General features: G+C 44.2%; 3 protein-coding genes across 3 annotated transcripts in view; 2 read left to right on the top strand and 1 right to left on the bottom strand.

The window, feature by feature from the left end:
- LOC120847391 overlaps positions 1 to 1,331 on the top strand; it is a gene marked incomplete at its 3' end in the record, with an annotated part of 9,327 nt that extends 7,996 nt beyond the window's left edge. The window contains exons 4-5 of the mRNA XM_042293576.1: positions 596 to 658; positions 1,243 to 1,331. Of these exons, the coding sequence (XP_042149510.1) occupies positions 596 to 658; positions 1,243 to 1,331 (152 nt within the window). The remainder of the gene's footprint in view (positions 1 to 595; positions 659 to 1,242) is intronic.
- A 58,085-nt stretch (positions 1,332 to 59,416) lies between these two features.
- Positions 59,417 to 184,451, top strand: LOC115324431. Its single transcript, XM_040218950.1, has 12 exons — positions 59,417 to 59,471; positions 114,188 to 114,221; positions 115,258 to 115,282; positions 116,308 to 116,469; positions 118,756 to 118,827; positions 133,636 to 133,781; positions 133,859 to 133,911; positions 148,331 to 148,439; positions 154,782 to 154,931; positions 162,626 to 162,761; positions 179,511 to 179,639; positions 184,419 to 184,451. The coding sequence occupies exons 1-12, from the start codon at positions 59,417 to 59,419 to the stop codon at positions 184,449 to 184,451; spliced, it is 1,104 nt and encodes a 367-aa protein (XP_040074884.1).
- Positions 184,452 to 211,000: 26,549 nt separating this feature from the next.
- Positions 211,001 to 252,504, bottom strand: LOC115324421 (venom metalloproteinase antarease-like TtrivMP_A). Its single transcript, XM_029985023.2, has 13 exons — positions 252,436 to 252,504; positions 250,323 to 250,495; positions 232,167 to 232,259; positions 228,806 to 228,932; positions 226,204 to 226,331; positions 224,497 to 224,565; positions 224,265 to 224,413; positions 222,942 to 222,991; positions 221,568 to 221,679; positions 221,171 to 221,335; positions 218,130 to 218,271; positions 213,157 to 213,261; positions 211,001 to 211,242 (listed from the first exon to the last, which is right to left on the bottom strand). Exons 1-13 carry the CDS (start codon positions 252,494 to 252,496, stop codon positions 211,186 to 211,188), a joined length of 1,431 nt encoding a protein of 476 aa, XP_029840883.2. The 5' UTR covers positions 252,497 to 252,504; the 3' UTR covers positions 211,001 to 211,185.
- Positions 252,505 to 288,358: the final 35,854 nt, after the last annotated feature.

Raw genomic sequence — 288,358 nt, 5'->3', positions numbered from 1 at the left:
TCAGTGGTGATGCTGTTATGCCGTGTTAACTTTTTGCTCGGCATTTTCTGGCCAGCCATGGGCCAGCCCCGCGGAATCCAAAATGCCGCATGCCTCGCCGGCGCTACCGGCGCCGCATCCTCGGGCAGCCTAGGAACGTTGGAAGGCCTGTCCCCGTGAAGTAACCTATCAAGCGCTCGCGTTTGCGCATAATTTTTTTTTTTAACCACAATTTTTTTGCGATGTTGTTTTTTAGAGTTGATTTATTTATTGCCTTCTATGGCAATGGCGCTTCGTTATATTGAAATAGCAGCAAAATAGACTTCGTTATATAGGGACTAAAAATACATGGGGTCTATGGGCAAGAAATTGTGAAAAATAAAATACTTCGTTAAATCGAGGATTTCGTTACATTGAAGTTCGTTATATCGAGGTTCGACTGTACCCCCAAATTTGAGCAAAAAAAATTAACTTCGAAAACAGTAAACAAGATAGCGTTTTCGGTTTTTATTTTTTTTCGAATTCGGCATACATTTATCGGTTTTTATTTCGAAATCCAATATTTGGTTTTTATCAGTTAATATACACCAGAAAATTTATCTTTTTTCTTTTTCAGTGAAATGTATTCTATTACACCTGTTCTTTTATAAGCACTCAGCGATGGATACAGTTGTAGACAGTAAGTTCCTTGAAAGTTTGAAAATCCAAAAAATAGGTAATTATGTCAGGAATATAACAAGATAGATTAAAAAAGAGTATACCATTTGTGAAAGTAACATGTATAGAAGGCAGTTTTAAACCCTGACAGAGTTTGAAACTGCCTCTATGCATTGGGAAGTTCTGAAACATTTTTGATAAGAAACTATCCAAATCACTTCTTAAAATCCCAGTGAACTCGGCACACGAGAACCGGTACCGAAGGAAAACAGAAATTTAACTCGGAAGGCGAGCCCAAGTACTGCACCTTAATGTCTGTGTTTACAGTTAGATCCTCCCCTGACTAAACGAAGGTGGGCCCCAATAATGAGCAACCAGCCCCATAAAACATTTGCAATGAGTTAACAACCCCCACCCCCTGCACGCACACATCCACACACAAAAAAATAGCTGCACAATTAGGTCTAAAATACTGACCCCTACCTAAACCTATAAAGTTTATCGACTGCTTCCAAGTTAGACACGTCTGTCCTGTGTGGTTCCAAGGAGTGGTCACAACCCAGCTTTGTTTTATGCTATTAATTAATTCATTTGCTGATGTTTCAGCACCTGTTCCTCAACCGAGGCAACATTGTCAACCTCGACAAGCTGGCTACCGACCAGTACAACGTGTGCCGTGTCAGCGGCATCCAGCGCCTTGCATTTGCGCTCTGCAAGGCACTCGCAAAACTTTATGGTAATTCTATCCTTGGTGGGTGGTGTGCCCCATTCTGACGTTTCAAAGTCCACAGGTGGAGCCTGTGGCCAGTGGGCAGGTGTACGTCTCCAATTTGCCGGACCCTAGCGCTAGCTAAGTTACCGCCGAATTCACAAACCTCATTCCAATTGAGGCGCCCCTCCACTTCCTCAAAGAAGGTGCGAGGGCCGGTGCTGGCCAGTCGCGACGACGGATAGCCGGCCTAGGCTGTTTAGCCGTCCTCGTGATTGGCCAGTGCCGTCCCTTGTGCCTTCCTTGAAGAAGTGGGGGGGGGGGGGGGGGGGATTGCCTCCATTGGAATAAAGGTTTGTGAATTTGGCAGTTAGTGTCCCTTTTCCCCTATGTGCAATCCCAGCCAATATGAGCTAGAGTGAAGAGCTTTCCTACAAGAACCTTTCTGATGCATTAATTCAGTTTGTTTATTTCTAAAGAGCATCTCAGTGCCTGCATTTTGATGTGTCATAATGCTCTACTGTAAAATCTCAAAAGGTAGCCCACTCCTATTTTTGGCTTGATTTGCTTTATTTTTTTAAACTCTGAAAGATAGCCCACTTCTAGTAATAGTAGTGTTGGGATCAGTGATGGCCTTGGCACAAATGCAGCTAGTGAGCTGTGGCGGGATACAAGTGAATGTTGCTGACTGGGAAGTACATACCTCAGGATTTTGTGGTATATGCCAAATGGCTTTAGAAATAAAGGGATCTGCAGAGATGCTTGAAACATCATCACTTTTCTCATGGTAAGGAACGAATTCAGGGCCATAGAAGGGCTGCAACAAATTGTGTAGTTGGGCTAGTTGGTTGGTCATTTTGAAATGGTATCTATCTGCTTCTTTTTATGTTTACTTACTGTACCATGCAGAAGAAAAATTTTCAGTTGTGAGTGCTGTGTCTGTGTTCTCTTCGTTTTTTTTTTCTTTTGTGCTGTTTTAATACCATTTTAACTATAGGGGGCAGGGATGGCGCCAGGATCTTCAGAACGGGGGGGGGGGGGGGGGGGGGGGGGGCAGTGGGGAGGCCAACCAAATTGGGGGGGGGGGGTTGCTCTGAGGTGCTGTCGCCCACGGGCTTATCGAAGATAGCTTATAGCTTATGCAGTGTGCTCATTGAAAAGGGAAATGAGGAGACACGAGAAGGAAGGGGCGGGGGGGGGGGGGGGGTTATTACAGCATTGACCTCTGCCCCCTGTGCTCATGACTCACAACCAGGTTTTGCTTCTTTTTCTTAGACAGTCCGGAATTCCTCATGACCTCGACTTTAACTAAGCTCCCCTTCGTTCACGTCTCCGGTCTCCGCTGAAGATAAGCGCCACACAGCGGAATGCGGAGAGAAAAGCCAGCAGGCGTCACAAAGGGGAGCTGCTTTTTCTAAGGCGCTAGATAGCTTACTCGCCCACGGTACGACTTGCAGTAGCTCGAAGTTAATAGAAAAAAAATAATAATAATAATAAAAGGTATGAACGGCTCTAATGTCTGGACACTCGTTCCACTGGGTTTTCAAGCCGACGTCATAGGCCATTATTTGTTTACAAAGCGGCTTCATCTTGAGGTGGCAGAAGAAATTTTAGGGGAGGCGCCCGCCACTTCTCGCCTTCCCTTGGCGATGTCCCTGATAGGGAAGCTTGCACACCATTGGTTGGGTAGCTTGCGAACCATGTCGCTGAGTGTCATTGTTGATGTGCACTTTTTCCCATAAGAAGAAACAAAGTCAATCAAAGCATCAAGCGAAAAGTTCAGTGCCTAATTATGAATGCTACAAACAGAATATTTGGAAGCCTTTTTCAGCTTAGGCCATTCTAGATGGTTCAGTTTTATTTTCTTAAAAATTGCTTTGAGAAGCTCTTTACAGACTGGTGCAGATTACATACCCGGGGTTCCCAAACTGGGTTCCATAGGCTGATCTTTTGGATTCCGCAAGCACCCAAATATATATTTCATTTTTTTTTATGGGAAAGTGAGGAACTGTATATTTGTACTCAAATGCTATGTATACCATGAAATACCGAGCATCTGCCGATTCCACATTAAGCGCCCACCCCTGAATGTTGTAACATCTAAAAAAATATGGACAGTGGAAATATAGATAACATTGATAGCATATCAAGTGCCCATCTCCCACTTTTTTGCGATGATCTCCGGATTTGTAGAGGGTGCCTGAGCGTTACTTTACGACATATTTTAGGGTTGTACAAATATTCTAAAATTCAGAATATTGAAGCGAATGACGCCATATTCTACTCGCACTTTGAATTGGTGAGGAGTATTCGGCAACTTCAAATATTTTCAAAGTATTTCTTCACTGCTATACACTGCCGCAACGCACCGGTGTATAGCGGTGAAGCGTGATGCATGCGTGGCGGAGCAAAGCACTGAAACTTTTGTGAGCACGATGGTGCAAAGCGGTAAAGCATGACGTGCCTGGTGCAGCATGAATGCTGCAGTATCAAGGAGTGTGGAAGGGGCGCAAGGGAAAGGTGGGTTCCATAGCACCTTTTGAAGGTTGCTAGGATTCCTTGTCACCAGAAGATTCGAGAACACTTGTTTGTAAAGGTTGAGTCAAGGTGTCGGATAATGCATTATCCGGCAATACAATTGGGGCCTCCATGTAACAGGCCAGCATTTCACCATGTTGCTCTTGTCGCCCAGGGGCAGGGCCAGATTACCCATATTTAACTGCTCAAATGAATAGGGCCCTCTGTGAGGGTATCCCCCCTGACAGGGGGCGTGTTCCAAACCTTACTTGACTGGATCCCAGCTACTCCTGCGGGTCATATCACGTGACATTTCAAGCTGAGCAACGCCAGACGCAAAAAGGTTTTCGAACACCAAGGTATGAAACTGTTACTCTAGAGTGAGATTGGGTAAATTTCGGAACACGGCCAGGTTGATCACAACCGCTGGCCATTGCTGAATCAATGGCAGCTGGCGTTGGCACGAGAGCACTCGACACAGAACACGCACAGTGGTCTGTGTTAACCGTTGCGTACAGCGTACATAATTTTTTTTTCTGCGTCTACCCTTCGCCGGAATATTCTGCAGGCTTGATTTGAAACAGTGATACGGTATTCATGCCCATACGACTCCAAGACTCGTGGTGGTCAGCCCGAGCGGATGCTATGAAGCTCTGTTCGCTCAAGAAATTAGGGTTGCCTTGAGGGTCTGAAGGTTAGGAAGAACTAGCAGAGACATGGGTTATGGTTGAAGACTGTGGGTATGACTGCAACAGTCGTAGCTTAATTCAGGGATAGAGTGTTGCAATGCTTCAATGCCATCAGAACGCTACATAATCAGACGCTCACATTGAATGAAGCTGTAAACCTGACGAAATCATTGAGTGATTATGTATCCGGTCTAAGGAAAAGATTCAGTGAAATGAAACAGGCAGCGAAGGAAACATTGGGAACTACGTACAAAGCAACAATCATAAGAAAGCAAACCGATCGGCACAAATGGCAACCTTCACCCTCAAGATGTCTCACTGAACTTGCACTGTGATACCAATATTGGCATGATTGACAACCTTCCGCATTCACTTAAAATTCGTTTCACTGCTTACAGCAAAGTCTGCCTACAGTTTACTTTTTATTGCCGACTGCGGCACACTTTCGTTGAAACAGTGGTGATTCCAGGCAATGGATAAATCTGGTCTGTCGGACGATTTCCCCGATGAACTAGAACAGTTCCTTTTATTTTCCGAAAAGGAAGGCTTCTGTAAGAAACATTCCAAAACTGTAGTCTCAGAAAAGCTTCAAGGCTCATTTCTAGGTGTTCATGTACCGATTCTAGATTTTTATTTTTTTATGTTTACAAACTGCAGGGGTGAACAATCTCTCTGTAGGCCCAGATTGACATAACACAGACTTCGATCAATGATGGCCAATGACCGCCTCAGTGAATTGTCCTTGCGGAGTGTGCACATGGATAGTTTCCGTTGGGTCGAAGTCCAAAAGTTTATAATCACGATTTGAACAAAAGATTTGGAAGATCCCGTGAAAGGTAGACATGATAGCAGCTTCCTTGTAAATTGTAAATGATGCTGAAGACAACGGTTGTGCAAATATTCATAACTTTTAAATATTGAAGCGAATAATGCCGTAATCGATTCATACTTTGAATCGAATAGGACTATTCGGTAATTTTGAATATTTTCGAAGTCTGAAAATAGGTCTGCAAAATATTGAGCCTCCCCCCCCCCCCCCACCTCCCGCAAAAATTAAGATGCTTTGCCATAGTGCTGTCGTGTAAAGTGTGAAGCTTCATGCAAGCATGTCGGGTGAAGCGGTGGAGTTTTGTGCGAGCGCGTAGTGCAAAGCAAAGAAGCTTGGCATCCCCGACCGAGCTCGAGGGCTACACCGTGGAGGCATACTTGGTTGATATGATAATCTTATGTTATATTGTCTAAAGGAAACTGGCTTTGTAGTATCACAGAAGCCGCCGTCCTGCCATTTTACAAAGTATCTCCTCATGATCTTTTAGCTTGTTCTCAACTGGTGTCTGCTGCTTGTGCAAGCTGATGAAGCATTTGGAGAAGATAACTATTTCGGTAGTTGGGACGATGACATGGCAAGCCCAGTTGAAAATGTAACGAGATACATTATTCCCTTGAATGTTGTGAGACCAGGAATATATTTTCACGTGTATTTCGATGCTGAAATTCAAGTACTAACCCACAATCTGGTGTCCTGTATATTGTTACAAAGGGAATGGAAGACCTACATATCATAGGTAAACTGGGCTTGTGTTGCTGTACCGGTTCCTTGACCACCGCTATGGTTCTCTCTAAGAGTAGCCTGAGGCAGTTGTGTTCAGTCCCCAGAATATCAAGTAGAGTCACTGCCTGCACTTTGATGGTCTCACACAGGTCATTCATGAGCGTGCATTGTTCTTACCATGTGAGACAACGCCATCAATTTTCTGGCAATGAAATGAACTCGCTAGCATTCCTCTTGCCATTGCAGATTTTTCAAGTGTAACTAGCCCCCCATAATGAGCTGAAGTAGGGTGGTAGATTGGGATAGTTGGTAAGAGCGAAACTAATCATGGTGGAAAACAACCTCTCTTACAAAACAAAGTGAAAAAAAAAAATCTTTATTCATAAATTGGAGTTTAGCACTGCTTCATTGTAAGGCTTTATCCCTCTGATTGCCAGCTGCCTGGTTGGCATGGGTGTTTGTGTTAATGTAATAAGACTAAAATGCTTCCTTTTCATAAAATAAACTACACTTGAAGGTCATCCATTGTTTTGTTGTGTTAGTGCCTTTACTTCATCCTTGTGTCTGAGGCTGCTTTCCAGTATTTTTATTTTATAATAATCATTTTTAACTGACTCTGTGTGCCTTCGTGGCCACAGACAAGCCACCCCCACAACCAATACCTTAACAGTGCATATGTACTGTATTGTCGGAAGGGGAATTTGGACAGGACATTTTCACCTGTGCCAATGCCAGCGAGCACCTTTCCCTGCAATACAGCGGTGTCTTTCGGTGAAGCAAACCTACGCTGATCTGCGAGAGTATAAGAGTGTGCTTCATTGCGAAGTCATTAAGCTCTCAATTTAACTTAAAGAAAAAATGGGAATATATATACTCAATTGATCAAGCTATCTACGTTGCGAAAATAATTTTAAATATGCTAAACGCAATTTTGTTTCGAAACCGGGGAACCAGAGCACGGTAACGAGAGTATGTTTACAAACATTCCGGCGCCATGTTGTAATGGTTCTCCGTCGATTTTTTCCTTGCGTTCTAAGTTTTGATGACGCCTTTCCCCGCTGTTATCTTCGTCGTCGCACCTACAGCCCTCAGAGATGGGTAAGTAGATCCGTGTACCGCGAATGCAGTGAGCATGTAACATCTACATGTGTGTAGGCGTTGTAAAATAACATCTACACCGTGGTATGGAACTACAGTCTCAAGAAGCCGAATGGTTGGGCATTCCGCGCGTACAGGCCTCGGAGCTCGAGATAGCATCTGCGTCGTGTGCAAGGAACATGGTTATTCGAAACGTTAAATTAAAACTGAAGATAGTGAAGATCTCTTACCTCAATTCGGCTACGTGAAAGTGCTTCGCTTATCACGTTACGATATTGAGCTACTATCCGGTCGTAGCTACCAAGTGCGGGAGGTGCGCCGAGATTTTCTAACCGAGTTGGGCGCCTATTAGGACGCAGACGAGTGGGATATGATCACTGTTCTTTTTCAGTTACTTAGGTATGACGGGTGACAGGCGTTTAAGCGTTCCGACACGTTAATACCGGTGCTCAGGTTCCCGGTACCTACCGTGTTTTCAACCTGATTGACGCGCGAGACGTAGCAATACTTTTAACGCTGTGTCTAAAGCTACGTGTCGGACGTACCCGGAACGAGGAGTCTAAAGGTACTATCGGGGAAAAATGAAACGCGAACAGAGGAGTGCGTGGCTCGCGGTACAGGCTGCGCCGCCTTGAATTGAGCCTAGGAGCGAGGGTGCGTGGCCTACCTCGACGTGTTCACGCCTCTCCCTCTGCGCTCCCCAAGCTTCAGCAGTGCGCCTCTTCGTGCGCTGAAAGCTATCACCACTATCTTTGCTGGCTCAGCGCGTGCGGTGCAAAGAAGCTCGCCGCACTCACCGAGCAGACAAAGATAGCGGTGACAGCTTCCAGCGCACCGAGAGGCGCACTGCCGAAGCTGGGGGAACGCCTGTCGAGGGGCGTGGACACATCTAAGTAGGCCACGCACCCTCTCCCCTAGGTTCACTGCAGGCGGCGCAGCCTGTACCGCGAGCCACGCACTCCTCTGTTCGCATTTCATTTTTCCCCGATAGTACATTGGACGTATCCGGAACAAGGACTCTAAAAGTATGTCGGGCGTATCCGGAACAAGGAGCCTAAAGGTGCATCGGACGTATCCGGACCCTGGAGCCTTAAGGCCCGTTCACAGTCTTGCAACCGAGTACGACTGAGAGAGACGAGATTTCTTAAAATTTTTTAGGACGAGAGAACACACTGGCGCGCTGGCGCCATCTATGCGGTGTCCCTGGAACTGCATTTCACAATAGCGAACGTTTTCCGGGATTTCCGAGGTAAAATGTGTGTAATACCTAAGAGAAAGGCTTGTTTATAGCGTTGACAAAAGTTTTTCCAGCCAAGAAAGAAAGGATAATGTGCGAGCGAAATAGAAAATATGCCGGACCGCCAAGCTTACACTGTTACCCAATAGATGGCGCCAGTTTGGTTTCTCGTCGTAAGAGGTTTCAAGGAACTTGGTTCTAAGAGGTCGCAAGAGTGTGAACGGGCCTTTAAGATACATGACGGACATGCGCGGAACCGGGAGATGCGTCGGACGTAGACGCGGTATGGAAAGGTCATATCACAGCGGGTCATAGCATGCCTCACCGAGACCCCACTGTCAATTTTCATTCCAGCTTTATTTCTCATTGCTACCGTAATTAGATCATTCTATGCACTCCTTTCATTTCACACCCGCGATGTTCAACGAGGGGGGGTGCTTACTTTCGTGAAATGCTCCGAAATTACAACATTTGTGCAAGAAATATCAATTTATTATAGGAAATTCATAAGGAAAAAGTCACACAACAAATAAAAATAACCCTGACGAGAATTAACCTGCTCGCCGTCAATTCTCACCGCGCACCACAGTCAACCAATAGCTCTCAGTACGACTCGACGAGTCCTCGGTGGCTCCGTCCAGTTAGCTGCAAACAAACTCACGAATTTTCTTCTCAATTTCCAAATGTCGACTTTTGCATTATTGCGCCGTCCCGAACACTTTTTACGGATCGCGACGCCCTTGAATACCTACACCTGCTGTCTTTTCCACCGTATCACACGGTATCGCAGATGCTCTGCAGTGCCGTGGTTACCGTTGTCTTTCGCATACCTGATCACCGTCTGCTCTAACTTCACTGTGTACAAAGTCCTCTTCGCACTCATGGTGGACAGCAAAGTTATGAACGCCTGAACATATGGGCTAAACCACGTAAACAAAAACGAGGTGCGCTTGCAAGTCAGACGACGGAGTCGAACGAACGGCGACGAAACAAAAACGGAGCACACAACGCCTTACCTGTGCCTATATTCTAAAGCGCCTGCGCGGTAGCGCAAGTGCCGTTGTGTGCCGCCATCTACCAACTGATGACGAAACCGAGTGCTGGAAACCAGAAGGTGGTGTGCTGCCGGCACGTAAAGGTGGGCACAAAACTAAAAGCGTGGATAAGACGAGCAAAGAAAAGGGGAAAGGAAACAAGTGACGTTTCAGACGCTCAGCCTTGATGGAGAGCAGACATCGCATGTCTCTGATCTTTAATTTCTTGTACAGAATTGGGACGCTTACAATATGCCCGACGTATCTTTAGACTCGAACTTGCGGATACGTCTGACGTACCTTTAGACACAGCATACTTTTAATCAATTTGCAAGGCGATCAGGAAGCTTCAGTGCGACAGCCCCACGTTGATGACACCTCAGCGTGCTGCAAGTTGGTGAAAACGACAGTTTTTTTGTTTTTTTTTTCGTTTGAAAGGCCTCCAGCGTCTGCGGGGTAACTGTCACAACATGTCGTCTGGGTTCAAACAAACCGTTGCTATAGACTAATGCATGCAGACTCCACATGAGGCTAAACTTTTGCTTACAAGTAAGTCAATAATTTTTTGTAAGCAATCTAGCTTCTTGATATCTAATTATGAAGATGTTCTTCTTGTCTCTGTGTCGTATTGCAACGAGGAAAGCCATTTCTGAAGTATTACACTCCGCTTTGATTTGGTACCAGACGACACGATAGATTTGCTGGCCTACCTCTGTTGCAGCGGGCATCTTCATTGAATTGCTTCTGTAAACCAGTGACAAAAACAAGTGCATCATCATGACCGTAAAAGCTTCAGCGATGTGCATTTCTTTTTTTTTAATTCATTGTGAATATAGCTTTGTTCGGAGGGGCGAAAATGCCGTAAAATCAACCCATCTCATGCAAATCAGTTACGACTACGACCCGAGGTGCATTACCGGCGTAGTGCAGGCCAGCAATCTTACACCTTCGGGGGAAGTCGTTTATTATTATTATTATTATTGAGACTTGTACTAAATTAAAAAAGCTAGTCCAAACAGGAGAACACATGAAGAGCACAATGAAAAAAAAAAAAAAATCATTAAAGGGATACTTCAACGAAATTTGAAATATTCCCGTCGTGTTCAAAAATAGGTTGAATATGATCCACAATATCCGTAAATGACAATCGTACGTTTGTATTTTGAGCCTGGTGGCTGTATTTTTCGTTATAAACGGCCCACTCTGGCAAGCGCTCGGAGAAGGCCCAGCGGAGACCACGTGACATCCAACGCAATCGTGACGTAGGTCGTCTCAAGGCGAGCAAAGCTACGGCGAGGCTGACGTCGAGAGGATGGCCTAGTCGTTCCAGCCACCGAAGCGGCTGCTTTTGTACAAATTTCGAGTGACGGGTTAATCTTCTATAATCTTGTAGGGGGACAATAGCGACTTGTGTGACACACAAAAGGCATTCTCGGGAGGAGGGGAGTTCCTCCTGCCCCTCTTCTCTCGTCGTGGCCGGAGACGAGACAACCTCCGTCACCAGCTGCCAAGGTTGCTAGACGGGCATTAAAAGCGAGGCGTTAGCGACATCCACCAGGTGCTCTTTGCTAATCGTTTAATTCGTTTTAAAATTCCTTTTCGTGACTTTTTTAACAAGATATTGGTATGTTCGATTTGATGGTGCTTTTTTGAACACATATAGACCAAAAAATGAGCGCCGAAATTTCGTTGTAGTATCCCTTTAAAGGTAGATATATAAGCATAACCAAAATAACTGGATAGCGCATGGACACAGGCATACATCTCAACGCCGTTTTACCTTAATATTGTTAAGGCCCGTTCACACTCTTGCAACTTCTTAAAACTGGGTTTCTTGAATCCTCTTACAAGAGGACACGCTGGCGCCATCTATTGGGTAGCAGTGTAAACTTGGCGGTCCGGCATATTTTCTATTTGTCGCGCACTATCCTTTCTTTCTTGGCTTGAAAAACTTTTGTCTACGTTATAAACGAGCCTTTCTTATAGGCATTACGCACATTTGACCTCGGAAATACCGCAAAACCTTCGCTCTTGTTAAATGCAGTTCCAAAGTCGCCGCATAGATGGCGCCAGCGTGTTCTCTCGTCCAAAGAAATTTTAAGAGGTTTTAACAAGTCTCGTCTTTCTTAGTTGTACTCGGTTGCAAGAGTGAACAGGCCTTAAGCTCCGTTCACAGTCTTGCAACCGAGGAAGACCGAGAGACCAGGCCGGTTTTTAAGCCTCTTGTGATCTCTTAGGACCGGATGCGTTGCAGCGGAGCTGGTCCCAAGAGATCGCAAGAGGCTTAAAAACCGGTCTGGTCTCTCTCAGTCGCAAGAGTGTAAACGGGCCTTTAAGACTACTGAAAGTTTGATCTGGATTTTACTCTCACTACTACTTGCATGCAACTACTTTATCAATATTATAGTAATAAGATATAAATATACCGCCATATTTTCAAACAATATGACCGAACAGAATATGGGTTTTACATGCTCTTGGTTGGTTTGGCCCTTTTTTTACATCGAGGCAACTGTCCACCAGTGCTACATGTACTCACCTTATGGTTTTTTTCCAGTTCTCTCGCGCTTTGGGGTATTGCGGGAATCTGAAGAAACTGCAAGAACCTTTCTTCATGGGATGGTTACAACCAGCTATGAAGCACTTTCACATAACGCGAGTCCGCAAAAAAAAAAAAAATTGGGATCTCAACCGGTTGCCTGAAGTGCTTTTCTCACAAGTGCAATGCAATCTTTTAGCAGACGACCATCTCGATCGACGACCGGACTTTCAATAAACCATATTTTGCATCGCACCCCACTATGAATTCTTATAAGTGTCTGAAAGTCATTATATTTCAAACAAATACAATATCAGAATATAGTCTTTATTCACACGATTCAAACAATGGCGCCAGCTTGTGGCAGACGGCATACTTCTTGTATTCGTAGTCTGCTGCAGGCATCTTTAGGACCGGAAGTTGCAGTTGTAATTATTCCAGAAACAAGCGATTATTTCCCAAACTGTGACCATCACCGGCACAACTTTCATCAGTCTTCTGGCCCCCCCTTGCCATGCCTCTATGAACATAGCTCAAGACAAAGCATAGGTGTTTTTTGTGGGACCCCATTACACACCTGACATATCTTTTGCCGCACAAGCGAAATGTCCCACACTTAAATGTCAACAGTAACATTGGTTCACCAAAATATAGACAGAATATAAATATTGCGTGTTCGTCTCCTGGAGTTGTCCCTAGAAGTCCTCTGCGCCACACACTGACGACTAATGCATCCATGTCCCAGTGACTTAGCAGGCTTGCCTCTATTGCATAGCTAGTTCGGCAGATGAACCTGTCATGAATGTTGATCATTATGGCATAACCTTCCAATAAACTTCTTGCCCCACCAGCCTTACACTGTTCACTCGCCATGGAGATCTCCGAAATGAGGCACTAGTTCCATGCCACTAAATTGCACAGCCTCGTGGTGAGCAAATCACCCCGTAGCCTTGCTGACATCTCCAAGGCCACCGGTCTCGAGGTCCAGGTACCTGCACATAATCAATAATTGCTGTAGCAAAAGGTCACAGAATCCACCAGCGGATGCTACATTTTCTTGCAATGGTCAGTGAACTGAATTACACAGGACCTTGACCTTCCTATTCCAATGGCTCCAGCTCTATTCAATCATATATACTTCACTGGGTCCAGTACAAATAGCTTCATTGTTTAACACAAGATCAAGGTAAGGTTTGTTGCAAGGGCAGCCAAATGAAAACCTAATAAAAATGTTTCTCTCGATTTCGACTCCAAAAACATTTTGTCCAGATGAGCAATCTTCATCACTTGTTACCTGCTGCTCACCTGTCATACTTTGGCATTTTCAACAGATTGAAGGTGCTTCCCTCCTTGAGGGTTAGTATTAACCTAGGATGAGTGTTCAGGGAAAAAAAGGCTCAGGTGGCAGGCACCAAAACGGCAACACCCCTGGGTGGCTTAAAAGGTTATTTCAAAACAATGTACTATAGGTAAAGTTCTAGGTTTTTGGTATGACGGCAAACACTGAAAAGTAACCCTTAAAAAGTGTTTCTCAAAAATCTGTGGAAAAAAGCAAATAAGAAATTCAAGTTTTTTTTTAACAAGAAAAACACCAGTTTTACAACAAACAACCTGTTTTGACATCTTCATTTCGTGTTCTCTTGAACACAGACTACACTGATCTGTTTGCAAGGCTGCTTCCTCCTTTGAAAAGTGTTTCTACCCGTGCCATTTAGCACTCCATGGGTCTTATAGATATGCTGTCGCTCCTATGACACAAGCCCTGAGAAACCCTGCATGCATTCCGGTCAACAGCAAAAATAGACAACGAATAACATCAAATTTGCAAGAAATAATAAACAGCAAACCCCCCCCCCCCCCCCCCCTCTTTTTCGGATTTAAAGGACATGGAACTTGGCTTTGAAGAACATCACTTTAAAAGTTGCAGTTACCCAATAAAAAAAAGTAAGTGTTACAGTTACAAAGTACCGTTAATAAAGAGTAACGCGTTACAGTTCAAAGCTATTGGAAAAAGTAACAACTGACCGGTAATGCATTACTAGTAATCACACTCCATTTCACATTAAGATGGACCGCAGCTGATGCTAGAAGCCATCACGCCCGGCCAGAGTGTCACGTGATATTGCGCATTGCTGCGCCAAGCCGGAAGGTCGCCCAACACACTCTTAGCACAGAATTAGTTGTGCTGGCTCGTAGCATCTGCTGCAATCCACCTTAAAAGGCCCCTGAAAAGAAAAAAAAAAAGTTAGTTTTGAACAGTCTGGTTGGGACACGCGTGTCAAAAGATTAGTTTATGCAAAAAAAATTCGTTTAGACCAATAATGACGGCACAAGACACCATTTAGTCGGCAGTTACCTCCTTTCCACTTGTTTTCTCTTGGCATTTTGGGCACATGGAGTAGAAATGGACCGGCTTTGCCTTCACGACCGAGATGGTTATTCCGGAATGACCCGTGACTTCATGGGCTTTGCACAAAAAATTTCAGATAAACTCCCGCCGTCAATATTGCTCTAGAAAAAAAAATTTTTTTTTTTCGCATAAGATTTGATTGTTGCCTTGCGTGTCCCAACCAGACTGTTTAAAAAAAACTTTTCTTTTCAGGGACCCTTTAAAGGGACACTGACAGGGTATTTATGCTCGCCGGGGTTTTTAGTTTTATGTGACATATGAGAGCCGAACTACCTAGACCAAAATTTGCAGCTCGAAATTCGGTTTCTTTCCGCCCGAAAACTGCCGATCGAGTCGCGCTCACTCTCTTTTCCAAGGCAGTTTTCTAAGGTTTAGACACGACCACCAAATTTAATCAAAGTCGTGGGTCATTGAAGGCACACAGTGAATCCTAAAAGTAGAAAAAAAATGAAACATTTTTTGTGGCTTAGCTGCAAATATGTCAATTGAACAAAAAAAAAAAAAAGGTTGCACAGACAATTGGAAGCATTCTGTGCGTTCACTGCATAATTCTCAACATGGCGTTGTTTCACGTTTCGTGGGACTCGCGGACGACGGGCGTGGAACCTCTACTTCAGAACTGTCGTACACGGTGTCGGTGAATTCTGTCTTCTCTGTAGAAAAATATTACTTAAATAGTATTCAGACGCCTGGCAAAAAATTAAAAAAAAATTTGTGAGGGGGGGGGGGGGCAGTGTCCTTTTAAGGTAAACTTGAGTATGGCTACTGCCCATGACTAAGTAAGACAGTTAAAACAAATTCTGTAAAAAAATTTCGGAGCAGCTCAAGAGGAGAACATGTACAATTGGAAGCAGCTTAGGAGCAGAAAAGTCCACATTAAAGTAAAACATGTATCGCAGCAAAAACTTATATCAAAAAAAGAAAAGTTCTGGAGGTATTTTGGTGCAGTTTCGGGCTGTTTTGGACAATTTAAGGGTGATTTTGGGATAAGATTGACCGAAGGATGGCTGGTCAACATTTTCAAGTCAATTGATATTTTTATATGTCATTGCTTAATGTCCGGTGTAAATAAACATGTTTATTTTTCATCAGAAAAAGAATCTGGGCGCACAAGAAATCTTAGATCACATAAAGGTAGACGGTCGCATTCACGCACACTATTGGAGCAGGCATCTTTGAAATTAAATAACAAACAATAACACCAGGAGAAGACTAATACTTTTTAGAATCAGAAACAAAGAAAATTATTTAGACATGGTGGGTGTAACCATTACAAATTATTTTGTTAAAGGGACACTCAAGTAGATTCTGATACCGTCTATTGTCGTAACTCAATCTATAAGCTCTAAGCATCCTAAAAAAAACCAAAATTAAATTCAAGGCTGGCCGATTTCCCTATTGAAAGTCCAATCAAAGATTGTGCCACGCCCCTCTTTCGGTGCCATGGCGCAGAACACCAGGGGGTGCCACCATGCGCGCCTTCGAAAAGTCAGTCCGCCGGGATACCGTCGCTCGTGATTTACTGTCATGTGCCTTCCCCTGCTGCCTTCCTGTCTGGTGGCACCCTCTAGTTTACTGCACCACAATGCAGAAAGAGAGGCGCGGAAAAATCTTTGATTGTACTTTTACTAGGGAAATCGGCTGCTCTTGAATATGGCTTCAGGTTTTTTTAGGATGCTTAGAGCCTATATATTGAGTTACAACAATAGACACGGCTGCTATGGTAACTGCAGTGTATTTTACGGAATACATGTTTTAAAGCTCAGCGTCTAAATGGAGTTCCACAGCACTCTATGGAGCACACAGTTCGTAGACGAAAATCTAGATGGCACTTCGAATTTGGTTTTCACACTAAAACCTAGAAGGTGAGCAGCGAGTTGCGAGCCTGTGACACGAAGACATCAATACTGTGAACGCTGCTCTTCTGGAGCTTGATGGTCACCGTGCACGGCTCACTTTTTAGAGCACTAATGGCCAGGCAAAGCGCAAACACAATATCTTCATCACCCTCCAAAATATGTTGCCACAAACAGTGACGTGGTTGGTGTCTAAAACGCGCTCACACACCACAAAGCTTCGGAAGTTGGGGTTTCTGCAACTTTTAAATTCTACCACGCATCAATATCTCCGTCACCTGTTATATGATCCTGCCCTAACTGCTTTGCATTTTTACACAAATGAGTCATTTTTAGCGCAGTGACAAGCGTGAACAAGCAGGTGCATGTGAAATCCTGGAGGATCTATCTTCGTCTCTTCTGCCATCTTGGAAGTACCGCCTTGCCACGTATGGGGCGTTGGAGTTGCAAATACGGGATAATAAGCAATGACAGAAAAATATCAATTGAATTGAAAATGTCGACCAGCCACCCCTTGATCGATCTTATTTAAAATCACCCTTAATGTTTTTGGCACAATTCAGCAACAGCCAATATGTTTTAGTTTTGTAGAAATCTTCATCACATAAATTACAAATTGGCAGAGTGTATACACCGACGTGCAGCGTGCTTTGTTTATCAACACAACGGGAAACTCGCGCATGCGCAGAAGGTATGTGGACAGAAGCGGCCGAGCTCTGTGCTTTTGCCATTGCAGTATGTGGTCTACATTTGTTGGTGAGGCTGCATAAGGTGCCTGAACTTCATTTGTTCTTGCATTTTCTGGCAACGAACCTCGTATGTGATGCTAGACTATTTGGGCTAGCTACCGGACTTTGAATGGCAGTGGTACAGACAAACTGCATTGATGGCATTGCACAGACAAACTGCATTGATAGCGTTGCCTTTGACAATTCTAATGGGCACTTTGACAAAAAGTTGGTGTGCCACTAAAGTCAATGGCTTATGTCGTCATTTATGTGGCGCCTTCAACAAGCTAGTACACAGCTGGCATGATTCAGTCATACAAGTCTCTTGATCGGTAAAAATACAGCACGAGTATAAATGCTCATAACCCTTTGAAAGAACCGCATAAATTGCTATCTTGACCTATCGTGCTACGATTTACTACAGAAGTGATCTAGATGGTGCAGTAATTATATAAAAGTTTGAGCCCCCCACACCTAAGGAAACAACACTTTTTATGGGTGATTGCCCACTCCTTTTGGCGCAATATCATCAAACAACCTTTTGGGCCACCGTGGCATTTATTGCGACTGAAAAAATGAGGGAATGGGAAGGAAGTAAACTTGGCTTATGTATTATCTGTCTCCCTTTGCCAAGATAGACAGTGGCCTAAAATGTAATTTGGTTTTCACACGTAAACTACAGAAAAAAGTTTTTTGTTTCTTTTATTTTTTACTAAAGTGAGCTCTGTTCAATAATATAGCTAGAAATGGCCAGTTTTATTGAAAAAAAAAAAGGTTTATGTGCAGGCAAGCTGACGGTTGACACAGTGGTCAAAAAAGACTGGACTGTGGTCAAAAAAGGGGGAAAAAATTAGAAGCGATAGAAAAAAAGGGACAGACAATGTCACAATTATATTCCACCTGTGTGCTAAATTACATTGGTCCGAGCTGTGCACATTATTAGTTTGTACAAATATCACCAATGACGAGTCACATTCGTCCACCCTCATGCTGTGCTGCTCTCTGCGTCAAAGACAAGTTACGTTCAAAAATTGCTTTCGGTTTCTATTTTCAACCTAAAAAGGTGCCAGAAAAAAAAAAAGCGTTTTGCACTTTTGCAATGTGTTTAGCCTGACAGCAGTTGTTGGCCTGGCAACATGAATTTAAAAATGGCGACACGCATGAGGAATGCTAATGGCGGTGATGGTCCCCAGGAAAAGAGCTGTTCCTAGCAGCAGTTCGGACGGCAGCGATGCTGAAGATCCCAAATTTGTCTTCAGAGTGAGTCTCACATTGCCTGTGAAGACAAGACGGACTCAGACGACGACGAGAGTGACCATGAGAACGTGCTTGTGAAGACTTGAGATAAAGTAGGTCGACTCCTTTCACAAGAGGTAGAAAAAGTTTGCGGGGAAACGCATAGGAATACTGCCACTGAATGTCAATATGGTAGTGTTTATAATATTCCTTTGGCACCTGGGTTTTCATACATAGTTTAAACTGGATGTTATGTTAATGAGCAAATCATGGAGCACAAAAGGTGTGTCCTCCTGCAATCCCCAAATTCAGAAACTGTAGTACAGTTACAAGTTTGCAACAGTTGTCATCCGAATTGGATGGCCACCACGGTGATAAGCAGAGCGAGATCAGTTCAAACGCGTGGTAAAAGAAACTCTTAGTATTGGTTCTGCTGGTAATTGTGTAAGTGTCTCGTCGATGGTGATTCACAAGCAAGCACAAACTTTTTGACCAATGCAATTTTTTTTTTGTCAGTTGCTTGACCTTGGCACGTATGGAAGCGTCGAGTGCATTTCTTTTGTTTGCTCTTGCTGACAGTCTGGGTGTGTGACTTGGTGTGAGGGTTCTTGGCGTTGACTGTGGTGTACCGTTATAAAAGGGTGTGGTTTTAGAATAAACCTTCAGCTGTGTTCGAGACGGTGTGTGTGTGTCATCCTTTTTTTCGTGTCCTTTTTCCTTCTGGTGTTTCAGTTTTTCGTCTGCAATTCACCAGCTTGCTTGTACTTTTACTCTCCTCTGAGTTATCACTTTTTAAAATGCTGGCAATTGAATCTCACCTAGCCCGTTACAAACTATCCCGTGCACACAGGGATGACTTACATGATCATGCTTCCTGTAGCAGATCCTCATGCTTGTGGTCGCCAGTGGTCACTCCCTCTTGGCTCACAAAACAATGAAACAGTGATTATAGGCACTTATTAGCAAGAAAACTATTATATCCTAAAGCATATAAGTCACATACTAAAGTAATTTGGTATGTCGCGGGAACTGCAACTTTCACATTCCCGTGCAGCAGTATGCAAAATAAAAAATAAGCATGTAACAGGCAACTTGAGGTATTGTGGTTACACATTAACTTAGAGGTAACCTGTCTGCATATATTTGAAATTAAATTGGCAAGCTCTGGCCATTAAAACACTTTTCCAATTAAGACCAGCTGATAACATAAGCCACCTGTTGGAGAATGGCGAGCTCGAGCACCTCTTGACACTCTCCAAAGCGGAAAAAGCTGCACATTCTCGTGCAGTAATACTATCTAAAAAAAAGTGCCGGTTTCAGCGAGGGGCATGCTTATAAACGAGCATTTCGAGGCACTATGGTTGCCCGTTAATTTAGAGCAGGGTGTAAGATAGACAGGTGGGGAAACGGCCCATAGAAGGCATAGAAGCCTACCGCAGCGCCGTGACCGGATTGTGTACTCGTCTGCTTGAGGGTACCCCCGATTTGCGACAGATGGCGCTGCGGCGAGAGGGAAAAAATTGGAATCGGATTTGCATGGAACTTTTTTGGAGAGCGCAAAATAAACCGAGAGCACGACAGTCCTCCATTAAATATCCACGAGAAATCATCTCCGTCAGTTTAGACGGTCGCCACCGGTCGCCCACCCGAAGTGAGAGTTCGCGGTGCTCCACATAGATGGCGCCACAGAAAAAAAGAAAACCGTGGGGGACACAATCGGGTCGCTCATTTGGCTCTCGTTTCCCCACCTGTCTATCTTACACCCTGATTTAGAGACAACCGTTCCGGATCAACTTAAATAAAATTGCCAATCCCTGGTTGTTAAAAAAGCGTTACGATTAAGGTCAGCATATAATGCCTTGCCTAACGTAACCTGTTGGAGGATGATAAGAGATGCCCCTCTTGCCTTTAGCTCGAGCATCTCGTGACATTCTCCAAAGTGGAAAGAAATCCAAGCTGTCCAACACGCCATTCCTTTTTGCAAGAAGAATACTGCCCCTTTTTTGTAGTCCGATTGTCACGACTACTGATTTGCAAAGTAGTCATGCTCCTTGAGGGCCAGCACAGACATGCTCGGAACATCCACATGGAGCTGAGCGGATGCTGCTCCTTCTGTAGGAACTCACCTGGCTACGAGGCCCTACATGATGTGCTGCTGCTCCAAGCTGGTGGGAGGTTTGCCATGCATGGGGCCAGAACCAGGGCGTTTTTTGGGGGGGAAAGTACCGTAGTTGTTTTTCCACCTTTTTGTTGTGAGGGATTACCCTAGGTTTTGGAGAAGTCTCATCTGGAACAGAGTCAAGTACTTCTTGGGCCTTGGTACGGTATTTCAACACCGGGGAGCTTGAAGAGCTTGTCAATTTCTTCCTGGAGAGGGACTTGTTCAGTCCACTTATTGTTGAACATATGTTGTCCTCTGAATTTGGTTGAGTCTTCTCCATCCCTACCTCAATACCCTGCCGAATGTCATCCAAGAGGGACTGTGGCTCATCACCTAACGTAAAGCCTGTTGCTTCACGTGTTGTTGATGGCATTTCTACACCTGGCTCAGTGTCGGCCTCCTCCACGGTCGTCACATGGATCCCCAGGTAAGCTACTGCGTGAATATGCTTGCACATTGATGATAAAATCAGGCTGTCATTGCAAGTGCACTTGTAACTGTCGATAAAGATGTCACAGTCCCTGCAACGAAGCACGCAACTCTGGCGGGGGTCGCCCTTCTCAACATGGTAGCTTCTCTCTGTCTGGGACTGAGACTTTACAAGCCAGCCATTGCCATTTTGCAGCTGTTCTACATCTGATGCTGGAATTTTCATCCCCTCCTGGTGCCTCCGAAAAAGGGCTGCATCATGCCGATGAGTTTTTCCTTTTACGAGCGACTTGGGACGCTCGTAGAGCCGGTCAAGCCTCTGGTTGTGAGTTCCAAGCATTAGCGTGACTTCAGGTCCTTGTACATTGCCTCCAAGTGGTTGGTAGTATTAAAAGGAATGCCCTTTCTGAAGCAGTGCGCCCACTGTTAGGCTCTGCCACCATGGTAGTGCCCAAAGTACTGAAGAAACTCCTGTACTTGTTGAATTAGTTTTGGATCAGCCTCTTCACTTAGTTTCTGACACGGGAAGCCTGTTGGAGGTCGTTGGAATTGACCCTCATCTTTACAATTTGTCAGCGCCCACAACTCGTCGCGAAGACGGTCACGGGTTTGCTTATATCTTGGGCTGACTGCAACTTTAGAGCCCAGTTGTGGCTTACATGCCACGAGCAGAGCATCCAATATTGGGCACAGCCCATCACTTCCTCCCATGCATTACCTTTATGGCCTTAAGGAGTGTTTCATAGCCTTGGTGTCTAGTTACTTTGAGATCAAATATGTGCATGGCATGCCTGACTGATCTTCTGTAGCTGTCATGAGTCTTCAGTTGCAGATTGTGGCCATTTATATTATGAGTGTAGTTAATGCACAGAAACTTGGGGCCAAGCTTTGTGAGGCATTCTTTCTGAGGGACAGTCATCAGGGCAAGCTCAAAGCTCTCTTTTTGTTTTCCTTCCTCCATGTCAGTACAGGACTGGGGAATCCGACTTTGTCCAGTGCCGTAGCTCTTTCGTCAGAATTTCATGCTCGACGGAGATGTTGCCAATGTCTTTCATTGAGAGCAAATGTAGCCTGCCCATCTCACTGCCAGCAGAAGAATGTGCGTCTACCAGATCTTTATGGGCAGGGATGCCTTGCTTTAGTTTATCAGCTAAAGCCTCCTTCTCAGTCGTAAAGAGGCGCTGGTGCTTCAGTTCCTTCGGGTGGCCGTAGTGTTCTGCCTGGTACTCTACTGTCACCTTGCCATCTTTCTCTGTAGCTTGAATTGTGGCTAAGCATTGCACATTAGTCTTACAAGTGCCCTGGGTTCTCAGTTGTCATTTACCTCTTGCTCTGAAATGATCCAGAGCGGTGGCAGTAGTAATACCTTTTCAGGACACCCTCATCTCGTCCCTTGGGTCCGTCGTGGAGAATGAAGCGAACATGCTCTCTGCCATCCTTAGCCTCCCTCCAGTCACTGAATTCTGGCAGGCAGAGAAGAAAGAAAGCTTAAAATAAAATGGCCTGAATTAAGAGTGGTATGTCAGTCACATCATATACCCCCTGCTTTAAAACATCTTCATGTTTGTTTCACTAAATGTACATCCCAATCAGACTTTTAGCTGTAGCATGCAGTCCATGGTTTTTTTGTGCTCCCAATGCCCACATAGTAGGTGCACTCCTAAACACTACGGTCTGCAAGAACAGGTTCACTGCACCCCACATGTGTAGTGTTTGCAAGTGCACCTGCTATGTGAATAATGGGAGGACAAAAAAAAAAAAAACGCAAATCAAAATATGTTTTGCATATTCACAAGTTCAATGCAAGTGCGCACTACAATGGAGAGGGAGCACAAGTTTCTTTGGCTCCATGTCGACCGCGCATCTTTCACAGAACATTTTAAATCTACGGTTAACCAAACACTAAGAATTTGATTCGCGAATCGATTTATCCAAGAGCTTACTATTTTATTTGTATTCCGATATTAAAGTATTCATACACCCCTAGAAAAGAGTCAAGTCTCATTATAGTGGCAGTCACAAGAGCAGCTAAAAAACCCCAGTGTGTTGGTAGCATGTAAACTGTAGACGTGAGATATATGCTTACCATAAAATTCTGAGAGATGCCCCAGCCTCGAAAGGTAAGCCACCCCAGTTTTTGGCTTCATTTGCTTTTTTTTCTTTTAGTTAGCTATTGGGGATATAATGTGTCTAGTTATTGTGTCGAGTTAGCTATGGCAAGATATAATGAACCATTGCCGACTGGCAAGTAGAGCCATTATTGCTTCACACTGCAAGTGAGCCCACTCCTTAATTTGAGCCATTTTTTTATTGATTTTAGGTGGGCTATCTCTCGGGATATTAGGGTAACACTATGACCCCTCTGCTTCACTCCCCAGGTAGCCATACTCCCATCATACATACCTGTGGCAACGGCCAAAGCCGCTACAATCAGGTGTGCTAGGTTTGTGCTTAAGCTTATGTGCTTAAGGTTATGTGCTTAAGCTTACACTGAGCAGCCGAGCAGATAGAGCTCCGCGGCTCGTGCGCATGAACTCGTGCCTTGTGCCCGTGGCTAGAACGTACCCGGCTCTGAGCCGATCGCCATATTAAATGTCTTCTTCTACCTTGCTATCATGTCACCTTTCCTGGCGCAACTTGCAACATGGTGTCAGAAGTGGGATGCGGAAGTCGTTGAGAGCGGAGATGCTCAAGAGCCACGTATAGAATGTGAAGGCAATCTTCATTCACAAACGAGAAGTGGCCGATGCGTCAAGGCTCCCCTAAGACTTTGACTCTTCTGTATGGGGGAGATGTTGGCTACACTGAGCAGCCGAGCAGATAGAGCTCCGCGGCTCGTGCGCATGAACTCGTGCCTTGCGCCCGTGGCTAGAAAGTACCTGGCTCTGAGCCGATCGCCATATTAAACCTCTTGTTCTACCTTGCTATCGTGTCACCGTTCCCTGGTGCAACTTGCAACACGACTTGAAACACTATCCACAAGCTTTAGCGTCAATGCATGAGAACAAGTGTTGGCTCGAGGAATAAAAATTGACATTCTATTTTATCTTAAAAAGGGCTCGGACATTCATTCAACTCTTTCTCGACCTAACGTAACGAGGAAGTATGTTACCGCACAAACAATTTAGTGCTAAATGAATTGCATGTGGTAAAATACTCCTTCAGGACGTTATAAGGTATATACACTGGAAGTATGGCTATTCCCATGCACAGGTGTGCTTTAGGAGGCGATCCTGTTGATGTCCTGATGTGAAAGTCATGCTTGTAAAGTAACATGGCTTAAATAAAGCTGAAGTGGTTCCTAAAAATATAGTTGGAGGTCAATTCTTGCCTGGTTTTACCCCATGAATCCAAATATGACAATTATTTGGTGCAAAATTGTTGGCAAACGCAAGATATCCATGTTTCACATTCATTGTTGGCAAACGCAAGATATCCATGTTTCACATTCACCGTTTCTGACGTCAAATATGGGTTTTCGGCTACACAGCGCATGCCACTCCATAAAGGGTCCCTTTCATTTCATTGAAACTCGCTTCATAAAATTATGTTTCGTGGACAACTTTTCATGAACACACGTTTCGTCAACACAATCGTTTCATTGATGCTTGTTATGCGAATTGCACGCTGTAGGGACATTTCGTCTTGCGTGTATCACTGGGGTATGCATTAACCCACCCACCCGCCTGCCTGCCTGCCTGCCTGCGTTCAGGCCGCTTCGCAGCGGCTCATTACAAAAATGTTAACCCACCTTACCGACACTGCATGAGACTGTCGCAGTGACAGTCTCATGCAGCTTATTACAGAAAAAAAGGTAATCTGAGCTGTCGATGAAACGTCACGCAATGAACTGATTGCCACTTCTCCAGGAGTACTCCGAGTTGCATAGCTAGCTTTGATCAGTGCAGTTGGTGCGCAAGCTTTTTGAGGACCGTGCACCCGCAGAACAAAAGAGCTCTGTATACGACGTCACAAACTACCACTTTGAAAGCACTTTTCAGAGGGGAACGAAAGAATAAACTCCTACCGCACAGCAAGTTTTAAAGGGATACTTCAACGAAATTCGAAATATTCTTGTCGTGTTCAAAAATAGGTTGAATATGATCCACAATATCCGTAAATGACAATCGCACGTTTGTATTTTGATCCTGGTGGCTGTATTTTTCGCTATAAACAGCCCGCTCTGGCAAGCGCTCGGAGAAGGCCCAGCTTAGAGCACGTGACATCCAACGAAATCGTGACGTAGGTCATCTCAAGACGAGCAAAGCTACGGCGAGGCTGACGTCGAGAGGATGGCCTAGTCGTTCCAGCCACCGAAGCGGCTGCTTTTGTACGAATTTTGAGTGACGGGTTAATCTTCTATAATCTTCTAGGGGGACAATAGCGACTTCTGCGACACACAAAAGGGATTGTCGGGAAAAGGGGAGTTCCTCCTTTCCCCCTTCTCTCGTCGTGGCCGCGGAGACGAGACAACCTCCGTCACTATAGTCAGTTACAGGTTAAGAAGGTAGCGGCAAATGCCCCTCAAAGGGAATCAGATATCCCTCCGCCACCTTTGCATCCAATAGCGTCCCACCGTTTCCGTGACGTCGCGGACAATGCGCGACGAGGGTCTTGCCTTTCTTTACTATATTTGCTGTATCTTTCGACTTTGACTTAGCATTGTGGAAGGCACGAGAGGGAGATTAGAGTTCTCCCCCACCGACGGAAACAAATACGACTTTCGGGGATTAGCTTCCCCCCCCGATGGATACAAAGGCTGCTTTCAGGGGCTCGGTTCCCTCTCGGATGAATACAAAGGTCGCTTTCTTAAAAAGTGGGATCGGAGACAAGTGGGAATCCATTGAAGCGGAACAAGGAGTGTTTCCAGTGAACTCTTCTTTCGACTGCGGAGAGATTTGAAACGGGCGCATCACACTTGTGGGAGGAGCTTCTCCTACCTTCTTGACTTGTAACCGACTATAGCTGTCAAGGTTCCTAGACGAGCATTACAAACGAGGCGTTAGCGACATCCACCAGGTGCTTTTTGCTAATCGTATAGTTTGTTTTAAAATTCCTTTTCGAGACTTTTTTAACAAGATATTGGTATGTTCCATGTGATACTGCTCTTTTGAACACATATAGACCAAAGAAATGAGCGCCGAAATTTCGTTGTAGTATCCCTTTAAGCATCTCGAAAACAATTTGCACGAAAGACGAGAGAGGGACAGGACAAGCGGCGCTATCGAAAAGAATGTGTTACTCTGAGATTCAAAGAAAGGCAGTGTTGCATTTTGATGCTCTAGAAAGATGAACAACCCTTTAGAAAAGAAAAGGAAAGAAAAAAAAATTAACAAACCGACTTTCTTCTCGTACTTCTCTTAGCACGAATTAAACAGTCAGTCGATACTAGATGGTAACGCTTGTTGCCATTTCTGTTCTTATCCTCTTCTTTTGCAATGTTTTCGAGATGACCAAACTGGCCCAACAATACACTTTTAATTAATTTCCGATACGACAACATATGCTGGGATTTCATGTGGCAGCTCGTGCTATTAGAGGACGAGTGTATTTTATCCCTCTGTGCAATCGCAATAGTCACCATTGGTGCGGATGCAAATTTGTGGTAATGCATTGTCGTCTCTTTTCAGATTTTTTAGTCTTTAAACGAAAGCTTGAATTATATCTTTTCTGCTCTAGGCCCACACCGTATTTTGTAACAGTGGTAGGCACTGTTATTGATTTTTCTTCTGTACAAAAGGTAGAAAACTAAGCGAGCGCACTTACCTTTCAACAAATTGAACTTTAACTTGTCACGCCTCGCGACGATCCCGTGTTTCGCTTCAAAGTGGAGTTGGACCAGTGAGTTGGACACAGATCGCATGCAAGGCGGCAGCGGACAGTGTGATCCAGCTCGTGTCAGCGTCCACGTGAACCTCCTTTAGGTGCCTCTTTAAGTTGTAGATTTTCTTGAAGCACATGTCACAAATCATGCACTTGTACTTATCTGGGTCGGCGTTATGCCGCTAGCAGCGAATGACATTTTAGCGAACGGCGACATTTGAGCGAATGGTCGTTTTAGCGAATAACGGGGGCGCGCGTTAACCCATCCGCCGTAATCCGCCGCGCTGCGCTTTACGCCGCTTCGCGGCGACAGTCTGCGGCAACTCATTACAAAAATATGAACTCACTTGGCCCACCCGAAAACGCCGCTTCGCGGCGTCCGACTATTCGCTAAAGTGTCGTTCGATGAAACGTGGGCGTTCGCTAAAACGTCATTCGATCAAGTGAGTGCCTCCCCAGCGAGCCAGTGTGCGAGTCATACGTGACGCTATCATCATCATCACCACTACGCGAACGGATTCCCTACGAGCGGTTTTCCCTACGCTGGCGTTGTCCCCAGATCTAGGCACGGGCAGATCTCTGGATAGGCCAACGAGGTAGAGGGGCTTAGAGCGATAAACCGGGGTTCCGGTCTGCACTCGAAAGTGACCCCCATAAGGAGGCTGCCATTGTACGCAAATTTGACCACACGTCACATGACCAAACCAAATACGTGACGTCACAGGAAAGATGGCAGCGCCCATGCCGCGGCTTGCCCCAGCTGGGCCGGAGCTTGTCGGATGCTTTGTTGGTTGTCGTTCGTCTCGGCGAGTTGATTTCAGACGCGGAAGCCGTCATATGAGGCCGGTCGAAAGCGAGTTCAGAGTTCAGCGTGGTGTTTGACGTAGGTATAACGTGAAAATACGGAGAAACGGTGTGCATTTCGCTGGTGACCGACCGGGATATTGTCACGGAAGAGACAATCTGACCTACGTTGCTCGGACCTCGGATTGATTCGGATACCGCTAGGATAAAATTTAAGGCGACGTTTCTGTGCTCTCGTTGACCATCGGAATCTTCGAGGTTTGCAGTGAAGCGTGTGCAATATATTTAGATACACAGTTTAGCGACGGAAATTGCCTGAGTCGTGCTTGGTGGTGTGCAATCGCGGTGCAGCTTCGATCAAATGACCGAGGGCTTACTTCGGTTGTGCGGCGCACCGGAAGACTGCCTTGAAGCTGGTAGTTCCCGTGCCGTGCTGAATGATGCTGTGCTGTTTACAAATTGTTCTGGCGTAGAAGGGCACTTTCACGGAGCACAGGTGTGCGGCGCACCGAAGAGCTGCCTTCAAGCTGGCAGTTCCTGTGCCATGCTTTAGGTGATGCTGTGCTGCTTCCGAAATTGTTCCGGCGTAGACGTGCACTTTCACGGAGCACAGGTGTTGCAGTTGGTATTGATCCCGCTGGTCTGTCGCACGTTTCGTCAACACAAACGTTTCATCCACACTCGTTACGCGAATTGCAAGCTGTCCGGACATTTCACCGAGCGTGTTACGTACCCAGCTCACGCCGCTTTGTGGCAACAGTCTGCAGTGGCTCATTACCAGAAAAGTGGTCCCACATCCATTTCAGTTCAGTTCGTCCACGGCAGTCGCCAAACCCCGAAGGAGAGGATTTATTCGGACAGAATGCCACTAAAGCAATGCAGCTTCTTCAGTGGTCAGGATAGATTCTCTTCTGCTAGTTTTGCTATACTGTCACGGATCCTTGTTCCAGTCCTATCTTCTATCAATATTCACTATTCTGGCACACTGCAGATCATGCTCAGCTGTAATCGTATGTTCAGGTGGAGGTACTGGGCACTTTACCCGTAGCCCTTCACTCTGTGTGAACCCGGCGGCTCTTCAGCCGAGTTACCCGATAATGGGACACGGCTGGCGGACTATTCTGTGTCTTATACCCCTGTCGAGCCGTAGGCAAAGTCCTGACCCGAGCCTGGCAGAACAACCGCAAGACGACCGAGTACCACAAGGAGTAACCTCGGAAATACACCACGAAGCACCTGAAATCCGAGCCAGTTGCTGCTACCAGGAAAAACCACCAGAATTCGGTCTCCTGTCAGAAAATCCGAAGCTGACTAAGCCAACAATGACAAACCTGTAGCAGCAAACCGTGTCCCCTCCCACCATTGTTTGCATGCCCGTCGCAAATCACACTCCGACGCTTTTTCACGCAAGCTGTATGAAGACGTCAAGGACTGGATTGAACAATATGACAGTGTCACCCGCCACATTGGGTGGACAGACAACCAGCTCCTGCAGAACCTATACTTCTCGTGGAAGCAACTGCCGGCGCTGGTCTGAGAACCATGGATCCTCCTTAACGTCATGGGAAGTTAGCAAGATCAAGCTGAAGCGCGCATCCGTCAGCCAACATCAACGAAAGAGAGCCGCATTCTTGATTCTGTCCAGGACACTGCCCCAATGAGAGCGCCACCGCACTCGTGGAGGATGTTTTGCACTTGATCGAGCGCCCACGCCCACGCCGACCCTGATGCTACAGAAGACAAGAACCTAAGAATCCCATGCGCCTCACGTGAGGGACAACACCTTCGGCAGCCTTGTCCGCAACCCCCCAACAACAGTCGAAGTGTTTATATCACTGAGGCTTCCAACATGGAATGTGCACTGCATGCCCGAGCCTGCCACTATGAACAACTTCCCGGCGTCTCGACACTCGAGTTGTCCAGCTACTACTTCGACACCAGCCTCCCAGGCATCCACGACATCACCCACGACGTTGTCTGGGAGGAGATCAGGAAGCTACTTCCTGCCATCAGTTGCCCGGCTTTTATTTTGATTGCCGGGATTGTTTCGGAACAAGTTTGACAGGTATTTCAACCCAGACTTCTGCGAGCGAAGCGGCATCTGACAAACCAAGGGCAACTTACGCCACAATGGCACGACGACCGCACCGGCTGCCCCTTAGTATTCAATGCCAATTCAATGAGACACTCTATTGCTGAAGCATTCCCGACATTGTGTGTAGGACTGTGCTCAACAAAGTACACCGAGGAAAACGTAGGTGATGCGAATGTGCAACCGAAAACCACTTTGCTACCACTGCATGACGCCTACCATGTCTACCAAAGCAGCCCGTACCAATGAATTGGTCGGCAAGGGTTCGTGCCAAACGACCCTCGATTCCGTCTCGAGGAGCGACCACGGGAGATTAAGGATTACATTCGGCGACCTTTGTCCCTGATGCCGAAGGTGCTGAATCGAAGATTCTGAATCCCTGATTACCCCAAAGCTCCTCATGTCCATCACCTCAACAAGAGGTAAGCACGACAAAGCAGGTGAGCGGCGATGCAGTGACAGTGGATTTGGTGTCGGTTGTCGTCCAAGGACAATACCTAAAAATTTGCTGACACCAATTTTCTGTGTCCACTCCACGAAGCACACAATTTCCAACTTTGAGGGAGAATGCCCCTGAGTGACTTGAAGGAATAGAATGGTTGGTTGCTCTCAAAAGTGAACTGCAAGCATCACCAGACTTGGATAGCAAACAAAAATTGTTGCCAGCTTTCAAGTCAACGGTACAGCAAAAGGCACAGCCACGTAAGCAATACATGCCCGAACTTGCTACATTGATGCCGAAAACTACCAGGAAAATTTTCGGATTAGAAGCCAGCCCTGCAGCTTCAGTGCACATGACGTATGATTACAAGACAGCATCAGTCGGTCAAAGTTGCCACTCGACCAAATTGAACACCGACGTGCCAGGAGCGTCATCCGACAACAAGGTCCACAGGTACTACGACTGAACGCCTGACACGAGACTGTCGCAGAAAGAACTCGTTATGGAACCATTTACTAAGAATCAATAATTTTGTAATCAAGTGGAAATAAACATATTTGATACACTAACCAGATAAACATATTTCCGCTTGCCTTCATGCCTTGAGAGTCTACACACCGAGAATTGTGTCCATTGCACGCTCTGGACCTTACGAGGACACTCGCTTCTCTGACCCTTCAATATTAATTAAGGGGTCATGCCAGACTGGCAGACTTCTTGCAAGGGGCTGCACTCAATCAACCTTTCCTGAACATGTGGTGCATCCGAAAACCAACTCCAGTGATGTGAAAATGTTATTCATTAATTTATTCCTTCCAGGGGCCTTCGTAGGCATTGCAGAGAGGATACTTAAAACTACACACATGATAATAGCATTAAAGCACACTGCTGTAACTTGTTAATTGGAAAAACAAACACACCTCTGAGCATATAGTTTAATAGTATGTGTTGATGCATTGTTATATAGCATGACACTTCCTATATGTATGACACAATAGACCCTTTGCAGAACCTTATCAAGCAACACAACCGTCACCATTTTTTTCGGCGCAAAGCACACGAATGGGCCCCAGTTCACGTCGAACGCCAATGCAGCATTCGAGTCCAATAGGTGCTGAGCCGAATTCACAGGGATGGCGGACATAACATTCTTGTCGAACAAATACCCAAAGTATGAAAGCCTGGGGTAATTACAGTAGTAGCTACTGTAATTTGTTTCGTCAGAATTTGGCAGACGGCAAAGGCTACGGTCTCGGTGAGTCAATACACACATTGGAGAGAGGCACATGACAGAATATCACCAGAGTGCTCGTCTGCACAGATTTGTCACACACCTTTGCTCCGTCTCTCTGATTGGCTCGAGGGGGCTGTGGCGGTTGGCCTTTTCCAAGTTACGGTGATGCGAAGTATAGACAGCCCACACTTTTAAAAAGAGTCTATTGAAGAGACCGAAAGGAATGGTAGTCAACATTTTTCAACAAGACTGCTCTCCAGGCAAGGGATGAACACAAATATGAATCATCTTATCCAGGTAATTAGAACAATTAAATAATTGACCGACTAATACAATGCACTCTTGATGGAAGAGAGTATAGCTGCAATAAATCCTACAAAACAGAAAAAATGCGCAGTTAATCTATGCATGCACCAAAACAGTTGTTCTTATAGCAAGTCGAATAGCTTTGAAGCAGGTGCCTGCAACGATTTGTTCTTCCCCATACTCAATAAAACGCCAACCTCGTTGCTGAAAATAAGGGTGCACTTCGCACTCACACACACACAAAAAGAAAAAAAGGAAGAAAAGCGATCGAATGTAGAATCGTGGATTAGCACAAAAGGTTAAAATCACAGGAGCTTCCTCGCTAAAAGTTGCTATGGTTGTTCGGTGACGGAGGGCTGAAACAACTTCCCTTAGGCCCTAACGCAACGTATACATTTCGCGTAGATTCCCAGATATTTCAACGTTCAAACAAAGCTAAGAGAATGCGAAAATTTCATGTTAAAAGCACTCAAAGTTCTATCGATCCTCGGACACATCCCGGAATCCAAGCACCGGTACGGCGATGCAGAGCTGATGCTGTCTCACAGGCGTTAATATCCAGATGATCCAGAGCGATCTTGCGCAAAAACGGTATAAAGTCTAATTCCTTCATATTTTCACATTATACCTGCGTCAGCAAGCACGAAGAAGCCCGAAGTCGTCGGAAAGCAGCTGCACATCACGGCTACCGCGCACCGAACAAACTCGCATCCGCCAGCTCTGGGCGCTGCCATCTTACCTGTGACGTCACGGCTCTTGGGAGGTCACGTGACGAGTGGTCACATTTGCGTAAAATATGGCGGCAACCGGGGGGGTGCCACTTCCGAACTTCCGGTTTATCACTCTAAGCCCCTCTACCTCGTTGGGATAGGCGCTCGCGGCAAAACGTGCGAAAGAGAGGCCGTTGCTTCGATGACGTTGTAATCGTATCTTCAACACGTTTGAAATAAAACGATCAGCAAACTCCATTATAAAACTCATAAAAGACACAGCAATAATAAATTATTTCGCATGTCAATTTCGCGACAATTTTATGAATAAGTCCTGAACATGTTGCAAAATATTAAATACGAAACTAAGCCTGCAATGATGAAAAGCAAATTCAGCAGACATGCATCCTTCTAGAAAGGGAGCAAAGGTCATCCGGGCGGCGGTAGCGTAGTGTGTTGACGCTCTCGTTTTCTGAGCTCGTGGTCGTTGGTTTGAATCGCGGTAAGCGCTATTTGCTTTCTTACACTGTTTTTTAATTTTAAATGTTTTTTCTCAGCTTTTCGTATTTGTTCTTATTATTTTTAATATTTTTTCTCAGCTTTTTGTATTTTGTTTTGTTTTATTTCGTATTATTTTGTATTATTTTTTTCTCACCTCTTTGTATTAGTTTTTATTTTAAATATTTTTTCTCATCTTTTTATATTACTTTTTATTATCTTAAATATTGTTCTCTCAACATTTTAAATTTGTTTTTATTATTTAAAAATTTTTCTCACCTTTGTGTATTAGTTTTTTATATTTTATATATTTTCTATGTGTATGCTGCCGTCGGCAACGTTCTTCGGGGTAACAATCACGCAGAAGGTGAAAATAAAAAGTGCGAGCCCACATTTGAATTGATGCAATTCAGAAACCCTGTCCCTCTTGTTTTGCCGGGATGATTCGCTCCCTCCGTGCTAATAGGTGGGTCAGTGTATTAGGCAAACATCGCAAGTCCTTTCAACGAAGAAATACAATTAATAATAATGGGTACATTTAGAGAAAAATGGGAAAATGTAAGTGATAAAACTGCCACAGTGATGAGGCCAAAGTTTGTCATGAAAGCGGTCCATATTCACCCACTATTGAAACAAAAATACCGCCATTTTAAGGCAGTAATTTAGTTGAGCTCATAGCTCATAAGCACGTCTCTTAATTTTCTGACATCCGGAAAGTAGTATTTAATTTTGTTCTCGTAGATCAGCGCTATTCTTCGCGTGCCGCCAGGTCTTACTTATACAGGTTGCGCTCCGCAGTTTTACTTATTGTTAGGCCTAAACACTTTTTATTCCTGAGATTCAAGTACAGCGCGGATAATCAAACTAGCTTTCAGAAATGCTATCGTTCGGCATTGTGACATTTATTTTTCGTAGTGTCAAGGGGTCACATTCACAAACCCAGCAGTGTGTACATCCAGAACGCATTGGGTTTCTCGCTTTTTTGAGTAAATCAAAAAGTTTTTATATTCGCGTTTCTTTGGTACGGTATGTCGTATAACATAAGCTTACTTTTCTGGTTCCTGGAAAGTAATGTTTATTATTGTTTTTGTAGCTCAAAGCGCGTGCTCAATAATGCCACATCTTTTTTCTTTTTTCATTCGAGGCTCCGCTATACCGTTTTTATTTTTTTATCAGAGCCAAAGTACATCTAATTAAACTAACTTCCTGAAAAAAGTGTCGTTCGGCGTTGTAAAATTTCATTTTCGTGGCATAGGGGGTCAGATTCTCAAATCCTGGACTGCAAAGTTTCCTCACGGCATTGTTGTTGTTTTTTTTTTTTTTTTTTTCGCGTTTTCGCGATAAAGCACGTCAGCCTTGCCATGGTGGGATCAAATACGCCAGCGTCGGCAGTCATTTACGAAGGATTGATCAACGCAAACATTTCCACTCGCTACATATGAATCGCCGCAGTTCGTCGGAATCTCAATGACGTGACTGCATAGTCAAAAAGGCAAAAAAAAAATAGAACGATGCCGGTCAGTAAACGGACGTTCCCGGGGCTCGCCAGCCTGCAAACAGCAAAGCGCCAATGCCGGCCAGTCACTGAACTTCCATGTAAATACTTCCCATCAAAGACAGGAAAATACCGATGCCGGCCAGTTACTGAACTTCCATGTAAATACTGGCCATCAAAGACAGTAAAATACCGGTGCCGGCCAGTTACTGAATTTCCGTCAATACCGGCCATCAAAGACAGCATAATACCGATGCCGGCCAGTTACTGGAACCTCCAAGGAAAGACTAGCCAGCAAAGACAGCAAAAACCCGATGCCGGCCAGTCACTGTAACTTCTACAGTTGGACTGGCCAATGAGCAAGACGAAACCCCGACGCCGGCCGGGGCCGGTGGCTCCCCGGTGCCCATGGCCAGCCGCTGCATCCTGTTACCATGGGCGGGCCGGCGTAGTCCCGATACCGGCCGACGCGGTGTGCTACCTGCATCTACATGTTGACTGGCACCATATAGTGCCATATACAGGAGTATCAGGCATCCTATACTGTTATATATGGCAGCCACTGGCACCATATATGACTTTATCTGGCAATATATGTCGTCATATATGGTGTCACCTTACCATATCTGCCCTGATTTCAGCCCTTGTATGGCAATATATGACCGTATATGTCTACTTATATGCCCATATACGGCCCTATATCAAATATATCTGGGTCATATATGACATTTCTGTAAGGGGAGTCACACTCCGTGGCAGCACGAGCCTGGCGATGGTGGACTTGAAATAGTAGAATGACTCCCGCAGTGAAGTTCGATACATATCCGAATGCGTGTGCGCCAGTGATATTGCACGGCTCAAGGGTAACTTATCAGCCCACGTGAGGGTGACCCGCTGCTCTGTTAATCTAAAACCCAGGAAGGAGGCCAGACATTGCTCGCTGTGCCGACCCAGAGTTCGTACACGTGCGACTCGTCTCGACCGCGCTTTTTTTCGGAGAGCTCGCACCTGTGACACCAATATCAGGTCGCAGTCTACGAGGTCTCTGTTTGGATGATGATAGGCGAAACTTGAGGACTGCAATTCATGCGTCGTTGCGGAGGGTCGGCAGAAAGGACCTTCACAACAGGGATGCCACCGTATCGTTTTTTTTCAAACGTAACAGACGATAAGACATGTGTTCCAGGATGCTTCAGGTGGTCCACTATTTTTGAAAATTCCAAATGAACTGCACGCACGATCTTCCACCAGGTAACAAACAACGAAAGTACAGTGCTAATCACACTTGTCTATAACGCGCGAGCGTGCGGCTTTCTCCGGGGAGCGCTAGACTGGTGGCATTCGCGGAAACTAAGCTAGTCACGTGGCTGAACATGGAACGGCCCGCCCGAAGGGTGTTCTGCCCACTCTATCAGCTGGCGGCGAACGCGGAAGGCTGCTCACACGCTATTTACAAACATCATTGCTCTAACAATAAACAAACTAAAGCATGAAGGCGTGTCAACGATGTCGTCATCAAAAAACAAAAATATATCATAAAGCCAAGGAACATTTTATCGCTTATCAAGCTGATAGTGTGGGCAGGACACACCTCGAGCGGGCCGTTCCATGTTGCGCCACGTGACTAGCCTAGTTTCCGCGAATGGCACCAGTCTAGCGCCCCCCGGAGAGAGCCGCACGCTCGCGCGTTATATACAAGTGTGATTAGCACTGTACATATTGTCCTTTCATACAGCAGCATGGTAAGGTTTTCAGTTCAAGGCCACACCTACAGATAAAGAATACCAGTTCATTCCACCGCGACGTCATGTGATCAATGTTGACAGGTGCGTGCTCGTGGGACAGGGGCGTGGTGACGTTTGGTTGGGATTTAGGATGACATAGAATTCATTTAGAGGTCGAAGTGATGATGCCAGGGAAGGGACCGGGGTCAATCCTTGATGCAACGTTTTTTTGAGCCCATTGAAATCTCCTCGTGTCCGGAACTCCTACCTTCAAGGCAAAGTGCCAAGCCTACGGGAAAGTAATTTGGGGGTCAAACACTTCCACTTTAAACTTCATGATTCATCTCAGTTGGCGTCTCAAACAAATTTAAAATGTAGTGCAGTATCAGTATTTCTGTATTTGTATTTCTGCCCTCCCTAAAATGTATTTTTTCTGTATTTCCAAAGACATTTTGCCTTTATTTAAAATGTATTCATAATACGTGTCGCGATACATTTTTACAGATACATTTTAGTATCATTATTTTATGTACTATTTTAATGTATCCCTGTATTTGTATTTCCAAATACAGGGATAAATTATTTATTATTACTTCCCAACCTTGTTCGTACTGCATATGAATCGTTTGCTACATTTGTTATATTGTTCATTTCACCGCCAACTGTATGGGCGCAGGGCCTCGTTGGTACTTAAGGCCGAGAGCTTGTCAAGCAGTCTATCGCGGCTTATATTTATGGCTCCATCATTACCTGCAACGGGAAATAAAAATGAAGCTGATTATTATTATTATTATTAACTCTTTTTTTCTCCTGTTTTCTTCAAATAATTTATATTGATTAGTACCGCTGAAGGGGACATTTACAGTGGACTTCAAGTGTCTTAAGGTTTCTTTTTTTTTCTTTCTGACCGATTATGTTACCAATTCTACCTAAAATGGTTCAGTCACACAAGCCCGTGTCGGCTTTGACGAACCTGACAGCTTCAGGAGTATAGTCTTCGAAAATAGGTGTATTATTATTATTATTATTATTATTATTATTATTATTATTACTCAGTACGACTCGGTTCTCACTGAAATCACTGAGGAAAAAAAAGTAACCAAGGACCTTGGGGCGGAAGTCCAGTCACTCCAAAACACACTAAAGGAGCAGGCAAATACTATTCACCTGCTTCAAGCAGAACTGAATGACGCCGAGCAACAACATCGCCTACCTAACATGGAAATTCAGGGCATGCCGTCCACGCCAAAAGAAAACCTGAACATGGTTCTCTGTGACTTAGCCTCTAACATCGGCCTGTCACAGCTTACGCCATCGGATGTTCTGTCCGGCCACCGTCTACCTCCAAAGAAGGCAGACAAACCAAACACTGCTCCATTGATACTGGTCAGGTTTGCGTCCGTTGCCCTCAAGGAGCAATGGATGAGATGCCGTGGACGACTAAGAGAGCTCAGCAACGTTGGTAGTCAGCCCAAGCTATTCTTTAATGACAATCTCACTCGTTCCAACCGTGAGCTTTTCTGGATGGCGAGGAACAAGGGAAAAGAAAGTCATTACAAGTATATCTGGGTAAAACATGCAAACATCTAGGCAAGAAAGAGTGAAGGCTCGCCTCTCCTACGGATCAACTCCGTAGGAGATATTGCAAAAATCGTTTAAGCTATGAGAGCCACCTTTTCCCAATGTAATAATTTTTCGTCTTTTCAAACCTTGCTAGATAAACCAAAAGGTGCGACTTTTACATGTTTGCATGTTAATATCCCGAGCCTTCGAAAATATCCGGATCATTTTCTTATAATGGTACAAAATATTATGTTTCATGTCGATGCATTTATACTTACGGAAATTAATGTCTCGGACTCTATGCTTTATCAATTCACTCTCAAAGACTACAACAACTTTTGTTTCACGCGTTCAAACCGTAGTGGCGGAGGCATAGCGGTTTTCGTACATCAAATGTGGCAAGTTTCTCCCCTCAATCTAGATTTTTATCACGTCGAAAATGTATCTATCAAACTTGACAACTCCACCTTCTCACTTGCTCTGTTATGTTTCTACAGGCCTCCTTCAGAAAATGTTCGAATGTTTTTGAATGAGCTGCAGGCAACTCTCTCCACATTATCTTCTATACAGCAACTTTGTTTGGTGGGCGACTTTAATATAGACACAATGAACGCAGCCAATTCCATCGTATGCGACTACCTTAACATTTTGTCGAACCTTGGCTTAGAATGCGTTGTTGATGCTCCAACCCGAGAAGAAATTTTAGGGACAAAGTTAGTCACTTCCTGCATTGACCATATTTTAATACGAGCACCAGGTGTCTTTGTGGAATCTGCTGTAATTCAGGAAAAATGAGCAGATCACTACTTCGTGGGGTGTCAACTAACACACACAGTGGCGTCAAACTATAAATGCGAAAGTTCAAGACAAGTCCAGATTATTGACAATGTTGTTTTCGACATGCCAGTTGCCTCTCATGACTGGCAGGCCTTTTTAGGTACAGTTAATAACGCTGACTTATACTCAAGTTTTGTTCAAGTTTTTCGTTCGCTTACTGCCGCTGCCAGTAGAACTGTTACTTTGAAAAAGCGGCGACCTCATCATCAATGGCTAGACAGTAATATACTTAAGATTATTAAAGAGAAAGAGGTCCTCTGGAGTCGGTGTCGCCGATCTCCAAACAACAAAGATTTACAAAATGAATTCAAGCAGTTAAGAAATAAAGTAAACGCTGTGATTCGTTCTGCAAAGAGACAGTTTTTTAAATCACAATTCGAAAAATTCAGATTTACTTCAGCCAAAACATGGTGACTGATTAATCAATTCCGAGGAACTGGTTCTGGAAATTCTATTGACCAAACGCTCGAACGAAATTTCGGGTCAGTTACTTCAGTATTAGCAGACCACTTTAACGACTTCTTTGCTAAATACTCTGGCGTGCAAAGAACGCCTGCTGTGAACTCATGCACACTAAAGAATGAATTTTTAGCATCAGCTTTCCTTCCTTGCTTGGACGAGAAGGATCTGTATTCCCTTTTATTTAGTTTCAAAGCCAGCAAATCTCCCGTTATTGATGGTATTCGAGCGAATGATCTTCAGAGAAATTTTACATATATTAAGAACGTTCTGCTCACTATGCTGAACGGCTTCATTACGTCTGGCAGCATACCTGATGAGCTCAAGGCTGCTATTGTGCGGCCACTTTTCAAAGGAGGAGAACGATCCAATGTTGCAAATTATCGCCCCATCTTGATTCTACCTATCTTAGGACAAATTCTAGAGAAACACCTATTTCTGACGATGAACAGTTTTTTAGATAAGAACGAAATATTTTCATCTACTCAGGACGGTTTCATTACTGGAGAAGGCACGCAACCGGCCCTTGGTGATTTTTCTGATTACATATATTCAACATTCGAAAGTAATATGTTTGCATGTGCTCTTTTTCTTGATGTGTCCAAGGCTTTCGATACTGTCAGCCATCAGTTGCTCCTCGCAAAATTATATCGCCTTGGTTTTCGTGGCCCGTTTTATTCTTTACTGGAAAACTTTCTATCTAAAAGGTCGCAGTTTGTCCTAATTGGAAACTTTAAGAGTTATCCGCTTTCATTACTGGCGGGACTGCCTCAGGGTTCTGTTCTTTCTCCTCTACTTTTCAATATTTTTGTGAACGACATGGCCCAGGTTATCAACGGGTGTAAAATTTACCAATATGCCGATGACACTCTCCTTGTGTCACGTCATATTAATTTTTGTGACTCACTCCGCACACTCGAAATAAACGCCTCTCATATAATGGATTGGTTCGGCGATAATCTCCTAGACATAAACCGCTCTAAAACAAAGCTGGTGTGTTTTCACAACCCTCCTAAAAGACGCCAGGCTCAAGTGAAGTTTTTGCTTCGCACTTCCAGTTGTGCTCAATGCAATTGTGTTTCAATCCAGTCTGTCGATCACGTAAAATACTTGGGTGTGCATTTCGATTTTGATATGTCTTGGAACACACATATGTCATATATTTGTAGCAAATTACGGATTGTGTCTTGTATGCTTTATAATACTAAATTCTTTATGCCAGTCGGTATCAGAATAATAATCGTCCAGGCTCTTGCTTACAGTACCCTCCGATAAGGTGTTTCGGTGTTTGGCAAGCGTTCGGGTCGTTGGCAGTCCAAAGTTAATTCTTTATTGAAAGGAATCCTGACAAGCGTTGCATACAATTCGAATTTTCCAGCAACAGTGATATTTTTCGAAGTCTTCAGTTGCCTAATTTGCGTTCTCTTTTTATACAAACGGTACCGCTCCGTAGCTTTTGGAAAAATGAGTTTAAAACACCATTTCAGTCTCCCCGAATACTTCGTCGCGTTCCTCGTTTTGTAGTGCCAGTTTGTTCGACCGGGTACGGTAAATGCAATCGGGATTACTACGTTCCGTGTTTGTTCAACGCCCTCCCTGACACTTTCATTGACATTACATCACTGAAACAACTGAAGAAAGAACTCACGTGCACCAACTTTGATTTCATCTAGCATCTCTTTGCTGTGTCTGCAAGCTTCGAGCTTGAACTGTAATTAGCTAAGTGAATTTTAACTTAGTTTCGCCTTTTGTTTATTTTCTTTTTCCCCTTTTACTTCGTTTTCGCTTAAGACTTCTCGTGTTTTTTTTTCTAAGTGCTTTTTTCTTCTTCTTTCGTGCTTTCTTTTTTTTCTTCTTTTTTCGTGCTTTCTTTTTTTTCTTTTAACGCTTTTCGCTTTTCTTTCTTTTTCTTGGTGCTTTTTTTTCTTCTTCATGCTTTTTTTTGCGTTTTATAGTTCGACTTTTAGTCTTACATTGTGGAATCATGATAATCGTCTTTTGAATTTTTTATGGGCGTCATCATACAAGCCCTCTGCAGGCTTTGATATGCCCGTATCTAGAACATGAATTCCAATATGTGTGAAATAAATATATTATATTATTATATTATATTATATTATTGTTATTATTAATACTAACTTTACCACTGCTTCAATGTTATTTTTTTTGAAAACGAGTGTGTGTGTGTGTGTGTGTGTGTGTGTGTGTGTGTGTGTGTGTTTTATGTTCTGATGCACTCTTCACAATGTTGAAATTAATTGATTTATAACTTTAACACTGGTGGTTTAGCCACACAAGCCAATTCTGGCTTCGGCAGACCCGAATTATACTTCGCCGCATCCGAAAATAAACCATTAACCCATTATTATTATTATTATTATTATTATTATTATGATTATTATTATTATTATTAAAATAATAATAATAATGGGCATATAGACCATCAGCCTATATGCCCGTATAATGCGTAAGTATATATATGTATTTAAGTGTATATTTACGTGTAGGTCTAGGCATGCACGTCTATATACGTTGCAGTGCACTCGATGTTGTATATATGCCCAAGTACTCATTTATTTGTATCTGAAACCCGTGAAACAACTTGAAATTTTCCATATATGCCCAATTACTCATTTATTTGTGTGTGAAACCCGTGAAACAACTTTAAATTGTGTATAATTGTCTTGTATTCGCGCCTGTAAACAATCAGTCTCATCACCACGGGGTCCAGTCGCACAAGCCGACCCTGGCTTCGACTGACCCGCCTCGTACGTGCTAAAGAAAGAACAAGCCGAATAAAATTATTATTATTATTATTATTATTATTAATATTATTATTATTATTATTATATTTTAACAGACAACTTAGCATACTGGGTCTGGGCCCATCAGCCCATGCAGGCTTTGTCCAGTCCCGGTAACTGAACTTCTTTAACCTTCTCCCCATCGCCAATAAAATTATTATTATTATTATTATTATTATTCTCTCAAGGCCAACGTCGCTCAAGGCCAAAGTCGACAGCCTCCTTTCTTTACCAGCCAAAATAGACCAGCTCTTGACATTAAAACCTGTAGTCGAGAACCTAAAATTTGCACTAACAGAGATTCAAAAGTCGGTTGACTTCCTGTCGGAGAGCTGTGACTCTCTGCTCTTGACAGCCACCGCTAACGCATCATCAGTGACAGAAGTCCGGAACGAGACCACATCACTGAGAGAGATAGTTACGGAGCAGTCCAAGACCATTGAACACCTCCAGGACGAGTTAAATGACAGTGATCAGTATAGCCGACATTCAAATCTCGAAATACATGGGCTGCCTTGTTCCTCAAATGAGAACTTGATCACCGTCGTCAATGAGCTGGCCAGTAAGCTCGGCCTAGCTGACTTCCAACGAAGTGACATAGTGACCATGCACCGCCTACCGTCTCGACGTGACATCCCTCCACCTATACTGGTCAGATTCTCTACGGCAGCGCTTAGAGATCAGTGGCTTTCCACAAGAAAAAAGCTGCGGCCTCTTTCAGAAAACGGGTCTTTACCCAAACTCTTCTTCAACGAAAACCTCACCCGCAGGAACAAGGAGCTCTTTTGGAAGTTACGTGAGAAAGTAAGAGACATGCATTTTAAATTCACATGGGTGAAGAATGGTAAACTGTTTGCAAAGAAAACAGAATCCTCTCCTGCAGTACGCATCCATCGGTTCGCTGACCTGGAGAAGATTGTTTAGCTCTTCTCTTGCCAAACCGACAGATAACAAGGTATCGAATGACAACATCGAATTGTGGAGGTACAGTTTTCTAACTGCTCAGACTTTTTATCTCTTCAACGTTTCTTTGACACAGTCAGTGATAGCACTTTTGGTTTGTTACATGTTAACATCAGGAGTATTCGAAAATATTGGGATGAGTTTACACTAACTGTCAAAAATGCAACGTCACAATTTGATGTTTTTGTCCTTACAGAAATTAATGTTAAAGACGTTTCCTCTAATGAATTCCAAATACCAGGGTATAATGCACACTTTTTCACGCGTTCGGTTGGCCGAGGCGGAGGAATTGCTATCTTTGTGAGAGATTCGTGGGGTACTGAAAAGCTTGATGTCGATTTCATTAACTGTGAGACACTCTTTATAAGGATATGGAATTCTAAATGGTCTTTACTTTTGCTAGCCTTCTACAGACCTCCTTCGGCTCATCCTTTGAAGTTTTCGGAAGAGCTCAGGAATAAGCTTCAAACTTTTCAATCCATGAATGACATCTGTTTGGTAGGCGACTTCAACATCGACACGCTTAAGCCAGTCAAGTCTCTCGTGTGTGACTATCTGAATTTATTGGCATACTTCGGTCTGGATTGTTTGATTCTTGGCCCCACACGAGAAGAACATTTAGGTGATCATATTGTCAAATCATGCCTAGACAATATCAATGTACGCGCTCAGAACATAGCAACAAAATCGGTCATAATAGAGCAGAAGCTTGCTGATCATTACTATGTGGCTTGCCAACTTGTATCACAGCTCACTCTTAGGCCGCCGACGGCTGTAACACAAAATATAGAAATAATTGATCGCGCACGATTTGATAAGTTGGTACAAAAATACGATTGGAATAATCTATTGCACATTCAAGACTTCAACGACGTCTACACTAGGTTTAGTGAGCAGTTCCGCCTTTTTAGGTGGCAAGCTAGAAAAGTTATTACTGTGAGGCGGCGTCGAAACGACCATGATTGGTTAACGGGTGATATTCTGTCAACTATAAAATTGAAAGATGCTCTTTGGGCTCGTTGTCACCGGTCTCCAAAAAATGCCCAGTTGAAGGAAGAATTCCGCATTATGCAAAACCGCGTAAACGCGCTTATTCGTTCAGCGAAAAGATATATACTTCCGTAAAGCGTTTCTTCAAGCCCGATCAAATATTTCACAGACATGGTGTTTGGTAAACCAGTTGCGAGGCAAAGGTGTGAAGAGGTCGATTGACGACACACTTGAAACAGTTTTTAGCCACGATACTAAGAAATTGGTAGAAGATTTTAATAAATTCTTTGCTACGTTCTCTGGAGTAGCCCGTGACACTTCTCTATTTGCAACATGTGTTTCAGATTCAAACTCCGCCTCGGCTTTCCTTCCCCAAATGACCGAGCCTGACCTTCGATCCCAGCTTTTCAGCTTCAAGGCAAACAAGGCGCCTGGTGTAGACCGCATCAGTGCGGAGGATCTAAAGCGGAATTATGATTCCATAAAACATGTGGTCCTCTATATGCTAACTGGTTTTATTTCTTCCGGATCAATCCCCGACACTTTGAAGAGCGCACTAGTGAAGCCTCTATTTAAAGGAGGAGAACGCAACAAACTTGACAACTATCGCCCAATTTCAATTTGACCTTGCATAATACAAATATTGGAAAAACATATTCTCGAAACTATGACGGCATTCCTTGATAGGTTTGACAATATTTCGCCTAGACAATATGGCTTCGTTAGTGGGCGTGGCACTCAACCGCTGTTAGAGAACTTCACAGATGAATTGCATCTCGCTTTCGAGAAGAATCAAGTCGCCTGCGCGCTCTTTATTGATGTTTTTAAGGCATTTGATACTGTAAGTCATAGCATTCTGCTGAAAAAAATATCCAACCTTGGATTCCGTGGTCCTTTCTTTTTTTTACTACAACATTTTTTAACTGGTTGGACACAAGTAGTTTCTATAGCCAATAACCAAAGCTCCAAAATTTACTTAAAGGCCGGGGTTCCCGATCGGATCTGTTTTATCGCCTCTCCTTTTCAACATCTTTGTTAATGACATGTCCAGAGCAATCTCCGGTTGTAGCCTTTTCCAATACGCGGATGACACGGTTTTGCTCTCGGTCCACCTTAATCCGGCTACTGCAATCACTTCGCAGCAAAACGACACTTGCCGTTTACACGACTGGTTTGAAGCAAATTGTCTAACGATAAATGTATCAAAAACCAAGCTTGCCTGTTTTCATAATCCCCTTAAAATTCTAACGTCCAACCATCCGCTTTTCATGCACACGTCTGGGTGTATTTCTTGCAACTGCAGTCCTGTAACTTACGTTGATAGGGTTAAATATCTTGGGATAGAATTTGATAGTGATTTGTCATGGAACAGTCATCTATCACAGCTTTGCAGAAGACTGCGGAGTGTGTCCTGTTTGCTGTACAACACACGATCCTTAATACCTAGTTCGACAAAAAAAAAACAATAGCTCAAGCATTAGTATACGGAATTTTGCGGTATGGTATAACAATTTTTGGACATAGCTCTGAAGTCTGGTACAAAAAATTGGATACAATTTTAAGAGGCATTTTTAAAAGCATTGTCTATGGACCAGCGTTGCAAACCGAAGAGGAAAAACTCGCCAACTTAGGTTTGCCCTTCTTCAGGGCTTTTTTGGTTCAGACTGTAGTCCTCAAGTACTTTTGGAACGATATATATAAGATACCCCATGTGGCTACTAGATCACTTAGACACACAGAACGATTTAAGGTACCTTTTGTCACAACAAAATATGGGAAGAAGGTTCGGGCCTTCTATGTACCAGCGATTTTCAACAGCCTACCAGACGACGTTTATGATGGGGACTCCCTGAAGAAACTAAAACGAGCACTCCAAGATCTCAGCAAAACATCATGAATTTGTGTGTCTGTGTGTGTGCGTGACCCTTTGTGTGTTTTGCGTGAACGCTAACAAGCGTGATCTTTTTTTCTCTTTTTTCTTTCTTTAATTATCATCGTCAGTACCATAGCGTGGTAGCAGTGCTTGAGTCGGGAACTACAAATCAGAGGGACATTTTGTACTCATGAAGTGAAGGGTGCTGTCCCACAAGTCATTCAACTGGCTTTGACAGACCCGTATTTCTACCAAGTATGATACATGCAAAAAATAAAATAAACATTATTATTATTATTATTATTATGGCCCCATCATTGACGTTGTTGATGACGCAGTGCCATTCAAACTGAGGGTCCTACATGTGTTCTGCGACCTGATGCCGACGGTAGAATTCGTCCCTCATCACGCGCAAAGCTCTCGCGGTGCATTTAGCTTCACCGGTGAGCCTGGAACTGTTCGTCTCAGTTTTTATTCTTTACGTCGGTTTCGCTTAGCTCTTTCTCGTGCCTCTTTGTCGTCGTTGTCCTAACACCATGGCCGATGCCTCAATTTGTGGAGCTTGCTCCAGCCCTGTGCCAAACGACGGCATATGCATGAAATGCGCTGATTGTTCTCGGCAATATCATCTAGGAAGGAAGAGTTCAGGGATAGCTGATGGTACATTTAAGGGTATGTGCGCCGCGATACTTGAGAAATGGCGATGCCTTGCGTGCCGTGAAGGAGCCGGGAAACATAATTTTAATATCAGACTCACAATCGTCTCTAGCCGAGCCCTCCGCGTTCTTGGCACAGCTATCAGAGGTGCCCCGCAGGGGGCACCTGTGAAAACAGGTGTTTTGAGAGTGGCGTCTCCACGTACCCCGAGCCCCGCAGGGGGCGCCTGCACCTTTGGTGCTAGGTGCTTGGTGAGTAGCGTCACCACGGACCCCAGCCACGTGGGCCACCATACCCGCACGCAGGGGGCACCTGCCTTGGTAGGTGCTTGGTGAGTGGCGCCACCGCGAACCCCGAGCTATGTGGGTTTTCCCACCCACGCCTGGCTGTGCGTGGCTTAACCCGTGTCCGGGGAAAAGGGGACCCTGGTGGTTGAGCTGAGCCCGGGGTATGTTTGGACCCTTCGGGGCCCCCCGGGTGAGGCAATACACCGCTTCGACCTCTGCTTCTCGTAGACGGGTGTCCTGGCTTGGCCCGACCAGGATGATTCAGTCAGTCGCCTCTTCTACCCTCTTCTTCCTTCTTTCACTTTTCCTCCCACCTCTTTCTCTTTTCTTCTACATTCTCTTCCTTCCTTTTTCACCTTCTTAGGCGGCAAGGGCCAACCTTGAGTGGAAACAGGTCCTTTCCCTGCAACCACACTAGGGTATAGTGCCCGGGCAGCACTGGTAGTGTAATTGTGTCAGCCAAGCCTTTCTTGCTATGGCACATTACCTACCCCCTTGTTGGGCTCCGTGGTGGGCGGTGCACCCGGGCACTGAATGTTCCTCCCCATGTCATGGGTTCTCGTGCAAAAACCTTCCTCGATCGGCCCCCGAAAAGGGGCCGCACCGAAGTTCCAACCACAGTCAACACACCATCTACTCCTGCTAAGTTCCCAAAGTTCTTGGTTCTGCACTCTGAAACTGAAAAACCACTATCAAAGTTTTCTCCCTTCCTTGTAGCCAAGATACTTGAATCTACTGTCGGAAAGAAATTCAAGGCCAAGAAATTGCCCTCTGGCGACCTGCTTGTTGAAATCGAATCAAGCCAGCAGAGTGCTGCCCTTGTTGCTTTAAGTTCCATATCTGACCAGAAAATCACAGTTACACCTCACCGCACCCTAAACACCATCCAGGGGGTCATTTCTGAGGATGACCTCCTTGACTCCTCAGACAGTGAAATAGTTGAGGGACTTTCCGACCAAGGCGTTGTAGCGGCAAGGCGTATCTCCTTGCGCCGCGACGGCCAAGAACGGAAAACAAGGCACATAGTTCTTACCTTTGAATCCACTTCATTGCCAGAGGCTGTGAAGGCTGGGTACCTTCACTGTAGAGTCCGGCCCTACGTGCCAAATCCTCGCAGGTGTTTTAACTGCCAGAGATTTGGTCATGGATCCCAGAACTGCCGAGGCAAAGCCACTTGTGCGAAGTGCGGTCAGGCTAACCATCAAGCAGATACATGCTCTAACGACGCCAACTGTGTCAATTGCAACAATCCCCATCCTGCGTATTCCCGCTCTTGTAAAACTTGGAAAGATGAAAAAGCCATTCTTACCTTGAAAGTAAAGGAAAACCTCTCGTATCCAGAGGCACGCCGTCGCTTTGCGTTTTTGCAAAAAGGCGGCTTCGCGGAGGTGGTGCAGCGGGGGCCTGCACCACTGAAAGTTGCAGTGGCAACCCAGACGTCTTTTCCAGACAATGGGAAGCCACTGCAGTCCCCCACGCCCAAGCTGAAGATTCAGCTCCCTGGGCATGCATTTTCAGCAGGTCGGTCTCCCGACCATTCCAGCAAGAGTGCTAACTGCCCTGCACCTTCAGGGCAGCAGCCTCTCCGTTCTGGCAGAGAGTGTGCACAAGCTACCTCCCCTTCTCAGGATGGGCCGGCAGCTGCAGCTGTCGTGCCCGTCCGCACTCCGCGGTCCCCTTCCAGGGAAGGAAGTCGACGCTCTCGTCCGCACTCGTCGGAGAGAGCATCCTCTTCCAAGGAGCGGCATGTCTCTTCTGTCGCTCCTACATCGAAAAAGGGACAGGAACGGGTGGAGTCGGGCAGTGCACTGCCCGACACACCTGCTGCCTCTTCTGCTGGATCAGGTCGTGGCCGAGGCCTGCAGCCCCGCGCTCCGAGCCAACCCAAAGCTTTACCCAAAGCCCCGTCCCAAGAGGCGGAGGCAATGGATGACAGCAGTGAGGTGTCTGCGCCAGCGTCTGATCAAGACGACATGGACTGGCAGACAGCTAAATCTAAGCATAAGAGCAAAAAACCAGTAACCCCTCCAAAGTGACGTAGGACATTCTTTTTTGCCCTGCGCGGCTAAGTCAAGGTTTTACTTTTACTTGTCCTTTACTACTTTTACTTATTTACTAATCTTTTAACTGTGTTTTAGAATAATGTCTAAATTTACTTTTATGCAGTGGAACTGCCGCGGTCTTTTACGAAATATTGATGATGTCAATTTTTTCATGGACGAATTGCGTCCTATAGCTCTCTCCTTACAAGAGACACATCTTAATGATCATCATAATTCAGTGTTACGTCGCCATCAGCTTTTTAGAAAAGATCGCCCTTCATCAAATGCATCAGGTGGAGTAGCTGTGGCTGTTCAAAGTGGAGTCGCATGCTCGCAGGTTCCTCTTTGCACACCTCTTGAGGCAGTGGCTGTGCGCCTTCTTTTGGATCGCCTCATCACTGTTGTATCTATTTATATTCCACCAAACATTCCACTGCATCTTCATGATCTCCAAAGACTTGTTGCACAGCTTCCTCACCCTTTTTTACTTTTAGGAGATTTTAATGCTCACCACCCCTTATGGGGTAGCGCCCGCCAAGACTCACGTGGTGGAGTCCTTGAGCGGTTTTTATTAACATCTGGGCTGTGCCTCATGAATAAGAGAAAACCAACCTTTTTCAGTGCAGCTCACAATTCATTTACATCTATCGATCTTTCCATCTCATCCCCTTCAGTGTTTTCTTCATTTACATGGAAAGTCTTGGATACTCCTTTTGGAAGTGACCACTTTCCAATCATTCTGGAGAGTCTTGTTTCAGTTCCAAGCCTTATGAAACGTACCCCTCGTTGGAAGCTTGACAAGGCAGACTGGAGTCTATTCAACCTAAATGCAGAGCTTAAGCCTTCCATGTTCTTGTCCTTAACACACGATGAAGCCACCACATACATTACACAACAGATCACTAATGCCGCCTTTCGCTCCATCCCTCAAACCTCCTCTAGCATCCCCAAAAAGTGTAAACCATGGTGGAATGATGATTGTTCCAATACTAAGAAAAAACAGGACAAGGCATGGGGTATATTTCGCAGATATCCAACATTCATGAATTTGATAGAGTTTCAGCGAAATAGGGCCCAAGCTCGTTGGACCAGGAAACAGGCCAAGAGGAAGTCCTGGAGAGACTATCTGTGCTCTATAAGCTGTTATGTCCCAGCAAAGGAAGTGTGGGACCGACTGCACAAGGTTGAAGGCAAATACCGATGCTTTACAGTACCTCTTTTTCCCTCTGTAAGCTCTTTACATGACCAGGCAAATGTGTTGGGTGCTCATTTTGCAGCCGTTTCAAACTCATCTCATTATTCTCCAGCGTTTCTGAAGTTTAAAACAGATGCAGAAAAAACGAAAGTCAGCTTGGCAGGAGGAGCCTCTGCACCGTATAATCAGCCGTTTACAATGGTTGAGCTTCAAATGGCTCTCAAAATCCGGAAGCATTCATCCCCCGGTCCTGATCGAATACATTATGAGATGATCCGCCATTTATCGGAGGAGTCACTCTCAGCCCTCCTGACATATTTCAATGAACTATGGAACAATGCACACTTCCCCGCCGATTGGAAGCAGGCAGAAGTAATTCCGTTACTAAAGCCTGGAAAAGATCCTTCACTTCCTACAAGTTACAGACCGATTGCACTGACTAGTTGCTTGGGTAAAACGTTTGAAAGGATGATTAATAAGCGTCTTGTTTATTTCCTGGAGCAACACAATATTTTGAATGTAAATCAATGTGGGTGTCGATCAGGACGTTCCACCATAGACCATTTAGTCCGGCTGGAGACTGTTGTACGAGAGGCGTTTGTGAATAGGCAGCATTGCGTATCTGTCTTTTTTGATTTGGAAAAGGCTTACGATACCACTTGGAGGCATGGCATCCTACGTGACTTGTTCATGTATGGAGTACGCGGCAGATTACTTCATTGTATAAAAAACTATCTTAGTGGACGTTTCTTCCGTGTACGGTTAGGCACGACAGTATCCAACAGCTTTCTCCAGGAGAATGGTGTTCCTCAGGGTGGAGTACTGAGTGTCACCCTCTTCGCCATAAAAATTAACTCTCTTTGTCGTGTCATACCTTCCTCAGTATCATATTCATTATACGTAGATGACATTCAAATTTCTGTAGCATCATGTAATATGTCTAGTTGTGAAAGGCAGCTACAGCTAGCCATAAATAAAATGACTAAATGGGCTAACGAGAATGGTTTTAAGTTTTCTCCAGAAAAAACTATTTGTGTTCCATTTTCTTTACGGCGGGGTCTCTGGTTAGAGCCCTCTCTCATGTTAAATGGAAATACCATCGAAGTTAGAACTGAGCATAAGTTTCTGGGATTGATATTTGACAGTAAGCTTAGTTTTGTCTCCCATCTCAAAAGGCTAAAGCAGAAATGTATGCAGACATTGAACATTCTTAAAGTCCTCTCACACAAGTCTTGGGGTTCTGATAGGAGGTGTCTACTTCGTTTGTACTTCTCTCTTGTACGATCGCGCCTTGATTATGGGTCTGTTGTGTTCGCGTCTGCTCGGCCGTCTGCCTTAAAAATGCTTGACCCTGTGCATCACCTTGGGTTGCGCCTTGCGACGGGTGCTTTCAGAACATCTCCTATTTTAAGCTTGTATGCTGACTCCAATGAAATGTCATTGGAAAAAAGGCGGCAGTATCTAAGTTTGGTTTATGCCTACAAGGTGTTATCAGAACCCAGCCATCCAGCCCACAATAGTATTCGAGAGTCTAAGTTTTATCGTACTTTCGAGCATAAACCAACTGTTATTCGACCCTTGAGCCTTCGTTTTGAGAGTCTCCGTATCTCCCTTAACCTGCCACGTGAGGGTGTCCATTTCCTAGAATGTGCATATCATACTGCCCCATGGGATATGAAACAAATAGCTTGCAATTGGTATTTTACAAAATTTAATAAACATAATGTTTCTCCACTCATTCTACAACAGGAATTCTTAGCTCTGCAAGAAAAATACAGACATTACCGCCAGTTTTATACTGACGGTGCCAAGTCCTTAATGTATGTCGGCTCAGCTGTTTATTCAAATTCGTTTACCCATGTTACTCGACTTCACAATGTCGCCAGCATTTTTACTGCCGAACTATATGGTGTTCTGGCAGCACTTGACTATATAATCAGGAACAAAGTGATGAAAGCCATTATATTTGTAGACTCTCAAAGTGTTCTTACTGCAGTATGTTCTATCACACCAACTACGAATAAGTTGACTCAACTTCTACGGGCCAGAGCTCAACAGGGACTTGCTGGTGGGAAGGACATTGAGTTTTGCTGGATCCCGAGCCATGTGGGCATCGCAGGCAACGAGGCTGCAGATAGACTAGCTGCTTCTTCACAGAACCTTTTACCATCGAATGTCTGCATACCTTACCAAGACCTTAAAGCGTCCGTAAAATTTTCACTCTCGCAACTTTGGCAATCTGAATGGAAGTTAGCCGATAACAATAAGCTTCATGTCATCAAGCCAGAACTTGGTGCATGGGAAACCTCGTATAATAAAAATCGTTTCCACGAAGTCCTCCTGTGCCGGCTGAGAATCGGCCATTCATTCCTAACCCATCAATACCTGCTTATAGGTGAGGAACCGCCGATATGCGAGCACTGTGGGGAAGCTTTATCTGTTCTGCATGTTCTCTTTCTTTGCCGTGGCCTTTTACAACAATACAAGATCTATTTCTCCGAGTTTTTCAGGTACAACATCCCATTTCACCCTGTCTTATTTCTAGGGGAGCAGCCTCTCATATCACTTGAACGTCTTTTAGCTTTCCTCAAAACTACAGGTATCTTACATAAATTATAGGCAAATTCTAGTCTAGTGAATGTACTTTTACCAGTGTTTTTCAGCTTACCTAGTTTGGCGCAGTATGGCCATCGGAGCTCTTGCGCCATAAAACCCGTAAACAACAACAACAACAAGCTATCAGAGGTGAATGAGAAACTCGACCGTCTTCTTTCCTGGAAGGACACCGTCGACAATCTCCATCACCTGCACCCCAAGATTGACTCTTTGTTGTCCATGAAGCTCAGGGTGGACATGATGCGCGTCACCATGACCGACATGCAAGAGTCTCTGACTTTTGTTTTGTCGCAATATGATTCCCTTATAAACTCGGTGGAAACGCAAGAAAAACAGGTCAAGGAGCTCCAAGTAGAAACGAATGCCTTGCGGACATTGGTAACTGACCAAGCGCTTGAGATTCAGCAACTAAGAGACGCCCAAAATTACGCTGATCAATCCATTCTTCTGGCGAACCTAGAATTTCACGGCATTCCATTTTCTGCCCGCGAGAATCTCGAAGGGATCACCACCGACTTGGCAGGGCAATTGAACATCGAGGGTTTTCAGCCTACTCATGTCGAAGATGCACACCGCCTACCTGCAAGGCGTGATTCCATTTCTCCCATACTGGTTCGCTTTTCGTCCCTTCATCTGAAAGAACGTTGGATGATGTTTCGCTCCCGCTTGAGTTCTTTACCTCGTGAAGATTCTCAGCCCAGGATTTACTTCAACGACAACCTCACGCACACCAACACATGACTCTTTTGGCAGGCAAGAACAAGAGGAAAAGAAAAAGGGTACAAATTTGTATGTGTTCGCCATGGTCAGATTTTTGCAAAGCAAACCGGAAATTCACCTGTGCTCCGCATCACCAACGCGGCTGCTTTGGAGCACATTGTGTAGACTTCGATGCTCACCACTTCTCGATTTAAAGATCTTAAGACTTACTCGCAAAGCTTTCAATTAGCACCAGGAACTTCATTTACCTTACTTCATGTTAACGTAAGAAGCCTTCATAAACACTGGGACGATTTTAGATTAGTCGCAAACTCTGTGCTCCCGATAGCAGATGCATTTGTTCTAACCGAAATTAATATTCGCAGCCAAGATATACAGATTTTCTCATTACTCGGTTTTAGTAGCTGCTTCCACACCCCCGACAACAAGCGCGGTGGCGGAATTGCAGTCTTCCTCAAAAACTCCTTGTTATTTTCTGAAATAACTGTTTCGTTCCTTACTTCTGAATCAGTCGCACTGCACATCTTCACCTCCATGTACGCCCGCTACTTACTAGCTTTCTATAGACCTTCCTCCGAAAGTGTTGCCAATTTTCTCACAGAGTTACGTAATTGTTTACAGTCTTTGCCGGTAAATACGACCCTTTGCTTGACAGGAGATATTAACATTGATCTCATGAAACCCTCGAAGTCACTCGTCTGCGAATACCTTACCTTATTATCGGACTACGGAATCGAGCCCACCATTCTCAACCAAACCAGAGAGGAATTTCTTAGCGGCAAACTTGTTAGCTCGTCCATCGACCACATCAACTTAAGAGCGCCAACCTCGACAACACAATCGGCAATTTTAACTGAAAAGCTATCGGACCACTATTTTGTGGCGTGCCATTTAGCATTTCCTGGCAAGGCTCCTATTAATTCGAGAACTGACATACGTCGAGTTGAAATAATTGACCTCAATATTTTCGACGGCTTAATATCTAATTACGACTGGGGTGCTTTTCAAGCCTTTGTTAGCCCAGCTGAAATCTATAACTCGTTTGTTGATATCTTTACTCGGTTTTCGGACACCTCGAAAAACGTTATCTACTTAAAAAAGAGAAAAACAAATCTACGATGTATGAATAATGATATCTTATCTGCTATCAAACTTAAATAGATTGCTTAGAGACGTTGCCGTCGCTCTCTGCAGAACCGAAGCCTACAAGCTGAATTTAGGTCCATCCGTAACAGAGTCAATGCACTTATCCGTTCCGCTAAACGAACTTATTTTCAAAAACAATTTTCAGACCATCGAAAGAACTCAGCTAAAACTTGGTCACTGCTTAATGAATTGCGAGGTATCTCACGGCATGTGCACGACAGTCTTTTGGGTGATGCTTTTGGACCTGACTCACTTGTGACTGCCAATATCTTTATTAATTTCTTCGCAACTTTTTCAGGGAACGTCGGACAGAACAGTAGTTTTTCTTCTCTTCCTTACTCCAATTCTGCCTCTGCTTTTCTTCCTCAGATGACTGGAAGCGATTTAGAATCTATAATACTAAGCCTCAAACCTAATAAGTCTCCGGGAATCGATGGAATACGACTAAGTGACATACGAAGAAATTTATGTTATATTCAAAGCACACTTCTCCTTCTATTTAATACAATTCTTGAATCTGGTATCATACCTAATGAGTTAAAAATCGCCGTCGTCAAACCCCTGTTCAAGGGAGGGCACAGAAATAGGGTCGAGAACTATCGTCCGATATCTATTTTGCATGCCTTGGCCAGATACTAGAGAAATTTATATATAATGCAACGTCTTCATTCCTTGAAAAACACGAGCTTATGTCTCCAAATCAATATGGTTTTATTGCTGGCCGAGGCACGCAACCACTTCTAGAATCACTATCTGACGAGCTAAATTTCAGCTTCGAACACAACTTGTTTACCTGTGCCTGCTTTATAGACGTTTCTAAGGCTTTTGATACAGTTAAACATCTAATTTTACAGCACAAGCTTTCAGCTTTGGGTTTTCGGAGCCCTTTCTTATCACTGCTAAAAGATTTCTTACATGAACGTTCACAACTGGTGGCTGTAAATGGTATATATAGTAGCAACCTCTCATTAAAAGCCGGCGTTCCACAAGGCTCCATACTTTCGCCGCTCTTATTCAACATCTATGTTAATGATATGGCTAGCGCAGTTACCAACTGTATAATATACCAATACGCTGATGATACGCTTGTATTGACTCATCATCTTTCATACCCAAAAGCAATGGGGATGCTTCAACAATCTTGTAATGAGCTCATGGGTTGGTTTAATCAAAATCTGATTGCTATAAATGTATCTAAAACAAAGCTCGTATGCCTCCACAGTCCTTTGAAAGTTGTTTCGCTAAATATTCCACTTTTTTTACACAAATCTAATTGTTTCCCGTGCACTGTGATAAAGTTCCATATTCTGACACAGTGAAATATCTTGGCACTTTCTTTGACTCTGATCTATCATGGAATTCGCATCTTACTAAAATCTGGGCTAAACTTAGGAGTGTCTCCTGTTTGCTCTATAGCATCAAAACATTCATGCCCTTCGGTTTGCGCAAGCGCATAGCTTATTCATTAGCCTACACACATTTCCGCTATGGCATAACTGTATTTGGCCAATGCTCGAGACTATGGCACAAAAAAGTGAACGGTATTTTAAGAGAAATTTTGAGAAATGTGTTCTATGGCGTGAGTGTTTCCAATTTATATTTATTTCAAACTTTATCGATGCCGAATTTTCGATCTTTGTTCCTAGAGACGGTAGTACTCAATTACAACTGGGAGGACGACTTTAAATCTCCTCACCCTGCCACGCGGCAATTGCGGAAAGTTCCACTCTACGACGTTCCAACATGTTATACACGGTATGGGAAAAACATGCGTTCATTTTATGTCCCTCATATTTTCAGCGAGGTACCACCAAGTCTCTCGAACTTTACTTAAAAAAAAAACTTAAAAAAGAACTACGCAATATATTTATGAACGAAAAAACAAAGTGATAATTTTTTTGTAAATCTTTTATTGTTTCGCGCAGAAACTATCTTGTCTATCAATTATTGTTCTCATTTATTTGTATGTGAGTGGCACACTCTAACGTCTTGCTATATGAGTAGCTACTTTAGCTTCTCTGCAATACACGTTCGTGTTCATTTTCTAATACTCTATTAATCTGCTTGACATGAACTTGATCCTTTGAAATTTGACTTTTGATGAAGTGTGACTCTGAAGTGATGCTTTCTTATTGCCTTGTGTTTTCGTCTTTTTTTCTATTACTTTCTGAAACTCTCCTGTGAATCACGATAACCTTTAGGTTCAGTCCCACAAGCCCTTGTTGGCTTAGACGAACCTGTCTTCTGCTGTTTTGAACTAACACAGCGTAAATAAATTTAAATATTACTATTACTATTACTATTTGTAATGATGTTTCACATTTGCAATAAAATATTATTATTATTATTATTATTAATATTTTGTTATTATTTTCACTATTATTATTATCAGCATCTCTGGTGCCTACGTTACAATAAATATATATACCAAACAGAAAATGCCAATGGCCGAGCTCACCCGAAATCACCTTACAATCTGGACAATGACCAATGGAGCGGCACACTTTTAATCTGGGGTGCTTTCTAAAAAATCTGAGTCGGATAGAGGAAATGGAACCCTGTTTTTCAGCCCACTTAAATCCATCGCAGATATCTGAAACTACGCGCAAATATCACGCTAGTGGCGATGGTAGAATGTAAATGTTTGAAGGCATCACATTTTATGATCACAAGCTAGGATATAAAAGAAAAATCTTTTCTATGAGCCAACGTACACCTAGGCCCATTATTACAAAACCAAGAATGAACACTGAGAACTCCTCTGGCATTTATTTCAGTTAACAAAATTCTAATTTGGTACATCTCGACTCATATATTGACAGATGTAATTTTAAAGTTCCAAGAAGTGTCCTCTGCGAGGAGCTCGTTTTTCACATATTTAATAAAAGAAAGTGCTGGATCTATCGTACAGGTTGTTGGTTCCGTAGTATAAGTTTTCAAGAAGCAGCGTGCGCCGGAAATGTGCCTTAAATCTCTAGAGAACAGTCGAGTAATCAAATTTGAGTAACGGTTGGTATCATTTAGTGTTAGGCAAGCGAAAAAAGTGTCTTCTATTCTTACCTCCTTGGACCATAACTAAATGAGTTGGGAAAGAGCAATCTGGCCTGCGAAGTGTTTTCAAAAAGGTACATAAAAAAACTCAAACAAACAGTCAAGAAAAAATATTTAAAATAACAGTTCGAACCATCCGAAAAATATATCGTGTTTTCCAAGGATCACCTTTACTACTTTAATAGACTTTATTCAGCGTAATTATTTAATTCTTAGAGAAATGTAGAAAGGGATGTACGCCTGTAACTTTTGTTAATCTAAAAGCAGGAAACCGCAGCCTGGGCAAAAGTCTTGTGCATTCTTAAGCTGAGTCCTCCACGTGTAACTTGTGTTTATACCTGGAAAATGTTTATTGGAAAAGTGGATTCCGTGTTTCCTCTAATACCGAACGTAAAATGTTTCTGGTATATTGACGCCTTTGTAAATCCAGTTCCAATTTTACGATTTTTTTTACAGCTCCCTGCATAAATGCATCACGTGTCAAGTCCCATGACATGAAACAATAAACATTTCATGGGAGCCAAAATATTGCAACAAGCAAGGTATATTCATTGCTATGTAGACTCCCAGAGAAAGGTTGTAGTATGCGAAGATAAGAAGGGGTACAACGCAGTGGTTAAAGTTAAGCAATTTAGAGACGTGAGGTGTCCAAACAGCCATAGCCATATCCGCCTAATCCAAAATGGTTAAACCGCTTTTTCCTTTAATTTACATCATACTTCCAGCGATCTAAACTGAGCATTCTAAATATCTGAAAAGTGCAGAATATACAAAGTGCAACGGGAAGCTTTTTTTTTGTTTTTGTTAAAATAGTGTTCGGTACATCAAACAAACAGAAATCTACGAATTGCCGGGTCGGCGAAATGGCAACACCTGGCGCTGCAGTGACGCACACAAAACGCTAGCGATATTTCCTAAGGGTATGCTCGGAAAAGCTTTTATTGATTTGATTTTGCGATGTTTCGTTTTTTGCCAACTTGCGTCACGGACACAAGGCATCGCCAATCTCCAACGGCAGCTTTTTGCCCTGGCTTCCTCTGTTTCGTACAATTAAAGAGGAAAATAAAAGCCTTGGTGAAAACCTTGGTAAAGAGAGTCAACGTGCCAGATTTGTAAGCCTGGATCGCTCGACTTTATGGGAGTCACGTGGCCTAGTTTATGAATAGACGCAGATGATAACGTGGGCGGGGGGGGGGGGGGGGCGGGGGAGGGTGCGAGATTTAAGTAACCGCGTCCGGAATGAATTTTTTAGTGAGTTATTAGCTGTTACTATTGATCATAGATAGCAACTGAGCCGTGGATTTTTTTCGTGAGTAAATCCCAGTTCGCGATTCGGGAGTATATGACGGCGATTTGGAGTCTGGAGCAGGTTTTCGGCTGGTGCGTTCACCTTCCTGACCATCCTGGTCAGATATCGAAAGCGGACCCGCAGTGGCAACAAATGGCATCGCAGGAGAGGGTATGTCATCTAAGATGCCCGATCCTAACGGTTCGTCTTCACGCAGAAAAGATTGAAAGTGTCGCTGACTCCCAACGTGTGGCTACCAATGTTTCCGTAGACTATCAAGCCGGGGGGCATATACTGCGTAAAACAGCCGTCTGAAATATCCACTCCCCCTGCTGTGACGCCGCGAATATCACAGCCCGTTACAACGTGGCACTTATTTAAATCATCGTAGGAAAAACGGAGAATCACATTTTAGGAAGCAATATACACAGTAGTCTGAAAAGCCTTTCAGTCACCATTTCTAATGTAATAGGGAGAAAGCTAGTAACCTTTAGCGCATTAAATAACTTTAGTATATTGTTTAGTTTACCAACTGTCCATTCAAAATTCGCTTTCCTGAGTGTGGGTGTGCTCTGCATCGTTCGCTGGACATACTGCGTCGATTACATTGATAGGTTAACCGCATCGACTAGATGTGTAGATGCTGCCTGAATAGAGAGTGTACCGCGCTTGCTAACCTTTGTCGTTTCGTCTTACACTTTCGAACTAAAACTTGCTTTTAACAGGTGTCGGAAGGAAAAAAAATACTTCATAAAGGATGGAAAAACAAAACAGGAACAATACAACGAGAAATAAGAGCCAATTAGGGAGGGCTTAACGGATCAAAAAGATTTACTCTTCTCGGGGAATAGATTGCTATTGCTAGCGGTGGAGTTCTCCAGCGGAAGTGTAAAAATCACATTTGGAGACAGTCGTGTATACATACGTTTTACTCCACTGCTGTATGTTAGGTTTCATGTAAAAAAAATGCTGCGTGCCAAGAGCTTTCATATTATGCTTTTCTTTACTGATGGAATTTTAGGTAAGTTAATTTTTTGGGTATATACTCTATATATATATATGAAGGCGTTTTCATTCTAATTCAGGCAGAGTTCTGGGGACGGCATTTTACTTTGTTGGAAGAAAACTATATTGTGTAAACGTCCTCTAAGCGCAAAAGAGCGGAAACGGCAACCTTGAAGGATAATGTTTTCTTTTAGGCCACTGCAAAATGACTCTGCACTAGGAATACTGCACTGTTCTTCAGCGACTCTTTTACAATTTATTTATTACTCTTGATCAATGGCCAAAAATATTATATGTTGTAATGTATATTTTGTTTATTTAATTCATTCTCCATTGATAATTCTTGAAAGTTTGGCAAAGTTTCACAGCGACCTATTCAAGATATTTCATTAACATTGATATCATCAAAACGATAAAACATAGCATTTTATATTGAAAGCAAACCCAATATTATTCATACAAAATAGAAACCGTTAAATACATTTTAATAAGTGAATGTCTAAAAAGCCTCGTGTTCAAAATCAATGTTCTCAAAAAATTCATTTTTTATTTAATATTAGCAAGGTATAATAACATTAAATATATAAGTTAACATATACATCTAGTACTTTGTTTAAACGACCGGAGGTAAGGCTTGAATCTGGTGAAATGTGCTTTGTAAAACTGAAATCGCTGTGGCTCACTATAATAACATTTATTACGCATGAGGCACAATTGGAATAACCTTAAGTATACGTGCTAAGTTAACTATTAATGTTGGGTAATTAAGCAATTTCATGCCAAATGTTTGGCGATAATAACGCTCATGGGAGGACGCTTTCGCAATTCAAAACTGACAAGATTCAAGCTTTAATTCCAGCTATAGAGACTATTACCACGTTAATTTTTACATGTTCTATATAGCACATTCATAACTTGCTACTAATGAAACATGTAGCGAAAGGAAAAATTGTCGTTCTGAATTCTTAAGCCTTCAAAATTCTCAGTCATCATAAATATCCTCATGCAATAAACGTTTGTTTGGAGTATCTTTAAGTGACAGATTATTTCAAGACGATTGTCAAAGTGGGCGGGTTTGCCTTTAAATTCTTTGGTGTTACAGAGGATAGCGGTTTGTATTTGACTGACTCTGATACCTTTAGGCTAAATAACGTACATTGACTTGTGGAAATGGAGCATGGTGGTTAAGTTACGGTGCTTCCTAGCTCCTGAATCCTTCAGAATTTAACATGTTGATACTACGTTGGAACCAAACTCATCTAAAAAATAAAGTTACAAAGATGTGAAGCAACCCTGAACTTAGCTTTAAATGAGTTAGTTAAAATGAATCTAACTACTTCGCGGTGCATGTGTTATCGACTTTGGCATATCTTTTATAGCAAGCGATTACCAAGGACGCTCATAAATGTTTTGTTAAGAATTATAATATTTTTACTCGCGTGCGTAGCTGCACTTATTGAGCCCCGTGTTTTATGGAATGAGGCCTACTTATCTAATTGTCATAAAGACTACCATAAGTAAGTTTTACGTGTTCATGTCGCTTGGACTGTTTCCCTCTCATTGGAACCTTGTTTTCATGCAGGGCATTACAGTCTTGTTCTAATTAGAAAGTTCCTATCTGAGGAGTAGGTCAACACTGCGTATACTCAAGAGGCATTCGGATCTTGATATCACAATGCGATCCAGTAGAAGCACGGCTTGAACACGAATTCTGCGTCAGCATTTGGAGAAAACGGGTCCTCAATCAGTGATTTGGGGAACGATCTGTGCGCAACCGCTAATTAGATGCCATCCAGAATTATGCGCTGTCGCGATAAAATGCATAGAGATAACATTAAAAATACATTATGTATGCATATATTTGCATCGGAAGAATGATATAAAGATATAGCTGTATTTGCAATCATGCATATAAAACTAATTTCCAGGTCCATTACTGGTTTAAATTTGCTACCAGTGGCCATCAGTACAATGAAATTTCCCTTAAAATGTTCCCTTCTAAACAAAATTTGAAGCTGGCACTTTGGTTCGTTTGAAATCATTGCAGTGTGCTGATAAGGGAAGGCTCTGTTATTGCTGAGAAAAAAGTTTGTCGGCAATGTTTTATATCTCGCCACATATATCACTCATTTTTAATTCTAAGGAAACAAAACATATTCTTCCGTACTTCAGGGGTCGACTATCCTTGTAGGTTACAAAAATTAACAAACCGATAAGAAAACAGCGGTTAATTTAATCGTAGCTTCGCGAGAGAATAGCTAAATGAGTCAACCAAAATAACCTCGAAGTCATTTTGGAGGGCGAAAAACTGATCCACTGCTAAACAGGATTTTCTCTCAGAAAGAGGAACTATAGTATTATGCACCCCAGCTGTAAAACAAAGTGTTTATAAGCTCGTTCACGAGCAACTTGCTTCCCTTTCTAGAACAAAAAACGCCTAATGTAAATTTTTTGTTAAATTTATTGCCGGATATGTTGATTCTTGATGTCATTACTAACACTTGTATTTTGGTTAGAAAATGGATGTCGCGATATAGAGTAAATGCATACATCTAGAGCTGTATTTGCTCCGCTTTTTGTCACGAATGACGAAGAGATGAACAAGGAACGAACGAGGAAACCGAAACGTTTAATAGGGCGAACTTGTGTCTAAGAGAAAAAGGAAACAAAAGATAACAACAGGGCGCCGCAGAAGTCGAAGTCGGCGTAACAACATTATCGAACGCTGCGGCGAGACTCACCCCGGCTTGCCACGTGGTGCCCCTTTTGTACACGCGTGGGCTTGTGGAACATTTGGCGTAGAAGGTACGGTGCGTAAAACATTCTAACCTCGAATCAGCAAGACGGTTCTCGACTTTAACAGAACATCAAATTACAGGCAAGCGCGATAACCATTAGGCCACGGGCGCTCTGCTTACTTGGTCAGCTTCGCGCCCGGCATTATTCCCCCTTTAAAAAAACATATCGTCCTGATGCAGCACAAAACGGAATCACAAATTCACAACAAAAGGACAGCAGAATCGCGAGATACAGTTCAAAGTTCATCCGTCGACGACAGTGCAACGTTCTATCGTTCATAATACGGCTTCAGCCGGACGGCGTGCGCCACCTCGGGTCGCGGCTGACGCCTTTTTGGTGGTCGAGTCTCGTCAAGAAGAACTTCGTAGTTCATATCTCCAAGACGCCAGATGATCTTGCAAGGCCCAAAGTAGCGCTTCAGCAGCTTTCTGCTGAGACCGCGGGGACGAATCGGAGTCCACACCTACACTCTGTCTCCGGGTTGGAAGCGGATGGCGCAGCGACAAAGGTTGTACCGGCGAGCGTCGACACGCTGTTGATCGTAGATTCGAAGGCGGGCTAGTTGATGATACCTCGTATGATGATACCTCCTGCCAGGTCTTGTATTCTACGTCGACGTACAGTGCTCCCCAAATTTAACGCCGCCACTCAAACGCCCAACTTTCGCGGACCCGCGCTATCCTAGCGGCTGCCGTTTCAACTAGGCGGTCACGTGAAGGCGATTCCCAAACTCCTGACCGGGGGAAGGGGAGGTAGTTGAGCCGCCGCTAAGGACGCCTGACTCTGCGAATCATAAGCTCATATCGTCAAATCGCTTTTTTTTTGCGTATAGCTTGCACCTTTAAGATTCATAACAAAGAAATTTTGATAATGCATCAAAGAGGAGAAAGCTTGAAGGCGCTGCTACAATGCAGACAAAGCGCAAAACACACACACACACACACACATACAAAAAGCGATTTAGACGAAATGAGTCTGTGATTCGCAGACTCAGGGCCCTTAGTGGCTGTCCTGCTACCACTCCTTCCCCGGTCCGGAGATTGGGAATGGCCTTCGTGTGACCGACTAGTTGAAACGGCCCCGCCAGGATAGCGCCGCTCCGCGAGAGTCGGGCGTTCGAGTGGCGGCGTTAATTTTGGGGCGCACTGTACATGGAGCTCATGTCGGCGATCGTTTTGTTCAGCAGCTCCGTTAGCACGTTGGTCTGCGGATGGTACGCAGTGGTCCGACGATGCCTGGTGTGGCTGAGCCGACGGATCTCTTGCGTGAGCTGGGCCAAGGACGATGACCCTCGGACGGTTATTAAGACTTCGGGGGCACCGTGTCGTAGGAGAATCGATTCGACGAAAAACTTGCCGGCTTCCACCTCTGTTCCCGATTCGTCTTCGCGTACCGGGTGAGGTAATCTGTGGCAACGATCATCCAGCGCTTCCCCAACGTTGACGGCGGAAACGGCCCAAGCAAATCCATTCCAATTTGTGGGAATGGCGTAGTTGGGGCCGATACCGGTTGCAGAAATCCCTGAAGTGTCGTAGGATGCTGCTTGCGTCGTTGGCACTCGTGACATGACCATGTGTACGAATAAACAGCCTTCGGAAGATTTGGCGAGTAGTACTTGTCACGAATCCGGGCAAGGGTCTTGCTGTAGCCGAGATGTCCAGCGTTGGGTCGTCGTGGCACGCTTGAAAATTTCTTCTCAGATGTTGGTAGGGACAACCAGTAGCAAGGGCGTTTTGCTGCTTCTCTAATTGTTTCTGAAGAGCACGCCTCACCGCAGGACAAAGCTAGATAGGTCCTAAAAAAAGACCAGTGGGACTGAGCCTCCTCAACCTTCGAGGTGGTCGATCACGGAGCGAATTTTCGTGTCGTCGCGTTGGAGTGCCCTCATGTCGGTGGCGGTAACTACGCCCAGAAAACGGGCGTCATCATCGTCGTCGGCGCCGGCAAAGGGAGCTTTGACTGGAGCCCTAGACAAACAGTCAGCGTCATTATCCTTGCGGCCGGACTTTTGCAAAATGTTTTCGTCCAAATCTTGCAGTTAAATACTCATGCGGGCGAGGCGTTCGGATGGATTCTTGAGGTTTGCGAGCCAGCAGAGGGCGTGGTGGTCTGTGACTACGCGGAACGGGATCCCGTACAAGTACGGATGAAACTTGGTTATCCCCCAAACGACAGCAAGACATTCCTTGTCGGTCGCTGAATAATTTTGTTCTGCCTTAGACAGCGCCCGGCTTGCGTATGCTATTACTCTCTCTGCCCCTTCTTTTCGCCTTACGAGTACCTTACCGACACCGATACTGCTGGCGTCCGTGTGGATTTCTATCCCCGCCGACAGATCAAAATGATAAAAAATATGGGCGACTTGAACCTTGGCTTGAGTTCGTCAAAGGCGTGTTCTTGCTCCTCTCTCGACTGGAACTGCAAGTCGTCCTTTGTCAGATTCGTCAGCGGTGCTGAATTCTGTGCAAAGTCACGAACGAAACGTCTGTAGTAGGCGCACTGCCGAGGGAATCTTCGGATGGCCCTCTTGTCTGGTGGCTTCGGGAATCCGGCGACAGCGGACGTCTCTGCAGGATCAGGGCTTACACCCTGAGCCCTCACGACGTGGCACAAGAATTTAAGCTGACCCTGGGCGAACCGACACTTGGAAGGCTTGAGTGTCAACCCAGTAGCCTTGAAAGCCCGTAGCTCGGCGAGCAATCGTCTTAGTTGCTTGTCGAAGTTGCTTGAGAACACCACAACGTCGTCGAAGTAGACGAGACAGCTCTGCCATTTCAAGCCGGAAAGGAGGGTGTTCATAACGAGCTGGAAGTTTGGCGGCGCTGTGCACAGCCCGAACGGCATTACCTTTACTTCGTAGAGTCCGCCCGGGGTGACGAGGGCCGTCTTTCCGCGATCTCGTTCGTCGACCTCATTGTGCCAGTACCCGCTCTTCAAGTCCATCGACAAAAAGTATCGGACGTGGCGCAGCCGGTCCAAGGTGTCGCCGACGCGGGGCAGCGGATAGACGTCCTTTTTGTTATTGCACTGAGCCGGCGATCGTCTACGCTACACCTCAGTGCTCCGTCTTTCTTCTTCACCAGGACTACTGGGGAAGCCCACGGACTGTTGAGGGCTGGACGATGTCGTTTTGAAGCATTTCCTGAACTTGCTTCTGGATGGCTTCCCTTTCTTTCATGGAGACTCGGTAGGGTGGCCGATTCACAGCAAGTGCGTCGTCATCAGTGACTATTCGATGTTTTGCAACCGTCGTCTGACGCAGCTTTGATCACGTGGCGAAGCATTCATTGAACTCGTTGAGGAGGTCAGTCAGCTCTCGTCGGTGGTGAAGGGGGAGAGTTAAGTCGATGTCAAGCTCTGAGGATTACGCTTCCTCGGGTTGCGATGAAGGGGAGGCTTTAGAGATTCTGGTGATCGCGGCTGTGTCCTGGAGTACCTCGATCTGTCTTACGGTGGTACCTTTTGTAAGGTGATGAACCTCTTGTCGGAAGTTCGTTCCAAGAACAGCGGTGCGTCCATCGTACAGCTTCGTTACGCCCTTGGCGACATTGATCCCTCTGCCTAGCAGCAGTTGAAAAATTATCTTCCAGGAGGGCGTCTCCGCAGATCGCTGTTTCGGTTCCGACGGGCTGCAGCACGCTCGAGCGCTGTGGCAAGTTCAAGTGCTTGGACAGCACAGTCATTGTGGCTGAGGCGGCCGACGTTGTTTCCTGATCCCCGGACGTCATAACATGTTTCCGCAGAGTCAGCTTGTTGGCTTCCAGATCGATGATGGCGCCGTATTCGCAAAAGTCCATTCCGAGTATAACGTCTCTCGCACACCCTCGTGGAATGACGAGCACGTCTAACCGTGAATATCGACGCGACCAGTGTATCTTCCGACTGGCGTCATAAGATGTTCTCGGGCGGTCCGTATCTGTGGGTTATTTTGCGGCGTCGTCACTTTCCGAAGGCATTGGGAGAGCCTCTAACTCAAGACGGAGCAGTCTGCTCCGGTGTCCACCAGAGCCGACGTGTCGTGGCCGTTGGTAACGACGTTTAGGTTATTCTTTACCGTTACAGAAACGTTGTTTCGGTCTCCAGTGGCGTTCGAGTGAAGGCCCTCTGACGTTCGTGGAAGGTCTTGCCGTAAGGTCGTCTTCGGCAACTCCATCTCCTGTGGCTGCCGCGCCTAGTTTCCACGGCGATAGGCGAGGGCGACCGGCTTTGACGTCAGGGTCGGTGCATCGACGCAGCTGTGTGTCGTGCTGATGGCGAACGGCATGGTCGGGAGGAAGCGGGCGCTGGAGGCGGTGCACGTTGCAGATATTCTTCAATATCTCGTGGTCGTTCTCCGGTCCTTGGGCGTGGGGCGTGCGGTGTGAACCCGTGAAGCCCGGCTTGCCGGTAGGGGCATCGCCGGGATATATGGTCAGCTTCCCCGCATTGGTAACACAGCGGGCGTCGGTGTGCCTGGCTCTACGACACAAGAGCGCCGGCGGGAGAGCGTCGACGGGAGAGCGCACGACGGAAGGGCGCCGCTACACCAGAGCGCGTGCCATTAAAGCACGCGTCACGAGGGCTCATGTGCGCGCCTTGGGAATGATCGATGTTTTAGTCTTCAAACAGTTGTTTTCTTCTTATTGAACGCTTTACGTCATGTTATTTGTTGACTACGCAGACCTGTGCGAAGTCTAGAATATACAATTTTCGCAAACTTGAAATGAAGAAGCAAGATACCGAGTTTCGGAAATATAGTTGTTTATTAATTCCAGTTCCCGAATATAAAAAAAAAAAGTTTTAAAGATTGAATGATTGCGCGAAACCGTGGAGATAGTGTAGCATGCACCTTTGGTCGTAGTCTTTAACTAGCTTGCTCAGATTCTTCGCTACGCAAACGTAGGTGGCCTTGCTGCTCCTTCGAGGCCCTCCACAAAGTACATCCGCCAGCTTCTGCTTTATCAAGCTCTGCTCTCCTTGGAAGGCGGCCACTAGCTTGTACGTGTGGAATGCATTGTGCGAGGACTCCACGTGATTGTTAGTCCTCGTTGTACACGTACAGTCGGCACGGAATGAAACGCGAACAGTGGGTGCATGGTTTTCGCTAGATGCTGCACCACCTGAACCAGACGGGAGCTGCAAGAAGATGGCTCCTCCTTCGATGTGTTAGACTCTTGCTCAGTGCACCCAAACCTTCGGTGTTGCGTCTCTAGGTGACTCAGTGTGGGTTGAAAACCGTGCGCTCCATGTTCGCGTTTCATTCCGTGCCGACTGTACATATTTTACCGTATACTAGTACTTCTAATGTCCACCGACCTTGAACAGCGCACATCGAAGACAACATGCACAAAGCACAAAGCCCTTTATTAATGAAATATTGTTTTGATAAAAGAAAAAAAAAACGCCCTGTATGTTGCGTAGAATTTACAATATATTGGGCAAGTAACTTACGTGCAAAAAACTCGGCTATCCGTGAAAACATGTGTCTGAAGACTCCAATATTGATCATTCCCAAGGCGCGCACGTGCGCTCTCGTAACGCGCGCTCTAATGGCACGCACTCTCGTGTCGCGGCGCTCTCCCGTCGTGCGCTCTGTTGTCGCGGCGCTCTGCTGTCATGAGCTCTCGTGTCGCGGCGCTCTCCTGTCGACCGCTCTCACGTCGGCGCTCTCGTGTCGTGCGCTCTCGTGGCGTCCTTCCGGTGTGCCGTCCTCCAGACGTCTGTCTTCCTCGGCGCAGGTTGCTCTGGGTGAACGTGTGTCTGATCTTCCTGGCGTTTGGGGTACTGCGGCATTGGGGCGTCTCTTCGGGGTGGCGCCGGGTCTTAGCGGGAAGCTTGCTGCGGTCGTCGGGCCATTCCGGCGTAGCTCAACGTCGGTTCCTTCAGTGCAACCGTGGTAACGGGAACGTCTGGTTGTAGCGCCCGATGCACTTCTTCGCGGACAGCTTCGGTGATGGAAAGAGTTGACGGATGACTGGCGGTTGGCAGCAACCTTTGCAGTTCCTCCCGGATGTCCGGCGTACCCAGAGTGTTTTCGTAGCTAAGCAGCGTGGGTGCAGCGACTCCTGGTTGTCGCAGGTTGTGGGAAGCGCACGCTGGTTGTTTGGTGCCTCAGTGATGAAGGCGTCGATGGCTGCCGGTGGGTTGCTGACGAGACCTCCGAAGATGTCGTCCCTCACCCTCCGGATCAGGACCCACAGCTTCTTGTCGTTCGAGGATAGAGGGTCAACACGGGCGCTAAAGCGTAGGACATCTTTCGCCTAACGCGAGAAAGTTTTGTTGTGTCCCTCGGTTTGAAACCGGAGAAGATTCTCTGCCCTCTCTCATCGGTGTTGGGTGGCGAAGGTCCGCTGCAGCTCGGCCACACAGATTTTCCACGACGTGAATGAACCCTCGTGATTCTCGTACCACGGTTTCACTGTGCATTCGAAAGAGAAGTAGAGGTTTTGGAGGCGCTGCTCCCTGGTCCATTCATTATGGGGGGCTACGCATTCATAGTGTTGAAGCCAGTCCTCCACATCAGTGTGGGCCCCGCCATGGAAGGTCGTCAGGGTTTGTTGGGCTGCGGGCAGGTAGACGACGGGTGAGGTGGTCTCGGTCTGCGGCTACTGGCTGTTCATCGTCCGGGTTGTTGACTGCTTGGCCTTGGCAGGCAGGGCTTCAAATTCCGGGTGTAAACTTTGGTTGCGGCGACTTGATCGGGTCTTGGTAGTGTCTTCGTTGTGACTTCGCGGCCTTGTTGTCGGACTTGCACTTGGGGCCCTCGGACGGGTACGCTGCAGGGACATAGCGATGGCCCTAACCACCATCAAAATATCCCTAATGACAAGGTGAGGAACAAGGAAAAACTGAGGAAACTTAAACGTTCAATGGGGCGAACTTTGTACGAAGCGGTACGCATCAGCCAGAATGGCGATTCGGAATGCCTGCTTTTTATTCCCTCGTGCCCCCGTGTCCGTCGTGCCTTTCTCTTCTTCCAGTGGTGCCATCGTTGGCTAGCTGCTACATCTCCTTTCGCGGAAAAAAAAAAAACAAGTTTAGAGATCTGTGTAAGTCTAAATATCGTGGTCATGTCCATATCGTTGTGCTAGCCTTCTATCCCTTGTTCCTCTTCGAAGCAGCGGGCGCGGCTCAGACTCAACTTGGCCATCACTTACTGGCTCTGTAGCCTCGGAGGTCGTCTTTTGGGGAATTGTTCCACTGGTCTTAAATGTTCGCGTGTCCTCCGAAGCACTTGGCCTTCCGGGGTCTGAATGTTGTAGGATCTTGATGTAGAATGGCCCACTACTATATCAGGTGACCACGTATGCTTGAGGCTGTTGTAGACGGTGGTTTGAGAACCTATCTCAATATCTGCTAGTGCTCGAGAGGACTTGTCATTGCTACCCAGGTAGCACGCCAGAGGAATGCCCAACTCGGGCAAAGGTCCGACAAACATAAGGGCCCAACTTTGGCGCAGTTAGGTTTTTGCACCATGGCACTCATTAGTGCCAAAGTACGGTGCCTAACTATAGCCTTAGTTGGGCGATCCTAGGGCATGCCAAAGTTTGGCTCTTCTCTGGTACGCCAGAGGAGTGCCAAAGTTGGTGCCATACTTGAGCCATAACTGCCATAGTAAATCCTATTCTGGGCATTAGGGGCATGCCAAGGTTTGGCGTTTCTCTGGTCCGCCAGATGAGCGCCAAAGTTGGTGCCATACTTGAGCCATAACTGCCATAGTAAATCCTAATAAGGGAGTTTGAACCATGCCAAGGTTTGGCGCTTCTCTGGTCCGCCAGAAAAGCGCCAAAGTTGGTGCCATACTTCAGCCGTAACTGCCAGAGCCACGCCTAATTTCGGTATTTGGGATGTGCCAAAGTTTGGCTTTTCTCTGGTCCGCCACAGGAGTGCCGAAGTAGTGCCATACTAGAGCCATAACTACCAGAGCAACGCCCAATTTGGGCATTTCGGACACGGCAAAGTTTAACGTTGCTCTGGTCCGCCAGAGGTGCGCCAAAGGTGGTGCCATGCTTGAGCCACAACTGCCAGAGCAACACTTAATTTGGGTATTTCGGACCCGCCAAAGTTTGGCGTTTCTCTGGTACGCCACAGGAGTGCCGAAGTGTGCCACACTTGAGCCATAACTACCAAACCAACGCCTAATTTCGGTATATCGGCCACGCCGAGTTTTTCTTTTCTCTGGTCTGCCACAGTTGTGCCAAACTAAGTGCCAGATTTGAGCCATAATTGCCGCAGTAAACCTTAAGTTGGCGATTCGGGGCATGCCGAAGTTTGGCTCTTCTCTGGCTACCCACTGAAGTGCCAAATAAGTGCCAAAAGTTGCAAAGAAAGCCGAGATGCCTGCCCAAGTTTCGAATATCTCTGGTGTGTCACAGAAGTGCTCTTTCACGCGTCCCAGAAGATAATTAAATTAAATAAGCGTTGGAAACACGATGGTAAGATGTCATCACCTCCGTTCCCAACCCGCACGGCAATACTTTGCAGTATCATGCCAGTGCCGGCCGAAAGTCGGTTCCAATATCGCTCAAATGTCCAGTTTTGCACCATCGTATGATATCGGGCAGGTATTGCCGTACAGCTGTTTTGCCCCGTCCTTGCGTTCGCGCAATAATGTGCGAATACTCTACGATGCGTCTGCTCCGTATTGACCGAACGTCGCGCATTCGATGCGTCTGCTCCGTATTGACCGAACGTCGTGCAAGTATGTGTACTTTGCATATCATTTGTTGCATATCCAATCACAGATACGGACAAACAATTTTTGTCAATCGCTCCCAGAAGTTTATTAAACCACTATCATTACACACACTGTACTCTCGACATATTTACAAAGGTCACACTTCTCTGTTAAACAAAATGCAAAATATAAAATAGAATTAACACTATCCTCATGCCAAGCAAAACTCATCACACAAAAACCGCGGAGATTGAGAGGAAAGCAGGACTACTGTCAGAAGGATGCTTGCAGTGTACTTACTACTAAAAGAGCGATATCATGTAATCCTTTATAGATGCATAATCCAGCGCAGGAACCCCACAAACACATTCGAGAAAGAAGGTTGCGCAAATTCAACTGACGTCTCGTCGTCGGCGAAGAGCAGTTTTTGTCGAAGCGTGTCCAACAAACATATCACAAGAATCCCACAAACTCCGGTGAAAAAATTGGCTGCTACCGAAAAATTGGCATGGACGTATTCCGATCATTTACGTCGAAAAAAGACGGCCGCGTCTGCAACGCACGAAAGCAAGAGAACACTGATGAGCGCGGTTCGAAAACCGGACCTACGTGGCCCGCATATTTCTATAACTAGGCAAACGGCGAAAACAACAGCCACAGAGATCCCATCAGCGTGAAAGAAAGTCACGTGACAAATTTTCGTCCAAAAGTTTTTGTCCTACGCGTCCTACGTAGAGAGGTCACGCCGGGTCACAGGTTTCGCTCCACCCTTTTGATTTGCTTAAAGCGGCTGTCGCGCTCGCTGACAGCCTCACGAAGACACAAAAGTAGGTGGGGAGGATTTGCAAAACCCGACGTCGAAGGGGCATCAACAACACATAAAAGGAAAAGCCGCTTCTGCCGGTGACCTTGTCGCCTTGCCTAGTCTTCAGCGTTCGACTTCCATTGTGGGCCTCAGAAAGATAATCTGCTTTCTTGCGAGCGAAATGGAAGGGGTGCTTATGTTTTGCGGGCTTGTCGCCTCAATTGTTTCTCTCCCGACTTGCTCGCAATGGCCTCCCATGGCTGTCGTGCCGGAGAAATCAGGAGCGCAGCCGGGAGATTTTCTTCCGTGAATGACGATCGGGTGCTCAGAATCCGAAACAGCTCATTCGGCGTCCATTTGATGTTCTCGGAGTCGGTTTTTGAGGCATCGCCAGGTTCGCCCGATGTACCTGGCCCCACAGGACAGGGGAATCGCGTACACTTCCTCCGCTTTCTCTCCTTCGCCCAAGATTTCCATCTCCAGTACTCCCACGGAGCGGGCGGGCTTTGAGCTTGAAGCGGAAAATAAATGTTGTTAAAGTTGGATGATTGTCCTGTCTGTATCGTCCCTTTTTGTGTCTCCAGTTTCTAAATGTTTAAAAGTTCCAACACGCTAATATAGTACAAGTTCCCTGATTTCATTTTTATTCCCCAAGTGTGATGCGGGTGCCGCGCCATGGAGCCCCGGTCGGTTCCGCTCTTTTTTGTCGCTAGGAGTTGACAGTGCTCAATCACAATGCAGGACACACATAGAGCTACGCTCTCTTTTGCAATGCACCGCCTAGTAATGGCATCTCTTTTGGAGACGTGAGCACATCAGTCTCGCGCAGTGCTAGCTCAATGGCAGCACTTTCTGTAGAGGCGGATTCACACCGCGGATATAAGTAGTCGCGCGATCCGACTAAATTGCATCGCAAAAAAAAAAGTAATTAGATGGTCAATCCGGCGTGCGCGATGAGCAAGTCCAACGCCTTCGTTGGCGAGTCGCTTCTCGAAAACTCTCGCTCCGAACGCCGTTGATTGGCTCGGCCTCTCCGCGACTAGAGTGCATCACAAAAAGTCGGGTGAGCAAGCGACTGCTCAAATCCCGTCGCTTTTTGCCCGGGATGGTCGCTTTTGCGATGAAAATTATCGCGCGATTAGATCGCATCGCCGGTGTGAACGCGCCTTAATGTCGAACCAGTCTCACGGCGCGTCCCGATATTGGCGTGTGTACCTACGCGCGAGCACAACATCCGGCACAATTAGCGTTTGCAAAGCCTGGTCCAGCCGCGTCAAAACATTCAGCCAACCTTTGGACTGAAGAAATCATAAGACACCCAAAATATGATAAAGTTGCCAGCCGAATAAAACTTGATTTCTCTTTAATTAAGATGAAGACCACCCGCGTACATCAAATACCTCATCAGTCGAACTCCAAGGGAGTAAGCCTAGTTCTGGCACTTGTTTGGCAACTTTGGCCCGTAGCTGCCAGATGACAGCCGAGCTACAGGGAAGCGAAGCCTAACTTTGGCACTTGTTTGGCGACTTTGGCTCGTAGCTGCCAGATGAAAGCCGAACTATCGGGAAGCGAAGCCTAACTTTGGCACTTGTTTGGCGACTTGGGCCCAAAGATGCCAGATGTCAACCGAGCTACAAGGTAATAAGCCTAACTCTGGCACATTTGTGGCGATTTTGGCCCTAATGTGCCAGATGACAGCCGAACTGTCAAAAAGTGAAGCCTAACTTTGGCATTAGTTTGGCGATTTTGGCCCAAAAATGCCACAGACCTGCCGAACTACCGGGCAGTAAGCCTAAATCTTATATTTGTTACGCGATTTAGGCCCAAAGATGCCAGATGACAGCCGAACTACCAGGCAGTGAAGCCTAGGTTTGGCACTTGTTTGGCGAATTAGGGCCAAAATACCCAGACTGTTGCCAAGGGAGGTCAGGTTTGGCTCTACTTTGGTTTCTTCGGGCTTTTTAATGCCCTAAACTCCCAGACGCAAGCCAAGTTATGGCCCAGAACTCGGTGCTGCCTGGGTAGCCTTATGTTGTTGCCTTATTTTTGTGAGGCTTTGTGTGACGACTTTGGGCAGCACGATAACAGGTAGGTAATGTTGAAGCCTGGCTGGCGACAGCGTTCTTGTATGTCGGCTCATCAGTCTTTGTACTGGTGATATCAGCCAGATGGCGATTCGGAATGCCTGCCTGTTATTCCCTCGTGCCCCCGTGTCCGTCGTGCATTTCTCTTCTTCCAGTGGTGCCATCATTGGCTAGCTGCTAGAAACTTGTGCTTAAATAAAAAGAAAACAGTAGATAACAACAGAGCGTCGCGGGCGTCAATGTCGGCGTAACAGCGGGATCGAACGTTGGGCGAGACTCACCCCGGCTTGCCACGCGGAGCCCCTTTTCTTCTTTCGTGTGCGTCTGGAACATTCGGTGTAGAATGTTCGGTGCACAGAACCATTTTAACCCTAAATGAGCAAGACGGTTGTCGACTTTACCAGAACACTACATAACAGATTCAACAAAAATCTGTAGCAGTGGCCAGGAATCGAACCCCGAGCTTCTGCGTGGAAGGCAAGCGCGATAATCATGCCTACTTGGTCAGCTGTGTGCGCGGCATTAAAACCTAGCGGGTACAGCCAACCAGATTCCTGCCGTACGAGAACAATTCAGATAGTTAAAACAAATCTTATTCAGTATTTTTATTCTTACTTCGCCAAACGTATTTCGGTGTTTCTATTTGCTACTACTATTTTACTTGCAAATTTATTTCTGATACGTATCGAAAAACCTTGCCATAAATGTACATCGATACCAGCGTTCCTGCCGTTTTGCAATGTGTTCGGTATTGGAATTCTCCCATTCTTTGTAGAGTACACCTGTGCAACACAAATGTCGTATTTCGTGTGGTTATGAGAAACGTCGTCTGCCTAGCCTCGTTCCAGCTCATCCCGAAAGACAAAGTTGAGGGGTTAAAGTGTTTGCGCCAGCTGCCGGACTACTTCGCGGTACACATACTGGAGACGAGTGCTTTCGGACTGTCTGAACGAATATCCCAATAAAGCACTTACGCAGCACGCGTGGAAAATGTTTTTTTTTTTTTTTTGCTAAATAATGAAATCTAGCACTATCGCTGCATCGATTGACATTGTTTGTTCGCACTCATTTCCTCCTTTGAGGTAAGATGCATGCGCGTAAGAGCACGTCGCAGGTGTCAGTAATGATAATGAGGAGGGTCCCATGTATTGCGGCTGCTCCAGAACAGCGGGGTATTGACGCGAAAATCGGTAATCGCAGTGGATTTTCCATTTGTTCATATATCGCTGGCGACCCCTTAGTACTCAAAGGTAGCAGCAAAACATCACATGTGAGGTGTGTGCCTAGTTTCTTTCATTCTGTAGCTTCCTTCGCTAAAAACACCGTCACCTCGAAATTTATAAAATTTAATAGATTTGACTAGCACACGAATAATTTCAACACATAGCGACAAAACGAACACGCATAATCCATCGCCTGGTTTCTAGGTCCGCTATTTTGTCGCTTGTTTTTTTGTTCCTTCCCTTACAAACGTTTTTGTCAGCACTCGTTATATTTGACGCGTTCTACTCCCATCTTTACCCTCTGCATAGGGGTTGACGAGATTACTGCATGACCAGTCATTGGCTATAATTGCTCAGTCATATTTATTATATGCGATTATTTGTATTTTTTGCTACCATCTTCATCTCATTTTTATACAAGCAAGAGTTCTTTCCCTGTGACCTTTGAAATTTCCAGCCTGCTCAGGTCCCGTGCAACCGATTCTTTCTTTTTAATGTCATGAGCCGGTAGTTTCCGTTTGCGTAGCTAGGAAAAGTGCAAGGGCTAACACACGCTCAGGTCAGTAGTGTAGTGCCAATGACACCTCGAAGGCGATTAGATGCAGCTTTACATAACCGAGTTCTTAAAATTGTTCCTTCTACGCAACGGTGAAGCTCATGACACTTCCTGAGTCAAATAATTTATAAATGTATATTAAAGTATCAAACACAAAAATGAATTAAAACGCATGGTCTCGATCACAAAACATTTGTGTACCTTGTTCTTTATTGAGTGGTGGCATCATCTAAGGGACAGGTCGCAGGCCTAGATGACATAACAACACCACGGGAACAATGCGTAGCACCGAGCCAATGGCCAACACCAGCCAGCGAACCTGTAATGTCGGCGTCACGTAGCCTTCGTATTTTGAGTCAATACATATTTAGTGTTGACCCGTCGTCATCCACCGGCCAAGATATAACATGCCTGATGCTCCTTTTGTATCGGAGGGCAAAGTAATGTGAACTAAGATGCAAGCTTGCTAAAACTCTTCTACGCTACCTTGTGGAAAAATAAACCTGGTCTGATTTGCATTATGAGAAGTTTAGTCTTGTTTGAGAATTATTTGCCTGAGATTACCTCACGATAAGTACATTTTGTGTGTTTTAATTTCTTTTGAATATAAACGCAATGATTTTTTTTTTGTTCAGTGCTTTTCGGACAACGCTTATGTACCGTTCCATTCTGTATCATGCCATTCAGTGCGGAAGCTTCGAACATAAATGTTGCTTTAGGCCCGAATTAGAAAAATTTGATTTAGACTTTATTCACTCGTTTTGTTTCTTTGTTATATAAGGAATTCAAAACTACTTAAATAGGGTATAGATTGAGATGCGTTATGCTGTGTTTTATTTATATTTGAAAATAAACAGGAATGGTGAATTAATTTATTCTTACTCCTTACTGAACAGCAAGGTAAAAACGGCACACCCATTATAGTTCATTGCTTTAATTGTAAATTTATTGAATGATTCCAAAAGACATCATTGGTACTTTGTGAACATTAGGTATCAATTTTGTGAAATATGACCAGTGTCCATCTAGTTAATCTGGAAGCCTCGGAAGCAGTTTTGATCTTTGTTTAGGCAGAGATGCACGCTGCACTTTTCACAAAGACTGTGTGATTACAACAACCCAAAGTTTCCACCTCTGCTTTTTCTCGAAGAGCAAAGGTGATTCAAAAATCATGTTCCAGCGCCAAACTTTAACTCGTCACGCTCCCACGTCACCTACTTTGGTAGAAGGCGCCTCCAAAGATGAAGGCCATCCATTCGGTATTGTATATTTTATGTCTGCCATGAAACGGAGGCACGCAAGGAACACACCAAGCGCATTCAAATGAACAATGCACAACCAAGATCGCTCCCTCTTTGAGACTAATGACTAGAGACAAGAAAAGTCAAGGCAGAAATAAAATGAACCACTAAAAAAATCAAGGAAGTCGTGCGAGAAATTACAACACAAGCTGAAAATTACGCTCGACTTCTGGCGATGCAAAACTGGAATGTTTTTCCTTCAACGGAAAACTACATAGCCAAGAATCTGGTAGATTTTTAGTTTTGAAGTGACAAAGTTTAAATGGTTAAAAAGCGCGAACAAAACAATGACAATAAAGGCACAAAGCCGACAGGACGGGCGCCGACTCACAGCTGATTTACTTAGAAAAACATCGTCACTTATAATTACAAAATTGTTTGCCACACCTGCAATATAACCAATCGCCACTTTCACAGGCAGCTATCTAAAAAAGTTACTTCTTATTGGAGCAGAAAAAAGAAGGGTTGTTAACGCAGTTGTTAGCTTTCGTGTTAATTTAAAACCCTTTTATAATCTCTCTCGGTTTTATCTTTTTTTTTTTAAACCTTGTTGCAGCTAATAGAGGCTTACACTCGGAGTATCTCCTGCGGTGGTTGGTTAGCAAGATGTACCCCCGCGTTGTTGCGCACAGAAACGTTATGTTCCCGTACCCTATCGTTAAAACAGCGGCCAGTTTTCCCGATGTAGACTTTTCCACAGCTTAACGCTATCTCGTATACGACATTGGTGATACATTCAGTGTACTGCGCTGCATGCTTTTTAGAGCAGAGCGCTTTTTTGCCGTTTAAGGATCGGACATGTTTCTTACACCGCACAAAAATAATATTTTGTTTGAAAAATATCAATTGTGATAGTTAGCTAGTAGACAAATCAACGGGAGTCAGGCATGGACTTCCCTAAATGCAAAGTAGACGGCTGCCAAAAGTGGCATAATTCTGAGGGCGGCCAATTACATATATCCTCTAGGCTAGCGCCGACCATTTGGAGCTGATTTACCCTCGAAAAGTCCGCTGAAAGCGGACCGCGGTATAGACATGTGTTCTGCATAACTGCTTTTCTATTCAATTTTGATGTGACCTTCACGCCCATTTTGGTGTCAGCTTCAAATAACCGTTTGGCTTTCTATAAGGAACTGAGCACACTGGCAACCGTGCTTCCAATTTCACATTCAGTGTGTCAAATCTGGATGCCGGTGAGTTCGAAATACAACTGAGAAACTGTACCTATTTGGCCCACTGTTAAAGTAAAAGGGCCCAAAAGATAACTAAAATTTCATTTTTGAATGTTTACTGAAAAAGGAGGGGGCATCATCTGTTGAAACTGACTAGGACGGCAAAATGCCAAGTCAACCTCCGCCTAGATTCATAATTTTAGTCCCGTCAGATTTTCTAACTATATAAGCAGAGCAGTGCGTTTTAAAAAGTGGTCGGGCGTGTTATTATTTTAGATAATATGAGAGAAGCCGTTTATAGAGGAAAAGAAATTTTCAAACCATTAAGACAGGGTCAGAGTACTAGTCGCTATTTCTAGCTTCAGCCTTCCGCCCTCGTTTTTTAGGAGAAGGATACTGTCCTCAGATAGGTAAAGAAATTGGTCACTTTAAGAAGCTATCCTACCAATATATGGCTTATCGCGCTACTAAGAATTTTTTATAAATGCTGTGCTTCCACTTAGTGCAGTTAATCTTCAAATGGAGGAAATATATACAACAAGGGAAATAATATTGTAGTTTAAATTATATTATAACATATATTAATGTAATATGACGTATACTAATAACTTGTGTTCTAATGTTACGTTGTAACGTTTAATATTGCATTTTCATAAGGGACACAATCACGACCGGTTTCTTCAGAGGGCACGGCAAACGCCATCAAAAGCGCCGCTGACATTCAGCTTTTGTCCGTCTTGAACCAAGTTGATGTGTACTTCTGTGATGGTAGCCTCAAATCGCCAATATATTTATTGTTGTCGTGCTGTGCACTCAAGTTAGTTGCAGTGAGATGTCAAAATGTTCTGTGATGCTCTTACTGCTGCATTGGGGTGGCGTTGCAAGGGCAGGTTGTCATGAATTGAGACATTAAGGGCATTAAAGAAAATCAGGTTGGAGTCGAGGTTAAAGTTGAGAAACTGTCTGAAAGAAAAGATTCGGTAGAAAATTACTTCAAATTCATGATTATCTGCGACGAAGTTGTCCCTAGCTTACAGAACACACAAAAACAATCTGTAAGATAGTATTCGCATAAATACCCTCCTTGTATTTTGTGTCCCTGAAATGATAAACGACACACAAAAAAACACCATTAAAGATAAGGTTGTCAAGGAGCTGTTTTCAGAACGATTAAGGGTAAGTGTGGAGATTCTTGAACAAATTCATCGGCTGGGGGCTAAACGTGAGAAAACAATAGAGTAGTTATCATGAAATTGAACGATTTTAACAAAACAATTGAGATCTTAGGAACTGTTCTAAGCTAAAGGGGTCAAAGATATCTGTATCAAACGACTTCTCAAAATAAACGTTAGGAATATAAAAACTTGTACGGGCTAGAGCGAAGGCAGATAAAAGAACGGTTTAAACGGTAGGCACCTCAGTGATCGGATACACATCGATGATGAACTGTACCGCTGGAACTCTGCAAACAACTGTCGTTCACGAATATTTCAAAGCTCGAAACCAACGACCTGCATGACCCTTTAGTAGATCAGTCATTTACAACTTACTATAAATAAGTTTGAACGTTATTAGTTTAATTAAAAAGGTGGTGAAACTTGAACTGCTGTTGTTATCATAGAGCGGTAAAGTATTTTGTCATCTTCAGACTTAATTACGTACCAATATTGATGATAATAAGATTTCTCCAGTGAATTTTAAGATACACCGAAGAGACCGAAGGTCACGTTGTTGGGGCTTGGTGGTTTTAGTTATTCCTCATCCTGAGTGTTCCACTGTGTTCAATCAAATTTGCGACCAGCAAAGTCTGTTTTGTCAGATTAAATGGCACAGATGGACTGTCGGTGCTGTATATTGGTAACCAGGTGCACCTATACCATTTATTAAAAAGTTATACGATGTCGTGGAAGACAATAAAAAATAAATAAAATGTAAGAGCTGGCAACCTTGCCCTGCTGGGCATCTGTTGCGAAAAACCGTGTCCCAGGAACCAGCGATACTAATTATTGTGTAGTTATTCTAGGCTTCGCTTTTAATGTTAATTTTACACAAAGTGTCAATCAGAGTATTAGGCAGCAGAGCTATTTACACACCTGTGGAGTTTTTTTTGTTTTTTGTTTTTTTTTTTACTCAAAACATAAAATTATGATGTCACATAGTTTAGTCAACAGCTTCAAATCCTTAACAGTCACAAAAAAAAGGGGGCTCCCTCGAGAGCACTTAAACGAATTTGCAAATCCAACCTGTACCACTCGAACAACGAGGATTAGTTGAAGAAGCTTGGAGATGGGATCAAAAAGAAAAAAGGAGGTCTTTCAAAAAAAAAACAAAAAAACTGCTCCTTGTGGTTAACCGGACCGAGTAGCAGAGAACAAACAAGCTGCTCGAGTACAATCGGCCTGCCTTCTACCGGAGACTTGACGAAGGCCAGAAGGAGATAGACGAGAACATTGATGTTGATCTGGTGATTACTTTCTGGCAAAGAATCTGGGCAATCGATAACAAAGAAGGAGAGCACCAGGAATAGATTGACCTGTTGCACCCAGTAGAGCTTCAAACCGAAGCTGAGGAGGAAAGAGTCATGAGGGTCATTGAGGATAAGATCAAGTTCCTGCCCAACTGGAAGACACCAGGGCCCGACGGCGTATTCAGTGTTTTTATTCAAACAATGACTGCACGCCACTTTCGTCTCACCGCCCTTTAAAGCAAACACTTGATGACCCAGAACAGACTGACGAGCGATTGTACGTGGGCACGACGTACTTCATCGAGAAGAGGAAACGAGCTAGATCGGGCAAAGAGCTACGTTTCATAACTTGTCTCCCGCACATCTACCAGCTGCTGAGCAAGGTTTTAACATTCTGGCGACGGACCTGTGCGAGGTGAATGAGGTGATCTCGGCCAACCAGATGGGTACTCAAAGAGGCTGCCCTGGTGCCAAGCAGCAATCCCTCCTCAACAAATTGCTCAACCAAAAGCACCACAACGATCTGTTTACTCCCTGGATTGTCGCATAACACAAGGAGTGTAATACAAGCAATTGATATATTTTCTGAACGTCATAAAACACCTTCAAATGTAGGTCATGATCACAGAAGACAGGAATTGTATTTTTTTGAACTCGCTGAATAGTGGATGAGGCAGTCTCTCCAAAGCTGTTCCCTAAATCTGGGGAAACACAAGACAGCTTCAGAAAAAATAGCGAAATAATATTAACCAACGGTGGATGTTTATAACTGCTCGATATACTCGTTATCACACCAAGAACACTTAGAGACGATTTAACAATATTTGTAACGTCGTGATTGGAAAAACATGCCAGTGTTTAAGTATACTCTCAAATTCCTCATCAGAGACACACGGCTAATAACAGTAGTTTCAAAAGCACAGTAGCATTGCAAATCGCCATGTCTTCTGGTAAAGGAAATAACTAGTCCTTGATTCGTTCAGTACAAGATCATTAAATATCTAAGCATATTCTCTACTGAACCAGTAGAAACGAAGCAAATTCCGCGATGATACTTATTGGTAGACGACATAAAAACTCCTAGTGGCAACATGCGCTTTCACCGAATATCTATCGCCCATTAACAAAGCAAATAGCAAGACGTGGATGAATTTCCCTTTAACAACCTTGTTATTTACTTGCCTGGCGAAGAAAATCAAGGATGATGAAGAATACCTTTTTCAAAAACGACCTAATCAGTACAATTGATTTATGACGATTATGAAAAAACCCGAAAATACAATCGTTATAACCGATTATCGTTGTATCTGGGCTAAAACGAATCGTGTCTAGACTAAATTTTTTAGAAACTGATCGTTATAAGCAGTACAACGTTATATGTGGTATCGTTCTGAGTCGATTGCACTGTAATAACTTAAGCGCGCTATGATTGCAACTAGAAGTGTGCAGAAACAACACTAATTGACGTCAAAGATCAACATTGTTCGAAATATTGAGCTTTTTTTGTAAATATTTTACGCTGAGAGTTAAAAATAGAATCGCATACTGTGAAGATTTATGTTAAAATATTTTATAATCGAGTGTATGAGCAGCGCACAACATAAATTAAAACCGATTATACAGATAATTACCCATACATCCGCGTAAATTATGAGCCATCTAGAAAAATTATAATGAAACAGCGCGCTCCTCAAAGCTTCATTCGGGGGCTTCTCCTATTATAAGTGTTTGTAACTGGCGTAACGGGAATGCCGAAGTCCCCTGAAAAAAAATGTTCGGAAACGACAAACCTTTTGTCAAATTGTTTTTGCTCGTGCTTCCAAAAGGTGCGTTGTTAAATTAAATAGGCACTTTTTCTTTGTAAAACAGTTATGTCAAAATCTTTTGAAAGTATTATGATGACTAGAAAATATTTTTTTTTTATTAAAAAGGAGCCAAACTACGAAATTTCAAGATAATAAATAAACATGCCGACGATACTATCAGCGTAATATTTGAACACAAAGTTGCAGATGCAAGTAGCAAAGCAAGACTTTAGAAGGTGCTGATTACTGAGAAACATTGAAGATTGAACTGTGCAAATAATCTAATGTTAAATTATCCCAGTTACTGAAGGAGTTCAAAATTGCAAAGAACATGTCCTATCTGAAATAAAGGGCTTTCATGCTATTTTGTATTTTGTTCCGAAATGCGTTATTGCATCTTGTTATCTGAAAGAATGACGATATTCAACCAGAATAAACATATTTTCTTGCAGACGAAATAGGTTCATATGTAAAAGCAAAATTATAGGGAGAAAGAATAACACTTTGCCAGGAGCCACAGTTTATTAAACATAATGTTCTCAAGTACGGCATTTTGTGTCAAAGTCCCACATTGGATACACAGAAACAGAATCCTTCCAACAATAGCAGGCAGCCTTCGTTAGTTCGATTTTCGAGATTCGAAGCGAAAGAGATTCATAATATAACTTCAGTCGCAAAGTTTAAGGGTCGAGGTCGATAAACCCTTCAAAAGCAAATAGGCACGTGTACTCTGCTATTTTTTTAATTTAAAATTCTGATTGCAAGTCGATGCTTCTCATAAGTGAAATTACAATAGCATATTTAATGTATCCTTAGGCTCAAATAAGGCAACGATTGTCTTAGGTTATTTGTATGTAAATACATTTTTTTATGAATATTTCATTTATGTTTTGTTCATGCTAAAACGTAAGGGATGATATTTTTTAATTTTTTTTAAACGCCGTTTTACAGCAACGTATTTGAAGCCTGTCGCATATTTGTTAAAAATTTCATAGCGATACTTTTTCTACTTATTTTATTTCACAGACTGTTTGAAAATCTTTACATATATTTGCGTAGTTTCACGCTGCTTACATTCGCCGACGCTTGAGAATAGTTTTCACTTCAGCCCTCTGCTTACATTAGTTCGTTTTTTTTTTTGTTCGGGTGTTAGCAACGTTTAAATGTATTTTCTAGTACAGGGTGTACTGTAAAGACAAATATTTGGCGCGCATTCCAAATTTCGAAATCCAGGATTAAATACCTAAAATTGTGCATGCCAACCTAGCTTCGCCAGAACATATATTTTTATTCTTAGAGCTCACTTCTGAGGTACTGAACTATTAAACAAAAGCAAAATAGCAAAATTTGAAGGCCTTTATTTTCTATGTAGGAAACCAGCCTGTTTTTCGTCGTCACTGTTGTTTGCGAGCTCGCTCCCGGGTGGCTTGCTAAAGGCAAAAACGCTAAGACCTCGGAGCAGTGGCTGGTGATGAACAACATAATCGCGATAAATATTACTTTTAACGAAATATATAAACACTGAGCACCTGGGAAAAAGCACACAAACCAGTGTGAAGAAAATAAACCCCTGTATAGGGTGGGACATTGCTTCCTGTTGGATCACCAACTAGGCCAGGGCAGAATTCTCCGAAACCTCTAACGCCTCAAAAATCCGCTAGCAAGAGAAGACGAAAAAGGAGGATGACGGACAGGAGCTCAAGAGAGGCGCGCGGAATTATTAGAATGGTCCCAACTAGAGTCATAAAATGAACTACGCTTATAGCATTGACACTGTGTTCCCCGAAATTGTTGAGGGCGCTGCCATCCTGGTGCTTTGTACAAAGCAGACGCAACTGCCAATCGTCATGATTCAAAAGTGAGACTTCCTCAGCATTAGACTCGCTGCTATGAGGGCCACGTAATATAGATTTTCTTTGTCAAGAACAGGTTACAATTCTGAGCAGGACGGAAACGCATTTGTTGTGATTTTAGACAAAGCTTAAGATATCTAGCCACCATGATTTTAAGCCCCAAGATGGGAAAGCGTCGTTACTCTGAAGCGTAGTTTATTTAAAGGCACTAGGTCCACCGGTACGACACCGGCACGAAGATTTCATATTTTCCTGCTAGCCTACACTTCTCGCAAGCTTCTTGGCCTTCTTTGACTGGCTTGGTTCTAAATAAATGTATATGGTCACGTTCCCCGACTGCGTTGATTCGTATCCAACGCTTACATGAGATCAGCAAGGAAACCAACAAAGAAATTTAAAAGCCACGGTCGCGGTTTTCGCCCTTTTTAAAATATTTTACCACCTGGGACTTGAACTGTAAGAAAATAAACATAAAAAGTATTTCTTAAAAGCGTTCGCATGCCCAATTTTAGGTGTGTACTATTAGAATTAGAATTTTGCAAGTCTTGGCAATGTGTTATTCCTAAAGATCGCACCTTGTATATATATTTGAATAATTATTTGAATAATTAATATTATATTAATATTAACATTATTATTACTATTATTATTAATATTATTATTATTATTATTATTATTACCATAAATATTATTAACAAATCTCGTCCGCTTTTTTCACGCTGTACTCTTCCTTACTTAGATCCCAGCTAGAGAACGCCTCGGTTGTTTCGTACGGCATTTTCAAAACTAACAGTTTATCTGTCGATCGAGTACAAAACAAAATTATTTTCATTTTTAACCTGAGAAAGGTGATCATTGCTCAAAAAATGGGTTTAACTCGCAAGTGGGTGACATGTTGAGCCTGCACCGGCGTCGGGTGAAGGCAGATCTCTTGTTTTGGTTTAAGACCCTGCACGGCTCGACTAACTCTTCCAGCCTTATTTCCAAAGTGAGCTTTAGAGTTCCACGTGTGCCTACACGGCTTCAATCATCTTTTTATATGGTTCGACATTATAGCCGCTTAAGCCCGTTCCAAAGATCGGCTGAATGTTGTAACCGCTACTCTGATACAATTGATATTTTAACTCATGTTCGAAGCTTCCTCTTGCAAGAAAAGGGCTGATCAGTTGAAGGGTTGATGTTTGTCAGTACGATATCCAAGTATTTGGTTTTTGCTTTCACACTTGGTGCTGTCTCTGTTTTGTACTTTTGATTTTCCTTGTTGTTTTGAGTGTCTTTCGAACTTGTTAATGTTTTTATTCTCAGACTGTTGAACTACGTTCCCCTTCACCCGTGTGTATTTGAGTTTGTAGTCGTGAGTTTTGGTTCGTTTTTGATCGTTCTTGGACACTACAATATACACTGATTGATTGATTGATTGATTGACAATATTATTCGTACTGCATATGAATCGTTTGCTATATTTCTTTTTAAAGTTTATTTCACTGCCGACTGTTGGGGCGCAGAGCCTCTTTCAAGCTTCAGGCGTTAATCTCATTCACTTACATTACAAAAACAAAATATAGCAAACGAAAAAAGCCAACGGCCGAGCTGACCCAAATGCGCCTAACAATATGGACACTGATTACTGAAGCGGTGGACCTTTGGGCTGGAGTGCTTTCTACGAGATCAAAGTCGGATAGAGGAAATCTAACCCTGTTTTTCAGCACTCCTAATTCCATCGCAGAAGTCTGAAATTCCGCGAATATATGACACCAGCAGCAGTGGTAGAACCTCAAGGCTTCAAGGCATGATTTTACACCATCAGAAACTAGGATTAAAAAAAATTATTTTCATTGAGCCAGCGCACCACCGAGGCTCAATAATTATAAAACCAAGAATTAACATTGAGAACGGCTCTGGCATTTATATCAGTGAACAAAACTCTAATTTTGTACTTCTCGCCACATATTGACAAATGCAGTATTGAGGCTCCAATAAGTTTCCTTTAAAGGGCACTCTATTTTCACTTATTTAACAAAAGAAAGTGCTGGAGTTATCGTAATGGTTGCTGGTGCGAACATATTGAGTTATCAAGAAAAAGCGTGCGCCGGAGACATGGCTTAAATGTCTAGAGAAGAGTCGCGCTATCCCAGTTGAGATATGGTGGGTAGCATTTAGAGTTAGGCATGCAAAAAAACTGTCTTGTATCCTAACTTCCTTGGACAATAACTGTAAATAAGTTTGGAAAAAACGGTCTTCCCTGCGAAGTGTTTTCAAAAAGGTACAAGTTAATGATAGGTATAACAAAACTCAAACGAGAAGTCAAGAAGAAATAATAAAAAAAAACAGTCCCAGCCCTTCGACAAAAATCTCATGCTGTCCAGAGATCACCTTTACTACGTTACATACTTTATTCAGCGCGATTGTTTGATTCTTAAAGAAATGCAAATAGTGATGTTCGATTGCGATTTTTGTGAATCTAAAAACAGGAAACCGCTGCCTGGGCGAAAGTCTTGTGTATTCTCATGCTAAGTCCTACACGTGTAGCTTGTGTTTATACCTCAAAAAAACTTTATTGGAAAAGGAGGTTTTGTGTTCCCTCTAATACCAACCGTAAAATATATCTGATATAATGACGCCTTTATAAATCTAGCTATAACTTTACAAAAAAGTAGTTTTCTGATCTTTCTTGGATTTACTTATTAATGCACTGCTTGTCAAGTTCCATGATATGAAACCGTACACAATTAAGGGTACCAAAAGATTACAACATATAAAGTATATTCGTTGCTATCTAGATTCCGAGGGAGATATTTGTTTATTTGAGGATACATGTAAAACGAAAGGGTACAACGCAGGTGTCAAAGATAAGCAATTTAGTGACAAGAGGAGTCTAAACAACCTTAGCTGTTTCCGCGCAATCCAAAACGGCTAAACCGCTTTTTTCATTAATTTGCATCATACCTCTAGCTATCTAAAGTAAGTATTTTAGAAATCTGGAAAGTGTAGAATTACATGGAGCACACCTTCAAGCTATTTTTTTTTTTCTTTGTTAAAACAGTGGCCGGTACATCAAACAAATACAAATTAACAAATTGCCGGGTCGGCGGAATGGAAATACCTGGCTCTACAGTCACGTACACACAACGCTAGCGAGATTTCCTAAGGGTCTGTTCAAAAAAGCGTTTTACTGTTTTGATTTTGCGACGATTCCTTTTTTGCCAACGTGTGTCAGTGACACAGGACATCGCCAATCTCCAACAGCGGTTTTTGTCCTGGCTTCTTCTTTTTAGTACAACCAAAAAGTAAAATAAAAGCCTTGGTCAAACCTTGGTAAAGACAGCCAACATGCAAATCTTGGCACCCTGAATTGCTCGTTTTCATAGAAGTAACATTGACCAGTTTATGGGTAGAGAGGGATAATATCGAAAAGGGAGGGGGGGAGGGGGCAGGGGCGAGTTTTAGGACACCGTGTCCCAGTGACTCATGCACAGCATTTAGCCCACTCCCATATTTGCTTACCCAATAAGCATAAACAAATACAAAGGCCGCGTAAAAGAGCAGAGTGTCGTTCGTGGCGTCAAATTAGCTGTGCACGTGTGCAGCTAGAATGACACGTCATATTAGCCAAGCCATGAACGTTTTGGTGATGAAATCACAGTTCGCGATCTGGGAGTGTATGGCGGTAATATAGAGTCTTGAACGCGTCCTCGACTGGTGTGTTTAGCGTCCTGACCATCCTGCAGAGATATCAAAAGCTGCCCAAAATTGGCAACAAATGGCATAGCAGGAGACTGTACGTCACCTAAGGTGTCCGATCCTTAGGGTTGCTTGTTAGGTAGGAAAGAATGGAAGTGTCGGTTTCGCCGCGGTGTCCTGACTCGTGGCTATGAATGTTTCCGTAAACTGTTTAGCCGGGGGCCATTTACAGCATAAAACACGCGTCTGCAACACCCACTACCGCTGCTGCGAGGCAGCGAAAATCACGGCCGGTTACACCGTGACCCTCTTTTAACGTCATCGTAGGGAAATCGAGGAACCACATTTCGGGACGCGATATATACAGTAGTGGAAAATGCTTTCAGTCGCCGTACCTAATGTATTAGGCAGAAATTTAGCAAAATTTAGCGCATTAAGTAACTTTATTTTGTCGTTTAGTTTCTCGACGATGCACTCAAAATTGGCCGTTCTGAGAGTGCTTTATGTCTGTGTGTGGGTGTGCGCTCCGTCGTTCGCTGGACATACTACGTCGCTTAAATTGATAGGTCAACCGCACCGAATAAGTGTGCAGATGCTGGCTCAATAGAAAGTGTACCGCGCTTGCTAACATTTGTCATTTCGCCTTGTGCAGATATGAAGGTTGCCTTAAACAGGTGTCCGAAAAAAATACTACATAAAAAATGAGAACAAGAAATGCAACGAACAATAAAAGCCATTTCGGGAGAACTTACGGCTAAAAAAGATTCACGTTGCCGGGGAATAGAATCCTATTTCGAGCGGTGCATTTCTCCAGCGGAAGTGTACAAATCAAATTTGAAGATATTTGTATATACATATGTTTTATTCCACTGTTCTATGTAAGGTTTCATGTAAAAAGGAATGCTGCGTGCCAAGAGCTTTTTTATTGTGCTTGTCTTTACTTAACGAATTTTAGCTAAGTTAAATTTTCGAGCCTAGGCTATATATCTATATATATGATGGTATTTTAACCCCAATTCAGGTAGAGTTTCGGGGGCGAGATTTCATTTCACTAAAAGAAAACTGTATATTGTAGGAAACGTTTTTAAAAGCAAAAGAGCGGAAACGGCAAGCTTCGCAGATTTTATTTTGTACAGGCTACTGCACAATGACTGCACTAGGACTACTGCACTTCTCTTCAGCGAAACGTATAGTATATATTTTATTGCGCTAAATGAATGGCAAAATAATATTATATGTTAATATGTATAATTTATTTTTTTATTTCATTCTCCTTTTTATAATTTTGGGAAGTTTGGCAAAGTCTCAAACAACAGATTGAAGATATTCCAATAACATTGATATCATCAGAACTCTCAAAATTAGCACTTTCTATTGTAGACAAATCCAATATTATTGGTAAAAATTAGAAACCGTTAAAGACAAGAGGTAATTCTTGTATCTGGTGAAATGTGCGTTGTGAACCGGAATTTTTGGTGGTTCACTGCAATAACATTTATAACTCATAAGGCACAATTTAAATTACCTCTAATTATAAGTGTTAAGTTAAATATCAATGTTAGGGAATAAAGCATATTTATGCCAAATGTCTGGCCATACTAGCACCCATCTAAGGACGCAGTCGCAACGCAAACCTGACACCACTCAAGCTTTAATTCCAGCTATATAAAATATTACAGTGTTTCTTGTTTATATGTTCAATAAAACACAATCATAACTTGCTACTAATAAAACAAGGAGGCAAATGAAAAAATTGTTTTTATGCATTCTTAAGACTTCAAATTTTTTGATGTTCCTAAATATGCTTATTCAATAACGGTTTGTTTGGAGTATCTTTATGAGACAGATTGTTGCAAGACGATTGTCAATGTGGGTGGGTTCCCCTTCAAATTCTGTGGTGTTACTCAGGATAGAGGTTTTTATATGACTGAGTATGGTGCATCTAGGTGCAATAATGTGTATTGCTTTTGTTGTTATCAAGATTTTGACTCGATGACAAAAACAAGTTCTGTGTCACGTTGTGCGTCCTAGCTCCTGAAAACTTCAGAATGGAACATGTCGATACTACTTTGGAATGAAAGTCGTCTCAAAAGATAAATTGCTAAAAATGTGAAGTAACCCTGAAGTTAGCATTAAGCGACATAGTTTAAATGAACCAAACTACATCGCGGTGCAAGTGTTATTGACTGCGGCTTATCCTTTATCCCAAGGAGTCACCAAGGGCGCCCATATATTTTTTTTTTTTGCGATCGAGAATATTTTTATCCGCGTGTGTCGCTGCACTTACTGAGCTCCATGTTTTATGGAATCAGGTTTTCTGATTTCATTGTCATAGAGAATATCATGAGTCCTTTTTACGTCTTCGTGTAGCTTGGACTGCTCCCTGCTCATTATAACCTAGATTACATATAGGGCATTGCAGTCTCGTTCGGAATGAAAAGTCCCTAGTTGGGGGGGGGGGGGGGGGGGGGGGGGGCGGGAGGATTGGGCAACACCGCCTATACTCAAGAGGTGTTCAGATTTTGATATCACAATGCAGTCCAGCAGAAACACGGCTTGAACAAAAGTTCTGCGTCAGCATTTGGACGAAACGTGTCTTCATTCAATGATTGGGAGAATGGTCGGTGCGCAACAGCTATTTAGGTGCCACCCAGATTTGGCACTATCGCGATAAAATGCGTAGGGATAGTATTTAAAAAAAAAGACATATTGTATTCATATCTTTGTATCGCAGTAGTGATATAAATATATAGCTGTATTTGTATTCATGTATATGAAAAGAATTGCCAGGTTCAATACTGGTATCATTTTGCTACCAGCGGCCATCAGAACTACAACCCTGAAATTGTTCCCCTCTATACAAACTTTCAAGCTGGCATTTTGGATCGTTTGGAACCATTGCAGTGTGCTCTTAAGGGAAGGCTTTGTTATTTTTCAGAACAAACTTTGCCGACAATGTTTTATATCGCGCGATATATGACTCAATTTTAATTCTAAGAGAACAGGGTATATTATTCCGTACTTCAGGGGTCGACTATCCTCGTAGGTTCCAAAAATTAAATACTATTCCGGCACGTCCAACAGTTTTATAAACAAAAAACAGTGGTTAATTTAATCGCGGCTTCGCGAGAGAATATCTGAATGAGTCATCCATAATAACCTCGAAGTCATTTTGGAGGACACGAAACTGATTTATTGCTAAACATGATTTTGTCTCAGAAGGATCAACTATAATAAAATGCACCCCAGCTGTAACACAAAGTGTTTATAAGCTTATTCACGGGCAACATGCTTTCCTTTCTAATACATAGAACGCCTAACATAAATTATTCATTGAATTTATTGCCGGATATGTTGCATCTCGAAGTCAATACTCATACTCTTATATTAGTTTGAAAATGGCTGTTGCGTTCTAAATTAAATACATAGATCCTGAGATTTTTTCTCTGCATTCTGTCAGGATTGACGAGGTGACGAACAAGAAATGACAGAGGAAACTGAAACGTTTAATGGGGCGAACTTGTCCCCAAAACAAAAAGGAAACTAATGATAGTAACAGAGCGGAGCGGGCGTCGAAGTCGGCGTAACATCAGGATTGAACGCTGGGGCGAGACACACCCCGGTTTGCCACGCGGAACCCTTTGTACACGCGTGGGCTTCAGGAACATTTGGCGTAGAAGGTTTGGTGCGCAGAATATTCTAACCTCGAATCAGCCAAGAGGGTTCTCGACTTTACCAGAACATCACATTACAGAGTAAACAAAAATGTATAGCCGCCACCACGAATCGAACCCTGACCTCCTGCATGGAAAGCAAGCACGATAACCATTAGACCACAGGCGTGCCGCCTACTGTGCCAGCTACGCAGGCGGTATTATTAACGCCCTAAAAAAAAAAAAAAAAAAAAACTTATCGTCCCGATGCAGCACAAAACGGACACACAAATCCACAACAAAAGGACAGCACAATTGCGAGCCACTTTTCGCAACTCACTCGTCGATGAGAATGCGAAGTTCTATCGTTGGTAATACGGCTTCAGCCCAAAGGCGTGCACCACCTCCCGCCGCGGCTGACGTCTTGTTGGCGGTCGTGCTCCGTCGGGAAGAACTTGGTAGTTCATATCTCCGAGGCGTCGAATGATCTTGTAACGCCCGAACTAGCGCTTGAGCAGTTTTTCGCTTAGATCGCGGCGACGAATCGGCGTCCAAACCCACACTCTGTTTCCGGGCTGGAAGTGGACGGCACGGCGACGAAGATTGCACCGGCGAGCGTCGACACGCTGTTGATCGTGGATTCGGAGACGGGCTAGTTGAGGTGCCTATTCTGCTCTCTGACTGGCCGCATCGGCATCGTCGCATCTGTCATCCACTGGCTCACGGGGCAGCATCGCGTCAAGCAGGGTCGTCACTTTTGTGCGATGCACCAGCTCAAATGGTGTAAACCCGGTTGTTTCTGGAACTCCGGTGTTGTAGGCGAACGTGACCCTATTGGAAAAGTCAGCATAAAAATCTAACTGGTCAAGCTGGTAACTAAGCTGGTCAAACTGGACAGTGTGGTAGCCAAACTGGTTTAACTCTCAATCAAGCTGGTTTAAGCTGGGCGAGCTAAAATTTCGGGTGGTCAGTCTGGTTTAAGTAAAAACCAGCATGGTCTAAACAGATTCTGGTTTTAGATTCAATCTGGTGATGCTGGGAGCCAGTCTGGCCCTAACTGGTCAAACTGGTCAAGCTGGTTTTCCATGGAGCCAATGTAGTCAAGCTGGGAGGCAAGCTGGTCCTGTTGGCAGCGCGCACGCCAAGGTCGGCTAGAGATGGTCGAATTTGCAATGCTTGGGAGCGCGCGCGCGAAGGTTGAGTTGGGCTGGGACGACGCCATGTTTTGTTCTTTGTCCTCTCGTTTTTCGTAGACGACCAGGCGCTTCAGGCGCGCTGAGAGCATCCTTTGTTTGCGAGAAAAGAAAGAGAGAGAGAGTTGTAGGAACGGAGATTTTGAGACACGTTTGGCTAGCTTGGGCAGATTTTCAAAGGGACGGCTATGTGCGCGTGGTTTGGAGACTACTTGGACGACGGTGCAAGCGAAGCGGGTTTTGAGGAGAGAGCGAACGGCAGTCCGTTTAGTGCGGGAAGAGGTCGGACGTCCCGACTGAGGCGCCGCTTCGTGTCTTAGAACGTGTGTGTGCTCGTGAAAGACTGTGGTGCCGAGGAGTATCGCCAATGCCATCCAAGCGACACGGATGTCCTCGCCTCTGTCGACCACACAAGAGGCCGCTTCGCCCCCATTACTAGACCCAGGTTTGGTTCTCACACGTGTAGTATTTTATATTGCTATTGCCGGTTTTTGGCGTGTGTCTAGTATTTTTTGTGTTGAGAGATAAGCAATCTGGTTTTAATAAAATCGTTCGTTTTGCACCGAGAACCGTGCACTGTCTGTGCTTCGGTTAGTATACTATGTCGGCACCGAGGATATGTAGCATCTGAGCTCAGGTGAGCAGGCCGCAAGTACGAAACGAATTAATTGGATGCCGAGTTGGCTTTTCTAAAGAGCTTGGCTTGTTTATCTTGTGTAGGAATTTAAACAGGTTTAACTGGTTGGAAAGTCCACCAGCTTGACCAGTTCAACCAGCACCAGCATGACCAGTTCAACCGAACTGGCCAAGCTATGACAATAACCCAGCTTAAAACTGGGACCAGATAAACCAGCATGACCAATATGCCAAACTGGACATGCTGGGGCAATAACCCAGCTTGAAGCTGGGACCACATTAACGAGCGTGACCAGTATTACCAGATCAACCAGCCTGTCAAGCATGCCAAGCTGGGCATGCTGTAGAAATAACACAGCTTGAAGTTGGGACCAGCTTAAGCTGTTTGTTTCAATGGGGGACGCATGATAATGCCTCGCCCTAGGTCCTGTGTTCGACGTCGACGTACGTAAAGATGATGTCGGCGATTGTTTTGTTGAGCCACTCAGTTAGCCCGTTGGGCTCCGGTTGTTACGCGGTGGTCCAACGATGGCCGTTGTGGCTCAGCCGAAGAATCTATCGCGTGAGATGTGCCAAGGACGATGACCCTGGGTTGGTTATCAAGGCCTGGGGGCGTTATGTTGAAGGAGAATAGATTCGACAAAAAACTTGGCGACTTCCACCGCTGTTCCCGACGCAAGGGCTTTCGTCTCCGCGGACCGGGTGAGGTAATCTTTGGAAACGGTTATCCAGCGGTTTTCCGACGTCGACGACGGGAAGAGCCCAAGCAAATTCATTCCAATCTGTTTTAATGGCGTAGTTGGGGCCGATGTCGTTTGCAGGAATCCCGCTGGTGTCGTTGGAGGCTTCTCACGCCGTTGGCACTCGTGATATGACCGTGAGTTCAAATGAACAGTCTTCGGGAGTTTTGGCCTGTAGTACTTGTCATGAATCCGGGCAAGGGTCCTGCTGTAGCCGAGATGTCCAGCCGTGGGGTTGTCATGGCACGCTTGAAATATTTCTTCTCGAAGGCCGGTATTGACAACCAGTAGACAGGAAGGTTTGCTGGTTCCGAAATTGTTTCTGAAGAGCACGCCTCGGCGCAGGACAAATCTCGATAGGTCCCGAGAAAAAAACAGTGGGACTGAGCCTCCTCGACCTTCGAGGTGGTCGACCACGAAGCGAAGTTTTGTGTCGTCGCGTTAAAGTGCCCTCATGTCGGTACCGGTAACAACGCCAACAATAGGGGTGTTGTCGTCGTCGTCGGCGTCGGCAATGGGATTTTCGACTGGAGCCCTAGACAAACAGTCAGCGTCATTATGCTTGCGGCCGGACTTAGGAACAATGTTTACGTCGAATTCTTGCTGTCGAAGACTCCAGCGGATGAGGCGTCCTGACGAATCCTTGAAGTTTGTGAGCCAGCAGAGGGCGGGGGGGTCTGTGACCACGCGGAACGGGATCCCGTACAAGTACGGACGGAACTTGGTAATCGCCCAGACGACAGCAAGTCGTTCTTGGTCGGTCGTTAAGTAATTCTGTTCTGCCTCAGACAGCGCTCGGCTTGCGAAAGCGATCTCTCCCTCTCTCGGCGCCTTCTGGTCGCTGAACGAGTCCCGCAACGATACCGGTATTGCTGGCGTCCGTGCGAATTTTAGTCACCACCGACTGATCAAAATGCCCGAGGAGAGGGGGCGACTGGAGCCTTCGCTTCCCAGGTAGCACACTTCCTTGGTTTAGTTGGGCCCAGGAGTGGCAATTAGCTGTGATAGCTTTGCCACGAATGCCCAGCCATTTGCGTCTGTATGCCAGCCTGGCGTTTCACAGTCTTTCCTAGCTACAGAAAGCCACGGAACTACCAGGGAACGTCTTTCCTGGATGACCAATAAATTTCCTTGGTTATTGATGGACAGGGTAAACAGGCTGCGGCCAGTATTTGATGTACCCTGGCTGTCTATTGATTTCCCTTGTTCAGAGATGGCCAAGGTACCAATGCCTCTGCCAAGCTCTGAGGTTCCATGGTGGTTCATAGGAATTCCCTGGTCCACTCAATATAAGCAACAGCCAGTGCTCGGGAATGTTGCTAGATCGAATATAGGGTGAGCCAAGGAATGGCAGGAAATTGCCGCTATGCAATGTTCCTTGGCTCAACCTTGTATTTTATTGGACCCAGAATACCCACTGAAAGCCATTGTTTCGGTATAGTTCGTTTAACTTTTTTTACTTTTTTTTTATTCGTATGAGCGTTTTCTTAACATACTTTTGGTGCCTTTGGCAGGAGTAAGGCACGTAGCCCGGGGGGAAGGGGGGAGCCCATAGGGTCCAAGCCCCTTCGGAAATCTTCCACTTTGCTGAGGCTTCCTCTCCCCCCTCCCCCTCATACAGCATTTGTCATGGGAAAAATTATGTATACTAACTGCCAGCAGCCAAACGAACCCCGACAACCTTCCAGCACCCGCGCATTTGATAAAAATGAAGAGACCTGACTAGCAATCGAATAATTTAAACCCATAGGGACAAAACAAACACGCGTAACCCACCGCCTTCTTTCTAGGTCCGCTATTCTGTCGCTTTTTTTTTTTTTGTTCCTTCCCTTAGGAACGCCTTTGTCAGCACTCGTGATTTGCCGCGTTCTCCTCCTATTTTTAGCCTCTGCGTAGGGGGTGACAAGATAATTGCATGACCAGTCATTGGCTATAATTGCTGTCATAGTATATGTGAATATTTGCATTTTTTTACAATCTTCATCTCATTTTTGTACAAGCAAGAGTTCTTTCACTCTGGCCTTTGAAATTCGTCGCGTGCGAAGCTCCCATGAAAGCGTGTTTTTTTTTTTTTAAAGTCATGGGTTGGTAGCGTCCGTTTGCGCAGCTTGGAAAAGTGCATGGGCTCACACGCGCTCATGTCAGTAGTGCAGTGCCAATGACTTTTCAAAGGCGATTAAATGCAGCTCTACAGAGCCGAATTCTAAAAATTGTTCCTGCTACGCAACCGTGAAGTTCATGACATTTCGTGATTTCCCAATAACTTTATAAATTTATTATAAAATATCAAACAGAAACAGGAATTGAAACGCATGGTCTCGTTTACAAAGCGTTTGAGTAAATTGTTGTGTATTGAGCGGTAACACCATCTGGGGAACAGATCGCAGGCGTAGAAGACCACACCACACCACAGGAACGATGCGAAGCACGCAGCAAGCGGCCAACACCAGCCAGCGAACCTGTCATGTCGGCGTTATGCAGCCTTCGTATCTTGAGTCAATAAAATTTAATGCCGGCCTGTCGTCATCCACCCCCAAAATCTAACGTACCGGATGCTCGCATCGGGGGCGAAATCATGAGCACTAAGACCGAATCTTCTACGCTACTTAAAAAAAAAAAAAAGAAATTCTACGGCTTGCTTGATGAGAAGTTTAGTCCTGTTGAGTTTACGTCATGAAAAATAAATTTTGTGTGCTTTTTTTCTTTTGAAAATCAGCGCAACGACTTGTCTTTGTTCAGTGTTATTTTCTGACCAACGCTTGTTTACCTTTCAATTTTGTATCATACAATTTAGTGCGGAAGCTTCAGACGTTAAAGTATTTTAGGTACAAATTTGATTGATTCGTTTTCAACTTTATTCACTCGTTTGGTTTCTTGTTATATAATGAATTCAGGACCATTTAAATATGATACAGACTGACACGCGTTATGCTGTGTTTTATTATTTTTGGAAAATAAATAGAAATGATGGATTAATTTATTCTTACTCCTTAGTGAACGGGAAGGTGAAAACTGCACAGAGGTTATAGTTGATTGCTCTAATTGTCAATTTACTGAGTGATTCCAAAATACATCATTGGTATTTTGTGAACATTAAGTAATATTTTTGTGAAATATGTCTAGTGTTCACCTAGTTAACGTGGAAGCCTAAAAAGCAGTTTTGATCATTGTTCAGGCTGAGGTGCATGTTCCACTTTCAACAAAAACTGCGTGAACAGGACACCATACAAAGTTTCCAATTAGTATTTTATTCAGAGTGCAAAGGCGACTGAAAAATTACGTTCAAGAACCAAACTTTAACTCACCACACTCACGCGTCACCTACCTTGATAGAAAACGTATCAAAAGATGAAGGCCATCCACGCGTTAAAGTATATTCTGTCTCCCAAGAAGTGGAGGCACACAACGAACACACAAGTGCACCCAAATTAACAGTGCATACCCCAGATCGCTCCCTCCTTCAGATTCATGACTAGAGAAAAGAAAGGTCAAGGCAGAAATTAAATGGAACAATAAAAAAAAACAAGAAACTTGTGCAAGAAATCACAACACAAGCTGAAGACTACGCTCGACTTCTGGCGACTCAGAACTGCATTGTTACTACTTGAAGAGAAACCTACGCATGCCTTGAGTCTGGTAGATTTTGAGTTTTAAAAGGAGAAACCAATTTTAAATGGTGAAAAAGCGCGAACAAAGCGTGGACAATATAGGCACAAAGACGACAGGACGGACGCTAACTCACAACTGATTTACTTAGAAAAACATTGACATATCGCATTTCGCATCTCTTAGTTTTACCGTACAGTTGTGAGCGTGTGTATGCGGGATTGTTTGCTGAACATACTCCGTCGATTACACTAGGTTGGACAACAGTTGAATGGATGTAAAAATGCTGGCTAAATGTACCGCGCTTGGCCCAAATTCATCATTTCGCCTAATGTTTGCGAACTTAAAGGACACATTGAGTAGCTGTCCGAAAGAAAATATTGATTAGGAGTTCATGTATAGAAAAGACCAATAGAACGCGAAGTTGTTTTGCTCACTATAACTCAGTTTAGCCGTGTGTGCGTTTGTGTGTGTGTGTGGGTGCTCCGTCGTTCGCTGACTATACTCCGTCCATTACATTGATAGCTCAACCACATTAAAGGGACAATGAGGACGATCTTGTTTAATTTTTTTAAATGGTGTTTTAATGCTTCTTGGGAACATAGCATGCCGCCCAATTTTTGTAGACATTTATGACGCGTATTTATGTGCCTACGAAAGAAGTAAAGAAACCGAAACTGAACCATCTCCAGTCTCGTTTCTGGGCCTTCGAAAACGGAGGTGACGTAGGGAGTGACGTCAAGTGTGAATAGTCGGTATCGGTAGTATTTATTAGATCGAGACTCTGGTTACCGCGGTGGGTTATAGCAGCGCGGTGGCGCGGTTGTTGCGCCGACTCTGTCAACATGGACGAATGCCGCTCTCGCGAGCGAGTTCGAGCTTCCGTTCAGTGACCGAACACCAACGGAACGGGAGTACGTGTGTGGCGGCCTCTGCCATCACCCGACGGAGACCGCCCAGCCGGCAACAAGCGGCCCGCATGCCAAAGGACGGACGCGGGCGAGATGCCGAAGGGAAAGCGGCAGCGATCCCGCCGTTCCGGGATCCGGTTCCACCGCGGACGTCCTCTTTTCGTCGTCAAAGAACACGAACAGCAACCCACACGTGAAAACTAGCGTCGCCCGAACGAATACTGGTCTTCAGTCGACCGTTAGAACAGCCATCTACAGCTACAATTTTGCAAAATCTTTCGAGTACCGTGTTCTTTTTTTAATTTTATTTTGTTGGCCCATAGTTGCTCGTTGCCGGTTTCGCGTCCAGCGTAGCAAAGACAAAAAAACAATGATGCTGCTTTATTTACGGGTTAGTAATCATTTCCGATCCGATTTATACTTTTGATGGTTATTCAAGCGGAAATTAGAACAGCTTTTCTAAAAATCGCGAACCAAAACCTGATCGAGGGCAGGTTTCTCGTTTCGACCAATCGCTGACGCGTCTCTTGTGACGTCGCGCTCCTTTGCCCTGCATCGGTCACGTGAGCTCCGCTTCTCCTGGCTTCTCCCGCAACTCTTGGGGCGTCGCCTCAGTCGATCCCGGTACGATTATTACCGCGACTGTTCAATTGATTTGCGCGGAACACAAGCGCCGGTTTCGGCTGAAATTTGGGCAACGTGGCCTGAGACGTGCCTGGAACCCAGTTCAATCGCCAAAAAGATCTCCGAAATTGCCTTCATTGTCCCTTTAAGGGAATCGAGATATGCTGGAAAAATAGAAAGTGTACTGCGTATGCTAACATTTGCCCTTTTGCCTCATGTTCGCGAACCTAAAGGTTACAGCGAACAGTTGTGCGAAATAAATTTAAAAAAAAAATGTTCAAAGGGTATAGGAAAAGCAAACTATACCCAAGAAATAAAAGCCCACTCGGGAGGAGGCATACACTATTATTTCGAGGATTATATTTCTCCAGAGGAACTGCAGTTATCAGATTTTGAGATGTTTGTATACTTTTTTTTTTTAATTCCAACGGTGCATATCAGGTTTCCAGAAAAAATGATGCCTCGTGTCAAGAGCCTTTTAATAATGCTTACCTTTACTCATGGCATTTCAGGTGAGTCAGCTTTTTGACCTTAAAGGACAAATAACTGTGATTGTTGGTATCGGTTCATTTGGAAACAGCGCGAATGTTCCGTGTACAGAGGAAAGAGTAGATGATACAAGCCCTGACTAAAACTTAAATATTATCGAATATAAACCCTGAAAAAAAAAAAACCATAAAAAGCATGACTCTCGAATTCTGATGGAACGGCGCCTACGCATCACAGAATAGGGTTCCATCGGTCATGTCATTTTATGAGCACTTTTCCCCTATCTAAAAATTATATCCTACTGTCCATCAATGCCAAGGAAGCCTGACTCACGCAGGTTGGGCTTTCCTTTCTTATTGTGTGAGCCTACACCTTATCTCGAGCCTCTTGGTCCCTATGGTGATACAACACGGTGTCACATTCTAGTGAAAGTGATCAGGTGCAGTCACGGCAGTGCAATGCCAAATATGAGCATGCGGTTTCTGTTACCTAACTACGGTGCTCCCGGAGTAGAATTCTGAGGCATCTCCCCGCTTTCCCGATGTACACCTTTCCGTACGAGCTACTGTATAGTTATTATAAGCGCGGGTGATTTCATCTCAATTCAGACTAGAGTTTTAGTCAAGAAGTTAAGAAAACAATATATTTTGCGAACGTACTTCAAATACGGGAGAATCTAACGGCAAACTTGGGGGATTTTTGTTCTTTGTTTTCAAGATATGAATTATTGAAGCGGCTGAAGCAAAAACTTACGGTTTTACCACCTATCGTGGAGCGCATGTTTGACCGCTAGTTATTGTGTCACTCCTTAAACTACTGCACCAGGACCGGTGGTGTAAACGTTACAGAAATTCAGTAAAGAAATAGCGTTACTCGTTACTCTATGACATATGAACGCGTTACAGGGATTTGTTACCGTCCGGCGAAGGCAACGAATTGCCGTTTTTGTTAATGTCAAAGCTGTTGTACGTTTCTATTACATTTTTATCACGATACAGACAATTTGTGGTGATTTGCTTTTGGGGGAGTGTTAATTTTCACGTTCCCTTCCGTGTTCCTAGACATTTCACTTTTTTTACGTTCATTCAATTTGAGGTGTGTTGCCAATGTCTCGTATGCAGACTTTGTTTAACAGAAGTGCGTTGTCTAGCCTGGATATATGCAGTGACATTTCAGTTTTCCGCTAAAAGTCAAGATGCCACACGGCAACCTTTTAGCGTGCGTAATTTGCGTGCATCTCTTACACTCGTTAATTTTCTGTTATCTCGTTCTTTGATCGACCATGATTTTTCGCTTGGTTTTTACTTTTTTATTGTGGGTAAAAAAGTGAAGACCGCTGTGGTTGTTTTTGAACACATTAGATAAAGTTGTATATATATATATATATATGCAGGGTGTTTTTTTTTTATTCTTACACATTTGTTTAAAAAAAAACGTGAAAGCTACACTAATGCGGTTTGTGCAGGTTGGTTTTACTGCCAGGCGGACAGTATGCGGGTTGCTAATCTTTGCGATAAGTCAGCTAATTAATTAAAATTCGTTTAATAACTTTTTAATTACAGAAAATACACATATGGTTTCAATTAGAAACTTGCTGAGCACCATCGGAAACCCCTAAATCAACTATTTTTAGCAGGATATAACGCCGAGGCAGCGTTTTACGACATTCTGTAGAAACGCTCCATTTGGACGTGTTTCTAGATTTCGGTTTCTTATCGGAGCGCATCTACACGCCCGCGATCCTGCTCCCCGGTGGTCGCGGCGCGAAGCCCCCTCCTCGCCTCCCACGTAGAATGGCGTGGGAGGCGAGGAGGGGCGCAACACACGGCGCACGTGTGTAGACGCGCAACACACGGCGCACGTGTGTTGCGCGTCTCAGCCACTGGAGAGCAGGACCGCGGGCGCGGTGATGCGCTCCGATAAGAAACCAAAATCTAGAAACGCGTCCAAATAGAGCGTTTTTACAGAACGCTGTAAAATGCTGCCCCGGCGTTATATCCTTCCAAAAACAGTTCAATTAGTGGTTTTCAATGATGCTCTACAAGTTTCCAATTGGAACCTTAGGTCTATTCCCACTAATGAAAAAGTTAAGTAACGAATTTTAATTAATTAGCCAACTTATCGCAAAGATTAGCCACTCACATAATGTCCGCCTGGCCGTATAACCCACCTGCACAAACCGCATTAGTGTAGCTTTCACGTTTTTTTTTAAACAAATGTGTAAGAATAAAACAAACTCCCTGTATATTCATATATATATATTTACATATATGTATATATTTATTTATTGAGTCCTCTACAGGCCGATTTCATCCTGTCGTATACGTGTTTAGCATATATAATTTTGTTCGCGAATGATGCAATGACCTTCATGCGCGACCATAGCGCGTGTTTCAGCACAGACGACACCGAGCTGCAAGAGATTGTCTCCTCTTCTGAATGAAAATATCTTTCTTCTGTGTCCGTACAGTATGGTATTATTTCCCCAGACAGTTCAAAAGCCCTTAGAAGGAGTTCTCTTAAGTATAAGCGAGACGGAGCACGTCGATGTGCAGGCTCACAGCCAAGATCACGAGATGATTTGCCGATCTGTTTTAATAAGTTCGTTCTCAATGTCTTTTAAAGGAGTATGGAAACGGGATAACGTAACCGCGATCTCTCTACCTCTCGCTTCAAAGTCGGTCAGCGAGAAGCGCAATGCCTATCGCGCTCGTGACGTCAAGAGTTCCTGCACGGCCAAGGGTGGTGTAGCTGCCAGCGTCGCCGCTTTGTGTCGTCAGGGCATGACCATCTCATCTGGTAGTAATATCCAAGGGCAGCGGGCCCCATGGCCTTTGCATACCTTGCTCGTAAGGTCATTCGCGACGATGTCGGTATTTTTCTGCCACGAGACATGTCTCCCGTTGTGGCAGACTACGTTCTAGGCTGTAAAAACGTCCACATAACCCATTTGGTCTTCAAGCGGCTGTAAATTGGACCGGTGAAAAGTTGAAAGGGCCAAGCCGTGTGTAATTAACGGGTGCAGAAGATACTATTGTATAAATAATACAGCTCAATTTCTATTTACTATAGTGCGAGGGCCAATCCTAACAGGTTAGCATCAGCAAGTTATATAACAACGCCATGCAAAAGCTGCGGTTGGCGCCTTGCAATACCTTCTCCATCAGTGTGTGGAATTTCGTCGGTTCCCTCGCCACCCAAAGGGCAACTGGGGAAATTGAAAAGTTCCTTGGTATCAGTTGAATGCGGTTTTCGGTACGTGCTCTTCGACAACGAGTATCTGGAAGAATTCTTGTGACAAATCGAAGCTTGAGAACGATTGCGCACTTCCAAGTTTTGCCAGGAGCCATCAGTGCTCGGCCTCAGATTGACCTGGAACTTGGTGTTGGGGTTCAAGGGTCGGTAGTCCACAAGGAACCGTAATCCACTTGTTTTATTGGCCACGACCACTGGTATGCTAGATAATGAACTCCGGGATGTTAGTCCTTGCTCTAGCAAGCACTGGATACAGCCTTCTCCTTCTGTTTTCGGCGGGCCTCTCGTCGCCGGTGTCCATCATGTGCTTTGCCAGTGATCAACAAACACCCCCTGCGTTTTACTTACTTTCACCTTCAAACTTCCATTCTGATCATCATACGTATAAATCTCTCAAATTAATACATTGTCAGCCAAGTTTTAATGGCACAGCAGGCCTATACGGTATGGACTCTACCCTTTTTGCTGTGTCGTGGCTTTCCTGAGCCTGGAACAAATATTGATATTCATTATATTGTGATGTGAAGCCAGGAGCATTGGTTAAGTCCTGCTGGAACTCATCAAATATTTCTTTTAAACACAAGTTGATCGCGGCTTCTGGTTCTTTATAAACCACTGCATTGCCGTCTGGAGCCACCTGCCCATTCAATTTTACATTGGAGTGATGTGGTGCACTGTGACCATCCAGTTGCCTGGCGTAAGCCTCGGACGCCCCATTTTTCTTGTTTTTCTCCCGTAGCCTGGTCAGTTATCACAGCTGCCATCCGCAGCAAGCTTATGCTGGATCAGACGTCTATCAAGGCTGCAAATGTGACGACCCAAAATCTGCAAGTGGAACAATAACTCCTTTCCTCCGCAGTGGTTTCCAGTTGCAGAGCGGCGTCGTAGATGCCCGCCGGGAGAGCACCTACCAGCGTCCATTTCTAGGGCACGATACCTGCAGGTGGACTGACTGGTTTCACCGAACGCAGTGCGGTGGACCCCGTGGTTAGTTGTTGAGCCACTGGCTTGCCATGTGTCCCATTCCACCACACCAGTAGCACTGCACTCAAACGCCACCGTGTGCGGGACCCTACTGCAGGCTGGAGGCACGTGGTGCATGGAGTGGGGGCCTGGGTGCCGCTGTTTCCGCCAGCTGGTCCCTGCAGTAGGACGGTTGCAGAGCCACCGGGTGTCGTGGCCATAGTTGACCGAGACAAGTCGCCGCTGCCGTTGTTGCGAGGGCTGCAATCTGAACCGTCGGCAGGACAGCTGGTTAAACGGCGCACGTCGAAATAGTGTAAAAGGCCAGGTCCCGCGCCACATGAGTGCTAGGCAGCGGCGAAGCCACATATTCCAGGCACCGCCAATCTCTCTCCACGAGATATTCTGCCGCCTGGGCTAGCTCTTAGAAGTTAGCGGAAGCTTTGCCATCCACAAAGTCACGGATTTGATGATGCATCTGACGAAGCACACTCTTGACTTGCGTGGCGCGCGTGACTGGTTCTCCGAGCCGCTTGAAGTATGCTGCGATGACATATATAAACTGAACAGGCTTCTCCTATGGGTGTTGGTAAGACGGTGGATTTCCTCATTGAGTTGTATTTTTTATATCAATTGGGGCTAAATCTTTTCGGAATACCGAGACGAACGTCGCCCAATTTGTGAAATTCTCAGCGAAATCGGGGCGTAATGCAGGGCAACATACACCAGCCCGGACCTCACGTGGGTCTTTACCTACATCAGGGGCTGCTTGTGGCGGGTTCAATTTGACTGATGGGGCAGCGATCATCTATCCATCCAAGTGAATTTGTTTTCCTGGTGAGTCAGGTATGATGAGCCGACTAAAGGCGTGGACTATCCACTGGAACAAGTTCAGAAAGCACCTGACTCAAATGTGCCCATGCGCCACTCAAGGAAGCACTGCGTGAGTCTGTCTAGGCCGCCACGGCCGTCTCCGATGTTCCTGCAGGCGCCCCTACTCAGGATCTGCGCCTAACAGAACCTGAGGGGCAAAGAGGCCCATCGCACTCCAACGGTGCAGCCGAGAACCCAAGGCTACCTGGATACTACGGAACGTGACGCGCCTTAGGCTTGTGGCTAGACAAAATGCCACCCGGCTCCAAAAGCCTTATAAGTTTTCACCTTATAAGCCTTATATGGCTTCAACACCACTATCAGAATAACGAGAACCACCAGCCACATTTTGTATGAAGAAATGCATCCACTTTAAAGTGATCTCAAAAAGGATTCCGTCATCATTTTAACTTCCCAATGACTGCGCTAAGCTCAAAATTCCCATGCGTGCATCCTTGATAATGCCGCTTTTCAGCTCATGAAAGCTACCATTAAGTATCACCACGACCACTCTCCCCATCTCCGCCCGAAAACCCTATCTACACTCATCCACAAAGTTCGCTACGAGTGCAACCGCTGAAAACACTTACTGATGCAAATCAGCTAAAATAAAAAGGGAAACCTTAGATTTCTCATTTCGATTCCTTATGCCATCATCGTGTCGATGGCTTAAGCGAATTGCACGACGCACCACACGCGCACTTTCACCAGAGTTGAAGCAATACGAATATCGGGCAGCTGACATACAGCAAAACAGTTCAGCTTACAGGGAGCAGATACGCGTCGAAGAGCCTTCCGGTTAGCAACAGACAACTTTACCGCTTTCCTCTATACAACTCTTCCGGAACCGGAGAATTCGCATGTTTACTAAGATTTCTGGCCCAAAGCCCTGACTTCACAGGAAAGGCTATACTAGATCAGCGTGTCTCAGAAATGGTAGGCGGCTAAGTTCAAAGGAATATTCCGTTACGTCACACACTGTCGACAAACGAAGTGAGGCAAAAACGCAAACAGAAAAGAAGAATACTGGTTCTTTTATTTGGCTCTTGGGGTCTTTTGCGGATTATCCCTGGGGCCGATCATTTAGCCCCTTGAACAAAGCGCCATGGTCGCGTCACCGTGACCTTCTGGCCAACTCAAAATAGAAAATGAAGCTCCTCAAATAAACAAAAAAGGCAAGCTTACTAATAGCACATAGCGCACTGTGGGACTCGCCTTCCCAACTGTTCTCGCAACGTTCTCGGCGATACTTCATGGTATGGCGAAAGTGATTGTCGAGGAGGGAAGGCTACCATTGTTGGAAGGGCTTCAGAACAAAACATCTGTCAGCGACAGTCAAAGATTTTGCACAGTGAAGAACCTTTAAGTGTGGTTTAGGCACATGTGTTCGTACGTGGAATATTTCTCGGTTGAGTCGCAGTTCATAAAACACAGGTTCTATTGTTTTCACGCGGGAAGGTCAACCAGCGAACTTAACTCAATTCGTCAAAATATTCGAGCGGCCAGAAATTGTCGCCTTCGGAAGGACGTCTGTCCTAGCAAAACGGTTGTGTCTTTACGGTATGGTGAAAGTGTTCTTTGAGAAGGATGAGGTCCCCCTTGTTAGAAAGGCGTACCTTCAAAATATGTACCAGGCCCTGCTGATATTTCCGAGCAGCAACTAACCTTGGGGCTTGGTATGAGCCTAAGCATTGGAGGCTGCAGCATTTGAACTTTTTTACTGAAGGACATTGAAATGACCCTGTGCAAATATTCCTGCCTTTTCTTCATGGTTTACATAATGAGAATAATGTTTCAATTGAACACTAGAAAAATAATATTAAAAAGTAACAGGCAGCGAGTAACGTTAGTCGATAGACGATACTGTAAAATAGTAAAGAAATCATTTATTCGTTAGTCATATACGATGTAAGGAGTATGTTATAACGTTACTGAAATCATTAACGCGTTACCAGTAACGTCGTTACCTGGAACGCGTTACTTTCAACAGTGCTCAACAAAGAGGATCTCGTGCAGGCTAACTTTTGCAAATAAACATTGATCAAATCGATACATTTTGCAAACAGCTACCATATATTTAAAAAAAACCTGTTGCGATTCGTTTAACATAACTGCCAAGAAACCGCGTTGTCTGGTTATGCCATGCAGTACTAGAGTTTAAATATCGAAATAAAAGTACACCATTCATGTTTCTGTACATTTTGACATCTGCTCAATTTTACAGGAAGATAGAAAAAACGGATATTTAGAAAACCAAGCAGCCAGATGTCAGTGCAATATACGACGCGCTCAGGGTAATTTTATAGCCTTTTATGCTGAAATATTCGGCAACCTACTGATACGTGAGATCCTTCCCTATTCAAAAATATTTTTACCTGAATGTTATTTCCAGTAAAAGTCTAGTTTACTGGATTATCGAACTTTTTCACTTCCACCATAGCCATAGTTTACGGGAATGTCACCGGATCTTTTATTGGAATGTCACAGGTTGTTTTACAGGAATGCGACCGGATTTTTACCGGAATGTCACCAGATTTTTTACCAGAATGTCACCCGAGTTTTACCGGAAGAATATATCCAGGCAAAATATATTTTACTAGATTAGGGGACTCTATTCACTTCCAGTAAAGCCGGAATTTAACAGAAGATCACCAGATTGGCCGGAAGTTACCGTGTTTTTTCTCTCTTTTTCGGACGTCAACGGAAGGCGCTTGGAGGAAGCCTGTGAATCGTGGTTGGTGTATGTTTACCAGATGCTGGACGATTCAGTAACAATTAAAGTGGTTAGTCCATATAGACCTGGAGGTTTTATGTATTTATTTAACAGGGTTGATACCAGTGAAACAATTTGCACAGCTGTAGGCAAAAGCGATCATACCAAATAGGAACAACCAAGTTCTTGGTCGCAAAAGATATCTTTCAAGATACTCACAGTGCCGCTGGGTGAATTCCTAGATGTACAGTAGTTCTACTCATAAAACTGCGCAGGTGCACCACAGGGACACACAGGTACACTGTCAGCAGCACGTTTAGCGGAAACTACGAACGCGCGGAAGAAACATCCGACGCCGTTGAGAAATCCCGGGCACACTCACGATTTCGTCCCTAATGCCGTCGCCGCGGGTGCACCAGGAGGACACATACACACTGTCAGTAGCACGCTTAGCGAAAACCACGAACGCGTGGAACAAACATCCGCCGCCACTGAGAAATCACGCGCACAGTCACGTTGTCGTCTCTGATGTCGTCGCCGCGGGTACACCAGGCGGACATATACATGTCAGTATCACGCTTAGCGAAAACCACGAACGCGCGAAACGAACATCCGGCGACGTTGAGATATCTTGGGCAGTGTTTTCGCTCGCTCGATGCTTCTGAAGCCGGACGGACAAAGAAGCGTAAGAAACAGGTCACTGAAAAATATTTTCTTTTTGTCTCCACACCCAAATGCTTTGGAAGATACAGGTCGCACACATGGAACGAGAAGCCGAGACTGAGCGTTCGTTCCTGGCCGACCGTTGCTCGTTGACGTACAAAGAAACCACGTTTCTTCGAAAAAAAAAAGTCAGCAAAACGACCCTCTCGCATTTTTCCCACGAACGCAATGTGAGGGAGAAAGGGTGCGTGGGAACTCGTCCTTGGTGTGAGGCACAATAATCACACACCCAGTCCCCGGTTCGTCTCGGCTTCCCCCTCCCCTCGCATCGGCTTCAAGTGAAGTTCGGTAAACAGGGAAGCGAGTCACCCGTTTCGGGTATGATCTCTAGCAGAACCGGGTCGTCTGGTAGACGATGGTGGCTTCCGGTGACATTCCAGCGAAATCTGGAAACCCAATCCCGGTGAAATTCAATCAAAATCTGTTTGCCGGCAAACAATCTAGCAAAGACTGGTAACCTGGTTTCGGATGAAAACGAGTGAAAGTGCCCACCTTTTTGGATCGTCAAAACAGTTCGCTGCCCGCACTTCTTGAAGATTGCAACGTCGTCCCGAGCTAAAACTCGCACTTACGAGAATGCCACTGCACTGGCTGCCACCAATACAAACTTGGTCCTTCTGCTCGTCTTGGCTTCCTTGATTTTAGCCGTTCCCCTTGCGTCGGCTTCCAGTGAAGTTCGGTGTCCGTCAAACGAGAGTGTCTTCCGGTAGGATTCTAGTGACGGGTAATCGAAAGTTGTTCTGAAAAACCTTCCAGCGAAAGTGGCTGTCGGTAATATTTTCACCAAAGACTGGTAAACTAGGCTGGTTTGTGGTGAAAATGAGTGGAAGTTAACCCGTTTCCACGGTATGGCACTGGAAGCTTTTGCCGGATTTTTCAATAGGGAATTGTACTCACCTGCAGCATATATAAGAACTTTCTTGCCGGTAGCTTCATAGGCTGCATTAAACAGCGTAATACATTTTAACGGGATAGTGTTAAGGTGCTCGTGTCGCAAAAATTGTGGCGTCGTTGGCGTTACGAAAAAATCTCGGATGCAAAAATCCTGATTGGTCGATAGTTTATGACGTCACAGCCACATGACCTCGAGCGGGATTTCCAAACAACCCACAACGCTCATGTGAAACGTGACGTCACTCGTGAATTGAAAATGATTCAATACATATGTAATTTTTTTTCGGATACCTGCAGTACTATGACTTTAAAAAATGGGACAAAAACGAAAGAAAACAACAGTATTACACCAAAAAGTACTGGCAAATGGAAACCGAAGAACTACATGCAAATATGTGCATACGCAAAAACGTGACACGCACGCGTACTCGTCGCACATATCTCGAATGATGTCACTTTATGAAGTATATCATTTCCCTTAGAGAAACATTTTAAGAATTTTAAGCGTGATTCGAACACTTGAGTGTGCATCGTGTGTTCGACTCTTCGGTTGCGAGCAACCCATGCTACTGACTAGTACTCGCAAGGTGCTTTTTGTGTTTTTATTGCAACACAAACAACACATGTCAAATTCTATTTAAAAATGCGCTGCAAAACTTTCGCAGGGCACGTTAAAAGGATCTCATTTCCAAAAGCGCTTTTACAAAGTCCTAGCCGTTCGGGCTTAGGCTCGCGCGTGGAAAGAGCACTCTCGACCTGCTTCATAAGAGAGAAGAAATAGAAGCGAACTTTATTGGCAGTGGGGTCGGTACGCCTTACTGCGATGTGTGAGCGCCAACTACTACAAAAACCTAAAAGAAAAAAAAAACATATCAAATGGCACGCAGTCATCGTTCAGGACTTTTAAATAACGAATGCCAGACGGGGTGATGCACACCTCTTTCTTTAGCGTGCGCGAGAGCACGTCCCAGACAAATACGGCATCTATGCAAAAAAAGAATAGATGCACAATAGTCTCAGGTTGCATGCATAAAAAAACAATCAACAGTCCACGGCACATCAAGGCGCGCTTGCACGCTTGCAGGCAAGGCACGCTTTCACGGTTTGAAAACGAGCGGGAGGTTAAATGTTTATATGCTTTGCTATCACGCTCCACTCTAAGAGGTTAAGCTTAAGCGTCCTTTAAGTTGTTTTCCCAACGGATAATGAAAGAAAAGAGAGAACAATGTTCGTGTTTACACAACTAGAAGACAGCAAGGATGACAGACAAGTTAAAGGTGCAGCCACCTGATTATCATTTACAATCTAAGTCTCGGTGAGCAAATCACGATGCATGCAGTAATCAGCTTTCGTCAAATTGAGACGTTATATCCTTGATGTTTAATACTGCTCGCCGAAAATAAATAAGCCACCGCGTTCTCTTGTGAAGGCTGAGAAGAACTGGTAAAATAACTTTGTCCAAAAAGTTGGTTGCCAGAATCTAACCTGAATACAGTTGAAAAAAATCCTGACATCGATCGACTGGCGTTTATGCTCATAGCCACTGCGTCTGATACTGAACAATACAATGGAGAACAATAGAATCCAATATTTTTCAACACAATTGGTGCGTGTCATATTCGACTATTTAGGAAAGTTCCTGGCGTTTTTGGAATGTTTCTTACGTATTTAGTAAAACGTACGGTTTGTATTTTTTTTTCACCGAAGGGCGACTTTACAACTATATCTGCCCATAGAAGGGCCTTTACACTGCCAGTTTACAATAGATCTGGAAATATTATGGCGATGCATTACCTTAATATGTGCTCTCGTAACGAGATAATAGTCTTATACCTTAAACAAACGGTACTAGGACGAAAACGTTTGTACCCCTGGCTGACTTGCAGCAATGAGGCTTCACACAACAGAGAATGAGTGGTGAATCCAGAGGTCCTTTTTTTACATATAATTTTAAGTTATCCTGAAGCCTTCGAGGAGTCGGATGAAACTGCAATTTGAGAAGGCGTCAGTTTCTGAAGCGGGTTGAAAAGAAAAAATTCCCACAAGTGAAGGGCAAATATGCACTGATGTCGGGATCACTTTAATATTTGTCAGGATTCTTTATTTCCGTAGCAAAGTGGCATGCTGCCTCCTTGGCCTTTTCAAGTCATGTTTTACTTCTTCGTAACAAGGTGTAGGTGTAACAGCGCCTAAGATCGTAAACTATGGCACGGAACAAACAACACTGGAGGAGAGCTGAATCGCAACTAAATGTTCAATATTGAAAACATAAATCAGGAAAACATGAAAGGCACACACGATCATGCATGCGCCACCCAAACTGTTTCGTCATGAAGGGCTTCATCGATCACTACATCGCGGGCACCTCCCACAATTCATAGTAAAAAAACATTTCTTTCTTCGATAGTGCAACTTAGTCATCGTTTTTACGCGCTGTTACACCTACACCATAATAAACTTCCGCAAACTAGCCGAGCTCTTTACATTGCTGTTCGTAACTCCAGATTTTTCTTGAAATAAATTCGCTCGGGCGGTGTTGCATCCAAAGGGCCATCGGCCTTTGATAAAATTGACTTATATTAAGAAACGTCTTAGTAAAAAAACGTATACCTATGCAGCTATCAAGAGCTTGAAGTAATATGGTTTTCTAGTATATAAGATAGATGTTGACCACTGCAAGTATAGTTGTATATTTTGCAGGCCACACTATGAAAGCCTCCATCTTTTCTTGCCAGTCGGGGGCCCCTTTTGCAAGGAAGGCCCGGCTCATTTGAAACCTTTCAACATTGCATAATCAGGCCCTGCTTGCGATGTTGTGGCCAGTTAACTAACAACCCTATGGTCGTTAAATTTATTATGCAAAAATAGAATACGCTCTTTAGACCGCTAACGAAAAATCGCGGGCGATTACTTACCTCCAGTAAAATTCTTAGCAGCGAGACATAATTAATCATTATCTAAAGGACACATACATGTAGCTTAGCGTATCTTACCCATTACTTAGAAGGCAACGCTGGAACGCCTTTCCCACTCCTGTTAATACCATAAAAACACAAATCGTCTATGGGTGTGCTCTATCTTTAAGAACAGAGTCTAAAACGCCCTCTTCCCTATTCCTGCAACCCTTCAACCCCTCTCCGGGGAGAGTGACTCGCTACCATAACGGTGCTGGACGAAGCTTACTGGGCGGCGCTGGCTGACCACGTGGAGAACATCCTCAGGAATGTCTGGTAACCGTTTAGGAAGGACCTAGCGACCTTGGCGACGGTTACAGAAGCGCTGAAAATGTTTTTTAATAAACGCAAGTCTTACCATAGTCGCATAAAGAACAGCCAAGTACTAAAGGATGAACATGATTTCACGCAGTCACGTGAGGTTGTTCATTTTATTTTTTTATTGAACGTTTTAGGGGTTTATACAACGTAAGGTCGGTCTGCCGGTAGGGGCGACACTGGTTTACGCTGTAGATGAGCAACTTCGCCAGTGCTGTACGACTGCTAACCTGGGGTCTTTAACGTGCTCACGCTGTAGTGATACACGACCGCACGCCGGTACCATCCTCATCCAGATGGAAACAGGCAGGGGTGGGCTCGAACCCAGGATCCCTCGGTTCTGCAGCGCGAGCTTTCGCTCCGCGCGCGTCGAGCTGGGTGTGCGCTTTAGCCCACGCGGCCACCGATCCCCATAGTCACATGAGGTGATCTTGAAACGATGCTTGGAACGCTGTGAATAGCACAGCACTTTTGAACCAACGCAGGTTTCACAACCAAATTGTCTTTTTTCAGGTAGGTTTGGCCAACCCGCAAATTTCATAAGATTCACATTGATTTTCCGTACCGCTATTACCAGTAATTTTTTATTCCTGTAGCTGCGTGCTCAAACTGGGTAGAAGTGTTTGTCAAAAGTGTTGTTACTGCAAAGGTTAGAAACCAGAATGCGCGAAGTGCTTTTGCCGCGTCTTGACTAGAAATGTGGTAGTAACAAGCAACGGAACTTTGCTGCCATACATTTGTAGCAGCAGAGTTTGCAGACTCCCAAGGAAGGCAGTCGACGACCAGAGAGGGGTGTACAAATATCAATGCAAGATCGGGTCAACCAGTTTCTCTGTGCATTCCTAAACGCCTCAAAAGAAATAAACACATTCGAATCCAGGCGATATGATTCTTCAGTGAAAGCCTATGACAAGCCTCAGCGTCCTACATTCAGGCATTGAGGGACCGATAATTGATAGTCAACAATAAGCTAAGATTAGCGCCGACCAGAAACAAAAATATTATTTGCGAACTTTTGAAGCAGGCAATCAAGTTCTCGTCCGGGTATCACGCCCCACCACTACAGCATGGTTGTCGGGTGATGTGTTATTCAACCTGAGTGCATAAGCCTCAATTATAAGGGAGAGAAATAAGTTCTTTTTTTTGCAAGCCGATGACGTTCATTCGTAAAACTGTTTTTTTTTGCTCAACAGAGCAGGTTTCTAAACGACCTTCAGTGAGAAGTTGTCACCGTGCAAAGGGATGGAATTTCAAGTAATTTCAAATCACTAGCTGTAGCTCGAAGAACGACGCCCTTGATCTAACAATATTGTAGCCGATATTCCAGACAAAGGCATGACCGAAGGAGAAACGTAGCATAAAAGGTCCTCACCTGAGACTGAACGCCGGACATAACTGTGCTTCGACGCTGAATGCGCAGATGAGGACCTCCGAGCAGCTACTCCCTTGGGAGCATGCAAATACTGTGACAGGAAGGAGTGCTGTGTTTGAGTCTCGGGTTCAACGCTACTGTGGTATTGTTGAGATGAAGTTTGTGGCTGTTATGAATCACGTCCGACGGCAGGCAAAGCGTTCTCGCGTTCAGCCGGTGGTTGTTCCAAAATCTTCTGGAATGGAAAAACAGGAACGTAAAACTTTAGCTTGCTACAGTAAAACAAATATAGTAAATATAACAAGTTGAACCGTGCGGCTGATGTTGTTCATTATGATTGTTCGAGCAATTTATCATGAAGACTGTGGTCCCAAACAAGTTGCAAAGAACTGCAGAAGACGTTTTCGGTGTAGGTTTGGATAAGCTTGTATTCATGCCCTCAAATAAGTGATTACAGTCCCCAGAGGGTACATCTCTCTTCGCAGAGAGATATACTCTGCGAAGAGTATATATTCGCAGTACTGCGTTTTATTTAAATGTGTAGCGTACTCTTGTCACGTCCTGGAATTTCTTAGAAGTGACTCTTTTCAAAACATAAGGGCCCTTCCATGGATATACAATGAAATTCTCGGGACCCCACGGATCTCTTCTTAAACCATAACATTATTACTGTCTAACAGCGTTATAAATTGAGAGTATCTATATTTATTTACAAAGTGAAAACAACAAAAAAAAAAGACTCAGTGTAGCACGTTTTGAAATGCTCCATTGAAAAGACCATTCACCATGCATCAAAAATACTATTAAAGTTTAAAAAATGTGGCGGCCATTCTTTGTAGATTTTTAAAGGTAGAATAAGGCCGCACATTGAAGAACCTGAGATATGAATTTCATTCTTTCAGGTCCATGTTCTGTCTTCTGTTTTTTTCGACTTTATTTTGTACAATAGTTAAATCGTCCCATTTTAGGTTGAAATAATGTTCAAAATTTTCTGCTTTGTATCTTTATGGTCAAGTATATGGTACTAATATAATAATTCAAGTGCATCATCTACTAATAGTAATGTGCGCTGAAAAGTTTGTAGCGAAGTAAAGGGGCATGAAGCCCTGTCAGGTGACTTAGACCACATCTTGATCCTGTCTCCCAGTCAGGAGTGTGTAAAAACATTAATTATTTCATTCATTATTTATTTGAGCTAACATTTGAAATACATGCATTGAAACATTTTAACATTATATATCTTTGCAATACACATTGTGTCTTTGTTCTTGTTAACTGCGCCTTTGGTTGTGCTTAAAAGTTCACCACACAAAGTGCTTCCACAGACATTTCTGATTTTAGGACACCTCCAAGTATTACATGTCCGCTCTCTTTACACAGAGAGCGGAGACTATTGGTACCTAGATTCCTTGGCCAACTTTCTATAAAGGCAGGTTTCACGCGTAACTGACTTTTTGCGAAAATATCTTGTTACAAAATTTAGTTGTAAAAACACAACAAAAATGTATGTTGCTTTTGAATTTTTTAGGCATTGCGAAAGGTCCCAATGGTTGACCTGAATTTCCAATAGAAGTGTATTAATTTGGAACATCAAAGAAAGCTGATAACATGTGCTGCAGAGTCCTAATATTCCTTAAAGCTATTCTCAATATGGAAATAAGTGTGGGGGCATTTTGAGAGTGTTTTGTATTTCGAACGGACACTTAATTGTCCGCTTTCCTGGAATTCTCTGAGTGCAACCAATTTCGCGCTTTAGGCGACTAGGTCGGAAAATGTCAAAGTACTGAAAACACCCGCATGTCCCGATTATCTTCGGTTTCACGATTACTTAGCGAACTGTGGAGGCTGCTTTTCCCGAAACCAAATAACCGCGTCGGACAAAAGCACGTGGCCAGTCAATAGTAAACTAAAACGCTCGCTTGTCGTAATGTCAGGCGCTTTGCTCCGACTCTTTTACTGTGTCGCGGGTGCCGTAGCCTCCACAGTTCACCTAGTTATCGTGAAGCGGAGTATATTTCGGCAGCGCGTCCTTGCTGAGTGCGCTGATACGCAAAAGACAACTTTACCTAAACTACTAGGTCACTGTTACAAGCGTCAGTGCGGGCAGAGCTTGGTGCGCTTCTTCGGCGCTCATTTCCTTTTTAAATGGGCAATAAATTACGAAAACTGATCAGTTAATATCTACAAAAACAGTACAATTTCGCAATTTGTTTTTGTAAATTAGTTTGTCCTGTATTAATAATGACTATGAACACTGCAATTCCAATGTGGCCCCTAAAACAGGCAATAAAAATGTTAATTAACACATTCTTGTTAATTATACAAATTAGCATATCGATTGTCCCTTGTTTAATGTCGTCCCAGTCTGATGAATACATGGAAAAGACGGCGCTCTTCAAACTCACGAATTCTTAAACAAAAAAAAAACAGTTCGAAATAAATCAAACAACCTGCATATAAATGTACCGAAAGAAATTGTTGTCTTCTTGTTTTTTAATTTAAATTGGGGAATTCCTTTATGAACAACGTTCAGTTTCTACGTCCCAACGTTTTAGGAACTACATATACAAATAACCGACCAAGTATGAAAGTGGGTGTCCACTTTGTCAGCGACATGACGTTTCTGGCTTCGAGGATGCAAGAGCCTGCTCCAGAGTCTTCCGTTTTAAGATATCTAAACGTGATGTTGCACACGGTATGTACCATCTTATATTTTTAATCAGCAACTTGGATGGCGCAGTCCCACTTAAAGATTAAAGTGCCAACATTGGCAGAAACATGGCAGAAATAATCAAGAGCGCCACTTTGGGAACCAGCATCTAAAAATCTTAACTGAAGCCCTAAAGTTATTACAAAGACGTGAAGCAAATTCTCCAACAATATACACAATTAAGGCAACCCTCTGCATTCGTCCAAGCGCGAGAGATGTGCTAATATTAAATTCTGCGATTTTCTTTTTATCGGGAGATAACCTCAATGACAAATAATTTAGCCACCGAAGAGGTTTCGTCGTAAGTTGATGTAAACAGATTGATATAAAGAGTTATAATGTACTACATGTGATAGTGAGCTAGAAAAAAAAATAAAAAACCTAGAATCAGGGGCGGACATATCTAAAGGCAAAGCAAGCAGCTGCCAAGGGTAAGGCAAGTTTGGGGGCGGCAAAGTTCGGAGGCCGGTTAGATTAACGCCGACCCTTTCCAACCATTGTCAACCTAGAGCTTCCCTTGAAAGAGGATGTCATTACAGATATTGATCACGTAACGCCGCATTTCGGAATTCAGAATTGATGTGAGCTTTACAGATATCTTTCAGTCAGCGTCAAAGTACAATCTGGCTTTCAATAACATAACTGAACAGACTGATAACCGTACTTCCAGTTTGAAATAAGTTGTATAGAATTTGTGCCCGGGCGAATTCAAAATACACCTGGGAATCTTCACTTAATATTCACTCTGGACTCCGACCGCAGTCTCGTATTCGACATAACTAAAATTGTCCAGGTGCTTTTAAAAACTGCTTTGAACGGTAAAATTCTATGTCTGACTCGAACTAGAATCGTGGCGTCTGTTCAATGGGATATTTATTGAGCGAGTTGGGTGTGTTTAAAAGGTGTGGCGTTGTTATTGTCTTAAATAGGATGTCAAAAGGTTGCTTTAAAAAAAACGAGAACTTTCGAGTTATTAAGAGAAGGGCAGAACTAGTCGACTTTTCCGGTTCCCTTTAACCTTCCATCCTCACTTTTTAGCACAATGATCAAGTTTTTCTGATGATAGGCCAGTAAATAACTCATTCCTCGGATGAGGCTATTTTTTTATTAACATTATGCCACATCGTGCTCCTGTTATTTATAAATAGTGCCTCCGCTAATTGCAATTAATCTTCAGAGAAGGGAATACACACAGCATGTGAAAACATGTTTTAGTTCATGTTATTCCGAAATGTTTATTAATGGAAATTTTCTCTTATGAGCTTTAGACAAAAAAATCTTGGCTCATCGCTGGGCACGGGTGGCAAGAACAAATATTAAAGTATGTCATAGTCTAAAGCATTGCTTTGTAAATTTAGTACGGGCGGTGACAGTAAGAACCAGCGCTTTTGGTACACCTTGGAAAATTCAAACTCCATACGCGCATACCTATGATTGGGCTCGCGAACCTCGTGCTAAACTCAGAGGTGGTGAGATTTAAAATGCGAGCAAGATCGGCGACCGTAGATTTCTTATGTTCTATGCTGACCCGTTCGACGTAGGCACACTGGTTTGCGAGCCCTCTCACAGGCGGTGTGCTGAAAGCAAAAAGCAAAATCGTTGGCAAGTAAGTTGTCGAGGCATTCACCATGAACACTGTTAACAATCATGGGTCCACGTTTTTTTTTGTATTTCAAAAGAAGAGCTAACCTACTCGATTCAGGAATCCGCGTAGATTATAAAAGCTCCCCACCCCATCCAAATATTGACATGCTCATGCTCTTACTTTACATTTAATCTTATTTCCTTCTTTATAATTTTATCCTTACACTTCGTTTTCTCCCTTTTTTTGAGGGTCCCTAATTGCAGGAAATGCTTTTAAGCCAATTCATGTCGTTGCTGAATGAAAGCAATGTTCGTCTTCCTTCGTCCCGAGTTTGTATTTTACTTTCTGTGGTCAGTCAATTTTACTAACATGCTCTTTGTAATTAATTTAGTTTCCAGATTTAGAAAGACAAATCTTATATGAGATTGAAAATCATAATGAAAGAGACGTCAACGAAACGACAACAATTAGCGCAACCCTGGATTTAAGCTCTATTTAATCTAATTATGCAACTTTATACTTTCATACCAAGACGCCTATATTATCAATATTAAATTTCTAAACAATTTCGCAAAGTTCAAATTAGTCAATCAAAATTACAGCATCCTAAGGGTGGCTGCCATTAAACACCAGCCTGAGACACTACTCTCTGTGAACAATACTAAATCTGTGTTGAATCTTTGCAGGCGGAATTGTATTTCAGGGAACTTGACTGCCCCGAGATAGAACTCTACCTTGTCGGCCTGTACAATACGACAGTATGTGGTTTCTGTTTTAAGCGACATTCAAATAGATTTCAAAATGTACTTTCTTGCATTTTTTTAACTGACCAGTTACCATCGCCCGCAATATGAGCTGAAACTATCATTTAATGTTTCTTTGGTTTACCTGCCAGTTTTTGAGAGCTGTGCTTAGAACTAGGCACTGAATGCGAAGATGAATTCCTATACTTCGGGCTATAAGACATATCAAGAAACTATTGAGCTTTTGGGGATCGCAGCCGCAGAAAAGGTCAGAACTGGGTGTTTCAGCTCATATAGCCCGCGGGGACGCGATAATTTAAATTAGCTCGCCAGTTTTCATACTTCATATTGATTTCCTGTTTTGTAAATACTGCACAGCTCTTAGCTCGATGTTAGCGCAAGGCAAGTCTAGCGGTTAACGTTATGACCAATAAAGATGAGCATGAACTAATAAACAAAATGTACTGAATTCCCACAGTCGCGACCGACGTTTTGGCAGGATACATTACTTGTTTAGGAAGGATACAAAACTTGAAAGTATAAAACAGAGAGGACGAGGACGGGAACAGGACATCTTTCATTTAGCAACAACATAGAATGGCACAACAATAAAACAGCCCCCCAAGGGTCTCAACGTACTCAGAGAGGGAAAGGAGATACTAGTTATAAAGGAGGGGGAATACACTAAAAGAAAAGTTTGAAAAGCGCATCAGTAATCTAGTTATTTTCGATTACTTAGAATTAACCTTGGTCATTGTCAGTGATAATGCGGAATTATTCTTGTTTGCAGTCCAAAAAGGGAATTGTACTATAAATATAAAAGTTTAAAAAGCTGTAGCGTCACGACGAGGTGTAAATATTCTAGTCATCCCTGGTGTTAAGAATTCGACGTCTGTCTTTGTCAATGATAATGACGGTGCAGAAATGTTGTTGTTAACAGTCCCCATGGCAAATGACTCGATGATTTCTCTTCCAAATCTGTTATTGTGCCCGCCCAGTATATTAGTATTAGAAAAATGAGGTGTACAGTCATCGCATGTGCGGCTGTGAACGACAATGGGGTGATACGACTCAGTTGAAGCCTTTGATGCTTCCAAGTTATGTTCTCTGAGTCGGTGGTTGACGCATCTCCCAGTCTGTCCAATGTACTGACTGCCACAGCTTAGTGGAATCATATAAACCTTCCTTTCTTCGCATTCTACGAACTTTTTTGCATGTTTTACATTGCACCCTCGGGGACTGTCGCTCCCATTAACCTTTTTGCACATCTGTTTGAGGCGCATACGACAAGAAAAAACCACACTCGTGTCAAACTTGGACGCGATAGACCTTAAACGGTGCGCGGAATGGTGCATGTAGGGAACCACAGCGAAACGACCTTTCTTTTTTGAAACAACTTGCGGAAGTTGTGGTTTGATAATGAACCTCTCAAGGGTGGAGCGAAGTAGGTCAGCAGGAAAGCCTGCTTTTTCTAACCTCTGCTGCTGCAACTTAAGGCTACTTTCCGAGAAATGCTTGCACGACTTGGAGAATGAGGACTTGAAAAGTGACCTTACTATTCCATGCTTAACGGACTTGGAGTGAGCACTGGTGAAAGGGAGGACTGGCTTCTCCGACCTCTGCTGGAAGGCCCAACAAACACCTGAGGAATGAGGATGCAATCGTAAATCCAGAAATTGTAATCCTTCCACTGAAGGATTTTCCCGGGTAAAAGTAAGCCCTGCCGCACAGCCTTTGAAAACTTCAAAGATGCTGTCAGCGGACGCAGCATCTGGATAAATGACCAAGTAATCGTCAACATACCTAAAAACTAGGCAACCCTGGAAGGACTTTTTCAACTGATCGTTGATAGCCCTGTCAACAAAGAGAAGAAATATTTCACTAAGGACAGGTGCAAGGCGAGAGCCTATACAAACTCCCTTCTTTTGTCTGTAAATATTTCCTGTCCTTAGTGAAATATTTCTTCTCTTTGTTGACAGGGCTATCAACGATCAGTTGAAAAAGTCCTTCCAGGGTTGCCTAGTTTTTAGGTATGTTGACGATTACTTGGTCATTTATCCAGATGCTGCGTCCGCTGACAGCATCTTTGAAGTTTTCAAAGGCTGTGCGGCAGGGCTTACTTTTACCCGGGAAAATCCTTCAGTGGAAGGATTACAATTTCTGGATTTACGATTGCATCCTCATTCCTCAGGTGTTTGTTGGGCCTTCCAGCAGAGGTCGGAGAAGCGAGTCCTCCCTTTCACCAGTGCTCACTCCAAGTCCGTTAAGCATGGAATAGTAAGGTCACTTTTCAAGTCTTCATTCTCCAAGTCGTGCAAGCATTTCTCGGAAAGTAGCCTTAAGTTGCAGCAGCAGAGGTTAGAAAAAGCGGGCTTTCCTGCTGACCTACTTCGCTCCACCCTTGAGAGGTTCATTATCAAACCACTACTTCCGCAAGTTGTTTCAAAAAAGAAAGGTCGTTTCGCTGTGGTTCCCTACATGCACAATTCCGCGCACCGTTTAAGGTCTATCGCGTCCAAGTTTGACACGAGTGTGGTTTTTTCTTGTCGTATGCGCCTCAAACAGATGTGCAAAAAGGTTAATGGGAGCGACAGTCCCCGAGGGTGCAATGTAAAACATGCAAAAAAGTTCGTAGAATGCGAAGAAAGGAAGGTTTATTCGATTCCACTAAGCTGTGGCAGTCAGTACATTGGACAGACTGGGAGATGCGTCAACCACCGACTCAGAGAACATAACTTGGAAGCATCAAAGGCTTCAACTGAGTCGTATCACCCCACTGTCGTTCACAGCCGCACATGCGATGACTGTACACCTCATTTTTCTAATACTAAAACCCTGGGCGGGCACAATAACAGATTTGGAAGAGAAATCATCGAGTCATTTGCCATGGGGACTGTTAACAACAACATTTCTGCACCGTCATTATCATTGACAAAGACAGAGGTCGAATTCTTAACACCAGAGATGACTAGAATATTGACACCTCGTCCTGACGCTACAGCTTTTTAAACTTTTATATTTATAGTACAATTCCCTTTTTGGACTGCAAACAAGAATAATTCCGCATTATCACTGACAATGACCAAGGTTAATTCGAAGTAATCGAAAATAACTAGATTACTGATGCGCTTTTCAAACTTTTCTTTTAGTGTATTCCCCTTCCTTTATAACTAGTATCTCCTTTCCCTCTTTGAGTACGTTGAGACCCTTGGGGGGCGGTTTTATCGTTGTGCCATTCTATGTTGTTGCTAAATGAAAGATGTCCTATTCCCGTCCTCGTCCTCTCTGTTTTATACTTTCAAGTTTTGTATCCTTCCTAAACAAGTAATGTATCCTGCCAAAACGTCGGTCGCGACTGTGGGCATTCATATGGGTGTTAATTATGGGTGTTAATTACCTTCGACGTGCAGTCTGTTCTTTGACATGGTAATTCTGGCAAGCAGTTGTTCACTTCAGAAAATGAGAAAAAAAAGTTGAGGAACCTAAGTGAAAAATTTCAAATAAATTCGAGTGAAAGAGTTATTTGCGGAACGGTTACGCCGCTAGACGGAATTTAGGGGAAGCTAGCCCGGCTGAAGGACCCGCCCAATACTGAAAGTGGAGTAGCTTGCTACTCAATGTTTCTTCGCTCTCATTCTCTGGAGAGACGATTGACTCCTGGAATGTTCGCCGTAAAATTATTTCTCTGTGTGGTGGACACGTTTGTTTGAAGGTATTTTTATGATTGAGTAACCAAAAATATAGATAGAGACTTTATTGTTTTCAAAAATATCACGACAGCACCTTCTCCGCTTCGGTTGTATACGATAACAATCATGGCTTCCGGCGTTGGCGGCGAGCAATTTTATACAGTGGGCAAATTATTGGGTTCGTCGATTCTTATGAGCGCAGGTTGTTTTCGTGTTCACTGAGATGTTAAGAAACTATCGGCCGACGTAGTTTGCAGCAAACAACTGTCGCACTACGCGTTTAGGAAGCGCTCTGATATTGCTCCTTTTCATAGCGAGACTGGCGTAAGCTCAGCGACTCACTCTAAATATTTTGCTCCATCTGGAATGATTCGTTCGTTCGCGTGTTTTGAAGCTGAAGAAAGGTGCCGGTTCTCGTAAAATCGGTCGCACTAGTCTGATAATCGAAAAAAAAAAAAAAAAAAACGTTGTGATTGAGATTATGGTTTGAGAACTTAGAGGTGAGCTACGAAGGAAAGGATTTGAAAGTCATTTGGTTGGAAGCAAATGAGTGTTCGCCTTGCTTCAGGAATTTCCTGGTACGTTTCTATAATTTCGCTTCAGAAGACCTATAGCTCTTTAGTTCCGAAAAATGCACACGGTTTGCTTGTGGGAATATTTGAGTTTATCTCTAAATATACCGATCTCACAAAGCGTTCGGCAAATGCGTGAAGCCGCCATAACGTCAGTTCACAGGAGACAGGTGGGAGTTCCCGAGACATCTCCTGCTCTGCGCGTGCAGAGCTATAGAGAGGTTGTGGCACCTGCAGAAAGAGTGGTTCCCTCGAAACATCGCGGCTGCAGTAGCGTACACAAACTGACTGGTAAAATCGGTCTTTTGCTCGCCCTAACTTTCACCCACCTTGCTCACGGACGCTGTTCACGGAAACAACAATCACAACGCAGTAGAAATGACCGCATATTTATTTTGCCGATTGACTTTATAGCACAGCTCTTAAGGCCGGTTCTCACATGCAGCGATGTGCTAATGAAGCGCTGTTCACGTGTTGTGAGCTACTTATCGTCTGCCGTCAGCAACAGTTTTGACGGTCCCTTACAAAGCTGGTGAAGGCTCCCGTCAGCACGCGCTTAGCGCGAGATCAGCGCTATGCTTGTAGTGCTCCGCTGCATGTGTGAACAGGCCTTTAGGCGCCCGTGTCCAGGTTGAGCGGCGTCACCTTCTGCGTAACTGCGCTCACTGCATTGCGGGACATCACGATTTTTGCGATAAATGTAGCGCGAAAACTTAACTCGCTAAGCTTAGCGGGAAAATTTTCCCGCTACATTTAGCGGGAAATTTAGCGAAAGCTTTGCCTCTAATTTTAAAGGCTTAAGTTCTCCGCCAAATTTAGCGGGTGAAGTTTCCCCGCTACATCTAGCAGGGAAATTTTGCGGAAATTTCCCACTAAATGGGAAGCAAGGAGGAGAGGAGGAGAGTGGGTACGGAGGTGGAGAAGGGGCATACCCTCCCCTCCTCCTTCTCGAGAGCTGGGTTCTAAATTAAAATTACAGAAAATTGTAGGCGTCTTTTTTTTTGTCCTTTCGGTCGCTTTTTGGCGAACATGTACAGACACTGACAGACGCTCGTATTAAACGGTGCATCGTGCATGATGGAACGCTAGAACGCCGCTTTTATAGTCGCGTCTTGTGAGCATCCTAGACGGTAGGGGGCGGATTGCCATGCGGACGCACGCGATGGTACACGCTGACGCGGCTGTTTCTTGACCGTGTTTTCCGGTCGTTGCACTGGTTTACAGAGGGTGGCGGAAAAACACGATACCGGAGGCTGCCGCGCGTCTGTTCAGACGCCAGACTAGATACACCGGACTCGCGACTGGGAGGAACTAAGCGTACCAAGATGTTCGGCCCAGTAGCCAAGCCAGTAGTAATGAGCAGGGCTATTTATCTGTGGGCGGGGCTTAGAGCAAGTTTTGACCTCCTACTGAAACGCGTGTTGCGGTGTAAATATTGCGGAAGAAATGGTAGAAACTTTTTTTTTGTACCATTCCCATCTATGCTTCTTTTCAGCTGAAGTGCGAGCGAAGCCAAAGGCTGGGGACGGTACACAGATTTTAAACGGTCGTTCCCACGCAGGACAAAGTAGTTTGCAAAGTTTTAATTTTTTTTTAGACAAACGTTGGGCAATATTTTGTTTATGTCGTGATAATAATTAAGTATGGCAAAATAACTAAATGTCATTCGTTCAGGTTTATTTTTTAATGCCTGTGTTGCTTGTTGTTTGATCGTTTGCTGAAGAAGCGTTTGTATGCTGGCAACATTGGAGCTTTTGTATTTTCAGGGTGCGACCATGCTTACTCAGTCGATTTCGTGCAATCACGTTTTTTTAGTGATTTCGTCTCTACAATGGCCGAGTCATATGCTCCGAAGCTTTCTTCGAACTTCGCGTGAAGACGGTTTTCGCCAGAGGCTCGTTTCGGAGTCCTGCGCGACAAGTTGTGCTGATAGTGAGCTGTATGCACTTCGTCAGGAGTTGCCAACTGCATCGTACTGCGAGGTTGTTCAGCGAATATCTGAACTGACAGGTATCAGAACATTTACGATGTTCAAATGGAAACTGGTAGCCTTTTCAATGCTATCAAGAACTGATGGTCTCTTCTCAGAGGCGTCGACGAAGCGACCAAGGAAGAGAGCATCTCCGGCACTTCTGGAAGTTCTCGATTCCTTTCATCTGAGAGCACTGGGAAAAATTGTCCAAGACTACTTCAGAAAGTTCTGCTTTAAAGAGAGTGATTGTCGTTTGCCATCAAATATTGTTTGAAGTTTTCCATTTGTCTTTCAAAATCGGTGATTGTGAGCTCAGCATGTTAAAGATTTGAAGACCAAAACGGATCCGGTTTGCAATATACGGCTTAGCTATGTAGGTAAGAATAGTATTATGTATACACTGGTCAGAAAGAAAGGTTCCATGAAAAAAATGAATAATTTCACCGCAACTAACTTTGACGTAGACAGTTTCGTTATAATGCCCGAGCGAATTTCTTTTTTATACATACGGGGACGATTTTTTAACTGTTAAAATTGCTTTCTTGTCGTCTGTTTGCAGCAGACTGTACCTAACCACTCAGTCAGTGTCCAGCCACTCTCACAAGTAGCTCATTCAAACAGACCAGGCAAGACTGGAAAAAGATGTATGGAGATTGTCGGAACTATAGAAGGCTCAAGGCTCAGTTGTAGGGCCAAGTGAACATTCCGAGTGTGTAAAGACCGGACCTAGAAAAGTGCCGCGTGTGCACTGAAGGACAACATGGCCGTGTTGTTCTTCTGTCTGAATATCACTGTGAGCTAAATCATATTGAGCTTGTGTGAACCCTGGCAAAGGGCTATATTGCAAGTCAAACAAGTGTTCCATGCCTGCAGATCTGGTAGCGTTGACCCCAACAGCCCTCGAGCAAGTTACTGCTGAGAACTGGTGAAGCCACATACTATCTTGATCACAGTTAGCGGAAACGCCGGAGCGCGTGGCAGCAAGCAATATCAGAGCGCTCTACCGGACTCAGCAACTGCTGCGCATGCGCATTGCGCGTGAGGCGAGGTTATATTCTCGTCGCGCGCATCACGTCATCTTAGCGCTCGTCTGTCGTCAGCTACGCGCGTCGTCTGCTACGTGTATCGCCTGCTACGCCTGTCGTCTTCTACGCGAGCCGTCTGCTACGTGTGTCGTCTGCTACGCCTGTCGTCTGCTATGCGCTTCGCCTGCTACGTGAGTTGTCTGCTATGGCTGTTGTCTACCATGCGCATGATACTGGTGATAGCAAGAACTTCGGCATACACGAAAGGTGGTGAACCCTAAAATGAAAGCTCCTCCAATGTGCTCATCTGCTTTCCCGGTTTAGTTTCAGTATTTGTTACAGCAAATAAACATTGTGACTTTTTTCTTTTCGCGTCACTCTGCGCCTGCTTCGCCGACCCCGCTTCCTGTGAAGTATAGAGCTATCTCGGGCGCGGTGATCATAGACTAATTGTCGGCCAGCGCGTCTGCATCATTAATTAACGTGGTCCTCACTTTGATAACTACATTTATAGCTTGTGGTTCTTGTCTTCCTTACTGTTATTAACTTTTGGCCTGTGATAGATGTGTGTTGGTGACTGCGGAGTGCAGACGTCTAAGATTTCTGCCCATAAGGCTTGCTGCAGCCGATTGCTGTAATGACGATGTTGTGTCAGTAGTGTCGGGTAAGAAAACTGCAGATCTTATTGCTGAAGTAAAACTTAATGGCTGCTACCTGCATTCAAGGAAAAATCAAGTCAACTAAAACAGGCTCAGTAACGGGTAGTATCCCCGTTTGGCTCGACTACAGCCGCCATCCTTGACGGCAGCGAGTCGTAAAGACGAAAGACGCGCCTCCCTTCAGACGTTCACATTCTGCTTGGACTGCGTCCCATTGCTGGTCTTCGGTGCCGGAATAAATAGGAGTCCACACCATGGCCGCCTTCATTCGGCCCCACACCTTCTCAATGATGTTGAGGTCCGCGCCCTTCGGAACTTATGGCAACTCCTCTATGCCGCACTGCCGCAAGTGCTCCTTCACGGTGCGCGCAGTGTGGATGGACGCGAGATCTTGCTGAAAAAAGAAGTTCCCATCGGGGAAGAGGCCACTCCGAACGAAGGGTATAATGACGGTGTCCACCACGTCGCAGTAACTGGTCGATGTCAGCCTCGCGACTATGCGGTGCAGAGGACCGAGGCCATGTTTCGAGAGGGTACCCCAAACGTTCACGGACGTCCTGCCGCTGGAAGTAACGCGCTGCACGTAGGCAGGATCGTTCCTGCAGGAGCGCATCGACCCTATTTGAGCGGTGTGATTTTTCAGCCAAGCTATGGAACTGTATACACAAAAATTACGCAGGTAAAGAGGAGCAAGGAACAAAGACTGTCCCGACTACCCATATGAGCCAACAATAATTAAAAACAAATAAACAACGTAATTAGCTTTAACTAACAATAGATACATTGCGAATAACTGGGCAGAACATTTAACTGTTAAGAGACCCCAGCCTTTTATCGAACGGAATTGCAGGAAATCACGAGTGTGTAGCGAGAACGTAAAGGAACGACGAAATATTTCCGCAACGAAAACAATTATCAAGATCTACGCAGAACAGCTAACATACTATGCAGGCCTTACCGTGCGCCGCGGGGTCGCCACACACGCACGCGTTCTTCTTGCCTCGTGGTGAACGTCGATTCGTCTGAAAGGACGACCCGGCCCCAGTCATCCGCCGTCCACGCCGTATGTCCCATCTCAAAGCGGAGCCTCGCTTCCTTGTCTGAAGGAGATAGCAGGGGCTTCTGCGCTGCCATGCCGCTATGCAGGCCGGCGCTTGCCAACCTCCGACAAATTGTCACGTCCGAAACGTCCAATTCCAGCTCCTCTCGGATTTCCTCGGCCGAAAGAAAGGGGTCCTCGGTGACAGCGACAATAATGTAACGGTCCTCATCCTCGGTCGTCGCTCTTGGGGGAGTCCCTCGAGGTGCGTCCTGGATCCGGCCTTCATAACGGAAAGCTTGAACGATCCTATTAACCGCCTTTAGAGGCCTATTTACAAGGGCGCCGATGGCCCGCTGCGAGTGCCCTTTCTGGGAGAGCTCAATGATCAATCGCCTGTTCGCCTCTGGAACTCTGGCCCTGACGAGGTGCAGCAATCGTTCTGACAGCAATGCAAAGGCGCCTAAATTTATCAAACACACCGCATGCGGGGGAGGGGGCCTCGAATATTCTTTTAATAAAATATATGAAGCAAAAAAGGTATGATACTACATCATGCACCAAAATATTCGCATGCTTATCGCATGCCCGTGGGCTGATAAGTTTATCTACACGCATTTTAACCCCTGCGCTTCCATGCGACATGCTTCGCGTAGAAGACGACGCCCGTAGCAGACGACGCGCGAGCGCTCCGACGACGCGATGCGCGCGATGAGAGCATATTCCCTCAGCAGGCGCGATGCGCATGCGCTGGAACTTGCGCGCCGGGCCGTTAGGCTGCTCTGATAGAACCCGTTGCCACGCGCTCCGGCGTTCCCGCTAACTGTGACCAAGATTGTACGTCACGCCTTTTTAGTGGAAAAGACAATACAGGTAAAATACACGCTCATGGACATTTCAATTGACCGCTTCATCAATTTAACCGATTGTAACTCTGCTGAGGATGACTCTAACTACGAAAACGACAATAAGATGAGTTGTGGGGCACTCGAGTTCTGACCCAACCATGGACCGCCCGACAGGTCACGAGGCTAGAGGCAATCAGACAAGAGGTATTTGTTGGTACAACAAGCAAAGAGGAACCTTCTGCGCTGCTTCAACCAATCAAGAAAATTCGACAGCTGGTTAGATTGTACAAAAGAAGCTGGCACAAAGCCAGGATCTGAATCATCGTGAAAGTCTTCACGACCGGCAAGAGACCTTTGATGATGAACTGTGCCAAGAGAGGAATCTTAAGTGTGGCTTGGGTCTAGACAGAAAATATGACGACTGGCTGGAATGAAAGACAGAGGCATGCTTACGTGGCAGCCTACACTACAGGCAAGAGACGTTCGTTGGTAAAGCGTGTGAAGCGAGGATGGCACACTGCACGTTGTATTTCATCTCTTGCGTCATATTGTCACGAATGACGATTGATGAAGCGGTGATATCTCAGGAAACTAAATGTTTAAGGGGCCAAAATGTGCCCAAAACAAAATATGAAAGCCGTTTAGAACTCCCTGTAACGCCGAATGGGAGCGCAGCTCTTGAGGAGGAGGAGGGAAGGGTACTGAGGGGAGGGTATAATCCATCTCCCTCCTCCTCCCTCGTGACACTGCTGCTCTCCTGCTACTCCGGACGGAGTAGCAGGCCTGGAACGGAGTAGCAGGCCTGGAATGGAGCTGAACGGAGTAGCAGGCCTGGATCTGCCTGCTACTCCTGAACGAAAGGGCTCCGTTTCGAAGCCGTCGAAAGTCGAAAGGAGCAGAAGTCTTTTAAAATCATTTTTCGGAGTGATGAAAATTTGAATTCCTCCCACCTGCTCAACCTCCCTGCTCCCCTCCTTTCTCCTCCTCCCCTCACGGGGGTCACGTGATCTCGGGGGGGGAGAGGAGGAGGTCACGTGACCTTGGGGGTCAGCGGATATGGGGCGTCGCGGGACCTCACGGTTACGCCAAGGACGACGGCGACGCCGCTCAAGCCAGAAACGGGCGCCTAAGATCTGCAATTTAAACAAAAAAAGGGATCAGAAGAAAACAGCAGAGCGTCGCGGGCGTCGATGGCGGCGAAACAGCAGGATCGAACGCTCGGGCAAGACTGGCTCAGCTCGCCATGTGGAGTTCCTTATGCACCCTCGCGGGTTTCTGAATGATTCGGCGTAGAACTTTCGGTGCGTAGAACATTCGGAACTGGATCAGACGAGAATGTTCTCGAACTTAGGAGAAGGCCAGGTTGAAACAATAAATAAGAGTACAGTCCCCTGACTGGAATCGAAACTACACCTTTCGCGCGACAGTCAAGCGCGGTAAACACTCGGCCATGCACGCGCTTGCTCGCCGATGCGCGTGGCAATATCAAAAGTTATAGATTTGGTTACTCTTCCGCAGTAGTGTAACACTCCGTTAAAGTCAAATTTGGGGGTTTTACGTGCCAAACCAACGACGGGCATCTGGCACGCCCCAGCGGAGTACTGAGGATTAATTTCGACCACTTGGGGATCTTTTGACGTGCAACCGAAAGCTCGGTTACACGGCGCCTTCTCCGCAATAACCCTCCGTCATATTGCGGGTACCTCGGTCGGGATTCGAACCCGCCACCTGGGGATTCGTAGGACGGCGCTCTCGCCTCGGAGCCACCGAGGCGGCTGTAACAGTCTGTTGTATATTGGGCAATCAAAATTGTTTTTCACAAGTTTGGTGGTAACCAATAACTTTTAATTATGCGCTAAATATAACAGAAACGCTGAAGTTGTCCACTGGCATTGTAGTTTCTTTGGCATTTTTTATATAGCATAAAATACTGGAAAAGTTAGAAAGTAATCAGCTGAGTTTTTCTACAATGAATTTTAATGAAACTAGAAAACATGTGCCACAAAGACTACATGCGGAAGGAATGTTTTGGAGTAATCCAGGTTAAACGGTTCGGTATTTTATGATAAAAAAGTGGGTCAGCGAGAAAACAAAGATAAAATATTGATACTGCTGCCAATTTTTGAATATATGTGAAATGGTGTCTCAATGCTATTTAAACACAATCATAGATCTCATCAGCGCTAAGTTTATGGATTTGTCGAAAGTTTTAACATAGGACTGTATGATTTTGTTTCGGTACTATAATGATTTTGTGCATGTTCGAAATGGATCTACCGAACGGCGCCAGAATGGTCATATAAATCAGCGCGCAATAATACAAAAATAATTCAACGCATTACGTGTCATGCCTACAAACCATTCTGCCGCACAGACGTTGCATGATGATCTGCACGATCAATGTAACCAAGGCGTATCGCCTGACAACTGCGCAAAGGACAAAAGATTATAGTGCTTAACTTTTCAAAGTGTAGAATCCACGCGCATACCTGTGACCAAGATGTGAAGTTTGGCACTATTCTTTCCTCGTTTCGCTTGCACGAAACATGATGCGTATTCTCAAAAACAAAGTCGACGGCTGTATGATGTCATTTTCCTTAAAGCATTGGGCCTAAAACCATTGTAACGTACACTGATTTGATAAAACGGGCGGATTGAAGAAGTGCATACTGCACATGTTTAGCAGCAACTAGCATCTTCAACACCCTGCTGCATATTTCAGAGTGCCTCAGTCACTCCCACAATAAAGAAATGAAAGCCGTTTACAACTTTCTGTAACGCCGAATTAGAGCGCAGCTCTTGAGGAGGAAAATGGAAGGGTACTGTGGGGAGGGTATAGCCCTCCTCCCTCCTCCTCACCTTCTCATCCTGCCTGCAACTCCTCCCTCCGAGCGGGGCCGCCGTCGCCGTCGGCATAACCGTGAGTTCACGTGACAATCATGACATCACGTGACCTCACGGAGGTCACGTGACTTCACCGGGGTCACGTGAACTCAGGGGTGATGTGACGTCACCGGGGTCACGTAACCTCACGGGGGCCCCCCACCGTATGGGGGTCATGTGACCTCATGGGGGTCCGGCGACCTCACCGGGGTTACGTGACCTCATGGGCGTCCCGCGACCTCACGGGGGTCACGTGACCACCGGGGTCCCGTGACCTCATGGGGGTCCCGTGACCTCACCGGGGTCACGTGACCTCCTGTGGGTCACGTGACCTCATGGGTGTCACGTGACATCACGGTTACGCCGACGGCGGCGGCGACGCCGCTCAAACCGGAAGCGTGCTTCTAAGAGCGGCGCTCTAAAATTATTTTAATGACAGTTACTTAGAAAACGAAGGTTGCAAAGTAAATGAAAAGTACGAGCATAGAGCTCACTCGCATGTGGGTTTGGAAACAGAACGACCCATTCATGCCAGCATGTTGTAAAAATATGTGATGTTATGGTGCATACTTTGAATCAAGATCTGTAGATATAATATTAGTAAATATATTAAACGTGGACGCACTTGATACAATTTCAGGACGCTAAATGCCACTTGTTGAGTTGTAGCAGAAAATACTGTCGATTAACCATAGCAGACGAAAACGCCCCTCTCTGCCTTTCCTCTCGAGCGCCGCGCGGAGTGGCGTCAAGAGTGGAGGCGGTGTCATGCCAGTTAATGCCTGCGTTCTGTTAGTCCACCCCGCACGTAGCATCGGCTTAAGCTGACACAGAGTATAGGCACGTAAAGTTATTTTTATTTTTTGGAGCGCAGCTCTTAGGCGCCCGTTTCTTGCTTGAGCGGCGTCGACGTAACCGTGAGGTCACGTGACCCCGGTGACGTCACGCGACCCCTGTGAGGTCACGTGACCCCGGTTGCGTCACGTGACCCCCGTGAGATCATGTGACTCCGGTGAGGTCACGAGGGTCACGTGACCTCACGGTTACGCCTACAGCGACGGCGACGGCGATGCCGCTCGGAGGGAGGAGTAGCTGGCAGGATGAGGAGGAGGGGTATACGCTCTCCTAAGTACCCCTTTCTCCTCCTCCTCAAGAGCTGCGCTCTAATTCAGCGTCACAGGGAGTGGTAAACGGCTTTCGTTTTTTTATTCAAAAGTTTCTATAAATATTGTGGGCAAGCTGAAAATTGTGAACCAAGCTACTTTCATTGTAACAAAAAGAATCGGTACGAGTATTTCTGTTGTACTAGCTATGAATTGATATCACCACCTGTTCGGATATTATTGTCTCCTGTCGTCGCTTTATCCTGTGGTAGCTGATATCGAAGGTTCGGGCCTTTGTACCAGAATGAACGCAAAGGCTAGGATGGGAGAGTGTTGTTGAAAAACCATTTCGCAGCCCAGGAACGCTCCTCGCCCTACCGGTACGACATCCGAAACTCCGCAGACGATACTAGCGGCTCGCATGCGATGAAACGACGTCATTGTTGCGGACAGCAAATATATAGCCCGGAAATACCCTACGAAAAATTCCTCCTGTAGTGTTTGTTCTCAGTGGTGTTCGTGAGTAAAACATGTTGGAGTATTTTATTGGCATAGCCTCAGATTGTGGATAGAGTGGTTTGCAGGTAGCGTCATTACAATATGCTGATGGCCATTCTTACTTGTTCACGTCGAGGAAAATAACTTTGACGGTACAACAGAAATGTCTAAGAAGTACGATGTAAGCTGTAATGCTATCGCATGTTTCCATCGCAATGTCAGCGGATGTTACGTCACTGCAAGTCATGCAAGGGTAAAGCATCTGCTCCGTCGACAAAGACGTCATCATGCAAACTTTGGAATTCTATGTGGCCCCTTTTTCTCCTTTATACGAAAAAATATCATCCCATCGAACAACATTACAGCCATCGGAAAATCAGCACCCCTGTCGTGCGTTGCAGCACCATTTGACAGGAGTGGCGGCGCTCATTGGCCGATCGCTTAAATGTCATTCGATGGAACTGAGGTTAAGAAGCCCGCCATAAACGGGCATCCAGTGAATAAAATTGTTAATTTCGTTAATCGCACTTCCAAGCAAGAAGACGAAGAGACATTCGAGATCACCGAGAAAATATATAGTGCCTGCTTCATGGACGGTCCATTCACCCTCTCTTTGTTTCAAGAGTGGGTTGAAAAAAATGAAATATTCAACCAAAGCGATATCGTAATCCTGCTCACGAGGTAAGCCTTACTCGGTGTGCCACATTTAAATTTTAATATTTGCCGTGCGCTTAACTTTTCGAAACCCCTTTCTGCAGTTGCCTTATTCGTGACTACATTTGGACCTTCACCGATTTACGCATAGACGGCGGTGAGTATTCAGTACTATGTGCCAATTATACAACTGATTGCCAAAACAAAAAAACATATGAGCGACTGCATCACGTTTCACTGCTTAATATACTCCAAAACATTATGAGAAAATACATTCCCTTAGGGGGATCCGGTACAGGGAAGTCAGATATAACATTCGTTATAAAGCTATATTGAGCGAATCGAACAGCCTACCATTGTCACATTGTCTTGCTCTAATATTTTTAGTTCTAGTAATAGAAGTTACCAATATGAACCGAGTTGCTCAGAATCAAACACTGTTATAATTTGAGCGTGATCTTCAGAATTATGTGCCAGTCGTTCATCTGAATACCAACAAACAAAAACGAATTAATGCCAGCGACCGCATCTTATTTCGCCGCTTAATATGCTCAAAATATTATGCAAGATATATACTCTTTTAGCTGGATACGGTACGCAGAAGCATTTAACATTAGTCATAAAGCAAAATTTGAGTGAATGAAACAGCCTACCATTGTTATATTTGCGTGTTCTACTATTTATAGCTCTAGTAACAAACGTTACCGATATGCACCGACTGGCTCAAATTCAAACGCGATTATAGTGTGAGTTGAGTCTTCCTATGCACATAGTCTCAACAAGTGAAACTGTCGATTTTAAAATGCAATTAAGATTTTTTTGTTTGATCCTTAGGCATTGTGCCGGCTTGTGCCTTGCGTGTTGTTAAAATTTTTTGTAATAAAACTAACTCCGCTCTGTAATGCCTTCGGGCCCTGAGAGCAAATAAATGAGAATAAATAAAATACCAGTTATCATCAGAATCCATGGCAGCCCGCAGGTCATAGCGCACGGGAAACTAGGTCAGCAAACAGGTATTTGGGGATTGGGAACCGCTACCGCGTCATCCGTCATTATTTTATCTCGTAGTCACACTCCTGTCCTTACCCCTGTGGAGAAAGTGAAATTAAGTGATTAAAAGGAAAATTCCCATCTACAGCTGGGAGACTCGTTGCCCGTTGAAGCAGACCAAGTTCTAGGATGTATAAACATACACAAAACCCAATTTTTTTTTTTTTAATTAAAAGCAGACGGTTGAATTGTCTGGCAAGGGTGTACCTTCTACCACGCTCTCCGCTTGGAGAGAGAGAAGGGAGTAGGAAAGCAGGATCTCCTTCAAGGTCAGAACGGTGGTGCGATGTAAAAAGGCTAATGTCACTTGTATCCCCTTGTATGTTCGGTCCAAAGTTGATAGTTCATTGAATACTATATCTGTTGCATACCAACCAGTGGCCTTCAGGCAGGTGCCGTGTTTTGCCTTATAGTCCAGCTTGGAGACTGTAGTCGCGTGATACTAACTGGAGACACGAGTGGACCATAACACGCATAGCGTCAACTCTGCAGCCGATACCGCGTGAACAGGAGTGCTCTGCGAAGACTAGTTTTTGGAGTTCCAAAAAAACTGCCCAGCCCAAATGTGTACCGAAAACAGGATGCATGAAGTGAGTGTTTTACGCCGTACAACTAGGATTCCGTGTTTTAAGAGTTGATTTTTTGTAAAATTCAGAAGTTGTTATTTGGACTTTGTTTTTCCGCGGCGTTTATGGTTTTTTTTTTTTGAATTCTCAATTTTTTTGAGTATACATGTTTTTTTTTGCCATGTTTCAGAATGATCAAGATCAAAAATAAAAACACAAATTACCCGGCGTGTATGACCCTGCCTTAGATTTTTAAAAACGGAAGTGAACTACGTGACATTGGCGCTCTTGCCTTTAGTAATACTAAAAGTACAACTAGTAAACTCGAAAAAGTCACATTAATACCATGAGCTCCTTCACGTAGTCGTTAGAAAACTTTTCATCCTATTCGACCGTCTTTCTCTGCGGCTTCTTGGAGTGGAGTGGTGAGCTAGAAGCGTCACCTGACGTCTCGTATTAAACTAAGAGTTAATAGCTTTCCCGGTTATCAAATTACAACCCTACCTTCCTCTAAGAAGTTCAATCTGAAAATAAGAAAGAGCTCGAGTGGATAAACGGTGAACCTTTTTTGGTCACTACTACGAGATTTTGAAGGAATTTGGGATGGCCTATCCTGATGACCGCTGAACCTGTGCTCTTACCAAGCTTGTTCGTAGCAAGCTTACCGTCTGTTCAGTTTTTTTTTTTTTTTTTGCTGTCGCCATCTTCAAATTTGAAGTTTTTCAGTTAAAGTTTTATTGGAAAAAATGCTACGGGCGAGTGTTTTTTGATTTTATCGAATTTATACGAAAACACGGAATCCTACGTGAAACCCACAATCTAAATTAAAATGCAGATTTAACCGCGACTTCATTCTCCGCACGATGTCCACAAATATACCTCTGTATGTCTGGTTTCATCACAACTCAGGCGCGGATTTAGGGTCGAATTTTTTATTTTTATGAAAAAGCGATGTGTTTTGGGGAAAACCCTTCTGTGACAAGAAGTGCAAACCGCAAGCTCGGGCGATATTTGTTCTCCAGTTATGCGCATTTTAAGCAGCCGAGTCGCAAACTGACCTCTCTCTTGCCTGTCGGAGGTGTCATGCTTCACTCCCTTCTACTTTTGGCCTTTTTTGGTAGTGCAATGTAAATTTTTTCATCCACTCTCAGAAGAGGGATTATTTATGGTCAATAATTTTATTGTGATTATTTATCTTCACTTTAGTTTTAAATATTGCCAAAGTGTGCCTCTTCGACAACATTTGTCGAAGTTTGACCAGCGCTTCCGTGTGACCTATTTGAGATATCGTGACACATTTAGTATTTTCAGAAAGCTAAGAGTATACTCTTTCTATAAATAACAAATGTAATGTTGTTTTCAAATTGAAATAGCAGTGTATTCTCGTAAATCAAGGTCTAATTGAAAATTTTTGCGAATTGGAGGTCCAATTTGAAAAGAAAAAACTTTTATTTGTGGAAATATTTTCTTCTGCCTAGCTATTTTAGTGGTTTATAAGGTAATATAAATACAAAATGTAAGATTTTGTTTGAATGGCAGTTATAAAAGCGTGAAGTCTGATTTCGTTTTCAGTAAATCAACTTACTCGCATAAATGCACTATTCAAACTTGGCGCGTCTTATTTTTTAATAGATACCTGTGAACAGACTCATTCTCTGAAAAATAGGTTTAACGTGATTATTTATATGAAATATATTTTAGAAAATTTGCCAACATGACGTTTTTGGACGATATTTGTCGAAGTGTACCAGGTCTTCCGTGTGACCTCTATCAGGTGTTTTAACATATTTAGTATTTTCAGAAAGCTTACAGTATACTCCTTTTGTAGATAACAAATTTGTTGTTGTGTGTAAACGAGAAAGGACAGTTTTTTCTCCTAAAGCAAGGACTATTTAAAAAAAAATTGCGATTCGGAGGTCGAGTTTCTAAAAAGCCTACCTTTTATTTGGCTAATTGTTTTTTCTCTAGCTACCTATTGCAGTGCTTTATAAGGTAAAATTAACATAAAATGTCATATTTTTTTTTGTATGGCGGCTATAAAAGCTTACATTTTGGTTTTTGCTCACTTGTCGCCCAGTAATACAAGTGACTCAGAAAAATACACGAACTCATATTCAAAGCCTCTGAAATGTTTAGTAGCTACCTGTAAATTCCTTTAATGAAAGAAAATGAAAACGGCGAGTCATGCTAATAAAGCGTCTAGGTCATAGTATAATAATTTTTTTTTATTGTCAAAACGCCTCTATGCAACAATATTTGACGAAGTTCAGCAAAGGTCTCATGCGTGACCTAATCAATATATTTTTCTCATCTTTACATCACCGTAAAGCTCGAATTAAGCATTTTTTAGCATAATTTTAATATTCCGCGCTAAACACATAGCGCCGAACATTTGCCTGAAAAACATGAATTCAGAAAAGCCTGCTAAGTTTGAAGTCCATTTTCCAAACGAACATACCGTTCATTTCTTTCATTTATTATTCACAGCTAGATATTATATTGGTGATCATGAACCACCAACAGACATTGTAATATATTGTTTGTATGGCGGCTATTAGGACTCAGATCTCGTGCTATAAAGGTTTTGAACGGGACTTCGCGGAGACGCTCAACTGAGCAGACGTTTGGCCTATGTAAGTTTTTCTAGTTAATATTAGTACTTACCTCAAAATCTGAGCGTAAGATCCAGTGAAGCAACAATATTTATGCTAACAAAATTTATTTACTTGGCACTGTGGGGATTTGCAAGGTGTGTGAGCTTCGCCCTATGTATTGACGGGGAAGGTACGTAACATCTAGACTCCGGGGCTAGCTTATGTCAACAGGAAAAAAGTCTAAGTAACACGGCATGAATCGCCGAAAATAGAAAATAAATCTAAACACATGACGAACACATTTGAAGCCTTATACTCTACGAAATTTTTGTTATTTTACAAAAAGTCCGCATGTGCAGAAAATAAACCGTACTTTTTAAGCGTCAGATACTATATCGTACATACTATATCGTACATACGTATCGTACATATGTATATGCACTGCATATATGTTTGACGTGAGAAAATATGACAATTACATATCAAGTTCGGTATTTCAAACTCAAAGCCGAAAGCAAAAGGCCCCAGAGGAATTCTTTAATGTATCTGCATTACCCCGTATTCGGAGAAAGTATGCACTGCGCCCGCACTTGTGGATACAGACTTCTAAGTAAGTTTTTCTTTTTAAGTGCACTACTCCAGATTTCATTAATGTTTATGGTTGGAGATTGAGGTAACTGCTAGCGATAAATAGAAAACCTTACATAGGCCAAAATTCTGCGAGCGCCTGTGCGAAGTCCCGTTCAAAACGCTCATAACACGAGATTCGAGTTTTAATAACAGCCATACAAACAATATATTACAATGTCCCTTGGTAGTTCCTGAAGGCTACTATAACACCTAACTGTGAATAAAAAACAAGAAATAACAGCTTTTTTTAAATCGACTCCAAAATTTCCAGTTTTTCGAAATATTCGTTTTTAGGCAAATAGTGCGCATTATATACTTAACGCAAAACATTGAAATTATACTCAAATGAAAGAGCTTAATTAGAGCTTTACGCTGGTGTAAAGATCATAAAAATATGTTGATTAGGTCACGCAGCAAAGCTTCCTGGGCATTGTCAAATATCGTCGCAGAGAGGCGGTTTGACACTTAAAAAGAACATTCAGGATCTTATGACCTAGACGCCTAATTATAATAAAAAAGCCTATCTCGATAGTGCTCCCAAAAAGTTTTATTGATATAGCCTAAAAGCAGGGAAAAGGGATGGAGTGAAATATGGCACCCCCGATAAGCTGGAAAAACGTTACTTTCCACTTTGGTCGCTTCAATGGTTGATAACTCGAGAACGAAAATTCGCACGAACTCGCTGTTTGCGTCTTCTTTTATTATAAGAATCGCCCGAAAACATGTATTGTTTTAACAAAAACTAAAAATTGGACCACAAGTTTGTGCCTAAGTTGAGTTGAAATCACCCATATATATGAACAAACAGTTTAAAATTACGAGTGGAGTATGAGATTCGTGTTCTTTAACATCAATTTTGGGAATCATTGCATTCTTGTGGAATTTATTATAACATCTTTTAAGAATTAATACAGCTTCTGTTACATTTACACGGCCCTCTTATCCGGTCATTGTTTGGTTTTTCATTTCTAAGTTCATTTTATACAGCTATAATTATTACACAACCTCTGCATCATGATGAACACGTAAGGCGCGAATGAGGGCTCGAAGAAACTGAAACAACATTTTATCTAAAAAAAAAAAGAAATCAGCAACTCCGCTTGCTCATTTGTGAATGCGCAAGACTTGGGGCGTTCCTCAGATAGCACGTAAATAAGGATTAAGTAGTTAGATTTTATTTCGGATGTTAGAAGGTCCCTAATATGTCTAAGCACGCTGAGATAGACACCCTTGCGTATAGAATCGGAGTCATACACTTCTATAGCCGGCTACAGACAACTGAATGACCGCCCGTCAATAGTTTGTAATTGTCCTTTCTTAAGACTTAAGACTGCTACAAAACAAATGAAGTTTCAAGCGTCTATAGTATTGAAGTCATGCATTCCTTATAGCCAGTTACAAACAACTGAAAGGTCGCGCACATGTAGCACTGAAAACATACAACTTTCTATACGCGGTTACAGAAAACTGAGTTTTCGCACATTTGTATCATTAGAGTAACACATTTCTCAAGCTGGCTAAGGGCAACTGAACTGTCGCGCGTTCATAGTTTCGAAGACGTAAACCTACATAGAGCCTGTTTTCAAAGACGTAATTTTGTCCACCATTTTGTTATTACGAAATATCTGACGTGTGCCCAAGGCGAGAATTTTAAGGATTCCCTTGAGAAAATCGCATATCTTGACTTATATAAAAACAAATAGGGTTATTTAAAAATTGGTCATATCTGGCCATCTCAAGCACCTCAGTTTATATACGGCATATTTAGCCCGATATGCCCAATTTTTATATATTCAATCTGAGTCTGCCAAATAGGGCTATATCTGCCTCCCATATAAGGACAGATATGTCCCAATCAAATGAAAATATATATATATATATATATATATATATATATATATTGTTGTTTTCTACAAAATTCTTCTAAAAGTGACTTCTTATGTGTATAAGAAAAATACCACTTGGATATTGAGCATGTGCGAACTTTAAGTAATTTTTATATGAGCTGGGCTTTACACCACTCCTGATTTCGCTCAACTTAATTCCCAAGGAAAGCAGGATTGTCGATATTCGTTTAACGTATATTGATGAAAAGTCAATGTCAACGAAACATGTGCCCATGAAACGTACATCCACGCGCAGATGACCGTGAAACGTGTTATCACAAAACGCATGGAGAATAAAAATCTCAGTATTCTACCTGCTGTTCTGACATAATTTCAAACGTCCAATGGCAGGATACCGCTGGTAGAATATCAGAAAAATTATTCTCCCGGCTGCCAGGCCTAATTCTTCAGGTAATCTGGCAGAGTATACCTGTAGAAAAACGATAAATTGTGGCGAAGTAGGTTGCAGCGCACATACGTTGACGATAGCGGAGTTGAAAGCTGTGATCCGCGATATATGTTGGCACGGGCATGACAACCACTCAAACACAATAACGAGAAGGAAGCTTTTCGTGAAGATTTAACACGATGTAGCACAAAGTGTCATTTGTAGAACCGAACACTAAACGGATCTCAAAAAGTGCTTTGGCTTCTGTGAAGAAATCGCTTGTTGTCGACTTACGGGTAGGAATTTCCAAATCCACTGCAGAAGCAGAATTCACAGCAGCCACGCAGGGCGCAACACACGCCGACCTAGGTCCGGCAGAACGCATTCCGAGATTGCCAACGGCTAATGCGTCATCTGTCACACCACTCGACCACGCTTCTCCCATTTCCCGCGCTAAGAGAGCGGAGTCAAGCGATAAAAAATACGGCTAGTTGGTTGGGAAAGTGCGGACGTTCTACCACGCTTTCAGCTTAGAGAGAAAAAAAGGAGAGAAGGAAAAGCCAAAACGGGAGTGCACACACGAAAGGCTTTTCGGCGTATCTTCTGGGTCCTCCTAACAATGACCACAACGATAGGATTTGTCACTTGTATTCAAGATTGATAGTGCAGTGAATGCTATGTGTGGCCTTGGGCTTGAGGCAGGTGCCATGTTTTGACTTATCACCGACTTCTAGACGGTAGGCACGTGACCCTGACCGGAGACACTATTGGCCTAAAATACCCATAGCGTCTACCCTTCTGTCACCGAGTGAACATGACACCTCTATGAAGTCCAGTTTTTGAAGTTCCAAAGAAGCTGTCCAGCCCAAAATATAATTTTAAATGAAAAACTATGCGCCGCAAATTTTCGCGCACCATGTCCAGAAATAGATAGATAAATAAATAAATATATATATATATATATATATATATATATATATAGTATGTTTTAACAATAAATTTAAAATAATGTGTACACTCTTAGGTTCGCGTTTTCAAACTTCAATTTTTTACGAAAGAGTTATCAGAGTTTTACGAAAGAGTTCATCAGACGATGAATCGCCGACGCTCCCAAACGGAAGGCTGCGATGCTGCGCGAACTGCTTTTAAAAAAATGCTGCGTAGAGTGCTCCCGGTACAACGGCTTCACAGCCGTTCGATGGGATAAAGATTCGCAACAACTAAGCAGCGTCTTGCATCTTTACTAAGCTATTGGTTCGTGTTACTCGCTAAACTTAGCGAGGAAACATGAACAAGATTAGGTTCACTGCTAGATTTAGCGGGAAAATTTACATCACGCGACATAAGCACCAATTCCATTTCCCACTAAATTTAGCGGGGCGGTTACGCCGATGCCGACGGCGACGCCGACACCGCTTACCGCGGAAATGGGCGCGAAAGAGCTGCGATCTAAAATTCATTATTTGATAAACTCGCTTTCCGAACTAATGCACTTCGTCATATTGTTTCACATACCATAAAATTTCATTTGTCTTTAAATCTTCAAAATGAGCAACCGATTAATTGGTCCAAATACCTGGAATCACTTCACTTTAAGGATGTTAACAATAGTTAACCATTTCCATGCGACTCATTCAATATAGATAAATCAACTAGTGTCTTCGCAAGTACATATAAAGTTTTGCTTGCACGACCAAAGCAGGCCCTAATGTCATTATCAGGGGATATATTTGACCTATATATGTCGTGAACAAACTATATAAGCAGTATTTTAACTTTTTTACAGCGACATATGGCTGTATTTGCATGCACGTATTGCGATATTTGGCAGTTTTTGCCCACTAATATGGCGATACATCCCAGTATTTTCTTTCATATAGGGTGGTATATGGCCATATTTGAATCCTTATACAATCATATATTGCCATGTACAAAATATATCAGGGCGATATCTGACATTTTCGTACGGGTTCCCATGGCAACCTCGAATGCGTGGTGCATAGAAGCTTATATGTTTGGTCCCGCTGGCTTCGGAAGCCAGGCGTGGCGCAAAATAAAAAAAAATAAAAAAAACGTTTCAACAACAAAAAGAAACAACAAAAAGGTAGATTAACATCAGATGAAAACTCCCTATAGGGGGTGGGGTATTCACTGGACGCCATATTTGAGCGGGATATTTAGAGCGCATGCTCGGAACGACCTCACATTATTAGCCTGCTAATACCCGGCAATAGTGATGGTTTGAATGCACGTTGCAGAAGAATTGCTGAAGCTCTCCCTCAGTACGCGCTCAGCAGCCGCACACACAGCTATGGCCGCCAGTGTATACTCCCCACAGCCTGGTATAACGAATTGAATGTTTGCATGGCTAAGAGGAGCGCAAGTTCGTCTGTTGTTTTGGCTTTCGTGGCGAGGATGTCAAAACGCCGAGGTTTCATCGGCTGATTAAAAAAAATCGTGGGTAGACCTTAAAACATCTAGCAATCAGGTCGACCCACTATCCTTTCAATGATAGCCAGTCAGAGATCGGCTTCGTACTGACATCACCTTAACTCTTGCGCAAGAAGTAGATCACTTTCTCACCGCATAGCTTTGTAAAAATACAGCTTTCTTAAATCGGATAAAAAAAATTTTAGGGTTACAAGTTTTTAGCCTAAGTGCCATAATACTTTCATAGCTTGCATAGGTTGTAAAATAGGTTATTATGACAAGTTATAGAGTGGCATAGGCGGTGATAGCTATTTATAGGATAGTTTATATATATCCATAGACCATTTTTGTATGTTGTAAAAAAAATTATCAATGCGCCCCTACATATTGACCTCCCCGCCTGTGGGTCAGAAAGTGTAAATACAATTAAGAACCAAGCAAACTTCAAAGCCGGGATATTTATTATATCCACGCAAGTGCCACTTTAAAGTTACAGTCCGAGTGGTGCCACATAATTCTCCAAATTTTCTGTGGACGCCACCATTTTGGTGCTGAGTGGAGAGTGGGTACGATTAGCGATCGTTACGACTTAAGAATGTGACTTCCTGAACTTCATATACTGTTTCAGGGAGCTCAAGAATATCGTCTTCAGCCTTTGTGCATTGCTTTACGATTTCTCCAGGACGAAAAGCCCTTTCCTCCGACGCCGAATGAAGTTCGAGATAACTGGCGATAGTTATTTTAATTTCAAAAATGGCTGCTATGTCCTCTCTCTGAAGCGTAGCCTACTAATTGACTCTCATCTACACGGGACAACGTTTCTAAAGTACAAAGAAGGGCCAGACGACGTTTCCTTACAGAGTAATATAGCCATCAAGCAATGGTGTCATAGTCGCCGGCAGAAATGCGCATGGCTTGACCTAGTAATGGTTTGATCTATTAGCTCAAGTAGAAATGTGGCTAGGGATCAGGCCGCGCGAATGTGCCTCTAGTTTTATGGGCTTCCCGATGTATAAAATATGCATACGCCAATTCACATTAGCCATTCTAAATATTTGTGCTTATGAGTACGCTCCTCTTGCTCGCTGCAATGACAATCGTTAGCCGGTGGACTGGTATTATCACAAGCTAAACTGGTGCTTTTTGTAAGTTTTACAATTTTATTGGTGACGAGCGCGACTAAAAACTTCGCTGTAGTTGGCTCTCTATGAATGGCTAAGGATGGCAATCGGAGAAAGGCTATGGCGTCCTAAATGTGTGGTAGAACAATTTTTGTAATTGGGGCAAATACCGCTTTAAATAAATTCCTGAGATTTGTAACCAGTGAAATACGCGGTAGTTTCTCTCCGCTCAAAAAAATATTTGATTGAAAATAAATTAAAAAAAACAAGCAGCTCTTATCTCTTCAGCTAGCAGCCAAAGCAGTCACGTGCTCTGGAGCCAGTTATATGCCACAAATGTTTACCAGCGCGCACTCGCGTTGAAGAATCACAGGACACGGACTGACTTCCAGACTGTGTTGGGGTTCGGCTATAGCAGTCATCACAGCGATGCGTCAAGCCACTACGGGAATGCTCGTGAAGATTAAATTTTTGTAAGGTGTTTTGATCGAACGCATTAGCACCAAAATATTCGCTGGCGCCACTACGCACGCGCGCAAATTGTTGTGGACTGGGAAAAGAGAGCCTTAGTGAGTCGTTTCGAGGTGACTGATTCCTTCACAAAAAAACTTGGAAAGGTCTCGGAAAAGCTTCTAATATTCAAGGCACCTGACCCGCCCATACTCGCTTTAAATTTCAAGATTGTATCTAAACCCGGATCTTCCCAATACCCCTCCCCCCTCTTTTCCTTCGAATTTCATGGTGATGTCTGTAGGCAAGGGATAGAGACAGCGGAATAATAATCCCTGGGGAAGGGGATTAAGAGGCACAAAGGACAGACATAGATATCCAAACGAAACTACATGAATGGTGCGTGACTTAAAAAATCGGCCTTGCCCTGGTATCGAAAGAAGGACGCCTCTACATCCATTGGCCGCTTCATCACCTGAACTAACCAGGAGTTAGACTAGACGCCAGTAGAGCAAACAGGTTTTCACCGACGCCACCAGTCAAATACAAAAGAAGGGTGAACGCCTGCATTTTAAGGTTATGCTGATGATGGAACTATTGCAAAAGTGCCAGCGCGCTCGACAAGAAAAACGATAATATTCTTTGTAGAGGGGGAAAAAGGGGGGACAAAGGAAAGACACAAATCCCCTAAAAAAGATAGTTGAGGAGTGCGTAACTGAAAAATGGGCCTCATACTATTATCGAATCAGGCACCTCTCCGTATCTAGTGGAGCGCGCTACCAACTGAGCTAATCAGGAGCTGGACGTCAGTAGAACAAACATGTTTTAACAGCTGCCACCAGCCTAGCGCCACCAATGGTGAACAGCCTGAATTTAAAGGTTATGAGGATTATACAATTAAAGCAAAGGTGTAAGCAAGCTGACAAGAATAACGATAACATTCCCTGAAGAAGGGACGCGAAGGGGTCCAAGTACAGACAGAAATCTCTAAACTCAGCTTGGTGACTTGTGCACGACTGAAACGGTCCGCCTGGTTCTGGTCCTGCATCTTGGTGGGTGCATTGTCATCGGATAAGAGACATTACTGTCAAACAAGACAAGTTTAGGAATAATAATATCATAGAAATTACACCGCAAGAACAAAAAATGTTTGCTCAGTGGCGTTCCGGAATACATACTTTTTTTAAGGGCATAACTACCTTAAGAAATGAGGCGCCGACAGCACCGTCTAGCGGTTTATGACTTTAAATACCCGCTGGGTATGGGAGCACGGCTATCTGGGTAGGCAATGGGGGAACTTGGCAAGACTTGGCTATGGTGGGTATGGTTGGAACTGGGCCGGATGAATCTAGCTGGCTAATTACAGGCCATCACCTTGCCTACTCGAATGTATGATGACGAAGACGGTGGAGTGTTTTGATTGAGCTTCCTTAACGAAGGAATTTATGAGCAGTTTCGTATAGTCGATGCCGTTAAATTCCCGTAGTTTGATAGCTTTATCTTGAGTGGAGGCATGTAGACGTTTTCATACCCTTCACGTGATATGGAGTAATAGCATACATTTCAGTGATAACTAATCCAAGCACCAACACCGTGTTGGAATCGGTGCAAGTTTCTTGGACGAAGTAGTCGTGAGTATGAAGGTGACGATCAGTCTGATAGAAAGCCCTCGCGGTTCACGCTGGAATTCGACTGACTTTATAAATAAGAATGCTTGAGGAACATGTGAAGTTCAGAAACATTTCAGCAACACGCGCTGAAGGTCTGCAGCTTCTTGTGCTCATCGCACGCTTTCCGCGACTATTATTTTGCCTGTTAAAATTGCCTGTGCAGCTGGCAATGACGTACTATTAGTCAGATGATTGTATATTTTGTAACATTGAAACTCGGCAAAAATAAACACTCGGAACTAACTCACGCACGACGTCCGTCTCAAAGCATTTTCACCCATACCCATTGAGGTTCAAGGGTAGAACGTGTCGACGGTACATCAGTTGCGCACTGGTATAAGGTTATGCGAAGAAGTCTCTACATTCATCCCACTAGTGCACTTAGAGTCACTGAATCCTGAGGAAGTAGCGCCATTGCCTTCCCTGCATGCTGGCCGGTCGCAAACATATACTAACATACAAACGCCCAAACCCTCACACGATGATTGTCTGATTGGTCTCCGTTGCCAGGGCAACCGTGCTGATGGTTCATTTAAATATTCGAAGCTTCGACAGGGTCGTTCTAAACCGGTCGTGTCAAGATCCCCATGGAGAATTATCGTGCTCAAGGCGTTTCTCCCCAATATAGGCGTCTTTGGCACTGTGTATGCAATCAACTTATCAATCGTGTCCACCTCCACGGGTCGCTTATAATTATATTGTTCGTCTCAAGTATTTGATTACAATAAAAAACATAAAGCACCGACATCGCATATGGTGGCCATACGATCATGAACGTTCTTTTACCGGTATGTGAATAGTCAAATATTGGTATACCAGAAACATATTTATAGATATACCAGTCACCAGCGAATTTATGTCAGCTCTCGGAGAATTAAAAACTCAAGGAGGAAGTGCTCATGGTATGAACCAAAATGGCGACTATACTGCAGTAATAAAAGATCGCGCGCGGACCGACTACTCTACGGGGTGTGGCCAGATGAGGTGCCGTGACCACAAGGTCGGTTCGCCGGGATATCGCTGGATGTGTGGGCTCCGACTCACACGGCTGCCGTGTGGGCTCCAGGACACGGCCGGTAATTTCGGTGCGGCGATCGCGCCGAAAACATCTGCTTCCGCAGGACGAAGGCAACAGACACGTTCGCTCTGGTTGTGACCTGAGCGGGTCCTCGAGCGATTGGCCGGATCGTTCAATTTTTATTGGCTTCATAACAATGTCAACTGTTAGCCAATCAGTCATCTCGCGTCATGTGATGCGCCATATCTTCCTCTTTTACACATCACTACAGTGCCAGTAAGTTCATTTAAATTTAAATGCATTTCAAATGAAAATTGTAGCACCGTATATTCTAAAATAAATTTTGAGCTTATCGACGGAATTCACAGCAATGACATACTGTCAATATTGGGGGTGTTGGTTTAAGAATGCGAAAACTCTAAGTTTCTATTGCGATTCTTACAGACACCATCCAACTAGACGCTTCAACTAATGAGAAGGGCCATATTCTTTTGGTATCGTTCAGTTTTTTGTATGCGTCTATGGCAGCTGTTACGATTTTAAACGTCTCAAAACACTATGTTGTATTTGCTGCTTGAACTATTCTGCAATAAACAATATCTCATTTTTTTACTCGGAAAACTATCAATTATATAGCAGCTTTGCACTGTAACATCTCTATAGCACAACCTCTTGTTAATGCCCGGTAAACGGCTAACTGTGCATGGTGAGTGTTGCTTAAAGACTCTCATGCACTGCACATGAGGATAAGCCTAATGTTAAACCCCTTGCAGGTATTTCATACCAAGATGGAATCTGCACGCATCTCCGTGTTGGTATCGTGCGAGACAAGGGTCGTGCTTTTTATGGACTTAAATCGCTAGTTACGCAGATCGCACACCTGTAAGTACATGGCTACCCCACTGCTTCTCAAAATAGCTGGCTGCAGGTTTTCCCGCTCATTTTATTCCAAGTTGCAGTCAACTGAATCCAAGTGCCATTCAATTTAATTCAAGCGCCATTTCATTTATTCTCAGTGCTACCGTTTGATTCTGGGGTCAACCAATTTAATACACGATATATCCATGCACATTTTTGTTTTTAGCGGTCGGTTTTCGCTTACGGTTTTGATTTATTAGAGTAATTGTTTAAACAATTAGAATTAGTTGGGGACTCCTGTAATAGTGTTCACTATTTTCATCACTTGGAGTTACTAGTCGACCTATTGACATATGGAATACTTTTTTGGTAACCTCGAGATATTAGTGGCACACACAACTTTGCTTTAGATAAATTTCCGAATTTATTGCTCTCTTGATAACTTCGAGGAATTATTGACAAAAATATAACTCCGTCGAAGCTCATGTGACATTGTAATTACTTTTCGGTTATATACCTATTATTCACAGAAACAACTTTCTTGAAGCAAACGTTTTGCTACTTAGTTGATTACCTTGAATTACTGTTAACAGGCGCGAGCTTATATAACACCAGTTAAACTTTTATTACTCCTTGATCAATCTTAATACTATTCACCCTGTTGGCTTTAAATTAACTCAATAAAGTAAGTGGTCACGTTTTCATTGTTCGCCGATATATTAGTCATATATCTGAGTTTATATCAGCGTTATTGACATCTTGATAGACTTATTTGGGTGATTTCAGATAAGACTGACCAAAGGGTCGCTGGTCTACATTTTTAAATCAACTGATGTTTTTATATGCTATTGTCTAGTGTCTGGTATAAACGAATCCAAGCTTAGTTTTGACCAGAAAAAATATTTAGGGATAGCAAAAATCGTAAGGCGTGAAGAGGTGGACGCTGGCATTAGCGCGCACTGATGGAGGTGGCATGTTTGAGAGTGAACAACTAAAACGATAACATTAGCAGAATTTTAATACCTTTTAGATGTGAACTATGGGTACAGCTTGTTTGTAATATAAAGTAAAATAATAATAATTTTTTTATTGTTCTAAAAATTGCCATACATGCTAGCTCAAAAAGAAATGACAAGGACTGCTCATTTTGAACACAGGGACTTCCTATTTATCACCGTTTTCTTCGCGGCGTATTTAACTTAGTATTTTGCTTGGTCAAAGCATATAATCTTTATCTGATCTCCATATTAGAATCATGAAACGTTATCCTCGAGCAGGATCAAATATCTCGGCTTGCCACGATTTATTCGTGCACCGAGAGTATCGAAGCTTTTACAGTCCGGCGCGGTGACACCGCTCACCTGATGTGGTTTGTCCCCGGAAATACATAACTAACCTAAACAATTTTAGTATTCTATCTTTATTTTTGTGTACGGAAGTGAATTTGTATCTTTAATTTTAATATAAATTATACCGGAATGTAAAACTTCACGCTGCATCATCTTTTCACGAATCACTAGTCTCTAATATGATACCTCTTTGTCCGCTGTACGTAAAATGCTGTATATAATTCTTCCTTCCTTTTAGTGTGTGACCGATTGCTCTAGTTGTCAGTGACCTCCTCTCAATAAAATATATGAAAGATGTGTGTTAGCTTCCTGAAACTAGAACACACAGTCACTTCTCGTATAGGGCACTCCTAAGTGCAGGCTTTGAAAAAGGGCCCTACTTTAGGGAGTGGTGTGTTCTTTCTCAATAAAATAATGCATCGTGTATTAATAGAAATGAATACCGAAATAAAGTACGACAGGGTACTCAAATTTTAAAAAAAAATCGAAGGAGGTGTTTTTTTTTATATTGGCATCAGAATTTTTGTTATTTGATATTTTTTTATGTTTGCTTATATATATCCCGACTATCGATCACTCAGACACCTCATTTATTTTTAAATAATATCCATCTGTAATTAGAGTACTACCTGCAAATTTTATGAAAATGATTAAATTATTTCATGAGATACAGGCCTCCAAATTTCGCCATTTGTCGTTCGAGTAGGCATGTTCGGCAATGTTTATAAAATACATACAATTTAAATAAATATTTGTATTCCATATTAAAAGAAACCTACACCAATAGTTTTCGTCTAAAAAGTACGAAAATTTTCCTAATGTTATCATTTTAGGTATTCCCTCTCAAACCTCCCCCTCCATCAGTTCGCGTTAATGCCACGGCCCACCTCTTCATGCCTTGCGATTTTTCCAGTCCCTAAACTTTTTTTTTTGTCAAAACTAAGTGAGGATTCTTTTATAACGAACACTAGACAATGGCATATAAAAACATCAACTGATTTAAAAACGTCGACCAGCTACCCTTTGGTCGATCTTATCTGAAATCACCCATTTGGCAAAGTGACATTTTGGTGATTCTCTTTATTACTTCGAGCTGTTATATCACTAAATGACCTATTATGATATCAATCAAATCACATCACATCACTATTACTCTTTTGATTGCTTCAAGTTACCTTTGAACCAATACATTTTAATGTGGCCTAATTCATGTTTTGATAGTTCTTATTACTTTGATTTTGTACTCAGCCAATTTATGTTTTATGAGTGACAATAAGCTCGAACTAATCAAATAAGTTAGTTCAATGTGAATTAGGCCGAATTAGAATGTAATCGGTCATTGTGACCAAAAGAGCAATCCTAATGGCAAATGAGCTAATAAAAAACAATATGATTGAATACCAGCTCAATGAAATAAAAAGACTCATCACGATGTCAATTAGGCCGAATGAAAATTCATTGTGTCAAAAAAGATCAGAAATAACTAAAATAATATTAATGTGAACTAAGCTAATAGCAGATCAATTGATAGTATATTAAGTAAAAAAAATCAAGTCATCAAAGTGTTAATTAGGTGTTTTAAAAATCCATCGGGTTAATAGTAATGAATATAGTACCCATAATGTCAATCAGGCTCGTGATAATTCAATTGGTTCAATGTTACCTCGAACTAATTATAAAAGTTATCTCAATATCTATAGGTCGCATTAAATTTTATTGGGTCAAAGGTAACTCGAAGCAATTAAAAAAGTAATATTATAGCGCTTTGAGCTCATAATAAATCAATTGGTGGTATACTGCCTCGAAGTAATTAAGAGGATCACCAAAATGTCAATTATGCCGAACTAAATTCGATTGGGTAAATAGTAACTCAAAAGTAATAAAAATAGGTATCATAATGTCTACTAGCCTCCTAATAAATCATTTGGTTCGATATTATATCAAAGTTCTAAAAAGAGTCCATCGGGTCAAAAATAACTGGAAGTAATAGAAAAAGTAATATTACTCTAAATTTTGCGCCTAACATATCAATTGGTGGTGCAACTCATAGTAACTAAATTAGTCATTAAGATGTATATTCGGCCAAATTAAAGTCCTTTGAGTCATTACTAACCCAAAGTAATCAAATAAAAGCTCACAACATCAACTAGGCTTAAAATATATCAGTAATCAAAAGAGCCATCAAATTTTCATGTTGGCCGAATTATATTCCGTTGTGTCAAAAGTAACCCGAAGTATTCAAAAGCGAAATAATAGTGATTTGAGCTCATATTAGGTCAATTGGTGATATCATAACTTGAAGCAATCAGGAGACTCAACAAAATGTAAATTATGCCGAATTAGTCCATTGTGTCAAAAGAAACTCCAACTAACCAAAAGAGTAATCATAATGCCTATTGAGCCCATCGTAAATCATTTGTTTGAATATTAGCTCACAGTAATCAAAACGGTCATCACAATGTCACTTGAGCCGAATTAAAGTTGATTGGGTTAATAGTAACTCAAAGTAATAAAGATACTAATCATACTTTCAACTAGGCTTAAAATAAATTAGTGGGTATTCTATTACTTGAAAGCATTCAAAGGGGTCCTCAAATTGTAATGCAGGTCGTATTAAAGTCATTTGGGTCAAAAGTAACTCGATGTAATCCAAAGAGTAATAATATTAATGTGAATTAAGGCCGTAATAGATGAAGGGGTGGTATAGTAACGCGAAGTAATCAAGAGGGTCCCCAAAATGTGTGTTAGACCGAAATAGAATTCATTGGGTCAATAGTAGCTCAAAAGAATCAAAATAGTGATCCTATATGAATTGAGCTCATAATGAATAATTTGGTTAAATATTACCTCAAAGTATTCGAGAGTCATCATAATGCCATTTAGGCAGTAATGAAATATATGGGTCAAAACAAACACAAATTACAAAATAATTATTATTATTGTGAATTGAGCTAGTAATAGACCCACTGGTTGCATAATAACTCGAGGTAATCAAGAAAAACAGCACCATGTCAAGAGTAATCGTTATTCCAATTAGAAAGAATCAAACTCCACTGGGTCAGTACTAAGCAAAAGTACTAATCAAAAGAGTGATCAAAACGGTATCAACTGAGAATAAATCACTTGGTAGTATAAAAGTTCAAAATATGAAAGATAGCGAGGATTATGCAAATTAGACCAATAGATAAAGTCAAATATGTCACTCGTTACTCAAAGTAATCAAGATGTCAATAATGCAGATATAAACTTAGTTGTGTGGCTAATATATAAAATTGAAATAAAAAATAGCGACTAACATAATTTAGCTAATTTAAATCACCTCGTTAATCAAAGGAGTAATTAAAGTCTTACCTGAACTTATAGCAGGTCGACTTCGTCAATATAAGTTTAAAGTAATCGTGTGAGTAATGAAACGTTTTCGTATATTAACTTGTTTGTTTCAATGATAGCTAGCTATATCATCAAAAAATAATCAGAATGTCAAATAAGATTCTGCGAAATTATATTTTTGTCAATAATTCCTCGAAGTACTCCAGAGAGTAATAAAATAATTACTGAACTTTTATTATGTAAATTGTGCTGTTCATAGGGTGAAGTAATTTGATGTGGAGGCGATTTAAAGTCAGCGGTGTCAATAATAGCGAGAAGTTATAAACAGAGTAATCACAAATTGCAATTTTACATGTGTCATCTTAACTGTATCAATAATTAGTCGAAGCAATGAGAAAGAGTAAACAAAACGTCAATTCAGCTAAAGTAATGTTGAGTGCGCCACTACTATCTCGAGGTCGCCAATAGAGTAATGCACATGTGAAGTGCGAGTAGTAACTCCAAGTGATCGAAATGGAGATCAATATATCAGTATTCTACAACAAAACGTAAATGTATAAACAATTACTCTAATTTATCAAACGTGTAGTCGAAACACGACCCCTGAAGACAAAAAAGAGTGTGCACGTATACATTGTGGATTAAGTTGACTGACCCCGGGATAAAATCGGGTAGTGCAGCGAATAAATTCAAAGGCGCTTGAATTAAATTGAACGGCACTTGGATTAGATTCGCCACCAATTGGATGAAAATGAGTTAGAAAACCTCCATTTATCAGTTTCGTAACGCTACCGCACAATGTTATTGTTTTAGAAGGAAGTTAACTAAAAAAAGTCGTATTACTTAGGACGTGTAGAACCAAGATGACGTGACCATAAAGGTGTGCTCATCATTATCAATAATTTAAGGGCTGCCAGTTTCAGAAATAGTGATTTGATGTCTCGATTATCTTAAAACAAGAACAGCGAAAATGTAAAAAAAAAAATACTGTAAACAACTTAATTTTTGCAAAAATCTCATTTTCGCGAATTTTTGGAATCGCCCAAAATTCGCGAAAAATAGGCGACGCGAACAATTCCGGTAAAGTGTAAACACATTGGAATCCACATTGAGATTCCACTGCGCCGCGAAAATTAGAACCAGCGAATTTTTCGAAAAGTTCAGCTTTGACCTAAATGGCGCATATTGAGCCCGAGAAAAATAAGCCGTCTACAGCAAATTAGTAATTTACTTAAAGATATACACATGATTTTCGAAGCGTTTTTGAGTCTACCACATGGCTATTTGACACGAATTTTCTAAAACTTTACCACGGAGTCTCGCGTTTTGCGTTTTGTTCAATCCAGTTTGTAATATTTTTCGAAATTTTTTTTCCTACGAAAGGAAGCGATTCTGGGAGAGTAAATCGGTGATTCGCAAAATGTTTCCAAAGATGGCGGTACTAAACATTGGTATTTAGAACATTTGTTATATGTTTTTGTTACTTTTCTTTTTGTTCGAAACGAACAAGCACTTTTATGGTAATTCTAACTACAACTCCCTTTATTCAAAACGCCAATTGGCAGCAGTAATTGAGGGCACGAAAGTCTTTGCACATTTGTTTTATCAAAAGTAATCAAGTTCCCTCTCCGGCTAATAAAATCGATGTGGAGCTGAATTTTCTTAAAAAAATGTAATTTTTATTCAGTCTAGGCACACCCTGGGATGAGGGTCACCAAGCACCAGAATGTCTCGGCAAAGATGGATATATCGTGAGCCTCGACACTTCAGAGACCCCCCTTCCCATGCTTTCGAACTGCACAAAAGACTATCTTCTCCACAAGTACCAGGACAACAGGTAAGCGGTTTGTTATAAAAGCTCTGACTAACTCACTGTTTATTTATGGATAACTCGTGTGAGCTAGGAATCGCACTGGACGTGCGATTCCTATGCACGATGTTTTCGTCCGTCTACTGGATTCTAATTTTTAAGAGCGTGGTTTTGTCTAAAACCAGGGATGGAATCAAAAATATGTCAAGAGGGTAGAGGTTATCTTCCTTCGCTGATTGAGTTTTTGTTTCTTTCGTCATTTTCGATATGACCAATTTACACTTGTCGGGAAAGGAACCACACCTGTGGCAATTTTTGTGTGTTACAAACAACATGTAGCGCGACATGTGCAGTAGGAGCACTTACATAACGGAATCTAATGAATTATACAAAATATATTATACAACATTGCGCATGTTTCGAAACTTTAATGACCGAGTTAAAGTACATCGGAACAGGAACTTGCGTTATTAAAGCAACGAATACAAGAAAACATCACATAACATAAACGTTTCTGCGAAGTAATGGCACTCATGATTTCGAGCCCAGAAATAACAAGAGGACAGAGGCATGAAAAGGAACTAAATGCGATATACTTCTAATCGTACGATTTCTCTAGTGTGAATGAGGCGCTAAACGATGCTTAGGTTTCCTGATTATTGCCCTGTGCTTGCATGATGGGACTATATCATACATTTAAATCTACCCCAGAAAATGAACAATCGGGTAAACTTGGCCTTTACACAGAAAAATGCGTAATAATTGCACGAACATATCTATGATGTCAAGAAGCACGAAATACAACAGAAGACAAAGAGGTAGATGCCTACTGCGGGAAACAGTTGGTAACAAAAAGGCAACGGCGTTTTTTTTTTTCGCTATTAGCTCAAACATTGCATTCACGAGCGGTAAATCGTATTGTTCTAATTGATTTTTCAAATTAAAATCTTGTACTAAACTGGCCGACCTAGATACAGGCTTTCAATTACATAAAACGCTGACTGTCTTTTTTAGGCACAGCTCCACTCATGAGTTTTTTTTTTTTTTTTTTTTTGTCACCTAAAGTTTTTTTTTTTTTTACTTTAAGTCAATGCGCAGCCGAAACTACGAGCCAAAAGGTTTACTCAAGAAATCTATCAAGAGCAAACTTATATACTTCATAATCTTCATTTGCGTGGGCTGTCATTACGGATCCAATAAACTGCAGCCATGGATGGGCTAGAAGGAAAAAATGTGCTTTCTTGCGGCCTTCACTTTAGGGGTAGTTCCTCTCTTACACCGGAGCTCGGTGGAGTCGCTTTTACCTCAACCCTCCTGCAGCGTTCTTATACGTCCTAGCAAGAATCTGACGACATTTACCTGTTGGCTCCGTGGTCAAATTTAAGAAATTTTGAGACTACTTGTAACTACAGACATTGCCGCCGCCCGTCTTCAAAGACTTACGCAGAACACTTATTTTCCTTCTAAACAAAGAAATCTCTAGATGCAAGCGCCTATTTCTTGTAAGCGAAAAGCTTTTAAATCAGCGAACTACCTGGTTTCTTATGGGTACATTTGCATACCGTTTCAACCACGGTGGTGATAAGAGTTCTTCAGGGTGCTTTAGGCAGTACTCGGAAGGGCAAGTTCCTTAATAAAGTTCACGCTTACAAGTACCGCTCACTATGGTTGTGGAAACTCCCAAGACACGTGCCATGAGCGGGTCCTCCGCCGCCATTCGCTTCGAAGGGCCGCTCATATCAGTGCTGCGCCGTCATTTGCTTGCAATAGACGCTGGAGACGCCGGCCTCGTGCACCGGTGAATTTGACGCCACTTGCAGGACAAAAGCAAACACATCAAAGGGCTTTAGAAGGGGTGGCGTTCTGACAACCCCCCCCCCCCTCCAACGGTAGAAAAACTCCCATTGTTTCTATATGGAAATACGAGGGCCGTATGGAATGGCGCTGTTAAGCCCGGCCGTTGTGCAGCGAGTCCGGTATGACCTTACACTTTTAGTATGTCTCTCAGTTATTGTGCTCAGACATTTGACTGCGCTTTGTGTTATGATGAAGTCTGAGACTTCTGTCGGGAAATGTCGGGATTTTGCGAAAATCCCCAAAATATTGTCATATATCAGTAGACATATATACCAAGCAATTTCCATTCTGTTTTCATAAACTATAGTGCCCCGAATTTCGCCAAATTTACGTTTATTATCTCCGAAGGATTACAAATAGCCCCAATTGTCTCTATTGTCCAGATATCTTAATAAGTAACCAGTCATTTAGGTTACACGCCCTCAACTCAATAGCATTTCAGCAATTGATAATATTTTGTATCGTCAAGAAATAAGGGCTGTTAAAAAAAACTTGGAGTTCTGGTAGCACTTTCCAGCTCAAAAACAAAACCTAATAAATATCACCTCTCCCCCCCCCCCCCCTCAAAAAAAAAAAAAAATCCTAACATACAATGGGCACAATTCCCGAGAGCTCAAAATAGCGCGCATGGCGTCGGGCCCATCGTTTCGGTAGAACTGAAAAAATCGTTTTCCGACTTCAGAAATTTCTTCGTAGAGAAAAGATGCGGCCTAAACATAAACACACTTGAGGTGTTCCTGACGAATTCCTTCAACGCTAAAATAGTAAAATATATGTTTAGGTGATAAAAACAGCTTAATATCCGGGCAACCAATTTGTTAACCTAAGGATTAACCAAATAACGCTTTAATAGCGATTATATTTAATCGATTAATTCGTGAAAACTCGAAACACGAAATCAAAGTAAAATAAATGCTTTTACACCGCAGATTAAGTTAGGCACACCCGTATAAAGGGATAACTCAAGGTAATCTTTTAAGGCTGATTCAAAATCGAATTTTTAGATTGCACCGTTTTAAATATTGAGCAAAAGAAAAAATATTCTTATCTTAAACAAATGTACGCATGAAAATGAACGTGACCGATCAATCGATAAATAAATTAAATAACAGATGATGATTAATTTTGTTAGAATTTTAATGGACGCCCAGCCCCAATTAATGCTAATAAAATCATTTTGAGAGTATTTACAGCAGCGGACTATGTTTTAGATAGTGCTCCGATCTATCGCTATTTTGCTGAGGTTTTTTGTTTATTTTAGCAATCTTTTTGTTCCGGTTTATCCAGCCTTGCAATAATGAAGCCAAAGACACCGCTATATGTGAATTAAAATAGCGACCGATTAAATTATAAACTGTATCTCAAGAGTATTACGCCGTGTTTAATGTGTATCGAAGAAAGTGCATCGTTATTGCTTTTTTTTTTCTTGCGCAAACAAAATAAAGTGTTCATAAATATCTAGGGACCTGTGAACTTGAGGGTGCTGAGTTTAAGTTTCCGAAAAATACAAAGTGTTCTTAAACAATTCTTCACCGGGGGTGAACCACACGTAAAAAAAATTGTGAGCACCGGCAGAGGCTTTACCTTCTCCGTTTCGAGCAGAGCCTGCCCTTGCGGGCAGAACAGGCTCAGCTCGAAAGGTCGATAATAAAACCTCTGCTGCTTTTCACATTTTTAACTCGTTAGCGTATAGGAGCTCGTGTCGCAAAACATTTGGTGTCGGCTTTAGCGTTGGCGTCGGCGCCGGTGGGACTAAACAATCTTAAAATGCAACTCGCGCAGGCACGTGTGTCTTACGTGACGTCTCAGGTGGCTGCGTGCGCTGCAATACGGGATTTACCTGGGAAATTTGGTGGAAAAACATTCCTGTCAAATTTAGTGAAACATTTTCAAGCAAAATTTAGCAGAAAATGCTTGTGCCAAATTTAGCGGAAATTTTCACGCCAAAATTAACGGGTCGATAGGTTCATGACATCACAGCCCCGTGTGACGTCACGTTACACGTGACGTTACCGACTAGGCCACGCACACACGCTTGCACGGTATAGAAACGAGCACGCGTTTATGTGAGGAGGCTTTGCGAACGGGACCGGATAACGCTATAGCATTCCGATCTTAAAGGTACAGCTCAGGCGTCTCCTATATTTTTCTACATTTTTTAAAAACAAGTTTAATAAATAAAATATATTTTTTTCCTTCTAAATTCGCGCTAGCGTAAATGAAACAAGTCATGAAGAACCGGCCGCTTAGGTTGAGAAACGAATTCATGAACAAACAGTATATTCGGATTGAAGTAGCATAAATATGATCAGTCATTCGAATATGGGGGCGTACATTTAACAATGCACTGGGGAATGCAAGATAATGGGTGAAATTATTATTTAACAACTGTTTATTGCAGAAAGTTACATCAAGCATTCTTGGTTAGAGTTATTTGGGTGTGAGTAGGGTAAGAGGGGTAAGGACAGGGAGGGTACGGTATCCTAGACCAGGATAGAGACACCTGCCGTGAACATTTTCATAGCGGTAAACTTTCGAGGGAGTCTTTGTTCTGCGGAACGCGTGTCTCCCTGAGAGGGGATGTGCCTTGCTCTTCCTCCGCAGATTGTCTTGTGTCTCCTAGAGCTTGACACAGGGCCGTCGACTATAGTTAACACCCCGCAACCAAACGTATGTGCAGTCATCTCATAGTTTCCATCTCTCCGGTGAACAGCGTAAGATGGACGAATATAATCTTTGCTTGAGATTCGATCTCAAAGCAACGTTTCCCTTTAACAAATAATGTTAAACAACTTTAAAAACAAAAAAAAATGTTTAAAAAGTTGCCAAAACTGGTCTGGTTTCCGGAACAAACACTTCTTTACTTGTGCTTGGTGAGCATGTTTGTCGTGAACATACAATTGTTCCACGAGGGTTCTATAATATGTAAACTTTGGTTACCATAAATTCGCACCTCTTGATTTAGAAATTTCTAAAGCTGCACTTTTTTGCGCATAAAATAGCGTAATTTCTTGAGAAACCACGTCGGGTACGTCTTGAACTTAATAGTTAGCTGAGGAATAAAAGTATCAATGCCTTTTCTGACGACCAAAGTAAAGGTTTCAGTGGCAGTATCCACACAGTTATCATTTAAAATCATCGACCAATCGTGAGCTCGAAAACATGTGTTCAAGCCTAGGTAGTCAATAGTAATTTAGTAATAATGGAAAAACTCCCTCGAGCACGCATCCTTTTAAAAAGGACAAATACAAGCCAGAAAGACGAATGAAAAGCTTCAGCACAAACAATCGTATCAATTACTGCAATTAAATCAACAGTTTCAGAATTATAGAAATAAAGATCAAGTACGTTCCCGTCTGTTTTTCGGAACCTGTTGCCGTGGGTCAGACAACTGAAATTGGGAAATTAATTGAAGAATGCACGTTCTTACTTGCTTCCAATTTTCCACAAAAAAGTTGATCAAATGACCAGTCTACGCCAGGAAGGTTAAAATCTTTACAAAGGTGGACACTGACCTTTGATAAATATATCTGCTTCTCCTGGCTCTTAAAATGATCAGTAAACGTAGTTTCATTCGAAGGAGGTGGAAACTAATCATTTCCTATTAAATAGTTTAAATAATTAATTGATATAATATCGATCCAAACATGTTATACTAATATCAATCCAAACATGATATAATATCGATCCAAACATGGTCATGTCTCATACAGCTAGACACAGGGTCGCTGACCGCAATCAAAACACGGCCACGAACGTTCGTCTTGTCGCTGCATAGTTTCCATCTTTCGGTAAACTGTGTAAGAAAGAGGAAAATATTCTTTGCTCAAGATTCCATCTAAAAGCCACATTTTCTTTCATCGGAAAATATTAAACACATTATAAAAAAATCGTTGCACAAGAACTCGTCAGCCTCAGGTCGCAGACCGGGCGTGTTCTCACAGTAAGACCCTAATACTCTATACATTTTTAGAGGTTTCAGTAGCAAGTGCACGGGAGTTATTCAATTTTATGAAAAACTCATGGAAGATGCAGCCCTCGGTCCAGATATCGGGTTTGTTATTCGCATCAAGCGAGTTGGTTCGACACACACACGTGCAGAGATGAGTAGTAAGGAAACTTTGTATTTAACTGAGTGCACCGCATTTGCCTACCCTCAAGTAGGTGCCCAATCAAAGAACGTACATCTGAAATAACTTTGCTGGTGTCTAGGCTGAATGCAAAGGGTGCTTTTCGCAACGGCCCACAAGGAAGAACCTATACTTTCAAGCTTTTATTTATAAAGGCATCAAAGGAATAAAAGACTATAAATACCTCGGAATCACTTGCAGGAAAAAAAAAAATTTCAATCAATGTTATTTATTTAACGTGATGACATGCTATCTACTATTATAAGTTAAGCTCACTAGATTTACAAAATATTTAATAAAGGCTCCTCTAAACTCTTCACAGTTAAAATTCACCTATCTAATTGTCTTCTTATTCATTCTTTTGAAAGCAAAATGGAATTTTTCAAGATAATATCAACGCGACCAAGTGACGGCTGAAAACAATTATGATAATACTGCTCCCTAGCATTTCGAAACTTTTCTTCTGCAGATTTTGATATTTTTTTGAAAGTTGGGTTACATGAATTACAAATTTTTCTGAACCTCTTAATGTCTTAAAAAATGTTGCATAATATTTTTAAGCTACTTGCATAAACATATTGTCGGGTACATCAGGATATGTTGCTCTATAAACATATTATCAGATTGAGTTTTCTACGTCAAAATTAAATTCATGAATGATGTTCAGAAATTGTCTAGAAGTCAGGGCATTGATTACATCGAAATAATATGAGATATGTTTACGATTCTCTATAATGCGAAATTGGAGCGCAGATCTCCAGCACGAGGACAAAAGGGTACAGAACGGAAATATGCCTCTCCTCCCACTCCTCTCCTCCTCTCCTTCTCGCCTTCCATTTAGCGGAATTTTTCGCTTAATTTCCCGCTAAACTTAGAAAAATATTTTCCGATAAATTTAGCAGAAAATTTTCCCTCTAAATATATTGCGACATTTAGCCAAACTTTTCCCGCTAAATTTAGCGTGTTACGTTTCCCCGATTAATTTAACGAGAAATTTAGGTAAACATTCCTCGCCAAAATTAGCGTGAAATTTAGCGAAATTTTTCAGGTAAGGTTTGCGCGGAAATTGACGTCGCGTGACCTCAACACCAGTTTTGCTTGCGCGGTATATTTAGCGGGGAAATTTGACGCCCTATAGTGCAACGCGCGCGGTTACGCCGACGCCGACGTCGCTCAACTAGGAAACGGGAGCCTTAAGCAGCGCTCTAAAACATCTCCGCGTAAAAAGGTTGGAAGGTGGTCACTAAGATCAGGGTTGAAAATTTCTCCGTTAAGCCAAGTACCAACAATGTTTGTAATTAAAAATTTCACAAGACTTTCAGAGTGCACATAGAGTAATCAAATATATGGTTAGTTAATCTTCCTATATATTAAAAAGGAAGTGATTGGATAAAACACTGTGATAACAAATTCCCTTGTAAAAATTTGCACAATTCCAGATTTTCTTCCGGTTGGACAAAGGACTGATGAATATTAGCTGATATCGTGTAGATAATGAGAAAAAGCGCCTTGGTTTATTAATTTCGCCGTATGACCAGTTTTTCGAGTTAGTTGTCAGAGCGTGACGTTTCGCGACACTGAACTTCTGTGGTACGAAACATTATATTACTGAACCAATTACGGCACCAACCTTTGAATTCAAAATGATATTCAGGCATCCAATATAATGATTGGCAAATATATTTTCGCATTGGTGATGTTTAGATTTTTTTTTATTATGTGCATGCTTTCTAGGCTTAGTCAACCGTGCTGGATTGAGGCGCCAACCCCGATTATACCAAGAACAGCTGACTTACCGGTCCACTATTTTGAGCAAGAGGAGTTCTGCAGGGCTCAGCGTCCTATGTTTCCTAACGATACATATTGTCCAGTGAGTATACCACTTGATTAATTTAGTGACGTTTCATAAGTCAGTCACTAGAAAATTAACATGAGAAATCGCTATGAATCGCAAAGTATTGAAATTAAGACGCATAGAGCGGATCACTTGAATACTAAAACTGATATTACGAACCGCTTGAATCCTCAATAGAAGATCACTTTAGGAAGTATCCAACTTCTCTTTTCTTAACTTCATCGACGTAACCTTGAACTTAGGGTCCGGGATGTTTGGTCAGGTTCTCTGGCTTGACATGTTAATCTTTTTTTAGTTAATTTGAAGATAGCCTGCAGATCGTATGAATATATTTTTAGTATTACGGCCGTGTGATTTGCCTTAATTCTTAGGATAAAACGTCTCGGCGAAGCCATACATTCGTAGTCATCATAACCTGGTTTATTTATGATTAATCAAAATGTTGATGGTAATGCTGATAATAAGAATGACGTGTCATGTGCAGAGCCACACACGCGCATCTGTGATTAATTGCTCTGTCAAACGGCCTTTATTTCAAATTAAAAGGGTTAACTTGTTGGCCTCCGAATATAGCGAGAAATTGCATCTCTATTATCAGTGCGTCGTCTGGCTTTGAATTTACAGGTCGAGGTCATTCTCTACTAGCAAACACACTCAGATAGCACTTTAAGTAGAATATATAAATTATAATAGTATAATTTTAATATAATTTAAAATGTAACTCGTTACTTCTCTCAAGTCGTTATTCTGATTGTGGTTGAATTACTCCTTAGCAACAATCTTGCTCAATGTTAGCGCTACATTTGAAAACGTTTCTTTTTATCGGCAGAGCGTATTTACAGGGGAATAAAGTGAATTTTAATAAGTTTCGAATTTGTCAGCACGGGGGAAATGTGCGAGCAGCTGAACAAGTGTAAACGCCGTGTACACACGACTGAAGGATCGATAAATACGCAACACTAGTAAGGCGTGTTCTTGAAAGTCTCTCTTTGTATAGAGAAGCAAGTAAACTGATCCGTGTTAAGACACACTTGTTGGATATCTTACCCAAAAATTAAATATCGCGCTTCCACATTGACGTCATAAACGATATTTTAATAAAAATATATTGTATGGAATGCTCTTGTCCCTCCTTTCTGGCGCAACGCGCGGAATGCAATTCAACCTTAAATAATGATACCGAGAAGCTTTTTCACCTAAACAAATGTGGCCGACTTTGTTATGTTTTGCACAGTCTCTCAAAAGCCACGCTCTGCTTAGGCAAACAAATTTCGACAGCCAACGTACATGTCGTAGTAAAATTTCCGAGAAGAAAAGAGCTTGTTTAAGTTTATTCCACTGTGTTCTCTGTGCCTTCTGAAACCTGAACCGTCGTGCAGTCGACTCTTACTAAATGTTGATAAGCCTCTGGAAAGTACAGAGTGGCCAAGTTGGTTGTCCTTAAGTTTTTACGAAAAGTGTGTATTCTACTATTTCAGTGTCGTCTGCATGAATCAAACACATTAACTTTGAATCACAAAAAATGAAATGACAGTATCTTAGCTACATGGAAAAAATAATGAAACACTCCTACATGCAAGGGTATCCATTAGGCGACTGTCATGATTTACCAGACAAACAAGGAAAAAAGGACATAAAAAAAAAAATTTCGACCGCGCGCAAAAAAAAAAAAAAAAAAAAAAAAAAAAACGAAACAAGAAAACAAGGAGAAACAGGCGCGAGAGGGGTTCGAAGCAATCCGACGGGCCGCGAGATTAGGCTGCTGTATTCTGGGGTTGCGGAGCTCAGGCCGGCTATGGGGCATAGCCGGCCCGAAATCAACTCCGCTACCCTTGAACCGGTCGGCTATATGTGCCGTCCTCGCAATCGACTCCGCCAGGCTTGGATCACCGCCCAATAGCGATCCACCCGCCACATCACATCGTGACTATGCAGAGTGATGACTATTTGTGTTGACTTTTGATATATCTTTACTTTTTAATGCAACATTTGTTTCATTTTATCCGAGACCTGATCGTAGTTCTGTTTTTTTTTTCGCTTGTTTTTTTTTCTTCTTACAGTAAAGTACGTTTTAGTTTCCCCGCTGGCTCTGGTTCCCATGATTCTCTCTCACCTTCCCGAACAAACTTGACGAATTAGCCACCCTGTCAGGACTCGTCAAAACCCGTTACATCCCAGTTGCGTTTTCTCGGGAGGTGAGAGAGTCGAGAGGAAGGCTGAGTCCTATGTGGTAATATAGAACTAGAACGAATAATCGCGTTGGGAAGGGAATTGGGGCATACTCGGGACGAGCTATAGAAATGGGTAGCTGAAGAAAGAGTTCGGACGGATAAAGAGAAAGCGCTCGTGAGATCTGAGAGAGCTGAGGAACGTGATAACGTAAGGGAAAACCGGAAATCAGCCGAAAGAGCGTTAGCTGCAGTGTGCGCTAAATCAGAAAAGGAAAGGGAGATTCTGCAGCTGAGAATCGCCGCACGTGAGATTAGTCATGAAAGTGCAGGAACTGTGGGAGACGAGCGCGGGAAGCGCCAGGCCTAGAGATTCGAGGGAGTCCCCACAAGTTAATCCCGCAGTTCGACGAACGGAGGGAGGATCTAGACCCGTATCTGCAGCGCTTCGAGCGTGCAGCAACAGGGCTCTCCTACCGAAAAATCCGGTATAACTTTTCCCTATCCGGATTACGGAACCGGGAATTTGTTTCTGGAAACCCGAAATCCAGATTGTAGACAAAGGAAAAAATTTTTAAAACCTAAATTCCAGATAGAACTTAGATAGAATCCAAATAGATTTTCAGTTCCATAATTGGGATAGCGAAAAGTTATATTGGATTTTTCGGTAGGAACAAGTTGGCCTTCGTAGAAAATGGCCATCACACTAAGCTTATGCTTGACCGGGAGGCACTGTCTGTGGTTGGCTGGATGGCACCGGAGGATGCGTTGGATTACGGAAAGTTCAAGCAAGCGCTTTTCCATAGATTAAGGTATACTAAGGAGAGATACCGCGAGACGATTTGCAACGCCGAGCCCCAGAAGGGCGAAGCGCGCAGACAATTTGCTGCCTGATTGGCAGGATGTTTTGACCGATGGCTCAAGATAGCCGGAGTTGAGAAGACTTTCGAGGCATTACTAGACCAGGCCCTGGTGGAACAGTTCATGTTTACCTCCTCGATCAAGCTGGTCGTTTTCCTTAGAGAGCGTGATTGTCAGACATTGGAAGACGGAGCAGCAAAGGCTGACCTGTTCCTTGAAGCTCAGATACCATCGAGCTCAAATAGGCCAAAGTCAGACGAGCTGACAAACAGACAAGGCGCGGGAAACGGAGACGCTCACGCAAGGGGTGAGACGCGAAGAGCTATGCGCTGCTGCATCTGTGGGAAGGCTGGACATAAGGCCAGAAATTGCTGAAGCAGCGCGCAAGGCAAGAAAACAGTGGCGTGTTGGAATTGTGGGCGTGCTGGTCATAAGGCGGAAAACTGCAAGGGAAGGCAAAACGAGAAACAGCAAGCCTCGGGCTTATAGACTGCGTCAACAGGGGCTGTGAACGCGCCCGACGGCTCCTACGTAACACTGAATATTGGTGACAAAATCCCGGTAGTAAACGCGGCCATGGGAACACCTCCAAAGTTCTTAGTAGAGAACGTGCCGGTCGTGGAAGGCCATCTCGGGGAGCACAAGATAACGATATTAGGGGATACCGGGTGTAACACCGTTGTGGTCCGGAGGGAGTTGGTTCCCCGTGAGAGTCTAACAGGAATGTCAAGTCCACCCTACCGAAAACCCCAGTATAAATTTCACTATCTGGATTATGGAACTGGAAATTTGTTTCTGGAAACCCGACATCCGGATTGCAGACAAAGGAATCACTTCTGAAAACCTAAAATTCAGATAGAGTCCAAATAAAATCCAAATAGATTTTCAGTTACATAATTTAGATAGCGAAACGTTGTACTGGGTTTTCCAACAGGGCGGCATTTCTGTTGGACCAGATGGTTCGATATCTGCCCGAGGCAGATACAGTTGTACGAACACCCTACTGCACCGGAAATGTGTCGGCAAAATCTGTCAGTAACACTCTCTGTGATCCGGTACATGTGAATATACCCCAAATGCGGGAGGCCAATGGTCCAAACCCAGACTTGGAAAATTAAAACGAAGAGAGTCAAGGTCCAGTTCTGGCCAAGCCAACGTCGAAGCCGGAATCACTTTTGAACGCCGTAGAAGTCGGCTTCAATTTTCGCACGACTCCGGGATCGTCCTAATGTACTGACGAGCTCCGCAAAGAGAAACCAGCAGAAGTTGTGGTTGCAAGAAAGAAGGGAGTAAGGGGTCAAATGGAAGGACCAGAGCAACCGTTGAAAGTGTCGCAGGTGGCAGCGATCGATGCGACAACCGAGGAGCGCCCGATGGAGCAGATGGAGGATAGAACTTTCATTAAGCGTTTTGGTAAGATAGGAAAAACGACCAGAAAACACAAGGGCAGGACGAAGTTCCAGTTTTTTCTCAAGAATGGTTTGCTACAAAGGGCCGTTGAATACTCATCCGGCAGAAAAGTAGAGCAACTTGTACTCCCGAGAAGGTTCAAGACCGCCGCCGTGGCTCTATTACATGACAGCATCATGTCAGTACACCAGGGCATGAAGAACAAGCTCAACCTGGTGGCGAAAGAATTTTTTTTTTGGCCTTGTATGCAGAGCGAGCTCAAGAGAAGCGTTTGGTCATGCGATGTTTGTCAACCCACAGTACCCAAGGGCAAGCAGAGCAAGGCACACTTAGGAAGCATGCCGACTATCGAGACACCCTTTCAGAGAGTCGCGATAGACATAATTGGCCCCATTTTACCAATCGGGACCTCGGGAAACAGGTACATTCTGACAATGATGGATATGTCTACGAGATACCCGGATGCGGTAGCGATGAAGAACATTGGATCCCTGCAGGCGGCCGAAGCACTAATGAAAGTGTTCACGAGTTACGGTGTGCCACAAGAGATCATTAGCGACCGCTACCGGCTTTACCTCAGAACTAATGGGAGGTGGGTCAACTTCTATCAACGAAGCACCTCCTGACCACCTCGTACCATCCCATGAGCAACGACTTGGTAAAGAGATTCAATGGCACAATCAAACAAATGCCAAGAAGGATGCATCAGGAGAGGCCCAATGGCTGGGACCGATGCATTTTAGCTCTGCTGCCTGCCTACAGAGAAGTTCCACAGTCGAGTGTCAGGTTCTCGCCTTTCGAGTTACTCTAGGAGAGAAGAGTGTGAAGAGCTTTGGCTATTCTGAAAGAGATGTAGTCAAACAAAGCTTTCAAGCAAGATCTGAAGACTTCGTACGGATACGCGTTGGAGCTAAGAGAAAAATGGGAGGACACCCGCGCGTTAGCACACACTTGCCTGGAAGATGTCAGGGCAAGATACAAAGGCTACTACGGCAGAAAGAGCTCTAACCAAAGGATGCAACAGGAAGATCAAGCACTCATTCTTCTCCCCACCGATCATAGACAAAGTGATCATGCAGTGGAAGGGACCCTTTCCTGTAACAGCAAGAAAGAAAAAAGTGGACTACAAGCTAGAAGTCGGAGTCAAATCGAAACTATTTTATATTAACATGCTCAAAAATATGAGGAAAGGGAAGAAACCCCACAACATCAACCACTTTGCAATGCGGGGTGAATAACAATAAATTGACGAAGACGAGCATGATGCCGGAGACTGCGACATCCCCATACTAATCTGGACCAGACAGCAAGGGTGGGGGGATGTGGTCATAAATAAGAAACTAGAGAGTGAGAAGATAAGCCAAGTCCGAGAATTTCTAAGGAGAGTTGAAAACATATTTTTGATGTCCCTGGGAGGACAAATTTTATGACGTGTAATTATAACTTCACAACAACGCGGCCGAAATACGTGAGACAGTACCCAATACCTCTGGACTTACAAGATGTGGTCGAGGATGAAATCAGCAAGATACTTAAGCTGGGTGTATTCGAGAAGTGTACATCGTCGTAGAACGTTCCGGCTTTGATTGCAAAGAAAAAGAATGGATCAAACAAATGTTGTGTTGACTACAGACGACTGAACGACACAACATGGGCTTGGCGGCAGCACAATCGGCAGCATGCTCAGCAACCCATTTTGTTTCCTGGCACAGGTCGTATCAGTTCAACTCGGACACCAAACGGCATCATACGGCTGCTTTCAAGCGACAAGTCCCGAGAGGAACGAAGGGCTTGGCTCCGAATCTTCTGCTCTGGGCGATCGTTGCGTCATCGTGGATACTTTCGTGTCCCTCATCAGCGAATCTTCGTTTGTGCCGGCATCAGTGACGTCCCATCACGTGGTTCGCTGAAAGCTACAAGAGCGCGAACGGCACCGGACTCTCTCAGTGGGCATGGCGGCAGCACAACCGGCAGCATGCTCAGCAACCGATTTTGTTTCCTGGTACAGTTTAGTGAATATTTAGCTTATGGCGGTTATCGAAGTGATAATCGTTTTTTAGTGCTGCTGCCTTGCCAACCTTTCCAACTTACTGTAAAACGCTTGATAGATTTTACTACTTCTGTTATTTCTTGGCCGCGAAATTTGTTGGTCTGTGGTGATATGGAGGCGAATCCGGGGCCCACCAACAGAGAGCTTTTGTTTGAACTTCTTGCCGGCCAGAGCAAGATGAATGATACTGTTCTAAATGTTCTTGCCTCTCAAGATGAAATTTATAAAAAACGACTGCGTGAACTGCACGAATTGATGGGCTGGAGCGACAGGTAACCGGTTTAAACGCGGTGACCAAGCAAATAAAAGACATGGAAGCAGCAGTATCGGGATTTGACACACAATTATCTTCACTCAATGCTAAAGTAGATGATTTAGAAAACAGAAGCTACAGAAATATTTGATAATTTATGGTATAGACGAGTCTAATACTGAGACAGTTGAAGAGCTTGAAGGGAAGGTAAAAAACGAGGTTTTTCTACAAAAACTAGGAATAACAATCACCGGTATTGAGAGATGCCATAGGCTTGGCCGAAAAGTTGAAAACAAGCCCCGTCCAAATATCCTCAAGTTCATCGATTACCGGGAAAAATTAGAATATTAAGGTAATCTTACAAACTAAAAGACACTAAGGTATCGATATCTGAGGATTTCTCAATCAGAGTTCGCGAAATTCGAAAGCAATTATGGAAAAGTGTGGCTAAAGAGATAGAAAACGGAGCAAAAGTTAAACTAGTTTATGATAAGCTGAATGAGGACAGTGTGCTGTTTGGATGGGACGAAGAAAATGGTTCACGCTTCAGGATAACCAAAACAGATAAATGTCGGCGTGGAAGTGCTTCTCGGTCATTGCGCTTGTTTAATGTCAATTGTAGAAGCATCCTTAACAAGGCCACATAGTTGGAAGGAATATTGCTATGTCATGATCCTGATATCGCCGTTCTCACTGAGACTTGGTTAAATGCTACGATATATGAGAGTGAATTTGTTCCTGTTGGCTACAGTGCACTCAGAAAAGACCGTGGTAGTAAGGGTGGTGGTGTGTGTATTCTTTTTAAGAACTTCCTAAATATAGTGAGCATGCCTGGAATACCTGGTACCGAGTGTATTTTTTGGAAAGCGTACGATGGTACATGTGAGCACATTATTGGGGCATTTTATAGACCCCGTGGATCTTCTGCGGATGTCCTTGATAATTTAGAAAATTATCTCGATACACATGTAAAGCCTTGCGATCGAGTTATTTTGGTTGGAGATTTTAATTTGCCAAACGTTGACTGGCCAAATTTTTCACTGAAACATCAAAATCATAACTTAGGGGAAGCAATGTGAGACATGGCCTTTAAATTTGACTTACTGAAAGCCGTCGAGGATTTCACGAGAATCAAAGGAAACTCTTCATCTATACTTGACCTTGTCTTTGTCAGCGGTACAATTTCGTGTAAATCTAGATGTGCAGTAATGCCTGGTATTTCGGACCACAAAGCAGTATTATTAACCTTAGAAGATGTTTCTGGAAATAGAAAAACCAAGTCGAAGTGTTATCCAAATTTTTTCGTGCAGATGACGTCTCCATTATAGTCATGCTTTCATTTAATTTAGACGATTTTGTAAACAGTACTGGTGATGTAAATGCTCTTTGAAATTTGTTTAAAATTATCGTAAGTGAATGTATTGACCGTTTTGTGCCAGTAATTGTAAAAAAGCAGAATAAATAAAACCCCTGGATTTCTAGAAAGGAATACAGTTAAAAAGACATTCGAAAGGATTGAAAAAAAAATGAAAATGAGCGCCGACTCGTGTGAACTGACTGAAAAATTTCTTGATCTTTCTTTGCAACTTAAAACCCATGCAAGCTACTGTTGATAAAAGTCGGTATTTCGGCGAATCTTTGCCAAGCTTCGTTTCTACTTCACCGGAGAAATTTTGGTGATTAATATCTCCGCATTCCAGGGATTGTGATGTTTTTTTTAATTGGGGGTACCTTAACCTATGAGGAAAAAATAATGTCAAACGAATTTAATAAACATTTTAAATCGGTGTTTATTCAAGACGATGATATGTTACCAAACTTTGACGCTGACTATCCGCCTATGCCTGATATTGTAATTAGTGAATGTGGTATATTGAGTGTGCTTTTGAAATTGGATGTAAAAAAATCCCCTGGACCTGATAGTATCCCCAATGCATTTTTATCCAGCTATGCTGAATGCGTCTCAAAATATTTTTTTGTTCTGTTTTCACGACCGCTGTCCGAAGGTCAGGTTCCAGACGACTGGAGAACGGCCAGAGTCACACCACTTAATTAGAACGGAAACAAGCACTGCATTCAAAATTACCATCCAATTTCATTGACTTCAACTGCCTGTAAACTTCTTGAACTTACAATTTATAATCATTTATCAAAATTTCTAAATGGACACAACATGGACTAAAAATCAGTATGGATTTCGAAAAGGTTTTTCAACATGTACTCAATTAATTGAGACTGTTCACGATTTCTCCTAGGCAATAAACAATGGAAAACAAATTGATGCTATTTTTATGAATTTTTGCGAAGGCATTTGATAAGGTCTCTCACAAAACGTTACTATACAAATTCGAAAAAAATGTAAGAACACACAGTTAGTTAAATGGATTTCAGCATATCTTTCAAATCGTCGACAATATTTAGTTTCTGGTGAATATTGCTCTGAACGACTTTCTGTTGACTCTGGCAATACCCAGGGCTCTGTGCTCGGCCCTTCTCTTTTCTTGTTGTATATAATTGATATAGTAGAAGATGTTCCGGTAAAAACCAGATTATACGCTGATGATTGTATAATTTACTCAGAAATAGCTACTTCCAATCAGCTTTTGTTAAATAGAGCTTTTCAAGAAATAACGAAATGGTGTACGAACTGGTAAATGATTATTAACTTTGAAAAAACGGTTTTTCTGAGAATTACCCAAAAAATAAATCCTTTGAAATTTGTTTACAATACTAATAATACTCTTCTATCAGGAGTAACGCAATATACATACTTTGGACTATGGATCACTTAAAATCTTACTTGGACAAAACAGATTGATTACATAACATCAAATGCTCTTCGAAAGTTATTCTTTCTCAGAAGGACGCTGAGACTTTCTACCCCTTCCTTGAGTCTTCTAACACATAAAGCCATAGTCTTGCCAACATTTGATTACGCGGCTATCATTTTGGATCCCTTCACCAAACTAAACATTAACAAGCCCGATCGTGTGCAGAAAAAGGCAGGAGGCTACATTTACAATAGCTTTGGACGTAGCTCTATAACCAAACTTATAAGCAGAGCTAACTTAAAGTCATTATCTCTCAGAAATAAGCATTCTCGACTAAAATTTGTATATCAATTAATAAATGGACATTATAGGATAGATCTGTCCAACTTAATAAACTTCTCATCAGGCTACGCTACTCGACAGAGGCATGCGCTAACAATAACTCCTTTTCGATCGCATAATAATTGCTTCAAGTACTCTTTTTTTCCGCGAAAGGTGACTGATTGGAATAGCCTTTCTGAAAGTGTTGTTATGCAGCCATCATTGCCTTTATTTGAATTCCTTCGAAATAAGTTTTGTACCTCTGAAAAAATTATTTGTTCTTTTGTTTCTGCGACTTGTTTCCTATTTTGTTTGCCTGCATGTCTTGTGAATCAAGTGTATTCCCACCTGCTAAAATCATTTTCATGGATAGCAGCATCAATAAATAAATAAATAAACATTGACAGATGTAGAGCCAATACCCAGAATTGACGTGAAATTTGCTAAAGCGTGACACAGGAGTTTTTTCTCAAAATAAGATGGATCTAAGGGCTATTGGCAGATTCCCATTAAAGTCGACGCAAGAAAGAAGACGGCGTTTTCGTCAACATGCCGGCACTACCAGTTCAGATATATCCCCTTTGGCATTAAGACCGCCTCTGCTACTTTTACGAAGCTGATGCGAAAGGTTCTAAACGGTATTCAAGATGCATATCACTACATTGATGATATCTTTGTTGCAAGGAGCTCGTGAGAGAATCATGTGAAAACACACAGGATGATTAGTGAGCGTCTACGCGAAGCCGACATTACGATCAAACCAAATAAATGTCAAATAGGGTTCAGCAAAATCATCTTCTTAGGACATAAAATTGGGCTGGGGAATATCGCCCCTGACCCAAAGATCCTGGAAAGTATCCAAGACGCACCAAGACCCTAAACGAAGCGCCAAGTTTGGTCATTCCACTGGCTTGCAGGGTTCTATGACAGTTCGTACCAAACTACGCAGATATCGCAGCACCGTTAGTGGATCTAACAAAAAATGGAGCCCATAATGACAGTGTGTGGAGCCCAATAAACGAGGAGGCCTTCACGGAGTTCAAAACTCGACTTGGACCCCCTCCAATCCTCCTATCACTGGACCCCGAAAAGGAATTAGTGCTGCACACGGACGCGTCTCAAGCAAGCTTAGGAACAGTTTTACTACAAAAGAAAGACAGAATACTTCACCCGGTCGCATACGCGAGTGGCAAACTCAGTAGTTCCGAAAAGAACGTTGCTACCGTAGAGAAGGAATGTCTCGCGCTGGTGTGGGCAGTGACTAGGTTTAAGCTGTTTCTGTATGGAAAAGCATTCCTCTTGCATACTGATCATCAGCCGCTAAAGTTCCTCAACAAGGCGAAGCACACGAATATTCGAGTAACGAGTTGGAGCATGGCTCTACAAGACCACACGTTCAGTGTAGAGTACATAAAAGGCAGGGACAACGTTGAAGCGGACTATTTAAGTCGCGTTTAGGCTTTATCTTTTTTTTTTTTGCTTTATTGGTGGTAACTAATTGATAAAAATCAAGTTTATCCAATGTCCAACATGCATTTTAAATTTTTCATGTCTGTTTCATTTCTTTCATAAAAGACGTTTCTTCTGTGTCTGCGCGTGCATGTGTGTAACGGCACGTGCATTCACATCGGCGTGGCTGTGCAAGGTGGATCAGCCAAACAAATGTGATTCATGCAAGAGTTCAGTGTGGCCAAGTTGACGATGAAGACGAGGTGCGGAACTACTGGGTTGCATGCCTCGGTTTTGGGTCGACGATGACGGAACTATTTCCTGGGCAGAAGATAAGGTGAAGAAAAAAGTTTCTGCGTATAAACTTCTTTTCAGTGCGGGGGTATTGTCAATGGTTTACAATCCAAGGAAAAATAAAAGGGGAAAAAAGATGAGATTTTTGGCGGCGCGTAAAAAAGAAGAAGGAGGAAGAGGCGCGAGAGGGGCTTCGAAGCATTCCGACGGGCCGCGAGATTTGGCTGCTCTCTTCTGGGGTCACGGAGCTCGGGTCGGCTATGTCCCGTCCTCGCAATCGACTCCGCCAGGATTGGATCAACGGCCAACGACGGTCCACAACCCGCAACACATGGTGACTATGCAGAGTGATGACTATTTTTCTTGACAGTATATATCTTTACTTTTGAATGCAAGATTTATTTCACTTTATCCGACAGTTGGTCATATTGCTGTTCTATTTCGTTTTTTTCTTTTCTTTTTACTGAAAAGTACGTTTGAATTTCGCCGCTGGCTCTGTTACCATGATTCTCTCTCACTTTCCCGAACGAACCTGACGGCAAAATATTGGGAAAATATTAAACTCTTGGAAGTAAACACACGAATCGGTTGTTCATTTATCGGGCTTTGATACAGTTCTGAAAAGACTTAACTGCTTCCTTTTATTGAGAATGTACAGCTTATCCTCAATATCACGAATGTTGGGTGGACTCAAAAATATTTAGTGGAAAGTAACCGCCTTGTGCTTCTGAAAATTAATTATTTTAATGCATACACTCGACCGAAAATACGCCAAGGCTTCGATTTAACTGCCCAGCAGAATCTTCTGATTATAATGTAATTAATTGCAAAGTGGAAGCGAGCTGGACAAGAATGACGAAAATAATCCCTGGAGAAGGGGAACAAAGGACAAAGAACAAAGGATAAAGGACAAACATAGATCTCCAAACAGTCACCTAGCTGTGTTTGGAGATTTATGATTTTTTCTTCGTTCCCCTAGTTCCCCTTCTCCAGCAATTATTTTCGTTATTCTTGTCCAGCTCGTTTGCACCTTTGCATTTAATCGCATTATAATCATAAACTTAATACTGCAAGTTTCACCCTTGTTCATGTTAGACTGGTGGCAGCTGATAAATCCCGTTTGCTCTACTGACGTCTAACTCCCGGTTAGCTAAGGTGGTACAGCGCTCCACTGAAAATGGAGAGGTCCCGGGTTCGGTACCCGGACCAGGCGGATACTTTCGGTCCTGCACCAGTCACCTAGTTTTGTTTGGAGATTTATGTTTCTCCTTTGTCTCTCTTGTTACCCTTCTCTATGGGTTATTTTCGCCACAATCTTCTGGAGCATTAATTATGACTATTCAAATAATTCTTAGAAAATATTACATTAAAATACTTAACCTTAGTATTACTGCAACGATTATAAATTAACTCAATTGGAAAAAATAACAAGATTGCGTTTTCTCATTTTCCTCTGATTTCGGTAGCTAGTTTCAAGTGCCTTAAATCATGCAGAACCTAAAACAGACTTGCACGCATGATCAGGGAGAATCAGTAGCATGCGAGAAAATGCTTAGCCATGACGACCTAGCGGCGAACATTGAACAACTGTGAGGTTCAGCCCCTGTAACGCGACTAGCTATAATATTCGCCAACAGACTCTGTTTATCGAAGTTGATGAGTACCAAATTAGTTCATTGACAATATCTAGAATATCTCGTTCTAGGGGCTTCTTTTCCCAATCGGGGGTGTTTTTTTGGTCTAGTGAGCTCTATCATCCTCCCGCCGTCGGTCGTTGTGATCAGCCCATCAAACCATCCTTCCCATCAAACCCCTCAACTTGTCAAGCCCCTTCAGCCTTTCAAACCCCTTCAGCCCTTTAAACCCTCTAAAGACCCTTCATCCTTTCAGAACACCACAGCCTTTTAACCATTTAGCAGTGCTGTGCGAGTTCCCAAAAAGGGAACAAAAGCTCGTTCCTCGTTTCTTGTGTTTTATTAAACGCGCTCCCGTAACAAGTTGCATACGTGAAAAAGAAACTTTTTCCCGTTACAGTCAAAAATGAAACGTCTCGTTGCATAGACGTTACTTTTGTATTTTGATGATTACCATATTTACTTAGGTCAAGCAAAGTTTTCTTTGTTTTATGTTTCTCATGAAATGGCAACATAGTAACTTGAATTGAATGTAAACGTTTGGCAGCCCTCTGCCTGGTTAGGAGTAGACATGAAGTGAAAAATAGGGACTCTAACCAAAATTTTTGATAAACATTTACCCGACGTTTCGGGACCCGGTATCCTTCCATCATGGAAGGATACCGGGAGAAGAAAACAAGCGGAAGAAGGTTTTCATTTATTTATATATTCACATTTAAAAATCTGAGCTTTTACCCATATTCAAGTTTGTGGTAAGCGATTCAGACGAGCCACATGCACTGTTACGCCACATTGCACAAGCGTCTAGTGACAGCCTTACATGTTTTAATCTAGCAAAGCCCCTTGTTTAAACTTAAGAAGAGCTGCTTCTCGACGTTACTGTGCGTAAGACGAGCGAGGGAAGAAGAGGGTAGGGCTTTTATAAGGTCAGCCGCAAAAACAGCAAGTCCTTCTTTATGAAGGTTTGATTCGTTGTTCAGTTTGAAGGTGGGGAGAAGGGGAGAAGGAATAAAGCTTAAATTTTGGTTACATTATAATTGACAAATGTTCGGGAAACAAGGGTGCGTTCATTGTCTGGCAACCTCTTCTGATGTAACTGTAGGTCTCTTTGACGAAGTTCAGCGATGACGGTGTTAGGCCTTAGATTTCTGGGTTTAAGTGGATGGGTGGATGCAAAGAAAGTAGCTTACTTTGAAAGGTCCCTTATTTTGTCTTTTCCTTCGACTAAACCAACCTTTTGGTTTTCTACCGTAGCCTAGGGCACTGAAAAAAAAAATCAATGTTCGCCAGCTCTCTTGTCCCAGACTGTGACCAAGCGAAGCCCACACAGAATAAACCCCATGATAAGTAACCAAAAGTTACCGAGGTCCTGCTCTTCTTAAAGATGTTGTTTTTATGTGTATTTTTTTTTAATATCCCTCCTGGAAATGTAGAAATATCACACCACTGTATAAAAAAAGGAACGCCGTTCGTGTTTTCGTCCCAGTAGAAACGTAATAAGTTTCCTTTCCAGTTCCAAGGGTGCGAAATGGAACGGAGGCGTTCGTTCGTTCTTCCTAAAAGGAACGCGTTTCAACAACGCCGTCCCTTGTAAAGTCGTTATGTACAATAGTGTGAATTAGACGCCCAAATGTCCGGGGAACAATAGGTCAAAAGTGCTGTTTGAAACGTTACTGCATTCTTAATTCATACATCGAGAGTGACATGCACGCTGTAACTTAAAAAGACGATAAGAACAAACATGCACTCAAAACCGGGCACAAGCAACCCTAGGCAAAAGCTCTCAGACCAAATAGAAACAACAGAGTTATTTTGCTGCAAAATTTTTTATATGTTCTGGTACTCACAATGCCGCTCTGTATGTTCCTGGTATATACGTTAGCGCCACTAATAAAACATACAAGGTGCGCAAGGGGCAAACGTACGAACTCTCAGTAGCACGTTTAGCGAAAATTACAAGCACAAAACCAACGTCCGCCGACGGTGAAAGGTTGTTAGCACGGTCAAGGTGTCGCATCTGGTGCCATCGCGATGGCGTCTCAGGCGTGTTTTTCGCTCGCTGGATGAACATCTAAATCCGAACGGCCAAAGAGGTACAAAAAGCAGGGCACTGGGGTACCCCTTTGACCCCCACAATGACCTTTCCTAACGAAAGATCCCGTGGATGGGGCGGGGAGCCGACGCTGAGCGTCCGCTCGTTGCGGCCGCCCAACAAAAAAAAAATGGTCAAGCCACTTCCCCGACGCATATATCTTGATGGGTCACGCTCTGCCACAGACGTGTTAAGACGATATTAATGGGTACCCACAGCCTCTAAAAAATGTATTATGGGCCTTTTACACCCTTTACGAATTTTTAAAGGGCGCGGCAGGCCCCTTAGAAAACTTCGGAAGACATCTCAAACCTATCAACATTCATAAAGTTCACGTCAAAACATAAAACAACTGCTTTGTGGGCCCCTTAGAGGTTTTTTATACAACTCTCACCGTCTCGCATTTGGACACTAGCTGGCGAGGTTTCAGGGCAGTCTATGCCCAATCCTCTTATAGCCGTTCTTGGGGCGAAACCCCCCAGCCTTATTGAACGCCCTGTCCCAGAATGCGGCGCTTGACGCCAGGAGCGCGGTGGTCGCCCACAGGTTGTTTTTAGAGCGCAGCCCTTCGGCGCCCGTTTCCGGTTTGAGCGGTGTCACCGTCGGCATCGGCGTCGGCGTAACCGCGCACGTTTCATTATGGGACGTCACAGTTTCCCCGCTGAATTTATGGGGGAAACTGGATCGGTCTTGAGGCACCGCGGCGTCAATTTCCCCGCTAACAATTTAGCGGTAAACATAATCCGCTATATTTAGCAAAAAGCATATTCGTAAACTTGAGCAGGCAATTGAGCGAAAATTTCCATTTAATTGTAAGCCAGAAGGAGAGGAGGAGGGGAGGGCTCAGAGAAGGATGAGAGGAATCCCCTGCCCTCCGTACCCTCCCCTTCTCCTCCTCATGTGCTGTGGTCTAATTTCTCAATACACAGAACTAAAAACGTCTTTTTTTTACATATGCTGTGTTCTTAGAGGCTAATACTTCGGTTTAAGACAATAAATCTACCAGGGCTTATGATGAATACAAGACACGGATGTACGATTCCCCACACTGCATGGAGCATGTCCGTGATCCCAAAACTTAGAAGCCGTCCCTGAGCGAATACTCGAGAGAATCAAGTTCGATAATCTGGTTCCTGAACAAATAAGTATCCTTGCGGAGAGTGCAGTGCGCGTTGTGTGTCGCGTCAACACAAAATAAAGCTGTAGCTAAAGATAACTCTCCTTGAAGCTTAAGTTTTTCTTGTACAACTGCAATTCAAGTTTTTGTTTCTTTTCTGAACGGTTTTGATTTACCAGTTTTGGTGGTTACTTTTTGGGTCGATCGGTTTGTATTTATCACACTGGACCCTACTTATAATTCGACTTTAGTATATTGCTAACTACACGCATCGACTGACGTTACCTGGTTTTGGACATTTGAGATGTTAATGTTTTTTTTAAAAACTATGGCTTTCTTTTAAGCATGATCATCCGAGGCAGAAAAGTGCCAAAGCCTGCAAAGTCGCATGTTGCCAGAATGAGACAAAGTACAGAGGACCCCGCGAGTCAGTACCCGATGGCACCAATTGCACCGGCGAAAATGGAGAAAAGGTGGGAAGTAGCAGAGTTTAGATGCCCGTTCAATGCATGAGATAATCGACGATTTTTGTGTTACGAATGTTAAACGCTTGTTTAATATCCGCTTATAAAATTGTGATCCAAATATATTCGGAGAATGAAGCACTTCTGGTGCTTTTGTGATACCGTCTTCTGCTTTAATAAGAGCTGCTGACGTCCTACTCGCAGCACTGGAAAATTCACATTTTTGTTGTTGCAGTTAATTTCTCTAGTTAGCGGCATACACGGCAAGTTTGCGCCGGTTAAAAAGAAGAAACTCATTACATGCTCGCCGAGTGCGTGACACCTCCCTAACTCTACCTCACAGGAGTCAGGAGGGACTGGACGTAGAGTATAATGACAGGAGTGCATGAGACGGCTCGTGCCGTCTCGCGCTCATCACTCGGAGACCTTTTCCAAGGTTGTCTTTGCAGAAAGCACGGGGGTAGAAAAAGTGAAGTTTACTTGATGCCTTGAGGTAACTGTGGAGCCGCACAACTCGCCGACGAGACAGGTGTATAACGGGCATGCCCTGGACGCCAGATTTGAGTGCACTGTTCACATAGTATGTTTGGAAAGAGTTTACATTTATAGGCTGGGAAGTCTGCCAGTCTTGATGGTGTGGAATGCACGGTGAAAATAAACTGTGGATTCTGCCCGCCAGCACACGCTTAGGAGCCGCGGACACAGCTCCTGGCCGACAGTGAATAATCCCCATACATAGCTCTCAAATGTTACCATTGCTGGATACTGACGGTTATGTTTTACGTACAGGGTTTTTCAAACTACCACTTATGCAGTGTGAAAAAAGCAGGCCAGACCGAATGCTGGTGGCACGCAAAATAAAGACATGGCCGCAAGTGACGCCACGTGCAAGCTATGTATTACAATCTAGAGCCATTTTATATCGCAGTTTTAGCTCCCAGTGAAGCGCTATGCATATCCCCGTGCTGCCTCTCCTGTTGATTGGTCACGCGCGGTACCATAGCAACGGGCCGGTCTGGTTGGATTTCCATGACAACCGGCAGAGGCGAACAAGGCAGACGTTTAACAAAGTAGCGTTCAGATATTTTGAAGCGCTGCCGGCGTACCTATAGTCAGTAAATTTTGCTTCTCAAATAGCGCGAAGCTCAGCTATGCTGAATGAGGCACTCAAAGCTTTAGATATTGTCGTGCCGCTATACCACACCCCACTTCTGCGTGTGTTTAACTTACTTTTTATGACCTTTACCACGTTTAATGAACGAATGGAAATATAATATGAGCCATACTAATAAAGAGGCTGCAAAACGCCGCTAGCACCCCTGTTGCCATAGTAACATCCATGCCACAACTGAAGATTACTGCTGACTATTCTGACGTTGTCCATCTGGGTCTTATTGCGTGACGTTTCTACTCAGGTAACAAAACCCGCCGTATACATTGGCTCTGGTGTATTCCTGTAAAAAATAGACCGATTTTACAAGCCCTTTTGGGTACGACGTAGCTTCCGCAGCGTATCGAGGGAACTTAAGTATTTGTTCGCCAGTGGCACGTCACTTCCTCCTGCCTACCGCGAAGTAAAGTTATGGCGGAACGCATGCGCCGAACGCTTAGTCGGATCGGTTTATAAATGTATTTGGCTTCGTAACGATCTCAGCCACGTGTGCCGTATCTCATATGCGGGGCGAAAAATAATAAAACATTTCAACCTGCTATAGGCGAGAAAATAGAGGTCAGTTAAAAAAATATTGTGTTACAATCACAACATTTTTGTTAACACCTTTTAGCGGCGTGAAGAGATAAAAAGGATGTCTGAGCGCACACCATATGTGACGGCCATAGAGTTATTCTAATGTACTCTAGAGGTTCAACTGGCGCTAGTGTCTATGCGATTTCCAGGAGGAAAATTGAAGCAGACAGCAACCAGTTCACTTTTGCGGTGTTCCTGTGCATTTTTATGGGAAAACGTGCGTGAATTTTGTCTATTCGTCGGAAAATAACATGCATAACTTTTGTTATTTCGGTTGCATTGGATAGTATATTCCTTTATTAATATTGGAAAAGCGTAATTGCTTTAGTTAGAGCATTTTTTTACCACTGAACGATGTTAAACTTTGCTGTATTTGAGGCCTAAACCTCTGTGCCATGGCAGGTATGTAAACACGGGCGACGATTCTAAGCAAAATGACAATCGAAAGGAGTGTAGAGTGTGTTCAAGGTTAGCTAGCATTCCGGTGGCGCTTATATGTCGCTAAATTGCCAGTTCTGTCAATATATGAAAATTATTGGATCGTGCGCATCTTTACGATCGGTTAAAAAAACATTCGAACGCAAAAAATAAAGTACATGGGCTACAAAAGGTTTGTATTTTTAATATTTCTGATGTCGGGCAGTTTTTATCGGGCACCTGTTCTCTGGCTTCTCCCTATTCGCAAAGATTTGGAGCGTAGCGAGTGGTGATTTGAACCCAGAACAAGCATCTTTGCACATATTCTTGAACAGAAAGAATAAAGCAGTAGTTATTTATTGGAAACCGGAGTATATTACCTGACTTTAAATTTATTTTGATCCGCTGCATGCACAAGGGGTTACTTATCCAGTGTTACAGCGTAGTTCTTGCCGTCTCTCTTAGTTTTCCAGGTGCCCTTCGTTCGTTTGGCACGTATATCCCCCATGCCAGAATGCGCCGGCGCCGTGTTCGCGGTAACAGTGTCCGACCGTGCACATAAATACATGAACGAAGCAGTTTTACCACTGTTTTTCTTGCCACGAATTTAAAATAAAACAGCGTAATTGATCAATTATTTCGTCTGCGTGACTGAGAAATGTTCCACTGTGCCTAGTACGGACAAATTATTCCTGGTATTTGCTCTTATAATCGAGCGCAGAGAGAAGATGCACTTGCTTTTTCCCGTAGAAATGCGTTACCGGAAGTCAATTTTGAACTGGCTGCTGTCTGCTTCAATTTGCAGCAACACACCAGCGCCAGATAAACCTCTAGCCTGCACTTTAATAACTCTATGGTGACATCATTTAAAATGGCTGCGCCCTGGTAAAACAGGTGTATAGAACTTTCACAATCTTGCTTATGAACCAAAGAGCGCGCGCTAGTGTAATGGCCAACGTGCTGCTTACAAAGAAGCACACACGAGGAGCGTACATGCCGTACATGCTGGTCTGCAGTGCAACGAAAATCAGCGTGCACATTTGCGTTTCCCGACGACGGACTGAGGCAAGGACGGTCCACCTTATTCCCCTTTTCCAGTGTTTGATTTCGTTGTTGTTGTCCAGCTCGCTTTCACCTTTGCATTATTTGCATCATCACCAAAACCTCAAAATGCAAGTCGATCACCCCTGTTGGTGCTAGACTGGTGGCAGCTGTGAAAACCCGTTTGCCCTACTGACGTCTAACTCCTGGTTAGCTCAATTGGTAAAGCGCTTTACTGGAAATGGAGTGTTCCCTGGTTCTATACCAGGACCAGGCGGATTTGTTCAGTCGCACACCGGTCCCATAGGTGTCTTTGGAGATTTGTGTTTGTTCTTTGTCCCCCTTGTTCTCCTTCTACACGATATATTTTCGTTATGCCGGGTCTTGAACCTCCTGGAATGTCTTGTCAGCGGCTGCGGAGCAATGCAGCCGATCATCAACGAAAACACTGAAATTAGTGGATCTGCACGCGATAACACCTTGCTTCTAAACGTTTCAGCCCGTAAATTTTATATAGCCTGGTTGAACTGAAGAATTGTTTGTACTTGCAAAAACACATAAATCCTGACTGAAATGAAGTAACATTTAATGGTAATACACTCTTCCGCGTAGCGCCCGTACGCGCGCGCACACACGCGCGTACACTCACAACATGGAAAACTGCAGATGACTGCTAGAGCTTATTTCCAGTATGATCTCTTTATTTGTATATTTCAAGTTGAAGCTTGAGCTAGTTGGTACTTACTTGAGAATTAAAACACCCGAAAAGACGAGATACCGTATGTAGCGAGATAGGCGCAGCGCTGACACAAATAAATGTAATAGGTCTTAACAGAACAATGTATGATTGCGCAGTCAAAAACAAAATAGAAGAAACGGAAGATCATCCTAAAAAAGCACATAACTTTTAAATAAACGAGAAAAAAAATGAACAGCCTTACACACCGCCCTTGCACATACAAAGCCAGTCATAAAGCAAGGCAATCAATTCCTTTTCTTGACTGGACAATATGAGGACTGCTGACACACGCCGCGCTAAATCTTGGCATCTCTAAGGCCCCAATATTTTAATGTGTCAACTGGTCCCGGTGATGTTTTATAAGCTGACACGTAAAATTCCTCAGGTCTAAGATATAGGAAGATTAGGCGCTCTGTGCGTCAGCAGTAATTCGATTGCCTTGTCAAGGCAAGCAAGGCCTTTCCAACTGTATACTTTGACGGTCGTTTTTAGTGATAAACGCTTGTCTACTGCTATATTGTTTAGTTGTCTATCGGAATGCCGATTTGCGTGAGTCATAACAGAGGCATGCGCAGCTAAGAATTAAAACGAGGCTGTTTAAAAGGCATTGCGTATTTTACTGCTCAAAAGTAACGAAATAACAGTTACTCTGTACTTGATCTTAAAAGTAACTAAGTACGTTACTCGTTCGTTCTTAAGGTAACTCAATGCCTTACTCGTTACCAAAAAAGTAACTAGCTAGAAGTAACTCCTTACTAGTAACGCCTTCCGTGCATGTTTGATTGTGCCTCATTGTAAGGTCTTTCTGAAAAAAATAGCCTTCTTAATTCTATATTTTTTTCAGGTGTGTCTCTCTGCAATATGCGTTACGCTATAATCGACCTGCGTGAAATGAAAACAAAAGGTTGAATTCATCACGAATAATAAAGTTGTCAATGTTTTTTTTTTTATTTCAATTTTCTTTGTTTTTCTTTTTCACATATAAATAAATGTATTCCTTATGTACTAAGAGATGACTGTTTCTTTTCAACTTTCAGCTAATTGGGTAAAAATGTTTAAGATGTTTATAATGTACACAAAATTAAGATACGTACTAGAGCTAAAGCTCCGTGAAATATAAATGTTCATGACAAGAAAGAAGTAAAAAATAAGACAGACCTCTTCCCCTCTGGAAGAAACACGTTTAAACTTTATTTTCTGCCTTTTCGCATTCGCCGGCATTATCGTCGTCTCACGAGAGTAGGCGGCATTTCCACACTTGGGTTTATCGCAAGTCATAGAGCAGTCGGAGGCTCAAAGACACGCACACGCATTCACACTGAGTAAAATTGCATTGCCAAGGTGCAGTTCCTGTACTAATTTGAGACGCAATATCTAAAGCGTAAAAATATCCATCGAGCCAAAACATACGTTCCTGGATGTCATCTCTCGATGGATTTATTGACTCGTTAGAAATTGTGACTCGGATGGCTTTTCTGACTCTATGGATGTAGTAACTCTATGCATGTTTATAATTGGATGGATGTTTGGACTCGATGGACGTTGTGACTCGATGGATGTTTTAACTCGGATTGGTGTTTTTGAAACGGCAGGTCTTTTGACTCTGCCCTCAAGTGACGTACATAAAGTATCGATTCGTTGAATATTTTATATTTTAACGTAGAAACCTGGCCATTTTGTTTAACGAGTTCTTAAAGCGTGGTAGGCAAGGACTCACTACATAAGTTCAAATCAAATTAATTCAAATTTGGGGGGTTTTACGTGCCAAACCTACGACGGGCATCTGGCACGCCCCAGCAGAGGACTGAGGATTAATTTCGACCACCTGGGGATCTTTTGACGTGCAACCGAAAGCTCGGTTACACGGCGCCTTCTCCACAATAAGCCTCGGTCATATTGCGGGCACCTCGGTCGGGATTCGAACCAGCCACCTGGGGATCCGTAGGCCGGCGCTCTCGCCTCGGAGCCACCGAGGCGTCTCTACATAAGTTCCCTGATGTACCTAAATCAAATATGAAGAAATAAACATACATAATTTTATGAAAGCTTGTAGTGTATGAAAGAATATGAGTTATGTTCAGTCTTGGGTAGTAACGCGTTACTAGTAACGCGTTACTGTAACTTCGTTACTTTTTTGGTAACTTGTAACTGTAACGAGTTACTTTTTAAAACTGTAACTTGTAACTGTAGTTCTATTACTTTTTTTGAGGTAACGATGAAAGTAACGGCGTTACTTTCGTCGTTACTTTCCAGTTTTTTTATGAATAATATATAATTGAACGAGTACAATCAAGCTATTCCTTGCACTTTCCATATTGTCTGTTCCGACATTTCGAGTGTCATGTTGGCCTTGCACAAACTTGTGAATACGCTCTTTCTCGCGAGTCATGACCCGAATATAGCCACGTGTAGATTTGATGAAAAATATATAATTATCTTTACGCACGCGCTTGTACTTTATGACTGAACACTTACATCTAAGTAACTTGAAGCACTATCTATGTTGCGGTTTCTCTTTTTTCTGCACAAATACTTTTTAATCCGGTGAATCAACCGTAAAACAACAATTCACGCGGAGGGCGCCGCCCATGTTTCGTATTTTGATTAGCGACACTACTCCGCACTGCGCATGTTTCGTATCTTGATTTGCGCCACTACTCCGGCGTAAGGTCAACAGTCAAGATTTTCTGCTCTTTGCGCGGGGTTTATTTCTAAGTTGCCGGGTGCGAGCAGAAATATGTCCAGGAACTTTATAAACCCAGCGAAACCGTCAACGAGCCAGGAATGTGCTAGCGCTGCCAAGGATAGGGATGTTGATGACAACAAAGAAGAACTACCATGGCCGGCGTACAGGGAATATTTTGCTGTGGTGAATGTGGTCGCTAACAATTTGACCGCAGCATGCAAACTTTGCAAGAAGGAGTACTTTACCAACAAGTCGTCGTGTTCTTCTTATATTTCGTACCGTTCGTAACCCTCTCTATTTTTAGGTTCGCTGAAGACCTCAACTGTGACGAACTTCTTCTGGCTGCCGTAGTACATGCCAAATTCAGGTTGTCATGGATAGATGACAACGGACATCGTGATTTCGCAGTCCGGATGTTAGGTGACTAGGTGTAAAAGAGATGGCGCTGCTGCCAGCGCAGACGAAACATTGACAAAAAAGTCAACCAACGATAATAACGACGATTCTTTTTTTTTTCCACCACGCCCCAGCGTTATGTCTGCCAGTGAGGCGCAACGGTGGGGAAATGAAACTTCGTAAGATACGGCACCCTGTTGCCTCAACGCCTACCCGGCAATCAAAAACCTGTTCCTGCGGCACAACACAGCAATTCCATTCAGCGCGCCAGTTGAACGCCTGTTCAGCAAGGGCAGGGACGTATTCGCCATCAAACGAGGGAAACTTTCTGACTCAAATATCGAAAAGCAACTGCTCCTAAGTTATAATATGAAGTAAAAAGTGTACTTTTTTAATTTTATGCAATAAAACTTGGTGAGGGCCTTTTTCAACTTTTTCCTAAGTTTCTTGTGTAATAGAAAAGTAACTGAAAAGTAGCGTCGTTACTTTTTAAAAGTAACTGTAACTGTAACGAGTTACTTTTTTGTTACAGTAACTGTAACGATAACTTAACTACTTTTTTTCTGAAAGTAACTGTAACTGTAACGAATTACTTTTTAAAAGTAACTTACCCAAGACTGGTTATGTTGTATATGATTGTACAGTGCCCTGCACACCCGTGAGTGACACTTCCAACTCTCTCGCTATTGTATCTTATTGGGGCGTATAGAAACTCCTTACTACAATGTGGTCTTGGTGCCGTGCTCCAAGACCACATTGTAGTAAGGAAGCACACCACTGTTGGACCCCCGTTGGCGCAATGTTGGCAAAAAATGGTTCCCATATTGGTCATTTTTGAAAAAGCCACCCGATTCAATGGTGGTCCATCATTGGTGCCAATGTTTCACCACTGGTTTGCCAAAGTTCTAGTCCGCGTTGGATCAACCTGGTTTGCGTTTTTTTATCCAATATGGGCACAGAGGTTTCACCGCTGGCTGAACTAACATTGGCATCTAGCGCCCTACACAGTGGCTCTTCTAACATTGGCTTAAGTATTGGCCATTCCAATATTAGTATCCAGTGTAATACACTAGCTATTTTTCCATCCATTGGCTATGCCATTATTGGATGTCATTTTTCAGCTAAGGTTCTAACCAGCGTCACCAAAACAGTGCCGAGAACCAAGCAAGTCCCTCGCCCTTTTTCCCCTAGCGCTGTTTTATTTCTGATACCACCAATCTAATAAATGCAGCAATTTTACCATATTTTGACACTTTAGAAATCAGTAAAGCAAGCAAATTAATTGTTCATAACGTTTGACCGTTCATAATATATTTAAATCGAATAAAAAGATAACAAAAATTGTGCAAACAGGGGGCCTAGGCAGACTCGGCGGCAGGGTCGGCGGCAGGGTCGGCGGCAGGCTCGGCAGTGGACTGTGCAGAAGGCTGGGCGAAGGGCTAAGCAAAAGGCTGGGCGGAGAGCTGGGCGAAGGGCTTGGACCTCTCCCCTCTCTACGTACGCTAAGATCGCACTATCTCAATATATGACAGTCTTAATTTTGAATCCGACTTGGCCGGTGACTGCCGCCATTTTGCGCATAAACACGGAGAGGCGGAGCAAATATTACTCCTCGTTAATACATTATTTGAATCGTCTCTTGGAATAGCCTCCATCTCTTAATTCAACACCCGGAACAAAGCAAATGTGGATAAATAGGCTAATTAACTAAAATGTAATACTTACTTTTTTTAAATTTTAATGTATCATGTTGAAAATTCAGTGTTGAAATGCAGAACACTGGTGCTGAGCATTGCAATGAAGCTATTGCTTGATTGTAGTGTTCAGTGCCAGTGTAATCTATATTCAGTGTTGGGGTTAATAATTAATTTTAATTGTTGCACAAGTGTTTCATGGATTTTTCAAACAAACAATATTAGTGGTTCTCAAGACACGTTACAACAGCAGAGTACATATCATGGGTCATGCTTTGTCGCCGGTATTACACAAATTATTTTAGTGCTCTTTTTCCATTTGAATCAAATTTTTTTTCAAACCTACTAGCCAGGTGGGAAGTGAATATGTGGAGCACTAACGGAAATTCGCTGGTAAGCCATTGGCTAACACAGGCCAATGTTGGCCAGCCTAATCCAATCGATTGCGAATGTTCGTCAGCCATTGGCTAAGACAGGCCAATGTTGGCCAGCCTAAGCCAATCGATTACCAATGTTGTTAACCTGTTGGCAAAGGCAACACCAATGTTGGCCAGCCTAATCCAATCTATTACCAATTATGGTAACCCATTGGCTAGCACATATCAATGTTGGCCAGCCTAAGCCAATCGATTGCCATCTTTGGTAAGCCATTGCCTAATACAGTTTAACGTTGGCCAGCCCAAGCCACTCGATTGCCAATGTTTTTAACCTACTGGCTAAGACAGGCCAATGTTGGTCAGCCTAAGCCAGTCGATTACCAATGTTGTTAACCTATTGGCTAAGACAGGCCACTGTTGGCCAGCATGAGCCAATCGATTACCAACGTTAAAAACCAATTGGCTAAGAACATTCCAATGTTGGCCAACCCAAGACAGACGGTTGCCAACGTTGGTAGGCCATTGGCTATGACATTGCAATGTTGGCCAACCTAAGCCAATCGATCGCTAACGTTCGTCAGCCATTGGCTAAGACAGGTCAATATTGGCCAGCCTAATTAAATCGATTACCAACGTTGGTAATCATTGGCTCAACATGACCCATTGTTTCCAAATTGAGTACCAATATTGGCCCAACGCTTTGTGCTCCCCGTGTGAATTTAGGAAGGACACACATGCACAGTGGGAATGACTTGTACGCGGTGAGCGGAGCGACGCTGGAAAATGATTTACTAATCTCTGCGAGGCGTCTTTTGCTTTTACATTGAGGTATGCATATGATCCACTTTTGGACAAAATACACGATAAAAGTATTTATGTTAAATTACTAAATAGCTGCTCATCAAGTATTAAAAATGCTGCTCAACTTGCATTCACTCTAAAGTGACTTGAGTAGAAAACAAATGCTTATAAATGAATATTAACCAGACAGTCATGTCTGGTTAATACTGCCGCGAGTGGAGATCAACAAATAGCAGCGCGCCCGTGGGGTAACAGGCAATAATAAAAAAAAACAAAAAAAAAAAAAACGCGCCAGTGGCGTAACGGTTATTGCGCTTGCCTTCCACGCAGAAGGCCAGGGTTCGATTCCTTGCCGCGGCTACAGATTTTTTGTTGACACTGTAATGTGGTGTTCTGATAAATTCGAGAACCGTCTCGCTGATTCGAGGTTAGAATGTTCTACGCGCCGAACCTTCTACGCCGAATGCTCCAGAAGCCCACGCGTGCACACAAGCGGCTCCCCGTGGCAAGCCGGAGTCAGTTTCGCCCCAGCGTTCGACCCTGCTGTCACGCCGACTTCGGCGCCCGCGACGCTCTGCTCACAGAGTAATATATTAAACGTAAAGAGACGACACAGAAGCCGATTCGCGGCCCAGAGAGTGCGTTTAATGCCCTCCACTACGTCGCGCTTTTCTGTAATTTGTTAAAATTAGTTAGAACTCTTTCCGTGAGAAGTATTCATTTTTAAAATTGTTAAGCTTTAGATTATTTAAATTACTAAAACGACTAAATAGTTTTAATTTCATACGTCACAGAAATCAAGTGAGGAATGGCGCCTGCCACGGCCTGCAGTGCGCCCGTGCGTGTGCCTGCTTGCCTGCACGCCGTAGCCTCAGCATCATTCTGCATGGCCTCTGCTCGTCCGTGCGTCGTTCGTCCGTGCCGTGCGTGCCGTCCGTTTGTGCTTTCTGCTGCTACGTGTTCATTCGGCTTTGCATCAAACAAGGTGACGCAGGACTGCCCGCGTGCTCGCATGCTCGGCGTGAGTTTGTGGAGCTGAGCGACTTGAGCTTCTCACGCTGGTGTTTTCGTCGGGCTGTCGGGCTGCAGTCGTGTGTGCACCTTGATTTTCAGTGAGATTTCTATGAAAAGGGATTTGAATTATGACTCTACGAACGAAATTGTCCATGAATTTACAGATGACGGTGTTGAGCGGTGTTTCAGATAGATCCTTGGTTGTTGTGTTGTGCTCTCTGGAATTTCCAGGAGATGGGTACAGCCACTTGCATACACTGTTGTGCACACTTCAACACCTTTTTCTATAATCTGCACTCCTCATTTCTCTCATTGCAAGAGCTTAAGACTGGCTGTACCCATCTCCTGGAAATTCTCTGTTTCGAATAAAAAGTATCACCCAGTATATACAATCCCATGTAATTCCCATTGGTGCAACAGAAAGCGGAGGATCTGTTCGATGTGGCGCAACTTTCCTGGAAGGCATATTTGAACCTTGAGAGGTGGATATACCCATTCATTTCTACTAGAAGGATCGAAAGAGGACTAATTAATTCGATTGGAATATTTGTTAACATTTGGACAAGAACATTACCCGCGGGATTTTTGAAACTGTTAAGCTGATTCAGGCTTCGTGATCTCGAGGGAGAAGTGCGAAGCACGAGTTCTGAAAACCCGTGCTCACTATTTTGATTCTTTTGTCCCGCTCTATTTCCCCCTGATTGTACTTCCACCCTCTTCTCACAAAGAATATAGCAAGGAAAATAGTTCTAAACGTAAACAATTTACGCTATATTTAAGCGTGATAATAACGCTTCATAAATATGCAAAAAAGCAGAAGTGTTTCATTATGGAAGCCTGTGTGGTTAAATGAACAATGGCGTATGAAATAACAAAGCAAGTCTCTTTTTACTTTTCTGCCACGGTACTTTTCCCAAAATACACTCTAAGAAAAAATGACTAACCTGGGTTGTCGAATGGCGCTTTGGAGGCTTTGACTACCTCGAAAGGCGAGTTACTAACTAGTCTTTGGGCAGAGTGACGACCCCAAACCGCTGTAAAATGACCACCTCTCTGCATGTGACGACGGGGGGAAGGGGGTCACTTTCGAATCCGATATTCACGTGCAGGCTCTCGTAAATGATATTAGTAACTCAGGTAACTACAAAAAGACTATAAATAATATTCTTATTTAGATGTCGTGATCCTTTGAGATCCGCCAAAATCACGTCTGTTGTGCAATTCGCGTAAATCGGTGCAATATACATTTTGTCAGCGCGACCAGCAACACTGGTCTCGACAGCTGTGGACCTTGGTACGATGTACTGTACTAGCTGTGGCATCATAGCAACAACAAGCGACGTGGGTGTCTGCCGAATTGAGGTGAGGATATCTTTTTGTCGTATTTTATTGCCAATAATTATTTAAAAAAAAAAAAGATTAGTTGTATACCTGATCGTGTTGAACCATTGCACACTGAGACCGAGGATCGGCAGGCTACACATGCTAATTAGGTATGTGACTGTGTCGCCCGTACTGTTTTCATCAATCTCAAACTGGCCTAATTTCTGAGCTGCACCCGACGTGGTTGTGATCTCCTGGCTGTACGTACGAAGCGCACGAACTTTCCAATTCGTTAGCAGGTTGAAATTCAGTGGCAGTGTAGTAATTGGCTTTTACTATCGGGTGATTGAAGGAGCGGCCAGGCTCTTTAAATCGACCTCAAAATTCGGTTTCTTAACCTATCGCGTTCTGATTTTGTACAGTGTTGTCGACAATTGGTGCATTTTTTTCTATAAAATTCGCAAAGAGCGCGCTTACCTGAGGAAAGCGTAAAAAAAGGCTTAACTCCTATGGAAACACAGCCAAGCCACCGTTCTTCAAACCATTCGGCGCCCTGTGGTTTAAAGCCTGGTTGCTTCGCTGTGATCTGTGTGATCTTATACATGCTAGTGGTTAAGCAGGCGGGGGAGGTGGAGGAGGGGAGGCGGTGGGAGGGGTGGGGGTTACAGGGTGCGCACGCCTACGCCGACAACGCCGCCACCTTTTCGTCTAAATGGGGTTTCTAATGCAAACGCAAAAATAAATATGATTTTATTATTTTACTGCCTGCCATACCCCTGAGCCGCATAAGAATATTATGTTAGCATATCTCCTGGTCCTTTCTAAGAGCTACGTAGTCTAAGCAGAAGGCACAAACAATTGTCTTGTTTTAAGACCAAGGCACATGGAAAACCATGCAAAATAAAAGGGAGCTGAGAACTTGTTTCGAGCATCACTGACATTTAAACAGCACTTGTTACAAGTAGCTGATAAATGCTATATGTGAAAAAGACAACTTTACTAAAACTGTGCTACATGCCTGCTCGGTTGTAACGGTATATTCGAAGCTCGGTGGTGTGCAATGCAAAAGTTTATAGCATGGCCTAGATTTGAGCGAAGATTTGTTTTCTAGCATTGTAATAATAGCAGCAGCAACACATAACTGGTATGGTTCAGTTTCTCAACATTTTTTGCATGTTGAGGAACTGAACTGTTTTCTATATTATTTTTGTTTTTGTCTTAGTCTTCGTCACTCTAGGGCAGAGAGGAATTTGTGCCCCACAAATAAAGTCGAACCTACCCTCCTCAATTCAACTCCATATTTTCCTATTATAACAAGGTCTACACTTACATCCTCATTGACAAACATCCACTCGAAGGCGGTTGGTTCCTTCACAGCGGTAGAGATAACCTGCAGGGCGGCCACTGTCAGTTTGTCTGAAAAAAAAAAAATAAAGACGTGACTTGATATCAGAGATGCGGAATGGAACCTCCCATTCCATTCCGGCGAGTAGAGGTTTGCTGAAATTCCACTCCTTTTAACTCCTCAGAGTGGAAAGGCCTAGCCCATTCCCACTCCTGGAGTGGCTGGGCGGTCCCATTTCGTTCCTTTATTTCCGACACATGGAATTTTGGTCCTAGCAATTGTACTTAAAAGCTGACAAAAACTGCCATACAAGCTAGTGTTATAAAGACACAAAAACAGTAGAATTAAGCTTAAGCTCCAAGTCAATAATGCCGGAATATCACGAAGACCACTAAGAGTTCTGAATTCTCAAGTATAAAGGTGTTTGATAACTAATTACACTTGACAATGACAAGCTTTCACAACAGGCTGCCTTCAAAGCAGTGAGGGTTGTGTCTCAGAACGACACACGTGAGAAAAAGAAGTCTCTCTCTCTCTCTGCAGGTGAGCATACATTTATGTTAAACTCTTTCTTTTCTTTTAATCTCTTATCCTTGAATAACATGGAGAGGACAGCGGAGAGCACAGGAGAAAAACCGTTTTAAATGAGTGCTTTCGCAATGCCCTGCACCATTTATATTGTGACATACATGTATTACATACAGTGAATATAGAGTCCAACTCGTTCGAGACTTTTATAACTCGCATCTTTGCATTCTAGATCGTCAATGCAGTCTGTGCTCATTGCAGGCGCGTGCGGATGGATTATCGAAGTTCCACTGGCGCATCACGCATATTCTTTGTAGAGTGAAGAAAACTGCAAACGATATAGAAGTCTTCACCTAAACTGCGACGTCAGGTGTTTCTTTACGATCTGTTCAACTTTATAACCTATACACCAACTCATGTTTACAAACAAACCGGAGCGCCCCTAGCGGACGCCACCGGCGCCGCGCATGCGCGATGCGGGTGTGGGCAAGAAGCTCGCCGTCGCCCATAAACAAACCAATGAAATGCGATGTTGTCGGCGTCTGTCTGAGTCCCCCTGCTCTTTTTCGCGTCGAATTGTTGATTCTACGTCTTCCTGGCGATGTCTGAGTACTTGAGCGGCGTCAGCGAAATTACCGAGGCTCGTTACACCGCGAAACTTCGTGTGAATATTGTGACTTGTGGCGATTAATTCCGCGTGTACGCCGCAGTATGTACGCTAAAACCTGACTCGCATGATGAGATTTCGCTCGCAATTTTCAGTCGCGACGCCGCTCGGGCTACAAAAGCGTGAACCGTAGCTGAGATGGTCGACGTCGATACTGACAATCACAAGCAAAATCGGGCTAAGTGAATTAGGCATAACAACTCGGTGATGGCCACTGGTAACAATGATCAACATCTCCTTGTATCTACCGTTTACATCAAGCCTGCTTACCGACCTTCAAATTTTAGTCTTTTGAGGCCTGCACTAACTTCTTATCGCAAGTACCGGACCAACATTTCGTCGACGGGCCGGCGTCGTCCAAAGAGAGCAGACGACAAGCAGAAACGTCTGAAAGAGCAGACGACAGTTCGAACGATCAGGCGGCCGTTTGAGCTTGAAACGCACTGAACGTAGTCCGCAGGTGTTCCGCACAACTTGGTGGTTTTCTGGCGTTCATGTTGGAACAAAACAAATAAATCTGATAACCACAAGTATCCGTGAATTCAACCCAAAGTGCTTTCCGCCCAAGCAATCGTTGTCCGACGGCGTCTGCTTTTCCCTTTTCACGGCACATATCCAGATTCTCGGACGAACCGAGCACGTGAAAACTGACCTTCAAACCTTTCTCAACTCTTTTGGTGTGGCCTCAGTCCCGGCGTTTTGACGAGAAGGCAGCTTTTTGTCTGGTTCCCTTCAAAGCAACGCAGGAATACTCGTCTGGCATGGGGACTTCTGCCCACAGCCCCAAACAGGAAGTGCAACCGACGCGCCACCACCGCGCCGTGACGTCACAGAGATGAGTTGGTGTATATAGAGGTGTCGAGGTAAGTCAAAAAAGTAATTATAGTTACCTTTATAACTAATGTGAGCCAAAATTATCTCGATTGGGACATAAATATTGGTGGTTTGTTAACGCATGATAAGAAATAATCGTTTGTGTTAATCAATACCAAGTAGACCTTCGTAGTAGCCCAGTTCCACTCAGGCCAGCACACTGTAGGGCAACTCGAGTTCCCGGATTTAAATCAAGCAATTACCGGATTTAAACGATCCAATTCCATTCTGTCACGAATTTCAGCGATTTATTTTTTTATTTTGTTATCTTTATTCAGCCTAGACAGCGGAGTTACGCTGATGGCGTGAGAAGGCACCTCAGAGTCTGTGACGGTGGCCGGACTCGCGTCCTCTTGCTTTGTTCCCTCACGACAAAATTTAGGTTGACCTCCGCGGGGGATTGGGAGGGGGGACCTTGAGTCAGGAAACCTTCGAAGCTGTCATTTTTGTTTAGGCTTGTTTTTCTCATGGAAGCGAGGACGCGCATAGGATAATATTGCCTCGGCGCGGGCTTGTGGGGATTATCTTTTTCACCAGCTGTTTCATCTCGTTTTCGCTAATGGAAGGAATTATCAAGTTCGAGACGGGGCGCCTGACCACCAAGGCCTTCTTGGCGAGATCAAACGGCATGGTTGTTTTGGAGGTCAGCCGTTTGTCTACATATGCAGGGATTTTGGAAACCTGCGATAGTTGGGGGCGGCCGGTCTCGCCGGCGCTCCGCTCATTGTTGTGCTCTGGCTGCCTCGTGAAATTTTAAAGGTTTGTTGCTTTTCGTTTCTAGCACTGCAACGGGACATCCTCGCTAGCCGTCACAAATGGCGGCAACATTGACCATACACTGAAATCAAAGGAATCACTTGTGGGATTTTCGCTACCTACCAACACAGGTACCAATAGAGTAACCAAAGGGGTGTCCCAACAGCGGCGGCGATCTCAAAGAAGACGTCAAACCTAGTAGCGCGGTCCTCACATCTCCGCGGCAATATAGACGACGTTTAGGGCTACATTACTGCGGGTCGGTTCGATTAATTACCTCCGTCGGTGCCAATGATCGTCTACCTCGTCATACTCTTTCGAATATAGCGGAAGAGAAGACACACGTACCAGAGTAAGGACGGAGTCCAAGGGCATTTATTATAATACTCTTCTAAATGAACTACAATGTCCCCATCCAAAATGCCCCCGCGCCGACAAGGTAAGAAAAGTTCCTTACCTTCCAGACGCGAAGTTCCGGAGAGCCAAGACCGGGGGAAGCATCGGAGAAGTCGCCGACACACGTCTTATCTCTTTCGCGGTCACCCGGACGAGTCCCTTTTCCGAAAGCGGGAAAACAAGAGGCGAAACCTCCTCGCCTGTCAGCAGTGATCAGCATCCGAGCGGGGGAACGGAAATCGGCCCTCCTGGGAGAGAGTGAGATGAGGGCCCCCCAAGCCAGGCGGCCCTCCGCCTCACGAACAGGTCGGAGCTCCCGGCGAAGGAGGCCGAGTGTTTCGACCCGCGGCCGTTATCGCAGCCATCGGGGAAGGGAGCCCAAAGGAATCCCCACACACTATGCACATCAGTGTCCTCATACCGTGCTCCAACATTTAACGCACACTCGGGCAAAACAAGCAAAGTTACACGCACCGCACTCTTCATACTTCTAGTAAACATTTCGCTTCCGTTGCGCGAACATAGCACAGGCATTGCTGTAACTTCTTCGAACTGTGCGGGCGAAAAGGAGCCATATTTTTAGACTGGTCATAATCAAGCAGATGACCCGATCATATGGTACGCCTCGCACTCCTCAAGCCTTTTGTAATGCAAAGCGTGTTGTTTAGCATAATTCGTTCCTCAGCGAGTTTTTGTGAAACGCTATTACGTCTGCTGACAAACGTATGCATTCCTGACGTGAACAAGAGCACCCTTTCATTCGAAGACAGATATGTGTTTTCTAGTGGAAGTCTGCTCTTGCTCACACTCTGGCGGTATAGACAGATTATTTGTTAAGCGGGTCGGTCGAACTTGGTGTATAGCTACCCCGACTGTGCAGTGCATACAGGTTCCGTGAAAGAAGCCGACACCAGTATTATCGGGCTAATTGATGAACTCGGGTGTTCCGAGTGCTCGTGGGTCGATAAAGGTCTTTCATTACCCGGAGATTGTGTGCTAGTGGTTTCAAGTCCAACGGGGTTTACATGCAGAACGGCAAAGTAAAGCGAGGAAACGCTCTGAGAATTTATGTACATACAGTTGTGAAACCTGAGCAGACCATATTCGTACTGTGGTTGCGTGAAATCGATGTACTCGACTGCAATATTACGTTCAACCGAGTCATTTTGTGGAAAGGTACAGGAACAAGATTGTGAAGCCGAGTGGAAAACTCTGCGGCATCTCCGTAACCATGTGGACACCCAGAAAGCGCGAAGAATATTAATGGAATAACCGAACGAACACAACCTCCCGAACGCGTTGCCGTTGAAAAGCATGGAAACAAAACCCGGACCGGAAGAGATTTCTGGCCACAGATTTCTGCCCACTGTCATGGGGACCGTAAGTGCCTGGAATACTATGTATAGAAAATGAAGGGTGAAAACGAGTCACGTCAAACGAAGGGGAAAGGAAACGAGAGCTGGCAAAAAATTGGGCCAGGAGTGGGAATTGAACCCACAGCCTCTAGCAGTACGGGACGGAGGTTGTGGCAAGGCTCCCTGGTGTGTTGGCGTGTGTGTGGGTGTGCGGCCGGGGGGGGGGGGGGGGGGGGGCCTTTGCTCCTCCCGAAACCTCTCAGAGATCGGGCCTCGAGACCCCCGCAGTCGCCGCCTATGCTCAGACTATTCTTATTGTTAAGCCAAGATTCCTGTATATTCCTCCCACGCGTGAGAGAATAAATATACAAGGTGCAGACTGTGTAAATAAGATATGCAAAAGTAGCTAAATATTTCTATTTCGTAAAAGCAACTTTTTTTTCACGAGTTGGACTATTATCTGTGCTTCATATCGGCCACGCATGCTCAACGTGCTTACAAAGATTACTAACGCGTCGACCAAGACGTGCCTTTGCCTCGCAGGTCTAATCAACAAGGACGAGCTTAGCTACACAGCCGGGCGCACATATAATCAACAAGCACGAGTTTACCTACGGATCGTGCCACGCGCACTGCCGCTGAAGATTCACGATGGCGAAACGACCTGTCCATGAAACGTCGTTAGACGATCCAAAACGGCGTGAATGCATGAGGGTCTGCTCTGAGCAGCTCGCCCCTTCGATTACCCATTAATTTTCCTTCATTTGGTTGTCTTCAAAAAGATCGCCTGTCATAATGAACGCGATGTGGTTTCCCCATTTCAACTAGGAGCACGACGGTAAACGACGCTATTATGTTATTCGTGTAAACAACGCACCTATCATGGCAGCTCTCACATCCGCTTGTCCGCTTCTCGTCCGCCACTGCGCTGAGTGCGTGACTGCGCCATCTCGCGATCTTGCTACCGTCGTTGACTGATCGTTGGCTTCAATAGCATTCCATGAAGAATCCAATCCAAGCCCATATTTTTGCGTGCTGTTTGTACGGTTTGTACGGTGCCTGGAGGCCTGGACGCGCCATCGTTCTACGCACCGTACCGTTTGCTCGCATCCTGGCCTCGCGCCCAATTCAAACATGTTCGGAAGCGCGGTCGCTGGACGTCCGTTGACCACTTGACCGGGGACGGTAGCATAGAGCATTGCTCATCGTCATTTGAGCCGGGTTTCCGGGCAGAAAGCGGTCGGAATAAATGGCCTCTCTTCTGGCGAGAAGAAAAACGGCGTCCATGACAATGATATTGACCGAACAGAGGGGAAAATGGATTTGTGTAAGATTTATGTGACGCGCATTCTTGCACGTTCTCGTTGATGTCCTGAAGTTTTGAGGAGACGCGGACCGATGCATCGCTACATAATTCCATGCAATTTGAGCTACGTTTTGGGATTGCACAAAGTATAAAATCCACCGCTTAAAGCATATATTAGATAAAAATTCGAGCTTGGTAATGCGGGCGACATTATTTTTTCCCGACTCATTTCATAGTTAGCTCCTCCATTCGGGGCACATGCTGCTATGCCGTGATGACGACCAATCGATGTCGCGATGTCCTTACCGGTTCCTCGCGTAGACAAGGGTTTCTTCGACGTGATTAACTCTGACTCCTTGAAATCATATAAGTCCATCAAACCCTTTCTACACGTTATGAACGGGGGGTGTTGCGACGAGTGCGGACACCCTTTTAACACAATATTCTGAACATATTTCAAACTGTGGGTGTGATAGGGGTGTATGTAGGGTGTGAGTCTTCTTGTGCACCCCTGTTACACCCACCAATACTCAAAATTATGTAAAAAGGGTGTAGAAAGCGTGTTGGTTAAAAAAACACCCCTTTAACACGATTTTGGCGTTAAAAGAATACTGTGCAGAGAAGCCCTCTCCATAGTGGCGCAGCGCACGGAGCGGTTCGACCGCCAGTAAAAAGTGCGGGCCAAGCCACAGAACCCGCACGGGCAAACTCCGGAGAGGCTGCACGGCCGTGCTCAGCGCGTCGCGGCCACTTCACGAGAGCGCGCGCTAGGAAAACGCAAACTACGTTTTACCTGAGGCGCTAACGCAAGATGTGAGACCTTTATTATGATTAATCGAACACACACATTTACCAGAATTAGCAACACGTAGGAGCAGCACTCGCAAAATTGCGCGCCGAAAGATCGCAGACATGGCGGCAAAAGGGCAAACAGAGCGAAAAAAAAGAGCGACAACGTAGAAGTTCACACAGCACAAAGGCTGACTTTCAACTGAACTTTAATAAAAAAACTGGTAAACACTTACGCTACCCGGAAGGTGAAACTGCGACAGCTGAGGTGTGACGTCGGAGCTGCTAAGTTGTAATTTCGGAGCAGGTGGACTGAATGAACGGTAGAGATGCGAGCGCGCTCCATAGAATTCTCGTAGGCATTTCGTATTAAACCGAGTAACACACCGGACGAAAATTTCATATCGTTTTGGAACCAACGAGGGTGTATTGAGTAAAGAGCATTTCGTAAACCTGTTATACAACGGGCACAAACTATAGGACTGTCCTGTGGTAATTAAAGAACACTTCGAAAACCGCGCCCAAGTTTGAAATCCAGGGAACGACGAAACTGCCATGTGTGCTCATGAACCGTTCCCTGTCGTTGGTGTGGCTGTCTGGACGTCCCATGCAACGTTATTGGACACACACTATACACCGCCTTGTGCTCACTGAAGGACACTTCCAAAATCGCGCACACAAGTTTCAAGCGCGAAGCTCCACCTAACTTCACGCCCCTGGTTTCGCCGGCTTAACACCTACCTACCTTTATTCTTTTTATCGCCCGAGAAACTTTCTTGCATAATCAGTGAAAAACGCTTTTTTTTTTGTTGTTTTTATAATCAGCCGTCTCAGGCTTATGTTTCCACGTGCCGTCATGGCATCACGCAAAGAAGTATTTTCACTTGACGTCACGCTGTCAAGATCGTCATGACATCACGTGACTCACGGTATTGCCTGGCGTCATTAAGTTGCGTGGCGTTACTGCGCAGCATGTCTTGACAGGACAAGTACACGTAATGGTGTGAGCCACTTACTCCTTCATTGTGCTAGTTGTAGGTGTCGACCGCGTCTTCAAAAAAGCAGAGATTATTGGCAAGGACAGGGGCTGAATGACTAGGAACATTTCAGACGCTAATGCGATGAAAAAGGCGGCAAGAAATGCCTCAGCCAGACGTCACTGCATTTACACAGCAAAAAATTGCCTTTTTGATACGTGTTGACTGACCACCCCGTGATCTGTCCGGTGTTGTTGATTTTGTTTTTATTAAAGCTCAGTTCAGAGTGAGCGCTTGTACTGGTGTGCGCTTCTTTTACTTTGTCCCTGTACTTTGCGCGCTTTTGGCCATTTTGCCTCCATGAACCAACTACTTCACATCGCCACCCTAATTTCATTTCATTTCATTTATTTACACCTTAAGGGCCCGTGAAGGGCATTACATAAGGGGGGGGGGGTATTCAAGTTTTATACAACAGAGAAACGCAAGTACAAGAAAAAACAGAAAAGGAAACTAAAACACACTTAACACACTCAGGTCTGCTCAAAGTTACACAACTCATAGCACTAGTAGGACGATAAATGAAGTTTAATACACGATAGAAAATTAATCGGATCCACAATGGTGACAATGGACGATGGGAGGTTGTTCCAGTCGCTGATGGCCTGAGGGAGGAATGATCGATTGAATGCGTTTGTAGAGCCTGAAATACGCTTGATTGTACATGTGTTGTTAAGGCGTGAAGATGTTCGGTCGGGGGGTGATAGCAACTCATTTTTAAGGACTGGAATGTGGTAGTAGATTTTATGAAGAAGGCAGAGCTGAGAGACTTTCCTGCGGAGCTGCAAAGAGGACATAGTTAGTTGACTTTTCAAGGCGGAAACACTAAATGATTGATCATAAGTAGACAGGATGAAACGAGCAGCCCTGTTTTGAACTGCTTCGAGGTTGTTAATTAGGTAAATTTTATGGGGATTCCAGATGGTAGCGGCGTATTCTAATTTAGGTCTGACGTACGTGTCGTACGCCAGTTTTCGAACCAGGGGAGGTGCGGATCGTAGGTTACGTCTATTAGTCCAAGGGTCCTTGATGAGTCAGCAGTAATGGCTTCAATGTGATTATTCCAGGAGAGGTCGGGTGTTAGTCTTACACCAAGATATTTATACATAGAAACATTCTCAATTAAGTCGGAGTCCAGGTAGTATTGGTAGGACAGTAGAGATTTTTTCCTAGTGAAGCGAATTAGTTTGCATTTAGATTTATTTAACGACATCAACCAGTCATCGCACCATTTGTTAATTTTAGATAAGTCACTTTGAAGTTGGTCGTTTTCTTGCACACATGTTACTTTGTTATAGACGACGCAGTCATCTGCAAATAGACGTATTTTAGAGGAAATATTGCTAGGGAGCTCATTTATATATATTAAGAATAACAGAGGCCCTAAAACAGACCCCTGCGGAACACCAGAAGTCACGTTTGTTAGGGATGATTCTTGGTCATTAATTGACGTTAGTTGCACGCGGGACGAAAGAAAGTCACGTATCCATGAAAATGTGAGTGGGTCAATGTGTAGAGATGACAACTTAGAGAGTAGGCGTTGATGATGGACACGGTCGAAGGCTTTTGAGAAATCAAGAAAAACGGCGTCAGTCTGAGCATGACATTCAAGGTTAGTGTGTAGGCCATTAACAAAATCACAAAGCTGAGTCTCGCAGGAAAGACCCTTTTGAAAACCGTGCTGCTGCTTGAAGAAAAAAGAATTACTTGCTAGGTGAGACATGATATGGGAGTAAAGTATATGCTCTAGTAATTTGCAAGAGATGGAGGTTAATGATATTGGGCGATAATTAGACACAGAAGAGCGACTACCCTGCTTAAAAACTGGGACTACCCTGGCCATCTTCCAGTCAGAGGGAAGGCAGCATTCAGAAAGTGATTGGGTAAAGATCAATTTAAGAAACTCGCTTGAAATTATGCTAGTATTTTTTAGGATTTTAGAGTTGATATTATCGGGACCAGCAGATGATGTAAGTTTTAATTTATCAATTAGATTTTTTATTCCGGCAGAAGGAACAGTGATAGGGGGCATAGGCTCGTAGGGTTGATCGGGGAATATGGGAACGCTGTCCAAGCACTCGTTTGTAAAAACTGAAGAAAAGTAATCATTAAAGACTCTAGGGCAGTCGCTCTCCAGGATGGGGTCGCCATTAGCGTTTTTAAGCTGGATGACAGGGTTGCTACTTTTCGGCAAGATTAAGCTCCAGAACTTCCTTGGGTTACTATGAAGTATATTAGGTAAGTCGTGAAAAAAGAATTTTTTTTTTAGAGAGTCGAAGACTACTGGTGTATGCTTTTAGGGCAGAACTGTAAGCATCCCAGGCTTGGGGGGTGTTCGTACGTTTGGCTTTTGTGAAGAGTCTTTTCTTCCTATTGCCTAATGAGAGCAGAGTTTTTGTAAACCAAGGATTTGTCGTGTCAGAGCGTATATGAATGGTTGGAACAAACATGTGTACCAGATTATTTATTTTACTCTTGAACAGCACCCAATTTTCTTCTACTGATCTACAATAAAAATTAGAAATGAAATGATCGAAGAAAATGGTCAACTCATGGTTAATTGATGCGTAGTCAGCTTTGTTGTAATCGTGAATAATTTTGGAAATGGGGTGCTTCATGAGAACGGGAAGTGACAAGTCGATGTGCAGTACTTTGTGATCACTGAGCCCATCGCAGTAGTGAATGGATTGGACAAGGTCAGATGACGTAGTTAAAACCAAGTCGAGGATGTTGTCAGAGCGTGTTGGTTTATCAACTAACTGTGTGAAGTTTAGGTTGAGACACATATCTAGGAACAATTTTGATGCGGTGGAGCTTCCTGGTGATAGATTAGGCCAGTCAGTGGAAGGAAAATTAAAGTCGCCAAAGAGGAGCATGTCAGCTTTCGGGAAACGATTTTTTATGTCCAGAAGCACGGAGCACAGTTCTGTATGAAGGGATGAAGCACAATCCGGTGGCCTATAACATACACCAAGAATGACTTTGCTGGACGATGTAGAAATGCATATACACAGAAATTCTAAACCATGGTTAACTTAACAAATGTTAAAAGAGGAAATATTCTTTTTTATTGCGATTAGCACACCGCCGCCTCTCCTGCTGGGCCGGTCGTGCCGGAAAATGGTATAGCATAGATGTGCAGGGAAAAGTTCTTTATCTTCAATATCAGGTTTTAACCAGGTTTCCGTGAGAATGACTATGTCAGACGAATTGTCCTCAAGAACACTATGCAGCGCGGTACGTTTTGGAATGATGCTACGGATATTTGTGAAAAAGACAGATAATGTTTGATTTTTATCGCGCGTTACGGTATGAGGGGAAGATGACAAAGCTTTGTTTTTTTTACGTGTACCTAGTTATGCGAGCTCAACTACAGACTGAGACTCTACGTTAAAGACGAAACGTTTGTTATTGATGTGCAGTTTGTTAAAACGAACTTTAAACGGCACATTTAGACTCTTTCCATACTCATAAAGCTTACTGCGCGCAAAGCGTACGGCCTCAGAAAAATCCTCACGGACGGCAAAATGTGTGTCTTTCAGTTTGAATCCGGCAGCCAAAATGCTCTCTTTGTCTTTAAACCGGGAAAACTTGACGATGATTGGCCTATGTTTATCAGGTTGAAATTTCCCCAGACGGTGCGATCTCTCTAGATTAGAGGGATCCAGCTGTACGCCTAGATTGTTAGCGCAGAAATCGATAATTTTTCTTTCCGATTGGCTCCATGTTTCCGCCTGGTCATCTGGGCAGCCAAAAAATAAAAGATACGATCTTCGAAGCCTGTTTTCGTTATCGTCACACTGTTTGTGGATGTTGGTTAGCTTGACGGACATGTTAAGAACGGGTGAAATCCCAGGTGTGGCGCTCGTTGCAACAAGACTAGTTTCCAGAGCAGATAACCTGGTAGATAGTTGCTGGACGGTGGCGTCTGTTGCCTTCAGTCCGCTATCTAAGGACGCGACTTTTGCGAAAATCTCCGACTGTGAGGCCTCAATTCTCTGAACTGTTGCAAGAATGCTTTCTAGTTGCTCACTGACCGTCAGTGGGCCCGGGTTAGATTCCACGTCACCCGACAAAGCTAAGAGTAGTCGGGAGACTAAAGATATGTATGAGTAATGAAAACAGCAGTAACAAAGATACTTCCATGAAGTGCACACATTGTCGTAGGGGCTCGACACTAAAAAAAGGCACAAATCATTACTGCGGAAACATTTGGCATTCCTAAGGTAACTAACCTGAATAAACAAGTGCGGTTTCGTCATGGCGTCAGCAGCGATGTCGAGCCCCAACTGGCCAGACCGTTGAAGCGGCTTTAGTAGACCCTCCCCAGGCACCGCAGTCGTTGCTCCTCGTTGCCAGCCGAAGTTGGTGAAACTGGCTGAGCTTAGCAGAGTGGGCGTGTGCGGCATTTGTACGGTGTCATCCTCCTTGAACAGATAATGTGCGTCGTCGGTGGAACCACGGGTCACGGTCGGGCAATCCACGGCAAGCTTCGATGGGACGATAGTAGACAGGAGCAGCACCTGAATAAACAAGTGCGGTTTCGTCATGGCGTCAGCAGCGATGTCGAGCCCTCGCAGTCATATCGTTCCAACTGCTTCCATATAAATACCTCCAATCGCCTCTGTGTTTATATATGTAAAATCATAAGACCTGTTCTTTACAGGACCTTCGTTTTCGGTAAATAGCTAGTTCGTACCTTCAAGCGTCTAGAAAGAAAACTAAAAGTTATGCGCATGAGTTTGCGTTCCTCGTCCTTGAATGTGTCTGTGCAGTTACACCGTTAACGGAAAGAGCGCGGATGCCGTGGCCAGTGTGCATGAATAAACCTGATGATGATGATGACGATGATGATGATAATGATGATCTTGCAGCTGATCCCTTTGAATTGGGCGGTTCCAAGCCATGTTCGTACCTAGCAAAGAAAAAATATTTTAACGAAAAAGCACTTATTTCTTTCACTTTCTTCTTGCCCTTCGCGTTCACTTTGCTTTTCTCCTTCGCCACCAGTCTTCCAGTCTCCTTTTCGTTCTTTCGGTTACTTCCCAACTCCGTCCAAACGGCTTCGTGGACGCTGCGCCGCGCGTTTCAACCTCACTTTTAGGGACAGCAGCTGCATCTCTGTGTAGAAACGCGTTCAGCACTGACCCCGTCGCAGGTGATTGGAATCCGAGTGCTTCCGCCAGCAATTGGGCTTGTGGAAGGGCCTGGCCAGGTGTCTGTACGTTTTCAGGAGAGTGGTGCCACTACGCCGGATGCCTTGGTTGCAGGCTTGTGCATGAGAGGACAATCTGTTCGATAGTTTCATCCTCTTCTCCACAAGCCCGGCATGTTGTTGTTTCCACCATCCGATTATATTTTTGTTGGTACACTAGCGTTCTCAGCCCTCCTGCACGTGCCTCAGAAAGCAAGCGGCTGCCCGGGCTGTTGATAAACTATTTTTTCTGAGGTTGTACACCCGCAGCGTTGACTTCCTCTGGGGCGCATCTGCCTACTGTAGGGCCTCCTCCTCACGCACTTTCTTACGCACCTCCGTTTCCCACTTTGTGTCTGTATTGGCACTCCCGGGCACAGCGAAAAAATTCTTTTTCCAGTTGATATAGCCGCTTCCTCCATCTTTTCTTTATACCTGTAAGGTGGATGTATACGAATAGTCGCTCCAACTTTTTCGAGTACCAAGCGCCGTCTGGGGAGTTGTCTGCGAACTGCACTAGAAAAGCAGCGCAACATGCCTACGGCCGTCAAAACACATTGGCAGCGTGCCGTTGCATAGGTTTTCAGTGTTTTTTTTATACCTCATACTACCGATATTAATAAATAAAGCGTAAATATAGACTAAGTACACGCGAAGATAGATGCTGACAATGTTGCTGTCGCAATTTTTGCAGGGTACAGCGCCTGGTGTCCAGTGAAAATTGCGACAGCGGGAGTGCACGCATCCGCAGAAGCGTACTGGAAAAAGGTTCATATGCAAATGACGGTCGGAAACAGGAGAAAGGTGCAGCACACCGTTAAGATAAGCAATACACTAAACTTACGCAAATTTTATACTTTTCCAAAACGAACTCAAAACTGAAATTTGCCTTTTTTTACGTACTAACCCACAACGGGCATCTGGCGCGCCCCGGCGGAGGAACTGAGGATCAACTCCGACCACCTGGGCCCGCTTGCTCGAAGCCGGTTAACTTTAACCGCGGTTAAAAGTTAACCGCCCTTCCCTACTTGGTACCTACAAGTACCTAGCCAAGTTTGGCGAGGGCTGGATGAGCTATAGCTCCCTGTTTTATTATGGGGTAGTAGCTGGTGTCATCTACTGGCTGTAGCGAATGTAAGTGGCTTCCGTGGAAAGGTTCCCGAAATGGGCGACCCAAATATGCGCGCTGCCTGGTTTTCGCGACGCAGCGCGGCATACATTTGGGCTTAAGAAACAATTTTTATTGCTCGTGGTACAAATAATCGGCAAGGTAAAACTAAATTAACCCTTGTTTGGAAATTTTCTAAATATTTGGCTGTATGAAGTGAAGAAAAGCCTCGTTGAAATTTCCTTCCGAGTTCGAAAGAGGACGACGAAGTTGAGGCCTAGAAACGATGAGAAAGAAGTGAGCAGTGAAAGGCGGGCGGTACACCGGCAGCATGGTTGGCCAGCATGTAAGAACTGTATATAACACCGTCATAAATTGAAAAACCTGTAACTCGGCACCACTGAAAATTGACCTATTAGTAAATTACCCGAACATCGAGAAGAACGCTGGAGGTGTAATTGTACTATCCGCGCGCGCTGGCCTTCCTCTTATAAAAGATTTGAAGTAAATAATCGTAATAAATCCTTGACGAACGCGCGTGCACGGCAAAATTTGTTTTAGGCGTTTTGCTTCAGAACAGTTATTACTGCAGACCCCACCAGGTGCAGCGCGTGTAACTACACTCGTAGCATGCACCTCGGTGCTCTTAAAATTTAGCGAAAGGTCTATGAGAACCAGGGTGTAAGATAGACAGGTGGGGAAACGGCCCATAGAAACCTACCACAGCGCCGTGACCGGATTGTGTACTCGTCTGCTTGCGGGTGGCTTGCGGGTACCCCCGATTTGCGACAGATGGCGCTGCGGCGAGAAGAAAAAAATTGGAATCGAATTGGCATGGAACTCTATGGGAGAGTGCGCAAAATAAACTGAAAGCACAACAGTCCTCCACTAAAAATCCACGAGAAACCTTCTTCATCAGTTTAACCGGTCGCCAGCGTTCGCCCACTTGGAGTGAGAGTTCGCGGTGCTCCACATAGATGGCGCTACAGAAAAAGAGAAAACCGAGGGTGACACAATGCCGTCGCTCATTTGGCTCTCGTTTCACCACCTGTCTATCTTACACCCTGATGGGAACGCTCTCTGCTTTTTTGTGCTATCAATACCTGGCCGATTGAGTCAAGGCAATCCACTTTTCAAAGGCGTTGCCATGCCGACAACTATCGCGTTCATTTAGGCTTAGGAATGGCCAGAGTCGAAAGTCTATCTAAAAAAAATGCGGCGAGGTCATTGCTCATGTCTTGCGTTTTAAGTGAGGTAAGGCAACGCGAAAACCTCCTGCACCATTCATTGCTGACCAGCGACCCGCTACTGCAGCTACTACGACGTATTAGTTCCAAAGCGAGCGGCGCTCACTCACCGGGGCACCGCCATGTTTCCCCGCCCTCCTTACTCTGCCGGTCACGTGACCCGAAATTCCCCCTCGTAGGGAAATCCGGTTAACCGCAGTTAGTCAACCAGCTTCGAGCAAACGGGCCCTGGGGATCTCTTGACGTGCGACCGTAAACTCGCTTACAGAGCGGCCTCTCCGCAAGAAGCCCCCGTTTGATTGACGGGGCACCTCGGCCGGGATACGAACCCGCCACGGATCCGTAGGACGGCGCTTTGCCTTAGAGAGAGTCAGCTTTTCAAAACGGAAGTATGCAATTAAGGCGCATTGTCATATTAGTATTATGCATGTGACACCGACATGTCCATGTGTTCCCGTTTGTATTATGATACGTGCCTTTGCGACTGACGTCTATTGGGCCACCGCGCCTCCGAGTGTTAGCAACTAAATCTAAATCTATATGCTCCTATCCAGATGTACAGCAGTAGCCGATTATAATATGAAAGGAATTGCATTACAGTCGGTCTCGGAGTATATGTATACATTGATGTACAAATCACGTCTGATCTAACATGGAAACATCACATAGATAACTTAACTAACAATGCAAATCGCATGCTGGGATACTTGGACAGAAACTTCTCATTGGTACCCCAATCATTAAAGGTGATACTGTACAAAACACTCGTACGACCAAAGCTAGAGTATGCATCATCTATTTGGGACCGTGGTCAATCTTCACTAATTGCATCACTCGAAGCCATACAAAACAGGTCAACACGTTTTATTTGCTTTAACTACCATCGAACCGCAAGTGTATCGTTAATGAAGGCTAACCTTTCACTTCCACATCTCTCAGCACGCAGAAAAATCGCTCGCTTAAGCCTATTTCACAAAATTTATTACACTAATGCTACAGTGCGAGAAAGGCTTTTTGAACTTCCTTTTTATTTTTCATCACGAGTGGATCATCAGCGTAAAGTTGGCATCGCTTATTTAAATTGCAGTGCTCTTTACCATTCTTTTCTACCATGCACATTCCATGAATGGAGCCACCTTCCGACCACCATTGTTTCAATTGTTGACAGTGCTCATTTAAAAACGGCGTTGATTAGTATCTTTACTTGATATTGTGAATCATGATTTTTATAAATTTTTCCACGTGAGTTTTTCACTACCGACTCATTGTGCCCCCACACCCCCTCTGCAATGCTTTATGCCCTGAGGATAAATAAATGAAATGAAGTGAAATATTTGTGATTCGTAATGTCCTCTGTTGCATGTGAGAAAAAGAGCTTTTCCGAAACGTATTGCGGCTGTTGGTTATATATATATACATTTGTAGTGGACTGTATATGCATACTGTCCAAATCCGAACATATCTTTTCTGTATTATAGTGTAAAGCATGTTTAAAAAGCCCTTCATTCTTCTTTGGCGTATACTTGCCAGTTCTTGAGAGAAATGTGTCTGAACTAGGAGAGAGCTACAAAGTGGAGATCCCATTTTTCGAGCCTTTTGAGAAATTTAGAGGTTATAGTCTGTTTCTCCTCTCCCGTGTACCGGAGACAGAGACAAAGGCCAGGTCGGGTGTTTGAGACCGTAGTGTCCACGGTGGTGCATTGTGTTTTAGCTGTACGTAACGCCCGTAGAATCCTCGACTGCTCCCGTCAACCAAGCCCAGTGCTTTAGCACTTAAGAGAAGAGAATATCATCCCACCTCGGTTGTGATCTCAGAGATTATCTTGTTTTGCAGGTGAACCTCGAAGGGGTTTGTGGCTTTATACTCAGTGGCGGATGCCCCATAGTATCTCACACAAGATAGAGAAAATCACAAAGCACCTGGCCGAGGCAGTTGAGTGGTAAAATTTCCAGCCTCTTCTCTCCCCCCCCCCCTCCTCTTCCACTAAAAGAAAACAAAGATAATGGACTCTGAGTAAGATTCAGCTAAGCTATTATGGCGTTGTTAATTGTTTTAAAGCCATCGAGTAATCTATAATCGTATCAAAGCGGCCGAAAGCAATCGAAAAACCTCGAACCTGTTGCTTTTTGCGGCGTTAACTTGACGTCAACGCCAACAAAAAGAAAAGTGTAACAAGAAAAAAAAAGAACTCATGCAACGTTTGATTTTTATAGTGCAATACTGCTTGATATTTTTAGCTGTGTCGTCGCTAGGGCTGTAAAATAAAACGGGGACCGCGGTGCAGATTTCAGTTGGGTGTGCGAAACTTAAGATCGCAGATAGAATCACCCCACGGAAATCTGGCGCTACAGCTGTTAATACGGTCCCTGCAAACCTCCTTTTGCGAATGCAAAAACCAATACAACAATGAAGAAAAAAAACGCTTGTGAGAGTAAACTTGCTGAATGGATGTTGTTTTCTTCTGGAAAGACAAAGTTTTTAAACAACATGGCACAAATAATAGTCTCAATGCTTGGGGCGCAATTTCAAGAAAATAAGTACGTGATTTATTTATTAGAAACTAAGTACAACTGTGGCGAACTTCGCCCAATATAAAATAAGTAATATCTGTGAACTCTCGAAGATACTAGCACCTCTCCGAGACAGTATATTGATTCTTGTGAATGTTGCCGTCTGCTCGATGTTCCCATTTCGTTCGTTCATCAGCGATACGGAGTATTATGGACTCGTGGCGAGAAGGTTAGGAGGGTCGACGCACCTGTGCCTGAAGCATACCTGCGTGAAAAATATTTAGTGGGAGTAAGATATCTTGCTGAGAGGATTTTTTTTTTTTTGACTGACAACGAAATCCTCGTTGAACTTGAACCGCATAACAAGCGCTTGTCAAAAGACGCGCCGTGCAGGTTCAAAAGAGCCATATGAGTCCGCTAAAGAAGACACCCGTTTAACTAACACCCCCGAGAACGATCAAAACCCGTGCATTAGCATTTTGGCGTCATCAGAGTGAGCTCGAACGCAGACACAGGTTGGAAAAGAGTGGTGTGTCAGCGTTTGGCTGGGCCTCGAGGTAACCGGCACCGGGAATTGAACCCCGGTCACCGACATGGAAGCCAAGTGCACTGCTGACTAAGCTATGGACCCAGCACGTAGGAACTGGAAGAGCAGAAACAAATCGTGTGTGAAGGCGCGCGGAGCGTGCAGGTGATGAGCGGAAGGACGCTGGGCAACGGGCCCAATTGCTGGTACTACTGAGGTACTTCGGGGATGAGAAAACACAAAAGAAAGAAAACAAGGTGGAAAACACAACGCCGCCTTAAAACGTCACAACTCAGCTGTAGTGTTTTTTTTAAGATGCCCCATTTTTGTGTCCCCTCGTCTCCGAGATTTTCCAGTAGGACCGTTAAGCAGCTCGCCAGCCCAATCACCATTATTTCGGGTTCCTGAGTTGGCGCCATCTGAGTATCATGGAAGTAGAGGAGGTTGTTAAAAGAATCGAATTTGGGGGTTTTACGTGCCAAACCAACGACGGGCATCTGGCACGCCCCAGCGGAGGACTGAGGATTAATTTGGACCCCCTGGGGATCTTTTGACTTGAAACCGAAAGCTGGGTTTTCAAGGGGTTTGATTATTCTAGCCGGTGTTGGTTCGCCGCAATGGGCCGAGTGATTTCGGTCCGGACATATCATCGACATTATTGTTCTTGGCAGATGACGAGTAAGATCTCAATCTCAGCCTGCCCGATATTAAAAATAATATCGGGCAGGCTGCCCGATAAAAATAATAAAAAGCAACGACCGATATTAAAAATAATATCGGTCGTTGCTTAACGTCTCCGTGAGCAGTCCAGAGGGGAAAAAAGGCTATATTTACGTTTTGTTTTTGAAATTAACGCCGCCATTGAAACATCGCTCGCGTTTCTCTTTTTGAAAGTCTTGTTCTGAATTTCGCTATAAACGTTTTGTTTGGTGTAAAAAAATTGGCGTCGTTTGGAAAATTTGAATCACATTGGAATTATCACAACATCAGGTTTTGCCCCGAGAAATGATCGGCCGGTAAGTTTGAAGGCTTTCAAAGATACCAAAAAACGAGATATAATTTCATGATAACTGCTTTAACTACGTACTTTGGGCAGTTAACATATTTATATAACTTTTTGTTGCTTGGCAGCTGAATCTTAAGACCCGTTCACGCACTTGTGTTTGCTCATGCCACCGTAGGACCGAGTTCTTGCGATCACTTACGACGAAAAACCCACTGCCAAGCTGTCGCCATCTGTGAGTTGTCCCTGGAATCGGACGACAAGACATGGCCTCCGAGATCCCGAAGCACGGGAACGCTCGCGCGCGCTTCGGGATGTCGGAGGCCATGGACTAGAGCAAACGTTTTGCGGTTTTTGCGGCGAATGTATGTACGAGCTAAAAATTGTCGTTTATAGCGTTGTCGAAAGTTTTTCAAACCAAAAAACAAAGAATGATGCTCGAAAAAAGTGATCTAAAGAAACTCATTGTTCCACGTCGAACCTAAAAGGGCGCTAGTGCATTCTCTCGTCGCAAGAGATTTTTAAGAGGTTTTAAGGCACGAAGTCGTAAGCTGTAGCAAATCTGTGAACCAGCCTTAACACCCGAAAGTGTTGCATGTTTTGTAATATCGCGTAATGCAAATGCAGATCTTGACGTGTACCGCGCTCACCTTGTTTTTCTGGCAGAACATTCCATCCACAGCAAGTTCTTCAAAACAAGGTTCTGTGCCATCAGCACAGCACATAACTTTGCAACGTGGCATAAAATAACCGTCCTGTTAAAGAAAAAAGTGAAAAACACACACATGAAGTCAAACACGCCACCCGCGATTTGTTCAGTTCTGACTTTTCTGCGCTGCACGGTATGAATAAAACGCTGTTATAACAGCACATTTTCGCGTGTAACTAATAATCTGGCCTATGGTGCTAATGCAAAGAGTTGCATTGTCGATAGGTTGAGCCTTTCATTGAGCTGGCTCGTTCTGACTGGCAGCGTGTTATACGTTCTTGTGGCTTAAAGGGGAACTCCGCTTTGTTTGAATTTATAAAAAAAAAAACAAAAAAAACAATGCAGTCCTCTTCACTCTAACACAGGAAGACCACACGTCAAATATTAAGACCTAGTTGTGCCTATATGTTTCTTAAACGGTCCGGCAAACTTTGCAACGCGGCAAGTTGCCAAACTTTACTGACTCTAGCGGGAGAATTGAGGCGCAACCGACACCGCAGTCAACGCTACGGCGTTGGCGTAGCTAACATTGAACTGAGCGTCATTACCATTGCCTCTCTTTGTTTGTTTTTACTTCTCCGGTCAGGCGTAGTGGGTGACGTCAACAACGTTTCCCCTCGGCGGTCTGCGGTGCCCACATGATTGGCGTAACGCGGCTGCCCACCGCGCTTCTTGGGGACCGTCCCGCCGTTTCGTTCACACTACGTGCGCAGACTGGTGCCGCAGCTGTGCAGACGGGGTCGAATATCGTAAACACCAAAACATGGTGAAGACCGTCGTGCAGACGACACTTGCGCCTGGCTCACACTCATTCCAACGGTAACCCGCCGGATCGCCCCAATCCCGTTGCTTGCAGGATCACGTGACACCTTGTACCACTGATCTCTATGTTTATTTGCTGGATCGCGTTTGACCAGCTCCTCCTATGGACCGGAATGCGGTCACTGGCGGCCATCTTTAGGTAGCGTTATATCATCTCTAGCCATCATAATAATATGGCGGAGAGCGCAATGGCGGCCGGGTGCCATAAAATAGCCGTGGATCTAGTACACTCTATCGTGGGAGATATTTCGTGCTTGATTCAAGTTGTTCGACGACGCAGACTCTTGAAGCCCGGCGTGAACGGTAGCCTCATCTTTGAGGACCCGGAGAAAATTCTACAAAAGCGCGGCATCGGGGGTTAGCAGCGCAGCTCGCATCGAAAGCAGACTCCGTACCGGCGTCTGCTTTTGATGCTAATTTTGATGCGACTTTCGATGCAAGCTGTGCTGCTTTTCCCCCGGTGCTGCGATTTTGTGAAACTTTCACCGGGTCCTCAAAGATCGCGCTACCGTTCACGCTGGGTTTCAAAAACATGTTTCGTCAAACAATTTCAATCAAGCACGAAATATCATCCACCCTATTTTGACGGCAGCCTGCCACCACACCTGCCATAACGCTGTCTGCCATGGATGGATTACAGTGGCTGCAGGAGCTGTACCTTGGCTAGAGGTAATATAACTCTACCTAAAGATGGCCGCCAGTGACCGCATTCGCAGAGCGGGCAAACGCGATCCAGCAATTGTCATTGAGATCAGTGCCTTTTACCATGTAATAGCCATGTTTTTGGTGACCCGAGGCCAATGTTGCCAGACGAAGCCGAAGTTTTTGGTGCGTTTTATGCTCATGTTTAAAGTAACACTTAAATAGATAAGTATATCCTATTTTTCGCAACGCAAAAGACGTAGCTCCTTTTATTATGGCTTTTTTAATGTAAAACCACTGATAATACCAAAATGTTCTCAACTGAGCGGAGTTGTCCTTTAGGGAAGTCAACTATTATTACATTCAACAACAAAATTGTTTCTAAGGGGAAAATGTTAACATTGGAGACTCTAAACGTCCAGGTTTGTAAACTAATATTTTAAGCTTAGTTGAACTCAAGCTTAGCGAGTTTTTTTCGCGCTGCTGATAACTTCATTTTTAATATAGGAAAGTATTACACTAGCCAGTACGGAAGCTCTCTTCTGTAGCATATATGGGGAAGACGCTGTGCTACAATGCTTCGTGACCTACTAAAACGGTTGGTGGCAATAGCAGATGAAGTCAAATGGTCCAAAGTATAATTGTGTAGTATACTTTATATCCTGATCTTTAATTTTTTTATGGCTCTGTTTTTGTTGTTTTTTCGAAATGCAAGATGTCGTGCGTTCTGGTTACTATTAGCTTGAGGATATACAGGGTATTATTTTAGGATTTATAAATTTGGTTAAAAATAGTCGCGAAAGCAATGCTAATGCGGTCTGTGCCTGTGAGTTTATACCGCCAGGCGCACGTAATATGGGGGCTAATCGTCTTAATATGTCGAATAATGAACTACAATTTTTAGTTCGTGAAAATAAACATATGGTTTTAATTATAAACTTGCTGAGAGTCATTGGCAAGAACTGAGTTTAGAAAGATTTGGCGTTCGTAGGAAGAGTGGCGGTGCGCTAACTTTACCTCTCGTGCCGCGGGCGCAATGCTCGCGGTGCGAAAACGCGGATGATAAGAGACGAAAAAATAGCTTTGCGCCTTTTGGACGAGTGGTTACATTGGCGCGTCACCGCACTTCCCGCGACCAAGAAATCTTTCTAAAATTTACTGTTTTGATTAGAACCATATACTTATCTTGAATAAAAAAATAAAAATATGGTTCAACTTATTTTAGTTAATAAACCGACTTATCGGGACATTTATTCACATATACTATGTCCCACTGGACGTACACCTCACTTGCGCAGGAATATATGTGACTTTCACTGCGATTTTAAAGCAAATTTGTAAAGCCTTAAAAATAATATAAAGAATTATAGGAAGGGTGCAGGCGAGCTGGTGAATATTAACCTTGCTGAATTAACCTGACACTGCGAAAGAAGAGAAATATCAAAACCTAGAAGAGAAAAAAAATGAAAGCCGTTTACAACTCCCTGTAACGCCGAATAAGAGCGCACCTCTTGAGGAGGAGGAGGAAAGGCTACTGAGGGGAAGGTATACCCGTCCTCCCTCCTCCTCACGTCCTCATTCTATCTGCTACCGCTCCCTCCGAGCAGCGTCGCCGTCGCCTCACGAGGGTCACGTGACCCCACGGGGGTTATGTGACGTCACCGTGGTCACTTGACCTCACGGGGGTCACGTGACCCTACGAGGTAACGTGACGATGACGATGACATCATCAGTGACGTCACCAGTGATGTCACTGTTGACGTCAACATCACTAGTGACGTCGGAAGCAACGTCATCAGTGACGATGACGATGACGATGCGAATACCGATGACGTCATCAGTGGCCATGACGATACGGATGCCGATGACGTCATTGATGACGTCATCAGTGAAGATGACGATGGCGATGCCAATGACGTCACTGATGACGTCATCATTGACGTCACACGTTCCATAATGCACCGCGCGGTAACGCCGACGTCGCTCAAGGCGGAACCGGGCGCCTAAGAGCTGCGCTCTAAAATATGTCATACGACGTATCAAACTCAGCTAACTGGTTTATTTAGGCCACTTCATTATATTTTCTCAAACTTATGGTCATCACCACCAACAAAGATGGTCGAAGTTCTTTTGTGTTGGTGGTGATGACCTTGGAGCTTGAACTATATAAAAAGGTATACTAAATAAACAAGTTAGGTGACGTGAATTTTAGTTAAATTTTAGATGTTGTTTGTCTCCCTTCATAATGTTTCTAAGACTTTATTATTTTAGTGGCCCATTCGCGGTTGAGTGGGATCATGATAAACTTCCGCCAGATCGGGTGCAATATCACTGTGCGTACTTCCAAGAACCCTTCACCTCTTAGTGAGGGATCGTCTTTTAGCAAGTTACGGTACCACGGGTTGGAAGTATGTTTAACTCATTCTTTAACAGGTAATCTTTTATACGGCTTAATCCTGGCAGTTTTGTCTAACGCAGGAGCATCACGCAAAACTTCGCGAGATTAAAATACGCCCACAAAAGTGAGAAAGTGCAGTTTCTCAACCCTCCGGTTGAGGAAGCCGATGTTCAAAAAACGGCTCAAACAACGCATGCGACGAGAGCAAGCTCGAAATGCTGTCACCAAGCAGAGACCCCGCTCACATATGTTGTAGTGAAGAGTGCGACAGACGAGGGGAAATGTTACAAGCACGTACATCAAAGGAGATGGCAAGACACGAAATAGCAAGGTCAAAGCTGGGGTATGCAACCGTAGGAGACGCGAACCTCGCATTTCACTCCATTCTACACAATAGGATATTTGTTATGCTGGGGCAAAAAAACTAATATCAAGTTTATCTGTGAAACATAAGCGCGAAAGCAAGACACAATACATTCTGTGTTACGACTGCCTTCGCTTGCTGGAAAGTGCTGAGTGCATCCCCTCCGTAAAATGGGAAAGTTGTAAAAGCTAAGTATTCTTGGGTGACTACCTTTGAAACAAGGACATATAAAGTGTGTATATTATAAAACCTGTAACATGCTTTTAGATTTTTTCCGTCCCCCTTTTCACTGTCGTTTCCAATGTGTGTTTTTGATGTGTGAAGCTCCATCCACTTTGAGTGTGTTGGGCTCTACAAGAACCAGCCAATCGCTGATGACCGGAGGAGGATAAATCTTAGTATTCGGCGGCGCTGTACCTGCGTACTCAAGTACTGAAAATATATACTTACATGCCTGCAAATGATTTAATTGATTACCTAGATTTCTACACGACTTTAGTGTGTGCATGATGCTGCAGCTTACCAATTATCACGCTAGGTCGGGTGGCACAACGACGATAACTTGCATGAAGGTGAACTTATGTGCGCTCACCTAGTTGCACAAAGTAAGCATGTGCAGATAGAATGATCCCAGAAGAATCATCGTACAAGAAATGTATCTAAGCGTTTTCTTTATACTTAGCCTTACGTTATCTGGAACGATCCGTGGATAGTTTGGGTGTTTCTTCTGGCAGTAATACGTTCGGTTCAAATTCATCCCCGGAAGTTCGCTCGCTATCACCTTGTGGTAAGTCTCCAATTTCACATCAAGGCAGCTTTGGGGTAATGTACTGAAAAAAAAGAAAGTTGCGAATGAGAAACCGTACTACGACAATTATTAAAATCCTTTATATGCAGAGGCCGACGCAACATGCGATAAAAACTTAAATTAAATTTAGGCGCCTATAATAGCCACAATATGTAATAGGCGCAATAATGTACAACTAATCGGGATGCCTTTCAAAACATTTTGGGGCTTTGTAATGGATAGAAGGACTGAAAAAAACCATACCATGGTAAACGCGGTTAAAAGCCAAGCCAAAAAAGAAAGAAAAAAAGATTTTGAATACAATTTAATGCGTATCAAAGCAGTCCCTCACCTTATAGCTTTTGACTAAACAGGCGACATTGCGGATACGCTAAACTTGGAGATCTATTTTACTTTCATAATTTGCGTGCTTAAAATAGCGTATTTATCGACCAAAACCAGCTTTAGGCGGCGAAAACAAACGAGCGGCGCGACACACTCCAGTGGAGCCTACTTGGATTTCGGAACGTTTGGTATGGCTTCCTAGCTCCGAAATCCTAAAATTTTGGCGGGGTACAGAAACCGCTGTTGTTATCAAAAAGAGTTTCAGGTTTTAAAGACTGTTTTCTGCACTGGTTCTTTATAAAACGGTGCTCAATAGTCCTTACGTATTCAAATTAGTCGTGATGTGTCGGGTAGGAGTTCTGCCAACACTTTTATTTTGTCGTACAGCGATCGCGAGATCGGTGTCGTGGAGAGCACAAGTAAGGCACGTCTTGTTAGAAAATGATCCCTCGTACAGGATAGCCTGGTTTCTTCTCATCGAACGAGTCCAACCTCCTCTCGAAGCTATTGCCACAGTTCTCCACGTTATTCAAGTTGGCGTCGTAAGACTCAACGTGCCTAGAAGGGCCTCTCCAAGACGGGTGCCTCTTGAAACTGCTCCCTACATTCACGTGCGTAACAACACATCTTTATCACGGAAAGAAAACAAGAACGTAAAAAGAAAAACGACGAATTTTACTCTGCAGTGTCTTTTCTGGGCCTGCCGTCAGAAAAGCTGTTGTGCCTTGCGCGAAGCAAATGTTTCACCAGGCGAAGATTGTATATTTTTCACCACATTAATGCGCCATCAAATCCGGCCTTAAGTAAGCGTTTTGGGGGCATCCAGTTACAATTTTGTTCCCCAGCTTGAATTGTTTCTTGGGCTCTGATCTTAGAATGCTAAGATACACTTCCACCCGCACTCAAGTGAATTTTGAGGTCTACTTATGGTGCAAACTCATTTTACAAACTCTAAACACCATAAAAAAGAAGTTACATTGATGGGCGGCCGATTTTCTTATGAAAAATTTCATAAATCATTGTGACACGCCCCTCTCCCTACTCCTTAGAGCCGACACTAGGGGGCGCTGTCAAACGGCGGTTTCAAACAATTATTGCTGTATGAAGTCTCCCACACCCAATGATTTGACGTTTTCGTCAAAATAGAATGCACAACGCGCTTAAAAACAGCAATAATAGTAATGGTTGGAATCTCCAAACCGATAACTATTTTTATTGGTAAACGTTTACGGATATGGAGCGGACCCGAGGATGGCCCCTGGAGCGGAAGTAGTGCCCGTTAATTTTATTTTTACTGCGAGCTTAGTAAGACGTCTTGCCATCTGGAGCAGAACAGTCTTATTTAGTAAGGCCCAAGAAACAATATGCCATCAAAAACAAGCCTCTTTAAAAAACACATGAGTGCCTCGTTAGAGGTAATATATTTATTCACTATGTCCTTGGTATTTTTTTTTCTTATATTTTTGTTGAGGAAGTTCAAGCAGCTGCAGTATGTCTCAGAACAGCCACCAATACAGACAGAGCGCCTTCATTAAGCTGTTCGAGTGTGGAGATTCACCAAGCGAGGTAACTTTATACAAAATCAGCAACTACGCCTGCTCGGTGCGCACTGTCGTGGCTCTTTTTAGGGAAAAACACTTGCGTCTATAGAACAACTATTTAAACCCGTTAAAAAATTAGTAGTTGTGCCTGGGTTCGCAACAAACTCCAACGTTGCCAGGTGTCGAAGCAACTCAATATCTTGCTACCCGGTTTGGTGATTCCCGTCAAAATGCTTATACGTGAGCGCTACTAACCCCCAGTCCCGCTCAGAAGTCGAACTCTTTCTCACATCTTTTTTTTTTTATTTTGGCCTGTACCGTAATACACTTGAATCAACAAAGCGCGTAACTGGTACCAGAAACTACAGAAAAAACGATAGTTTTAGACTGGAGATTATAATATAAGAAGAAATACAAAAATAAGCATGTTTAAGCTCCAGTAAAACACACGTTTGTACGCGAACCTTTGTCATTCATAAGAGGAAAAGCGCAAGTTTCCCAAGTATATTACTTGAGTTTCCTAAGTGCCTAGTATTTAGATATAACCTTTCCTTGTAATAATTTGTTTAATGGTCACTTTTGCCACGTTTCTTAGAATTACGCTTCTCCGTGAGCGGAATACCTTCGCAAGAATTTATTATATGCCATTCACGTTAACACTAGTGTGCCAGAGCAAACATACCGGTAATCTCCATTCTGAGCACAAAATACTGTTCTCCACGAAGTACTGTGGTGCCGGGAATCGTAACACATAGTGGTGCTATCGCGGACATCATGGAATACAACAGCCCTCCGCGTTCCTTTGGGGTACCGGCCCGTTTTTGGAGAAGTCTAGGTGCAACTCAGGGCTCGAACAGAAAGAGTTGCTTCCGGTTTGATCGGTTTGACAAGTTGAGAAATAATTGAGGTTTTGTGGGCCTCAGGCGTAGGGAAAAAGCTAGATGGGGTGTTGAAGCCCGTTTTTTTCTCTGGTAGGGGGGTATACGTGATTGTAAATGTTTTGGTGACAATGCATCTAATGAACATGGCAAATGTATGTTCACACGTGTTTCTTACCCGACAAATGCCTCAATCTGTTCAATAGAGCAATTGGAAAAGTGCCCGTTGTTTTCTCCGTGAGTTGAAGGTGCCATCAAGTGCCCGGACGAATAATGGCAGCGGCTTTTTAACTTATCAGCTATACTCCAAAGAGGCTTTTCGCCATCATGTGCAGCTCCAAGTCTGTGGGTAAAAAGCAATATAAACTTAGTATACAAAATATTTGTTATATTGTCATTATACCAGCGAAAGTAAAAAATCCCAAACGTGCCAAACAGGCTATAGCTTTCACGAACCATTAACTTGACCACCCAATAAATTATCATTTTAATGCCTAAACTCGACAGATATCTTTATTGATACACTTGATCCAATATTTATTTCTTATATATGTAGAATATTATTCTGAACTTACGTATGAGCAAGTTCGTGCGCAATAATTTGAATCATAGAGTAGGTGGGTGGAACATCCTCCACGATTGCAACGCGCCTTCCGTCCTTGCAGAGACCTCCAAGGCGCGTCTGTCCTGTAAAAAATTGGTATTGTTGAGGCTGGACTCAATTGAGTGAAGATGCGGCGAACAGCCGACAAATGTTTCCCGGCGGTACGTTTTCTTTGCGCATTATTTGCATTATATGTTCCCTCACTTTGTCTGGGAACATAAATTAAATTCAAGTTTCGCTATATATATATTATATATATATATTATATATATATATATATATAAGAACAAACAAAAGTGAAAGAAGAGTTAGAGCACAGGTGCCCTGGTGAATAGTGAGCAACACAATAAAACCGGCAACACGGAACAAGAAGAAAGCTGTGATTGAGACGGTGATATGTGTGTCCTTCTTGTTCCGTGTCTCCGGTTTTAATATGTTGCTTAACAAACACAAATCTTCAACACAGCTAGGTGACTGGTGTTGGACCGCATAAACCCGCCTGGTCCTGGTATCGAACCACCTCACGCAACCACCACCTCTGAAGAAAACAACATCATAAGAACTAGCGCGCAGAACGCTATGCAGACAGAGCCGGGATGGTGGGGAAGCGTCACAGATGGCGAGGAGGCTCGATGTTGCGCATGACCGCCAACAGGGGGCGCTAATAATATTAAATAAGGTCTATTACACTGTGAAGCAAATCATAATTGATTTGTTCGTAAAACCTAACTATGAGCAATTTTGACGACGGACTGTCTATTTTAAATGCGTAATTGAGGTGTTGCGGCTCACGCATACAATAGAAAGCTAATTAGTAAGTTATAGATGATTATCTGGCGAATTACTGCATCACGATGGACCCACTACAATACAAGCAACATTGGCAGTCGCCATTGCTCTGGCACAAAGAGTGTGATTGGATCCGAGTCCTCGCCGAATGCTGACGCAGCCCCCGTGTCCAATCCATGCTCATAGTACATGATTGAGCAATAGTGGACAGTCGATGGCACCGTCTTTTGAAGGAGTCTTTTCTGCCCTGGCACCATCCCCAACTAGTTGACTTTCTCTGTTGTTCCTTTTACCAAAACACCTGCACGTTTTGCAACTCATAGTCAACGTTCAGGTACCTTTTGCTTATTTTTTCGTTCGTCCCACCAATCCTTCCCAGAATGAAACGAATAGATTATTTCCACCGTGTCATCCCTCCACGCAGTGAAACCTTTTTTTGAGTACCAGTATGAACCTGGTCATATAACATGCCAATATGCGGGTGAGCCCGGAGTCTTAAACAATTGTGACATGGACTAAATTGCGACACGTAAGAATACAGGAAAGGAACACTCACCCATAACGCGATTGTAGGCAGTGCCATCAAAATTGTCGGCAAGATCCAGCCTGAAAGCAAAATATAAAATTAACATACACAAAGGGCACAAAGCTTTGTGTACAGTCACGCAGGATAAAAAAAAAGAAAGCCCAGCCGAGCTCGCGACTTTGAAGACCACCAGTTCTATATAACAGAAGAAAGCTGAGTTATCATCGAGGCCACTTTTCAACTCCTTGCTTCTTTTTATTTGTGGCGTCAAAATGATTACATTTGTAAGTTTTGTAAGCGACACCTCAATAATAAATTAAAATGGCATTCGTAAAACATGTTTTTTAAAGCAATTGCGAACGCATTATTCGATGGCCTTCCTTTTTTTTTTTTTTTTTTGAAACACCGAAAATCTGTGTCCGGAGTGAAGTCGCCTCCTGGCTTTCTATCCTCTCCAGAAAACATGGCGGCGTTGGCGGCGCTCGGCACAGGTAGCACTGTGGATGATCGGGGGATCGGACGAAGTTCTCTTTCTTAGGAGCCCGAAGGCCTCTCAAACGTCGAAAAACAAAACAAAAGAACAAGAAATAAACGTCAAATGGTCGAAATAATTGGGTTTGGTACGGGTGTACCGTAGTTCCTGCTGTGACTCCGCGAGGCAGCGTTTCTGGCAAAACCCGGTGCGAGGTAGCCGCTCAAGTCGCTCACAAATGTCCACTGCGCGTTCTCTTCGACCTCACACCATTTCAGAAAGTTTTAGATCGCCGAAAGGGCACTAAAAGAACTTTAAACTCGAAAGTGAAGCGTCGTCTGCTCACTGCAATAGGTGACCTGCACGGAGAAGAGCATTTGATCGCGGGACGCAGGCGAGCATGGCACTTGGTATCGGGATGGTTCGAAGGCGAGAGAGAGACTCGAGTTGCAGGACGACTCAATCTTTGACGTCACCGCACTGGCGCGGCTCGTGCGGGAACTTCAAATTTGGCTTTGGAAAATTGATTTTTTACTTCACAAATACTGAGTTCCCAAGTTCAGCATTTTGATGGTGATGTCCAGGCATCGTTTTCAATCGGTTCGGATAATAAAAGAAATATGACATTGACCCGTTAGTGTCCCTTTAAATAATGGCACTTCTACACCAGTCACAAGATTACATTCCGGGAAACAAACAACGACAGCAAGAATCTCCATTTTTGGAAGAATCTCCACTTTTGGTTATGACCCCTTATCAAACGTAGCACAGCCGGCTAATTTCACCGGTAGTTAGAAACGCTATTAATCTGCATAGTGTGCATTTGACGATTTTGTCTAGAGATGCGGATTTTTGTGTGCTAGGGACTGGGAGTTACTTACGATGTGACAAAAACAGTAACATCCTCATCACTCTTCCCATAAACGTTTGCAGTTTTATTAAGCATCAAGAGTGGATCCATGTATGTTTTCATAGACCGGCCTGGGCAGTCCACGTCAGGAGCAGTAAACAACTCTGGAAAATCCTTCTCCTAGGAAGCAAATGTTTTGTAAACTTTAGTCAGTCGTTTCTATATTGAAATGACAGACATATTTTACAGCAAAGAGGACGTACCGCTACTTCCACTGTAGTGAGTAGAAACTGAACTCTTGGATTTGAAGTATCTTCGTAACGAATGTTTACCTAAAAAATATTTAAAGCAATATTTAGAAGAGGTCAATAATATTCTGTCTATACAGAATTTGGGCTTTCCATTTCTTGAGAAAAGTCAATTGAAATGAAACGCGAATGGATGGACGTTTACTTCTTCCTAAGAGATTAATTCCATAGGCCGTTCAAAATACATTTTGAGTAATGACATTGCTAGGCAAATATATTCATACTAGGAACATCATTGTGTGCGTAATTATCGAATAGGTCTGAACCTTCAAAACGACGAGTATTAAAGGCGGAAGCGCAATGTACGGGTTCATTCATGTAGTACGCGATCATATTGATGTTTGTATGTTCTGTGTATGTGTACGCTCTTTCTGTGTATGACTGATTTCGTTAATGCCATCGTATGTAGTTGTACGCAAAATGCACGTGTGTGTGTGTGTGATGAAGTTGCCTCAAACATAATGTATATTTGCGCACGATCAATTTATAGATATATATATTTTCTGCGACTTATAATTTGAGCAGTACCTGGCCGGGGGGGGGGGGGGGTAGCTCGCGCCACCTAGCCGAGATATTTGTAATTACTCATTTACTCGACTTGAATCTATCATCTAATGAGGAGCCTTTCACTCTTCGCGATATCTACTGAACCGTGCACTGAGCAAGGAAGGCTGCATTGAATTTGCTGTTTCCGAAGCAACCTTTGGTTTCGCAAATGGTTTCATACTCCTACAGGATATGCGGTGCAAACGAAGGAATTCTGACACAGGGAATAGCAAAGGTAAGACATGAAGTGCAACAAGTGGCCGGGCTTCCACTGACTCGGTTTGTCATCACAGTTTTCAAAACGCAAATGAGAGGCTGCGTTTGAAACCCTAAGTTTCCTTGCCTGCGTAGGAAGCCGGCTTCGGCAAGAAATACAGTGTGTGAAAAACTTGTCTTACGTTTTTATTTGCTGCCCCTCTCGCTCAGAAAGTATCAAATAAATTCAAAATAGCTGACTGTTTTTTTTCATTTTTGTTTGCGATATTGTTCAGCAGGCTTTAAAGGGCCGCCTTTAGTGCGACGCATTTTCCTGTCGGAGAACTATGCTAAATATTTCCGGGTGATTCGCGGCAGCGTTCCGTGTAAAAACCGACAATCTTGGGGTTGTTGTTAAGCCTTATTAGACACGATTCACTCGATCCGGGCCGCCATGTTAAGACGCAGATGAGGGAGGAATTTTCCTTTCCTGTTTGCAGGGACGAATGTTGCTTTGCCTCTACAGGAGCAAAGGGAATAATATCGTTTCCTCCTTTAGTATGGAGTATATAGAACCTTTCTTTCTAAAGGAATGTCGCTTGTTTTTCTACTTGTGGGTCTAAAACCTTACAGTATGTCTACGATAATACACCAAACTCAACATATACACAAAAATAATTGTGTGACAAAGTTTATATTTTCCATTCTCGTTGATTATTAAATCGTTGTTTGTGACAAATTGAAAAACCGCATGCATTCGGAAATCTATAAAGAAAAATGCATTTCAAAAACACCAAGCTTAGAAAAAAAAAATGGACAACGCGCACACACACACACAGGTCTCGGGATTTCAAGATGTTGAAAATTCACCAGTTCGCCTGGTTGTTTTTTGTTATTTTTATAATAGAAAAACAATATTACCAGCTTCATGCAGAGGGCAAAATATTGGACTAGTCCTTGAGGAGTTTCGAAGGCACTTTGGTGATAACCGTCAGCCACAATTTTCAGTTCCGCAAAAAAAGTTTCACTGCTTTTCATTTCTGGACCAACTGTAAGGAGAAACGTTAAAATACCGTAAAACGTACCTTTGAGTATATGCTAGCCGTGAAATACAAAAAAAAAAAATCGCGGGGAAAACTGTTTTTAACTTAACGATTCCATTTATCTTTAATATAGATCAAATTACAAAGTTGTTACTATCCTCATGCAATCTTCCGCAGGGAACATAACCCAAGGATAACCAAAACTGAAAGCCAAGTTTCAATGATGCACTGCAAGGTTATTGTTAAGTATGCAGAAATCGTGTTAATTAAGTAAGGTGTTTTCTTTAGAAAAGATTAGTTGTTTGTAGTTCGGCGATTTGGAGGGAGCATTGCAGGGCATAGTGACCGGGAAGTGGGAGCGATTCCCTCGTGGTCGTTGAGAAACGTCTCGGGTTTCGGGAGGCTGCACGGACATATCCCTGGGAGAGCCCGCGCTTGGAACTGCTCGTAGCTTTTAACCGAGTGTCCTGTATATAGAGCGTTTCTCCGCTTCTTGTCATATTGTCACTTTTTGCCCGATTTAATAATTTAGCTGTTGGCGCCAGCCAGACCGGGAAAAATGCGGGCAATGACTCTAGAAGGAATCTGGTTTTGGCGGTTGGAGCGCCAGGCTGACAGCTCGCCGACCATTGGGCAACAGTGCACCACGTGAGAGTAGTGGAATTTGAAGAGATTGGTCGGTCCCTGAAGAGAAAGGAGGCCCCTATGAGGCTACAAATAGAATGCCGAGAGAATTCTCTGGAATTGGATTAGATTCGATTGTGGAAGACTGGGGACAAAAGTGTGGGATTTAATTTTGGGATTTTAACTCACTGTTGAGTTCATCTTGTTTTGTTTCTAATAGCGAGTTAGTTTCACACGCACTGGCACCGTTCGAGTTCTCTCCCAGAATGCACCGCACTCACAAAGTGTTGCACGGAAAACTGGACTTAAACGAACTCGCCAAATGCACCGAGTGCAGAAGACTGATGCTGCCGCCATCTATGTTGTAGAAAAGGTACCGACTTCAAACCGAAACTAGTGTCTTTCTGTTCGGAGTGATGCGTGGGAATGCGGGAGTGCAGTCGCTACCAACGTTTATCTACAAACGTTGGTCGCTGCAAGCAGCTCGGCTGTCCACAAAGCAACTGGTTGCGATCTTTCAATTCTTATAACCGTTTACACTGAAGAAAACTGATGATGCTGTCCGAGCAGAAGCTTGATCCGTTTGAGCATGGTATTATGCTTGAACCACTGAAAGGGTACGGCTTAAAACTAGCCTGTTGGAATATCCGGCAAAACTGGGACTTTCGATTTGGATCGTCATTATAGGTGGATCAGATATTAGCCTTGGTGAGGGCGTCGAGAACGAGAGCTTTCTCGAACAAAATACGACGGGGCAAGTTAGCTGACGTAGGTAAACGTGAAACATGATGATATTGCCCAAGCCTCGGGTAAAGTCACTATGTTTAGCTTTCTCTGATGCTTATTGGGCAGTCAGAGGTTTCTGCAGGGGGAGTTTTGTCGACAAATGTTAAATTTTTCACCCGCAAACGGATGGTGATAGATATCTCGGGGGCCGCTCTTACGTTTGTTCTGAGCATTCCTTTACACACTGGTATATTTCAGCGTTAGTACGGTAACAGAGCGACTTAAAACCTGCAAATAAATCACGGGTTGTCAATTGCTCCCTTAGGGAAATAGCAGACGCTCACAATTTAAGCTCGCGTTTGATTTCGTGGCCCGCGGGACGCAATTTCTATCGGAAAATCTACTTTTTTTCTGTTCGGTTCCGCGACACATTGTAGCAGACGAACCCTCGTCGTCTGCTCCCGCTCCTCGCCGGCCCCGCCGGAGCAAGGCATGACGGGATTGCATTTTGGCGCACTCCCGATTTTCTCGGTGCAGCGAGTGCATGCACGCGTGGGGTGTCAGCGCTGAAACGAACTCGGAAGGTGCAACCACTCGTGGAGTGCCGGCCGAAACGAACCCGTTCCACGCTGCGAGTGGGCACGCGTGGGCACGAGTGCCGTGAAACGAACTCGCTATAAAGAAACGTGACCACACTTCGCGCTGTGAAGCCAACCAACGTCTAAATGTGTTCAGCGGGATCGAACAACATTTTTATTTTTTAATTTCATCAACTTCCCCGGGGGCTATCATTGGGGGAGCACCATCCTGACCAGGATTCTACCCCCATAACCTCGGAAATTTGACTGTTATCGTTTATTTTTTTTATTATTTTCGAGGCAATATTGAGGGTCGAATCACCAAATTTTACTCCCAAAAAAGCAACCCGTTTGCACTTTCCGGAACACAGGGAAAAACCCGCTTCTTATAAAAATATTTTTGGGTGGCATTCGTTATTTCGACATGATTTACAAAGGAATTTTACGCAGTGTAATTACACACGTCTAACATTAAGTTTGAATATGAAGTTCTTGATCGTTTCGACTGATCTGCCAACACTTCATTCAAAGCATTTAGAAAAGAAAGATTACCTTTGTAATTACCTCTAATACCAGCACGCTGTTCCACTTGAAATATCTCATGGGGAATTTGACTGTCATCAGATCGAGCACTGATATCCAGGGGTGCGATTCTCAGAGTATCACTTAGGATTCCTTTCTGTAACAAATATATGTAGAATAAATAAAGTGTTAAGACATGCGCGATCGCAGTAATAAGCTGCTGCCTACCAAACACAGTACAAGTATTGTAATAGGAGCAACCATAAATTATGAGGCGCGACGAACCAAGCAACAGATAAAAAAGTCGGTAGATAAAAGCAGAGAAAGGACGCAGGCAAGCTGGATCAATATAGTAAACAAGTTTGAGGATTCTGGTCGTGCAACTTAAAATGTCTTACTTTCACTGACCACGAAGCCCAGATCGCGACTCACAACGAGGTGACAGATAGTTTTCTATGTGCATTCTGGATCAATATCTTTTAATGCGAAAGCATTAACTCTCTTATGAAGCGAACAAAAGTTATCAGCTTTTGAAGCCGCGAAAGACGGCACCTAAATTACCCTGTCCCATGGAGCGAAGTCTGCGGTCTATAGCAGCGAAACAACGAATGAACTCCCACAATGGCTGCGACGCGTCATATCAGATGGTTCGTCACGCAAGTACGCCAGGAAAAAAAAAAGCTTTAAAAAAAAGGATGAACCATTAGGAAAATAGGGTAACACAGATTCATTTTCACGGAAGCCGTGAAGCCGAGGAGGGGGGGGGGGGGGGGGGGGCGCCGCGCATGCGCAGTCGGGGAGCGTGATCTCGCCACCGGAGTGCAGCGTGAAAAGGGAAGGCGTGGTGCGCTGATTGTAGGAACGCGCTGCGTCTAACGAATGCTCGCGCATTCTTGCGCGTAAGTTGTCTTTAGTTCCCTCTCGAATTTTTAATGATAAAATACGCTGATAAGAGGGCATATTTTACCTCTTACTTTCACCTCTTGAATATTTTAAACAAACTCAAAACTAATACATTTGTTGGGGAACTAGGGCTTCTTTGGACCACATTATATGACTAAATGACTGGCTGGAAGAAAGCCAGAAATGTTCCCGGGTATGTACTGATGCTGTCAAAGCTCAATTTATTTACATTATTATTTCTGTATACATGTTGATACGAAGATGAGAAGAAAGTTCGAGCTCGGGTGGTCGAGGAAGAAGGTGAGGCAGCAGCACTTCGGGGGTTGTGAGAACCGCCATTTTTCGACCTCTCGTTCATTGTAAAATATGGTATATCATAATCACGGAACCAATATATGTATAAAAAGCTAAGAAGCACCCGAAATATAGAGACGTATAAAGCGATAAGTTATTTTCATGCTGGACATAGCATGTCAAAGGTTTCATGTGTGACATGTTTAGTTGAGCTTTCATAAAATGGTCATAGTAAATAAAAAATAGCTTTTTGATAATGTGGGAAATGTTTTTTTCGTGAGCAAATGTTTTTTTCCAGATAACATTCGCAACATTTCTTCAGGAAACATGGGTAAGTAATATTTTTTTCAGGTTGTGAGGCTCATTTGATGGGCTTGTACTGCATCTCAAAATCTGAATCCCCTTCCATGTACGTCTTATTTGTATCTAAACAACATTTAATAGATTACTCCAGAATTGTGCCTGAATATGGCATAATACATGTAAATATGAAGACATAATATCGGGAATTTAGTTTACGCCATAGGCGTGTGTTTTATTTATACTGGGAGGGGGGGGGGGGGAGTGTTTGTTTGGAGGAACCAGAATTTGAAAAAAAAAGACGCCTGCATTAGATACTTAGTGAATGAAATAAAAAGGGACAATTATTATTTTAAATTTCTCACTTTGAGGGTCACAATGTAGATGGAGAATTTACTCTCCCCGTCATTTAGTAGAGCCGTGGCCGAAAATTTCGGTTTGAATTCGTAGTACGCGCTGCGGGGCGAGGACTGTCAGCTTGTGCACGGCTTGAAACTGATTCAGAGCCGGCTAAGCGAGCCCGTAATTTCGATTCTTTCATTCCGCGCCGGCTCCGCATTTCACGTTTCTACGCTTCAAATGACGTCAAGAGTGCCAGGCAAGCGAAGAGCAGAGACATTGACACAGCGATGGGGCTTTGCTGGCCGAGTTTCGGTTTCAAGCCATATACAAGGGTGATATCGCTCTCCCCGTAGCCTCACTGTAAATTTGAGTGCAGCTCTTAGTCGACCGATTCCGTGTTTCGCGGCGTCGGGGTCGGTGTAACTGCGCTAAATTAAGAGGGAAAAATGACGTCACGAGATTACGTGGGAAAAGTGACGTCACGTAACCTCAACACCAATTCCATTTCCCGCTAAATTTAGCAGGGAATTGAATTGGTGTTGAGGTTACGTGTTGTAATTTTTTCCGCTAAATCTAGTGAAGAACCTAAATTTTCTCATATATGATGTAACACCAAGTTATATGACGTCATTTCTCCCCTCTAAGTTTGGGGGGAAACTGAGTTGGAGGAGGAGACGAGAGGAGTGAATGGAGGAGAAGGAGGAGGAGGGGCATACGCTCCCTTCCTTCTCCTCAAGAGCTGCGCTCTATTTTCGCATTACAGAGATTTAGAAACGTCTCTCATTTTTTTTAATAATAATTTTATGACACGCCTAAACTGGAATGAGGTGAAGCATCAATTCTCAAATTGCATTATGCTCAAAAATGAAACAAATAAAGAAAAGTTAAGTAAACTCTAAGTTAGTGGAAATGATTATTATATTTCACATCTTTCCTAGTAGCCCCCATGACCATCAAATCAACGCCTAAGCTATTCTAGTCACGCTAATACAAAAACACTGTATATACAAGGTTAATAGGCTGTTTTGTTGGACGAAGCCGACAGTTGACTGTGTTTTTAAGTATTCTTTATTTGCTTTACCTTGAACGTAATTAAAAGTAAAATTATATCTGATCCCTCTCAGGCTTGACATATCTGTCCCTTCTTTTTAATACGAACAGTACAACCTTTGTATAAAGGTTAAGTGTAATAAATTATTTAGAAAAAGTACTGATTCATACTTTCCACTAGCAAGAAGCATAACAACATTTCTCTGTTGGACTTATGAAAAAAAAATACAAACACAAAATAGCGAAATATGCTGGCTTCATAATAACCTTTGTGATTGCCGATTTCTCATTTAGATATCAAAATTGATCCCGTCCAGACCAACTATAATGTCTTTAATTTCTTATTGGCTTACATCATAATTATATTGCTATTTTTTTTTTTGGGGGGGCACGTGATTTCATATTAAATGCCTAATCTTCTTTGTGCCACCTGGAAGGCACACTCTCTGTGGTGAGTCAATTTTAAACGGGAGGTGCAGAAAAAGAACAGAGTTTTACATACCACTTTGACACTGCCGTTCCTTTCTTCTACCTTCACTGACGCCATTCGATTTCTATCATGATAGATGTTTGCTTCAAGCTCCTTTCCATTCATCTGAAAAACATATTATAAGGGACATAGTGCACACATTGTCATAAAGCACACACCTATTAAAAAAAAGAGGTGGACTCCTCTATGAACATTTTATACAGTTCGTATGGCCGTAAAAAAAGCTAACTAATTCGTTAAGAGGACATGCAGTTGGGCTATTTTGCGCATGAGTGCGGTGAAAAGAGCACAGAAAGCTTCAACATAAAATCAGCAGAGGAGCTTAAAGTGGTTTGGAACGCTTTGGGCACATTACACACTCATGGCGTCTCCGAGTTTATCAAAATTATCAAGACTGGTTTAAAGAACGAAGAAAATATTCCCTGGAGAAGGGGAACAGGAGGGATGAACGACAAACACAAATCTTCACACACGGCTACGTGACTGGCGCATGACCGAAGAAATCCACCTAGTCTTGTTATCAAACCAGGGACCTCTTCATTTCCATCGGCGCGCTTTACCAACTGAGCTAACCAGGAGTTATACGTAGGTAGAGCAAACCTGTTTTATCAGCTGCCACCAGTCTAGCACCAACAAGAGTGAACAGCCTTCACTTTAAGTTTATGATGATATAGAATTCATGCAAAGGTGCAAGCGAGCTTGACAAGAACGTCGAAAATAATCCCTGGAGAAGAAGAAAAGGGGGACAAAGGGCAGACACAAGTCTCCAAATACTAACTAACTGGTTCATTACCAGGACGAGGTATATTTTTTTTGGTTGCGCACCAGTCACTTAGCCGTGTTTGGAGATTTGTGTTTGTCCTGCGTTTCCTTCCTCCAGGGATTATTTTCCTCATTCTTGACCAGCTATAGCTTACTCCTTTGCATTAATTATTTTATCACCATAACCTTAAAATGCAGGCCGTTCACCCTTTTTTGGTGTTAGACTGGTGGCAGCTGAAAAAAACATGTTTGCTCTACCAACGTCTAACTTCTGGTTAGCTCAGTTGGTGGAGCGCTGCACTGGAAATGGAGAGGTCCCTGGTTCGATACCAGGAGTGGCGGATTTTTTTATTCGCGCAAAAGTCTCCAAGCTGTGCTGGAGGATTTTGGTTTGTCCTTTGTTATTCTTTTCCAGAGATTATTTTCTTAATGCTTTTCCAGCTCGCTTGCACCTTTGCGTTAATTGCATTATCCACACTAGTCTAAATCCGCCTTGGGGTCCTAGTGCTCTTGGTTTGTGAGGAGCTTTTTGTGACAACTGAAGTAATTGCGAGGGGGAGGGGGTTAATGGTGCCCACCACACAGGACAGTTTAACTGTATTGCACAGTCGTGATGCCACTGGCCCGCTGTGCTATACATTGGCGCGTTATGATCCGCTCTGTAGCGTCGCGAGATCACTCGGGGAGCTACGCTTTTTCATAGCCCTGCGGCGCTGAAGCTTTGATCGGACTGTGGCGCCCTCATGATGGGTAGTACTGCTGACCGAAAGCTACTACCAGCAAAGTCGTATTTTCGGGGTGTCAACAGTTCCGCATCGTCCACCTACGGCCAAAGTTCCCTGACATTGACATTGGGCTCAGGCGAACGTTCAGGTGGGTATTTATTATTGCGGACGTCCAACCGGTCATCTTAGGCCTTGATTTTCTCGACTACTTCGGGCTTACAGTCAACGTTTGCAGCCGCACATTAATCGATGCCACCAAAACATTGTTCAAAGAATCATGTCGACACTTGAATCTTCCCCGATGCGTCGCTCTTGCGCAGCGTACCCCTAAGAAGTCATTTTGAACAAGTTCCCTATCTATCACGGAACCATGAACAGGAAGTGCCCGTCAACCATGGTGTCACGCATCATACCACTACCACAGGTGCACCGGTCTCTGCACGACCTCGTCGACTCGCAGATGAGCGATAGAAAATCGTGCATAGGGAGTTTAACACATGTTGCAGTTAGGAATTATACAACCACCTTCTAACAACTCCGGGGCACCACTCTATATGGTCCCGAAACAAGATCCCAAGGACTGGCGCCCGCGAGCAGATTATCGGGCACTTAACGACTCCACGGTGCCTGACCTATATTGTTTCTTACACATACAAGACTTGTCTGCCAGCATCTCTGGGATCATTATCTCTTCAAAGATAGACTTGGCGAAGGCCTATCACCAAACTCTGGTAGCGCTTCAAGACATTCCTAAGACAACAATCACCACCCCATCCGGCCTTTTTGAGTATGTCCGAATACTCTTCGGCCTCAAATATTCGGCGGAGACATTTCAAAGATTCATCGATGAGGTCACCAGAAGACTTCATTTTATCTTCGCCTAATTCGATGACATCCTCGTAGCCAGCACAACCACGGTTGAACACGAGAAACCCCTTCATCTACTGTTCAACCGAGTCCAACAAGCCGGTGATGTTGTCAAGCCGAGCAAATCCATGCATGGTGTAGACGACCTGGAGTTTCTAGGCCACCACATCACACCCCAAGGAATCATATGGCCACAAATGACAATTGATGAGGCGATGACAACTCAAAAGACTAAATGTTTAATAGGGCGAACTTTTGCGCGAAATTAAAAATAAAACAAAAGATAAAAGCAGAGCGTCGCGGGCGTTGATGTCGGCGAAACCGCAGGATCGAGCGCTGGAGAGAGACTGATTCCGTTCGCCTCGTCCGTTTCTGGATCATTTGGCGTAGAAATTTCGGTGCGTAGAATATTCGGAACTAGATCAGACGAGAATGTTCTCGAACTTACGAGAAGGCCAAATTGAAAGAATGAATGAAAGGACAGTCCACTGACTGGATTCGAACCTACACCTACCGCGCGGAAGTCAAGCGCGGTAACCACTCGGCCACGCACGCGATCGCTCGCCCGACGCGGGTGGCATTATTCCCCCGTTTAAAAGCGCATCGTCTCGATGTGACGTGCCGGGAAAGAAAAACGCGCAAAACAAAAAACGAGTAAAAAGAAATAATGGCAAACTGCGTAGACTTGAGCAGCACAGTCCTTTCGAGCTTATTACCAAATACAATTCACAGTCCTATCGATCATAGACGGCTTGAGTCGTACGACGTGGACGGCTTCCGGTCGTGGAGGGCGGCGTGATGAGGTCCTTGTTCCGTCGGGCATCACCTCGCAGTTCAGATCTTCGAGTCGACGAAGCACGTTGTAGGGTTCAAAGTAGCGTTTCAGGAGTTTCTCGCCGAGAAGGCGGCTGCGAATCGGTGTCCACACCCACACCCTGTCTCCGGGCTGGAAGTGGACGTCCCGACGACGAAGGTTGTAGCGGCTAGTGTCGACGCGTTGTTGGGCTTTAATCTGGAGCCTGGAGAGCTGAAGCGCTTCTTCTACCCGTTGGGTAACCACCTGGGCATCGTCGCTACCCTCGACAGCCCGTTCGTGGGGTAACATTCCGTCTAGTATTGTCGTTACTTGAGACCAAGAACCAGTTGAAAGGGAGTAACCCCCGTGGTCTCTTGCACGGCCGTGTTGTAGGCAAATGTGACGTACGGCAACACCTCGTCCCATGTCTTGTGCTTCACGTCGACGTACATGGAGATCATGTCGGCGATGGGCTTGTTAAGTCTTTCCGTCAGTCCGTTGGTCTGCGGGTGGTAGGCCGTGGTGCGACGATGGCTGGTGTGGCTGAGACGAAGGACTTCCCGTGTCAGCTGGGCCATGAACGAGGATCCACGGTCTGAGATCAAGACTTCGGGGGTGCCGTGCCGGAGGACAATGGAATCGATGAAAAACTTGGCGACTTCAAGAGCCGTTTTTGATGGAAAGGCTTTTCTTTCTTTCTTTCTTTCTTTATTGGTTTTCCATTTCATACAGAATGGAGGAGGCCGAGGAAAAAAGCTACAAACGCAGCTTGTGGGGCCCTCGGCCCCCTTTAAATGATGGCAGCATTGGACTCACAAAACACCCACACACAGTAACAAAACACTTCCTGGTCAATCAGATTCACTCATTCGATACAGCTCCACACATTAGTATACAGTTGCAATTTAACATGATTAGGTCGGGTAAGGAACACAAAACAATTCTAGGAAATAGCTGGTTTTCATCTCAGGCAGTTCTAAGGGCACCGGTATCAGAAAATGAACATAAAAGATATCTCAGTTCAGAAGGGGTTATAGAGGATATATCGGTGCCAGCCTCCTCAAATGAATTTAGTAGTCGAGGCAAAGTATTCCTAAGCATTTGGTCACCATAATTTGTCCGAGAACGAGGAACTATCCATGGTTCTGGAGTTCGTGTTTTATGCGAAGGTTGCCTTTTTTCTAAGTTTCCTATTTCTAAGAGTGTAGAGGTATTTTTCCTAATGCTATAATAAAAATCTCGCATAAGCCTCCTTCGGTATATGTCACGAACTTTTGGAATGTTATATTTCTTGAAAAGGTAGTCAGTATGTTCGGTGTATGAGACATTGGCAATAACGCGTATCATTCTCTTTTGCATTAAGTGTAATTTATGGAGGTTAGATTCTGTTGTTGTGCCCCATACAAGATGGCAATAGTTAATATGAGATACAAATAGCGTATTGTAGATTAATAATTTAACTGATTCCGGAAGAATATACCTATTTCGATTCAGTATACCAGCTATTTTACTAAGTTTGACTAGTACAAAGTTAACATGCTCGTCCCATTGCATGTTACTGGAGAAGTACGTGCCAAGCACTTTTATAGTGTCCAAAACTTCGATGTTTGTGTGATTAAACGCTATGTTATGATGCAATGGGATAGGCGTTCCTCTTGTGTAGAAGAAAACGGCTTTAGTTTTATTAGAATTAACTTTTAGACGGTTCTGTTTTGACCAAGAGCTTAATTTACGTAGAACATCATTTGCCATATTGGTTATCTCGGCGTAGGAGCTGGACGATAGAAATATGCTAGTATCGTCCGCATAGATTATAAACTTCGCCTGTTGACATATATGTACAATATCATTGACGTATAAGTTAAAAAGCAACGGGCCAAGAATGCTACCCTGAGGCACACCAGAGATTATTTCTTTGCTTTTAGACGCTAAGCCATTCAGAAAAACGAATTGTCGCCTTCTGCCGAGATAGGATTTTATGAACTCAAGTGGTAGACCCCTTATGCCATACCGCGGTATGGCATAAGGGGTCTACCACTTAGTCTAGTTAAAAAGCTTGAGCGCGCTCAAGCTTTTTAACTAGAATATTGTGATCGATATGATCAAAGGCCTGGGTAAAATCAACAAAAATGCCCAAAGTCAGAAGCTTCTGCTCGAAGTTTTGTAAAATATATTCTTTTTGCTCAAGAAGAGCCAGCTCCACAGGCTTATTTTTTTGGAATCCATACTGAGCTTTAGTTATTAGCTGTTTTTTTGCACAAAATGACGATATTTGATTTAAAATAACTTTTTCTAAGCATTTCGAGAAAATTGGAAGGATAGAAATTGGGCGATAGTTCTTTATGTCTAACCTATCACCTTTTTTATATAGTGCTGTAACTTTGGCAACTTTCATTTTGTCTGGAAAGGTTCCTGTGGAAATACATAAGTTGTATATATGAACCAAGACATGGACGATTTCATTAATTACGTACTTGACAGGTCTTATCTGAATACCGTCAGCATCACGGCTGCAAGAGTTCTTGAGTCCAAGAAAGGTTGAACATACCTCTACACTGTCGGTTGCATGTAAAAAAATACTGCTTTCGTTTCCGGACAGGGAGTAACTACAAGACTCATTTGAACACAGTTCAGGTTCTCTATGGACAAAATAATGGTTAAACGCATTCACTAGTTCAACTCCTGTCAGTACGCGTCCATTGAGAGAAATTCTTTCTATTGTTTCAACATTCTGTTTTCGTTTCATGACTACACTTAGCTTGCTCCATAGCTTATCTGTGTCCCCTGCAGAGCTAGAAAAGAGGTTTATGTAGTAAGCTTCCTTGGCATTCCTTAACTCTTTAGTTAGTTTATTACGATAGACCTTAAACGTTTCCAAGTCTGAAGGGATCCTTTTCTTAATAAATGTTAGATAAAGCCTCTCCCGCTTCTTAATTTTCCGTAAGAGCTCTTTTGTTAACCAAGGTTTCCGAAATTTCTTATTGAATTTGCGCTCCTTATTGATAAAGTGCTTCTTATATGCTGCAACAAATATGCCGAGGAAAATATTATAAGCTATATTGGCATCTCCTTGTTGAAAAACTTCGTCCCAGCACGTATCCTTAAGCTCTTTCTGAAACTCGCTTAAGGTCTTTTCGTTAATAAGCTGGAATGTTACGTTAGTATTAGATTTTTCCTTTTCGAGGGGGGTTGTTCGAACTGACAAACAAACAGGCATATGGTCACTAATTGGACAACTCAAAACTCCACTAATCATACACGATGGATCATAGCTTGTTAAGAAAAGATCAAGAGTTGTTTGCGTCGTTTCAGTAATCCTTGTAAATGACTCAATAGCATTCGTACACCCATTCGAAAGGAACACCCTCTCAAAATCTTTTTTCCTCGCGCTATCAGAATTCATATCGATATTAAAATCACCACCTATTATGACGTTTTGTCTGCGGTAACTTGCACAGGCCAACATATTTTCTAGGAATGAAAGAAAAACATTCAAAGCACCATCTGGTGGCCGATAGCACACCGCAAAAATTATATCCCTTGTCTCGGCACACAACACTTCATAACCGTCGGTTGAAGCAGAAAACTCTTTCAGCAATTCACATGACATTGAATCATTTATGAGCAGTGAAACCCCACCCCCACGTCGTGAAGTTCTATTAAGATAGTATGTTCTTTTTTGAGGCAACTGAAAGATGGCAACATCGTTTGAATACCATGTTTCAGTCAACATAATAACATCCCAATGCTTATCGGCATCAGCAAAGAAACTTTCAAGTTCAGTTAACTTGCTATTTACAGACTGCACATTCATATGCAGACAACTCAGTCTGTCTCTCCGTAATCCGAGAGACGCAAACCATTCTTCTTTAGTAGTATGGCCCAACTGAATCATAAAATGTAAAAAAAAATAAAAAGGAAAGACAGCTTGAGGTGACTGACTATCTACCGCACAGACTTGTACGTAACGCGTTACAAGTAATTGATTACTTGTAATCAATTACAGTTAAGTGTAATTTTGTAACGCTTCAATTACATTTGTCAAGCTGTAACGCTCGGAGTAATTCAATTACCTTTTTTCTGTAATCAATTACAAAATCAATTACACAATTACCAATTACATTTTTCACCCCACAATTCTTTTTTCTCACAAAAATCAGCATAGTCACTCAGCCATGGAGCAAAAATGAATGACATTTTTTTAACATCTAAAAAAAATAAAACTAGGATTAGTCGGCAAATCCTTTTTTCTTTTACGCCACGCTCTTCTACAAGCGCGCCACCAGCCTTGGCTGGGGAGTTCCGGATCTCATTGCAGATTGCTGATAAAGTCGACGGGAAGCGGGAACTCGCTATTGACTTTTTAGTGGGCTTTGTTCCTTAGGTCGACGCGTCAGCTACACGACAAGCTCCGGGTCTGAAAACAAAAAAGGGAACAATAACCAAACAAAATTGTGTACGCAATATTTTACTGTGTATTTGTGTATTTCTGTCATCGCAATAAGAAGTAACGTGAAAGTAACTTGAAAAGTAATCAATTACTTTGCAGTAATTGTTCAATTACTTCTGGGAGGCAGTAATCAGTAACGGTAATCGGTTACTTTTTTGACTGTAGTAATTGTAATTGTAATCAGTTACTTTTTTTCAGTAACGTGTACAAGTCTGCTACCGCAGGACACGTAGGTCATCCTCGCATTTTATAATTGTTGCCGAATCGCCAGTCGCTCTACGCACGAGGATTTTTCCATTCGCATGCCATGCGTATTTATAGCCTGATTGTTTGAGCCATTCTTTGGCAGCTGAGAGAAGTCCCCTAGAGCGGGAGGTCATATTTTCACAGATGAAAACCCTATCCTCGCTGTTTCTCAGGACTCCCCTTTTGGCCAGCCACGTATCCCGCAGCTCCTGACGCGCGAAACGCACGATGATTCCACGTGTCCTTCCGGGCCTAGCTGGAAGCCTGTGAACAGCGGAGACGTCTTCCCCGGCCAAAGTACCAACTTCTAGTCTCACTGCTAAGTCGTTCACCTTACTCAAAAGGTCTTCGCCGTCGGTGTCAGGGATCCCATGAATCTCAATGTTAAGCCGCCTACTACGCCACTCGAGTGCATCAACGTCCAGCTGCAGCTGGGCAAGGGCCTGAGGTCCGCCGGATTTTTCAATTTTTTCGACTCTATCTGCGGTACGCCGAGACTATTTGTCTCGGCGTACCGTTTGAGATAATCGGTTGCGACGACTCCCCATCGGTTTCCTTGCGTCGATGAAGGGAATGGGCCAAGTATGTCTATTCCGATTTGCTGGCCTCGGGCAGATTGTGGCGTAATAGGCTCAAGAAGTCTTGCCGGTCTCGTCGGTGGTTTTTTCCGTCGTTGACACTCGCGGCAAGATCGGGTGTAGTGGTGCACTGTCTCCGGAAGCTTGTGCCAGTAGTAGTTTTCGCGTATCCTGGCAAGAATTCTGCAGCCAAGGTGTCCCGCCGTCGGGTCATCGTGGCAGGATTAAAAAATTTCTTCTCGAAGACTGGAAGAGACCACCAACAGCCACGCCGTGTTGTTGTCGCTGAAGTTCTCCTTGCAGAGCATACCTCGTCGGAAAAAGAAGCTTGGCAGTGTTCGTACAAAACCGCGGAGAACGGCTCTTCCTTGTCCCTCTAGGTGCTCGACGAGTGCTCGGCGCTCAGGGTCCTCTCGTTGGAGTGCTGCCATATCGCTGACATCCAGAGCGCCGAGGAAACACTCATCGTCGTCCTCTTTGGTGCAAGCAGGAGCGGCCTTGACTTGGGCCCTTGACAGGCAGTCGGCGTCATCGTGCTTCCGGCCGGACTTGTACACCACGTCATGTCGAACTCCTGCAGTCGTAGGCTCCACCGGGCGAGGCGTCCGGAGGGGTCCTTCAGATTCGCCAGCCAGCAGAGCGAGTGGTGGTCTGTGACCACGCGAAAAGGACTTCCATACAAATATGGGCAAAACTTTGTTATTGCCCAGACGACAGCGAGGCACTTCTTTTCAGTAGTTGAATAGTTCCTCTCCGAGTTAGACAGCGTCCGACTTGCGTATGCGATGACTCGCTCTGCGCCGTCCTGCATTTGGACTAGTACCGCACCCAGTCGGGTGTTACTGGCATCGGTGTGGATCCCGGTTTCAGCAAACTGGTCGAAGTGGCCAAGAATCGAGGGCGTCTGTAGTCTTCGTTTGAGCTCGTAGAATGACCTCTGGTGCTGTTCTGTCCACTCGAACTTCACGGCGTCCTTCCTGAGGTATGTCAGCGGTGCGGACAGCTTGGCGATGTCTAGAACAAAGCGCCTGTAGTAGGCAAAGATTCCGAGAAATCTTCTCACAGCCTTCTTTTCAGACGGCGGCGTAAATGCAGCTACGGCTCGGGTCCTTTCGGCGTTAGGTAGAACACCTTCGTTGTCCACGACGTGGCCAAGGAACTTTAGTTCCCCATAGGCGAACCGACACTTTGTGGCTTGAGTGACAGGCCGGCGATCTTGATGACTTGAAGCACGGCTTGAAGTCGTCTGAGGTGTTCGTCGAAATCTCGTGAGAATACCACGACATCGTCCTGGTAGACGAGGCAGCTCTGCCATTTCAGACCTGCCAACACGGTGTTCATAGCGCGCTGGAAGGTGGCTGGTGCCGTACAAAGTCCGAACGGCATCACCATGAATTCGTACAGTCCGTCGGGAGTGACGAAGGCAGTTTTCTCCCGGTCACGTTCGTCGACTTCAATCTGCTAGTAACCAGTTTTCAGGTCCATCGGCGAAAAATATCGGGAGTGGCGCAGTCGGTCTAGCGTATCGTCGATGCGGTGGAGCGGATAGACGTCCTTCTTCGTCACAGCGTTCAGTCGACAATAGTCCACGCAGACCCGGAGGGTTTTGCGTGGACTATCATCCTTCTGTATGAGCATGACTGCGGACGCCCACGGACTTCTTGAGGGTTGAATGATGTTGTAGTCGAGCATCTCCGGAACTTGATCTTGAATCATTTTCCTTTCCTTTAAGGAGACTCGATAGGGCGACTGGTGACAGGGAGTGCGTCGTCGTCGGTAATAATGTGATGCTTCGCCATTGGTGTTTGGCGAACTTTCGATGTCGTGGCAAGAGGTCACTGTATTCGGCGAGGAGATCAACCAGTTGGTGGCGCTTCGAAGCTGGTAGCTCGGGGTCGATGTCGAGCGGCAGCGGCGTCGTGCTCTTCTGCTGTGGCGACGAGGTTTCTTCGGAGATTGAGGTGACCACGGCTGGCGCCTGAATCTCCTCGACGTAGCCCATGGTTGTACCCTTCGTTAGGTGCTGCGGTTCCTCTCGAAAGTTTGTCACGAGAACAGTTGTTCGTCCTTCTTGACGATCCGTTACGCCTCGTACGGCGCCAATTCCTTTTTCAAGGAGCAGTTAGACGCTGCCTTCCCGAAGAGCTTCACCGTGCATGGCTGCGTCGGTTATGATGCTGACAAAAACACTCGACGGCGGTGGCAGATTCACATGGTCGGCTCTAACTCGGATCGCGGATGACGTCGTGCAGGCCTCCACCGGCGCAGAACGGGCCTTCGCAGCGTCAACTGGTTTGCCCCGAGGTGGATGACAGCGCCATACTCGCAGAGAAAGTCCATTCCGCGGATAACGTCCCTCGAACAGTCTTGCATAACGGCGAACTTGACAGGACACTTCTCACCGTGGATCTCGACGCGAGCAGTGCATCTCCAGACTGGTGTGATGAGGTGTCCTCCGGCGGTTCTTATATGTGGTCCATTCCACGGCGTCATGACTTTTCGAAGGCGGCGGGAGAGCCTCCCACTCAAGACTGAGTAGTCTGCTCCGGTGTCCACGAGTGCCGATGCGTCGAGGCCGTCGATAACAACGTTTAGGTTGTTGGACACCGATGCAGGAGCGTCGTTGTGATGCGTAGCGTCGGGAGATTGGGAGCGCTCGGTCGTTCTTGGACGCTCTTTACTTCGGTCGTCTTCGGTAACTCCACCTCCAGGGGTGGCCGCGTCTAGTTTCCCCGGCGAGGAGCGAGGGGCGACAGGCTTTTACGCCGGGGTCGGGGCATCGGCGAAGCTGGACGTCGTGACGACAGCGACCGGAATTTTCGGCGGGAAGCAGGCTCGGTCGTCGCATGTATTCTTCGATCTCCCGACGGCGTTCACCATACCGGGGGCGCGGGTCGTTTGGGTGGAATCCGCGCAGCCCGAGTCGTCGGTATGGGCATCGGCGGTACACATCGTCAGTTTCCCCGCAGTCGTAACTAAGCGGGCGCCGGTCGGTAGTCCTCCAGACGCCTGCTTCCTCGGCGCAGGTTGCTCTGGGTGAACGTGCGCCTGATCTTCCTGCCGTCGGGGCTACTGCGGCGTTGGGGCGTCTCTTCGGGGTGGAGCCGTGGCTTGGCGCCAGCTTGCGGTGGTCGTCTGGCCACTGCGGCGTAGGTCAGCGTCGGCTCATCGGCTGCGGCCTCGGTGACAGGGGCATCCGGAAGGAACGCTCGCTGAACCTCGTCCCGAACAACCTCGGCAATAGGGGTTGAGGCTGGGCGCTCAGCTGTCGGCAGAAGCTTCTTAAGTTCCTCCCGGACGACCATGCGATAAGCTCTGGAATGCCGTGGGCAAGGTCGGAAGGGGACGGCGGAACCGCGCTGACGGCGGGTAGCCTCTGGTTATGGCTGGCTCGGGCTTACAAAGGACGCTCGATGTTCGTCGCCTCTGTTACAAATCCTTGAAAGGTCGTTGGTGGGTTGCGTACGAGTTACCGAAAATGTCGTCCTTCACGCCGCGCATCAGAATACGCACCTTCTTTTCCTCGGGGGCCTGAGGGTCGGCGCGGGAGCTCAGGCTCAGGACGTCTTCTACGAAACTCGTGACGCTCTCCTTGGGGCCCTCGGTCCTGGATTGTAGCAAATCTTCGGCCCTCTCTCTTCGGTGTTGATTGGCGAACGTACGCGTCAGCTCATTCTTGCAAAGCTCACATGAAGTCAAGGAAGCTTCGTGGTTTTCGAACCAGCGCCTTGCAGTTCCTTCAAGCGAGAAATAGAGGTTCTGCAGGCGCTGTTCGTCACTCTACCCGTTGTGGCGAGCCACACGCTCGTACTGGTTGATCCAGTCTTCGACGTCCTCGTAGATCTCGCCGAGGAAGGGATTTGGCGTCCGCGGAGTGACGGGCAGGACGACGACGGGCGGGGTGGTCATCGTAGGGATGTTCTTCATCGGCTTCTGCAGCAGGGGTCCGGATGCCGGGAGTTGGACCTGTGGTACGGCGGCTTGCTCGGGCGTCGGCGTCTTCTGCGAAGGGTAGCCTACCGGGGCTGAGCACTTCTATTGGCCGCGATGTCTTCGGAGGGGTAGGCTTCACGGGCATAGAATGCGATACCCCGCACCTCCACCTAAATGTCACGAATGACAATTGATGAAGCGATGGTAACTGAAGAAACTAAACGTTAAAGGGGGCGAGCTTCTGCCCAAAAATAAAAAAAAAGAAGCAAAAGATAACAGCAGAGCGTCACGGGCGTCGATGTCGGCGAAACCGCAGGACCCAGCACGGGGGCGAGACTGATTCCACTCGCCTTGCGGAGTCCCTTATCTACCCTCGTCCGTTTCTGGATCATTCGGCGTAGAAATTTTGATGCGTAGAATATTCTGAACTAGATCAGGCGAATATGTTCTCGAACTTAAGAGAAGGCCAAATTGAACGATTGAATAAAAGGACAGTCCGCTGACTGAAATCAAACCTACACCTACCGCGCGAAAGTCACGCGCGGTAACCACTCGGCCAAGCAAGTGCTTGCTCGCCGACGCGTGTGGCAATATCTCTTTCTGAAAAAGTCGAAATCATTCGCGAATTTCGTCAGCCGTCTTCTCTTGGATTGTTTTAGGAATTTCTAGGCCCGTTGATGTTAAACCGCAGGTTTATACCTCGCTGCGCCACAATGTTGAACCCTTTACAGAGCTTCTAAAGACAACAAAAGGTCTTCAATTGCCACTTTTATGGAACGAGCAGGTTGACTCACCATTTGAATCAGTAAAAGAAGCCGTGTCAATTGCAACATGTCTTGCTCACCCAGTGCAAAATTTTAGAACTCGCTGCGTGACTGATATCTCGGATACTGCTGTTTGCGCAGGGCTACAACAGAATTTAGATGGCGACTGGAATCCCATAGTTTTTTGTTCTTTTTCACAGAATCTAAAGCCGCCAGAAACTCGCTACAGTACATTCGGGCGAGAAATGCTGGCTACATATTTAACTCTGAGGCATTACCACTACTTTCTCGAAAGAAGAAAATTCCATATCCTCACAGACCACAAGCCACTGACTTGCATTTAAAGATAACCACTGTGTGTACTATGCATGAGAAATTCGCCGTCTGGAGGACATTTCGAAATTCACCGTCGACCTTGGTCACATCAATGAACCACAGACCGCAGTTGCGGGCACGCTGTAACGTGTCGGTGCCATGTCTTCAACCTGTCCTGACATCCAATCGGAGGCACTGACTGTAGAACAGAAGCAGGATTTGCAACTCGAAAACCTCCAACACCCTACAACCCCTTTACAACTGGAAAAAGTATATTCACCCTAACCTCTAGCTGCAGTAATCTATGGCGTATCCATGGTAACGAACCGACAGTACGTTACCCCCCAAATGCTTCGACAAAATTTAGACCAACTCCACAGACTAAATCACCCGGGCAACCAAGCTACACGACGCCTCTGAAGTGCACGCTACGTGTGGCCACGTATGAACGCCGACATCCGCGATATGACCAAAAATGGTCTCTTCTGTCAGCAATCAAAAATTAATTGGCACACCAATACCCCACTGGTGCTTTTTCTTGCCCCGCGAGCACGCTTCCATCACGTGTACCTTGGCATTGGAGGTCATCTCTCTCGATCTTAAAGTTTAGCCCAAACTTTTACGTGCGTCGACCGCTACACACAGAGCCGGAAGCAGCACATCTACCAGATATCACAGCGCAAACAGTCGCAGCAACCTTCGTTAACGTGTGCGTCAGTCGCTTCGGATGTCCTTCTGTCATAACAACGGACAGAGGTCGACAATTCGAATCATCCTTTTTTTGACTCATTGACACAATTGTTGGGTACTCGCCACTTTTACACTACGGCCAATCACCCATCCGCCAATAGTAATGGTTCAACGCATCCACCGACAGCTCATAACCGCCATCACTGCAAGAGAAAGACGCAATCATTGAGCGGATCACCAGCTCATAGTGTTGCTTGGCCTCCGCTCTACTTTTAAAGGAGACTTCAATTTCACCTCAGCATAGTTGGTATATGACGTGCCTTTACGTTTACCGAGACAACTCTTTTTTTCTTCATACAAGAAAGCGTCAACATTCTCTTCTTTCATCACTATCTCAACAAATTACGAAATGTGATGGCTTGTTTACCTCTATTACACCGTGAACCAGCACAACTTAAAGTTTTCTCCATACAAGATCTCTCCAGTTGAGCCATCTTTTCCTACACAAAAAAGGCGAAAAAAGGGGTCTTTCTCCACCTGACCATGGTCCTTACAAGGTCCTGGCGCGCACCACGAAGATTTTCACGCAGGAGATCAACGGTCGCCAGGAAAATATATCGGCCAACCGCATACAACCCGCCTATATGGACAGCACTGATTCAACAACCGCCTCCACATCACCACATGTTCCTGCTCGACCCTGCAACCTCCGTTTCGTGGCATATTTAATTCACGATCTCAACGTCACCCTCCAGATGAGAGTTTTATAGGCGGTGCTCTAACTTTGCCTGGGTCGGGGCGGTAGCCCCTGGAAAGAATTCAACGATAAACTGGTGTCCGTCTGACGCCCTACCGACACCTTAACCTGGGGCCCAAATCTGGACACTTGGCGAAGAAGTCGGACAGAAATCCGGCGGCCGTAATTGGCCAACGCCGTCCTTGACCTTGGCGCCGGCCAATCATAGCCGCCACATTTCTTGCCGACTTCCTCGCCAAGTGTCCACACTAGGGCCCCTGCATGAACACTTACGTTCCTTTCATTTCAGAATGCAAGCATGCCATGCTTGATTCTTGGGGGAAAATCCTGTGGCGACATGCCACGGTGTATAAGAAAAGAAAGTCTAAGCTCGAGGCTACTGTCCCGCGCGGTTAGGAATTTAACAGTGCACGAGCTGGACATGAGACTGTTCGGACGTCCTTACAGCCTAGTAACGAAGTTAAAAAAGTACTTATACTGCTGCCCCTGTCCAAAATAAAAAACAAGTGTCGCCGTCATCCCCCTCATCTATAGGCTTTTCGGCAATTTAAAGAAAGTAGCCACTAATATCGATGCGCCACTTGTGTTCTCAGTTCCTACCATATTTTGAAGCCCTTGCCCAAGAACTAATAACGAAAGAGAAGCGAGTGACGCATGCAACAAGAGGCATTGAGTTGACACTGTGGGAAGAAATTGAAACCAACTCGCACGTGAATCGCTAGAGGCCCTTCAGTTGCACTCCACCTTAAGAAGGAAGGGTTCCTGCGGGGAGCCACGGTGTCCGGGCAAGGACAAAAAGAAAGAAGTAATCGCCACTACCTCATCCCCGAAAAAGCAGAAATTGAAAAGCGGCTTAAAAAATAGAAATAAAGTATGAGAAAAGCGATAAAAAAAGAAAAGAAAAGAAAGAAATATTTACTCGACAATTGAAAAAGAAAAATAGGAACATTAAACAGTTGTAAGTTCAGCAGTGTGAATGGTGTTTTTTTGTGTGTGGTGTGATCTTTGTGCAGCTGACCCATCGAAAGCATTTCAACAAATACGTGGAATGCGCAGCGTCGGTGGTTTTTCAGATGCCGACAACGTGTGGGCGTGTTTACATTGTCCAAACCGGCAGATGCCTGAATAAAAGAGCAAGAGAACATAACCTTTCAGGAAAGTAAACACCGTCAGGCCACTTGGCGGTGCACTGCTCTGCACAAAGGTTACTCCCAGCCAAAGCTCTAAACAAAAAAGAAAAAAAAAAAACGAATTTGTTTTTTCGCTTTTTTGCATTAAACTTTGTCCAGCTGCTTGCGCTCAATTTTACTTCCTCCTCGTGCCGCCCAGCGAAGGTGTCGGGCTGCGTATTACACGGTTTCGGGTTCCATTTCTACTGAGCTGCTAGAAAAGTTTATCTCGTCACGATTAGGTATTCCTAGGAATAATTATGTATGACCATGTATGATGGGCATCTTCTATATGCCTGATATAGTTTGTGTATGCTTTATGTTACATTGGCATTCGTGCAAGGCTTTTTAGTCGCTCTCAAGTGTAACTCTTTTAACATAAAATTCAACCTATCAAACCATTTTATGTTAAAGAAAAACGTAAAAACAAAGCAAGTTAAAGGGGAATTCCGGCTATTTTTTCATGGTCGCTGATTTGCCTAAAAAGTGGCTCAACACATCGATAGACACGGTTGTACAAGTTCCCCGGGTATTGTGTGAAAAGAAAAACATTTCGTGAAGTTATTGTATTTTCGAATTACGTTTTCACCGTGTTTCTCAAACCGCTAGCTCTTACTGACAACATTGAAGTGTGACCACAGAAACGGTACAAAGTAAGCGGTAAGCCATGTTTCCAACTAATTACAAGACGTTTTATGGTGGGAAAAGAGTGCTTCGTAACTGATTCATTGAGAAGCACGCAAAAAACTCTCGACATACTCTGTTTAAGACTAACTGGGCGACCAGAAAGTCTGCACCGTTTGTGACGTCACAGCACTGGAGAGCGCGCGGAAGTTTGAATCTAGGTTTCTGCATCATCTGCTTTTACGGTTTTCTGACCTGCCATTTTGAATTTCGAAAAAAAAATAAATAGCATACCGTAAAGACTAAAGTCCGGGTAGTTAGGAAATGCAATTTGCTTGGGGTAGGTAAAAGCGGCCGGAGTACCACTCTAAGATGGAAAACAAATGACAGTGATTCTGAGGTCTGCTGTAGGTCTCATGTGATGTTTTACTATAGCAGCGAAAAACCCTCGAAGTTTGCCTTTTTTTAATCAAAGCATTTTTGATATTTTGGGGATCTCATAAATTGAGAGGTGCGAACTACATTTTCTTTAATACGGACAATGCGCTTTCAGGTTATTACATTGTAGCTACAAGAATAATGCCCGCGACACCACTTTGCAGCAAGTGGATTGAGATGCACACCATTTACTAATATTCTGAGAGAAAAAAAAGTTTCCTCATCGCGCGAGCTGTACACGTTCGACCGCTGCCGGTAATGGCTGCCGACGTTCCATTTTCACAGCTTCTATTTTTTTTTTTCAAAATATAAGAGATTCATGTGCAACGGAATCGTCTTGCTACATACAGCTGCTAAATTATTCGCAGTTCTGTGTCGCAATTGGAGGAAGAAATAGAGTGAGGGAAACCACGGGCGGCTGGTTCCTGACCTGCAGTTATTTAGAAGCCTCATTTGTACAAAAGTCTTGATCTGTATAAATTGATATAAAAGCATTTTATTCTTCAGGTGTAGTCGAAGAAATCACCTAGTACACCGCGATATACGTATACCTATAAGATAAAACATATAAAAGACTGTCGTGTCATCTGTTGCATCTTTAAGATACTTAGCGGGCTGCTCCGGCGTCTCAAAGAAGAGTGCAGCTATAATCACGGACCAGATGAGAACGGCAGTTATAGTCACTGACAAGGCGAGAACTCCTCTAGCACGAACTTTCCCCGTGCATCCTGAGCGCGCATGCAGCCAAAGCAATAGAACACGGTTAAAATTGCGCGTATATCGAAAGGAACACAGAAGAGAGAAGAGACAAGCGTAGACATGTTCAATCATTACCAACTCGCCCAACTAACCACCTTGCAAAATAGAAGGCATGAAGCTCCTGCTGGAGGCTCTGCATTGGAAACGCACGCTTTTTCGTTCTCAATCTGTGAGTGACTATAAAAAGCAAGTAAGTTCGTCTCATTTTTACTTCAAAACAAAATGATTCGCTTCGGAAAAATAAAAAAAAGAGAGTTGATATCTCTTGGATGCTATCTCTGAATTGAAAACTTACAATTTTGTCGACTCTTGTTCCATCAAGGTTTTCCCTAAACACAATATTTTCCGAGAGTATTGCAGTCTTTTGCAGCCTCAGAACAATGTCGTCTTGAATGTATAGCACCTTTTCAGCGTCGAGTCCTCTTGCCTCAAGAAGCCTTGGATAGACGACTATGCCAGGCGAAGGAGCTGTGTTGGGCATAAAAGCGTATTTCATTAGTATGAAGTGCTCTGCCAGTATATATTTTCGGTACATTATAATTTCTGACGTGTTAAAATCAAAATTAGTGTAATTTTCAGAAAGTGTTCAAAAGTACCTTGTTTTTTTAATGTGTTACTGATATTTGTTGTTGAGTAACTGCTTGATGCTATTGGTATCTTTCATACATCGAAAGTCAAGATGGTCTACACATGAGACAACAAACGTAAATCTAAAAGTGTTTGCACATTTTCAAGGATGATGCAAATGATAAAATATGACACACCTAAAAATACATCCGGTATGATTTATTCGAGTTCTTTTAGTACTGAGATAAGAATGACCGCCGCACCGTAAAGCCCTTGATGGACAGGTCTTCGTTTCGAGCTATTACTCGTACGAACGACAAGGCACAACCTTTTACGGTTTGCTCCTAAAAACCCACGAAGCTGGAGCCCAGATATGTGTGGCATTTAAGACAGTGCATCGCAAAAGTCCGCTCAGTAAACTATACGCTTTGTCTTCTATAAAAGATGCATTTCGCTTTAAAAAAAATGACGAGTTATTATGAAAACAAGATAATAACGACTCGTATGCTGCAGGAATATTCCTGGTGAGATGTCTCTCTGTGCGACGATACTAGAACTCAGTTAGGAAACTGCCATAGAATGCTGCTTTGAAAAGTGGTTTCAGTCCGTACTCGAGAACCGAAATAATGCGATCCCAACGCGGCCATTTCTTCCGCAGCGGCCACCCCGGCAACCGCACAGCTGTTGGCATCAGGCCAGGTCGAGTTGCGCAAGGGCCGGTAGCGCTATCTCGCAGTGCCACCTCGCAGTACCGTATTTACTCCAGTAATAGCCGCACTGTTTATGAAGAAAGCCTCAGTTTTCGCTTTTCTGCGGAGCACGCAGATGGCCAATCACTGCGATCGACAGCATGATTCCAGCTGTTTACGGGACAGAGATAACGTCTTCATGCGCAGAATTTTATCTGTGAAGGTTGCTTCTGTATGGAGAATCGTGTTCTGGATCTGGTTATTCCTTATGTTGTTTATGCGCAACGGAATGATTGGCTGTATATGTGTTCTATGGGAAAGTAGACGCAAGGCACTTGTTCATAAATAGTGCGGCCATTGCTCGAGTAAGTACGGTAGCTATATAAAGCGACTCGCCGCTAAAGGACGCCACTGTAATCGTATTTAGTTGGGACCTGGTGGACGCGAGCATCCCGGGATTCAAGGGTGAGTTTTCCAAATGAGTGTTTTAATTACGTTGCCTCTGTGGTGACGATTGTCTTTTGCCACCTGGATTATTCCCTCGAAAAAATAGTGTGGCCCGCTCCTGATATGACTATTCAAGCACGGATGCTAATGTTTCTAAATAGGAAGTCACTGACATACTACGAAACGCAGGCCTTGGCATATAATGTTCACGCTTCTTGCCTCGTGATTGGATCTCCTGCCTTTTTTTCGGCTAATGCCGACATCAGATGGCTGCGGAGAGGTGACGAGATGCTCCAGACTCGCACCACTGTCCGTTTCTTAAGCCGTCAGGGATTATAGCGTGACGGTAATCTAGTTATTTGTCGTTGTAAAGCATCATAAACGAAGAAAAAAACCGGGAAGACGCCATATTAATTGCCTAGCTGCGCTTCGTCATCAGGTGCCAGTTGTGGCTACCTGTTAATGTGGTGAATGCTAACTGACTCAATGGTGGCAAGGTGCGCGGTTTGCAAACAAGGCGCATACAGCAAATACGTTTTGACGTTCTCACTATTTGTGGCACCCGCCATCGGCGGGCAGGTGAGCCTGGGCTGAGTATCGGAATACACATGGGCCAAGCATTCTAGGAAGTTAAACTACGTCTTACACTAGAAAGTGAACGCAAGGGGCGAGGTGTTTGTCATCGCTACTGGGACACACACTTACCAAAATCGGCGACGCGTATGAGCAGCCCTGAGAGGAACGCGCAATGAAAGGTTCCGAACATGTCTTCTAAAATTTTTGCTGAATGCACATGATAAATCCAGTAAGGGTTATATATATGTACATGCGAGACAGTGAAAGGCATCTATTTCATCACCTTTTTTTAAACGAATACCAGGCGCGTACGTAGGGTGGCTCTGGAAAAAGAAGGAACATCTGTTTATGTTACGCATCTCTAGATCTTTTCGTACGGTTATGACGTCAGTAGGAAGAGAGTGGATGCCTTCTGCGATGTGACGTTCGAAAACGGCACATGAAGCAGCGCACCTTTAACAAAGGCAATACAGTAAAAGTGCGTAATTTTTTTTTGTTTTTTTGACACTGGTAAATACGCTGAAAGTAAATGGCTATATTGAAGTAACGGATGTGATAACGGTACGTTACAATGTGCGCACTTTTGCCAAGATGTTTGCATTGACAACTTACGTCATTATGTTGCCGTATCTGCGTCAGTGCTCTTTGTGTATTCGTTCCTCCTGCTGTGTTTTGTGTTGTTTATTTGAAGCTGCCAGCGTAGCGCTGCTGGAAGAAGACCGTTCTGCCGCAATTAAGTCCCAGGAGTCGGTTATAACATGTATCATTAAAAGACTGTTATGTAAGCTGAATATGAGAAGAATACATTTAATTCAATTTAAGTATGTGCTTCGTTTTTAAGTTGAATGGAGCGCGTGTGTACAATCTATTTTGCTGCAGTCTGCCCAGTCATGGTGGACTAGAGCAAGTGTAGCGATCGCTCGCTTCTCTCGGATCCGGGAGCGTTCCCGGATTTCCTACCTTAGCGGCACAGTCACCAGTGTATCACCTGAAGGCTAATAGCAACGTCGCAGCAGCACTCCGCGCTGCATCGGCGATTCCGAGATATTCTCGCTTTTCTACGCTGGACTGTCATGCACGCCTGGGTACCTCAGGTGTACATACATTACGGATATATGTCTAAAGTTGAATGAACACATGTTTTCTCGTAAAATTAAAAAAAAAAATATGTATTGGGCTCAAACACCACATTTGAAACAAGGTGTAAAGTTGGGCGAGTTGGTTGATGGTCATATTGAAGGGGTTAAAACAGCGCAAAAAAGACGAAAGACCAGTAAAAGGAAACACACAGACACAGCGCTGACTTACAACCGAAATATTTACTGCTGCGCCATTCAGCAAGTAAACTTGAAAGGAGACAAACATAAAAGCAATCGGTCCGATAACACGTCAGCCTCCACTCAAGCCGATACGCGGCTACACGCATTTACCCGCCTTTCTGGTAAACTTAATTTCATCAGTAACCAGGGCAAGTAACGGAACAATAATGCACATGCATGCGTCATGGTTGGCAATAAAAAAAGCTTCGTCGATCTCCCGAGCATACTTAGTTTTATATCGGGCTAAAATCTTAATTTCATTAGACATTGGAGAGCGCGCTCTCCAATGTGTAATGAAATTAAGATTTTAGCCCGTTCACCAAAAATGTGTGTATATCGTTTACAGTATATAAAGGGATACAAGAAAAAAAAAGGTGGAGAAAGGGAAGCGAAGGCGCGCAAACCACTAGGGCCACCCGTTCACCACAGAACACTGGCTACTTGGCGCGAGTCAACGCCCGGTTCAAAGGAGCCAGCCGTATAAGCCTATCTGTCCATCCTCTGCATTCCTTCGACTACTTGCGCCCCTAGCGGCAGGCGTGGTGCATATATTAAGTTGGCCCCTGCAAACCTCTCTCCTTCCATGCACCTTCTACCTGCTTTTTACTCTCCTTTTTTCTTCCACCTCTCTCCCTCGGTCCTCGAGCGCGTCTCAATGGCGAAGGCTACAGCTGCGTGAGCCTGACGGAGCGACGGAGTATCTGGAGAACCGCTTGCTGCAATAATTCAAGACCGCGAAACCGAAATCAGAAAATATATCTCCTCAGATATCTTAAACATTTCGCCTGAGTATTGCTTTGGGTCCCCCCCAAAAAACTATTATGATATTGAATGTATCCTGAAGATATACAGACACTTTTGTAACCCTATATGGCGCTTAAAGGGTTAATAAAAATAACAACGAAAGGAAAACGTCTGTGTTTCTAGAGGTGCTGGGAATCGTCGGTGGCGTCGGAGTACACTGGGCAATTTGGCCCGCCAGGTCGTTCGAGTAGAGCGCGAACGAAAAAACGGTCGTGGGAGCAAGTCACGAGAAAAGGTAAGAATATTTCTTTGTTTCTTTTTGTGCTTGCTGCATTGCGCTTTGGCGATTTCTCATTGTTAGATATGCTGAGACGCTTGTACCTTGAACTTCAGTGAACGATTCGAGACTGAATGTATAGCTTTAGAGAAGAAAAATTTCCGGGCGGCTATAAGGGCGAAAGGCTTTGTTGCCCAGCATTGCTAGCCGGCAAGCATATTCTAAAGTTGTCATTTGGACACCACTTTGAGTTGTCCTCACAACTTGTGAGGTCGCTATGTAATAATCGCCGCCCGATCGGCATGTGCTTCGCTCGTCTCCCAGGGAGTGACACAGCACAACGAGGAGATCGCAAATCGGTTTACTGTACTTCCCAGTTGTCCGTCTTCGAGAGCCGGCAGTCCGACCCGCCGACCCGGGTTGTCGCCAGTCATTCGGAGCTCGCAGTCGCAGTCCGTGTCCAGGCCGGCTGAACGCCGTCCCCACGTCTGCGCTACCTAGGCAAGCTGTTCCGGGCTATCACAACCCGAGTCTCGCTGCGGAACCACTCCGGGATCGTCATGGCCTAGGCCAGTATGGCCAGGGCTCACCGTTTCCACCGGTCCTGATCCAAACCTCGCTGTTGGAACGCTCCAGGAGTCACCATGAGCCAGACCAGCCAGAAGGGCTCCGTCGCTCCTGCGCGGCCCCAGCCTGGTGCAGCACGCTCTTCCTGTTTCCTCGCGCTCGCCCCCGGCTAGAAAATGTTGGTAATTAGAAACATACTCTGCACGCTAGAGAACAGTACGCACGTTGCAAAGGTTGTACTGTGATATGCAAGCCTGGTGTAAAAAGGTGACAGGTAGCAGAGTGCGCATTTGAGAAGGCTATTTACGCTTCACATGAGCTTTTTCTAAAGAAAAACTTACGCATCCTGTTTTCTGCATGCCGTCACATTTGTTACCAGACTCAGCATTAAATTTGGTTGCCGAAACAAACAAAACTTTATGTGCTACGAAAATTAACTACTTGAGAACTCGCAGGCTTGGAAGGTTTTGGTCACGACCGCGCGTGTGCCGAACGGCTATGCACACATAAAACTACGACTGCCGGGGCGGGCCAACGGGCCTCTCGCTTCTTGAAGGCCTGGTCGCGTGATTCTCGACGTCACAGCAAAGCAACAATCGTCCCGATTGTTCTTATTGTATTTCCCAATGTGGTGTCTAAGTGGCTCGTAAAACAACTTGTATAAAAGTTATTTTGCTGAGTAGTCTGCAAAACGAGTTCGTCAGACCACTTTCCAAGCCTGCACATATGTTTTCGTTCACTTCAACAGCAACAATTATCGGTAGAATTCACTTACTTGATGCGTCGCACTGCAGTGATCCACTTCTATCGCCGCGTCGCTTCCCAAGATATCGAGGGGAAGCGGTATAGTTTGACGCTTGAGTCGCCTTCGGGACTGTGACAGTCTTTCACGCAGCAGTAGCGACATTTATTTTTGGGGGGAACCGTAGGGGTAGGCGAGATGTCACAGGAACGCGCTGAGGTCATGGAGACGTGAAGCCTGGACTTACTTCTAAGAAAAATGGTTCCCAAAAAGGCTGACGCCGATATTCACACGTGGTTTCTAAATGCGCCTGACTGCAGTCCCCGCAATCCGGGCTTCCTGGCCTGCCCAGTGTTTTATTTTGCACCGCTAGATGGCGCAACCTGTAGAGGCGAATTGCATAGCCGGTTAATATTTGGGTCACTTTAAATTAGGGGAGGGGGAGGAGTAGATTGGAGAGATTCGTATTATCGAGATTCTGCTGGGGGGTGTTCGCCTGCCCCCCCCCCCCCCCTTGCACAGACACAAACAGTGTCGTTGCCCAAGACGCCTGTAACTGTATGTTGCAAATCTTAATTTGTTTTTAAGTTGTATAAAAGCAGAAGAAAATTACTGACAGGGTGCAGTGCCGGTGGGCCCAAATTTAGTTATGTATTTGCAATCCGAACTGCTGATAATGTAGTTGTAGGCAGGGACAATCTGAATCTAGTGAAGCAAGTTAATTGTTCAGGAGAAGCTCGGCTCAGTACTGTTATGCACAGGCTTCAGGCCCCTCCACTGTTTAGAAAATAGTGTTTCGCCCTCTCTGCACACAGGAGCAGAGGAATCAAAAGTCGCTTTTTTGGGGGCAGGAGAACACTGTTATGCTACCATAACCAGACTCTTAACCCAACAAGTCGTTGATGACAGAACAGGACGACTTCATTTCATGTCTTCCTTATGCAGCGTAGCACCATACAGTCATTGCTTACTTGACATGAGAGTAGTTGCAACAACGAGAGTTGGTAAGGTTGCCAGTATCCCACGCGAATAAATACTGTCTTAAAGGCGTGATTTCAAAAGGTAGTCTTCATTTATTTAATGGAGAAAGAAGCCTGGCTGTTGCAACATCATAAGCAACAATACCGCTTTAATGGTAGTGACCACAGCCCTTGTGTCAGTTTACTAAAAGTACCGCAAGGAAGAGCTGACATTGCCTCCACAAGTTTGCATCGTCACAAATCATAAATCAAGTGAAAGCGATTGGCTGATGGTCTGAAATTTCTAAAACAGGTGAAAGCGATTTGCTGGTGTAGTGAAATTGCGAAAAGTTTTAGGGTATGCGTTGCTGAAATCTCACCCTATTAGCAACTCTAGCGTACATTTTGTTCGGGCACATGCATGCTTCCTGCTATTACTACAACAAAAAAATGGGGTTCAATGTTTTGACTAACATCGCTCCTTAACATAGGGCTAGATTGACGTAGTGAAGGAATATTGCGCTTTATTTATACTGCATTGTACGTCATTTTGGATATGTTCTGTGGCTATCTTTTTCTTTATTAAAGCTACAGTATGTCCTAAGCGTGTAAGCAAATCAAGACCTTGATGTTACTCGTCGCTCTAACCTTCAATTTGCCCTCAAAGGTGCTGCTGTGGCTGCTATACCTGGTGAGCCCGTGGTCTCCTCTTGGCCACCTGTTTTTGCTGTCGGGGATGGTGAGGTACGTACCGGGGCCTACAAGGCATTTTGTCTATCGTGTTCACTTCATTGACTTGTTCAGGAGAACATAATAACGGCAGAAAAAACAAGGAGACAAAGAGGCCGGCACACAAAGAGGCAAACACAGGTACTGACTTAAAGGTGCACTAAATACGTTTCTGAAATCGCCAGTTCTTGGTCATAGCTCATTCGACGGGCTCTAAGCATCATAAATATTCAAAAATTATGTTCGTTCGATTCCTATTTTCCTACTAAAAACATAAAAAATGTAAAAAAAAACGTAGTTAAGTCTTGCGATAGGAGGAGAAGGTGAACTAGCTTCGAGAAAGTGTACATGCGGATGAGAGAGATATTACTGCTATCTGCTAGCCGCGTCCCACAAATGACAGTTTAGCAGTGCCAATAATACCTATGCAGGGGTTAGTAGCTAGCCCACTTTGCTAGTATAAACTAGCAAAGAAGACAGGGGATGGATGGATGGATGGATGGTAATGACTATACCCTTAGTAACGGGCGGCAGCTTGCGCCAAGTAGCCTAACTCTCGTAATCCCTTCTTCTTTCTTTTTAATTTGTATAAATTTTGTTACAACACAGTCCGACCCCCCCCCCTTTTAAAGTGATTGCATTGCTCATTTTTATCTATTTTTTTATCCTTTCCTAGATCTTTTCCACCAATCTTCCAATCTGCTTTTAGTTACCACAATTCTTTTCCTATCCATTCCTCTATCCATGTCCGGAAAACCAGGTGCCCCCTCGAAATCCGTTGTCATACCCCCCAAGAAGGTGGGACGAAGCCCCGTGCACCTTAAAATTACATGCTCTATTGCTCCCTTTCGCGGTTGCATATGTCGCACAGAGTGCCTACTTCCTGGAATTTAGCCCTATACGTGTTCGTTCGTAGCACCACCGTTCTAGCAAACAAGAAAGCTTCCCACTGAATTATCATACAGCTGTTCCTTCTTTATTTCTTGTTTTTGTGCCCTGCGTATTGTTAAAGCTGATTTTCCCTGCATTCTCTCTCCCCACAGTTTTCTTTCAGTTTCCTTTACTCCTTTTTCTACTGATATTCTCTGATCGGCTCCATCTCGTTGAATGTATTTAAACCACAGCTTGCGGGTTCGGTATGTCCACTTAGTGTGAAGACTTTTCATATATAAATACTTGTACAATTTTGCTGCACACCGTGTATCTTCAATTTCAGCTAGTCTGTTCAAATTTTACTTTACTGATCGCCTCTCTACTCTCGAAAGATGCCCAACCCATATCTCCCTGTACTCCCTCATTTGGTGTATTCCCATGTGCCCCCAATGCCAACCTGCCCACACTCCTTTGCTGTATCTCTAAACCTGCCTGAATTTCTTATCTCATACACAATACCGCATTCCCAATGACAATCCTGGCACCATGACTCCCTTCCATACACCCCTAACGACTTCATATCAATTGTAGTTTCATAGTGCCCTGTGTTTCATGATAGCTGAAACTTGTTTCCCCCTCTTTATTACAATATCTTCATGGTCTTTTAGATACCGTCTTCTTTCACTTAACCATACTCCCAGATATTTGTACTTTTCTACGTGTTCTATCAATATGTCCTGTATCTTCAGGGATTCCCCCTTCTCGTCGTTGAAAGCTATAATACCCAAGTTGTCCCTACTAAATTTTAATCCTAAATTGTCTCCTTCCCTGCTGCAAATCTAATCAGTTCCTGTATTGTCTCACGACTTTCCGATACGAGTACAATGTCGTCTGCTTACATTAACCCTGGCAATATTTGATTTACTTTATGTCCTTCTTCAATGTAAGTCAGATCAAAACCTGGGTTGCACTGTTCTAACTTTTTTCCATCTTACTGAGGTATATAATAACGAGCAGGGGAGACAATGGGAAACCCTCTCTAAAACCTCTTTTTATTGCTGCTAGTCTTGTAGTTTCGGCTTCCCATGGTATAACCACCTTATTCTCCGTATGAACCCGTTCTAGAAACTTAACCATGGTTCCCTCTAGCCCATATCCCTTCAATTGGTTCCAGAATTTTTCGTGATTCACATTATCATATGCCTTTTTGATGTCTAAAAGTGGTACTCATAACGGCCTTTGACTTGTCATTGGTATCCCTATGCACTGAGTGATCATGAATAAATTATCATCTAGTCGTCTATCTTTCCTGAAACCATTTTAAAGCTCCCCCAGAATCTGCTTTCTCTTTGACCATTCTTCCATTCCTCTTTTTACAATTTGCATAGCTAGTTTGTATATTAATGAAGTTACGTGATTAGTCGATATGATTTGATACTGCCTTTTTCTCCCTTGCACTTATATAATAATCTCATCCTGTTCAATTTCCAGTCACTGGGTACCTCCCTCCCATAAGTATCTGGTAAATCACCTGCCTTAGTTTCAATGTGCTTATTTTGCCTAGAACTTTTATCAATCTCATTAGTACGCCGTCTGGACCTGTTGCAGTTCCAGCCGGAACCTTTCCTTCTGATTTTTCCCCATTCTTTGTGGTCCTTTCCTCTTCTTCACTATGATCTTCCGCTTGTGTTGTGTAGAAGCTACCATTCCCTACGACCTGATCTGATTCCAACTCCGAAAATGCTGCTTCGATTGTATATCTAATGTATTCCCTTGCCTCTTCCCCCTCTACCTTTGTCCCTTTTTGTGTTGTTAGTGTCTGCTGGTACCCCTCGGTAATTTTTCCTTGTGCACTGATGTGTTATCAAAACCTTTTTGCCGCATTCCTATCCTTCCCGTTTATCTCTGTCATCCACTCGACCCCTGCTCTCCCAATTTGGCCTGTATTAATGCTGATGCCTCCAGCTTTCTTTCCTGAAATTCCTCCCAATTTCACGCTACTTCGGCTAGTGTGGCCCCCCTTTTCTTTGCCGACCTGTGTTCTTTAGATGCGGCTTTGCGTCTCGATATGCTGCCTTAACCTCTTTGTCCCACCAGCTTTTGGCCTTGCGTTTTAGTTTTCTTCCTTCTTCTTTGATTCGATATTTCTCCAACTCTCTTTTGAAAACACTAAATAAGCCTTCATATGTCCATTATCTTTCCGTTTGCTTAGATACTATATTCTCGATCCGCTTAGATGCCTTCTGTAACTGTTTATAATTTAAGTTATTCCTACCCTCTCGTTTTTGATTTTGCATTTCTGGTTTTATTTTGCCAAATCTGATCTTGATTCTTTTATGGTCGCTCCCCAGACCTTAGACCTCCAGACCTCCTAGTCTGTTGTATATCTTTCGCGACATTAAACAGTAGTCAATAGTCAAGTGGGAGTTATTTCTTTCCCATGCTATTTTTCCATCACATTTCATCTGAGCATTAACCAAAACCAGATCAAGAGCTTCGCAGAACGCCTCTAACATCCTCCGTGTTGTATCCGTATGTCCATCAAAGTCTTCCAAATATGCATTCATGTCGCCCAAGATAATTATTTCCTTGTTAGTGCCAATTTCCCTAACGTCTCCTGATATACATGTCAAGTGTTCTGCATTTTCTTCCGCTGCATCACTCCCTGTTTTTAGATACACAAAACCCAGGATTGTGTCTAAACCCCCAATATTGCTTTTGATCCAGATGTGTTCCCTGCAGCCCTCTCGTTCCCTTTTCCATTCCTGACCCTTCACTAACACCCCTAATCCCCTCCCTTGCTTTCCCCATTGGCCCGGCCCTTAGCAAAAAGAGACCGTACTTCAAACAAAGTTGAAATATATTGAATACGAATATTCATTTTGTATTTATTCTGTATTATTTTGGCCGCACTCGAAATACGCGCGGAAGGTATTCAAAATACATTATAAATATGAATCAAAAAATATTTTAGATATACCAAAAATATTATCCCTTCACACTCAAGATGCCATTTGTGCATTAAAAACCGATTACACAATTTTTTTTTCGATTTTGTCAGCAAATGGTGTCCCTGTGGTATTTGAAGGCACTACATACATCTCACAAAGCTACATTAGAAACGAACACAAACACAAACACCATGACGCACTGAACAGCTCATTCACAGTCCCGTTGACTGCTCTAGAGCCTTATATAGCCTACATATTGAAGGTAATCATTTTTTCGGTGACCACCTCTGCGCTTATTAGGGTTCCAAGAATTCGATCGTCTCCTCGGGAGTCTGTCAAAGGGGAAACAGTGTTTTGAAGTTCGTCGACGATATCTCTTACTAAAAAGCATTGGTACAACTAATAACAATTCGGCGCAGTCCCTAAAACAATATCCACACAAGCGGCTCATAAAATACATGTTATTGCTTCTCTGCGTAGCACCACTCAGGACGAAGCGAATCAAGGCAGTTTCTTCACTTTAAAATACTGTAAATGACTTTATTTTCGTCAGGACCTAATTCTCGCAAAGTTCGCGAATCGCCTACAATTCCTAAAAATAGGTCCCGTGAACAATGCCGGCAAAATGTAAAAACATTAAAATCTATATTGCGATCCCAGCGCGTCGCGAAAATTAGAATGTGCGAATCATTCCAAAACTCCAACTTTGACCTAACTCGCGAAATATTGAGCCCGCGAAAAATAAGTATTTTACTGTAGTTATTTTGCCTTTCCTTTTTAGTAGTAGACTATTTAATATTGTAGTTAATGTCACCATATTAAAGTCACTATTCACATCACGTACAATGGTGAGTATACACGTTCAGCGAACTAACATTGTGCTAACAAAACCACGCCAAACGTACCTGTTCACAGCATCTGCTGAAGCTTTCCAGCATCAGCAGATGTTGTGGTTGTATAGTTCCCGAACCCCGCTTGTGATTGGTGTGCAAGGAACTGATCAGGTGTGTTCTTGATAAAAAAAAAGGAAACAATAACATAAACTGGGCTGATCTATCAGTGCGATGCTGCGCAATTCAGTTGACAAACTAATGAAATGTTGTATTTAGGCGCTTCAGTGTACTCCATATCTGCTTGAAGTGAACTTCTAGAAGGGGAGCTTTTCAGTATTTTGGTAGTTTAAGTCAAATTACCAAAGTATTGCAGTCAAAAGGTACTTAGAGTATAACACAACAGTATTTACGATTTTCAGGTATTTTAAGAGTATTCTGCACGTATTTTTGATTGCTCTATTTTTTAGGGTTGGAGTATATTTTGCATAAATTAAATATATATTTCAAGAAATATATGTGAAAGGTATTTTGTTCCTATTAATTTAGTATTTACATATTTCAAAACGCATGAAGGGAACTTCAAATGTAGTTCAAGTAAAGGTATTTTAAAATGATTTTTAGAAGTATATTTTAGTACTAAGTAAAAAAAAAGAAGTTTATATTTTCAGTCTATTTTTCGTGTACTTACAATTATGAACTGTATTCCAAATACACTCAAATTCGAATGTGGTATATTTCTAACGTATTACTTTTCGCTAAGGGGGTTGCATCCTATCCAGTGATGTCTATGTATGTGTGGTGGTTCTTTCATATCCATCAGTTGTGTTTCAGCTAATCCATACACTGCAAAGTTTTCGCCTTCGAATTGCTCCTCAATCTCCTCCCACTTTATTTTGTTCCTGCCCCCCTGCATGTTTATGAACCCTATGTTAAGCTGTTCCTGCGAGGCTTTCTCTCAGACTCCCATACCCTTCCCCCTATATATGCATTTTTGCCCTCATTTACACCGGCGCCCTCAGGGCTCCGGGACCCCTCAAAAAATGTACGTGCTACCAGTTTTTCCACTGTAGTGGATGTAAAAGGGTCGGAGCGAGCCTCGTACACCACCCTGTTTAGTTCCATTACTCCTACTAAAATCGTCAGCTCAACCCCCTTATCATCCGGTTAGCTTCCACCACCCGCTTCTCTATCTGCAAAGACTGTCCCCAGACCTCTGGGGCAATGCATATTTGCACATGCAGAGTTTCAGAAACCTCCTTCAGTTTACGTAACGCCAACTCTATCTGACTGGCGAGGTTCTGGCTCAGTCCCTTTAACACATCATTTAGTCCTGTGTGTACTAACACTAGGTTCTCTCCCAACCTGTTTTTTTACACCTCCTCCTTCGCTTTGGCCATAGCGTCTACCATGCACTTTCCTGGTTAAGCCATACGTTTACCCACCCATCCCCTTTCACCCTGTCCAGCAGCCCCTCCCTAACCCTTGTTATGTTTGAGTTTCCTACCACCAGCACCCTCTCAACCCCCGACTGCGTGTCTTCACCCGCTCCCGCCATCTGTGCTTTCTTTGCCTCAACTTCTGCTGCCTTTCTCAAGCCCTGTTGTACTGCAGTACTATACGGTTGTTCAGGCTCCTTGCCTACACAGTGATCCCCCTCGTCACTATTTAACTGGCCCCCTTTGTCTGCAGCCCCCACCGCCGTCTACTTTGCCAACTCACTTTTTTTCTTATTAACCACTCCTCTCAGTTGCTGCACCTTCTCCTCACACTTCTTCTTATGCTCCTCCACTCTTCCCCTTGTCTAAGCTCCTCTATCTGTCGCTCAAGCTCGGCTCTCTGTTCCCTTTCTCGTCTCAGCTCTCCCGCCACGCTCTCTACCTTACTTTCCCACTCCCTGGTCCTCTCCTCCACATCCGCCTCGGCCCTTATAATCAAATCCCCGGCCTTCGCCTCGAGCTGAATCCGCTTCTCCCGCTCTACCCGTACCTCCCGCTTCAACTCCTGAACCCGTATACGCCAATTCCCTTCTTATTCTCCTAAAACCACGTTCTACCTTCTCGCAACTCCGACAGGTAAAGTTGCTCTCCTCGGCTTCTGCTACAGTTTTGAACCCCGTCTTTATCATGCAGCACCAACGGCCACACTCCTCACATTCTACATTGGGTCCTCCTTTTAGTTTAGGCTGCGCATCCTTCTTCCGTCGCGTATTCACCCTTGCCTACCGACACACAGCGCGACCCCACGGCAAATATTTCACCAAAACCAAGAAAGCATGGGTACGTCTCTGCCCACACAACCAACTAGCCCGCCAAAAGTTTCAAAAGTGCAGGTGGTTCGGTCTCGTGACCCTACCTAAAAAGCCTGCTTTAGCCAAACTATCCTATCCCTACTTTAAAAAATGGCTTTCTGCCACCTCATAAAACCGCCAGAGTTAGAGCAAAAATGCATTACAGCAGGGGGCTCAACCTGGAGGATCAACCCCAATGGGGGGTGCCTCTTGCCTTTAGCGCGCAACACCACTAATGAAGCAGATTCAACAAGCAAGTCTATCCTATCCCTACTTTAATAACTACTTTCTACTACTTCATAAGCACACCTGCAACTAAACTAAATACACTAAAAATCACTTAGCTTCGCAGGAGCTCTGGAAGACACGTCCTCTTTGTCAGCTGACGAGCAGCTGACTGGTGAGACATATTGATGCCTATTTCTGAACACAAAAAGAGAAGCTAGTGAGCTATAGTGATGGCACACTCATTCGTGTTTTCTTTTTCATGTCTTGTCATAGAGTGGAACCAAAGGTGTGTTTTTTTTTTACATCGCTTGGCTGCTTGAGATTGCACACATTTGGACAAGACATGGGAGTGCACAGCAGTATACTTCCTTCGTACTTTGCGATGTTGAATTCAAAAATTGTCATATAGTTCATTAAAGGGTACCTAAATATCGGATATGGGAAAAGCCAAGCTTTCAAGAAACAAGTTTTGATACCATTATTAGTATTTCATGCGTAAAGCAATAATCGACATCCTATCTTAATGCACTTTCCAAATCTAAAATTCCTTCTCTTAAAGGGGCGCTCGGAAGCTTTCTAAGATGGCTTATTTATGGCCGTAACACATTCTATGTGCTCTAAGCATCCCAACAATTTAAACTTAAATCATGTGCAGCTTAGTTCACTAATAACAATGTCATAAAAGATAGTGAATCTTAGACGTAGAAATGGCGCCACTAAACCCGGCCGAATGTAGGCGAGCAACGAACGGGGCTCATCAGACAATCACAAGCGATAGCTTCACGTCCGGTCAAGCAGCCGACCAGTCCTGCTCGTCTGCATGGGAAGTCCTCGCTTGCAATTGACTGGCGAGTGTCTTTCGCCGTTCCGCCCTATTCGCCTTGATTTGGTTCAACCACAATTACTACCTTTGATCAGATATTTTAATAGTGAAATTAGCCGCACATGATTGTAAGTTTTGAACTTTTGGGACGCTCAGAGCGCACAGATTGAGGAGTTAGGAACTTAAAAAGGCCATCCTGGAATACTAGGAAGTGCCCCTTTAATTTATTATGTTTTTATTTATATATATGTACAATTCAGAATTTCAGAGAAACAAAGCAGGAACATCATTGCAGAAGAAAAAGGAGAGCTCATTTGTGTTGCCTGTATATCTCCACTTTTTGTGCAATTGCTTGACAGTGTTATTCACTGCAGATTGATCTTCGACCTGGCATCAAAATGCAATGGGCAGCATTTACACACGCCGTGGAAAAGGCTGCCACCCCTGGCCGCTTTCTCAAAATAGTCAGCCGATCACTATGGGGTCCTGCCGAACACTTCTACAGGGGTGTATCAGGGCAAGCCTGCAGGCGCCTCTTCTAGTAGGGTGTGGTGAGAAAGAAGCCCCTACCACAGAAAAAAAAAAATGGCGCTCTGTCAGGTGGGTATTTCTGATCAACCTGGAAGGGCACAGAATCACTTATGGCTCTGCTGTGCTTAGCTCTGACCATAATGTGTGTATAGCGTGAGTTATGATATACTACGATTTGAGGTTATTATAAACCTATTGTTGATTTTCCCTTGTGCAGCACACATGTACTGTTGTACTGTCAGAGGCACTATGAGGTCAGACAAGGTGAATGGTTTCAGACCACGAGAAATGCCGCGTGGGGTGCAGCCTTTTTTTTCGCACACTGGGAGCGAGGCCATGGTGTTCAATTTACAGTCCAACCCGATATTATCAAACCCGGTTAATTTAAACTCTTTGTAAATGGACAGGTAGCTGCAATAAAAATGCATAGCAAAAAATGCAATTATATCGAACGAAAATTGAAGCGTCTCCCCATAGACCGATCTGCCAAGAGCGCTGTTTAGCTCTGCAAGCTGGCTTTACCCAGGAATATATTTCTTCTTGAGGGAAAGCCAGCTTGCAGAGAAAACTGGCTTTTTTTTTCTTTTGGGCGGCCGCGTCGACCGCCCAGATGAAAAAATAAAATCTCTTTGCGGGCGGAGAGGGTGAGCCGGTAAACGAAGAAGCGGCCACTAAACAGCTGCGGTCAGCGTGCCTCATGACGTACAGATGCCCCTTCGAGCGTAAACTACTTTTCTAAATGTGGTGTGCTTGTTCGTTGTCAAATTCATTAAAACTTTTATAGAGAATTGCCCGCTATATCGAAGTGGTAAACGGTTTTTTGAGAGTTTGACATAGCCGGGCTTGATTGTATTATGTTGCCTACAGGTAGGGGAAAGCAGATTGAACGCGGGAGGGCGGGCCGAGTGATAAATTGACTGATTATCAGGCTGAAGATGACAGCACTTCCCTGTTTATTGTTGTAGTTATGATTTTAATAGTTTAAGGCTTTTTTTATAAATAACTGCTCGTGTATTTATTTTTATGCACTGCAGGTTTTATTATGCAATACCAACTTGCCCAAGCCATTACTTTAGCCATCCGATGTGCTGGCAAAAACGGCATGAAAGAAAAGAGCCATGGATAGCCCTGTCTCCAAGGGAATGTGTGCGAGTGGTGCGTGTTGGGAAAAAATAAAATAGTAAGTTCGATTCTCGCTGTCTGTGGTTTTGTTTTAAGGCAGAATAAACAACTAAATCTTCGAAAAATTGGTATTCTTTTTGCACAATTTGCTAGCTGTTGTCATCAGCAGTCCTTTCTGCATCTAAATGATATTGTGCATCCATGACCCTGTCACCCCAGAAGACACTAGATCGGCGGGGTCACATCAGAACACACTTGACAGGGTCACATCAGAACACAATGGAACACGTCAAGACACTTGAACACGCCAAGGCACCAGAACAGGCCCAGACACCAGAACACGCCAAGACCAATGTCTAAATTTCCGCTCTGGTGTAAACGTCAGAAACACACCATACCCGGGCTAGTGGATTTTTCAATAGGGATTTGCTGATTGTTTTTAATAAGTGCAAATAAACATATAATTCAGGTGAAAAACTTACTAAGCATCATCGAAAGCAACTAAATCAACTTTTTTTTTTATCGCCAGGGGGAGCACTTCACGGCGCTCATAAAAAGAACGCTCAGTTTGGACGCGTTTCTAAGTTTTTGTTCTATATATAGACGCATCCTTGCGCCCCTTAGGTCCTGCTCACAGATGTTCGTGACGATAAGCCACCGCGTTGCCTCCCTCGAAAGATGGAGGGAAGTATGGCGCATGTGTTTTGCGTGTTTCGGCCACTGAGGTGCAGCACCGTGGGCGCAATGATGCGCCCCAATGAGGAGCCGAAGGCCAGAAACACGTCTAAACTTGTTGTTTCTACGGAACGCCGTAAAATGCTGCCCTGCCAATTATGTCTTTAAAAAAAGTTGATTTAGCAGTTCTCGATGATATTTAACAAGTTTCTCATTAGAACTATAAATATTTCCACTGATTAAAAAAATAATTACAAACTTTAAGTTAATCATTTTGCCAATTTCAATGGTTTTGCAATCGTCGATGTCCACCAAGACTCGAAGGTTGCTCCTGGAAACAGTTTAATCTCATTTTGAACAGCCAATCTTTTGGAATTTTGAAAGCTTTCGCAGAAACACCCGGTACATTACCACACCCCGACATCAGGCAGTTCAAGCTATCTGAAAGAGCTGGCGCAAATATAAGCTCGCGCATATCTTCTAATATACATTCTTGGTATATGCTTCCATGATACAACTCACCGGAATCGACGGCACGCACGAGCAGTCCTGAGATGAATGCGCATTTGAAGGTAAGAAGCATAATAAATCAATGAAAGCCCAAAAAGAGTTGTCGTCTGTATGCTTAAATGCTCTTTCCTTTATAAATCTGATGAACAGAAAGCGCTGACGTCCCTCTGGAAGAAAATCTAACGTTTCCCTTCATATGCGCCTAGACCTCTTCTGAAAAGAATGACGTCAAAACAAAAATATTGTAATGTCAGACACATCATCAAACTGATGATGTGTCTTAACTGTTCAATGCTCAATACCTCTTCCATAGTTTGTTTAAATCTTACTGCCAAGAAGTTAAGTACTTTTTTTTAGAAAAACATTTTTTTAAGTCCCAACCTATCTAGGTTGTCTGAACAAGAAACGGCTCCAATGCACTGGTAGCTTGATAGACAATGTGGTTGAACCCTGCCGCGGACTGCATGAGGAAACCACACTTTTTCATTTCTCTCATTCGCCTCGTAGGCGTTACGGAACAAAAATTGCTTGGCGCGCTGGATACGTGACACGTTCGTGCATTGCGAGCGTACAGTGATACCCAGAGCCTGAAGACGCCTTCGTTCAAAGCGCTGATCAACAGATAGTTTAACGCGTACCATGTCTCGTACTGGAGAGTTGTTCCTAGAATGAAGCGATACTACCGCTAATCGGAGTGATAAACTTGGCGACCATCCAGAGCCTTGCATGCTCTCGAGCTCGTCTCCCTCAGTGTGAACAGATGGGTGAGCTCCTTCTCGCCTACTCCTCTGGTTGTATAACCCCCCCCCCCCCCTCCCCGTTACCTAATCAGCGCCGACCGCCTCACTTCTCCTCTCCCACCTATCAACCAATCAGAGTCGACCTTCGCGGCCACGCTTCCATTTAGACTTCACGAATTGCCGAACAACTCTGGCCAAGTAGTATTTTATGTGAATAATAGCACCTAAACTCACGACGACGTCTCGTGACATGCTGGAAAGACACTGTGTGAGACTTCCTTTTTTTGTGGTTGTGCCCCAAGTGTGTCTCCATATCGTGTGTGCTGCATTCTTAAGGAGCATTCCAATTGAAACAATAAAATCAGGTGGACCTTGTATGTTTCGACTTCCTCGCAGTCATTTTCCCTCACACCATTTTGACGAGTTCACAAGAATCAATTAGCTCTATTTGACGGGCGTAGTCTATTACCCTTTTTTACTACCCTCCTATACGCAGTAAACACTTGTAGAAGGGTGTATTGCAGCCATTATACTTTTCTAAAAAGGTGTACTGTGAAATCACACCTTTTTTAAGGGTGTGAGGAATGGCAAGTTTTTTTAAACGGCTGCTTTCCTATACCTGAGGAGCAGGACGCGTCATGAACACTAGGACATTTTTGGTGCCACTTAGACACGCGTAACCGAGCTTATCTAAAATTTTCTGTACGCAACACTGCGCGCATTGCATTAAGGGACCCCTTTGGACATGGAGAGGAGAGGCATGATTTCAACATCGGTTGCCCTTTTGACGAAGTAGTGCAACCCAGACGACGTGAAACTGGGCGATGGCGTGCAGGCATGACGATGAATTGCCAGCTGGTACTGGAGGACAGGTGTCGATATCGCATGGAGGGATTGGTTCTTCAGTCAACTCGCCGACTTGTTTTTCCAGGACAGCTGACAAATTTTCGTTCTGTGCTGAGGGAACGTTCTTTATTGTTACGTTATGATTTCGAGAGTACTGCTCGTAGAGCGTGATCCAAGGTTCACTCTGATCGGCTTGGTTTTCAGAACTTCACATAGCTCTCGAAGATGAACGTTTTCTTTGCTCAAGGTTTTTATTTTAGAGCGCAGCTCTTAGGGGCCCGTTTCCGGCTTGAGCGGCGTCGCCGTCGGCGTCGGCGTCGCCGTCGCCGTCGGCGTCGGCGTAACCGCGCGGTGCATCATGGGAAATGTCCCATAATGCACCGCGCGAGCCCCCCACCAAGGTCACGTGACCTCGTGGGGGGTCACGTGACCCCCCGAAATCACGTGACTCCCCTGAGGTCACGTGGCCCCCTCCTCGAGGTCACGCGACCCCCGCCGATGTCGCGTGACCCCCCGATGACGTCATCGTCACTGATGACGTCACCGGCATCCACATCGTCATCGTCATCATCACTGATGACGTCACCGGCATCCACATCGTCATCGTCATCATCACTGATGACGTCACCGGCATCCACATCGTAATCGTCATCACTGATGACGTCACCGGCATCCGCATCGTCATCGTCATCATCACTGATGACGTCACCGGCATCCACATCGTCATCGTCATCATCACTGATGACGTCACCGGCATCCACATCGTCATCGTCATCATCACTGATGACGTCACCGGCATCCGCATCGTCATCGTCATCATCACTGATGACGTCACCGGCATCCACATCGTCATCGTCATCATCACTGATGACGTCACCGGCATCCACATCGTCATCGTCATCATCATCACTGATGACGTCACCGGCATCCACATCGTCATCGTCATCATCACTGATGACGTCACCGACATCCGCATTGTCATCGTCATCATCACTGATGACGTCATCAGTGACGTCACTGATGTCGTCACCGGCATCCGCATCGTCATCGTCATCATCACTGATGACGTCATCAGCGACGTCACTGATGACGTCACCGACATTCGCATCGTCATCGTCATCATCACTGGTGAAGTCATCAGTGACGTCACTAATGACGTCATCGGTACCCGCATCGTCATCGTCACTGATGACGTCATCAGTGACGTCAGTGATGACATCATCGGCATTGGGGGTCACGTGACCCCCAAGGTAACGTGACCCCCCCTGGTTAGTTTAACCCCCCCCCCCCCCCCCCCCAGTGCCCTTCCCTCCTCCTCCTCAAGAGCTGCGCTCTAATTCGGCGTTACAGGGAGTTGTAAGCGGCTTTCATTTTTTTTTTGTAGCGGCTTCAAACCTGTTTTGGTTTCCGGGAAGTGTCTAATAAAGTTGTCTAGGCTCGCCTTGATCTCCCGGAGCTACCTTCGCATGTCGCTCAAAAAGCAGTACGGAAAACACGAAACTCTGTATCGAGATTGTAACAGACTTTAACAAAATCAAAAGCTTTCCTGCAAAAAAAAAGAGAAAAAATGAAAGCCGTTTATAACTCCCTGTAACGCCGGATTAGAGCGCAGCTCTTGAGGAGAAGGATGGAAGGGTACTGAGGGATAGGATGGTAGGGTACTGAGGGATAGGTGACTCCCTGAGGTCACGTGACCTCGGCGGGGGAGGGGTCACGTGACATCAGGGGGTCACGTGACCTGAGGGGGGTTACGTGACCTCAGGGGGGACACGTGACCTCAGGGGGGTCACGTGACCTCAGGGGGGACACGTGACCTCAGGGGGGTCACGTGACCTCAGCGGAGGGTCACGCGACCTCAGGGGGTAACCATCATGACCCTCGCGACCATCGTGAGGGTAACTCTCATAACCCTAATAACCATTGTGAGGGTAACCCTCGTGACCCTCGTGAGGGTAACCCTCGTAACCCTCATGAGAGTAACCCTCGTAGCCCTCGTGTGGGGTACGAGGGTTACTCTCACGTGAGGGTAACTCTCATAACCCTAGTAACCCTTGTGAGGGTAACCCTCGTGACCCTCCTGAGGGTAACTCTCATAACCCTCGTGACCCTCGTGATGGTAACCCTCGTAACTCTCGTGAGCGTTACGAGGGTTACGAGAGTCGCTACCGTCACGAGGATCACGAGGGTTACCCTTGTAACCCTCGCGAGAATAACCCTCGTAACCCTCGTAACCCTCGCGAGGGTTACGCGCGGTTACGCCGACGGCGACGGCGACGCCGACGCCGCTCAAGCCGGAAACGGGTGCCTAAGAGCTGCGCTCTAAAATGAAAGCCGTTTACAACGCCGGTTGGAGCGCAGCTCTTGAGGAGGAGGATGGAAGCGTACTGAGGGACAGGTGACTCCTTAAAGTCACGTGACCTCATGGGAGGTCAGGTGACGTCAAGGGGGTCACGTGACCTTGGGGGAGGGGTCACGTGATCCCAGAGGGTCACGTGACCTCAGGAGAATCATGTGACCTCAGGTGGTCACGTGACTTCAGGGGTCACGTCACCTCAGGGGGTTCACGTCACCTCAGTGGGGTCACGTGAACTTAGGGGGTCATGTGACCTTAGGGGGTCATGTGACCTCAGGGGTCACGTGACCGTGAGGGGTCACGTGACCTCCGGGGGCCACGTGACCTTGACGATGACGATTTGCTGACGTCATCAGTGACGTCACTGATGACGTCATCAGTGATGATGACGATGACGATGGGGATGCCAATGACGTCATCAGTGAGGATGGCGATGACGATGCGGATGCCAATGACGTCATCGGTGACGTTAGTGACGTCATTGATGACGTCATCAGTGATGATGACGGTGACGATACTGATGACGTCATCAGGTTGCATGCAACAGGTTGCATACAACTCGTTGTATGCCAGTTGCATGCAACCTGTTGCATGCAACTCCCGAAGTAACCCGAGGTCCTCCCGAGGTCCTCCCGAAGGAACCCGAGGTCCTCCCGAGGTCTTACCGAAGAAACCCGAGGTCCTCCCGAGGTCCTCCCCAAGGACCTCGGGTTCCTTCGGGAGGACCTCGGGTCCCTTCGGAAACATTTACCCATAACGCACCGCGCGGTTACGCCGACGGCGACGGCGACGGCGACGCCGCTCAAGCCGGAAACGGGCGCCTAAGAGCTGCGCTCTAAAGAGTTGAGTATACGCAGAGCTATATGGCAGCAGCGTCAGCGGGATTACGGAATATTAAAAAAAAATGAAAGCCGTTTACAATTCCCTGTAACGCCGGTTAGAGCGCAGCTCTTGAAGAGGAAGATGGAAGAGTACCGAGGGATAGGGGACTCCTTGAGGTAACGTGACCTAAGGGGGCTCTCGTGACGTTAGGGGGGTCATGTGACCTCGGGGGGGTCACGTGACTTCAGGGGGTCACGTGACTTCAGGTGGGTCACGTGACCTGGGGGTCACGTGACCTGGGGGGTCACGTGACCTCGGCGGGGTCACGTCACCTTGCGTTTACGCCGATGCCAACGCCGACGGCGACGCCGCTCAAGCCGGAAACGGGCCCCTAAGAGCTGCGCTCTAAAAATAAGATACGTTATGAAAGTGTTCGTTTTTACACTCGTGGAAGCCGACGGGGTGGGGCGAACGTAACGGGCGGTTGGCTGAGTAGACTCCAGCTTGCGAAGAAGGCAGAGCCTGCTGCGCTAGGCTGGAGCCGGGCAAGGACGATGGAACCGATCTTGCTCATGGCGATGCCCGGAGCAATCCACCAGCGGGGCTTGGAGCAGGACCGGTGGGAACAACGAGCCCTGGACATACCGGCCTGGGCCATGACGATCCCTGAGAGGTTCTCTAGGAAGACTCGGGCTGTGAGAGCCCGGGATAGCTAGCCTACGCAGCGCTGGCGTGGGAATGACGATCCGCAAGCCTGGACACACACTCCGATGGCGACCTCTGAACGACGGGCGAAAACCATTGTCGGCGGGCCAGGACTGTCGACTCTCGAGGACGGACAACCGGGAAGTACCGTGAACGCATTCGCTGCCTTCTCGTTGTGTTGTGTCACTCCTTGGGAGACGAGCGAAGCACACACTGATCGGGCGGTGATATTTATAGAGCGTGATTACCACAAAGAATACCACAAATGGCGCATCTAACATGGGTCCGATAGTATGCGTCTGTTTCTGCTCGTCCCCAAGGAGTTTTATGGATTTGTTGAGCGGGTTGTTCACTAACGCTAACAACGCCCGTCGAGACAAAGGCTGCTGGAATTTTACCGACCCGTCTCACAGCAGAGCTCAGCAGGTGTATCCTCGTGTCGAGTACCGAAATGACTCAAAATAAGAGGTTGCGGACGCACTCACTCGAGCACCCCAGAATAGCGGTTGGGAGGACGTGATGCAAACGGGGGGGGGGGGGGGGGGGGTGTTACGAGGAGAGCGGGCGCGAAGTAAGAAAGTCGATCCTTTGGAGGCAAAGAATCGGCACCGCATGTCAGCTGGAAGGCAGGATAATGGCTGACAGGAGGTAAAAAGCCAAAATTCATGGCAGATTTAGGATTTATTTTTATTAGGATTTAGAATTTAAGACGAGAGGACAAATTTGGGATTTAGGCTTGGGGTGATGCGATGAGCAATTAAGCGCTTGTGTAGTCCCATAGTGCAGATGGGTTTTTGTTAGCGGCTGTCAGGTCAATTGCTGGAATAGCAGTTGACACCGAGAACGCTGGCGGACGAGATTGTCAAGGGGTGTTGGAAAAATTTTGGGAACAGCGGGAACGCTGGTGGACGTGTTTGTCAGCGGGTGTCAGAAAAATTGCGGCAACAGCAATTGACACCGGGAACGCTGGCGGACGTTTTTTTCGCGGGTGTCGGAAAAAGTGCATGGATAGCAGTTTACACCGGGAACGCTGGCGGGTGAGTTGAGGAGAACTACGATCAGTATCTGCTCGGCCAAGACAGCTTGTTGTTCACATCATCTCAAGAATCAACGAAAGGTACAGGAGCGACTCTCCCTTCTAGGATGTCGTTCCTAGAAATCCACGGAAACTATTTATAAGGTGCTCTTTCTGCTTCACTCTGGCCGGTCGTGGCAGTGACAGCAAGACTTTTAATGAGTTATGTTGCGTCGCTACCTGATCGGAGATGAGGCGGTAGACATTTAGGTGGGCTTGTAGCTGTCTAGCTTGTCTTGAGTCGCGAACGGTTGAAGCGGGCTTGCGTGGTGAGCTGCCGCCCTCTCCAAGGACCGATGGGTCCCTTGAGCCCGTATGCACTTTGACAGAACGGGACACTGCCGCTTACATTGATTCGCACACGGAGTACGCGGCCATTGCGGAGCGCGGGTATGGTATTGCCATTCCGCCGCAGGCATTCGATCCCCTCGCTTGCGCAACATACAGACTATAGTTTACACCGACGTTACCTAGTCCTGAAGGAAACTCACACTTTGAGCAACGCAACTTGTGATTTTATCTCATTGCTAGCTCTGAGGTGAAAAGGGCTCCTGAGGTAAAGACGCGACCGTCGTACCTTACTTCTGGGCTTACTCAGCGAGATAAAAACGAGGCGCCTGGCCCAATTCACATCGCTGACTTGGAGGGATAATACTGTCGCGATGGGAAAGTGATTAACTTGAGGTTTCGGTAGGACACAGGAAATCCCCTGTTCCTGGTGACCCATGTGCGAGCTCAGGAATGCGGACTCGCCAATTTACCCGCACGGTACACGAACCCATCGGCAGGCAATTTTGCAGTGCAGGCTATGGCCACTGCCACGATCTGCGGCAGAGTGCTTATTCATTCGTGTGTGGTTTTAGTACTCTGCTCTGCTTAGACTGGCTTCTTTGAAAGACAGCTATAAACGGCGTCACGCAAAAAGGCTACCGGGAGGAAACACAGGCCCATCCGTTTTCCAAAGTGCTCGGGGTGGCTGACACTTGTTTGGCCTGACGAACAGTTCAAGTGGGCAGTTCTGCGCCCGCTGCGATCTCCAAGTAGAACGTGGCAGGTCCATCCGCGTCGGGGGGACAAGCTTAGAACAGGCCCCTTCTGCATCGTGGTGAATGGGACAGCGAGCGGCGGACAGGTCGACATTGTGTGCCGGCTATGCTAGAAAAGCCAGCTGAGGCCGGCACCAAGAAAGACCGACGCCGAGGGTCCCAACACCACCTAACGCCACTTTCGGACGCTGCAACGTGGCCACTCCGGCAACACCAACAGCAGTCGCCTCTGCCGACACCTCACATGGTCCCGACCATAGCGTTCATCCGTGTCTCCGGTCCATCGACGTGGAAGAATTTGTTTATGGGGCCCATGAAATCCCGAATACCGAAGTGCTCCGAAGTCCACGTCATGAGCGGGGATAATGTGGGAGACGAGGGTGGAAGACGACGGGGCGGAAGGCACGTGACGGGCGGTTGGCCGAATGACACGAGCTGGCACCGAAAACAAAGCCTGCTTCGCGAGGCTGAAGCCGAGGAAGAACGATAAAACCGGTCTTGCCCATGGCGATACCCGGAGCGGTACACCAGCGAGGTTTAGAGTAAGACCGGTGGGAACGGCGAGTCCTGGCTATACCGGCCTGGGCCATGATGATCCCGGGGTGGTTCCGCAGCGAGACTCGGGCTGTGATAGGCCGGAATAGCTAGCCTACGCAACGCTGGCGTAGGAAGGACGATCTGTACGCCTGCACACGGACTCCACCTGCGAGCTCCGAACGACGGGCGACAACCATGGTCGGCGGGCTCGCACTGCCGGCTTTCGAGGACGAGCGATTGGGAAGTCGAAAAAACCCATTCGATGTTTTTTTTTGTTGGGGTATGTGACATACCCCAACATCCTTGAAAGACGAGCGAAGTACATACCGATCGGGCGGTGATTGTTATAGTGCCATTTTAGCGGAAAAAAATACCCTAGCGTGTGAGCAGCAGGAGCAGGAAAAGGAAACCGTTCAAGCACTTTGCTGTTGCCGCTGCCAAGGCTTCGCTGTTGCCGCTGCCAAGGCTTCGCTGTTGCCGCTGCCAAGGCTTGGCGGCAGAATCCATTGAACTACAAGTGATACAAAGTGGTGGTGGGTTGCTGTGCATGTCTGTTTTGATAACTGTTTGAAAAATGTAATATTAAACTGGGGTCTGTTGTCGAACACAAGTGTCCTTGGCATTCGAAATCGACCAAAGATGTCACACTGGGCTTCCACTGTGTTCGCCCCCGATGCTTCTATCCACTTTGTGTCCGAGTGGACCACGATCAGAATTATGTAACTCTCCGGTGGAGCGGAATAATTTATGTGAAGCCGTCTTCACGATTGCTTGATCTCCAGTCATCTGACGTGCACCTGCACCAGAGGCATCGAACAGGAGTGTACCCATTCATTGCACGTCCTTATGTGGTCTTAAATGTCTTGGTCAACACTAAGAAACAAATTGCGGTGTTAGCCAAGGTCTTCGTGATTGACATTTCTGGATAGGTGTTACGAAGTACAGCCTCCTGTATACTAATGCCTCTCCAATCACCGGTGGCCAGCTATCATCACAAGGGTACGCGGATTCCACATACACAACAGAAAATGTAAACGACATGAACAGCATAAAAATGCCTCTCTCCTGCGCTGTTGCATTCTTGGTGCTATATTCCTCATTTGTCGTGGTGCATCCGGGCAAGAAGTGCTGGAGATGTCATGTCACGAGATCCCAAGCAACACAAGAGGCCATAGAAAATGACTGAAGCTTATTTCGGGGAAAGTCTTCGTCCCAAGTTCTACCTCCTGCTACTCAACAGTATGCGGTAGGCACCTTTATGCGACGAACATAAAGGGGTTAGAACCATGCCAAAAAATAAAATATGAGATAACTATACTGCTAGGACCTATTGTATGCTCTTAAACACTGCAAACTTTGTTTTGTAAATGTCACGATACTTTCGTGGATAAATCCATTTATATGCGAGACCATTGAATACGTCCCATCCGAAAATGCTACCGAGCTTGTTGGGTCGGTGACGTCATCCGCAACACGTGGCGTTCCCTTGCACGCACTCGAAAACTTGTCTCACTCGGCGTCCCTCGATTCATTTTTCACATTTATCTTCCGCGTTTTGAGCACGCTTTTACGAGACGGTGACGTCTGTGGCATCACTCGCTTCTGCGGAGTCTTTGACACTGATTGCAGCACCGATGAGAGTGTTGCTATCAAAAGATTTTGGAGGCTGATCATTTTGTTTCGACCGTCTGGAGATCAGCTCAAGCGCCGAGGACGCAGTCTTCACGGACGAACTCGCCGTCGCTCGCGACGATCGCGCAGGTGGATCCAGGGTGGAAGATCAAAGGCAAAATGGACAAAATCTAGAATATACGTTGGAGTAGCCGAGTGGTGTGAAGGCATTCGATCGTACCTCGGCGAGGCGAACTTCGGTGAGCACGGGGGCGGCTATAATGAGAGAGCGTTCAGCTAAACATGATCAAGTTTTGTATGGGCACCATTGAGGGACTAACTTGAGCAGTGTTGCCAGGTCGCTAGACGAAAATGATTACCATTCGTAAATTGATTGTTTATGCAGGAGTTACAAAACCCACCATTCAGAGAAAAGCTGACGGCGTCTGTCTGTGTACAAAACCGTGGGAAGGAAAGCGAGTAGCGTAGAGACGAGGTGAGTAGTGAAGGACAGAGGCGAGAGGGAAGCGATGTTACGGGGAGGAAGCCAATGAGCGCGCGGATGCTGAGGCGAGTTTGAACTCGCGGGAATACGGAGCATGTATGCCTTGGTTTTTGCTACAAATTAAAGTGTGAACCAAAAACTAACTCTCCAAGTACACAAAAAAGAGGGCGGATTGCGAGCTAAGGAGACGCGTTGCTGAAACCGGTTGACAACGAAAGTACAAAACTCTACTTAGATCAGAAATAGAGTACGTCATATCGATCTGGGACCCCGGACACACAACACTTGCGACTAACCTAGACGTTCTGCAAAATCGTTGAGTGCGTCTTATTTATTTTAACTATCATCGCACCGCCAATGCATCATCCACGAAAACCTCTTTTCTCTGCCTCTCCCTTCTTTGAGACGAGAAACATATCGTCTTTGTATTTTCTACAAAATGTATCACTTTAACGTTCCTACAAAAAATTTATTATTCACTTAACCAATCATGCGTTTTTTTTCTCATGCATCTATCACTGTTTCAAAATCGGCATTCCTCAACATAAAACATCAGTATACAACGACTCCTTCATAGCAAGAACGTCTTGTGAGTGGAGTCACCTTCAAGAATTATCAGTAACTATCCTATCACTCGATTTGTTCAAAGAAGCACTAACTAATCACTTTCGTTGATACTGGTCGATTTGTTTATATTTTCATCACTGCTTTCTACGTTGTATATGTGAGTGAGCTCTTATATGCCCCACCACCTCTGTAATGCCCTATGGGCCCTGACAGTATATAAATAAATAAATGAACATCGATGAATCGGTACCCCATTTATTTGCTTAAAATATAAATTTTGCGCGAAGTTATTGAAATTAAAAGTTCGGTCCTCACCATGTTTTCCTAAGAAAAATTTTCTACTGGCAACAATCATAAACTGATGTCAGCGGAAGACAGGGTTTCACATTTTGGAGTGTAGACTTTCAGCCAACTTATTACAAGCAGTTTTACGATGTCACATAAATGCTTTGGAAGGTCGCTTCAACATCCGCGCAGCAGCCCAAAAACAGATGCTGGGCATTGCACATTACTGCCCGCTTGACCAGCAAGTCTGCATTCCCCTGACGTAACTACACCGAAAAAACGTTTACATTTGAATGTTGGTTTTGGGATCCTGTTTACTTGCCGATTTGAAAATAACTATCCTGAATTTCGCGATACTAAAAAGCACACAGAAAAGGCCGATGATTTCAAAATTTTAATTAGTTGGGGTAGCTAAAAAATCTCTGGGATACCCACCCCTTTGTGGCTCACGTGTTTGCGTCGATTGCGTTCAAAGCAACTAAAGGTGCGGCAATGACCCTAACACTACGAATGATTGCTTCACAATGCTTACATCGTTTTCTATGATCCATGCGGCAAACAAATATCCCGGCGACTTTGTGGTTGCTGCCGTTTTGGTTGCTCTGAACGCACCAAAGCAGCTGTCTTACGCCTGGATTTAGCGCTCTCATGAGTTAACAGCAGACAATGAATGTGATGAAAGCGAACTGTGAGGAGTCAACTTTTTTATGTTTTATATATTTATATTAAAAAAATATTTTTAGTGAAGGTTCGGAGAACGGTTGAAGAAAAGAAACGTAATAAACGACGTTATCTGCCGTTAGGCAATTTAAAGGAAGATGTTATAGCTTGCGCAAGCTGCATTCCTTGTAATGCCGTGTTTTCCGGGCTATAAGTCGCGGATGTTTTCCCCGAATTTCTGCTGGTGCGTCTCATAGAACGATGCGGAATATATACGTTTCTTTATGTGTATACGTATATATCGGGTGTTTCACACAAGAATGAGAGTACTTCAAACAAAGACAAACAAGAAGAAAACTTGGGATAAAGACGATTTATTTGGGATTACGTTCTCTACGGCGGAGGACGCTGGGTTGGAAGTGTAAAGTATTTATTAGAAACTTAGTTAAAAATACCTCTAATTAAGGTTTTTTGCCCTTTGTTTTAGTTTCTTTGTTTCTATGAGAGATTTGCTGCCCGTCGTTTAGGGTGGCTAAAGCACTTGAGAGATCTAAGAAAACAAAATTGTAATTCCAGTTATTGCCTGGCGAAATTTGGCAATCACGGCAGCGCGAAATCGAAATCAATTTGGAAAGTGCGCGCCAGGAGGGAAACAGTTTCGCTGCCGCTGTGGCGCCAGAATGTGATTAGTGACGTCGCGCAAGCTGCTTTGAACCAGTCTCGTACACGTTACTGAAAAAACGTACTCAAATACAATTTCAATTAAATTTGCTTAAAAAGTATTTAATAAAATTACTTACCCAAGCAGCGCAGATGTAGCCAATCATTGGCCAATGGCTGGAAACGGTCCATCGGCCAATGGCCAGACAGTGGCCAGCCATTGGCTGATGACTGGCTTTTTTTCTGGCCATCGGCCAATGGTTACTTACTGTCCATCACCCACCGACCAAACATTGGCCGATGAATGGCTACTTTTTGGCCAGTGGCCAAAAGACCATCGCCAGCCATTGGCCAATGCTTGGCCAAATTCCGTGCTGCTGGGGTTATTACTTCAGAAAAAAAAGTAGTCGGCCTTTACATAAAAAAGTGACCGTTAGTTTTGCGGATCAATTCAGATTTTCGAAACGAAAGATTTTTTTTTTCTGCCAGTTTTTAGACGGGTATTTCGGATTGAATTTTATAGAATTACCATCTCCGAATTATGAAGTACTAAACTTTTTAATTCAGAAGTTTCGGGAAACAATCCTCCTGTCGGTGCGAAACAAAAGGGCGCGATTAAAAAGGTAAAAGAAAAATAGTAACGGTTGCAAGTAATTTTAGTACCTTTAAAAGTAATGAGACCACTCGTGTGATTACTCCATAATATATATATTTCCATGATTACCAAATTACTCCAAAAAGTAATCAATTAGAAGTAATTGGTTTACATGTAGTGAGTGCCGTCCAAATGTGATGCTACTACGTTAACAAAAGTGCTATTCCGATCTGAAATATACTCGCGTCTTTCTCCTGCGAGCCGACTCAAAATCGAATGTTGTCGCCTGTGTATTTCTTGTACCCTAACCGGCGCTTCTGGTTTCGTTTTATAATGTTTACATTAATAGGACGTATAAAGTTGGGCTTTCGATAAGCTTCGCCTCAATCGCAAATCGGATGGACGGTGCAGGCCACGAGTCGATATGGGATTGGGCCGAAGCGTTTGGTCCCCTGTTCACAGAAACTGACGGATCAACCTTCGTAATACTCTGATGGCTCTTTGGCAGCGAAACACTTTCCGCTCCCGACGTGCTTTTTCCGAATCGGTTTCTATTTTCTGCGCTGACGTAACTGCTATAGTCCCACTAAACGACAATCCGAGCTTCTCTTAATGGAGCAGGGTAGCTGGAACAAAGTGGTAAGATTTAATTAGTGACTTTTTGTTAATTAACTCTTCAACAAGCCCGTTACGCTTAGGTCGTCTCGTCCTCCGTTGCGAACAACGTAATCTAAAAGAAATCGCGTTTTATTTCCCGTTAAACTTTTTTAATAATGTCGTTCTTACATTAAACGACTGGTGCATATGTAGGCACATAAAGAAACGTATATAAACCCCACCGCTCTATAAGAAGCACCAAAAAAATTAGGGAAAAAATTTGCGACTTATAAACAGGAAAATAGGAAATTCAAGGAATGCGGCTTGCGTTAGCTATTAACTCTTCCGTTAAATCTTCAAGACACCAGATAACCTTGGCTAAATATCAAGTTGTCTAACTATTTCACAGGCAAAAAAGTGCTTACTCTTGAGCTAGTTACTTATACATGTTTGGAACCAAAGTTAAAAGCGCTAAACGACGAAGACAATTAAAAAAACAAACGCTGATGTGGCAGAGGCCATCCTACAGAAGGTAAAATTCCACAAAACCAGAAAAGGTCCGCAGTGGGGACTGAGCAACGTGAGGCCTTAGGTTGTACCGTACGTATACAAAACGTCGCATAACCTCGAGAAGGTTGAGAACAGTTATCGAGCACCTTTCGTGTTTTTAGCACCAAAAAGGAAAAAAAAAAAGAACTCGGCCAACTTTACTTTTGAACTGCTACTAAAATCAAAAACGAACGAAGACCTGTTACAAAACACGCGAGGCCGCATATCGAATGCGTAACGCGGTCGTGCATAAAATCCCCCTATAGTGCGGAACATTTTACGTTGGTCAAAACGGAAGATGCACCAAAGACCGTTTGGGAGACCATGCACACAATTTAAACACAAATGATGGCGCACATTTGCCCACGCAGTGTAGGCCCTGCAAGTGTGTGCCGCGCTTCTGTGATCGCAATATTTTAGAAGGAAGTAAGAACGAAAGACCACGGGAACTGAAAGAGGCGTGCTTTATCAGAAACAGGGACCCCAATGCGTCAGCTACACGTCGATTGCATTGTAGAAGGCCGAGATGCTTTTTTTCTTTCTTTTTTTAATAAATGCACGTAAACGCGTTGAAGGGCGTGTATCCAGGCGCATGTGTAGCCTATGAGGCGGTAGGTATATCAATAAACATATATGTACTCTTATGTCTTTTTTTCAAATGCAGTTGTGAGAAGCGCCCGTTCTTCGTTTTCTCTCTGTGTTCGTCTTTTTAGCGCTTTAAACCACTGTTTAAAGCACACGCAGAAGCTCGATATAATACTTTTGTTGTCTATGAATTGCAATGCATTTGTCATGAGACCCACGACGCAGCACGCTGTTAATATAAAGACGCAAATTTTGAGTAAACACTTCATTTGATGAAACGTTTACGACCCAATCATTGACGTCAGTGCGACTGCAGCGAGCCACTTCAAAATTGTGTGCTTGCTTCGTCTCTGTGCAATCGTTTAATGTTCAAGTTCTATACCCACAATCTTGCAGCTTCGTGTGCGTATCTTGTGCTGTCTCTGTATACTCGTTTAGTGTTCAAGTTGTTTCACCACAATCATTGACCGTGTACCAACTAGCTGAATTAAAACCCGAATTGCTTCGTAGGTTGGGCGCAAATTTGAATGTGTGCGTACTGCCGCTCTTTGCATCCAAAGCACGGATTTACCTGCTTCCTAGGTAAACCCGCGCAGCGTAAAGCACGACGTCAAGAATGGCGTCTAGGATGACCTCTAGGAAGACATGTAGGGCGATCGGAAAGGCGACCTCAAGGACGACGTCGACGATGCCGTCTAGAACGACCTTTAGGACGATCTCAAGGACGACCTCTAGGACGACCTCAAGAATGACGTCTACGACGACGTTGAGGACGACGTCCTAGACGACGACGTTGTTAGCGACCTCTAGCACAACGCCGAGGACGACGTCCGCATAGTCGTGGCAAGTGCGTATCCGGACATACTGCGTATGCGGAGGTGCCGCGCCGCCGTGCTGCGCCTCCACATACGCGCACCGTTTCGGCAAGATGACGCACACGCGCGCTGCGCTTACGCACGGCGCATTTGAAGCCAGATACTTTATCGCGAAGACCGAGTGAAGTTTTTCACGAACGCTGTTGCAATAAAACAAACGTTTTGACTCCTTACAGTTCGCTTTCATAGCATTCTTTGTCTGCTGCTTAATCATAATAGCGTTTAAGACTTTGACAGGCAGCTACGCTGGTTTGGGTTTTACGATTGTTGTAATCGGAGGGACCGAGGCGGTGGCTACGTCGAAGTAACCGGGTGTGTTTTTTTTTTTTTTTTTTATTTTTTAAACCCACTCCCCTCTGTAACGCCTCTCACCCTGAGGGTAAAATAAGTAAATAAATAAATAAATAAACAAATAAATTGTTCCCGAAGAGAACATGGAAAACAATGCGTGCTTTTTGAAGCAATCATGAGTCTGTGATTTCGCAGTGCACGGCCTTTGCTGCAGTTTTTGTCTCCGCGAACGGCGCCGACGGAAACGCTTGAATCAGCCTTAAGGCCTTCCACCGCCAACAGCAAATGTACTGCAAACGTCAGCAGCAAAATGAAAAAAAAAAAAAAACATAGAATTCGCTGCCGATATATACAGCTGCGGACAAATGGAAAGTTTATATGAAGTACAGGTAGCCATCAAGATCTTGTTCGTCCTAGTCCTGGCATCTCTCCCGAGTTCGGATGCTTTGCGGTAAACTGTTACGCGCATCGAATTTCGGCATTGAAAATATTTAGGGAGTGAGCCCATTTCACATTTGTTCACGTTCGAGTTCATATACTCTATCAGCCATTGCAATAATTGCCTACTCCACGCTGCCATCCGTCTCTAGTGCGCTGTGGGACGCGTTCTTAGAGGTGTTGGTGGCAGCATGTTACGCGTAACTGCCTTATCACTAACGCGTTACTTTTTATTGGTAACGTAGTAACGTACTCGTTACGTTTTAAAAACTGTAACGGATAAGGTACTAACATTACTCAGTCTGAGTAACGGGTAAGATAGTCACGTTACTCCTGATGTCCTAAAAAACATTACGCCCCAATCTTTTTTTTTTTTGCGTACCTAGTCGCCAAGTAATACGAACTCTTGAATTTTTCGCGTTTTCTTTTGCGTTTTACTTGTGAGTCTTCGGGTAGAACCGAACAAAAGTAAATCTATAAGGCCAGTTTGAATACGTTGAGCTCCACGACGGCAGGGGATTTTGGGAACACTAGACACAGGTCACCCGCTTTCTCTTTGCGTCACCGTGACTTCGCGTGAGTCCAGCTGCAGTCAGCAACAGCCGTCGTGGCCATTTGCCATCCGGCCGATCCGCCGGAAGTCGATGCATTCTGGCTTTTTACATAAAATACAGTTTGCAGTCCAGAACACCGGCAACCTTTTAGCTTTTGAAGATGCTTTGAAAGTCAGCGTGCCACGGTGCAGTAAAAAGAAAGAATTGCAGGAGTCCTCCTCTAATTCGTTTTAAACTGCAGACTGCTTACGTGTAGGAAGGCGAAGGAATTAGAGTTCGTAAAATGTTTTCGAGTAAAGGTTCTACACGTAATAAAGTTTAGGGCGACCTATAGGACGACGTCAAGGAAGACGTCATAAAGATCTACGCCAAGTATAGAACGTAGAATGACCTCTAGAACGATGTCGAGAACGACGTCTTGGACGACTTGTAGAACGACCTCTATGGCGACCTTATGGACGCCTGGAGGACGACGAATAGGACGACGACATCGAGAACGATACCTAGAGGACGAGGTCTAAAAAGACCTGTAGGACAACGTCAAGTACGACGTCAAGAACGACTTCTAGGACGACCTCAAGGATGACGCCAAGGACGGCGTCGTCCTTGAGCACACGATTGAGCGGCGCGTGCTGGGTGACGTATTTTTATGACCATCTTTCTGGCACAACGACGTCCCCCTTTCGCGCAATAAATCTAGTTAGGCTTTCGCCTTAAAAGAGGAGGAAAAAAAAGGGTTTAATTGCTGGTGGCACTAGGGACCGTTTTACACGCTTAAGCAAATCATGGCCTGAGGCACCAGAATATAAAGAACTACCACTAGGTGTCGGGATCAACAGTTCTACGGGATCTCGCGTCAATAGTGTGCGTGATACACCGGATACCTATTCGAAGGGAAAACGTACAAAAAGAAAACGATATGCGGATACAGCTTCTTTCAGAGACCGCGAGAGTGATCCGTAACGTTCACTGTAAGAAGACAGAACAATTTCTGCCAAAACATCAAATAACTTTGTCTGTATTAGTAGGCAGTATTAACAAGTCGTTTCCACACAAACGGTTCGTCCTCGAGCGCATTGGCGACACCACTGCGCATGCGCGCTAGAGTCGTTTGGGACGTCGGGAGGCTCTTTTCACTTGTTTCTCCCATTCCGGCCGCTGAAGTCGTCACCGAAACGCAGGCAGCACCATTCACGACTCGGACAAAAAAAAAAAGGTGGCGGTCGGTTTGACGACGGACTCCGCCGACCCAGCCGAGCGTTAGGCTTCGAACAGCGGAAGGCGATTTGCCATCCTGTCAGTCTGCTTTTTTTGAGAAGTTGGACCAAACCATTTCAAAGACTGCTCACAATGGTATGCGATCGTGAATGCTGTAAACTGCGCTTAGTAGTAAATCTTTGCGATCTGCGGGTTTAGTGGCTGCCGTGGCGACCACGAACAGAAGAAATGAATTGGTACGACGGCACACAATGTGAACGATCGTACAAGTTCAAGATGACGGAGGCACACCACATACCTTTACGGTCGTCCAGACTGTTTAGTCTATCTAGCTTTGCAGTTCTTGAAACTCCGACCTGCAAATGTTACGTCGGCCGTCATGTTTACACCAGTCACACGCCGGAGTCAGGAGCCGCCAAGGATTCACCCGTTGCAGAATGTTTCAGATGTTTCCCAGAAGATGACGCTACCGGTCAAGCACAATAATCATCATCGTTTACACGGTTGCCCGAATTTCACGATTCGCTGGAATATGTCATATTCCACGAAGAGTTCCACGGAACGGACCGGCCTCACTGTTAGTGATTTAGGGACCGGAGGCTTGAAAAACGACTCGTTAAAACTCCCTAGTGTTCGAACAAATGGGTTAGATTGATCGCAGACAATCATAAATCGTGAAACGAGAGGATAAAGTGGATAAGTGACATAATCTAACGCCATCCGCTTTGGGTCGAAGAAAAATATTGGTTCTACTAGTCACTTACGATTGCGACGCTCGAATAAACACTACAAACACGCGGTGGAACAGTTGAATGTTGACTGGAAAGCAATGTGGGAACTGAATAACATGCCAGAGTTTCGACATAAAAAAAATGAAAGCCGTTTAGAAATCCCTGTAACACCGAATTGGAGCGCAGCTCTTGAGGAGGAGTAGGGAGGGGTACTGAGGGGGGGTCACGTCACCTGCGGGTAGTCACGTGAACTCGGGGGGGGGGGGGGGGGTCACGTGATCTCGGGGGGGGGGGGGGGGGTCACCTGACCTCGGGGGGGGGGGGGTCACGTAACCTCCGGGGGGGGGGGGTCACGTGATCTCGGGGGGGGGGATCTTGTGACCTCCGGGGGGGGGGTCACGTGACCTCGGGGGGGATAACGTTCACGTGACCTCGGGGGGGGGGGGTCACGTAACCTCGGGGGGGGTCACGTGACCTCGGGGGGGGGTCACGTGACTTCGAGGGGATAACATGACCTAGGGGGTGGGTCACGTGACCTCGGGGGGGGGTCACGTGACCCCCCCCCCATGGTTACGCCGACAGCGACGCCGACGCCGACGCCGACGGCGACGCCGCTCAGGCTGGAAACGGGCCCCTAAGAGCTGCGCTCTAAAAACAAATTGCACAGAGTCGCTCGTGCAAAAATAGATAAATCTTTCTTTACCCACTTCTCTGCAGCCAGCTTTAGCTTATCCATTTCCCCTCGCCAATACTCCCCATTTTCACGGTAATGTTCCAGTAAAACTTTCAGGTACTGTGGGGCGCCTACGACCACTGAATATTTTCGAAAAAAATTGGAATATTTATCTACTCACCGTGTCCTAGCCCGTAACACTTGGACCATTTAACCGCGCATGCGGTAACATCACAAACCAATTTTGTCACCTGAACGTCCTTTGAGATCCTCTGCGCATCTGAACAAAAAATGTTTACATCCTCAGCGTCAGCCAATAATTTGACTTCGGTTTAATTTAGTGTAAACCCCCTGATGTACCTGC

This window comes from Ixodes scapularis, unplaced genomic scaffold, assembly GCF_016920785.2.
Source record: "Ixodes scapularis isolate PalLabHiFi unplaced genomic scaffold, ASM1692078v2 PGA_scaffold4__175_contigs__length_147842914, whole genome shotgun sequence".
Taxonomy (NCBI): domain Eukaryota; kingdom Metazoa; phylum Arthropoda; class Arachnida; order Ixodida; family Ixodidae; genus Ixodes; species Ixodes scapularis.
This window is presented reverse-complemented; position numbering and strand designations above follow the sequence as displayed.

What these genes read in the sequence shown, in the direction of transcription:
- LOC115324431 (XM_040218950.1), top strand. Translation starts at nt 59,417, where the DNA reads ATGCTGCGTGCCAAGAGCTTTCATATTATGCTTTTCTTTACTGATGGA. An exon ending in CTTTACTGATGGAATTTTAG is followed by an intron (nt 59,472 to 114,187) that starts GTAAGTTAATTT and finishes TTTTCGGTGTAG; the next exon opens with GTTTGGATAAGCTTGTATTC. An exon ending in ATCGTAATCCTGCTCACGAG is followed by an intron (nt 133,782 to 133,858) that starts GTAAGCCTTACT and finishes CCCTTTCTGCAG; the next exon opens with TTGCCTTATTCGTGACTACA.
- LOC115324421 (XM_029985023.2), bottom strand. Translation starts at nt 252,496, where the DNA reads ATGTTCGGAACCTTTCATTGCGCGTTCCTCTCAGGGCTGCTCATACGC. An exon ending in TATTAGAGGTAATTACAAAG is followed by an intron (nt 226,332 to 228,805) that starts GTAATCTTTCTT and finishes TTCTCCTTACAG; the next exon opens with TTGGTCCAGAAATGAAAAGC. An exon ending in GCGCACGAACTTGCTCATAC is followed by an intron (nt 221,336 to 221,567) that starts GTAAGTTCAGAA and finishes TTTTACCCACAG; the next exon opens with ACTTGGAGCTGCACATGATG.